The sequence below is a fragment of the Hirundo rustica genome, chromosome 3 (genome assembly GCF_015227805.2).
Source record: "Hirundo rustica isolate bHirRus1 chromosome 3, bHirRus1.pri.v3, whole genome shotgun sequence".
In the NCBI taxonomy this organism is placed as follows: domain Eukaryota; kingdom Metazoa; phylum Chordata; class Aves; order Passeriformes; family Hirundinidae; genus Hirundo; species Hirundo rustica.
Genome location: NC_053452.1, coordinates 30,648,926 through 30,892,760, shown reverse-complemented (window position 1 = coordinate 30,892,760; position 243,835 = coordinate 30,648,926). Strand labels below are relative to the sequence as shown.

Genomic DNA, 243,835 nt, shown 5'->3' with positions numbered 1-243,835 from the left:
CATTTCGGTCTCAGCATTTCAATCATGCTTCAAAATCTTTTGAAATAAAGGAATACCTTTTGTTCTTGGCTCAGTCTGTAAGATGGGCTGTGGTTATTCATGCTTCTGTATGATGGTCAGATTTTCATGCTCCTCCTATTCCACTCTCCAGGGAGAAGATGCAATATAATCTATAAACTAAATAGAAGAAAGAGGAGTCATGGATAGCCATCTCATCTTTAGCAAACACCAGGAGCCTCTACTGTCCTTTAGAAGAGCTGAGCCAATGAAATCTGGTGGGATGTGGAATTCCCTACAAAGAATAGCTCTGGTATCCCACAGAAAAGCTCTGAATCACTCTGCCCTTCAGAGTTCCTGTTGGATGTCCATGAGACTAACTGCCAACAGGCAGCAATGTAACTCCAGAGTTGATCTTTAGTAAGATTAGCATGCAGTGTAGCAAGGCAGGGACTCGTGCCCTGAGTGATCCTTGTTAATGCTGAGTAGAAAAGTGGCAAACCTCATAGCCAGAGGGGACAACACCACCACTTATTCAATGCTTGGACTGCACTGTCAAAACTGGGTTCCTTTTAATTTTTTCCTGTATGTGTAAAAACATTTTACTTCCTTTGATTTACTGGATAATGTTTTGGAACTGGGATAATTTTCTTGTTTCTCCATCTGCTAGATTCTTAGACCCATCTTGTAAGTATAAAAGTGGAAATATCTTCAAAGAGATATAATTTTGTTCTGGAATGTATCTCAAAGCTTTTGGTCATAGTGGTGATATTAGAGTACATGGGGAAAGCTGCCACTAGAAAGTTATCAGTGAAAATTTGATTTTAAGCCTTTTGAAGTTGTGAAGTTGATCAGATGAAATTTATTGATTTGAAGGAGCCCTGGCTAATGCCCAAAGCTGATAAAGGTTGAGCAGAAAAGAGAAAGCATGCATATATATATATATATATATATATGAAAAAGCCTTATCCATACAACTCCAAATGGTAATTTGCTCTGCTAGTAAGTTGCACAGAAAAGAGCCTTGGCACATTGTGTTTGAAATAGCAATTGCATTTCCAAAAGTGGTACCAAGACATATACTTCTTAACTGCTTAAAAATGCAAATGATGTGGTATAAAAAAAAAACAAATCCAGTTGCTTATAATAGCAGCACATTTGTACACTCCTGCAGAAAATGTTGAGTAAGTTTTGAAATTCTTAAAAAGGTTTGTCTGTAATTACACAAAGCTCACTCAAGGACTTTCACCATGTATCATTTCACCTTCAGACCTGTTTCGTCTCTTAGGTGAGACTACTGCTTAGCTTACAGCTAAGTTCAGCTTCTAAATGCAAAACAAAGAGGTCTTATCAGTCCAAATTTATCATCACTTACCTCAGCAGGATTATACCAGGAGAGCATTTCACTCTTCAAGTACTGATTAACGTTAATGCTAATACTGTTTTGGCTTTTGCTCTAGCATCTCTTCCACATAACACCTAAGTGGCTTTCACAGCAGGTGAAAAGTGTCATACTGTACAGTAGCAAAGGAATAATGGAAAGATGCAAATTGGCAGAGCATAATAGAGATCAAACAATAAGTTAATTTTCTGAGCTGGTATTTATCTGAGATACCACACTTCTAGAGAAGATATTTTGAAGTTAGGAGGGAAGATGGCCAAAGTTGCCCACATGCTTGGGAAAACAATCCAGCTAAAAAGGGTTAGTGGCAAACTGAAAGGGGATGTTGACAAGATACTTGGAAGGCTTGTTTCAGTCCTGTTTTAGTTAAATCCAGTCAATTCCTGGACACAGCAGAGGGATGTGGGTTTGGAGTGTGTCTGTGAGAGACCTCTATGTCATGCTTGATTCAAACTCAGTTTAAACACAGCTGAGAGACTGAAAAACCACTTTCCAAATGGGGACTTACAAGACAGATAGTTACGTCCTGGGTGTGGATATAATATACCATGGATGGAAAAGTACAGGTATTGTCTTTTGCCAGGGACTTATACAACCACATCTGTAGTCCCCCACTGTTTCCTACCTGAACCCCTTGGATGGGTTTTCTATCCAAGAGGGCAAATATTACAAATCCCCCCCAGCCCACAGTTTTAAATCTACCTAGATAAACTTTTAGATTGTTCATTCCATAAATATCTCTTGCAGGCTGTCTGACGTCAGAGGATTTGGAGAGAGAGGCCGGTCTGAAAGTGAAAACAGCAGCAGTTCCATTCTCACTCTAACAGCAGTGCCAGCAAGAGGAACAGTACAGGCATTTCTCTGTGTGGATTACGGGACTGCAGAACAGGGAGGATCCACGCAGACACGGCTACTACAGTGTAAGTGCAGCTGCTGCAGCAAAGCTTCTCATGTTTTCGCTTGTTTTCAAGAACAAATCCCTGCAAGTACTGATCGTCTTTCTTTCTTCCTTCTTTTTTTTTTTTTTTCTCCTCTGAAATATCCTGAAGCCAGCTTGGCAGCACACTCAATTCAGGTTTAGCTTGATTGCTTCTCCCAAAGGTATGCAGAGAGGCTGGCAGTGCAGGCTTTTGCACTGTTCTATATGTGGATAGGGCTGACAGGGGATGAGGGAGGTCTGAGGACAGTGAGGAGGGGATGGTCATATCTTTAGGAGACTACAAAAATTAACTGAAATTCAGCTACTTCATGTTCTGGTTGCAGAGAAGGAAAATCCCAAATAAGCCTTAGGCAAAAATCAACTTCCTTAGGCAACTCTGCAATGTAGGATTTCTTTTTTAACTCTTTAAACCATTGTCATATTGTGCAGCAAGCCATTCCTCTTTCCTTATGAGATTGATAGGCAATTCCTTGGCCCCTGACAATGAAGTCCTGTCCCGTTCTGCTAGGCTACTTGTGATAAAAATACTAACAAGTAAGGGGAATCACTTGGCTAAATCTGCCAAATTTAGCACCTCAAGCCTGTACTTGCTTGATACTCAGGGGTCTCCAAAGAATCTTCTGCTTTTGCAGAAAAGAGGTGTTTCTCACATCTAAAACCTAGATGTAACAGGGTCATACATGAACAAGCCAGCTACTACAAGGAGAATGTGATACTGCAGATACTGATACAGACACCTGGTCAAAGTCCGTACTAAAACTAGTGATTCTTAGTAACTTTTTTTTTTTTATCCCTCTGCAGTCCAGAGATTCCCAAGCCTACTCCATAAGAAGATGATGTTTTCAGTGGAGCACACAGCTGTATCTATTTGCAATTAAAATTCAACACTGCATTTAATCAACTTTACCTCCCCAAACCCACACCTGGGTGTCTATTCTTTCTTCAAGTGGAGAAGGGAGCAGTTGTGGGGACAGCTGTGTAGGCAGCTGTCCTCTTTATTGGCATCTTCTCTAATGAGACCCATAACAGAAGCAGTTTGTTTCCCCAGAAACAATTTGAGGCCTCCTGCATGAAGATGACACACTTTGCAAGCACTTGTAACTGTAGAAAACTCTTGGCCAGCAGGAGCATTGTTGGCCTGTGCAGTTGCTGGAAGGAGAGAAGGAGAGATGATGCCCTTGAGCATAAACACAAAGCTGAGCTGAGGAGCAGAAGCCATGTGAATTGCACAATGCGATGCCCCATGCTGTTAGCAATTGGTTTCAGCCAACAAGCAGTCACAAGAAAGGCTGCAGCAAGTCAGCATTCCCTGCATCAGGCTGTTTCAATAATGGAAAAAATCTGCAAATACTTCTCCTCTTGAGGGTGGCAGAGTGGGCCAGGGAGAAGGAAATAAAGGAGAAAATTGAGGGCTGGGAGGAGGGTGTGTTACTGGGATCTCCACTGCACAATGAAACTAAGCAAGTGTAGTTAGCTGTGCTGAAAACAACTGCATGTTGATGTAATAACTGTGCTGGCTAAGGTAATGGGGATAACATTTACTGGGCAGGTGGTCAAGGTCTAGTCCCCACGAAGGGATGCCATGCTATGCAAATCATGATCTGGAGAATAAGCAACTGTACTGATGCATGTATAAGGGAGCATGAGTTCTCAAAAGCAGCTCCTGCAGGGATATACTTTGGAAGTGAAGTCTTCAGACTTGGAAGGTACCATATTCGGATCTGAGCTACTTTCCCATGAAATATCAGAAATTTTCCCCCTACCCCATTTATTTCTTACTAGATTTTGTTTCCAGTGGGCCTAGCAGCTCCTTTTTCAAGAAACTATTTTTCTTAAAAAAAGCCTAATCACATTGGCCAGCAATGTGTAAGGAAAAAAAAAAAAATCTTAAGCACTGTAGTAACTTGTTAGAAACCTTTATGCCCCAATTAAAAAAAAAAAAAAAAAAAAAAAAAAAAAAGAGAGAGAGAGCTGTTACAGCCAAGGTAAGTGTTTGGAGGCACAAACACTTTTTACCTGGTTCAACAGTTAGTCTCTGTGAAGTACTTTAGGCAACACAGGACTAATATATTCAGAACTGCTGAAAGCTAAGAGGGTAAGAAGAGGAACTAAGGAGGATAATTCCATATTTGGGGTGTTTTCATCTGACTGCTACCCATCTGTCTCATTATTCCTCTCTCTCCCCTTCAGCTCAGCATCCAACGGGTTAGCAACGCTACCTGCAGGGGTTTTCGAGTCTGGAAATTCCCTGTGGGTTGTCTACTGTGGTTCAATGGGAAAGTTGCACACTGAGTGGAAGGCTGAGAAGAAAAATGGGATGGAAGATATTGATCTGACAGAACATAAATTCAGGTCCAATGAGAATGCATGGGTTTTAGCATCCTTGAATTTGGATGAGATTATAGCAGCCAGGAAATTGCTAGTTTATCTATGGATGGACTTAACCTGGAAGCAAGATTAAAAAATACAGTATGGACAAGGCAGGCATATTTTCAGTTTTGTTTTGTGGAACAGAAAGCTATTGCCTGTTGCAGCTTATGACAGTCAGTATAACCCTGAGGTTTTAAAAGTCTATATTATATGTTACAAAGTGAGGTCTCATGGTTTCACAGCGCTGAGTAAGCAAATTCCCTGGATATCCTAGTGGCTTTACCACACCATATCACTTGTCTACTGCTATCACTGCTGTTTGTTTTAGTTGTGCTTCTTATGTGTAGTTCTGTTCATCCTGAAAATCAGTCACAAAAATTTTTCTTACCAAGTACAGATATGGGGTGAACCTACTGTACTTCATTGACAGGGAGGCTCATCAAGAGTTCAACAGCATCTTGAAGGGATCTCCAGAATTGTTTGGGTTTGCTCCATCTGCTTTAGTTGATATAAAATTCCCCCAAGGTCCGATGGTATCCAAGAAACCCATCTAGTCCCTCCAGGCCAGCCATCTGACTTAGAGATTGAGCAATCAGGGGACACTATTTCCTGACACTTAGGGGAAGGATGTGTGGGAGGCTTGGCTTTCAGCACTTTAGTTGCTGTGAATTTTCAAACCTGGGTCAGTCCTATGGAGAGCTGACCCTCTCCGCTTCCCTGCCCTTGCAACCCCCAGGCAAGCACAGCATGTTCCTAAATTAAAAGAAAGCTGACTGCTCTTATTTTCATTGGATGAAAGAGTTTATGTGTATTTTCCCATGCTTTTTGGTTTGTTGATTATTGACAGTGGTGTCTCATATGGCTTTTCCATTTGTCAGTTGTGATCCCTAATATCACATTCCTTTGAACTCAGTCATGTGCAGAAAACTGGTAGTTTTCAGTATACAAACTAACATGCAGTAGGTCTGAATAATTTATCATATTTCTGCAATTCCACTAACATTGACATTACTTCTGTTTGGCACAAGTCTGTGTCGTTATCGGGCCAAGGAATTGTTATCCTCCAGCCTGAGCCACCTGAGACACAGAGTGCAAGTCAGCTCTCATCTAGTGAAAATTTTCTGTAGCTTTGTATTGTTCAAGAAACACTCCATGCTTCAATTCTAAGTAAATCCAAATTACATCAGAACTTAGTACAGAGAAACTGAGGCCCAAGTTGTGCTACGTAACCTGTAATTTTGGCTCTATATTTTTAGTGTCTTTTAAGACACCAAGACTCTCAAAAATTGAGGCAGCCAAAATTATAAGCTGTTTTTGAAATGCTAGCCGAGGGACTTGGGCAAGTCTACAGAGTGCATTTGATTCTGCTCACATACTTCTTCCATCACAGTAATCACACTCTCTGAAGGTCCGTGAAACTACTGCTGGTTTACAGCAGTGGAAGCCACAGAGAAATGTGTCCGATGTTGCTGGAAGCTCCCATGAGCTTTGGTGTGTCAGTCCTGTCCTAATGGTCTATTTCTCTTGACAGGATGTACCCAGCTGTGATTTGCTGTGAACCACGTAGGCACATGCACATAAACACATCACACCCTGAGCAGTGCTATTGGTAGAGTAGCCTCAAGATATCTTAGTGCTGTGTGTTAAAGGGGTACCTGGTGATAGTCAAACAAGCTTTTTCCCTCCCTTTGTGTCTGGTTTGTATGTTGCTCAAAATTCATACTCCCTGTTAAATTTATATTTTCAGTTTTCTACATGGAATTTCAACACTAGAGATTTTGCCTTCTCTGGTGAACTCTGTGGTGTCAGATAATGTCTTCTGATAGTAGGAATTAGCTAGACACAGGACAAAAATCTGTGGTGACCAATGACAGGACTTGAGGGAATGGCCTGAAGTTGTATCAGGGTAGGTTTAAATTCATATTAAAAAAAAAGTTCTTTGCCCAGAGGATGGTTGGGCACTGGAACAGGCTCCCCAGGGCAGTGGTTGCAACACCAGCCTGAGAGGGTTCAAGAAGCATTTGGACATTGCACTCAGGCACACGGTGTGGCTCTTGGGGATGGTCTTGTGCAGGGCCCAGAGCTGGACTCAATGATCCTAGTGGTTCCGTTCAACTCAGGATGTTCTGTGATTCTGTGATTCTGTAACATGGAGTAGCAAAACTGACCAGGAGAAGCTCAGAGTTTTTTGATTTAGTACAAAAGTTATTCTGACAGTACGACAGGCTTATACCAGTGATAAGGCTTTTCTGGAGTTAAAAATTAAGGACTTAAGGTAAAAAGAAGGAAGTAGATAAGAAAAGGATGAAATCAGAAGACTTGTTGGAATTCAAGGAATGGGAGTTGGAGATCAGAAGGATGTGTTTAGACTGTGTGAAAATGGAAATAGAGGTAACCTTGAGGAACTGAGAAAAACTTGGGCAACAAGAAAGAAATAGGCTTCTTTCCTGAATAACAGATGCTTGCTGCCTTCACAGTAATAATTGCTGAAGTTGATATTTCTGCTCAATAATTTTGAAGTTCACATTTGTTTTTGTGGGAGAGTATTTTTTTCTTTAGTGTGTCCCAAAATGACATGCCAGCCTAGCTCTTTGAAATGGGGACAAAACTGATTTGTGAGTCCCAACAAGTCTATTTTGTCTCCTTGGTATAGTACTTTTATAAAGGAGGCACAAACAAGAACTCATTTCTACTGTTTTATATCTTTTATTATTTAAGACAGTGAACAAGCCTGATTTGGGGGGCTTTCCATTTTGCTTGCTGTTTGGAGGGGCAGTCTTTTTAGCTGCGTAAAGAATTCAATTAATGTGAAGTCTTAAGAGCTGTGAAGTCTTAAGAGATAGAAACTTGTACAGTCCCTTGTTCCTCTTTGAAGAATATGATCAGGTCCAATTTAACATTGTAAGATCTGATGTGAAGATGTGTTCCCAGGACAGTTTCATAAAATATATACACAAACACAGACACATGAAAGAGAAGGAACACTTCTGCCAAGGAACACAATCCAGGTTGGATTTATTATGAAGAAATCATGGAAGAATCCATTTGAAGGTTTAAGAGCACAGGGCAATATTCTCTTCTCCTAAGACAAAGCTATGGAAAGAGATGAAAAATCTTGGAGGATGGGTCCACTGGTAGCTATTAAACATGATAATCTGGCTATATTCCCATCTGCAAGTCCTAAACAACTGAAAGGATTAAGCAGGGGTAGGATCAGACTGTATCTGGTATTTTTACATGCTTTCCCTAAACATCTGCAGCTGACCTTTACTTGGAAATATGGTACTGGTTTAGATGGACTTCTGACTCTATGTAGTCAATTTTATATTTCTGTGGTCTTTGTGAGAGAAAGCGATGTGAAGATCCTCTGATGTTTCAGCTTTCCAGGGGAGAGGAAGTCATATCTGTGAGATGTTGACTGAGGAAGCTGACCAGACACATCACAAACCTCCACAAACTTATTCATATTTTGGACTCCTTTAAGTGTCAGGAACACATGTGAAGAAATTATACCTTCATTTTAACACTGTCTGTGTCTTCTCCATATTGAAAAAGGAGATCAGCATCTCTGCTGGTTCCCCAGTTGAAAAGTGGATTACAAAGAGTGACTTTTTTTTCAGAAAAGATTTAACTTCCTAACCCTTCTCTAGTTATTTTTGGGGATGTTTTGTATTTTATTTTGCATTTAAATATTTCTTAAAACATTTCAAACAGGCATACTGATCAGTAGCATATTGTTGCTGATACTTTCATAACTAACAAATATTTTGTGTTCTTCCATTTTCCAGGAAAGCTCAGTGCTTTAAAAATAATAATAAAAGAAGTTAGGATATTTTTAAGTAAATCATGCTGGTCTTTAAAAATCATTAATCTCTTTGCACGCTCTTGGTCCTGCACTGCCATCTGTTTCCTTTCAAATCTCCAGAAGGCTGTGACAGAAATACGTGGGAATCCATGTTGTTCTGCAACAGCCTGCCAATTCTGCTCCTTTGCTTGTCAGGTCAAAGCAAACAACCTTTTCAAGAAGGAATGAAACAACTGGGGAACTGTTTAAGCATCTTTGTCTCTGCTGATCCTTGCGCAGAAGTTTCCCCGACTCCTCTAGAGGTGCAACATGATTTCTCTTTAACATAAATTCATTGTTTTCCCCCAAGTGTTTTACAACAGTCCATTCTCTCTGAAAACATGTAGTCAAGAAATCATCAGCCTACAATACAGCAAGTTCTGTACTTACCATTGGTTTAAGATAAAACCCTGAATGCTGTGGGTATTGTATGACCATTAGTCAGACTGTTTCTGATGGAGCTGGGTCACATCAATGGACTGTTCTTATTTGACCAGAAGTTAAATGCTGAGAATATTTTCTTGTCTGCAATCATACACTGTATAAAAATGTGAGGATAAATCACATATATATAGCAGATAAAGTCAGCAATTTATTGTTTGTATTCAGCACTTTCCTCTGGAAAATTTCCAAGCACTTTACAAATATTAGTGGATTTAGCATTTTGGGAAACTGAGGCACAACATTCTCAGATGCCCGCAAACTAATGAGAGTCTGTACTATCACATAAGTGCTCTCACTACAGCTAGGTTAGAACCATTTTTCTCAGATATCTTTATGTCTTCTGTTATTCTGAACTTAGTGTAGCAAAGCCACAGTTATTAATTAAAATATTATAACATAATCTTAATCTAGTCTCCTGTCTGTAGACAAGCCATATATTCACCAAAATCATACTTCCCCCAGAATGCAAGAATGTCACCCTATTGCAGAGTGGGTAGTTCTCTCCATTTTTACTCCCTTCCTCCTATCATCCCAGAGCCTTTACCTACAATCTCTAGTTCTTCCTGCCCTCCACACTTAATTTAGGTTTTTGCCTGTACTGAGAGTGAGACACTTAGGTACTGCTGATAATTGGTTGTAATAGAATTTCCCTACCAGGTGGAATGGGTTTATTTGTTAGATAAAGCAGCATAGATCTGTAGAGAAGATTTGCCAGGATATCATTCTTCCTTACAAACTTTAGGAAAGGACCCATCCACTAGTGCAGACAATCTTGGTTTTCTTACTGAGTCACTGACGATTAAGTTGGGATGCCTGGACTGTGAGTACCCTCCTAAAATCCCTTTGGCAGAATCCTGACCCCCTCCAGGCAGGTGACCCCCATCAGCATCTGCTCAACAGATGAAAGAAAGCAAGATCTTGACCAAACATGAGGGGACTTCAGTCCTTTGCTACTTTTGCAGCCGTGTATACAGCGGGAACCAATTAAACTGTTTCTAACAGCTGAGTGCACAGAGAGACAGTTGGTTTTGTTCTCGCTTGCGCTCTGATGTGTCAGCATCCTCCTGCACTATTATGCAGGGATAGAGTAATAACCATGTTAGGGCCCTGCCAATATGAACTGTCTTCCAACTGTGCCCTACTGAGATATGAACTTGCCCTCATTGCTTGTTTCATACTTTTACTGCCCTGTGGGTCAGGCGTCCCAACGAGTGAATCCCTCTCACTCTGTTGTAGAGGCCCTGAAATGTGTTGCCAATGCCAGAAGTACAAAGCTTGACCTTAGCCTTTCATCATCAGCAGGATTCAGGCAGTCTGTGTGAATGTTACAAAGTCTTTGGCACTCACCATTACTAAGTTATAGGGAGAAAAACAGATGCGTTTTCTGACTGAAAACTTCTGAAATTTTCCTTGGGGGACCCATGAATTGTTTTCCAGCTGTGTCTGGACTTATCCAGAATAGCTTCGTGTACCTGCTGGGGGACATGTGTTACACTATAAATGCCTTACTGTGCCCTTCATGACACATTTTCTGTTTAATCAGAGGCAAAATTTAGCAAATGTTTCCTCACTGTCTCATCCCCTGCTTACTTTCAGTGGTGATGTTTAATATGTTCGCATCTATTGGGACACCTCCACGGGCCCCTACCCTTTCCCATTTACGCATCTGTTAGTGTAGCTAAGCTACTGTGGAATGGGAGCCTTATCTAAGGGAATACTGTAAATACAAATTACAGTTGACCTATGGTAATGTAGTAACATTTTCATATGGTATCACCGTACTTTTTTCAAAGTCAATATAAGATTGCAGCGTCATTAGATTTGAGAATCAGCTTTTTAATTACTGGAATTATTTCTGCAAGACATGTCAATGTACGATTCAGATTACATGTATATCAATATTTTGGGGTTTTTTTCCAATTTCACCATAAATAAAATATTATCTCTAGCTTTTTGTATTTTTATCCATGAGAGGACTAAATTTTATGATCTCTAGAATCAGTTAACAGAGGTCAGGTAGATGATATTATACCTCTGTACAATAAAATATCTAATTCATCATTGTCAGCTGCTTTAAACTAAGAATGAAAATCGCCACCTCACTTCAAACTGGAAAACGTATCTAACTGTTTCTCATTGGTTACTTGAAAAAGCTTATGTTAATGTGTGATAGTTTTGGAATAAATGTGCTGTGGAGACTGCTGGATTATGTGTCTATTACACAGTTGTCTATGATTGTAGGAAACAGGATGTGATGACCTTGTAGTCTTATGCTGCCATGAATGCACATGACCCAGAATCCAACTGACCATCCTACAGACTCTGGTGACATGTGGGAGTGCAGCAAATTAAAATGGAAGCAGATGGCGAAAAAGTGCCCTCTGTGTTTTGCCTTGTCTTTTCTTTGAGGGATGTTGCCTGGAGTCTTTGATCCAAATAGCCTGCTGAGGAAACATGTCTCTGAGCTAGGCTGAAACAACACTGGGAACACTGTCTTCAGTTCTGGGTACTCAGTGCTAAGTGGTTACACAGTGAAGGAGAGAGATAGGCAACTTTTATTTTTTCTTTGAGCCTTTTTTAGTCATGATCTCTTGGGATTCTTGAACTCCTTCAGGAATAAACCTAATTCACAAAGAAGCTAGAGGGAGCTGGACAGTTTGGTGCCAGACTGGAGGGACAATATCTCCAGAGAAATGGGAAAAACTCTTTGACTTCCATTAGGAATTTTTTCATTGTGAATCTTGGGCTTGCTTCTGTTGGCTGACCACTGCCATTAACCTGGGGTATGTGCTTTTCAGCGTGTTATCTCTTTGTTTGCTTGCTTGCAATGGGACAACCAAGGCTGGGCAGACTATACATTTTACTTCTTAGGTTTTCTGTACAGACTGTGTGAACTTAAATCCATGAGGTCTCTAGGTTCCTATGTTTGTTGCATTTGGAATTTTAAAGCTTCTCACCAACACTTTGGAGACCTGTTTCTAGACCTGATTTTTGCCATTTGATGTGGATCATACGTGCTGCATCTTGTGATGCTATCAGGGTGGGAAATAATGGGCCCTGTAGCCTCTGTGAAGCTCACGGAGAAATTCAGTCATGGGTGTCACAGAAGCAGTTTTCCTAGTTCTGTGATATTTAGTCTAGGAAATCTCCATGTAGAATTAGATGCCATGCTGGATTTGTTTAGTAGCTCCAGGCTGCAGTTATCTCTGAACATACCATGAAGCTTTAGGGTCACAGCAAATGTTGTACTGCGCCTAGGAAAATGCAGCCAGACTGGAGTTTGTTCAGCGGTCATTGTGCCTGGCTCTTAAAACACCAAGCTTGCTTTAACATACTCACTGAGACACAGTAATCACCGCATTATACCAGCGTCTGTGTATCTGACACACCCAGTGATTTGTTTGCAGACTTTCCCACACCCTCGGAGTTGCTGCTTCTTAGTTTGGGTCATTTTTACCATGCCTGTGTCAGGTGTCTTTTTCCCTCCAGATATTTTTGGGTGCAGCTGATTGCAGCAGGTCCAGAGGACAACACAAGTCTGCCTTTTGAAGCTCACCTGTGTTGCACCCTTAGAGAGCATTAAAGCAATCAGGCAACTGTACTGATTATTGTAGGTGCCTTCCAACTGAACTGTTCTAATTTTACTTTTATTCTACTCTTGTTTATGGAAGGGTTTTTGTTGTTGATAGGCTTGGTTTGCCTTTTTTTTTTTTTTTACTATGTGGCTTCTACACATGTGTTTACCATTGTTCATTCTTTTTGTCCTCATTTCTTTGTGCAGCAGAGGAATATCATAGCACTAAGGATCTAAGATGGGCCTTATTAAACCTCACCACACTGAACCACTGGGCCAACAGAGGCCTATTATTTTCTTACTGTTGTTTGGTATCCGTACAAGGATTTTTTTAGTCTTCTTCTTTAAGTGGTCTTTCTGATGGGTCTGTCAGAAGTTTGTGTGGTTATGTTTATCAGTATTTTATGACTTTTTTTTTGCCTTGTTTGACATATGTCAGCTACTGAATGTTCTCTGCTGTAAAATGTGTCAGAAGTGACTAAGTGGTTCCTTGTTCTGCCTGCTTTTCTAATTGTGCTGAACCAAGTAATATCTGTTGAGTATGCAAGCATGGAGGGTGAGGAAGGGCTTTGTCAACTCAAGGAAACTGATGAGTTGTGTTGTAGGTAAGAGCTATGATGCTGGTTTGGCCAATAATTACAGGCTACAGATTCACAAGTCTCAAAAGCTAAGCAAAGTCCATATTGCTTAATACTTTGATGAAATACTGAAAGGTATATAAAGCAGTGCTGATCACTTAGAGGCATGTAGCAATTTTGAATCAGGTCTAAGAACAAAATCTGGTGAATTTTATGTTATAGGATATCAGAGTTTCTTGTCTGTGCTCCACAGTGCTATTGAGCACTAAACTAGCAATCAGTGAGGAAAAAATGCAACAGTTTAGACTATCAGAAAGCATAATTTATAAAATAAAGTAACAATTTTGGTCAGTACTTTATTTGGTTCAGCAATACAGGTAGTTCTCAGATACTTGTGATTAGATACACTAAGAATGGGACACAGCCTAATATAGCTGATTTTGATTTCCAGTTTCTTTTTGTCTTATGGTTGCTTGTTTCTGACTCAATACTGATTGTGAACAAACTGTTCTCTTCCAAAATTTGTTAATATAGATGGCCTCTTGTACTCCACTGCTCTGTGTCTGGGAGTTGGCTTCTACAATTACATGACATTTACAAAATTATTTCTTATCTGTTGATACTTCAGTTTTTGTGTTAAAAATTTATATAATTCATGGTGCGACTCAAAACACCTCATCTCTAACAGATTTTGGCTTTTGCAGTAGGGCTGGGTTTTTTCCTCAAAACTGGTGAGCGTACACATCACCAGTTGACTTCAAAAGAAGTTGTGGATGCAGAGGCATTCAGTGATTTGCCCAGGGTCACAGTGATGGTCAGGATCAGAGCTCCACAAGGCAGTTCCTGGCTCCAAATAAATAAACACACATGCCAGACCAGTAGAAACTTCTGAGCTGTGCAGGGCTCTTGTGTAGCTGCACCTTAAGAAGGGGGTCTTGTCTTTCATGATCAGATTTAAACAGCTACACATTTATAATGATAATAGCTATTGCCACCTGTGCATTGATAGTAACTACCAGGTGAGTGAGAACTTTTGTACACTATTTGAAAGCATCTTTTCAACTGTAATGATTGTTTTTGAAATATCACACTTTGGGAGTTCCTTGGAATGCTCCTTATGTGTTGGCTTGACCTACCTGGTTGCAAAGTGTGAGCCACCGCTTCATCTTCTATCTCACTTACCACGACTGACTTTGCACCAAAGATGTGTGTGAACAATGCAGTAAGGCCTGATGGTTTTGTTTTGTTTTTTTTTTTTTTTTTTTTTTTTTTTTTTTTTTTTTTTTCATATCCACAGCAGTAAGTTTAATGTTTACTAGAAAATTAGCTATAAATTTGTTTTTCTATATAGCTATAGAAATCATCATGTTGGAGTGGCAACACAACCTCATTCTTCCTTATAGTGTCAGCTGAATTGCCTAGGGAGTTCTGACTGCACCTTTCCACAAAGTCCATGAGCTCTCATTAGCACACTCCAGTGACTGGGGTGCAGCACGCTGAGCAAAACATCCACGTACTTTGGGAACAATGTAATCTAGTTTTCTGTCTGAGGTCTAAACATGATTTATCTAATGGTGATATAGAATTTAAATAGAAGCAAGTCTGGAGAAGTGGGCTGAATATTTTTCTCATTTAGCTGAGTTGTCTAAACACTGGGGACTAAGATGAGCTTATGCAGAACCTTTTAACGCTGAGTCTGAGTCAGGCATCATTATCCCTCTTTTAGAGAATACAGAGTCAGAGACATGAATTGGCTTGCCCATGCCCACACAGAAATGCACAGGTAATGTCAGCATTACAACTTGGTTACTCAGAAGGGCACAGATGTGCAACATGTATCGTACTTCTTCCCATCCTAAGTGCCATGAAGACTGCTTGCCAGGGATCAGGTGCACACTCTTAACAACTTTTATGAGTATGGGTTTTCTCTTTCATTGTTATTTTCTTTTTAATATAAAAATAATCATGACTAAAGTCAAGTATTTCAATATGCACATTTTCATCATCATTGTAAAAATACATTTCCTTGGATCTGAAAATATCCGTACCTGTAGAGCTTTCTTTTGTTGGCTCTTCTGGGTAAACCAGTACACAGTGGTGAAAAGTGAGAGAGAACATATGAATTTTTCAGAAGTGATTGAAAGAAATTTTCCTGGCCCTAGCAAAGCACAACACTGAAAATTAGAAGGCAATCAATTTACATGAAACCAGTAAGTTCTAAAGGTTTAGAAAACTTCAGGCTGATGCTGAGACTTAGGTTTCCTGTCTCTTGACAATTTATGAATACCTTCATCTCTCCCTTGATGTTGGGCATATCTGTGTCAACTTCCCTGTGTCCCAGAGTAGAATCTGCAGGCCCTTTCCTTTAAAGCCTTTGGAATTTACATAACCCTGCAATTGCAGCGATGCAAAATGTGGCTCTGGTTACAATAACAAGGGTTTAGGGAACGCAGGGAGAGATCGTAGCGGCAAAGGCATAAAATCAAAACAAACCAAAACTCTACATGCTGTTTTAATTTTCAGCAGCCACGTGAGAACTGTCCTGCAGTTCCTGGCTATAAATAAATCTCTGCCATTATAGGAAGACAAAAACCAAAACAGTTCACATTCTTCCCAAATTTTCTTAAGGTTATAAAAAAAATAAAGGAATGGTAAATATTTCAAAAGTAGAGTGTGTCTTTGCTGAAGAATGTCAAATTATTACTCAGGGGGGTTGATATTTGCATTAAGTAAAGAAATTTGGCATTAAATCTCTCTTTCCCTGATCCATCTCTGCCAACTCTTTTAAGAAATCCACTTAGGACTGCATCTAGAAAGCTTGCCAGGCAATATTTCTTAGAATTCCATGCATTCACTGCCTTAGTGTCAGCTGGGGCAGGAACTTCCTTTGAGATGAATGAGCATTACACAGAAGTATGAGTGTTGCTTCTTGTCAGATACTACATCCTAGTTGTTTTACACAGTGTGTTAGAAAGGTGGAGACAAGGGTCACTTCATTGCATAGTGAGATGCTGTGGCACTGATAGATGTAGATATGAATACAGAATCAAACAATGCCCACACCAAAAATAATACTATTAAAAGAAGCAGGCCTGTTTGATAAGTAAAATTAGTGTTATTACGTGTGGCTGAACAAAGATTTGTTCACCTATTCAAATCCAATTTTTCATCAGAATGAAAAAAAATGTTACAATTGCAAATGTTGTAGGACAAGCTACCACACTTTTAGACTCAGGGATGAGAAGATGTAATGCCATGTGAATTGCATGACTAAGGATAGCTCTTCAGGGAATATAAGGACAGACTGAATCATGAAGTGGTAACAAGGACATGAATGGAGATAACTTTTAGTAGAGAGCCCTAGGGTAATCAGGATCAGGTGAGGGTTTCTGTACACTAATCAAGTGAAAAGATTTTGTTGAAACTTCTTTCTCAGAAGGTAGTTTTAGACAGTCCAAGGCATCAGTAGAGGTACAAGTCTACCACGTGTTAGTGTGGTGAAGTCCCAAGCAGCAAGACTGGAGACTAAGAAAGAAATTTCAACACCAGCAAACTGGGGAGGAATTGTGGTATACAGGGAAAATGATTTAAATTGACCCTGAGCTGTGGTATTGATTTGAATGGGCATTACGTCTCCCAGATATTTGAATTTCTGAGTGTTCCCGAAAAACACAGGAAGGAAAACTGCAGCAGAGGAGGAGCATGACGTTGCTGTGAAATGGTTCTCCAGTTATAGCATCTGTTTGGCACTACCACATCGTGGTGATGGACCACAAGTCAATTGAGAGTTTGTGGGAAATAAGCCAGAGCAATGCTTTGGTGGATGTCTGTTATAGATCAAAAGAATGAGTAAAGAAAACCTTCTTCAGGCAACTGGAGGGGGCTCACGACCACCTCAATGTCTTCTGGAAGAGCAATACTGCAGAGTACAAGAAATCCAGGAGGTTTTTGGAGTGATGATAGCTTCCTAACACAGATAATGGTTGAGCTGAAGAGTCACTCTATTGAACCTGGCATTTACAAACAAGGAAGAATGGACTGGGGTTGTGAAAATTAAGGGTAGCTTTGTCTGCAGTCACAATGGGATAGTAGATTTACGATCCTGAGAGAAGGGAGCAATACAAAAAACAGAATCACAACCTTAGAATTCAGGAGAGCAGACTGTGGCCTGATCAGGGGCCTCCTTGAAAGAATCACATAAGTCATGGCCCTGACAAGAAGAGTGGTCCATAAAAGTCCAGTGATTTTCAAGGATTTCCTCTTTTAACTCAAGTTCATTGTGATGAGCAGGGAATGAAACAAAGGTGTCATGAAGCACACATAGGCAAGCAAAGAGCTTCTAAACATAAAAGGAAGTTTGCAAGAGGTGGGAGTATGGTCAGCTGACTTGGAAGAAATATAGAACCACTATCTGAATATGTGGGGATGGGATAAGGAAAACCAAGACTAACCTGGACTTGATTCTGCTAAGGGACATACAGGAAAACAAAAAGGGTATCTAAAGGGAGATTGATTGCAAAAGAAAGAAGAGGGAAAAAATAGACCCACTGTTGAATAGTCTAGGGAACCTGGTGGCAAAGGACACAAGAAAGGATGAGATGCTCAAGTCTTCTTCACTGTGATCTTCACTGGAAGTACTCACCTTGAGGAATCCTATGCCTGTCAGACCTGTCAGCTACAACGTATGGAGTAAGGAAGACTCACCCTTGACTAATGAGAATTGGGTTAGGGAATATTTAACTTAACTGTACAAATAAACAAGTAAGTCCCTGGGGAACCAAATGGGAACCACCCATAAACACTGAGGGAGCTGTTTAATGTCAATATGAAGCCACTCTGATTAGGTTTGAAAAGTTATAGCCACTGGGGGAGATTCCTGAGGACCGGAAGAAAACAGTTGTTATTTTTATCTTCAAGAGGGACAAGAAAGGTTGTCTGGACAGGGTGGGGAGCCTCATCTCAATTCCTAGAAAGGCGAAGGAATACATCATCCTAGAAACCAATTCCAAGCATATGTTGGACAATCATATGACCAGAAGTACTCAGCACAAATCCATAAGGAGAAATCATTCCTGACCATCCCAATAGCCTTCTACGATGAGATAGGGAGAGAGTGGTAGATGCTGTTTATCTTGACTTTAGTAAGGCTTTTGACACTTTTATATAATGTCTTTATTGACAAAGTGATGAACTGTGAGCTAGATAAGTGATCAGTGATGGGTTAGTAGCTAAATGAGCTGCTGGGCTAGAAAGGTTGTGGTCAGCAGCAAACAGATCAGCTGCAGGCCACACAAATAGATTATCCCAGGTTTAGTTCTGGGATACAAAACCGTTTAACATCTTCATTAATGGCCTGGATGATGGGACTGACTGTACCTTAAGCAAGTTTGCTGACAACAGAAAACTGGGAAAAAAAACAATAGAGCAGATGGTTATACTGCTGTTTGGAGGCATCTAAATAGGAATCCCATGGAATTCAACAAAGGGAAATACAAGTCCTTTTCCTGAGGAGGAAAGGCCTCATGCATTAGTAGAGGCTGGGGCAACTCAGTTGGAAAACAGCCTTGTTCAAAAGGACCCAGAGTTCTGGTCAGCCACAGTTTGAACTTGAGTCTATACCACTGTGGCAGAAAACAGCCTTGGACAGTATTAAGAAAAACTGCCAGCAAGTCAAAACAAATGATGTTCCCTCTCTGATCAACATTGGTGGGACACATCTGAAGTGTTGTGTCCAGTTCTGGGGTTCTGCAGGGCAAGAAAGATGGATAGAGTGCAATAAAGGGCTGCAAATATGGTTAAAGGACTGGCATATCTGACACATGAGGAGAGACTGACAGATCTGGGACTGCTTATCAATATATATGAATACTTGTGATGTGGGGAGTAAAGAAGAAGGACCCAAACACTTCTCTGTGGTGCTCAGGATGAGAGCTGATCAGCACAAAATGAAACGTAAGAAATTGCATTTAAACATAAGAAAAATATTTTAATGTGTATGTGATCAAAACACTGAAATAAATTGCTAAACAACATTATGGAGGCTCCATATGTGAAGATATAATAACCTGACTGGATGGGGCTCCAGGCAACCTTCCTTAGCTGACCCCTCTTTGAGCACAAGGTCTGGAGGAGATGACGGGCAGAGGTCTCATCCAGCCTTAATGGTGTTCTGCACTCTGTGATACTTATATTTTTTTTCTCATGCCCGAGTCAAAGCAGCTCAAGAATTGTGACCATAGCTGGAACTTACTGTTTGGGTCCAAGTACTATTTGGGATGTACTGTTCCCACACCTTCTTAAAATAAATTACGCCAGAACAAAAATCAGGAATTGTGGTGGAAGGTTTTTGGGGGGGTGAAGAGTGGTGGAATTGCTTCCTGTGCTATATGCAGTTTGAGGTTGGGTAGAGGACTTCACTCTCTTGTGATTCTAATGTGGTGTCTTTCACCAGTATCAAATACTTACAGAGGGGTGGGGAGGAGAGGGAGAGAGAAAGAGGCCTGAATTTGACTGATGTTGATAGACCTGTGTTAAAGTTGATACTGTTACTTCATGGGGTTAATGAGGAAAAAACAAAGCTCCACTTTTCTGTTATCCCCCAAAGACTACAGTTTCTATGAATAACCTTTAGGCACACATGGAGAAATTGACAATTCTAATGATGTTTCTCTTGAAGCAGTTTAGTTAAATACCACGGGAAGCAAACAAGGAAAAGGTCGCCTTAATGGTATTTCCTAAAGTGACAGTTCAGCAGCATTTGTGGAATGTCCTGGAGCACACTCATTTGGCTTTAATAAAAAATAATGAAAAAACCCAACAACAAGAAAATTAGCTGAATGATAAAAGCAAATAATTCAAAACAGATTTCCTTATAAATCCTGGAAATCATCTGTCTAGAGCATCTGATAGAAAGAAGACAAAGGCAATAGTTCTGTACCATCTGAAAACTATCTTTTGTATGTTAATCACACTGTGCAGAAAAATAGATGTTTCTTTTTCTTTATCAATGATCACTTATGATCCCTATACTCAAAGTTAATGTATAGAGTAACAAATCAACAATTTGTCTGCAGTGCAGATGCAATCAGTGTTGAAGATATAGTGGTACATGTGAGATATTCATATCAGATTTGATTTAGAGCACTGCAGCGTGCCTCAGTGAAGAAGGCTAGCCTCACATTGAAATTAAAAGGGACCATATAGGAACGTCTGTACATATTTCTTCTGTAGTTTCATTTGAAAGTGAAAAAACATTGGAGATGCCTTTTATATTATGAGAAAGCTAAAAAGACCTATTTATTCGCAATTGTTTCTCCAGACAACCATCTCTGCAGTCAAAGCAGCTGCACTAATTCATCTGTAGAGGGGCTCTTCCTCCACAGTGAGGACCTGAACTGAACAGAGACCTACAGAGAGAGAGAGAAGAGCGAGTCAGAAACTACACAGATCATCCAGGTTAGTTCCAATTTGCATATAGGGATGAGAGAGGAATAGAATACCAGGGGAAATAATTCTAGCTATCATTTTGTTTTCTTAAACATGTATGATGTTACCTACATTCGCCGGCCAAGAGGAACCTTCTGCATGCTGCAAGGTGGTAAGATTGTTTTTCAACTTTAGAACAAAGTTACAGCAAACAGGGCCTCATCAGCCCCAATAATGGAAATACAAGATGTGCTTAGAAGCAGCACATATCCTAATGGCATAAAAATTGCAACCTCCAAACCCATCTGTGACTTTACCCCATCACCATTTCAGCAGATCAGAACTTGTATCTAGGCTGTACTACAAATATTAGTCATACCATTACTCTGTCTGAGGGCCAACATATTAACTTGGTTTTGATTATAATTTTAGTCTAAACTGGAGGATTTTCTTGTAAGTTAGTAAATAGATTAATTGGAAATGATAGTTTAATGATGTTCTTGATTTTACCTTCCTTCCTTCCTTCCTTCCTTCCTTCCTTCCTTCCTTCCTTCCTTCCTTCCTTCCTTCCTTCCTTCCTTCCTTCCTTCCTTCCTTCCTTCCTTCCTTCCTTCCTTCCTTCCTTCCTTCCTTCCTTCCTTCCTTCCTTCCTTCCTTCCTTCCTTCCTTCCTTCCTTCCTCCTTCCTTCCTTCCTTCCTTCCTTCCTTCCTTCCTTCCTTCCTTCCTTCCTTCCTTCCTTCCTTCCTTCCTTCTTTCCTTCCTTCCTTCTTCCTTCCTTCCTTCCTTCCTTCCTTCCTTCCTTCCTTCCTTCCTTCCTTCCTTCCTTCCTTCCTTCCTTCCTTCCTTCCTTCCTTCCTTCCTTCCTTCCTCTTCCTCAGTGCTAAATTCAGATTTTGTCATGGGAAACAAAATTTGTTTGCCTCACAGTTCCAGTTTTCTATATGTGTGTGGTTACGTATTCAAAAGGTACAGATTTACTCTCCATAATTTTAAACACTATTGTTTTGCATCTTTGAAGTCTTTTGAAAAACTGACTAATTCATTCCTGATTAGCTACATCCCTCTAGGTGACCAGTTTCTTCTCTGGCATGTGCAGCGGTCCAGGAGCAAACAATGGTTTGAGGGGCCAAGTCTCTGTGCATGAACATCTTGCATAGAAACAGGGCCACTACCTAGTTAAATTTGTGCTGCTCTCCTGGCATGCACCAAGTTTCCCGCTGGCTCAGACTGCCAGGATGGAATTAAAGCTTGCAGAACCTGGGTGTGCCCCTCTTCACTCAACTCCTTCACAGAGAAAGCAATGTATTTTTGTCTCCAGAGCAACTCTGCCTTCTGGTAATCATGAACATACTATTTAGCACCTCACTGGAGTATGGGTGCTCTGCACTCCCTGTAAAATGGACCATCTTGCCAAGTACAACAAAGACGGTTTTCTTCTCTCCTGCCCTCACTCTCACAGTCAAGCAAATTTCCAAGAATGCAAGTCAGCATCCTTTGCCTAGAAGTAAGGAGCCACCTTTCCGTAGGAACATTGTCCCATTTCCAGGACTCCTAAGCATAGAGGAATTCCTGTAAAGAAGGTCAAGTTTCCTTCGGGAAAGTGTGTGTCACAAAATGGGACAGATTTCATGTGATGAAACTTATGTCTAAGAAAAATCAGGGCAGGTTAAGAGTGGTGTAATAGAGGGAAGGCAAAAAACCCCATAGCAAAACAAACAAAAAACCCAAACCCAAACTAAACTAAAATACCAAAGCCCCCACAGCCAGAATAAAGAGCTTAGCTATCAAATACTGAAATTAAATGTCATTTGCAATTCATTGCTATGATAAGGTCAACTGCATTCCTAATTGATTTCTGCTTCTTACTAGGGGATCAGTGCTGCTGATTAGTTTGCATGTAGACTTCCAAGAATATGAATAATCAGAGTTCAGCAAGACATACCAACTGAAACTAATTCTTCTAGGTCTTCTGCAAAGAATACACAGTAAGCAAATGTTGTTCCCTGTGCCTCATTACTGATAGAGCCAGGACTTTTTGCTCCAGTTATTTTTTTTTTTTCCACTGAGATGCTACAAAGCACTTAAAAGCGCATAGAACTGGCTGTATTGAAATAATTTTCAAAGGAAGTGAGTTTCCTTGGTAGAATAGGAGCAGTGGGACAGCTCAGTCACCAATTCTGCAAAAAGGAGGATATTTACCTAGAGTTCCCTGCCTGCTGAGCAGCTGTTTCAGGATCCAGTAGTAGCCAAGTAACATTTAAAAAATCCCAAGGCTGTTCTATTGGCACTAGGGTCTTAACATACCTCTGTCAGATTACAGACCACAGAGTTACAAGGGCAGTTTAAAATCTGACATTACTGTTTCACTTTGGGTTTGTATCAACCAGCAGTCAACCAGAGTAAAGGATCTGGCCTAGATCCTGTGTCAGAATAAGAAGTGGAAATAGCCTTTCCATTTCTCTGTTCCTTTGATAGATACCTCTTTGGTTTTCCTGGGAGTCACTGAGATCTCTGTCTTCAGAGCTGGAGACTGACTTTACACCCGACTCTATTAATGCCCTTTTCTTGATTGGAACAAGACATGTTGATCTAGATCATTGCTAATTAAATGATGGCCAATACAACATCAGGTATTCCCTAATCACTTCCAAAACTTAAAAGGCCCCCAAGCACCCCCACTCTTTGCAGCTAAACAAGTCCATGTGCATATATCAGTGGAATATACAGAAAAACAACCCCTGAACATTCAGAAACCAAACTAATTTTCAAATTACTATCAGTGGAAGTTTTGTTGCAGTGCAGCTCCATCAGCTTGGATTCTTTTTCAAAAAGGCAAAATAATCCTTCCAATGAAAACCACTGAAAAATGTCGTTAAGCAGACCATTATTGTAACAGCTGCCTAGGGACAAGCTCATGCCAGCTGCCTTAGTTCACATATTTAGTAAATTTAGACAAGATATGCCTAATAATATTTGTGATACAGATCACCTGTCTGCACACTGCATCTGTCTGTAAGGTGGCCATTTTGTAGAACAGAGATTTTTAAAATAAAAATTATTCCTCTGGGACATGGGAATATATATACAGAATAGAAGGAAGCATTCAAAAATTATGGGGAAGGCGGAGGAAGATTCCATTTTACTAATCAGGGCCCTCTAGTTTGCTAAATGAAATTGAGACGAGCAGCTGTTTTTCTAAAGCTCTGGTCTGTGCAAAGTATCATGAAGAAGTTCAAAATGGTCATAAGGTGTTAGGTGTGAACACAACACAAATTTCTTCAAGGGAAGAAAATGAAGCCATGACAAAGTTGCTGACTACAAGTACTTACAGTTGTCAGGGACTGGCAACTGCCTTTAATTGCCTACAGATGATAAGAGTTTTAGTGGCAGGAAATTTAATCTAATTGTGACTGATTCTGTCTCTCTTGCCTTCAGGGATGTGGGTTTGAGTTGGGCTGTTATCTGAAAACAGAGATTCACTTTGAAGATGTTTGAGAAATACCAAGCAAAACTAAAGAGAGAAAAGAAACAACCCCTGTAGAAGTTGCATTTTTTTTTTTTTCTTTTTACTTCCAATTGAGGTAAAGACAACTCACTTTCCAAAAGCTCCGAGCTTCATCTTTTTGAAAAGTAAACGCCTTTCCTCTTTACATAGCTGTTATCCAAGATGCAGCAAATACTGATATTTTTTTCTTTCTTCCAGGCTGGCATGTTCCCCTGCCAGCACACAACTTGTCCAGACCACTCATTAAATTTAACCAATACAGGGGCAAGTATTTAATGGGCTTGAGAAGCCAATAAAAGATGAGGAGCTGTGAACAACACAGGAAAAACACAGGGCACAGGGAAAAGGGTGAAAATTGAAATGTGCTGCCTCAAGGAAGATCCCTACCAACATCTTATGTCTTATTATGATGGGTACAGATTTGAATGCAGTTTTAGTTGACCTAAATTTTGTGGTGTGGGCCATTTTATGAAATGGAAACCTAATCTTTTCAATTAAGAAAAATTGGTAGAAGTAGCTTGATAGCTAGTTCATTGATTTCAGGCATTGTCAAGAAATTATCTTCATACTGAATGCCATAACTTTCATTAACAACACAACTCTTACAGATCTGATAAGGTTTGCTTTCTAGAAATAAATTTATTTATTTATTCTTAACCATTTCTTAACTGAGAAAATAAACTCACCAAAAATAAATGTTTGTGCTGGATTTGTAGTAGCAACTTACAAAACCGTATTCTTCCACAGTGTCAAGAACGCTGCAGAAAAATAATGACAACAGCAATAAATCAGATGCAAGCTAACCCTACCAGCAATAAGTTTTGTCACACTTTCACTTAAACATCTGCATGAATATACTCATGTGTAAATGCATACCTGCATGCACAAGTGTGTACATGCATTACGGCTCATCGAGTGCAAAAAAAAACCACTTGTGGCATTACGAGTTATAAATTTTAAATAATAAAAAATGTTATTTCAGATGAACTTTGTTCAGATTTTTACTTTTTAAAAGTTCAAGGTAGGTTCTCAAAATGATGTATCAACAACTTAGATGTTGGTTGGGTTAGGATTGAAAAACTTTAATCTGAAAAATAAACATATATCTATATATGTGTATTTCTGAATTGAAGTGTTCTTATTCAACTGGCAGTCAGTGAGAGTGAAATCCAGCCTTTAGATCCAATGGTGTGGATTCAGCCTAAAGGTAAAAATAATTTTAAGACAATTATATAAACTAAATGAATGCATTTCTATTATATTGACTATACATGCCTCACTTCAGCCCCTCAGCAACAGGGGGCAGAATTTTGTGTGGTTCATTGATAAGTGACAACAGTGATGGATCCACCACCACATTACAACCAGCGTCAGTGTATAGTAGTAATACTACTCTGTATTTCACACAGGAGGGATGCTCAAACCATTGTGTGGCATTTCAGAGGCTGGGGGACATGCAGAAATTATGGGAGGGTAGAAAAGTCCTGTTAGTCCCGTACCCTGGCGTGACTGAGCTGCTGACCCTGTGGCTGCACAGGGTGGTGGTGTCAGGCAAGGCACACTGCCAAGTGCACAGAGCCGTGGTGTTTACTCTCACGGTCAGATGGAGCAGGCAGCCTGGCACTGGGTCCCCTCTCACAATGGACACTTTTGTTCTTAGATTAATATACCCGTGTCCTTTTGTTTTGATGAGGGAACTAACAAACACTTCATATCTCCAGAGGTGGAGCAACATCTCAGAGAAGCTTTTGCTTCTGTCTTAATACTGTTTTGAACAGCAAATTATTTGATTTTGTATGTCCCTTTGCCCTTTTCACTCCTTACTATTCTGGGCCCTTATGCACAAACAATACTACAGTGTTTTTGGTTTTGACCTTGGTCTTCAGAACCTAAAAATTCTTGTGAAAATAGGTGATTTCTTTAAAATTTTTATTCCTAAGTTCAGAAGGAGCTGCCTTTGCAGGTATGTTTGTGCTGCCTTGCAAAGCAGACATTATGTGATACACTGTTCAGAGAGACAAACACACCTTTTTCTTTTTGGCACCTTTGGCAGATTTTTCTGTCCCCTGTAAGCTAAAACACCAAAATACCTCATATTAAATGTCACTTCTTGTGCAAGGGGAATGCGCCACTGAATCAAACACTTTTGCAAACTGCAACACTTTTCAGTTTTCTTTGAGGTATCTCCAGTTCAGTACTTCATAATAAAAAACTGGCTTCCCTGTCATCTTCCATTCCAAGCTGTAACTAAACGCAAGTATTGAATTATGTAACACCAGAGTTTAATATGCCTTGTTGTAATTGAGCAGTCACAGAAAGAATCAGTTATTATCTAGGTTCATTTACTGGTGTCTAAATATTGAAGCATGCAGCAGAATTCAAATTCTATGTCCTTGTTTAATATACCACACATTTCTCTTACAGCCAGTAATAGAAAACAGGAGTTGTGCTGCAGCCATGAGACAATGCACTGTCAATGGAACATCCAGATGCTGTGGTGAGAGGGGGCCAGCTTTCACATGGGATTGTGAGGAGAGTAAGGAGCAACACATGCAGATATTCCTTTTTTATCTTAACATTTATGGTGATTAGATCATTATTCCAGTGGCAGAAGCCTGTTTTCTGCTGGCACTTTCTGGTGTTTTGCATGTTCTTGTTATGTGTGTGTGGAGCAGCAGAGCGTCACTTTAGCATCCTCCCAGACCCCAGTTTCTCTCCATCATTGGTATCTTTGCCATTCAGTTTCCCATCCACTGCAGCACCTTAACCTATCATCTTGCAGACAGACTCTGCCAGCTCTGAACATATCAGAATAACCTTAGCTAAGGCACCAAATGGATGACCAGCTTTGTCTTAACGATGGGTGTTTTGTTAACTTTTAACTAATGGACAAGGGCCAATTATCTTTGCTACATTTTATCATCATAATAAATGGTTCAGCATGGAACTGTGAGCAGGGAGATAGGTTAGGTGAGCACGCCTAACCCCTGTGCCTTGGCCAGCTGCTGCAGGTTAGTTTCTAGGACTGGATACAGGACTCTGGCTCCAGAATCTTTGCTGAAGAAAGGAGAGGCATGCAAGAGAAGGAATCGGTTAATCATTCCCAGGTCTCCTTTCAGGCCTTCTTTCCTGTTCCAATGAGAAACTGTGAAGTTAGAGGTGAGGAGGGGGGCCAAGGCAGTTAGATGAGCTCGAAAGGTGGATAACAGCTACAGAAGTACCTGACATGAAGAACGGGGAAAAAGGGAATAAATGGGTAAGGACTTAGAGGAAGAGATGAAAAAAGTGGTAGCTGGAGATATGAGTGGGAAGTGAGGATTAACAGACCAATGGGAATGTGTGAACAGAGGGGAGGGCTGATGGTATTTAAAGATCTCTTCTACCATGCATCCCATGTAGTTCACATGTGTAAATAATACAAAACTTTATCAGGCTTTACGCTGAGAAAGGGAAGAGCATAGGACAGTTGATACTAGAGGAACTCTGACGGGTCCCCGTGGTTTCATACAAGGCTCGTCGTGCTGAGTATTGTAGTCATGTGGCCAAATGCCTACTTTGCTTACAGGGCAGAAGGTCTACATACCAGTAGTCAGCGGGTACCTACTGAGCTGTTTGTGACTGGCCATTGTCATTAAAAGGGCTGCATTCAGTTTTCGGTTTGCACCCGTGTTCTTCTCCACAGGACCAAAGAAACAGAAAGAAAGACATCATGGCTTGCAAGTAGTTTGTACCTGTTCTGTGTTGATTGTGCAGCAGTTTAAGTGAAGGCAGGGAGGACAGGACAGTGGTGACTTGGCCTCCTCTTGTTTGGTTTGGCCTGTGAGTTTGAAGACAGTACTTTCCCCCTGTAACTTGCTTTCTCTGGATGTGTTATTAAAGAGACACATATTAGTGTGTGTATATATATTGCCTTGTGATATGTGTTGATTGATATTGTCATCATGGGAGTTCAGTTATTGCAATGAAAACGAATGTCTTATGCGTACAAAGAGCAAACCATATATTTCTGTGAGTTAAAAAAAAAGAGATTTTGCAGATGGTGTTGCTGTCTCTGAATTTCAGCGCTTGTATTTAACAGATGATGCGGTTTCTTTCACTGCAGACAGCAACACACACGAGGCAGATAACTCCCCCACATTAATCCAGCTATTAAAATTCAGATACAGTTAAAAGTGAGGTCAGAAACCAGCAAACACGGTAGAAACAGCAGTTTACACTGGATTAGAGCTATCTGGAGAATGAACGGAGAGGAAAACCTAGGAAATGAGGGCTTTTTATTTAGCTAAATCATATCCTCTCCATTACAGGGACTAAAATCTCTACAAGTCAGACTGAGGTGGGTACCAGGGGAAACCCCTCATCGCCGCGCCGCTGCAGACCGTGGTTCGGGGGCAGCGTGCCGCAGCGTAGGCGCCGGGGCAGGAGGGCTCGCTGCTCCCCGCGGGGCTCCGTGCCGCAGCCGGACGCTGCGCCCCCGGCCCGGGGCCCCGCCGCCTCCTGCCCCGCCGCCTTGCGGGGAGCGCCACGGGGGCCGAGGCTGCGCCCCGCCGCACCTGAAAGCCTTGACCGGGCAGCGGCGAAGCGGAGGGGCGTTCCCGTTCCCGCGGCATGCGGGAGAGCGCCTCTCCCTCCCGGCAATGGTTATCGCGGCGCTGAAGCCCCCCGGCTCCCCCCGGCGGCTCCCGCGGCCGGGCGCTCCCGGCAGGCCGGCGCGGGGCCCTTTAAGAGAGCGCGGCACGGTAGCAGGGGCCGGCCCTGCCTCCCGCAGCCCGCGGCGCTGGAGCGGCGCTGGGGAATGGGAAGCAGTTCCTGGTCTGGGTCCGAGAGAGCGCACGTAGCAGCAGCAGCAGCCGCCGCTGCAGCAGGAGCGGCAGCAGGCGCCCCGGCTCCGCTCGCTCGGCAGCATCCAGCGTGGGGATCAGCGCTCTGCCTGGCTCCCTGACGCGGGATGGACGTTCCTGAGCGCTGAGCTCAGCCGCTGTAAAAAGCGAGTAGGAAAATATACATCTGGATAAAATTGGTAAGTCAAACTAGAGTCACATCCTCTTCCTTGGGCTGCAGATTTCCAGTCTCTTAATCTGTAATGTTCTTTGCAAGCTTATTTTATTTTATTTTATTTTATTTTATTTTATTTTATTTTATTTTATTTTAACTTTTAAGCAGAGCAGCTGGGAAAACATGGAGGCAAAATAAAAGTGTAAAAACTTTGACGACTTGTCAGTGTTTGTGCTCCTATTTTTGAAATACTCTTTCCACACAGAAGCTTTGATGCAGGAGTGAGAAAGGAGAAACCAGCAAGTGATTTTGTATGTGGGGGGGCAGAAAGCTAGTAAGAGTTGTAATTGACTTTTCCTTAGGACGTCATTAAAGATTTTAAAAAAACAAACAAGCAACAGCAACAACAACAAAAAGCCAACAAAACAAGCCCCAGCTTTCAAAAGGCTTGAAATGACTTGTCATTTACTTTTCCAGAGTAAACACAAGCCTCGTGTGGAAGTCTTAAACGCACTGGGATTTGTACAGCAATGAGAAGGAACTTTAAAAAACCGTGCTGTCAGTGTAAACCTGCGTGCCAGAGTATTGCCGGACAAATGTTGTATATATTTGTTTGAGTTTGAGTAAATCCATCGTCAGCCCTGGGAGGGCAGAGGCAGGAGGTGCCGTTCCCCGCGTGGCGGACAGAGGGCGCTGTTGCTGCGCCCGGCGTCAGCCTGAAGCGGGGAGCGAGTAAAAATCCGAGGGGAAAATCGACCTGGGGCGAGATGTTTTAGACCATTAAACCAGCATTTGTTCGCACGAGCGAAAAGCTATAGTACGTAGCATCCAGTGTTTTTAATTTTCATTCCCTTAAGGATTTTTTTGGTTGGTTGGTTGGTTGGTTTTTTTTTAGTTGTTTTGTACGAGATGATCTGAAATACAAAGGGAAAGATATTAGAGCCTGGTTATGACCTTGTTATCTTTTCTGAAGTGTGTTGTGGAGTAATCCTGGGTGATCAAGATGGGGAGGGAAAGTGTGGAATCTCTTGACAGAAATGTTACTTCAGTAGTGGTGTGGAAGATGAGGAAGAACTGTCACTCAGTGTTGATCAAGCTGCAGGCTGGAACAGGACATCTGACATGGGAGCATGTCCTTTGTGTCCAGTACAGGTGTACAGCAGAGGTTAGAGGTCTACAAGTGACTAAGACCTGTAAACGCTAATGACTGAATGGCGTATTGTCAGGTAGTTTGGGGAAAGGGGAAGGGTTTTGTCCAGGTATACAGGTTTCCTCACAGGAATCTCAATACCACTACAAGAGGCTGACAATTGTGCCATATTTCACCCATATAAACAAAGAGTTAGAAAATGCAGCAATTATCAGTTCTTACCTTTGTATGTGTATACTTGCTTACTTATCACCCGGGGTGATATAAAATATTCTTCTTTGTGAAGTAGGAATTTGGGATTACTTAAATCAAAGTCTTTAAAAGCAGTGAAGTTATTATTTTAACTAATGCAGCTGTCTTGTGAGTAGAGAAAGACCAGAGCTGTCAATTTCCCCTCTGATCCAACCTCTGTTAGAAACTGATGTTTCTGTTGTGACCTGGGGCTTTGGTTCTGCTTTGAACAAGACTTTTTGTCTGACTGTATTCCCGTTAATTACAAATCACTTGCAGTGGAGTGGAAAGATTTGCAGGTTTTGAGTCCTTAATGTGAGACATGCTGGGCAAAGCAGGTTAAAAGAACTGAATGACCATATGGAACCGCAGTCATTCTGACTACCATATTATTATGCCTCATTGAAAAGTTTAGATTTCTGCTACCTCTGCTGAATCAGTGGAGCATGTGAAGAGAAGACAACTTTCTTACCTGCAAGAGACAGTAAAACACTTACTTGTGCAGCGGTGCATCCTTGTCATGGTAGTAGTTTTTCAAGAAGAAAGCAGCCATTTCTTTATAGTCCTTATGCTTCATTAGGCAACCAGGTATGAATGGCCCTGGATCAGGGGAAAGATTTCCCTCATCAGTTACTCTCTGAACTAGCAGGCATTAGTCAGGTGTCTGATTACTGCCTCAGTAACTTATTCAGGAATCTCCTTCATTTCCCTTCAAACAGATTGCAAGTTCATTGAAAATAATAGAGCTATCAGAGAGAGACACTTTTGAACCTAGCAAATGCTTGCCTTTGTAGGAGGCTAATTTATGCATTCAAAGTGTGTCCTCCACCATCTCAGATGTCCAGCAAAGCTCCTAAAACTTGCATCTCCCCACTATTTGTCTGCATGACATGGTTAATATGGTAGCTGTAGTTGTTTCAGTTTAATTCTCCTACTTGTCTATATTTCAAATTAAAATATTTTCTTCACAAATGGAGAAGATAGTGTGATGTGCCAGATCCGATTTTTACTGTGTTGTTTGGTAATTCACTTTAGTATTGGTTTAATTTTGTTCCCAAGTGTTTTGCTTTCAATTACTTTGTATCTGGGAGTCAACACTGTAAGTCTGTCTGTGGCTGATGCTGAGGTCATCATTAACTCCTGCAGAGTTCCCAAAAACACTAGCTTAATATGACATATGCGTGTGATAGTTAAAATGTAAAGGGATCCTCCACCTGTATTTATGCTAAACTAGAGAAACGGAGCTTCCTTGGATAGCTTTTTTCATTAGAGACCACTAATCTTTTTACCTGCCAGTCTATACTTAGCGTGTTGGTAGGGCTATAAAGTCCGTGACTGCCATTGGAGCACTTGTCTGCTACTTGCTTACATGACAGTAACTTTGCTAAGTGAGTTTAGCCAGAGCAAGACTCATGATTACTCAACAAATTACTCTCAGCTTGGTTTCTAATATAATTTTTTTTTCATTTTTTTTCACAGAGCTTCATGTTAGTTAATCTTTGAACATCTTATAATAGTTTATGGTTTTAATTTATGGTGTGTGTATATATGTAATAGTTTACTTGATGAAGCCTACTGCAAAGTCTTTTCTCTTAGAATGTTTCTAGTGTTATGAAGTGCTGGGCAGGTTATGAAGGCTTGTTGGTGCTCACACAGCTGTGGTGAATCTGGCCTTGTTCTTTGTAAAGCCTCTTTCTGCTTTATATAACTCAACCAGCAACTTAAAACCCCAGTTTCATATCAAAGGCTGACTGTGTTGGTAACATAGTAACTTGCTTTCTTTTTCAATAAGAGATTTTGTAGGTTTTTTTATACAGATCAGTGATAGGTGTGGTTTTATGTCTGATTTATTTGCCTGTCTCTACTTTAGCATTTGGAATGCCACATTTTCCATTACACATGGGACAAGTTTATCTGTATAAGTGGAGACCTCTCAAGATGTCCTGTGCAAGATCAAAACATGTTAACTTGCACAATATACAAAGGAAAATAAATAAGATATAATGGCTCTGAAAGTGGATATGGAAAGGAATTAATGCAGGAATGTGTTCCCCAAAGAATATTTTCAGTGAAGTAGATATCTCTGTGTGGCTAGTCCTGAGTCTCCCAGGTAGACTACATCAGACCTGTCAATACTCATGTGAATAAGCATCCTCTAAAGAATTAATTTATTTTCATCTTCACATATGTACATTTATCATTTTTGTGTCTGAGGCAATTGATGACTGAGCTTTTCCTTTTATTAAATGTAGTTCCAAAATTCTTTTCTTCTTAGCCAGATTCATCAGAATCCTTGAAAGCTTCAATCTCTCTTTAATCTGAATCTATTGTTGAGAGTATTATTTCTTAAATGTAAAAATAATGAACAAGAAGTCTTTAAAAAAACTCTTAGGCACTCTACCAGTTTAATTATGCTTTCAAAAACATGATAGTAACCCAACGCATCATTAAATTGTCACATTTAAATACTGCATTGACCTTCCCAGCCCGTAAAACAAGCAATGGTGAAATCCCTTTTGTTCTTTTTGCTACACCCTGAAACCTGTGAAATAATCTTCTGAGCATTTGGCAAAAGTATTTATCAAGTTGATGTGTTTTGTAGCATGAAATGCGGAAAAGAGGTAGGAATTTTTAGCTTTCTAGGGACCAAATAAGGTACTGCTGAGATTCCCCGCTCCTCCTTTTTCATAATCAAGAGATCATGGATTGTAAAATTTCCATATAAGAAGAAAAAAAACCCAAGGTGGCCATCTGGCAGTGCTGTTATTTAGGAAGGGGTGCACTTCTCAGTGCCTTCATTGGGAAGAATTAGTTTTATACTCAGGGCTGCTTTTTGCCATCTTGTCAAGTTGCCCCTTTGGGGCGGGAAAGGGGTGGAGTGTGGCATGGAACTGATTCACAGTGCATCTTCTGACTTTTGAAATGAAGCAGATATTAAAAGCAGTTCTGAATTCTTTGTCTGCATCACTTTTAGTTTCATGCTGTCAGACATTGTTCCCTTTGAGAAATGTGACATGGTGAGAAATGTGGATGGGCAGAAGAAGCATCAAATGATGAACTGTCTTTTATGCCACATAGGTTGTGTATAATGCAATATCCAGGGGCAGCAGGAAGGCTAATGACAGTCTTTGCAACTGCCCTTCCCTGTTCTTTTCACTTGTGCTTCACTTTTTTTCTCACCTGGGTGTTTTGTCATTTAGCCAATATGATGTGTTACCAGTGTGTGTCTGGCTCTGCAGCCTTTTTCTGGATGTGTATCAAGATGTACCTGAAACTTTACCTACATCTCTTCAATAACTGGCATGACCATATACTTCTGTAAATTTTGAAATCCATGGAAAGTACATGAAGAAACACTGTAACTCTATTTCTCCAAGAGAATCTTTTCTAGCAGCAGATGGAATCCAAGCTCACGCCAGATGAAAAGCTCTTGTGTTATCATTTTCAGCTAATTACAAAAACAAACCCGTTACAGCAGTGGGTTTATAAATACTGTGCTTGTATGTGTGCATGTATGTACATGCCCACACCAGTGCTTCACTCTCCTGTGCCTTTGACCGCACACTGGAAATTATCATACACTTTTAGGTTCAGGACTTGATGCAGGGATACGGAGGTGGATGGAGGAGTTTGTTTGTTTTAGTACATCTTACAGTAGCTGAAACAGACCCAAAATAAAGTAAAAGCTTTAGTGTTTGCCTTAAGATGGCAGCATTTTTGTTGTCTTTTTTTTTTTTTTTTAAAGAAAACATGCTAAAGGCTCAATTTTTATCTTTTAGTAGGCAAGCAAAATATTTTTTCTGGCAATATGATACTTTATTAAAATGAACACTTACTTGATTAAATGTGCCAAATTTGTGTGCTAAAAGGCAGGAAGCTGGGTTTGCTGGAATAGGAAGGTGCACTGGCAGCTGGGGCTGAACTACCTCTTGGCACCCTATCTGTCTATTAAGTGCAGATCCCACTAAGCTGAAGGATTATTATCTTCAAAAAATCTTGGACAGCTTCATTCGTGAGTTAGATTTCTTTAGCTTTTCTTTTAAGAATGTAAAATTAATTTCTTTTGAGAGAAAGCTGTTAAACTAACAGATTTGGAAGACTACAGTCTCGTTATTCAGTCAGAGAATAAGTGATGCCTGGACCATGGCTGAGTCACCTTCCCCAGTGCTGCTCTCTAGTTGTGTGTTTTGGGTCAGTCAGTGGAGCAAACCCGATGTTTAGCATCTTTGTGTTCAACTTTTTTTTTTTTTTTTTTCTTTAATATGGCCAGCATTGTCAGATTCCTGACAATGAGCTGACTATTTAGATTTTGAGATGGCTTCCTCTTGAATCTCATTAGGTTTTGCCGACAGAAGTCGTGTGGATCTTTTTGTTTCAAGTGACAAACTTGCTCGCTTATCTGGACAGCCCTGATCAATTCATTTCACATGAGCAGTCATCAAATGGGAATGATTTTTGGTCATCATCCAGAATGCATTCAGCCTAGTGACCTGGTAGAAGGACATACTGTATTCCACTACCAGCCCTGTGAATCATTCGATCTCCCGATTGAATGTGGTTTTTCAGTACTCCAGTTGCATTACACAAGCCTTGTGTTTTTAGGCTCTGCATTCTTTTCCTGATTCAGAGGCCCTTTGGAAAGTTTCATGTGGGCTTTTGCATTAAGCTCATCTAGAAATCAAAGACTCTGAACTACAGATGGATTCTTTCAGGGTGGGACACAGGGACTGTGTGTGACAGTGGCACAGCATTTGTTGCAAAATCTGCAGGCATGTGTAATAACTGTAGTGTAGGCTAAACCTTTTGGCAGGATATTGTACTTTTTAAAAAGATACACTGTTTTTAAATATTATGCAAACTTTGTGTTTTTATGTTTGCATATAGGTCTGCTTCCCTTTTCCCCTGAGATTTAAACAATGACTGTCTTTTAATCATATTTTCTAGGAAGAAAATAAATTTCTGTCTATGGAGAACTTGATCATAAAAGTATATATTTGTACTGGAAGCTGTTTTTCACTCCTTGTGCTGGTTATTTTTTAATGGCACACTACTCAGGTTATAGAGTGAAACTTGGCCAGGTAGTTTCAACTTCCTGTTTCTTGTTCACTTCCCTAACAGTTCTTTCATCGTCTAATACTATAAGCATTTGGGTTGGAAGCCCTTCAGGGATTTATTTATATTGAACAAACTTCTTTTTTTAATTATTTTTTTTTTCTTAAGAAAATAACTAAGAACAAACAAGGAATTCTAGTGATGTTAGTTATAGGCAATAATGTTATGCTTTTGCCAACCATCCAATGTCATGTTTAAGGTGACTGACTTGTAAGTAAAATTAAAATGGAAAAATGAAAACATACTCTAGACAAGCTGTTTTTTCCCTGTTTCACTTACCTTTTCAATGCAACTTAATTAGGTGGAGGGAATGAAACTACTACAGGGCTTCAACTTTGAGCACAATAGGGGGAACAAGAAAGTGGCTGTGAAAGTTTGGAGACTTATGCTCATGCTTGCTACTTTGACTTCATATCCCAAGACCCAGTCAATCAAAACAGCTCAGAGAGAAATTTTCAATTTCTCAGCCTGAGAACAAAATGACATGAGTATTCAGGCATCTAATGTACAAAATTCCTTAGGAAAATATAGCATCTCATACCTCAGAGATATTTGCACTCTCTTGGAAGTCTTGTCTCTCATCTTTAATCAATGATTAACAGAAATATGTTCATATTTCAGAAGAATTTGCTAATTTGCACAGGGTGCTGTTAGGTGTTTCAATAAGAAAAACTCCTTTTTAATGCTCTTGCATGTTTTAACATGACTTCTTTGGGAACCAGAGCAAAGATCAACAGGAGCAGAGTTCTAGTGCAGGGTACCTGCAATATGGCTGTTTTTCCTATTCAGTCTTGAAGTTATGGCACTTTTTTTCCCTTCCTTTTTTTCCCTCTTTACTTAATTTACAAGGCTCTTTGACACCAAAAATCTGCTAGACCAACAGGGGACCATTCTCAGCCCTCAGAATTTCTTGTGGGACAGCAGTCACAGGGAGCTGGTGGGCTACCAAATACATATAGGGACTCTGCTTCTGAGGACCACTTTGTATGGGACATGAATGAAAAACCAGCTGAACAAACCAGCACCCCTAAAAGGATTTCTGCATTAAATATTTCTGTTTGTGGGTTTTGTTTTTTTGTTTGTTTGTTTGTTTGTCCCCCCCCCCCCCCCCCCCCAGTGTGAGAAATCAGATATGGTAAACAGTGTTGATGTGTGGGGGCAGGGTTAGATAGCTACTGGTGTACAGCAGTGTGTAATAAATGATGTGCATTTAAGAATATATATGTTGAAGAATAATGGATACATGCAGGTATGAGAGTGATCATTACTTTGTACTTGTGCAGTTTGAAGGGCCTGAGGTGGATTTGATTCTACACATGGCTGTGTGTGTGGAAAGGATATACATGAAGTTATCATGCTACTTGCTTTATTGAGCTCCTTATCCCAGTGTCTGAAACTGTGATTTGTTATGCTGTGAAATGATCCAAAATAGAACCACAACTCACTGTAGCGGGTTCTTTCAATCCCCTGGGAATGTTTGTCTGGCTTAAATGCATGAAACTGAAATGTGTAATACAGAGCTGCAGCTTATCATGGAACTGAAATGTGTAGTATTGTGCTGCAGCTTATAGATCAACACTGACTCCATTTGTTGGAATGAGTGAATACCTCCTATTTGATGTGCTACAGGAGAGTTCACAGATGATTTCTTATGTTACAGTGCTATATTTTTCATGCTTTTTCAGCTTCATGTGTTTAGCATTTTCCTGTGTGTAGAATAGTGGTATTATCCTGGGCTTTTCAATATAGGAATAGAATGTGAAGAGATTTCTCCCTGGTGACTCTTTTTAATGCTTTCAGAGACTTCTTTCCAGCAAAACTTTGGTCAAGTCTGAAAATGACAGGTGATCATTTCTATAGCTATTCACACATTTCTCAGCTATAAAACTTTGTTTCACTTGAATTCTTCCTGCATGATTTTCTTTGTTAATTTTCTCACTTACTTACCTTTTTTACAGTTCCTTTGACAGCTTTAACCCCTGGATGCAGATCAGTGAAGGTAACTCCCAACAATGTAGTCAACTGGTAGATGGGAGGGATCACCTCCATCCTGCTCTTTGCAGGTGATCATAGATAAGGAACTTTATTCCTGTTTCAGTCTTCCTTTACAACCCAGATTTTTACCTGAAAATACATAAGTACATACAGGTGAATAAATGGCACTCAAAAAACTTCCATAAATTTGCTTAATAAAGAAAGCAGACTCACCCTTATTCTAGCTACCCTGCTAATATTCCAGTTTTAATGTACCTTTTCTCTAGTTTTTATTTATTTATCTATCCTGTCTTGGCTCAGCAGAGGATGCGGTGTGAAAGACTGAAAGAGACCTGAGTCATGGAGTACACAATTTCTGTAATTGCAGGAAATTATGTTGCAGGATTCCCTTAGTTAGTTTATCAGTCTCAGTCTCGAATGGCTTTTGCTCCTGTTGGTTCCTATTGGGAAGCCATTCAAGAACCTCACTCCTCTGATGTTTATAAATCTGCTTCTAATTTTCAAACTAAATTTGTTCATAGCCCATTCATGCCCATTTGGTTTTATGCCAACACTGCTCGCTAATTTTAATAATTCTTCCCCTTTCCTACAATCCTCCTGTGATCTAAGAGGATTCTTGTCTTTCTCTCCCTCTGTTTTTCCCTAAGAGGGAAGATAATTAAAATTGTGCTTCTCTTTATTATGTTCTTCATTATCAGTGTCATTGTGTCTTGGTTTGATAAATCCTTTAGACTTGAGAGCTTTTTAGCCTTTCTGGTCTGTTCTCAGACAGAAGCAAGGAAAGGTGGCTGTTTGTGTTTTCCTAGACAGACAGTATGTGTAACTTTTTGTTAACTCTGAGGCCAGGAGGATGAGATGGGAAGAGGGAGAAAGTGGCCTGCGTGTTTCTGCATCTGTAAAAAACTTTAACTGGGGACTTTGTGAAGAATGATTTGGATTTGAGGATCTGGTGCCTGGGATAGGCAAAGGCATTGATCCTGTTTTCATCCAGTCCAGCTCTCTCATTACTCGATAAAAACCTGCTTGAAATAAGCGGCTGATAAAACTTCTGGAGGGGATGCAGCTCACAAATGAGTTCTGGAGGGCAACTTTCCAGCTGTTTCCTCAGAAGAAATGAGGCAAGTGGCTCCCAGAGCCCCAGACAAATGTCTGGGATCTTCCTTCTTCAGTGCATGGAGAGTCCCTGAGAAGAGCTGAGAGGCCAGAGGCTGATGGAGAAATGTAGCCAAAGGCCTGCAGTGGGAACCTCCTGCTGTGAGGATCCCACGCTAAGCTGCACTTGAGGGCAGGCATGGAGGGGAGAGAGAAAGCTGAGCAAGGTTTGCTGTGACCTCGGTGTATTCCCATGCAGCTTCTCTCTCTGGCCAGTATTGATGGCATTATTTACAAGATTCTTCAAGTGCCCTTAAACTCGGTAGAAAAAATTGTATAGTCCATTCAGCACGCTGCTCTATGCTGTCCTTACTATGATGCTACTGACCTTAAAGCAATGTGATTTAGAATGGATGTCTCTTACAAGGCAGCTTTTTATTTAGTAGACTGTATAAAAACCAGGACTTTTTGCAGGGAAGTACCAGTCTCAGGCAAGATGTCTGAAGTTTACTGGGAAATTTTGTCGCAGTGGAACGAAAGACTAGGGGAGGGAAGGCCAGAACAAAAGGTCTGGCTCCTGTGTCAGAGCACATGGTAGATAGGAGGTAGGCAGAGCAGATGGTGTGAGAGTAGTGGGACTTACGTTGAGATCCATCGCCTTAAGGAAAATACAGTGGTTCAGAGCTTTTTTGAAGTTGTCTGTAGTTTTCTGTATATGCTGAGGTTTTTGTTTACCAAAGAAATTTTTTCATTGGCACTTTTTCATTAATTTTTCCAAGAGCAAGTGTTCAAATATACTCTTTTATTGTCTCTGCTGCTCCTGTAGCTAAGAGGTAAGCACACACAGCTTGCTGTATCCTGCACTCCTTGTATTGCCTGACTGCTGGGATTTTACCAAGTAAGATAACTCTGGAATCCTCCTGGAATGAAGTTCCTGGGACTGGTGTAAAAGAATATTTGGGACTTGTTTCCTGATCACTAATTCAAAATAATTACTGTTCCTCTTCTCCAACAGATTTATTTAAACAGCCTTAATAATTCATCACATGAGGTGCTTATGCTTTGATGACCATAATTAGATACATTTAAATTGACTTTGATTGTATTCAAAGAAGCAGAACCAGCATCTTTCTTTTTTCGTCCATCCTAATGAGCTTCAGCAGGAAGAATCTAAATTTACAGGTGAAGAATAACTCTAATCAGTGCCAGCATAGACGGAGTAGAGCTGCCTGGAGATGCCCTGTGCCTTTTCAGAACCCAGCATATTCTTCTGTTTTACTAAAAGCTTGTAGTCACTAATTGGTTCTTTGTTAGTTTATCAATAGCAATTGAAAATATGTGACAGAACTGGGAGATGATGCCTGGCTATGCTCCCTGTGCTGCCCAGGCACTCCCTCTCCCATGGAGGTGACACAAGTTTTGCACAGCTCCCATGCCTCAGTTCAGAAGGTGCAGTGAGGGTACTGAGCCCTGTGTGCAAGCAATAGATGCTGGAGGAGTTCTCACGACACTGAAAAAGTGAAGGGTGATTATGCTGTTGAGACTTGGTCAGTACTTGCAAGGACTTAGGAGTCTGAAGTTCAGCCATACACCAGAATATGGCTTCCTGAGGGCTCTAATCAAACATTAATAAACAGTCCCTCACTGTCCTCTTTTTTTGGCTCCTCACTGGTTGCACAGAAATGGAGGAAGAGAGTCATTAGTCTTGAGTTCTGCTGGTATGTCTTGTTAGAGCTCGTTGGTCAGGATTAGTTGTACTTTCTCAGTCTGTAGTCCTGGGGAGAAGGTTCACACAGGATAGGCAGAGCCAGAAATAAATATGCTTTTAAAAGGCTGTATAATGTCCATAGAAGGAAACAAATGGCTGCATTCAGCTTATAGGAATGACAAAATTCTTTGCTATTACCTTCCACCTGTCAACACCCTCCTGGCAAATGTGTTATTGAATACATTTAACAGGTTTGAACTCTGAGGGCCTGATGATGAACATTCCTGCTGTGTTTTCTTTAATTTCTTAGGAAATGTATACATTTGTGATACACTGAGTGTACTGTGCATGGTACTGTAAGCCTTGCTTGCAAATGCAGTTCAGTTGTTTGTCTGAATCTTGCAGTTGCCATTCATTCATAAGGCTGAGGCAAATGGCCAAAACAATCCACTTCCAGTGGGTCATTTTGAGGAAGTAATAGACTGGGCACTGAGCTCTTCTCTGTGGTGACCAGTTACAGGACCTGAGGGAATGGCTTGGAGTTGTGTTGAGAAAGGTTTAGGTTAGGTATCAGGCTCTTCACCCAGAGGGTGGCTGGGCACTGGAACAGGCTCCCCAGGGAAGTGGTCACAGCACCAGCCAGACAGAGTTCAAGAAGCATGTGGACAATACTCTCAGGCACATGGTGTCACTCTTGGGGTGTCCTGTGCAGTGCTAAGAGTTGGGCTCAGTTATCCCAGTGGGTCCCTTCCAACTCAGGATATTATATGAGTTTAGGGAAAGACGTGTGAAAGCTTTAGCTTTCAGTGTGTGAGCAGTGTGTAAGCATACAGCAGCACTAATGCTGCTGAAAGGAGAGTCTTTTGAAAAGTAGTGCAATAGCTTTGCTGTGATATGAGGAAGAATGGGTAGCATGGTCTTAGCAGAAAATAAATGCTTTTTAATTAAAGAGGTCTGCATATAATGAAAGCATTTTGTTGTGTTTATTTTGGGGTAATGGTCTTTTTTTTTTTTTTTTTTTTAAACCATCTAACACTGCATATATAACTTGGACATAGCCTGAACAACAACCTGATGGTTTGTTTTAAAAAAAACAGCATCTCCATTTATCAAATCATGATATAGTGCTTTAACTTGAAAAGCTAGTTAAATTGTCCAAAGAGAGTATTATGAAGGTTTCATTGCTGAGGAGGCTTTCAATTACAGTAATATTTTTAGTAGCACTAGTTTGGGAACTTTGGCTCTCTGGTGTTAGCAACCTGAGATTTAATTTCCAAGTGATTTTTGTTCTGGTATTCAGTGGGAAAATTTTTCATTCTGGGTAATAACCTTCTTGTCCATGCCCTTTTTGTTATCTTTCACCATTGTGTGTTTGAGATATATTCATGGGAGCTTTGTGCACAGCTGACTGCTTGGTCACTTTGACGTGCTTCCTGGTGACAACAGCAAAGGTGTTTGATGTTTGTAAAAGGCTGGATTGCCCTTGACTTATGGACAGCAGCCAGTGCCAAGTACAGAGTCAGAATATCCACACCTGTTATCAGGTAAGGAAGTAGGAAAAATCTCGTAGTAGATATCATGCAGGACTATATTTAATGTGTGCTATATAAAGATTATGCCTCTGAAGCACAACTGAATTTCACAGTTACAGGGAAAATAGACCGTATCTTTTTATGGTGGCTAAGTAGAGTTGGCTGTCAAACAAAGCTGGCCCAAATTTGGTTCTGTTGGTACGGTTTAGAGCTTTGTTCAGAGTATTTGTTATGAAAGACAGACGTTTAGCTGTTTCAAGATGATTATCTCCTTGATCAATTATATGAGTATGTGCTGGGGTGACCCCAGCTGCAGGCCAGGTGCCCACCACATCTGCTCTGTCACTGTCCTCAGCTGGCCATGGGAGAGAAAATGTTAATGAAGGGCTTGTGGATTGAGATAAAGAGAGGGACGGATAACTTGCCAGTTCCCATCATGGGCAAAATGGGCTCGACTTAGAGAAATTAGCTTAATTTATTACAAATAAAATCAGAGGAGGAAAATGAGAAATAAAACTAAACCTTAGAAATACCTTCATCCCATCCCTCTCTTCTTGGACTTAACTTTACTCCCAGTTTCTCTGCTTTCTGCCTTCAAGCAGCACAGGGTGACATTCACCACACATTGTCTCTGCTGCTCCTTCCTCCTTAAGGGGGGAAGGACTCCTCACACTCCTCCCGTGCTCCCACGCAGGATCTCGCGCATGGGAGACAGTTCTCCATGAACTTCTCCAGTGTGAGTCCTTCCTGTGGGCTGCTGTTCTTTGTGAACTGCTCCAGCACAGGTCCTATGTGGGGTCACAGACAGAGCTGTTAGTTTGTGAAAATGGCTTTAACCTGGCCACTATTCTGATTCTTCTTGTAAAATAGGAATATTGGTTTTCTAGAAATGAACATGTTGTCATTTCAAGACCTCAGATGGGTACAGTTTCCTTAATTGAGTTTTTTCACAATCAGCGTGTAGTTCTGCCTCTGGTCTTCTTTTATTTATTACCAAGTCCTAATTTGTAAAGAGTTTTCTTTTTAATTGGTTTTAAATGCAGCTCAGCTTTCCCGAGGCAGGCTTCACTGACATTTTCTGGGCACTGTTTACTGGGTCTTTTCTCTATCAGCACAAACTATGCCTTGCCCAACCTGTCTGAACACAGTCCAGTTCCAGTTCTATAACCAGAGACATGAAAATGGATGGCACTTTGCCCTTTTTTTTTAAGTGAGTAAGTATCTCTAAGTGGCATCCTGAGATAACCGCCGACCTGAAAATAAAAATCTTTCTTATCCCAATTCTTTTGAACAGGTTGTCTTCCTTCTCTCATTTAACTTCAAACATCATTATAATTTAATTAGGAACGTGTTCTCTTATGCAGACAGAGATAATGATTAGTAACTGATGGTACTCCAGTCTACCTTTCCAATAGAACTTGAGGAAGAAACTATGTGCTACTGCACTCTTTAGGTACTCTTCAAGAGAATGGTAGAGGGCCTTGGGACTCCTGCCTTGCTGACTCTCTATTTGGCTTTGGGATAAGGTCGGAGGGAATATAGTTCACCAGTAGGTCAGAGGATGGGTTACTTGGATTTCTGGTTCATTAATTATCTTTTGGGTTTGTTGGTGTGGAATAGCAGAGTATGATTCTGATGACTGACTTGCTGCCCAGCTTTGAATCATGTATCTATTCTGGGTGTGATCCAGACCCCATCAGAGTTGATGTCTGCGCTCTTACTTTGGCTTCTCTGAAAGTCTATTCTGTCACAGTCCATGTGATTGATTTCTGTATAATCATCTTTTTGGGGCTAATGTTTTTATCATATTTGCCTTGTGTGTTGAATAAGCTTGTAGCATTTCCCAAAATTTGACAATCTGTTATCTCTGAGTCCCTTCTCTCCCTGTGAGAGTTGATAGCCTAAAACTGGTAGACTCCATTGAATTAGGGAATTTTTGGGATGAAGAACATATAATACAGCAATAAAAGTGGTTAATTAGTTTGAAAGCTCCCTTCCTAATTAAAATAGATGAAATTAATCTTTCACATTCTTTTGTGTGAATGTAAGGTTCTTTTTTAGGTTAGAAGATACAAAGTGTTCCATGAAAAACTTTCAATCCTCCTTACTTTTATCTTGGGTTGGCTACACATATACACATGTACATATACACACACACAGACATACATGACATCTAGACAGTTCATGTACAAATACCTCACCTCTTCAAATTGTGCTGTACAGGAATATTTTTCTCCTACCTTTTTCTGACAAGCTTAGCTAGAACTTAGATGTCTGAGTTGTCCAAAATGAAAATTTAGGGTACTTAAAATATACTCCTTGGTTTTTGATACCTTTTATAAAAAAAAAAAAAAAATAAAAATATATATATATATATATATATCTCTCTATATATATCTATATATATATATATATATATCTATCTCAGAAAATCTTCCATAAACCCCAGATGTCTCAGTGTTATTTTTCCTCCTTCATTTTTTCATTTTTACATGTCACATTGATGGAATTGGTTCATGGAGTACGTAGAAGTGACCCAGTCAGACTTTTCACATCTTTGTTGTCTTCATATATGCCCATTTCCGCGGACTTAAGTTTCATTTGAAGGATCCTCACCTTCTCTGTTGCTTCCAAAAACCTTGAACTAAATTTTCCCCTTGTCATATTACAGATATTGTCTTGTCTCTATGATATTTTAGTCTTGAGCTATGCTCTGCTGAATCTTCAGAGGTGTCAGATTTCTTGCCAAGTAGTGAGAGAAGAGTTTCTGAGAGCTCTGTCTCTGAACAGTACCACAACCTTTCCAGATTACATGGCTTGGCTGAATTTTACAGCCTTAAAATTCATATTCATCTCATGTAGTTTTTTTCCCATGGACTCTTATCTCTTGAGTTCCATATTTATCTGGGCCTGAATGACTGTCTGTCATTGCCTCATGGTTTTTCTTCTGTCTCATTCATTACTTTCAGCTGTCTGTTCTTTTCAGGGGTTTTCTTTCTACTGAACTTGAACAGCTACTGGTTTTGCTTATCCACGTTTAATGTTCTGATTGGGACCTCTTGAAATATTCGTCCTCCCAGAATTTTGGGTTCTGGTTATTTTTCATTATCACCTTTCTTCCTCTGCATTTGACATTTTCCCCAGATTATGCTTATCTCTGTGCATTCAGGCCTCCTGTCTCAACCTTCCGTGTAGGGGAATAGCATAAATGGTAAAGATTTGCCTGAAGTTTATTCTTCCCCAGGAAGAAAATAACCCTTCACATGTCACCTTTTGAGACAATCTAAGACAGTCTGTGATAAAATATCTGAGAAATACCACTGCTTTCCTGTCCTGCTTCACAGAGCATCACTTGAATGGATGAATTTACAAAGCTTGATGCTTAAACAGGTACTTGCTCTAGAGAACATCATCAAAACATAAACAGTAAGTTACTCTCCAATAAGTTTTAATCCTGAAGTACTTACAAAGAAGTAGCTGTTTTGGTGATGTGCCCTGTCTCTGTGAAATGATACTGCTGTGCAGAGGCAACACCAGTTGATTCCATGCCATCACAGGTGTGCTACCAAATGCCTTTTATTCTCCTGTCTCTAACCATTAGTGTGCATATTAGCTGATGCTGAAATGAAGTTATGGAAAGCAATGTCAGCTTATCAGTGTAGTGTTCTGGCACCACAGTTTAGGACGGGAAATGCAGGATGAGCACAGACAGATCTGAGCTAACTTTAGTCTGGAGAGCTTAGAGATCAGTGGCAGCAAACCCGTGGTGTCTTAAACTTGAAAACGTGTTAGCCACCTGTATAAGTAACCTGAGTTCTAAGCAGGCTTAGGTTTTTCAAAAGGCTCAGCTGTGATCCCGCAGTGCTGATTTACCCAAGTAGCCTAAATTAAAGTTAGAAGGCCATGACTTAATGCAGCACAATCAGACCTTTTGTTAAAGCTAGAAATAACCATAGTTTCTCTTATACCAAGTAGATTTAAGAATACCTCACTCTCTTATGGTTTTTTTTTCATGTTTCCTTATTTTTCCTGTGCAGGAAACGTCTCTTGTTCTTCCAATACCTCAGTTCCTCTGTGTGCCCATATCGGTGCACTTCTTTGTAACTTGAAGTTTCAGAGGTGTGATATTCTATGGCCAAATGTGTCATAACCCCTTTGCAATAGCCTCATTAGCATTCACCAACACTAAGCCCTTCATCTAACGACTCCAGCTGTCTCAGTTTCTTTATGGACAGAGCAGGAAATGCATGGAGGAGAGTTGGAAGTTAGTCTCTAGAGGATGGCAGAGCAAAGGGGTGTCCTGTGTAAACTGTTAGCCTGGCTCCAGATGTACAGTTGAAAATCATAGTAATGTAAATACTGTTGTACTGCAAGCAGAAAATCCAAAATCAATAGTGATAAAGCTGAAAAAGCATGAGCACAGATATAAATGCCCAGCCAGTCCTATTGTCACTGAGAAGTATCTTTGCTGTTACCAATGGACAGATGATACATTGAAATTTTAACAATGGTACAAAATAGACTGCATGTGGGTTTTTTGGCAGTCTCAGTCCACACAGGTACTTCTTCAGGAAGTAGAATCTACTCAGCTGGATGTTAAACCTCACATGGTTTAACCAAATCCTTGGTTTAGTGGTCCTAGGCTTATGAAAAATCCCAGGTTGAAAGGGACCTTGAAAAATTATCTGATCCGACCTTTTATGGAAAAGGAAGCATGGATGAGATTATCTATCTCCCTGTCCAGTTGCATCTTGAAAACCTCCAGTGATGGAGTCTCTAGCATATTCCTATGGAGGTTTTTCCTGTGATTGACTGTTCTCACTGTAAAAAAATATTGTTCTATATAATTCTTATATCAAGATGAACCATTTTGTGTTTGCATTTAATGGCTGATTCTGCTAAACCTTAAGGATAATCCTGTGTATATTTTTCCTTTTCCTTTCCTAAAAATTCCTCTCCTAAAAACTCCTTTCACCTTTACCAAATGCTTGGATGGTCAGAAGCTATAATTTTCCTCCCTTTCCTTCTCCCTCTTCCTTCCCTCTGCTTCCCATTGTGGCAAAGATCACAAACAGCATGTAACTGAACTGAAGGAAAGTGGAACAGTTTCATAGTGCACATTTCTTTTCCTTAAACAGCAAAAGATACTTCTGGAATTGTCTGGTCTGTGAACATTCCTTTGATCCTGAAACCTGGTGTCCACCTGCAGGACTTGAAATTTTTGGATGTTTTGTTGTGTTGTTTGCCCATGATCTTTGGAGTGCTTAAGAGTAACGGTGGAAATTTTGACCATCACCTTTATATTATGCCTCTAAAGACAAAGGTCTTAAGAAAAAGCTACAACTCAATACTTTTTTTTTTTTTTTTTTAAATCTCCACTGAAGCTGTTCCGAAGCTGTCATCCTATGTAGAAATGGCATAGAAGTAAAGGCATGGCAGAGAGAAAGGCATTAAAAATAGCATGACCCAGGAATCGTTTGCCTTCTCCAGTGGTGTCTGAGCTTCGAAAAATTGTCCACATTACTTGCAGTCTGCAGGCTTCAGAATAAAAGGGAGCTGTGCTCTATAACTGAGCTTTACTTAAAAGACAAAGCAAATGAGTGCTGCTTGTGTGACTGAGACCAATGCAGCAAGTTGGAAAATCTGATAAAACTGTTCTTCTATTTGGACTTGCTCTCAATCCCTTGATAAAGTGTTCTTTTCCTCTTGCTGCATGTGGTTAAATGTATTTTGGAAAGAATATCTGTCCTCAGTTTTGCACTTTGAGCTGAACGTTTTGGTGTCATTTTAACCCTGCTAATAAATCAGGAATTTCCAATAGCAGATCTGCAAGATTAGCATAGATATTATTTGGTGCGTTTTATCTCTCTGTGTTTTAAGCAGTGCATAGTGTTTCTTTTTGCTTTCAGTCTGGGCTCAAAAAACTCACCAAAAATAACCAATCCACCAGACCTATGTGACTGGAAACAGATTGATGAATAACTATCATCTTTTAACTGTTTCGACAATGAGGCTTTGTAGCTTCAGAGAACCCTTTCTTCCCCGCTCAGTCAGGCCATTGGGCTTAAGGTGTGTGAATATTTGTCAGTGTTAGGTTTCTGTAATATTTGATTTCTGCTGTGAGTTTCTTGCCTCTTCAGAGTTCATAGAGATGACCAAGTCATTGTGTCCTCTTGCTACAGAGCATTTTTTAGCTGGAATCGTTTCTTGTCACTACAAAGCAAAACCAGCTTTTAATTCTATGCCTGGAATTCCAGTGGTGCCCACTAAAAACTGCTTTAATGCCTGAGGGTTCTGCCATTCTTTTAGTGGGTTAGAAGCTGGAAGGACAGGATATAGATCCTGTGGCACAGCTTTGGAAAATGGAGATTAGATTCTGTGGTTTTAGGGTTGTTGAAAATCTTAGATTGGTAGCAGCAATCAGCAGGCAGAGTATCTGTTCACATTTTCAAACATTTGTTTCATTAGAATGCTTTACAAAATAATTAACGTCTGTGAAGGAAGGCACATCTTTGAAAAGCACTGTTTGGGTTCCAGTTGGAGTACCAGTAGCTTAAAAGCACAGAGAAGCCATCCAAGACCCACAGTGTCATTTCAAAGCCTCAACTGAGCTGTTATATACAGCAAAATGTACATAATCCTCCAGTGTTTCTATCAGAAATTATTGAATCGCTTTATGAATGTCAGAAATTCCAGGTTAGTACTGTTGCAGGCAAACTGGTTAAGAGCCTGCAGAAGCCTCTGTCTTCCGCAGTCATCCACTGACCTCACTGTGGTTTTGACTCTGCTGGTGATCAGAGGAACACAGATTCCCAAGTTTTCTCTTGGGAGGTGGTTGTCCCATGATTAAAGCATCCATGTATCTTTCAGGGTCTTGGTCTTCATGGTTTAAGCCAATTTTGGTAAGCTTGCTGCTTCTCCTTCTAAAAGAAAAAATAGAAAGAAAAAGAAAGAAAGGCTAGAGCTGTTCCTGGAATATACTATGACTTCATGTCGGCATGAAGTGCCAACATGCATGTGGAATGGAAGAGTAGCAAGAAAAATGACTCTGCAACTTGGGTGGTATTTTCTACATGAGAAATATCACTCTTTTCTGACTGCCAAGCTATTTCACTCAGACTCTAAATCTGTTTTGTATACAGAGGAGAGGTAAGAATTGCATGTGTGTGAACTTGTGTTTCTGCCTTCATCCTGCCTGATCAGGACATGTGTGCCTGGGTGTGTGGATAGGCACCCAGTCACTTCTGTCCTGGGATGTATGAACATATGCTCATGCTCTTCCTCATGGGTCTGCAAACTTTCTGCTATGATGCTGTGCATGCACGTCACTGGACAAACCCACAACAACATCCAGCTCTCTCTTCCTTTAAACAGTGGGAACAGACAGTTTTTATTTTGAGCAGAAATCTTGTATCTGGGAACTTAAACATGCTTTGATGTTTTTGCTGTTTTTAAAAATCCTTACTCAGCTGCTGTGTTGGAAATGTGGCTGTATGAGAATCTCCTGACTCTGAAATATGAGGATTATTTATTTATTTATTTATTTATTTTTGCTGGTCAGCAGTGGGATTTTGTGACCTCCAGCCTATATCTGAACAGTACATCTTGTATATGTTCATTAGTGAGACAGCACAGTGCCTCCAGGAAATGCATTCTTTTGCAGTGGACCATATGGGTAGCTTTGCATTTTTATGATGAAGATAAGGCTTGTTGCTTGCTCTTTTTTTCTTTCTTAAAACTCTTACTGTGTTTTGTTCCTTGCATATAGTTAAGGCATCCTAAAAGATGCCTGAGATGAAGCAGAATTCAGCCCCTTAACAAGCACTTGCAACAGACTATTAGATTTCTTTTTTCAAAGTTTAGAAGGTCTAATTTTAAAATCTTGGCTGTTGCTAAAAAAAGAAAAACAATAATAGCAAACATACTAGCCTAACACCAACAGGCAAGAAGTTGAAGACTGAATTAATTTTCAATCGTATCAAGATGGGCTAAAGCAAATATAAAAAAAACCCCAAATAGTCTTCCATCCAAGTGCGTGCAGGCACTCATCCTATGTTTCTGTGCAGCATTCCTACGATATCAGCATGAAAATTATGAACTTCTATTGCTTTAGATATAAAGGAATAATTTCAGTAGTTTTTTCTTCTTACTCAAACACATCCAGGTTCTGGACGGAGTGAAATGTTCACATTCTAAGCCATCATCCTTCAATAGGAAATGGGAAATTTATGTGGAAACTTGGAGAGTCTTCCTCAATTCAGGGAAGTAATTACTACTGTAATGGTGCCGAAGGCTGCTTCTGGCTTGTATCTTACAGATGCTGCCAAGTGTTGCTTAAAGACAGGGAAAAGGACTACTCCATAGCAGATGAGAGAGAGAAGATCATGCCAGCACTGAGAGGAAAAGATCGATCTGAGTTCTTTACGGCTGTTTCAAAAGTCTCTTGATTCATAACTTTTAAATTGTCGCCCACTTTAAGCATACACCTGTGTAATTATTGGCCATTTCATTCTTTGATTTCAGCTTTACTTCATTTTCTTTTCTTCAAATATGTTCTTTATGGAGGAGCTTCTGTCTCCAAACTAACAACTGGGATTTCAGTCTCTCACTTAAATTTGACTGAGTAGGAAGCAGATAAAACCCTTCTTTATTTCTGTATCCCTGCTCTCCCATCCATGTTCCAAATGGTGTTTTGCTGTCTTTCTCCTTACACAGGCAGTGCTTAAATCTGTCTCTAGCTACTGGGAAAAATGAGCTTTCTATGGCTCCATTCTCTCTCTGCCTCTCTCCCTCCCTCTCTCTTGCTGCTCTCTCTTTTCCTTCTCTCTGCCACTCTCTTGTCTCTCTCTCTCTGGAATGTTTTCAAACTGTGCATGAAGTGAACACAGAAAACCAGAACTTGTAGTTCTCCAGGACATCCCTGTTTTCCTCATTGAGAGAGTTTTATTGCAGTTGATAATCCAGGACATTTCTCAAGATGTATTCATGAGTTACTTGTACAGCCAAGTACAATGTTCTTCTCTGTGTTTTCTTTAACCCATCCCTGGTTCCATTGTACGTTGTTTTCCTTCTGACTCCGGTGGGGCCCTGTATTTCAGGACCTCGTATTGGCAGCAATTGCATCAGAACGCAATATTAAATCCGTATAGAAATAGTAAGGGTAGAAAGTCCTGTTACAGTAGCAAAATGTAGCACTTTAACAACCGTGCCAAGAGGGACCAAGTAATCATTTTAGCTGGAGCTTTGTCTTAAATGGAAGCCAATGCATATTCCCCTGCAAGTTACTTGCCAGTGTCCCTGCTTTCAACTTCTGGTCAACTTACATCTTGAAGAATAATGATTTTGGCAAGGAAAATAGAAAAGCATTATGCTGAGGAAAAGATGAGGTAGACATCATGGTGTTACATCGTAGTCATCCTATACAAATCACACAGTTTAAGACTTCCATATTTCCTACTTAGTGATAGAGATAATCTTTCTTCTCCATTGTCCTGGAGCTATTTGGCATAGTTAGAATTTAAGGAAAATGTCTCCCTTCTTTACCTTTTTTTTTTTTTTTTTTTCCCCCTCCAAAATGAAAAGGTGGTGGAGAGGACATTTTCTTTCTGACTCCTGTTGAAGGTGCACTTAAATCCTGAAGGTTACAAATACAGGTTTTTTTTTGTTTGTTTGTTGTTTTTTTGTTTTTTTTTTTTTTTTTTTTTTTTTTTTTTTTTTTTTTTTTTTTTCCTAAGTAAAGTGTCTGTCTTACATCTCTGGATATTTTTATATTTTTCTTATCCATGGTATACCTATAGTGCATACAGGAATTCTTTGTCCCTGGAAACACTTCTTCCACAGTGAAGATCACAAAGTTTACTTCATTTTCTTTTCTTCAAGTACGTTCTTTATGGAGGAACTGCTGTCTAACAACTGAGCTTTCAGTCTCCCACTTAAATTTGACTGAAGCAGATAAATGGAGAATGAGAAGGGAATGCAGAATGGAGGAGCCTACTTGCTGCTTCTGAGGGAGGAAACTGCATCATTATTAAGTGGAACTTAATGGGATTTGGAAGAGTAGAACCAGTGTGCTTTAATTTGTTCAAAAACAAATTAGAGGAAGAGACTGTATCTTTCTCAGAACATTATGATCAGCCTGGTAAATGAGGAGAATCAGCTGAACAGGTCAGAAGGAAAGCCACTGAGTTCAAGCGGTGTTGATGGGCACAACATAATGGCAGCATAAAAATTGCTGCGAATTGTAACTTGTAGTTGTCTTGAAGAGTAAGCAAATTTGGGTCAAGTTCTTGGCTTGTTTATACCTTGCATCTGGTTGGAGACCAAGGGCACCTTTGAAATGCTAAGAAAATCCTACTGAAGTCAGACATGTTTTTCTATGAGTAAGCAAAGAATTTGGCTGGAGGCAGCAAACTTGTAGCTATTTCTTAGCTTTGTGGTAGTGTAAATGTTTTCTGGTTGCCTCAGTCACAAATACATACTACACTGGAAAGAAAATTACTTTTGAGCAGTATTCCCAAATGTTTTACTTGCGTTGTCTGAGAGTCAGTGCTGTCTATACCTGATCAACTACAATTTGGTGATCTACAAGTGAGCTGGATCTACCAGCGGACGTTTGCTAAGGTGGAGAAAGAATTCTTGTGGTGAAACTTGTATTTTGCAGGTTCAATATTGTGTTACATTTGCACAAAGGCAGGAGACATTTAGAAGCAGTGAAGTGGAATGAATTTTATTTGGGTTTTTGTTGTTGTCTTTTTTTTTTTTTTTTTTTTTTTTTAATTTTAGCTCACTGCTTCACCCCAATCCTCTGCCCCCCAAAAAATCCTAAAAAGAGCCAAAATCAACCCTGTCTTGTCCTCTTGGATCTTGTTTCTTCTTTCTCACTTGTTGTCTGTAGTGCCCCACGCTAAAAGTGCCTCACACTGCTTTCTCTATAGCTGAGCAGTCCTACCATACCACTATACATATGAAATTCTGTAATGTTTTCATTAATGGAGAAATGCTGGGGTTTTGAGAAGGACATGAGAAAGCTCTTGGGGATCAAACTTTCTTTGCTGCTGTTCAGTATAGTGGAGGTCACAGGATATGATTATTATCCCTTCCGGAATCTCTCCTATGCAAGACAACAAAACAATGAAAATAAACCCCTAGTTTCTGCATAATCTGGTTACTTTAAAGCAAACTGTTGGTTGAAAAATCAAGTTGATCTTGAAAACAAGACACTTGGGTTCTGTTTGTGACTCTTCCAATACTGCTTTGTATAGGTGTAGTTTTGTGGTTTCTAATTCTCATTCGTTATTTGGAGTTAGGAGGAAGAGGACTCCTTTAATCATGACCTGAGACTAAATTAATTGATATTAGTAAAACATTTACTGATCCGCGGTAAGGAGGGTCAGGGAGTAAGGTAATCTGAATGGCTGTCAAACATGAATTCATGAATGTCTTTGGCTGCTGAGACATCTACTGCCTGTTGTAAATTGAAGTCAGAAAAAACCCCAACATTATACCATGCTGTGACAACTCTGTTTCTACCTCTATGAGAGGTAGTGAATAAGTTAAGTGAGATTCTGCAGTTTGTGCTCTGCAAGAGGTCATTTTTGATGATTATAATGATCCATTCTGACCTCCACCTAACAGGAATATCTTTCTGTCAGGTGCTAGGTAGAGTGTACGTTTATGCATAAAGCAATGATATTTAGAGCCGAATTAGTGAATCAAACAAGTAATCACCTGAACACTAAGGAGGACAATACTTACAGGAGGCTTTTAGTACTGATGTGGAGAGGGAGAATGGCCTTTTGCAAGGGGGTGTAATTCAGAAGAGGTAAGTACAGCCATTTTCCTGTACCTAGTATTTCTCTGCCATCTCTTTGAGTGCTTAAGTTCTTGGAATTGATGACCTTATGGCATAAACCCCTGTCTGTATAGATATTGTAACCAATAAATAGCAGCTCTAATCTGGTGTGGTGAATTCAGTGGATGGTGGGATGAACTATTTCAAACCATACAAAGTACGGTTTGAGATAGTTCATTCGGATACCATTCTGGGTGGTCCAGTATTAGCAGTGTTTTGGGAAGGTGTTGCTATGACTATGTGATCACAATCAATGGATTCAAAGGCAAACTTACCCCCTCTGAGGTGAATATGGTACAACTGAGAATGCAGAGCAAGCGTAGGATAATATCTGGGGTGAGAGAATTTTTGATGCTTTCTCTGGGCCTCATGCCTGGCCATGGAAGATGTTGCCAATGCAGATTTGACTATTATTCTTTGTAGCTAAACTCCAGTGAGGAGCTAAAGGAGAAGCTGCCACTGCTCCAAGGACCTTTCAGTATAAACAGAGGATCTGATACAGAGTTTGTGGAAACAAGTACTAACTTAAGAAGTAAAAGCAGGACTGCTGTTTTTTTGGTTGGTGTGGGGGTGGGGTTTTTTGTGTTTGGGTTTTGGTGTTTTTTTTTTTTTTTTTTTTTTTTTTTTTGAATGCATGAGATATTACCACTGTTTTACTGCTTGGAGGGGAAAAGGTCTAATGCTTGGAGCCTTGTCCAAATGGGAATTCAGATTCAGGCTGGTCAAGGCATTACTGAGAGTTCCCCAAACACTTCTTAGAAAAGCTAGCTGTCCTGGTGCGTAACTGTTCCAGTGCAGCTTTGGTGAAAGGGAGGGTTAAGCTCCAATGTAAACATTTGAGCTTTGTTTCTTAGGAAAAATGTGTTTCATTCATTACTGAATTGCAATTTACCCCTAAGCTCAGGAGAAAAGTGGAAGTGAATATAGTGTCAGTCTCTCTTCTCAGGGCTGAAGGCAGACATGCCACAAATGGATCCCTACTCTATCTGCCCAAACATACAGCCCTCTCTCTGAGTGTAGAAGCCTGAGTAGTCTGGCTCTGGAATGTGCAACAGGGCAGCGGCATACACGTATATGCATAACTCCATACAGGGATAAGTCAAGTGTAATGTTGCCTCTGCTTTATCTGCATGTTCTTTTGAAAGACTAATGTTCTTCTGTCAGGCAAAGATGGTGGTGTGGTCAGGGATGACAGGATACAGGAAAACTGACATTCTCTGCTTGTCTTTGAAGCTGTACCCATTCTGCTGGTGACGTTATGTACTTGCTCTGTGCTTGCCTGGTAGTTTTAGGATGTCTGCAGCAATGAGCTTTTGAATTGTCAATGTATCTGTCAATAGTGGTCAAGCCAGAACTTCAGTGGCTAGCATGAAAGCATATGATAGGCAATGAACTGCTGTAATACTTCAACTTGCACTCATGCAGAGGAATCTACCAGAGGAGTGTGTGTGAGATGCTTTGCCTAGGGTGGCTAGAAAGTAATTAAATAAGACATGTTTGCATTTGAAAACTTAAAGAAATATAAGGAAGGGCACCAGATGTTGTTTCTGCTAAGACATGCTGAACAACAGTGTCTCCAACTGCAGCTTTACTAATGCCATCTGCCATTGCATTTTAAGAAATTAAACAGTCCTGGACTACCATAGTTCTTCCAGCACATGTAATCTAACTGAGGGGAAAAATAATTCCTGTTTACTCAGCCAGTGCATGGACCCCTGGTGCACCTATCTTTGCCTGTGTCTCTACTCTTACACCATCATTTAGCACTGTTTTTTGGACAGCTTTTTCTATTTGCTCTTCTCTGCAAAATCTCAGTTCATAAAACAAGCTGAAGAATGTTAACAAGGGATGCTTCTCTGACAGCTCTGTGATATGCTGCTATCTTGTATGTGAAGAATATGCATGGTGTCCTCCAAAGTTTCTGTAGAAACAATTAATGTACCTTGTGAGGACACAAGGGAATTATGTTATGACCCTCACTTTCCATGAAAAGTAGGATCCAAGTCCAGTCAAAACTTCTGTTTTGCTGGATTCATGCTCCTCTCTGACTTACATTCCCATAATAACTGAAGGAGATCTTAACTGGAAGATTTGGTCTAAGCAGTTCTGGGGTACCACTAAAGGAGCTGTAGAAGAGAGGGAGGCAAATATGTGGTAGTATGGAAAAACATATTTTGGTTTTAACACACTGAATTTGTTTTGAAATTTGAAGAAAATATTTTGAGACTACCAATAGGTGTGTTCTTGGATGTCCTCTGTTCAGACCCAGACAAACAAGGCACTAACTGAAAGGCACTGCTGGGTGTTCTGTGTGCTATATAAAAATGCATTAGAATAGCTCTTCGGGTTACTTTGATTGAACCTAGGAATCACAAAATTCTTCCATCTTGCAGAAAGTTGGGGTTGGATAGTCCTTGTTTAGGCAGCTGGAGAGAAGTGCACGTGGCTTTGGCACATGCATGTAAGATGTATCTTACAGTGCTGCTGGCCACGGAAATTTCTGTGGGTAAATAAGATTTCTGTCTCAAGGGCTGTCCATATGGCCCCTTTCATCAGCACTAATTCCACTTAGATTAACTGCACAGCACAAATATGGGTCAAAGCCTGGATTGTTGGGAGAATGCGTTCCCGCTTGCAAACTGCTTCCCACAGAAGTACTTGCTGGCAGCTGAGATCATAATGCTCACACTCCTCACAATAACCCACTTTGAAATGTATTTAGAGAGGGGTCTTGGCAGTCTGCTTGCTGCTTTTTCATACAAAGTGCCAGGCCATGGTTTGTAATCCCACTCAGCGTGTCAAGGCATTAGCTGTGGGCAGCCATCTTCTCTGACTTTATCTAGCACAAGGCAGGGTATCTGTGCTTGGACCAGCATTACTAACCACTTCAGGTAAGGTCTTTCTCCTCAGCCTTTAGCAAGAGGAGAGGAAGTACCCTACTCTTGGAAGTACTGCATTGTTTGTTACGGAATTAAACTTGCTGGGTTGTTCCTGTGAACACTGTGTCCTGACTCCAAATGCTGAAAGGACATCAAGAGATGCAAGGGGAAGAGGGAACAGATCTCATGGTGTCCCTGGCTCACATGTCCATGGGTACACTGAAAGTTGCTTCTTGCTTTTCTTTCTCCGTTGTCTCCTCTACTGATGGCAAAGGTCATGCATTGCAGACAGTCACTCCTAAAGCTGTAGCTAGTTCTGTTGTTTCCCAGGTGCCAGGATACCTTATGGGGGAAATTATAAAACATAGCTATAAATGGCCTGCTTCATAAAGTCAGACTTTGTTTTTTTGCATCTCAGGTGATCTTGAGCACAAAGTTCTGACTGATTTATTTTTAAGTTTTTCCTAAATTCACTCATTCACAAAGAGAAATGCCTTTCACCCAGACCTGGAATGGTCTACCTAAGCAATGAGGAATATAGGTTAAAGACCAGAACCTGCCTACACTCCTGTGAGTACAGAAGATTATTTCAGTGCCACTGGCCTTCCCATGTTAGTTACCACTCTCTTCCCCTCTGCTCTGGACCGACAAACTATTGACAAATGATTAGGAAATAAGTCATCACAAAAGAGAAAACTGTTTCTTTAGATGCTGAGGGAGGACTGCAAGGACATGCAATAACATAAGCATAGTTTTGATGTTAAGAGACTTAGATTGGTTAGGAGATTTGCATGTCTATTTCTGGGGCTAATACTACAGTACAGAAATAGGGGATTCAGTGAGACTTTATTCACTGGAGCTAAGGGCCTCAAGGGTACAGAATCCAAGGCAGGTTTTTGCTTCCTGCCTCTGCTATGACTTGTGTTTTAGACAACCTTTGCCATCATATTCAACATGCATGTATAGTGCACCCCTCATCTACCTTTGTAGATTAAAAAAAACCCAAAACAATGTAGATTAAAGTATTTATCAAGCACCTTAAAATTAAAGTGGAAAGAGCAAAGGTAGGTACAGTTTTGAGTAGATGGTAAATCCCTCACCTTTTTCCTAGCCTTATGGTCTTGTGCCAGTGTGAGGCACCCTCCCACCCATTAAGTAACACAAGTCAGAGTCCTCACTGTGAAAGTAGACAGGCTTCAATGTGCATCCTAACTTTAAGCAGTGCAGACAGAAATCAACATACCTGAGGAAATCTTGTTTAATTATTTTAATACATTCATAAATGATGATAGCTGCTTGTGCTGCACACAGTCATTCTTGAAAAGGCAGTCCTGGGACTTGTAAGAAATTTGATACAGAGAGTTGTTCTAACACTCCGAATGGTTTGCACAGTCTAGAAGATGAACAGTCATATAAAATGATGTAGGAATGATTTCCTATGCATGATTGTAAAACACTTCAGGATCATTAAATAACAAATATTTTTGGGCCAGATTGTTTGGCTTTCTTTATGAGAGTGTACTTTTTTGGAAGCCTTTTACTGCTGTTTTGAGACCACCATACTCGGAACTTTCTTTAGTATTTCCCCATTTCTTTCTCTTCTAAATGCAGGGAGCACAAAATATTCTGGCATTTGAGCTGCAGTTATTTTGAGTGGCTACAAACAGAGGGAAATGTGTTTCTGTGGTAGTTACTGCAGAGAAAGAATTTTGCTGAAATGTCTCTCCCCCACTGCCCTTTGGTGGCTGCAGAAAAGAAGCCAGTGTTTGAGGCCCCAGCTCTGTGCATCTGCTGGATCAGTTTAAGGCCAATTTCCCCCCCCCTCCCCCTGCCCCTCTTTCCATTAGCAAACTAGATATAAAACAGAAGCCATTGGATAAATAGGAAAAATGTGTAGCAGAGGAAGCCCTTGTGATTAGGGAGCTGTTAACCAGTTATTTCATGTCCGGCTTTCAGTGTATTTATAAAAATGATGCTATTCAGTGACACGTCGAATTACTATAAATGGTATTGGCTCGGTTGCTTTCTCATGGAAGCCAACTTGCAATTTATTTTTAACTTGGGCCCGCTGATTATTTTTAAAGTTAGTGTAGTATTTGTTAAAGATGCTAAAGTGGCAGGCAAAGTGTGGGCAGTATACATCAAATTTGCTCACAGCCTGTCTTGCCAGTGCACTCCAGAGTCCTGTGAAACCTCGTTAGGAGAGAGCAGCCTGGTCAGTGCCTGTCCATTTGCTGCCTGGCTGTTCTGGGGAGGGGGCTGATTGATGTGATTTGTGGCAGCTGCAGTGCTTGGTTTTGTGATGTGGAAGCTTGTCCATTAGGAGCTGGCCCAAGACCCAGTAAACCCCTCCTCCCTCCCTTTTTTTCCATTGATCGCCAGCAGCCGTCACATCATTACAAGCATTTATAATGTCCTTGTCGAGACTTCACTGTGTGCACATGGTTTAAATCAACAGCTTCCCAAATAGAGGGAGCAAAAGTACCAGAACTCCCTACCTGCCTCCAACAATGTGCTTGTAAACTTCAGGGACAGGGAGAAAGAAAAATCCAGCTCGTGGAAAAGAGCCAGGAGGTTCTGAGTATGCAGTTCACACTATGCTTTGGACAAAGAGGTGAGTCTTGCATCATGGTCTAAATTCAGTGAGGCATAGGCTTCCACACAATTCTTCTGGAACAAATTTCACAGAACAGAAAATCTTTGCAGCAGTAGTGGGACCTGAGGCAGATTCTCAAAGCTGTCGCTGTCATATTAAGGCATCTGTCAGGTTTGGTCCACTTGGTGAATGGTGGCTAATAACTGATACCTGGAAGTGTGGAAGGAGATCATTGCAAGCCTGGAGCATGGGTATTATCTTCCTTGCTTTATTTGGGGAGTAGATTGAAGTTCTTACCCGCCTTTCTGGAGTTTCCAAAGAGTCTTCAGTCTTTGTAAATGAGACATCTGTGGGACAATGTACAAAAAGCAATGTACAAAACTGTCTTAAAGAGAGCTCTGGCCTGGGTTGTGACTTGAAGATGAGAATCTTACACAAGTGCTAGGAGTCATTTCCATGCTAATTCAATCCCAAAGAGCAAGCAGTAATTCCAACAGCACAATCTTCTGGTTTCAAGTTATATTCCCCCAAGAATCAGTACCTAAACAGTAACTCTACTCTGCATGCAATGGCAACACTTGAAATCTAGATTGAACACACACTTCAATTAAATATTCAGTAGAGTTTTTTCTACACTGAGACAAAAAGAGTATGCAAGCTTGGTATATCTTTTCCTTCTTTGTTTTCTCTGATTCTGAGAGATCCTGTGCATCATAGAAAATGTTGCTTTCAAAGCATTCAGCCTGTCCTTGGTAGCCATCCAATTCATGTGTCTTGAGAGATCCTTCTTCATAATATTTACATTTAATATTCTAATTGGAATGGAGAAGACAGCATTTGTTTGTACACTGCTAGGGTGAGAAGTAGAGAATTTTTAGTCATACCACAGGACAGCTGTTTTGCTATCAGGCTGTGTTCTAGTCTGGAAATTTTATAACCTACTACTTAGAAATAAGTGTCTCTTGGCTGAGGTTTAATAGCAGATGCATTTGTGATGTTTCCTCTGATTATTCAAGTATTGCTACTTAAGTAGGTGAAATATAATTAAGAATAATTGAAATTAATTAGTTTTGACTCATCTTTGGTTTTACTGCTACCATAGTTGACAGCAGAATTCGGTCCTTGCAACCATCTAACCAGGAAATGGCTTTGCCTTGTCCATGTCTCAGTTTCATCATCTGACAGATACAGGGATGATTATGTTACTTTGAAATTCTGTTTGACAAAACATAAAATCCTTTTCTGTGATCCAGTACCCCTTCTCTGCTTGTTGTGTTTATTTCCTTACTGGTTAATTCCTTGTTAAGTAACTTACACTGGAAGGGTCTTTACAATTGTTATCACTCCTTGCAGGGACTGTCTCAATAGAAGGCATCCTCTGGTAGGTAATGGAAGCATAAGGAAGAGGAAATAAGATAAAGTGAAAAGTCTGACCATAGTTGGTTCAACATCCTGGTCACAGCCCAGCATGGTTGCACTGGAATCCTGCTGATGGAATGTCCTGACTTTATGGTGTTTATTTCTGCCACAGCCCTGAAATGTAAACAGGACATCGTTGGATGCTAATTCAAGGGACTGGAAATGACTGAGAATCCTGGACTATTGGGCTATTGGTAGGACACAAGGAAGTGAATTTTACAGGGGGATTGGCATATAGCACTAGCAGTGCACTGGACCATGTGTCAGAGGAGGTGTTTTCAGGAAGGGTATCTGACGTATGTTTGTGGGGAGGAACAAAACACAGCAGTAGTGTCAAAAGAAGTCCATCCGAATATGCAGAGAGTTTGTCTTCGGCTTGAAATAAATACAGAATAAATGGCAGGTTATCATTGTGGGATTTATTTTCCTCTGTACCTTAAAATGCAACAGTAAATTCACCTGAGGAGTAGGGAAGTAGAAGAGAGGTGGCCAAGTTACATGTTTTGCTTCAGCTCTAGAGCCCAGAGGGCATGGACAGGAGGTAGCACAGTCAGGGAAGTGTTGGTTTAAGTGGTTTAATGCACGAGAAAGTTGACTGTGCTTCTCTTAGGCAGACCAAAATAAATGAATGGATGTTGAATTCCAGTCATGGCTCCCTCCCCCATGAAATGGAAATGGGCACATACGACTTGTGTAGGATGGTGCCTGCTGAGCTGTGTTTGGGAAAAAGCGAGATGAGCCATGACAAAGCTATCACCATGTGCTGTGAGGCATTTGAGACTGATGTTGCTGGGGAGAGGGTGGCATCCCACCTTTATCCTATTAGAAGATTGTGACTCTTGCAAGGACCAGCTGCTAATGCCTCCTCTGTAGCGCCCCTTGGAGCAGTGAAGACAGAGCTGTGTTGTAATGAATATAAAGGGGGTTCCTTATTGAAGTTGCTAAATGCATACAGACCCTGTAATTCATGCTGGCTCTCTGGCTTCCAGACTGGCTGCCTGATGTTGACACACAAGGTCTCCCTAAGTCTTGTTCTGGCGTCTGTAGCAACAAAAGCTCTGACTAAAGAGAGACTTGAGTATTCTGTCCTGCCAGTGTTATTCACTGGGTTTTTTGTAATAACTCTCCACACACTGTGCTGGATGCATTTTGCAGCAAGGCATATTTTTGTGTTAGATATCTTTTAACTGTTTTCACGAGCATCGGTTGCCAGTGTTGATACCTTTTCAGTGAAGTGCTTTGAGCCTCTGCTATGCTGCTTGGGCTGGGCTTCCATCCGGCTCAGAAATTGGAAATTTATTACTTGGAACTGGTTTTTAAAAGTCAAACTGACACCAGTTTCTTATTACTTACCAAGTCCTGAGGGCAGACTAACATTCCTGACGCTGCTGTAGGTGTTAATGGTTTCATCAACTCAAGAAGCAGGGTGCCCTGAACTCTGCTCTTGGCAGCTAGTAAAGAAGGGAAACTGACTTTCAAATATTTTGTTTTTAAAGTTGTTGTGGTTTTTTAGTGATGTTTACATTAGCAAACTGGAATTTGTGAGACAGACTTTTTTGTTGTTGTTGACTGCTTAGTTCCTAGAAATCAAATTGATAGTAAAGCCTCAGTAGGCTGCTGGAACTGGTCTTGCCAAGCACCTCTGCAGATGCAAGAGAACAAGAATGTGTGAGTGGGCCTACTGTGGGTGCAGGCCTATGAGTTTAATTTACTTGGTATGATTTCTCTGCCTCAGAGTAATCAGGAAGGATATTATTATGTAGATACCAAGATTTTTTTCTATATTGCTTTCAGTTGCATGAAAATAGCTCAAAAGCCTTGCTCCAAATCTGGAGAAATTCCAGGATGTGGCTTTTTGTTTTGTTTTTAGAATAGTTTCTGCCTTGTGCTGTGCAGGAAGATGGCATTGTGAGCAAGGATGAGAATTTAAAATCTGAATTAACTGTCATTACTCTGGGCTCTACCACATACTTGCTGAATGATCGTAAGCAGACCATCATTTTCTTCATACCTGTATTGTGATATCCTTGTATCCTTCCAGGTTGCCATGAGAAATAACTTCTGTTTTAAACTTGACTAACTCCTTTGATCCAATAATGAACTGTATTTCAAGTGGCCATTGTGTATGTGACAGACTGTAGAGGTCATAAATGGAATATTACAGAATTTGACATTGATTAATCTCACGTATTGGTGGATGAGACTCAAAAGCTTATCCTGTATTTATTTACAGAGGTGCTTAAAAGTGACTTGTTGATCACTATTTATAATTAGCTATACAGAGAAGATTTGGTGATAGAGTTTTCAATCTAGAAAAAGTAAGTCAGGGCCCAGACTCTGGGAATTGAAACTTGGCAGATGAAGCAATTTCTAAAGTGAGAGGCAGTTTACTGAGAGTTGTGGTAGGTTTTCCACTGCTGGAAGTCCTTAAATCAAATGAGATGCCTATTGAAAAGTTATATTCTACTTCAGTCAGGAATTAACTTATAGCAATGTTGTGGCTTTTGCTATGTATGAGGTCAGACTAGCTGATTGGTAAAACCCTTTCAGCTTTATAGTTCATAAGATCTTTTTATCAGATTGGTGAGTGTAAGTCTCACTGAGGCCAGTGGAAGCCAAATAAACTTGAGGACAGGGTTTTTCACTCTTGCCTTTCACATCCTTCATGCTTCCAGCCTGTGTTTACTTGTTGCCCAGCTAACATACAGAAACATCTTCCTGTTTTGCTTTTATCTCCTTAGCACTGCATGGTTGTCACTTAGCTTGCTACCAACCTGCAGTACTTAACGTCTTAAAATTGTGGGACGTTTCTTTTTTTGTTTTGCTTGTTTTCTTGAAATGGGATTTGAAAAGTGATAAAGGCTGAGCAGATCTAAAAAGCAGCACATCACGTGGACACAACTGGTAATTCCTGCTCTGCGATCCCTTTGGCAATCATTGATACAGAGCATATATTTGTATTTGTGTTTACATTGTTCTAGTTTTTCTCCCCAAGCACTGCAGCATACAAAACTGCTCATCAAAAGACAGGGTTCTTGGCTGTTGAGCTGCTCCCATAGTTATGTCAGAGGGAGAGATCTGCTTTTAATTTCTCACCTGTATCTTATGGTACAAGGCAATAGGCCCAGTGGGTTTTGTTCATTCTGTCTCCTACTGTGTGCTATGCTACCTGTTTGGAGTGGAGAGCACAGCTCATGGATAAAGGAGACCTTCCTTGTCCTTGGCCAATCTAGCAGCTCAGTTGTTGCTGTTGCTGAAGAACTGCTGCTGGTGGTAGCTAGAGGTGCTGGAGGGGAGTTGACTGAGCAACTGTTCTCAAAAGACAGACCGAGTCTTAGTAACTGTTCATCTCCCTTACTGACACTGGTGGTTAGACTTTTGAAAGAGCTCAGTATTTCTCGTGCAAATTTTTCCTTTGAGATTTTCCCATTGAAAAGGTCTGTATTCAGAATTGCCAAATTTTGAAGAAAACACAGATTTTCTCAAATGTTTTCACATCCTTATGAGAGCTGGATATTTCAAAATGTGTGATAAATCATGCCAGACACGTGTATTTATTTGTACCTATTTCTTTCTCTCTCTTTTTTTTTTTTTTTTTTTTTTAAATGCAGTTGAATGCTACGCAATCAATGGTGATAGATTTTTCTAAATTATTTTCTTTAATGTATTATTTTTTTTTCAGTAGAAGGGGAAAATATTGATGAAAGGGGAAATGTCTTTGTTGTTCCTTTTCTTTAAAAAAAATACCTTAAAAGGCATCCTCAACACTAGAATAGCTTGCACTTTCTTTCAAAATTACTTTTTTTTTCTTTTTCAAACCAGTTCTTTTTCTTTTTAACCAGGTCTATTCAATAAGCTGCACTACTTTGGATTTTTGCTTCCTGTTTTTCATTGAAATGGAAGCTTGTTAGTTTTGTGAAAATTTGTTCTTGAGGCAAGAGCCAAAGTCTCTTTAAATTCTAATTATAGAAATTCAGTTGGTCTTGTGTGCACATGGCAAGTGAAGTTTGAAGATTGTATGTATAATTCTCTTTTTGCAAGCAATAGTGGTGAAGAGTGCTAAGCTGCAGAGCGGACAGATAAGTGTATTTAGAGAAAGGATTTCCTGCATGTCCTCTAAATAGTAAATGTTCCTTTTATGGCATACAGTTGAATGGAAAAAGTCTCAACTAACTGAGATGTTCTCTACAGTTAATCCCCAATTTGAATGAATACCTTGCAGGGCCACATATGCCTTTAAGAGGTAAGGCTAGCTGTCATTGCAGGTCAGCCTTTAGAAAGGTTATACTAAATTCTTCTTAGTCCTCACGGAGTAACTCCATGAAACTTGGCCATTGCTGGATAAGCTCAGCTACCACATGCGAAAGGCCTGGCCCCAACGGATGTTGGGCAATTTTGCTGGAAGTAATCTCAATTTGCAGCATCTCCTGGGTATAGTCTAGCAGGTGAATGTCCTGAAGAGACCAAGCAGCTGTATGGTAAACATTGCCTGAAGAGAGAGAACTCTGGGGGCGGCATTTTTTTTCTGCTGTAGGGTTGGCACACAGTTCTAGTTTAGGACAACCCAAAATGTGAGGTTGCTTTTGGTTGTCCCCCCTCTCTCTTCTGAGATAAAAATCAAGCTGTCTTGATTACTTCTGATTTTGAAACAGTGTGAAAAAGACCTCATATGAGGGCTCTACTGGAGGCTTATCTGATAGATAATGTGTGCAGTGCTGGAGGGCAGCAAGTCAGGGCCAAGTATACTCTCACATGGCACACAGTATTTTGGTGAACAGGAGAGTGTGTTTGATTTCAGGGGAGGAGCTTTATCTGTAGCATTGGAACATTACTGTGGGAGTTAAACAACCTTTCCTTCAGACCTGGCTGGGCAGAGTTGTGCAGTACCTGGTGTAGTTAGAAATGTAATGTAGTTAGAAAGTAGTACAGGATGGGGAGTGTGAAAGAGTGAAGATGAACTGCTGGCTACTGGATAACTCTCACTTTGAGCATCATAGCGTCTCTAGCCAGGTTTCTGTGGAGACAGTCCCTGGGACATAAACTGTCAGATGTTTGGGGAGCTATATGCTGCAGAGCAGGAAATCTTTCAAATTCCTTATCTTCCACACAACAGGCTCAGGAGGAGCCCTGCCAAGACAGCTTGCACCAAGGCCTCAGGGAACAGGGCTTGACCTCTGAGAAAGGGTTTTACTGGGGCTTTGCTTGCGAAAGTTGAATTCAGCTACTTTCTAAGCATTTGCCCTGAAAAGCTTCTGAAGGGCAAATACTAGGTGGTAGTGGTTAGCAGTCCTGCTGTGGCTAAAATCCCATGTCATTCCCACAGAAATCAGTGGTCAAACATCCGCTGACTTCATTGGAAGCAGCTGAAACATGCAAAGGGAAAAATTTTGTAAAGCCCTAAAACTTCGGAGAATTCAAATCAAACAGAAGATTTTGTTGTGTTTTGATTTGTTTTGTTTGGATCATCACCAGTTACAAAGACTTATTCTCAAGGAGGGGAGTAATAAGATTGTAGACTAGAATGTCCAGGGAATGTCTTGGAGCAAGCCAGTGCAACAGCAATGGCTGTTACGTTACCTGGTATGGGAACCAGTAGATGTAGAAGTCCACTCTGTTTGTGTGTCACTGTCACCATCTGTGTTAAATGCAGGGACAGGGTCTGTGTTGTGGATAGGACTAGAACCGGGAGACAGGTCGATAAGCATTACCAGTCAGGAGTTTTTCTTTAAAGCTGTTTCTACTGGTATTAAATTGTTTGGGGATTCATAACTTCTAATCTTAATGGCAAAATTGTGCTGTCATTAATATTTCATTTGGAGGAAGGTTGGGGAAGTGCAGTAACAATTTGTGAAGACCTTCTACAAATACGAGGAGTCTTTTTTTTGGCTGACTGACGCCCTGTCTGTGAATTTTTGTGCTGTGAGAACATATAATGAGTTTGCCTATGGGAAAATGTACTGGTATTTTTATTTCTAACACATCTCTTCTATGCATGGTTCTTTGTTCTGCAGCTTGTTCATGTCTGTCATTAGCAGACATTGGCACAAGAAGGAATTTCTGCAATATTCTGTTGTCACGCAAGCAGTCTACATCTGTACACAGGAGTAAATTCCCTAAACAATTGTATTGTTGGTAAGAGGGCTTGTCTGGTAAGAGGCCTTTTAGGAAACCTGACTCTTTGCTTCAGAAAGGTGCACTCTTTTCAGTGGTGCCCAGTGACAGGATGAGGCAATGAGCATAAATTGAAGCCCTGGGAACTCCATCTGAACAAAATGAGCTTTTTTCTTGTGGAGGAGTCTGAACAGTGGTCCTGAGCAATTTGCCCTAGCTTACCCTGCTTGAGCAAGGAGACTGGATAAGACACTCTTGAGAGGCTCCTTTCAACTGCTGAGATCAGTATTGCATCATTTCCTTAGGAGCTGGCTACCTGCCTGGCCCAGCCTTATATCAAAAGGAGCAGCAGGAGTTATGAGTATGTATTGCTACATCTAGACTGTGAACCACTTCCTAGTGCTTTCCCTTTCCTCAGCTTCACAAGGTGTTGTGGTGTGTGTCTCTTGGCTTTTGACAATGTGAAAGTTTCCAGCGTGTGGCTTCTGGGGCCAGGAAGTTGGGTCTTCCTTCAAAAGGATTCTTGGTACTACACATTGGTTCTAAGTTTCCTCTTTAATCCCTCTTGCAGATGGCAACTTAATCTTTTTCTAAAATGGGATATTTTGACTGGTTGTTTCACACTCCTTGTCTCCTCCTCTCCTTCTTATTTTTCCCTCTACCATTTGCTGAGAACTTGTTTATCTGCTCCTGAATTGAAGGCGGGTCATAGCTCACCCAGCTGCTACCCTGCTCCAGGAGTTTGGTTTGCCTCTTAAAGAAAACTTGCCGTCTTAAAGAAAACTTGACAAATCTTTATTGTTAATTCGGAAGTAGTTTGCAAAGAAAAAAAATCTTGTGTGAAAGAAGCACTGTTTCTTAAGAAAGACAGACACATAAATTTCCTTCAATGAGGTTGAAGGCTATGTTTCATTTTTTTAATCTCCTCTTCGACCTTCCCCTTCCCTCCCCAACCCTGTTTCTTCCGTGTATTTCATAGAGATTGACTTCTACTACCTGGTAAAAGAATGTGGATGTGTAAATCTTGATACCTTTCTGACATGGACAGAATAAAATGTGTTTAGGATTTTAATGTCCTATTAATGGAAAAACATGGATTGAAGCGTTGAAGCCTTGTGGGATGGGGATCTGTGGGGGATGTAATACTGGAAAGAACCCTGACCTTTATCTCGTGTAACTTAGGCTTAGAGAACTCCAAGATGCTCCAGCTATACTGATGAGCTTGTCTCAAAACTCTCAATTCCACCAACTTTTGGATCTTATGAGCTAAAGCATTTAGTCACCTTAGCAACCTTGTACAGATCTCCTCCCCACTTCGGAATACTTGGGAAACTACACTGATGAAGGAGGGTGGAACACAGCCAAGCAGGGGAGGATTCAGTACAGAGGGATGTACATACACATCATTATTCTTTTCTGCACGGGATAAATTCTATTTTCTTTAAGGAGTGTTGAGATGCAGGTGGTATGGAAAGGGAAAAAGAGGCCCGGACCTTTGAGATGGACTTGTTTAAGGAAAATTTTAGCACTTTGACCCTAGTGGGTTTGTGCATCCAAAATGCTGGAGGAGAGCCATAAAACAAACCGGCACAAAATAAACTTGCTGTACATATTTTCATACTTACATCCCGAGCTACTTTTGGTGTGTTTATCAAAATATTGTGGGGTTTTGGGTCTGCCTGATGGTGGGAACGAGAACAAAGAAGGGAGAGGAAAAAAAAAAAAAAAATATATATATATATATGGACTATAATAAAGCTTTGTTTTAAGTCCTCTATCTTTAAATCTCCTCACTAGCCACTCCTTGGCTAGAAGAAGATAGGAAAGAAGTGTTGCAAAAACCTGTGCTCTGAATATTCTAATAAAACTAGATGAAGGGAATTTCTTCTATCTGAATATTTTCAAGCTGGAATGCAAACCCTTTTGTTTTCTCTAGAGTGGACAGAGAACTTGAACTAAGGTGGAATATTTTGCTACAATTGCAGTCAGTGAAGTTTGACAGAGGGGGCAGGAGTCTGGACCGAGCCTGATCCATTATTTTCAGATAGCAAAGGAAGACTTCCATGGAAGTTGTGTATTTTACTCTTTTAGAATTGCATTGGGGGTGATGTGTGTTTGATTTTAAAGCCTGGACACATTTACTGTGAAGAAATGCCTTGTACTGAAAACTAGGGATATATTACCAAAAGAGTGAAAGAACCTTTTGACTCATATTTCAATAATTGAGATATATGTTCTACTATCCAAAAGTGCTATCCATTTTTAACATGGTTATTCATGAGTTACTTGTGAGACCTCAACAGACCAGCGGAATAGGAGGACTTCGTTTTACTATTCACCAATAGTCTGACAGTGCCTTGAGATAGGAATGCCTCCATAGTGTTTGTGGATGGCGGATGCTAAACATCTGATTGGCTGTTGAGCAGCTCCTGAATGTTAGTGTGCTGGCATTGTCTTATTTCCACAGGGTTGTCTCAGAAGTGACAGACTGCTGAGAACCAAAACTATAGCTAGTGAAGACAACCTACAAATAGAAGGAAGAAAATAATATAAATGTTTCTTTGAAGCCAGCTAAGAGGCGTGCTGAACAGTGACATATCCCAACAACTCCTTCCATCACGGAGGTGGGGGAAAGTCTGCCTTCTCCTATGTGTCTTGTGTTAGTTATCCCCTCCAGAGCCAGTGCTGCTTATCTACTGCTGCTCTATGATAACACTGGAAACGCAAATCTAGGTTTTTTCCATCAGTGCTGATGGGAGTGCAGAATGAAGGTTATTGCAGAGCAGTCCCTGATGCTCAGCTGTGAACTGGCTGGTACAGGTGCAGAAGCTCTGCTCAGAGCCAAGAGAGAGAAAACCTCTGACTTTGTGCACAGCTCTAGAGTAACTTCTGCTTAGTGGTGTCAGAAGCAGTGACAACTCTTCCCTCAGTCTTTCTAATTTGAAGCAAACTGGTTGAGCTCTTACACAGATAGAAAAGTATTCCTGGGTAAGGAAAATTTAAGGGAAGATATGGAAGTACAGCTGAAATATAAACTACTACTTACATATAGAATACATTGCTCTTCTGAATCTGTAGTCAAGAGATTTTCAGAGTTACACTAAGGTTAGAAACTGACCCTTACTGAAGTTGGTATATGACTTGGAATACATTCCCCAGGAGTCAGGAGATGATGATTTAGATGCTCTGGATGCTTTGGACTGACTTTGCTAAATTCAGCTCAAAAAGTGCTTTGGAGGAAGTAAAATATTTTGAGAGGCCAAAAAAAAAAAAAAATCTTGGGTGCCCATCTGGCACAATTTCAATAACGGCTGTTTCACCAGAAATTAACTGAGTCTGAGGTCTGCTTGGAAGAGTTGATCTCTTGTTCTATGAGGTTATGTGTTTCCATCAGAATTAATAGGAGTCTGTTACACCCATGAAGAGGAAACTATATAGGGAGTGTATGTTGTTCACTCATCTGAGGAATGAAAGGCTCTTGTAAAGTCTGTGCAACCTAATTTGAATAGTATGTTCACCCTGAAATTGCTGCCTTGATAAGATGAACAGATTTTTGAATATGCCTTCCAAAGGCCTTCTGAAGAGAAGGATAAAATGCGTCTCTGTTTTAGGTTTTTTCTTTTACCCTTTTCTTTTTCTGCTGACTTTGCCTACATAAATATGATTTTTGGGGGATTCCCTAGCAAAGAATGTCTGAAATACTTTGCTTTACACAATATAAACCCCTTAGAGTCTGATAAGAAAGAGATTTCCTCTGGAGTAACCTCAGCCTAAATATTTGAAGAACTGAGTACAAAGACATAAATTTAATTTCTTGACTGAACTATTGGCTTGTTGATCTGCTGGCATTACCTCCACACCAAGGTCCTTCCACAGCATGCGAGTTGCTGTAGTACACTCACAGAGTACAGCGTCCTTCCAGCTAGAAAGCTGATCTTTCCTCTTGCCTTTTGCTCTATTTCTCATGACAAGTGGTTTCCCCTCTTTTCAGTTATTCAAGCTCAAATTTTGGTCCTCAGAGGTGCTCCCTCCAACTTAAGAGAAATGCTTGCTTTGGTCTGGCGTGGTTGGTTAGAAGGCGCAGAGAGAGCTCATTTCCAAGATACTCTAAGTGCTGATCTCTCTCTATCAAGTGAACAAGAAATAACTCCTTCTCTAGGTGAATGCAGTCATAGCATTGAAGTGGGGTTTTGGGGGTTTCTTTTCACTGTGACATCCTCTTTAACACAGAGGCTTCTGAGGTGCTATGAAAATCACACCTTTAAAGGGCACTTCTACTATGAACAGCTTTCAGGGAAGTGGATTACTTGGTGGTCACATGCTGGGATCTGATGATTGTGAAGTGTTCACCATGTCATCACAACATTGCAATTTAAGTGGAGGCAAACTCTCACTGTAGGAGCATTCTGGTAGATGCAGGAAATGTGTCCCACAATATTGATGTGGACATGAAATGTGCTGTGGGAATTAAGAAGAGTTAATGCTGATATTGGTAGGCCCTGTAGGAGATGAATTGTTTCCTTATCATGCATGACCTCCTAAAAATGTAGAAAATTTTTGCCTGTGTTTGAGATCTCAGCATGAACAGGATAGTGTAAGACCTTGTGGATTCGCTCCTGTCTAAAGAAATGTTTTTTTACTTGCAAACAAAACAACGTTCCTTGAAATTGCTTCCCACACCAACTCCCCTCTCTAGACGTGCATTTCTTAATTTGTTTAATTCTGGGGTTATCCCAGTGGAGCTTTTTATGATTAATAGCTGATGATACTGTAAACCCCGCAGTAAGAACATTTCCTGGGCAGTAGCCATGCTTCTTACAGGCTGTATTTGTTGTTAGGGTATGGACAGAACAAGCACTAGAGAAGAGTTCACCTAGAAGGGTGTCTCACTGGTATGGACTCAGTGTTAGCTTTATACATCTGCTAGTTTCTTTTCAGGGATTTGGAGAAAGATACACTTCCCTGTACAATTTTGTCTGTTTAAGCATTCACTACTTAGTGTGATAGACCCTTCGTTTGTGACATGAATGACTGGGAGAAGGGGAGGAAGTAAAACATGAGGATTCCATAGTATTAGTGCCATTTTCATCTCAAATTTACTGGTACAGCAGCCAGTAGTTAAAATTTAGTGATAGGCTGTCAGCTTCTGTGCAAATTGTTGGGTTACGTATAAAGTTTTTCTTCTTGGATTTGCCACCCAGGCCAAATACATAGTTGGTCTTGATTTTTTCAGAGCTTCTGATATTTTGCAGTTCCCTCTTATTTTGCTGGCAAAGGTGTTATGAAAATTGAGATTTCTTGCTTGTTCGAATGAGTTTCTGGGCAGGAAAAGGGGCAAATGCTGCTGTTTCTTGTTACTGGAAAGATTTTGGTACTTGCTGGCTGTGGCTGTTCTTCAATTAGCAGCAAATGGGGATAACAGCAATTTCAGCCTTTCTTGCAGTGGGACATGTTCTTGCATATGACCAGGGCAGCAGAGTCAAGACCTCAACATGTACAAGGCAATGTATGACTGCTTACTGTATTCATTTATATGTATCCCATCCATAAATTTAGGCTATAAAATAAACAAAAAATATTGATTTAAGTAAGTATTAAATGCATCCTTTCCAAAGGGCGAGACAAAATGAACTGGAGCAGGTGATGGCTTGTAAAAAACGCTGTACAGTTTTTAAAGCTATTAAATAAGTCAGCTATACAAGACTAGAGATGACAAGCAGTGATATTGGTACATGTTCTGCAAAGACATATGTCTCTGGACATAATAATGTTTGCAGCCCTCAGGGGATGAACGTGTTCCTTCTCTGATAGAGGGTAGGTTTCTCTTCTGTTTGTATGCAATGAGCCTTCTTTATGAATCACATCTGAGAACTATGAATCCAGATCAAGTTGTGGTTTAGAAGCAGGGTTGGTTGTTTTGTTGAATTTTTAGAGGGTTTTTTTTTTTCCAGTTGTGTGCAGCTGTGGTGGGGAGCTGAGGGAATTTTATACTGCAATCTGGTTTTCTGGGGAGTGTGCTCCAAACTTTGTCAACAAGCTACAAGTAGGTTGGGCTCAGAAGCTGAAAGAACTTGCTGTATTTTCAGGCAGGCTGTTGACTTGCTGTAGACACTTAAAAGTCTGGAGATGACTACCCAAATATTTGCTTCAGCTTCTCGGCAGTTTTCTTTGGTATATGAGCATACATTTAAAAATGACCTATCCTTGTGAAAGGACAGTGTGTTAGAGGTCACTTACAGTTCTAGGAAGTCTTCCCTAGATACACTTCAGGACATACTTCTCTTAATCATGAGTCTTAAAGGGCCTTGATGTGGCCATGACCTCTTGCCGTGAGAGTCTGGGAGACTAGAACTAGCTTTTGGCAGTTCAGGGATGGAAGGAGGGAGGGTTTACAGTTGGCACAGGCACCACAGTCTTGTGTATCAAATGCTCTAGACCACATGGATAGGCATTGCTTTGTAGATAAGAACCTCACATTTGAGCATTTTAAGGGAGGTTTCCCTGCCCCTCCTTTTACTGCACTCTTTTCCACATAATGCTCTTGGCCAGAGCACCCACTGACCATGCAAGGAAGGTGGCTGGTTTTAGGCATTGCTTTCTTCTCAGACCCTTGTAACTTGTCACTACCTGCGCCACTCAGAGCATCTGTTCTGTAGAATTTGACTGGAATGTAAAGGAAGCCTTGTTCGCTTTAATGCAATGAAACACTTGACAGTCCCAAAACCTAAAGCAGTACATCACGCTTCTAAAACCAGCCTTCAGTGCTGGTGTAAGGTCTCCTCCGGAAAATACTGCAACAGCCAGAAAATATATTTTATCTGGATGTCACTTAAAAATACACACAGAAAACAACCCAAAATCTTTGAGCAAAAGTCTTTCCAAATATCCATTCTTCATGAAGACACGTTAGGTTAAAAGTTCAGCAGTTTCACCAAGCTTCTGGCTTGGAGATCAAACCTACTTGCGTAATGTTGAGGTTTCAGGGCATTGAACCCAGAGTATCCCTGGTCAGAACGTTGAAGAAAAATAAAAATACTGGAATAAAATGCTGCATATGACCTTTTCTTAACTTGATTTTTTACAGGGAATTTATTTTTGGTGCCAAATTGACAACTCTGCAATTTGAGTAGTATAAAAAGTAGGTATACAGAATCAATGACATTTTGACCTTGTCTGAGCCTTGACCTGTGGGAACCATCTCCAAGCTGGAATGAGCATAAATACCCTGGGGCCTGTTCCCTTTGTGAATCTAATGGCTGTTTCTTCCATTACTGGATCACTAAAGAAGGCTTTTAGCCATCATCCACATTGGTGGCTTTTCTGTCTGTGGAACTGAATTGAACATTTTTATTACGTACAGGTTTGCAGGGACCCGTAGAAGCACACTGTGCTTTAGCTGGGACACTAAGCAGGAAAGTGGCAGCTCTGCAGCCTGGAACCTGGCATTCCTAGGTGGCATGGATGTCCACTAGTTTGGAAGGGATTCAGTGCCATCCACAAAAAAAACAAGTTAAAGTCCAAATGGCCTCTGTGTTGAGTTTTTCCCCAGCTGTACCCATTTGACATAAAGATTGAATTGCTTTTTCCAGTGTGTGATGTTTAGGAAAATTTTTCCAGTGCAGGTAATTGATTTACCTGTCAATAGTGAAGACAGAACTTGTACACCTACCTCTGTGATTAGTTTCCAGGGGTTATAATCAAGGCATATTTCTAGTGAAGTTGAATTTTAATGTCCCGTAGTGGCCCTGATCAGTGTTAGGATGGAAATCAATTTTTTTGTGCTATGATGACATCAGACAAAATTTTATTCTACTAATTGTCTGAAAAATAAAACAGCATTTCACATAGAAATAAGAAGTTTGAGGGGATGTAATTGGTCCTTTACCATTTATTTGTTTTTCTTGGAGGACCCTGGCAGTTCTTACAGAGTATTTCTCTCTCAGTAGAGGCACTCTATATGCCCTCAGCTGCTTATTTTGTCTGGAAAATTCAAGCACCCAGGATAATGATGACAACAACGGCAACATTTTGACTCCCAAATCCCTTGGCAAAATAGTTACATCATGTCTGGAAATAATTGGGCAATGACAGAATGGAAAAATTACAATGACTCAAACAAGACAGGGACGCTCATAGTAATGGGGTTTTGTGTGTTCATTCTTCTGAGCATGGCAGTGATTAGTGCTACTGGGAAACTTTGGATTGACTTCCTTTGTAACTAAATCCCACTCTTCCCAGTAGAAATATTGGAGAGATTTTAAGTTCCTAGATTTAGTACTTTAGTGTTAAAGTGTTAATGTGCTTTACTAGTATTCCTGATCTTATGGACTAGAGGATAGAGTGGGATACCTTGTTCTACAGATCACTCAATCCTTGGCTTCTTTCCTGAGGTGATCAAAAATGTTGCTCTGGGTTATGGATGTTTCATCCTTGGGACCTGGTCTTATTGGATGGAACTGAAAGACATTACTGATTGGAGTCAGTGTCATACCATGACTTTAAAGGCATTTCATACCATAAGACCTGTAAAAGGCACAGGAATTTTTCTTCCTGTAGAGGAAAACAGTAGTTTTCTACATTGAACTTGAAAAAGTGATGTGCTGGTTCTTGCTGTCAGTGTGTGTGTCTGCTTAACTGATTTTTATCATGATCTATTTTAATCTTCAGTCTATGATTTCTTATATTGAATAAAAGCTTCATCTGGCACTCCAACTTCCACGGCACTTTTATTGTGTGAAATTGCATCACTGTGTTGTAGCCATCACCAAAAGAAAGTAAAGAAGATTGAGAGTCTTAACTTGGGGTCTGCTGTCTAAGTCTGTAGCTTCCAGAAAAGCAAGTTCAGACCCACTCTGTTGAGTAGCACAGACACGAACTGGGATTATAGCCTTGTCCTGAATTCATTGCCCTAGAATTACAGTATAATTTTGTCATGCTTTAAAAAGAATATTTTTAGGATCTGAAATATTTCAAAAGTAAAATCTGGGAATTGTAGGGAGTGATTGAAAATACTTGCTGCTTCATGATCTTATCTTTAGTCAGAATTGGGTCTTGGGGTGCCATCTGTAGGGTTTGTGGAATTTTTTCCCTATGTTTTCTTTTATGCACTGTATTTGCTGTTGGCTCTTATAGCCACAGCAATTTCATGAGCAGAGACATTATAAACCAACCCACCCAGTGAAGCTAATGCTGTGGTAGGGGAAATCACTGCATAAGTTCCATTATTTTGTAAAGGATATATCTATCTATGCTGGATTCATGGCCACTGCTATATGCTGTCTCTACAGCAGCATCATTACTGGGGGATGAACCCATTGTGTCCTGGGCGGATTCCAGCCAGGTGATTACTTTTTTGCTGGCCTACTGCTTTTATTTCTGTTTGTATAGTACCACAGTCTATTTGACACTGTAAAATACCTAATTTAAACAGATGAGTTTAACCGTACGCTGGAGAACCTACAACCTCAGTGCCCCAGCGAGGACAATGAAGTAAAATACAGCCACAGTAAAACATCCATGAAGCATGATGCAGCCTTTGCAGCTTATGTCATGCGATAGGTGTCTCTTTAGAGACATTTTTCTCTTCAACATCTGCTTTAACAAAATTGCTTTATAGTGTGAGCATAGGAAGTGGCTACAGGAAGCCATTTCTATTCTAACAGTTGTCATGAAAAAATTAGGATATTGCAATGAAACAGTGAAAAAATAAAATAAAACTAAAACTGGTGGAAAAGAAAGGGAGAACTAAGGCTACAAAAGGAGCAGCTTTTTTTCTTAATCGAAGGGAATGGGTAATCTTTGGTGAGGTATATGAATACAGCAAATGTGGTTCATGGTGAAGAAGACAAGAAAATTGATCTTGGTAGCAATGGCTTTCTGATTGAGAAGGAAGTGGAGGGTATGTGTAAATGTTGCTGAAACTACAGTGCTGCAACACCAGAAAACTTGGAAGTAATATAGGGAGGGGTAAGGAGAGAAGGACAGGACTTCACACTACTTCATGCAAACCAGAAAGGCTGATTATATTTTTAGGCAGTATTCAATCCTGTTCATTCCATGTTGGTTTAATTGCTGGCAAGCATGCCTCGGTGAGGAATTGATAAATTAGGATGCAGATTTGTGGTACAATCAGACACTGAGGAGATGAAGGACATACTTGTTCTGGATAAACAGTTAGGCTGTGAATTTTACTTGTTTTGTTTGCAGATTAAGCTGTGGAGGTCATATCACCATTCAGGAATGTTACAGATGCATAAACTTACTTGTATATAAATGAGATGCAAGAATATAATTAAGACTCATCATTTGGTATCTAGGAGGACAGATTAGTTTTTACCGTGGACATTTCTGTGTGAAGTCATAGTTATAGGAAACTATAGTACCTTTGCAAAAATAAAATAACTTCTTAGCAGGTAAAAGAGTGAACGTATTCTTTGGTCAGCTCAGTTAAGCATAGAAAATTATTAATCCATACTTCATTAAAAGATGGGAAAAAAGGTGTAAAGAAATACTTGGTTATTACTAGCCAGATTCATGATGCTGACTTTGGCTGTTTTGTTGCTCTCTTTGCTTTGTATTTTGAATCTTGACTGTTCTTTTAAAATGGTTTTCCTATGAATACAGTTTGGACAGAGTAATGATTAGGAGGAACGCAAGGAACCTGCAGGTATATTTTTTTTTCTGTTTTCTTTTGTTTGGTTATTTTTATGTGGAGTTATTTTCCCCCTCATTCTTAGGTGAAGGCAGAGAAAATGCTGCAAATTAGTATTTCAGAAGAGAAGTTTCTTATAGTTGTGGGTTTTTTTTTTTTTTTTTTTTTGTTGTTTTTTTTTTTTTTTTTTTTTTTTTTTTTTTTTTTTTTTTTTTTTTTTTGTTAATGTGTGTTGATAAGTTGGTATCAGGTGAGACGTAGTGGATTTGTGGGTATTACCAGACTAACATTAGTGGTCATTAGTCACCCAGCACATCCTGAGCATCCTTAAAGTATTAAAGAGATTTTTGACAGACACGTTGCAGTAAGTAGGTTCATGGATGTAGTTACACCTGACAGCCTTCAAATAGTCCTTGTCTTTTCTCTTATCTCAGGACTTATTTCTAAGGAAAAGAAATGACTAAAAACAAAATAAATATTTTGATGTATATAATAGGGGAAAACGCTTAAATCTGCGGAATGCTTTGAAATTACCAACCATCTCAGTTTTAATGGGGATGTGTGTAAAACAAACCAGAAGTGAGTTTCTGGACTGTCTTGCAAAGTCCTTATAAACACCAAGAGCTCTACACTCTTTTCTCAGTGTGTTTGAGGAAGGAAAATCCATGATCTGGCTTCAAAATGCACAGCATTATTTGAGCTGCCCTCTCTCCTATGGTGGAAACTGTTAAATGTGGGCCATGGCTGACTGGGATTGAGTAGCCATTGCTGCACAGGACCCTGCTCATTTCCAGATCACATCCAGTGTTCTTTTGATTTGTTTTGGGTCTGATGCCTTCCTGTCCAGCATAGCAGGCAGGTGTCCATGGAACTTCAGGAAGTTTCCCTGAAAAACAAGGTTTTAACTTTGTGGAATTCAGGTGATTGAGGTTTTTGTTGCTGTTTTGTGCACTGGAGACCAGGAGGCTCCTTAGTACAGTGACAAATCCAAAGCAAAAGAGTTGGGTTATTATTACACATGCAACAAACGGATTGTTTGTCTGCTTCCTTTCCCCAGCCCCCATGCTGCAATTGCCGTATAGTGCATCTGACATCTGTCACATTACATGTGACATCCATGGAAGATTCCCATGGTAATTAAATCATACCATGAAACTCATAATTTCACCATCTGTGTGCTGAAGAAGCAACGTGGCCCAGGGAACTGAGCGTAGGATCAGTACAAAGCTCTTTCCCTTTATCCAGTGTCTACATTCAGGAAGTTCTGACCATGGTGCTTATTTTCTTCATTTCATCATCAATAAGTGATGATTTTGGGTGCTGCTTTAATACCAGTTCTCATGGTTTATTACTTAATAGTTGAAAAATACAGTTTTTACTTGGATTTGGGGGTTGTAGGTGAGTTGGTTTGTGCTCTAAACCAGTCTGAATTCAGATTTCTTTCTACATCAGTGATCACATTTTACCTGTATATTTTATCCTGCCACAGACAAAGATAGATACATTACAGGGAAATGGAAATTATTAACTTTGATTCCTTTCCTGTTAGCATTAGCTAGTGTGGGCAGTGATTCTTCATCATACATTTAGTCCCATGCTCCCCACTCAGGTGAGAGCTATGGCTACATCCACTGGCATTGTGTGTCTGTTGATGATCAGTAGAGGTAAAGCTCTGAAAGTGTTTACCATTAATGCTTTCTTATGTTGTGAGCTGTCTTTGCATGACTGTGTGTGATTAGTTACCCACTGAGTTCTCTTTCTACCCTTTTTCCAAAGGTGGTTATACAAAAGTAATTTTCTCTATTTTAGTTACACTTATGCTCTGGCTGTTAAGCGTGTTGAAAGACAGAACAGTGAGATAAAAACTACAATAATCAGCTCTCTTGCACAGGAGAGCTGCTGCCAGAGCAGTTGTTTCAGTTGTCTTACTGTTAGTGGAACGTTGCTTATTTTGCGTATGTTGGCATGAAAATTACAATCTGTGAGATGAGAAAGAAGAGTGAGTCTTATGAAGCAATTCAGAAAGCAATTGAAAGAAGATCCTCTTGTGCAGTTAGCATGGATCTGATCCCATGTGGCTAAAACTTCTGATAAGGGTTGGAAAAATTGCATTAGCTAAATTATGTTTGGTCACTGGGCCAAGTGGTTTAGAAATGAACACGTACACCCTGTCAGAGGAAGAGGACGTTGTTATAATTAGACCTTGGGCAAAGTTCCAGGCTGTGACTCCTGACCTGAGCTGAACCATGGATGGGGCTGGGAAGCAGGAGAGGGATTGCTATGAGGAGCGGGTGTGTGGTTACTGTTGAAATGACAGCAACTTGTTTGTGTTGTGCAAAAAGGCAAAACAGTAGAACTGAAAAGAGTTGTAGGGGGGAGTTATGTGTAATAGTAGGATTCTCTCCAGAAAGAGATTTCCTATTGATTCTCACTGGGGGTATTTCTATATAAATACATAATTGTACATGTTTCATTTTTACTTGCCTGAAGCTGAGAGGCAATAGAACTTTTGTTAGAAGAAAACTCCCCACCTTTTGTTATCACCATAAATTTTTATGTCAGCATTGCTGTCAATTACCACTCAGACAAATGAAAGTTGCTCTTTTCCTAATTTTCTTTGTCATCTTCCACCCACCTCAGTATTTGGAAACACGTATTTCACAGATTTGACTTTTGATAAAGGAAAGGCAAAAAAGAGAGAAAGGAAAGGAAAAGTTTATTAACTTGGAAGTCATTAGAAAATGTTTATTTTGTTGATCACCAACAAAAATCAAAAAGTTTTAATTATTTATTAAATATCATAAACAGTGCAACTTACAGGATTCTGAAGGACATCTGCTTAACTGTCAGGCTTAATCATTAGAGAGACAGCGCTCAACTTAGAAATTCCATTCCATTCCCTTGTGCTGGATTCCTCTGCAGCAGTCCTCAACTGTTCTTATTTCAAAAGCATCTAGACACCTCACCTATCCACAGAATTTAGTGTGGAAGCAACGCAGAAGTGTTATTTTACCCCACTCTGTTAGTATGAATTTCATGCCTGCTGCCCGTAGATGGACCTGGAAAATGCCAGTGTTATGAGTTGTGCCATGGAATGATGCTTTGTGAAAGCGAGCTTACTGTTCATGTGAGCTCTGCACAGTTTTGCAGGGTGGTAAAAATTAAGTAGCCTTTAATTTCACATTCCAAGGAACTGCAGATTCTGGGAAAAAAAAAAAATAAAAAATCACAGGATCAAACATTAGCTTGTGTATTTCTCAGCATTATGGATGAAGAAACCTTGGAGAATGACTGAAAACCTCTTAGATGAACCTGCTTAAGATGAAAGCCAAGTAACAAAATTCCAGTGCAGGACAACCTGTGGTAGCCAGACCAGTGCTGTACTTATCCTGTAGAAAATGTTAAGCTTCACATCCATTCATGCAGTACTCATTTCCTGGTAAGGTACCTCTTTTGGCTAAGTTCATACCAGAGTCCTGACCTGAGCTTCTAAAGGAGGATGTTATGGTCCTATCACTCCAATGGCTCAGCCAGTTTTTCCAAGGAGGGCTCATTGTCCCTGTCCCAGAGAATGCTGGCCCTTTGATGGCTGGTGGGGAAGCCTTTAGACAGTGGGCCAGAGCTTGGCTACCAATGAACTGGTGCAAATCAAGTTGTATTGCATGTAAATCAGGTTTGTCTCATTGAACTGAGATCCTTCCTAACGAAAGTTTTGTCAAACTAATTGATTTTAATTTCAGTCATGACCAGATTGCCATAAATGGCATTGCACTTGGAATAATAATACTTGAGAAGATGGTCTGTAGTGTACAAGTTTAATTTCCAAGGTTCCATTGTGAAATCTTTTAGCAACTGAATCTTTTAAGTGTCCACTATTGAGAGGAAACAGAAATTGCTGTGTGTATCATTGTGATAGATTTGGGAGCATTTTGGTTTTGCTGACTGAAGCTGTGTCAAAGACCAGTTCAGTTTTAAACTGACCTTTGGCTTCTCCTAGTGAGAACCCGATGTTTTTATGAATGGGCTTTTGAAGCCATCAACATCCTGCCCTAGTGAATCCTGCTGGGACATACCACCCCTTGCAGAGCTGGCATGGAGAGCAAAGCAAAGTGGGCATGCCCAAAGACAGTACTTTTTGTCAGCTTGCTTTCCTTTCAGCTACGTGAGAGTTTCAGCTGATGCCCTCTTGATGCACAAGAGAACGTGCTAGATAAATTAATCCCAGCACAGAGTAGGGCAGGTAATTCCTGCCAAGCACATAGTGCCATGAGGGTAGTGGTTTGGGCATTTTTTTTTTTGGTTGTTGTTTATTGCTGACGTTTTTCTTAGGTGAGCATGCCAATTTCTCCGCAAAACATCCCTGGAGAGCTGTCTGTGCTCTGTATGTTAAGTCCCACTTATGTGACTGCTGTCCTGAAGGTGCTTTTCCTTGCACAGCTACTCAGTCTCTATGAAAGCTCAAAGCAGCCTTGTTCTGGCAAGCAAACAGACCAAAGCATTGTAGGGCAGGTTAGGGCAGCAGCTGCTCTGATGACAAAGCTCAGCTGTGTTGCTGCTGATACAGCATCCAGCATCCTGTGGTTTGGTTCACCTGCCACCTCCCTCCTGCTCCCCTGCCCTGTGTCCAGGGAGACCAGCTTCACAACAAGCTTTAATTATTTTCTCTCTAAGGGTATGGCTTATTCTGCAGATTAGGTGAAAAAGTGGAGTGCTTAAAAATGTAACACAAATAAGCCCCTGAGCTGTCAAACAACAAGTCCCTTAAAAGGGCAAAATATGTGGCTTTCTATGCACTGCACAGATCCCTCCTTTCAAACTGCTGGCAGGAGACTTCCTGTTTGGATGGGCCGCTCACAAACGGTGTTGTGTGGTAGTGAAATCAGTCACTTCCCAGCTTCTCCTTCAGACCTCCTTCTGCCTCCCTCTATACTCCTCATACCAAAGCCCCTCAAGCCAGGGTCCTGTCAAGATGGGATCTGGCAGCTCAAATGTAAATATGAGGGCATGCATTAGCACTGTGCTATTTCTTCCCTGAATACATAAAGCAGCCCAAGCTACTTAGAGGTCTCTGAAAATGGGGTGGACAAAATGGTCCTACAGTGATAGTCCTGGCTGTGAAGGAATAAGTGAATGGTGGTCTGGCTCTGCAGTAGTGGAAGATTGATGTCTGCATCATTATTTCATTGTTCATTGTATTTTGATCAAATGGGATACCTTTGGATGATTCTTCCATGTGTTCTGAGTAAATTTTCCCGTACATACTTTTCTCCTTCTGATAGTTTCTTTCCTTTATTGTAGTAGTGACAGAAAGGCCAATACCAGCATTCTGTGGTAGCATTCAGCCTTGGCTACTAAGCATTGCTGATAAATCTGCCTGCTGGGATATTCCAGGCTGAGCTAGTAAAACCGTTTCAGAAAAACTGGGAGAAGCTATTCTACACTGCCATGGAAGAATGCATTAATACCATATGAAGGCCTAGCTATCTTATCTAGCTTGAGTGTTAATTTTGCTCTTTTGGGTATCAGATCCTTCTGCCCTCTTCTATCTGTTACTCCAGTGACAGGCATTGTAACTGCACAGCGCTGCACAGATTCAACAATCTTTTTTTATCACCTAATGTGTGTTATATTTTTTTTTCCTACAGAACATGATCAGAAGATAGCACTATACACCATGATCATGGCCCCCCGGAAGAGGAATCGTCATGCGTTGGGGTTTCTTTGTTGTTTTGGAGGTAGCGACCTCCCTGAAATCAACCTCAAGGACAATAATCCCCTCCAATTCCTTGAGTTTTCTGTCCCAATCCCACCAGCAGAAGAGCTCAATGCCAGATTTGCTGAACTCGTGGTAAGTTTCTACTGACAGATTGATATATTTATGAAGTGGATGAATCTTCCCTTTGAAGGAGTAAGAGGACTTAAGGGAGCTTCTATTGAAATTAGAGAACTTCTGTTGAAGCTTTTAAAAAACCCTTGTCATTCTTTTATGACTAGTTGCTTGGTAGGAGAAAGGTGTCAAGCAACAGGATGGATGATTGCGGCACTGGGTATAAGTACAACAAAATGTTTAAATGTGCATATTTATTCTCACAGCACTGTGTAGGATTGGGCATATTACAAGGAACTTCTCAAGTTCTCTAGAGACAACTGACAGTCAATTTCTTGTTTACAACTTTGGGATAAAATCTGCTGTATAGCATAATGCAGTGGAAAGTCTTAGGATTTGCAGATCTATTAAATGAGGACTATTTGATTTTGTTGATGAGTAGCATTCTGCTGGTGAGATATAAGAATCAGGTGACCATGCTAATTATGTTTCATCACACAGCTGCCTTCGAACCTTGAAATGGTGCTGTTGCAGCAACAGCCATAAACAGGAAGAGAAGGAATTATTTCAGATGAACTTTGTTGTTTGCTTTTGTGGTAAATGTTGCAGACTCCCGGAGCCAGACACTTGCTTTTCATGCCTGGCATCAAATGACTTCACTGTCTTTGTCTTCTTGTTCAGCCTGAATGCAAAACACAGGCAGAGGTCATAGGACTGGGTTGTTTTGCAAACTGTGTCGTAAAGGTGATGCCCGTTTGATGCAGCTGATTAGGTTTCTCATTACCATTCTGGAGCTTATGTAAAGGGAGCTATCCCTAAGTGTGTATATGCCAGAGGAGTGTGACTGAGGTGAGGAGTAGAACAGAAAATAGTGGATCTCAGCATTAGAGGAATTTGCCAGTAGTCTTTCTATGTTACACTTGTAACATTAGCCCAATAAATTCTTGTCCATGATCATAGCTTTGAAATGCTATAGCAATGAAAAGAACCATGTAATTTGCATATGCAGTTGGACGTTAGTATATGGGCAACTGTAGTGTGTTATATCAAATACAGGGACAGCTGTAGTTTGTCAGATCAGTGGTCTGAAGCCCAGGCTTCAGGTTCTAGATGGGGTCTAAAGCAAATGGCTGGAGAAAAAATATAAGGTATTGAATACTGTAAGTTGTGGCCATAAGGTGTTTTTTTTTTCCAGGATACTCTCCAACCCTCTAACAGTTTGCAGCTCAAGGACTTCCTCAGTCAAAAGTTGCATTCTGTGTACACAGTAAATTGGTAGTGGGTTTCTTTTCCATTGACTTTACACTTCCCCTCTACCATTAGCATTTTTAGTATTTTGTGGCAGGGGCATAGAAAGGATTTGCAACTGTTTCAACTGTTTGCAACAGGATTTGCAGCTGTTTCAAGAAGAATAACGTGCAGCAGAAGAGTCTACTTGCTTTGAATTAGTTTGCAAATGGAGAGTCTCCTCTTATGGAAATATTTCACAAAATTCTGGTCTATGTTTAGGTCAGTCTTCTTTTTATGTGAGGCTGCTTGAGTTCCTTTTAGAAAATGCTGCTATCTGACTGTGGAGAATTCCAGGTATCTCTCAAGAGTAGTAGTGTAACCTGCTGTCTGCTCTGCTGACAATTTATTTCTGGATGCTGCTTGACTGTTGGTTTTCACATGCAAAGCTTGAACTGCTCTATCAAAGGTCATCTCTCTCCAGTACCAAGATCCATTGAAGCATTCAATCTAGCCTTCCTCAAGGCATCAGCCACAGATGTGCTTTGCTCCTGAACTTGGCTTGCTAAACCTTGAACTTGTTTACCTTTGGGTCATGGTGAAAGACCTGCTTGAGTTGCTGCTGTACTTTTGCTTACTGAGAAGGGTATCAGTTTTATGAGGAATTTGAGAGTTTGTGGTAGTATTAATGATGCTTTTAACTTCTAGTTTTATGTCTGGCAAATACTGGTGTTCCATGTGCTTGCTTGTGGCAAAACAGCTCACAGCTGCCTTATGGAAGTCTATTAAAAAGTATAATTTATAATGTTTCTGGTGCAAAATTTAATGACAAGTGTATGTGATGATCTGTAAAAATTTTTGGCCCCAGTAGTTTGAGAGTTGTTGGTTTGTACTATAACTTATTAAATGTGCTGACAGCTTGTAACTGGCATATGCATTTCAAACAAATGAAGCCATTGAAATGAAAACAGATCATACTCAGTTCTTACATTTAATGATAGCACCCCAGCCATCATTGCATGAGAAGTGAGCTGGGAGAGAAAAGTGCTATTTTTCAGAAGGGTAATGATGTACATCACACATTTTTATAAAACAGCCAGATAGGAAGGCAGTGCATGTCCACAGGAGTTCCTGATCAGACAAGTAACATGAGAGCAGTTAAGGGCTTTACGTGTGAGAGAACCTGGGCTGAAAACTGGGCTGGCAAAATACAGACTTTGCCTAGAAGTGCTAGTTTGTCCACAGGTCTGGATTAATGTGTGTTCTATGAGACACTAAAATAAAACAGGCTACATCTGTATTGACAGCTCAGATGAGATTTTAATTGGATTAGAAAGATTCAGTCTGTAAGTGCACCAGTGTAAATCAGCGACCTGGAAGTGCCTGAGAGAGCTCTGTGCTGTGTGCTAGCTCCCTGCTGCTTATCCGTTAGGGTCTGCTCTGGGTGTGCTTGTACTATATAAAAACCAGATTTGAGTGCAAAGCCTTTTGACCCAAATCCCCAAGTGAAATGATGACACCACCATCATCTGAGATCTGTAGTGAGAAGAGCATTTGTGTTAGCTCCCTGTAGCAGGCCCAGGGGGTATAGCATCATCTTGCCATCTGCTCTGCAGAGGGTATAGTGAAACATTGGTGTGGTTAAATGAATTTTTAAAAGCCTTATTTTTCCTTGTTGTAGTTAAAATCTGGGGCATTTTCCCATGGATGAGTTAATGACAAGAAAAGCTGAGCATAGCTGTGCTGGAGAAGTCTCCCTTGTGATGAATTTTCCAATCCAGTAAATATTCAGTATGTTTCTACCTCCCTTTCAGAGGAAAACTGGCATTTTGAGGACCAGGAGCATGTCTTCTGCTGTTGTTGTGCTACTTAAACTAGTACCATGAAAAGCGAATTTGAAAATGTCCATTTTTCAAGGGGAAGAAATTAGGAATGTGTTGGGAGTCTTTATTTGTCACGTGACCCATTCCAAGCTCTCAAACTTCCTTCTGTAGTCTCCAGACTGAGGCAGGTACGCCTGTGCAAGCTGCTCTGTTTGGGAGATGTACCCAGATCATCCAGCTGCCTGACTGGACTCTGAGCAAGGCAGTGACTGTGGTATGATAAGCTGATGATGATTTCAGCTGAAATGCCTGCTCTCATTGCCACTCAACCAGAAAAATAATTCTAGTATGAATCCTAGGCTTATACGTTACTTGAAGCTGGATGCTCTGTTTATGCCTTGTCTGATCAATTAGATAATTAAAACAGAAAGAGTTACTCCTGATAGGTCCTAAGTTCTATCTTGATTTATTCCATTGGGAACATGTGCAGAGAGTAGGTCTGAACAAAGATGATGGTTTATGGTGATTTGGAATGATTTGGTTTGGGCTAAGACAGGAGATGAGGTACCAGCTCTCGGGCCATCTGCTGGCAGTGACTGCCTTGGGATTAATGCAGTGGTAACAGTACAGGTAAGTCCTTATCAAAGTCTAGATGCACAAAATACAAAGCAAACAAAAATATTTGGGACAAAAGTTTTGCACCCCAAAGGCTGCTTTTGTGAAAGAGGTTAGAACAGCTGGCTTTAGCATGTGCCCCTCAGTGAACAGAGAGAGAAGCTCTAGGCAGCAGGGTGTGTGGACCTTGCAAATGGTAAAACTGACCCTACCTGACTATTGAGGCTGATGTGACCAGCATCACTTCTGCGTCCATACTGCCATGTAGTGGTAAAGTACTGCTGCAGATGGTGGTCTGTCGGCAGGCTCCAAAAGGGTTTTGTGCCTGCTGGCAAAAATATTTGTGCCAGACACATGTTTTTTCTTTGTACAGATTTATTGACTGAACAGAAGAATCTGGAAGAACTATTGTAAGGCAAAGGGAAATAGCTTTTTTTCATGGAACAGTTTCTCCATGTCCTTGTTCATATTTGTTAGCGCCAGTGTATTCTTGTCATAGTAGATTCTGATACTTTATGCTCATTGTTGGAAACCAGGACTCTTCTTGGTGGTGTGCTGCTTCACACTAAAGATTTTGCTGTCTAGATCTCTTATAACAGCAGCCTGATCCCAAATTGGAGCTCAGACCATATCAAGAAGGGTGACTTAAATGCTGGCAATACAGTAAAACCAGAAAAATGTGAAGAATGCTGGCACAGAGGAAAGAGCAGTGTGAAAAGCTTGTGCTTTTGTTGTTTTCTGTTTTGTTAGTGACTGTGAGATGGTCATGGTATTTGAGAAGGTGGAGTGCAAGACTCTCTATTTTGAGATGCAAGGTCCTTGGGGAAAAGGAATTGCTTTTGAGTTTACATTTTCAAAGTTAATAGTATTGTTATATCCTCCAAATTTGAATGAATTACCTTTAGCACATTAGAGTCTTATACTGGGGAAGATTTGAGAAATGCTTACTGTTATACTTTTGTTGTCTTATCTGCCTTTAAAGTACTCTCACATTTAGCTCAGGTGGGATATTGACTGGAATTCCCTGTCATGGTTTCTCTTATGTTTCTTTTGAATCCATTTCATTTTCAGTTTGGGAGGGGTTTTTTTGGTTGGTTTTTTTTTTTTTTTTTGGTTGGTTTGTTTGTTTGTTTGTTTTGTTTTTTGTTTGTTTTTGTTTTTTGTTTTGTTTTGTTTTTTAATTTTTAAATTTACTTTATTTTTTTTTTCTCTGAGTCCCTAAGGAAGAGGCTTTGTTGACTTTCTGTGTTTACAAAACCTTTTTGTCCATATTGCTATTTACTGTCTTCACAGGTTTTTCCAGAACAAAACTCAATCGGTACTTTTGGCATAAAATCTAAAAGTACATTATTTACAGTTGAGGAGCAGCCTAAATACTTATGAACTCTCTATATTTGAAAAATTTAGAATTATCCACCATCTCTTGGGCCTGCCTTTAAACTTCTTCTCATCCATTGAATTGCTGAGAGAGATAGGTTGCTGCTCAGGCGAGGCAGCCTACACTCTGCTCTCTCTCACTCTCCAGATCCAGCATTCCGTTCCTATTGCAAACCCCAGAATTTTGTAGAGAAGATGCATATGGAACTGCTATGCATTCCTGAATAATAAGTCCACTGGAAATCAAGCCCATACTTTCCCGGTAATATTGCCTGAGTGCAATTAAATGAAGATGGAAGCAAGTGCTGGATCAAGGTCTCTGTCCTTCTCTCAGCCCATTCTGGGAACCATAATTGAAACAGTAACCTTGGTTTCTGTCTGTGATAATCTGCAACAGCAACCTCAAGAACATGGAACCATGTCCCTTCTTGACACAGCCCAAAATTCAACTCTTAGTATTTCATCTCATCATCTTATCACCTCTGATTTCATTATATTTATTAATGACTGCCACAGCATCAAAGTTGTCTCACTTTCTGAATTAAAGACAAACTAGCCAAGGTATCTAGATGGAAAAAATGGCAGTGAACGAATACCTTCCTAAATAAATCAGTGTCTTCATCTTCTCCTGAAATAGAACTATGGAAGTAGTGTGAAGTATGCTCCTGTTCTGTTATGTCCCTGTTACTCTTGATTTCTCAACACACCAGGGTAGTATTCGTGAGCACTTTAGTGCTGGAATGATGAAAGGACTTGATTAGTGTTCTCTGAGTACACGAGCCATCCACATAGCTGGTATGTGCTAATTCTCTCAGCACTGAGGCAAAGGAAACAGTGGAGTCACCATAGACATGCTTCTTTTAGCATTGGATGAAGTGACCAGTAGCATCTGTTCTAATCAGAAAATTCTGATCTTTGCTTACTCTGTGTAATTTCTCCGCATCTGTTCCTTCTCTACCTTAAAAGAGAGTAAAATTCTATGATTGTTGTCTTGTTTCCCAGAGGAGAGAAAGTTGAGAACAGGAAGGAAAAGAGTTTTATATTAAAAGAGTTTTATATTACCTTACTTTATATTAAAGTAAGGTAAAGCATGGAAGTATCTGCGAATTTGTCTATTTATTTTGTCAAAGGAAGCAAAGCCATTTCTCAACAAGGCATCAGTGCGGCACACACTGGATAACATACCTTCAGCAGCTACAGGGAGATGAGATCCAAACCTAAACAGCTGTAGTAATGCTTTCTGCTGCAAACAGCTGACTTTGAAGGAGCAAGTTCCCTTCATGCCTGTTTCTCCCTTGCAGACCATTTAGTGTAATGGATAGAACATAAAGCTTAGATGAAAACTAGGCTTCATCACATTGAAAAAGTACTCCCACATATCACTGGTCCCACTCAAGCTTGCCAAGTCCTAACTGTGGCAGTGTTCGTGAGGCCCCTTTTTGGCTCTGCAACCTGCAGGAGTATTTGTGTGGTAAAAAGTACAAGAAATGCTTTCACTGTGATCTTTCATGTGAATATAGACAATATATGTCAATGAATATAGGAAGAAGAGGGCATCAGCTGTGTTTCTATGTGTTTGCTCCTCCAATTCCCTTGTAATATTTCTGGGAAGCAGAGATGCAGAGTTGTCTCTTGGCTCTCAGTATGGACCAACACCTTTCCAGAAAAGTAACCTCTGTGTCTGAAGCATATTTAAGTCCTTCGTTTCTCACTGAAAGATGACTTAGAAAGACATGCATGTTAGGTCCCTGCTTCAACCCCCAAACACTTGTCACGTGTATTGATAATTGTATTTACTCTCATTTAAGTTCAGGCATGTTACCAAGATCTGAGTGTTTAGTTTCAAATTATTAGTCTTTTGAGTCATTCTGTCCTAATGCTGGATTAATTTGAATGCAGGGATTTACTTTCCATGTCACTTGCCCTGCATGTAAATCATCATTTCAGACTATTCCTCTGACCAGCCCACAGCTTTGACTTGTTGCTAAATGCAAATTTCTATGCAACCATAATTTAAAGGTCCCTCTATTCTGTTTTGCCCATAAGAGGAAGTTATTTAATTCCCTGTGCCCATCCCTCATCCCTTCTGTGCTTCTCTGTAATTAATTAATCTACCTAATCTGTCAGGAAGTGTAATGCCAAACACGATTGACAGCTGGAGAGGTCCTTCATTTTTATTTGTATTTGATGACCTCTGACTTCAGCAAACTAGGAGACTTTGGCTCAGTGGAGACTCCCCACCCCAGTTATTACTTCCTTTCTTGCACTTAATGAGATGAACCAGTGGAGGTTGTAGGAAAATGCTGCTGTGAGGCCAAGGCAGAATTTTCCTGACAGGAGGCTCATATCCAGGAAGAAGTCTTGGTGTTGCCCTCTGAGTAGAAGGTGCTGTATCTGAAAGCAGAACAAAAGAAAACTTTGAGTCAGCAAATTACTTTCTTCACTGATGGTGGCCAGGCCGCAAAACCTTCCCTTTCTCTTGGGTTAGTTTATAGTTGTCAGATCGATAGTTCTCATGCACTCAGATAGATTTGTCTTCTGTTATAATAATGGCAAATGAACTGAGCGGTTTAAAATTTCTGAAGCAAAGGGTACTGAGGCTCAGAAGGCAAAATATTTTAATGGTGTCAAAGTCTGTCTAGTTTTGCACAAAATTCCAATTTTGGACTATGTCCAGCATAGTCCAAAAATTGTGCATACTCAGGATTCCTCTTTTCTTTTTTAACTTTACACACAGGGGATATGTTTCTTCTTTTTCTTTTTCATTATGAAAAAGCAGAGAAGCTTTTTCATAATGTTGGGTCTGCTTTACATGTGTCCCATTTGCAATACATGTGCACAAATCCCTGATTTTAATATCACTACGTAGAAACTTTCTGTAGTTATTCAAGTCCAAATCCATAAGAGGTATTGCATTTTATGCTTTGTGGCAGAGACAGCTTCCCCTTTCAGGTGCTCACCTATGTATGGATTCCTGTGATAGGGACAGGCTTATGGCCCTGAGTGCAGCACCAACACTTTCTCACTGTAGGCTCCCTTCCAGTAGGTGCAGCTGGTTGGCAGCTCCCAGCTCCCTGACCAGCTGTGTAAGAAGCTGCAGTCACTGTGCTGCAAATGTGAGAGGCACAGATGCTGGGACAGGAGCAGGAGATGGGAGCCAGGTCTCACACTCTGTGTCTGAGAGTCAATAGGGTTGTGTAAACAAATGTAAATCCAGACCTGGTCTTATGTGAGAGATTTTGGATGTGAGGAAGATGGGGGCATTACCAAAGTACCTGTGCAGTTTTAAGGATTTTGTACAGGCATACACTGTGTTTTAGATCTTGTTGCTTTGCTACAGAGCTTATGAACAGATGTACCCAATGGAAACCAGTTCAGTTTCACTGAAGACAGTAGTGGAGTTACATTATTCTCCATGTGTCTGTGGTGGTTGTTGGCTTCTGAATACCCCAAGAAGAGCATACTTCTTTGCCTTTCTGAAAAGTGTGAAGGGTCATGGTCACGGTTGGAGTACTTGAAGGGAACATCTGAGTGTGTTCTGAGAATGATTTACTTATAGTAGACATGAAACACCTGAGGAAGCTCTCACAGGACTACGTATTTTTAACAGGGCAGTGCTGTTGTTCCATGGGAACATGCAGGGAAATGCATGTAGTACATCTAGGGCAAAAGAGGAGAGGTATGGGATTTTGGGAGCACAGTAGATGTGTAGCTTGGGATGTGGAAGGAGGGAAAAGAGCAGATCTACCACTAGAGGATGGAAATGCTAAGTTGTCAATCTTATGTCTTCCCTCTATTGAATGCTCGAGCGCTGTCATGATATCCTAACCCTGAAATCATGGATAGGATTACGCTTGGATGCATGGATAGGATATGCTTGATGTTCAGAAATCTTGTGTCCGTGTGTTTCTAACACCTTTATCACTTGATTTGCTAATATTATCATGTTTTGGCATAGCTGCAAGTGTTAGGCAGCATAACATAAAAAGAAAAAAATAACTTAAAGCTCTAATCTTTTTGTAGAGTGGAGTGGCCTTTTTCCTTAGTAAGACCTAATAAATATTTGAATGGTTTTTGTGTTCCACTATGGCTATAACAAAGTGTCAGCAACTTTCTGGATTGAGCCTGAAGGCTGCTGAAGTGATAAAACACTGAGATGATATTGATAGTAGGAGTCATACGTGCTAGCTGGAAAGATCAAATTACCTTATCTCTCTTTCATCTTTCTGGAACTTTTCCAGCTGTAGTTTGACGGACACAGAATAGAAAATTTTCTACCCTTCTCCTAGAATTGTGCCAGCATTCTCATGTGTTTCCTGCCACTTTGGCTGTGACTTAGAGAGGGGGCTCTCTTCCGTAGAAGTAGCATAAAGAGCAGCGGCAGAGGGATGTCCCGTTGTCCCAACATTTTGGAATGGCTTCTCCGAGTTTGATTCCTGCCCTTCTGCAGTTTCTATCCTTTAATTCTCTTCATTAGTGTCTTACGTTTCCCAGAGTTGTATTTGATGGGTTAGAAATCTATTATTAGGACCTCATTCCTCACCTTTTGGAGAGAATATTTGAATCTAGGTTTGGTCTGCTAAGGAAAGGTGAGAGATTGTTATAGATAAGATAATGAAGGTAATAAGGGATGAGAAGGCACCACCCAGAAACACATCTGCGAGAAATGACAAGAGGAAAGTACTCTGTGTTTCAAAGACCACGTTGACCAGACTGTAACTGGACAGGGGATTGTGATAAGAAGGGTAAGTGTCTTCCACAGTGTTGAAGAAGAAAACACAACAAATGAAGCAGCTGTGGTGCTGAAGAGAGAGTGAAGACCAATGGCAAATATGGAGGTGATATGGAATAAATGCTAGGCCAAGATGATCTTTTGGCTGTGCTTCTGGAGTGAATGCACAGTGATGAAGGGAGGTTGAATGACAGATGTCCATTTCTTCTGCAGCTTATAGAGGAAGGGTCAGATCTGAGATGCTGTAGGAGGTATGTTTTGATACTTGGCCTGATGTCAGCAAGAAAGGGCAAGCCAGATCCCTCCAGCAATGAAGACCTTATAAATTTGTAATAATTTTTAATAATTCCTCACCTGAAGCTGGGGAAGCAGTGACGTTTTGCAGTGAAGAGAAGAAGTTGAGAAACAGGATGGGATGTAAGTGTCTAGCCAGATAGTAGTTATCTTTAGGGAGGTAGACTGTAGCTGGGGTTTGAGAGGCACTGTTAACAAAATAAGATAATTGAATGGAGAAGAAGATAACGATCATGAAGTGTCATCTGTTTAGTATGTTGAGTAAGATTAGTTTCTGTAGTTGCTCACCTAGTAACAATTTGTATCAGATATAATCATGGCTCAGATAGTGTATCATACAGCCTGGAGGAGAGTGGGGGAAAGGGGTTTCTAATTATGTCATGTCTCTGTGCCCTTCTATAGGGGGTTTCTATCTTTAAATAGTACTCAAGGTTGTTTATCATTCAGGGGACCTATTAGGGTGATTTGAGTTTGCTCTTCCAGTGTTGGAGGCAAATGGCCTCTTCTTTGCCTGGTGTGCAAGGCTCCAAAGTGGGGAGCACAAGGTGCTACAGGTGAGGTGGATGGAGTAGCACCTTTTTAGGACAGAAGGTTTTCAGGTCAGCAGTTTCCTGACACCTTCCTCCACACTAGGTAAGTAGAAGCTTTTGGTGTCACTAAATACAGCAGAGGTCCTTCTGTTCATCCTTCAGCACCAGGTGGGAGCAGCTCATGGAAAGCAAGTGTCAGAAGGTGCTTTTTCTGTCACTCATCACACCAGACTGCCTCCACAGCTGCTCTGTTTTGATGTTTTTTATTCTTAGGAAGTACAGACAGATGCCTTCCACCTGGCACTGTAACAGCACTGACCCAGGGCTTTTAACATTAGGTACCTTGTTGTCTGTAAGCTTGATGGGAGGAAAACTTTCCAAGAACGTTGCATTTTCCTAGCTACTCCTGCAAATTTACACAACTAAATCTGTGCATTTTTGAGATTTTTTTTCCCTTGTGTGAAACAGGGAATAGTAATGCTTCTTAGGCCAGTTTTAATGTATCATTTTAGCCAGATCGAAAAGGTGCTGAAAAAATGAAGCATGTATAGATTGCAGGCAGTACAGGAGTCTTCCGGTGGCAAATGTGTTGTATTTGAAGAACTTGGGAGCAAATCTCTGTTACTGCCTCCTGTCATAGTCATTGCCCTGCTCTTATCTACTTGTTCCTTTTTTAGGGAGAGTCTGATGCAAGACTCTACTGCCTTCCTGTAGCCTCAGTAGTGTATGCAAAAAGGCCCTAGTCAACATTTGTACATTCTATGCACTTTTACATTAAAAACACTTAGGGGCGTCTTTTAATTTTGCAGTGTCCCATCATTTGTTGACCACATAAAGGGAAAGACTGCCCACACTTAACAACCTTTGGAAAAGGGTAGCAGTGTGCACAACAGTGTTATGCAATAGTTTACTAGGTGGAGGCTTGAAGAATAACTTCTCCAAAGGAAATTACAAGGGGAAAGCAGATTGCAGTTTGGAAGGTGTCCAGGGAGATCCCTGAGTCATGGAAAATCTGTTGGGATTGCTTTAATGGCTGTGTTTCAGCATTACATCTTGAATAGAGAGAAACAGCTGCAGGAGTTTGTTGGTTGGTGTGAAGTTGTTGGCTTATACATTAATGATGTGGAAGAACTTTGGATTACAAATGCTTAACCAGATAATAAATGCAATTGTGATTTGTTGTTAGGAGACTATGCAAGGCACATGCTCATTCTTCTCTTATTCCTTTTTGCTGTATTTTGGGAAAATTTCTGATAATTTCTTTAGTAGAAATATTGAGAGAAAAACATCTAAGCTGGTGTTTTCTTAAGCCTAGTGATGTCAGTGCAGTAGTTTCTGTTCTGCTTATCAGAATACTTGAGCAATGAGACAGGACAGGGTGTGAGTGAATAACCAAATATACTGTCATGCCTTCAATTCACTGTTTGACTATGGAAATACTCTGTTTATGTGAGGGAAGAGAATTGTGGAATTTCCCTCTTCAACCCAGAGGAGATAGCAGAGGCCTCGTATGTGGATGATATTCTAGCTGGTCTGGACTGATTAGTAGTAGATGTAGATCATCTCTGTTTATTGAAGTAGAAGTTAACAATTTGTGAAAAAGAGACTATTCTATGTCAGAAGTCTGTGCTGTAGATTATAGAGTGAGCCATTTTTGGAGGTGTTTAACCTCAGAAGTTTAGTCTGTTACAGTTTAAAAGAGGTTATTTAATTAATATTTTCCACTGGTGTAAATCCAGAGTAAGTCCACTCAATTTAATGGAGTTTGGGGTATTCTGGTTTCTGGTTTGCTGCACTACCAAATTTGGAATAATAACTCAGAGGGCAAGAGAAAACTAAAGCTAGCTTCTGATTTTGCTTTTGTCTGCGTAAACCTGAACTTCTGCCAATAAATGATGTTGCTTTACTGGAGTTCCTTTGGGTTTACTCTGCATATAAGCTTGAGCATGTGTTTCTAAGCTGCACAACCAAAGCTCAACAAGATGTTAATTTTGCTCATTAAATTCTTAACCAGCCTCTCAGTTCCTCCTGCCCTTTTACGTAAAATTTTATCAGATATTTAAAGGTCAGCCAAGCTCTGTCTTACCCTTGTTTCCTCTATAGGGGCATATGGCAAATAGGATACACACAAGAGGATAAAGCTGTGAGGGGAGGAGTAGGTGGCACTGACGCCCCTGGAAATTCAGCCTGCCTTTTGGCACAGCAGTAGCAATCCCCAGCCCACATTTTGAAGGTTGAGCCAGCAGGACTGTGTTTGGGCAGGAAGTGATCAGAGAGGTGTGTGCCTGTGTGCTTTGGCACAGTCTAGACTGTGAATTGCTCCAGCCTAGGAACCTCCTCTGAACTCATTAGTATTAAAACAGAACAGAGGGGACTTTGTAGGGACGGAGAGGGTGTGGAAGGCGGAAAGGTAGCACTTTAGATGGCAGTTTCCTAACAACCTTTCCCACAGCTACCTTCCCATACAGGGTCTCAGTTAGAGGACCTTGGCATGAAAAACAAACCCTGGCACAGGGAGGGGGAAGGGAGGGAGGAAATGAGGGGAGGGGAGGGAAAGGAAATAAGGGGCGGAAAATGGGCACTGTGCTGAAACAGCAGTTTTTATTTTTATTTAGTGTTATATATGCTGATACTAGAAGCTCTGTTTGAGAAGGCATTTGGTACCGTGTATAATCAGAATGTGGAGGTAAATTTGGTACTTGTACCAGAGGACTTGCAACCTGTCAGGGTGAAAAAATGTATCAAGGAGATGTATAACAGCTCAAGTTCTGTTTGGTGTTTTCATTTAATTGTCTGGGTGGTGAAATACAGAGCACATCTATTAGAAGATTATCATCAACGTGATCCAGGAAACTCTTGGATTGCTTATGCCCTGCTGTGTTATCCCTCCTGCAGGTATCTGAGTGGTTGAAGTCCCCAGGCAGACTGGGGTCTGTGGCTGTGGGGCTGCTCCTGTCTGCCTATAGAAGGACTTCCTGGTCAGGCAGCCTACAGCAGACTCCCCTAGAATGTCACTTGTCCCTGTCCTCCCTTTAACCTGACCCATAAGCTCCTAGTCAGCTCCTCATCCATCCCCAGGTGGCACTTCTTGAATTCCTGCTGGTTACTGGCATAGAGGGCACCACTACCTCCTCACCATCTCTACTTTAAGTGTCTTCCATTCTAACTAATAGGAGCCATCCTACCACACCTCTGTGATGTCAGTGAGAGTTGATTTACCAGATCAAACTGGCCCTTTCAAACCCCTTCCCTTTCACCGGGAGAACTGATGGAAAAGCTACCTGCCCTCCAGAGGCCCTTACCACAGCTCCCAGAGCTCTGTAATCCCTCTGTATACTCCTCAGATGGCTCCTGCTCATATCATATCCTATGCCCCCTTGGAACAACAGCAGTGGATAATAGCCAGTAGACCACGTGAGGCTTGGTAGTCTCTCAGTGATATCCCCAATATGAACCCTCAGTGAGCAGCGTATCTCTCTAGAGTGTGTCACTGGGCACATATCCATATTATGGATATGTTAAAAGATAAGGTTAGAACAAGCTGGGAAAATTGTGTGAAAAAATGATGGCATTGAATGCTGGCAGTTAAAACTGCTTCTAATAGCAAGTCTGGCAATTCAGGATGGAAAGCAGCCAGGTGCAATTTTTGAGAGAAAAAACTAGGGATTATAGTTGGGCATGAGTGGACAAAAGTCATGCAGGTTTGAGGGTTTTCATAAAAAATAAAAGGTCATTGACTTATGGAATATGTGGAGTATACAACCAGAAGGACAGTCTGGAAGACAGATGAAATAAACTTTGCACTCAGCTTTGGTAAGCTGGAACACTGTCCTCACTTTTGAACAGTGCAATTCAAGAGAGATACTTTGACCGGGTAAAGGCCAGAAGTCAATCAGAAGAGGAATGAGAGATCCAGAGGACAGAGGCTCTAAGAAAGACTGAAGGAGATGGGTTTGTTTAGCCTCAAAAGAGGAGACTGAGAAGGGACATTACAGCAGTCTTTAACAGCCTCAGAAACTGTTATCAAGAGGAAGGAAAAAAAATCTGCTCACCACATTAGTGGTTGATAGGGCCGGAAGTAATAGGCTTAAATTGCAGCAGCAGGGATTTAGATTAGACATGAGCCTGACTATTCAGTTTTCATCCTTGTCCCTCTCATTGGGCTCATTTAAATTTACTGGCATGGACATGCAGCCCACCTTAACAGAAAAAGCTGTGGTGATAGACAGCTGTTTTATATTATTGTTCTCATGTGCCCATCCATACCCATGGAATGTCCCTCTTGCTCTACCTGTACTATAGCCCTGCATATGAGAGTGCATGTCTGGGTCTTGATCTTTTTCTCTCTATAAACACCTGTGTGTATTGTTGCATGAAGAGGTACTGGTTTTCCTCATTCTTTCTCTTTCTGTTTGGCCTAGCAGATTGTTTTCTCATGCATGTGGTTTGCCTGCGAAGGACAGAAAAATGAATGGCAGGTGCTGTTTCAAGTGGCCTGTGAGAGGGGATTGCCACAACAGGCCTTGCTGATTGGGTGTACTTGTGTGCTGTCAAGTCACAGAGAACTTTGAGGAGTAGGAGAGGGACAGGATTTAGCTCTTCTCCAGGAAACAAGGAAGCAATTACCCATGATTACGAAGGGGAAAAGAAAGCAGTATAATGAGGGGTGCGTTTGGGTGTGAGAGGGAGCCCTGTTAGCTGACTTTCTGTGTGAAGAATTTCTCTACCAAAAAGCAATGCCCTTGATGGATGAAAGTCTTACGCTGCTGTTAAGCCTTAAGAATGAGTAACTTCTGTGTTGGCAGGGTAGAGGAGAAACACATCTTGCAGTATGTAAATATCAGGTGCTTTCTGTCTTGCAGTGTTATGACTGAGAATCAAGAGATTTGGGCCCCTAGTACTGATGGGGTTTTAAAGCTGCAACTTTTTGGAAAAGCGAGGAGGAAAAAAGAATGCAATGGGAATCGCAGCCTTTTGTTTGTCTGCTTCTCTGCTTTACAGTCAGATCCGTGGCAGTAGCTGAAATGTAAACATTGCTTCCTCTGCCAACAGGCTGTGTTAGCAATTCATGTGTGCACAGCGGTTTCCTAATGCACAAATGTAATGATAAAACATTGCGGGTATGGGCAGATGTTATGTAATATGCCTTATGTATATAGTTCTTGCGTGTGTAAGGTGTGAGTGGCATACATATCTGCACATGCACATACTATGTGTATGCAAACACATGGAATCCAATGGTGTTTTACTATGATGAACCTAATTTTTATCAATTGTAAAACCAATCAAAATGTTGCTCCCATGCCTCTCACAGTGTGCTGCTTGTATGCTTTACAAAGGCTGCTTTTAATTCTAAGGGTTAGGATGAGACAGAAGAGCCTGAGGGGAGGGACTGACTCATTTTGGGGTTCATTTTGCCTTTTCTTCATTGGTTATCTGTGGACTTAGCACATATATCAGGTGCCCCAGTGCGAGTTTTTGACCAATGTGTTTCACCTGAAGATGTGCTAACTGTATGGGTAGTAATGCTGTTGACTGATCAATAACTTCTGCACTATTCATTGCGCCAGTTTGTACTAGAGTGGGGTGGTTTGTGCAGTCAAATGAACCTCATTCACTGACAGTTTGGACAGGCAGTCTTTCAGAAAGCTTCATTGACCGCCTCAGCATTGGAAATAAGCATTCTTCCCACAGGCTACCTCTTATATGTTGACCTAGGGAGCTGGAATGAACAAAACAGTGGAAGGAAAACTGTAGGGGAACAAGCCTATACTGTCCCCTGGAGGTAGACACAGTGATTAAATAGGGAAGGTTTATCTCTTCTATTTGGGGATTCATAAGTTCTTTGCAAAGAGACTGAGATCTGAATAAGATTGTTTTGGTTAATTGCTTTATTCATTCACTGCACTTATCTCTGAAGCAGCCTTTTGGACAGCTATTTGTGGACTTATGATGAGAGCATTTCTACTACTCCCTTTTTGGTGGCCACAGTTGAATGTTTGTTATTTGCTAGTGGAATCTGGCATAGGCAGCATGAACAGAAATATTAATGTTCCTGACACTGTTGTTAATGTGAAAACGTAGCTTTCAATCATGTGTTAGCAACATGGTCCTACTTAGTCCATTTTTTGAAGTGGTAGTATTTATGGTGGGTAGGATTCTCTATTTCAAAAGCTTGTAGTGTGCTGCTGACTGTCTTGCCCTGATCTCTTTCCGCTGATTCTCTTTCTTGTCAAGTCCCAGGCAGGTCAGTGCCTTTTATCTCATGTTTGCTTGATTTGCGTTTGAGCATTGATTAACCCACCAACAGCAATCCCCTTGGAGTAGTTGCACATGAACCTGAACGTTCTCTGGGGCCTGCCAGTGGACGCTGGATAGGATCCCATGGTGTCTCATAGTCATTGTTGACTTCGTACAAGATTTAAACAACTCCGTTCAGAGCATGAAGCCATCAGGTGTGCTAAGGCACTTGGGAGCACTGCTGGAACTGGAATGTGGCCTCTTTGGGGACATGGTGACAAACATGTATACAAATTACCTTGGGGAACCTGAAGTAACAGGTACTGTACAGAGAATTTATACTGGCAGCAGAGCATTATAATTGATTTTGTAACTTGGGTGGATTTGGTGCTGTTAAGGGGCTGAGAGAGAATGATTAATGAGGTGGATGAGGGAGAGTGCATTTGTACTTGACAGGTGAAAAAAGGTCAAGGGGAATGAGAAAAAGATTAGTGAGAGGAAAAAGAAACGGTAGGTGTGTACAAGAGGAAAAAAAAAAGGAATATGAATATGAACATGGGAATGAAAGGCATATGGGAATGTGAACAGCAAGCAAGGTAAGTGCAGTGCATTAAAATAAAATTCATACAATGGGTGTAATGTGAAAATGAACATACCCTTGGAATCTAAATTTTTGAAGTGAGCATTGCAAGCAAGTTACTAAAATAAATAGTCTTCAAATTGTGAAGCCTGTCCTAGGGTGTGTGAAGGCACCTGGAGGTAATTCTCACTGTCTCATTTTTCTTTACTGAATGGCTCACAGAGAAACATTAAAGGTAATGCTAGTGTGATGAAGCAAACTGCCCAAAAAGTATTGCAAATAGCATTGTTATCACTATCTTGAAAGAGACATTAACTCACCTGTAACTCGAAATCAGCCAGGCTGCTTGAGGTAGGGCGGGAGTTGGGAAGTGTTTGACCATCTATAGAGCTGTCTCTGTGGCTTTGTATTTTGCAGGGTTTCACACAGCCTTCTGAAACTTTTGGTGCTGGTCACAGGTCAGATAGCTGCTGCTGCCCTCATCTGTTCTGGAAGTTCTAAAGTTTCCATTTTGAGTTTCAAAAAGAAGACTAGATTTTCTGGGGGGCCTTGCCAGTTTGTGCCATCTGAGGATGTGGCTCCCACGGAGCCTGTTAATGCCAAGACCCGGCTGTCCTTTTGCCTGAGTACACATCTGCTGTTAGAGAACCATTCGATTCAATAGAGTTGTAATTAGACAGTCAAAATAGTCATCCCTGAACAGTGGAAGTGTTGAAGCCTATTTGCCTGTGTGTTAGTGTTGGGTTATTGGTGTAAAATAGAGATTGATTTCATGTCAAAGCTGTTCCAGTTGAGGATCCTAAAAGCATTTAATATTGAAATAATTTTTAATAGTTGCCTAAATATGTTTGTAGGCAGAAATAAAGTTTAAAAATCAGAATATGCTTTTATTTATCATTAACAGCTCTCAGTCATAAAAATAGCAGTTAAATGTGAAACACAGGCCTGGGGAGGATGCTTATAGACAGGAAATTCTTCCAGGAGCCTTTTAAGAGAAACTGTGACTTACAGGTAAAAATTAAAAGTGTAATGCAACTCTCTGTAGCTGAAATTATAGGAAATTTGATAAAATAAGACAGTTATTCAACTGAACATAAGAAAATAAGCAAAATGTCCTCTTCCTTCTGGCAAAATATTTGTTATGCCCATATTAATCAAGTTATTGCCTGCAGTAAACATATCATATGAGGATTCTGGGTTTCATAATGTTGTAAGTGCTGTGCATGACTCATTAAACATTTATGAGGACAAAACAGAACATCAACAACAACAAAACAACTCACCAGTCTGTAAAGGCTGGCTGCTTGGTTGTTTTGGTTTGTTGGGTTTTGTATTTTACAAAATGAAGCAGCTGTCTGACCTTAAGTCAGTGTGAAACTCCCCATGACCAGTAAGACCAGCAGCCAATGGGCCTGGGGCAAGTAGAATGAGAAAGTGAAACTGAGAGTATCTCCTCCCATGAGTGTCTGAATATCCCTGGAGAACCAAGTTTGGGGCTCTTGGCCTCCATGATTCTGACTTCAAATCAGGGGGTGCTGGAGACCATAAGCTGTGATTCTCTATGTACTTATGGCCTTGAGGTTTCTCCTTTAGAGAGGCGGGCATGTTGGTAGGTGTTAAGGTTTGTCCTTTAGTGGGTCTCTCTCCAAGTGAACCATTCTTGTACATTAAGAAAATCTCAATTTTTCTCTTTATTAATTCCTTTTTGTGTCACTAAACAAATTGCTGTCCATTCTAGGTGAGAAATGCTTTTCTGGAGCTTTGAGTATCATTACTGAGCTGATGGTTGCCCAGCATCAAATCCAGCTTTCATGCTTTAATGAACATTCCCAAAACAAGGCATCTAATGTGGTTTTAAATCCTGCAAAATACTGCATTTATGTCTTCTACCCATTCCTCCTTTTTGTTCAGTTTCTTTGTCTCTTTATTTCCTTGGGTTGTAGCCATTTTGAATGGAGGCCATCCTCTCTTTTGGCCTGGGAACTGGACTGGAAGTATTTGAACCTCAAATACAGTTCCAGCTCTTTTTGAAAGTTTTATCATTGAAATTCAATCTACGTAAGTAAATAAAGTGCGCACAAAAAAGTGAAATTTAATTGAATTAACTACCACTAGATAAAATAAATAGGAAATAAATGAAGGAGACAAATGTAGGCGCTATTAACTGGGCATGCTTTACATCTTCCTCAGTCCAGCCTGGCAAATATCCTTTTAATCTGTGTTTTATGCAACTTCAAGCATTTTTAAGAGCCAGGAGGCTGAGTTCCATTGATCAGGGTAATGCTGGCATGAATTGCTGGAACCAAGCTGCCCATCCAAGGTGTAGAAGGAGATGTCTCTGTTTCTGTTGGGAAACTTGCACAGGTGCTGGAGGAAGGGAGTTTTCCCTGCTTTGTTCTGACTGACCTGTTTTTCCTTGCCCTTTACATTTGTTCCCTGGGCATTCAGTCACATGAGCTTCCTTAGTCTGTCTCCAACACCAGTCTTGATGACTGCATTCAGTTCATCATTCCTCCCCTTCCCTGCCAATTTTGGCAATTCCTTTCTCTTTTCAATAACCACTTGCCATCATCGAGCCAGCTCTGTGGTCTGAATTTCTATATGCTGACAGATCTGCTTCTGTCATTGGGTCAGAACGACCTGTTCATTAACCAAATTACCCTCCTGAAATTTGTTCTTTCAGTTGTTCCTCCTGCTTCCCTCCAGGGCAGCAGGTTTCCTTATGTGCCATCTTTTAGGATCCTAAGTCAGAATAGAAAAATAGCCTCCCTAATTCAGGGTCTTCTTTCTTAGCTAGATCCATGTTTTCCCTGTGCAGACACAGTGATCTTCTGTTCATCTTTTATAGAATGGGAATGGGAGAGGTAAAATGATTTGGAGAGTTCCAGAAGAAGGTCTCATGTCTCTTGTATTTTGCAAGGGTTTCTTGAGTTTTTTTATAGGGTAGGTTTTCACTGGTGGTGTAGGTAGATGAGGACATGCAGGCCTCTTCAGTTCTTCCCACTCCTTTCTTCTTCTCAATGAAGGAGCACACGTGCTGGACACTAACTTCAGGAAAGGGAGTTGAGGAGCTGGACTGCTGCTTTGTGTTCTGGAGATGTTTCTTTCCCTGCTGAATATTCCTGCTTGCTCCCTGCCCATCTGACCTGGGTGTTAGAACCCAGCATTTTATCTCCTAACAAAGACAAATATGAATTTTCAAAATTAAGGGTAAGGCATTTTTCATGTGCTATTTTCCAGGCAAGTGTGTTTGGGTCCACCTCTGGTGATCCCCTTATGCCTGGAAACCCTGAACAGTTTCCTTATTACTATGCTACCTGAGCTAATGTGATACTTCTAAAGTTCTTTTGACTTCCTCTACCCTCCTGAGTCACAATAATGTGGGATGCACTATTTTCCCTCTGGATCTTACATACTTTCAAGCTTTCTAGGCCCTTGTCCTGAAAAGCATGTCATGATGCAAAATTATGTGACTGGAAGTCGCATATTCTTATTGTCTCATTGAAAGCAGAGTTGTCTTTATATCCCTGAATATTGCCAGTATTCAGGGCAGTGCCTAGAAGCTGCAGTGTCAGAATCCTGTCCTCTGGGTGGTTTTGGTCAATAGGTACATTCTTTTGATGAAATGGTTGTCTCGAACTGTATTGATTGAGACCTTCATTTAATTTAGTGCACAGCTTTTGTGCAGGGCTTCTGCTAGTCTGATTTGCCAGCAGACTCCGGAAAAAGCATTATGGATTAGAAAACCAAGTTAGCTGCACTTTATTAAAACAAACAAACAAATAAACAAAAAAACAACAAAAAAAACCCCCAAAACAACAACAACAGCAAAAAAAAAACCCAACAAAAAAACCCAAAGTAAAGTAAAAGCATTCATTAAGCAGGTCAATAAAACAATCATGTTTTTTTCTAAGAATTCAGCTGAGCCCAGACAGTTCATGTATATTCTGGCTTCTATTGTAGTTCTTACAAACCTGGCATTTCTGATTCCCTATCTGCCCCTCCTTTCCCTTCCACACGCTTGACCTCTAACAGCATTCCTTTGCTTGTCTTAAGGCCTTACATGTAGTTTCACTCTCCCTCTCCCCCCAAGAATGTGGTCCTGGCCTGAGTTTTCTAATTGTGTATAGCAAGGATAAAACTTCTTGCCTTGCTTGGCTGCCCCCTTGTTTGGAAACTCACACTAAACATTTCCACATGGTTTGCACTCTTTTTGCACAGCTAATTTTTTTTCCCTTTAAACTTTTTCTTGTTTAAAATAACCCTCCAGCTTCTTCTACCTTAGGCTGCTGGCACTGACCTTGCCTTGTTACTGTTTGCATTTCTTTTGTACCTTTTTGCAGCTTAAATCTCTGTGGGCTTTTAAATCTGTCAGCAGCCGCTACCAGGCTCAGTGTGCAATTTTGCTCACTGTTTTCACAAGTTTCCCAGCCCTGAACGCTTTCCAAATGAGCCATTGTTGGGCTGAGTTAAAGAGGTATTGTCTCTGCTTGGACAAGGCTAGTGTGGGTGCCAGAATCTGCGTGTGCAGCATTTTAATGCCACAATGTCATCTTGATATTGGACCCCTGGACACTTCCTTCTCCAAATATTTCAAATACATAGGGAAAAAATTCAACCCCCTGCCAAAACTGATTCATTGAAACATTACTGGAAGATTTTCTTTATATAACTGAACTCTGATTTAAAAATCTTCATCTGTCCCTGCTCATGCAGTCTGCTTGCACTGAAGACCATTCTTTTTTGTTTAATTCTCTTTATTAGCACCTAAAACTGGCAGCTTTTATTGGATCCCTGTTCTGGTCAGTACTGAATTAACACAGAGGAAGTAACAATCTCTTGTTTGATAGTTTTAGAGACATGCATTGGAAAAGAGTCTATTGTTATTCACCTTTTACAGAGGAGTAACTGAAGCTGTGGAATTTGGCAGTCAGTTCCAGATCACAGCATTATCCTTAATTTTGCTGTTGTAAGCTTGGCTCAGCTCTAAGAGGGTATGTTCTACTGGGCTCACTTTTCTTGACAGAGACTGAATATGCTGCTCTGATCTGCCCGATGTGACGCTGTGGAGTTACATCCTTTATGTCTGAAATGGTGGGTGTCTCTGATGGGGGCTGTGTGGTTTAGAGAACAAACATCTGGAAAAAACATTTCAATCTGTAGGTTGCTGATGACATGACAACTGTCTCATGGCCTTTGCTTGAAAGATAGTGAAATTGAATAGTGAAATTTCCTTTCTATGGAAGAGCAGTTTGGTGTTGCCAGCCAGGAAAAAAAAGATGTATCAAACTTCCAGCTTTTCTCTAAGTGTCATAAGGAATTTCTGTGTCACATAATTCAGTGCTTTGAGTTTTTCACTTCATCCCTTTCATGTGATCCTTCCCATCCTTCACTAATCATTAGTAATGGAAGTTTGACATGGGAGTTGTTCAGGCTGCCTCTCTTCGTAGGTTATTCTCTTGATAGGGAGAACTCAAGGTAGCAAGGAAGTCATCACAAAGTCAATAATCTTTGGAGTCTTTGGGAGCCACTTAGTCCTCTTGTTTGAAGGTTAGTCAAACATGCCTGGTCCAGAAACCTCTCAATTTATTAGAAGTTACCAATGCAGCTCCTGACTGTTTTTTTTTTTTTTTCTGTTTTTCTTTTTCTCAATCTCTAGGATGAGTTGGATCTCACAGACAAGAACAGAGAGGCTATGTTTGCACTCCCTCCAGAGAAGAAATGGCAGATTTACTGCAGCAAAAAGAAGGTACTACTGATGTCCTCATTGGAGTAGCTCACCAATAAATTCTATGTGCATGTTCATAACTGAATCATGATTTGAGCTGTTTATCTACTGTTTACTCAAGAACATGAATAAGTGATGGAATGATTTTTATCAGCATGGATATGGCACAATTTTCTGATAAGTAATGTGTGCACTTGTGATTTCTGAGGAAGATCTTAACATCTTAAAATAGTACACTGTCCCAGTTTGAATAGTTTATGTGTTTGGGGGTTTTGTTTGTTTGTTTTGTTTTATTGTTTGTTTGGGGTTTGTCAGGTGGGGGAGTATGTTTGTTTTTTCTTTGAGTTGAAAGAACAACTATCATGGAAATGCATTAAGGAATTTTTAACAACTTTTGTAGGTTGCTTAAAATAGAAAAAGTATTGCTGAAATCTTTCAGAATGTCTTCCGATATCTGTAAAGTACGCAAAAATAGTGATGTCTTAAAACCTACTAGTTCAAGATCTTCCAGAGTTTATAGGAAACGTTCCACAGGGCGCTGGAAAGTGAGGACCACCTGCTTGTATCGCTTTCCATGTAACACTTCTCCCTTCAAGGTCTTCAAATTTCTGACAAACCCCAGTAAAGGGGCAACAAATCAGAGGCTGATCAATCACATTAATATTTTGTTGCTGGAAGAATGCTGATCCAGGGAATGGATAAGTTGTATCATTGCTGAAACTTCGAACAAGGAATTTCTGCAGTAATGTGGCATTGGAGAAGTTTTACTGCTCTAGGAAACACACAGTCAGTAACGAAGATAACCCAAATAGCATGTATTTATTAACCATACATGTTAGGTGGAAAAAGGTGTGGTGGGTCTGTTGGTTAATTTTATTTCCCAAGTGTGCAAGTCATGCTATGAGAACATGTCTTTAAACATAAGTCTGCATAACAGAAGGTGGAGGAGAAGGTTTAGACTTCAGTACTGAACCTGGCAGATTTAAATCCTGCTCATGGTTCTTCTGGGGGCTGTGTTTTCTGCCTTTTTTTCCTCCGAGTGGGGACAGTGAGCTTTCTTTACTGTGTAATTAAAGGAAACTAGTCCCATCAGGGTGTTTTGCCTTCAGGGTTTTTTTGTTGGTTGGTTTTTTTAACTTACACAGGGAAGTTAATAGAAATCAATTAATTACAGTGGCTCTGAGCTAGCAATAGCGCACAAGAGCAGTCTGGGCTCCATTGTCTTCAGTGCTATCTCCATTCCTTTTTCCTGCTGATACACAGTGCTTGCGAGTGAGGGGAGGTGCAGGCTGCTGTGATTAATGTCTGCTTTACATTCTTGCTGGCCAGTTGAGTTTTTCAGCTCTGGTGGGAGAGGATCTATTTGTAGCTGTCTTAGAGACATCTCACCTCCCAGACCAGTCAGCCCTTGGCAGGAAGATGTGTGCTTTAATATATTTAATATATTGGTTGGATTCACTCATTGCATTGGAGACTTCGTTTTTGTTGGGGATTTTTGTTTGTTTTCCCCTGTGTTCTACAGCAGTGGATTTGCTGTAAGAATCTTAAAGGCTTCCAAAGTTAAAGAAGCTGCATACTGGAAAATCTTCATAATGTGTTTATAATGCAACTTCAGTTAGCTGAACTCCAGCTATCCAAAATGATGTGCTAACTGGGATGGGATACCATTGCCAGATGTCTATTCATTACATTGTAGATACTTTCAATTACTTGAAACCTTAACTGTCCAGTGTTATTCATTGTTTCCCTCACAGGCAGTCAGATAATTGGTGATGACATCTCTCTCTAGCCTACTACCTAATCCACCTATCATCATTGTTTTGCAGTGACAGAGATTCCTGTTCCAGGCTTCGCTTTAAAGCAAAGCCCCCTTTTCCCTGAGGACTTACAATCTAATTTTAGCCACAAAGGGTCCAATTTCTTACTTGGCAGAATGCTTCCAGCTACCCAGCTTGAGCCCCCAGAGGGCTCTGTCTTGCTGATGTTGGGTTCTTGGAGTTTCCTGGCAAGCAGGCGTCCTATGCTTTCAGATACGGCAAGTGGAAACACTACAAACTAGAAGGTCAAGAAGTGCAGACTGAGGCAACTGCTCACAATTGTTAATCTCAGGTGCCTTTTCTAGTCTAAAAGTAGTGGAAAGTGAGAGCTTCCTGATTTGCTCTACAAGTGGTGAGATTAGTGGGCTGTCTTAAATAAACAAATGTCATCTGCTAAAATGAAGATTAGTCATTGTTGTGGACACACATTTATCTTGGCAGTCAGATGTTAGATGTAATCTATGGTAATTGATTCCCACGTGGTGACAGAAAGTCATTATTGTATTAAAAAACCCTCATTCCACCTGTTCCTGATTTCAAGCCTTTCTGAAGAAATGGAGGAAGATGGGTAGGTCTGTGCACTGGAAGTTGTGTGCCAGGGGCACAGCTTGCCAGACAACAGTCCGTAGTGATCAAAGGAGGCTGAATTCTGAACTGAAATTGCTTGAATGTGGGTGATACCTACAGAGTGGCATTCACACAGGATTACGCAGCCATGCTTGCTTTGGTCAATTTTGGCTATTCTGGGCTCATATCTGAAATGGTTAGTATTAAAAACAAATCACCAATTATTTGACCTAAAAGAGTAGCTGGCAGCTCTAGTGGATGCTGTGCTCTCATTTGTGGAATAGCTATTTGTAAGGAATAAAGCTGGTCTGTTGGAAAATGTTAATGTCTTCTCAATCTCAGCTGTTCTCTACCTTGACATTAATCTGTGCAGGATGTACAGTGAGAAATGTAGTTGGCTTGATTTGCATCAGAGGAATCATTGATTAGTTACCACTGATGGCACCCTGACCCTCTACCCAAACTACCAGTACATTTTAGATTGCCTCTTCCTCTGTAGAAGGAGCTTCCACTGATATTGTTAAGTAAAGCCTTATGTAGAAAATACAAATTATAACATCCTCCCTAAGTTCAGGTACTTTTTTCTGGTTTTGTTTAACATAATCTTCATGTCTCACTATAAGCTGAAATTTAGACTTGCATAAAACACCTCTGTAACTCCTCTTTTCTAGGTTTACTACTAGATATAAGTCTTGCAGGAATTAAATCAAATGCTAGACCAAGATTTCAAATGTATTTATTTGAAAATTTCCAAAGTCAAAGTTTAGCAAACCAGTGTTCTTCAGTGCTGATGCTAACATACATAATCTCATTAAATACCAATCAAATAATTATATGGAAAGAAAAAGTTGATAACTCTTTTGCCTTGTCTATAAACAAGCTCCTATTGGGATCCCAAAAAGCGTAGAAAAGGCAGGTATTGCACTGCTTCAGCACACATTGCTTTGGATACAGCCTGTGTTTCTAAGAATGAGGCCTCATTGTGCGAGCCGTAGCTTATTGCCTTCTGAACAACCCTACAAGCTGTTAGACTTATTGCTATTGGAAAGCAAGTCAAGTTGTTTTCTTTTTATGGCCTTTCCTGCCTCCAGAGACTAATTTGTAAGCCTTTGGCTGAGCAGATTTTAGTAGCAAGCACACACATTTTGCAAAGTTAAACAAGTTAGGGGTTTTGGGTTTTTTTTTGTTTTGTTTTTTTTTTTTACGTCTCTCTTTCTTTGAGGAAAAAAATTGGTAGCAAATCTTTCTCCAAAGTAGTGAGACTGGATCAACTGTATCACACTGTTTATTTCCAATTAAAAAAAAAAAAAAAAAAAAAAAATTCCCCAAAAAACCCCAAAGTCTCAATTATTCAATCCTAATAATATGTTGAGACCTCTGAAATATCTCAGTATTGTCTTGTACTCTTGTGATTTTAGTGGTCTCTTAGAATAGTTGCTTTGAGTTCATTGTGCTTTATCTACTCAAGTGAGATTATTTAAACTCAAATAGTGAGGTAATAAGCAGCACACTGAAACTTTCTGGAAGTAGACATTCATGGCATCTGAGAAAAATACATACTTATAATCCATAATTTTGTTCCCCGTTTTCTGTTATGGGAGTCAGATTCTCCACAACAGCAAAATAGGATATAAAAATTTTGAGGAAAATTTACCTCATGGTCTGTAATAGCCAGTATGCAAAAAATAAAAGAATATCCATCATGACACCATTCTCTGCAATTATTTTTTAAAATATCTATTAATTATGTTTTTCATCTACCTGATGACTAAAAAATGAATAAACTGGAGTCAGGAAAGTCCTTGGTTCCAAAAAGTCCTTGATTTAAATTGTTTTATGCTTTCAAAGAACTGACATTGTTATATTTATCTATAAATGCATTTCTCTCTCCCTAAAGGAAGGAATAGGTAGTTAGGAAACTTTTTGGAAAAATTTTGCCCGTGCCATCATCTTATACCTTTTCCCTGCACTATTTACCCATGCCTTGGCTGCATATGGCATTCTTTTTTTTTTTCCCCCTTTACCCTTTTCTTTTCCTTTTTTTTAAGATACATTCTGAAATATCTGAATATATTTCCAGATCAAGTACTGTTCATTCTTTTTCTTTACTGCACTTACCTGTCTTCTACGGTATTCTTGTGGTGAACTTTATGGGTTTGGGTGAGCTCACTGTAAGGAGCAGGAAGGACAGAGTAGAAGGCACTTCTGTGCATTACACAGTCATTAAGGAGTCCAAGTCCTTTGGACTGAGGTTACAGATCAGTGCTGAACCACTGAGGCTGGAGTCCAGGTGCAGAGTGCCCCAGATGTCCTCCTAGAGAAGATTTACACCTCTCTCACAAAGAAGCAGCATCACTTTGCATTCATTCCTCTTTTCCTAATATCAGGGCTGCATCTTCATAGGCTTTGAAATACTCTTGAGAATCCTAGCCTTAGTGAGACATCAACATTTTAGTAGTTTTACTACCATCTTTTTATACCATTTGCAGCTCATTTTCACAAACTCCCACTTTTGTCCCATGCTGCCTGTCTAGCATTAATGAAGATAATGTCTACATGTCTGGTTTGGATTTTTTTTTTTTTTTTTTTTTTTTTTTTCTTTCTTTGAGAGTTTCTGTTTGACCTTTGCTCTTGAGATTTGGATTGTCAGCAAAATGTCACTGTAAAAAGTATAGCTTGATATTGTGCAGCTGGATATAGAGTAAGAGACTTTGAAATCTGCTGGAGGTATCCAAGCTGCGCTTGCAGCTTTTTATATAATTACCGTAGCCTACCAGGGATGAATGGTGCAAGATGCAATTTGCAAGATGGATGCAAATATAAAACCTATAAAACTCCTTGTCTTTAGAGAAAGCTTTCACAAGTGAGTGAAAATTTCTGCACTTGCTGTTTGTTCTATGGCTGCTGTGCATCTGTGGTTTTGCACTGTGAAGCATAGTTTCATATTGGTTAAGGTGGGCAGACAGATAACTTCTGTGAAATATTTCTATGCTAAAGTGAACTGGCAGGGCTTTTATTCTAAACCCTGAGGCCTTTTCTTTGCATTTAAGGCTTCATATGGAGGTTCTAAGAGCAGGCGACTGCATTACATGATGTATTTAGATAAAAGCTCGTTTCTTCAGGTTACTTCTTTAAAATAGGAGATACATATTAAGATCACAGAATCACAAAATGAGTAAGGGATCACCAGTAGGATCATCTGTGGCAAGCAGGGTCATTCTAGAGCACACGGCCCAGGATTGCATCTGGACCACTCTTGAATATCTCTGTTGAGGGAAACTTCATGGCATCTCTGGATTACCTATTCCAGCGCTTGGTCACCCACGCAGTAAAGAAGTTCTGCCTCGTATTTAGGTGAAACTTTCTGTGCATTAGTTTCTGCCCATTGCCTCCTGTGCTATTGCTCAGCACCACAAAGAGCCTGGCTCCATCCTCTTGGCATCCTCACTTCAGATACTGATAGACTTTGATAAGATCCCCTCTCTATTGTTCCTTCTCAAATCTGACCGGTCCCAGCTTCCTCAGCCTCTCCTGGTAAGAGAGATGTTCCAGGTCCTTAATTATCTTTGTTACCTTCACTGGATTGGCTCCAGGAGCTCCATGTCTCTCTTGTCTTGAGGAGCCCAGAACTGGACACAGCACTCTGAGTGCACCTCACCAGGGCTGAGTAGAGGGGCAGGATCACCTCCCTCAGCCTGCTGGCAATGGTTTTCCTAATGCACTGCAGGATTCCATTGGCCTTCTTGTCCACAGGGACACACTGCTGGCTCATGGACAGTTTGTTGTCCACCAGGACCCCCAGGTCCTTCTCCACAAAGCTCCTTTCCAGCAGGTCAGCCTCAGCTGTCAGCCCTGTGCTGGTCCATGGAGTTATTCCTCCTGAGGTGCAGGACCCTGCATTTGCCCTCGTTGAATTTCAGGCAGTTCCATCTGTCCGTCTCTCCAAGCTGTCGAGGTCCTTCTGTTGGGCTGCACAGCTCACTGGGATATCAGCCACTCCTCCCAGATTTATGTCATCAGTGAACTCACTGAGGCGGCTTCTGCTCCTTCATCCAATTCATTGAGGAATATGTAAAACAATACTGGACCCAGTATTGAACCTTGGGGGATGTCACAAGTGAAAGGCTTCTAACTAGACCCTGGGCCACTAGATCCCTCTGGGATTTGCCATTCAGCTAGTTCTGAGGTATTTGGGGGGTGATACATTTTCCCTAAAGAAGAGAGAAAATGGATCTTCATCTGTTCTCATTTAGTGATACAATATGCCAGATGAAAATCACACTATTGTGTTGTCTGAGTGTGGAGTTTTGGTTTTGTATTGTCTGTTCTGAGCTACAAAAGCCCTTTGGGGTTCATCCTTTCTGCATGAAGACTGCCAAGCACGTGGTTGTCCCATAATAAATGAAGTGGGTGGTTTGAAGTTGTATTGTTTTCAATTCTATCTTCTTGCACTATTTTTTCCTCTTTGAAATAGTCTCAGACTCTGTTATTGATTTGGAATATTAAACTGTTTTGGTTATGGATTTATAGCTTTAAGGAGCATTGAATGTGTCCCTTATAAGTTCCTTTCTCTAGAGCTGTTGTTCCATATGCTGTATCTGGGAGCAGCAGACATCAACACACAGGATAGTTTGCTACAGTACTTGAGAAGCCATTGGTAAAGACTCGCAGTTTGAAGAGTCTTGGATGTGACTTCATGAGAGATTTTCTCGCAGCTCTGCAGGAAGTGTTGAAGGGGAGTGTGGGTGGGTGTGGAGTTGGGTACTTTTACACTCTTTTCCCTGGGAAGTCTGGAAAACACAGAGTAACCCTCACAGCACATGTGAGAGCCTAACAGCAAAAGCAGTGGGTGGGCAGTAGGAGGCTGAAGAAGCTATGTGGGATTTTGAGTGTTTAGTGTAAGCAATCCCACAATTAACAGTATCGATGGCTAATCAGTGATGGTGTCTCATGGCCACAAGGCAAAGGCCAGCAAAGCCACACTGGATATGAAGAATTATACTCTACCTGAAGTCTTTGATACAGCAGAAGATTGTTTCTCTTCCTGCCAAAGCTTTGGAAGTTTGTAGCTGAAGTTCAGCTTCAGTCAACATTTTAATTTAGCTCAGTGGTCAAACCGTGACAAAGACCTGAGCAACTTAATCTAACTTTAACATTAGCTCTGAGCAGGTGCCTTCTCAAGGCGCCTTCCATGCTAAAATTGATTTGTGATTTTCTAAACTGTTCATAAATCAATCTAGGAAAGCAGCTGTATGGCCCTATAAAGGAAGGGAACATCAATAATGCTTTATGCACCCTTCTGTATGCTGTCCTGTATTATTGCTATGAGGCCAGCTCCTTGAAACAGGCAGTAGTAGATGTTATCTGGTTCCCTCCCAGTGCCTGGGATCCATGGTCTCTTTTTTGTCTGGGAAGACTACATGACTTTCTTAGCTCAGAACACTGCTGGTGAACAGTCTGAAATGTGGAATCTCTCAAATTAATTCCCTGAAAATAGACTTGCTTTCAGTTTGCCTAGGGCTCACTGGAAATCACATAACGCTGGGAAGTCACAGTGGGAGGATGTTGCCCTTTGCAAACCACGGCATTCCTTCAGCTTGATGTTTGGAAAATGCCAGCAATTGTGGAGTTAACTTCCTTTTTTCCCACCAGCATCTGTTCCTTTTTCTGTTAGCAGAATGACTTCATGCTCAGATGTTTGGAATGATTTGTTAGCTTGATGCTGACATTGGGTCATTTCAGTATCTTTAGTCTAGGTATGGAAGACAGGCACATGACTTCAAAAATTATTTTTCTATAAGTGCAAGTAGGCTTAGGAAAGTCAAACTGAGAAACTCTGGCCTGTGACAAGTACAGGATGTAACAGAAAGCAACAAAATGCTGCAAGAGTATCACTAATGCAGCAAAACCACACATTTCCTGATTAGTTGTATACTTGGGTCTTTTCAGTGTGAGAGAGCTGTTTGATTGATGGTCCCTGTTAATGTGCGTCATTGGCTGAAACACTAGCTGCCAGATTTGGGCAGCACCATTAATACAATTATAAAGTAAAGCCTAAAATGATATACATCTCCTTCTACATCATTTAATGCAGAGAATGTGTTCTCACCAGAAAAATAAAACTTGGGATTCATGAAAGACACTGTCTCATCCTTTTATAGTTCCATATAATGAATTTAGAAATTTTATCTCACTTATTTATAACATAACTTTGTTGATGTTGCCCAATTATTTTTTAAGCAGGTCAGTGTACTTGAGAAGAATCACTGCCTGGTTTTTATGCCTTTGGAGCTCCTGTTACTGTTTCTTCATGTTTTTAACTTGTTATTTTTGCTTCCATAGTAAAGACCTTCAAGGTGTGAACCTTGAAGAAAAAATATAGTAGCCTTAAGAGATTCCTCTTAACCTTTTTTCCCTGAAGTCACTCTTGTAATGGTTTAAAGTGTAAATTTAGTGTCAAGAAGGCAAAAATGCATGCACAATTCAGATGATATGCCATTATTACAGCTTGGAATTGTGACACCTAAGAGACCACGTTGTAGCAGACGTAAGAGGAGATAATCAGTTTTTCCAAGTTGTCTGCTTTATTTGGTTTATGTTTTCCACGTTGCAATGCCAACAGTTGCAGACTCACTTATTTACCCTAGCATAAGAGGTTACCTTGGGTCAGGATCTTGAAATTAAATATTTATTTATGTATAATTGAAAAGTATTTTCTTCCCTGCCCCCCATGGGAACAGCATGGAATATTTTTAGTTTCTTCCTCCCTCTCCTCGCCCTGTCCAACAAAAAAAGTTTAGTTGTTCCTTAAAAAATGCCTTCTTACCTCCTTAGTTCTGACTTCTGAAGACATAAATGCCAGAACCTTGCCATGGTCTTTGCTATAGGTATTCTTTGTGTGTCCATCTTGCAGGTCTGTGTTTTTCAGATGAGCTGCTAGTGCTTCAGTTGAAGTTAGAACTCAACACTAATCAAAAATCAGGCCCAAAATAGTCCTGAGTTAGAAAAATGTCATTATCATGCCTAATGCTGTGTTTTGCATTTGGCTTGCCTTCTGTGGGAATTTTGGGAGGATTCAGTGGAAGCAGATTTGACCCTAGCATGGGGGAAAAAAAAACAAACAAAACAAACAAACAAAAAAAAAAACCCAAAAAACCCCACCACCAAAAAAAAAATTAAAAAAAAACCACCAAAAAAAACCACCCACCAAAAACCCCACAAAACCCCAACATTTATCCAGCTGTCATCCTACTAACATGGTGTCATTTGATGTACTTAAGAATAAAAATAATGGTGAGCAGTCCAATTGTTCAGCATGGGAAGTACATGTAAATGCTGATGCCGCTGGATTATGTTCTGTCTTTGTCTGTCCTTTTGCAAAAGTATGAGCCCTTCCTGCTGATGGCATGTAGTAATAATAATGATAACAACATATACTCTGTACAGTGCCGTTCTCACCATTCAGATTAGTCTTTGGTGGATAAGCAAGAGCAAAGAATATGTAAATAACGAACATGTTTCTGTGGTGTGTGAGAAGCAAATTTGGCAGAGATCAGGGCTCACTCTGAATTTCACTGAGTGTTCACAAGCCTTAAAAAAGCTAGTGAATACTGCGCAGGAAGAGTTGCTGAACTCGTATCTTTTTAGTGAGAAGTTTAAAAATGGGCACAGGAAAGAGTTGTTCTCAGAATATAGTGACAGCCATGGAGGGAAAGAAAGGAATTGCCTTCTACTCTCTGGAGAGTTGTTTAGTTTTCATCGCAGTCAGATGTAACAGTTTCAGCTACTTAGTTGAGGTGAAAATCACAGTCTTCTGTGATAATTCAGTCATCTGTTGAAAGGCACTTGGTATTCCAAATACTTTGCAGATGTACTAAGTGTGAGAGACGATGGCTGGGAGAAACTGTTTTACTCGAGTTTATGGAAATGATGGAGATAAAGCAACCTAGTGATACACTCAAATACTGGACTAGGAGCTTAAGAGCCGTGGGCCTCTCAGACTGCATTTATTTCCTTTGTTCACCGGTCCAACAACTCCTAACTTTTTTTTTTCCCAATAGTGAAGGGTTAAATGATGAAGAAAAATGGAAAAATATATTAGCTGCCCTGGCCATCTTACTGTCATCATGCTTAAAAAGGGGCCCAGAGCAGAAGCGAACTAAAGCAAGCAGTGTCACTGCAAAAACAGACAGAGGACACATTATGAACAGTGAAAAGAACCCTTTTAGAATTTGGTATTAAAAAATTCTCTTGTGTGCTTCCAGAAGGACTTGTCCTGAATATCTCTGCTGACTCCAGGTAGGTGTGTCCTTGGTAGTTCTCTCTCCAGGTGTGTCTCTGAGCACAGTAAGTGACATTTCATTCCCATCATCAAGCAACATGCAGGGTGTTTGCCATGAATCATAGGTGACTTAATTTTATTTACAAAAGATTTTTAAGTCATTGCTTGTTGGAGATAAACAGTGGGACAAAAAGATAAACATAGAGGCTGTTACATAGTCTGGGCTCTTCTGTGGCTTTTCACATTGCCTAAAGAATGCCAGGAGGAGGAGGAAAGGAAGTGAAGATGGAGACAGTCCAAGTGACAACGTTCTAATGTGGTAGGAATACATATAAAAACATTGCTATTGGAAAGAAGACAAGGTAAGCTTGTTGGGTAAGGAAAAAGTCCCTTTCCTTATCCGTGGAATGTTGACCAAGCTGAACGGGGTTGATGGAAATGTACACACAGTACCTGTATAAACACAGAGCAAACAATGGAAGGGACAATGCAGAGTTTGGTTGTTAACAAAGCAATAGAGTATGTCCTGCTACTGCTGCTTATGGTTTGTTGGGCTAGTGACAGATTGTTGGCTTCACCTGCCGCAGGTTATACACATTACTGCAGAATGTGACCTCAGGCTTGCTGCAGGTATGTGGGAATAGAGCTGTGCTTCAGGAATGCAGCTTAAGCCCACAGCCACATACTTGCTGAGCTGGCCATGTCCATGAGAATTGTCTTCTTCTGAAGACCCTCTGGGTAGAATGATCATGATTCAATCTTCTGACTGGTAGGATTCTCCCTAGTGGACATTTTCCCTCACATCCAGAAGGAGTGGTTGGGCTGAGGAAAGGTAGGGTCCTGAGTACATGTTCATTGAAAGTGCAGGGAATTCATGGATCCCCTTATTTAGGAGCTCATTATTTAGCTTATACACTTAACAACAGCAAAATATCAGTTGGTTGATTTGTCACTTGTGGAAAGTAGAGCATGTAAAAGGTGTTAAACATGAATATGAACTTCAGGTAATAGTACAGACATACCTTTATGCAGCAACAGAGTCAGGAGAACTTACTCAACAAATGACCAACTTCCATGGCAGAAGCTAAACATTCAGCAGGGGAACAATGTTTAATATTATTACACTTCAATTTTGCAAGAAAGCTTTGTCCTGACGGCAGAAATCACTGAAGAATTCAGTGTGGCCTCATCTGTACAATTTAGTAGTTCTGTAAATAAAGGGGGCAAGTTATCTTCCTGGTCACATCACACATCACACAATGCCTGATGATTCTGGGATTCCCATCCTATAGTAGGGCTGATTATGTTTGAAGAGGGACGAGCAGTCTTGTATGATCTGTAAATGATAAGAAGAGGCTGCTGCAGTCACCGCTGGCAGCACATTTACATCTGTCTGTATCAAGGAGAATGATAAAGCACCAAAAGAAGAGGAAAGAGAAGCGAAGATGGGTTCTTAAAACTGACATATTCTATGCAATCCTACTTAAAATATAAAGTTCCTTAAAACGGACTCTCTCCACCAAGAATCTGTTGTTAGTCTTATGCCAGATATGCTTATTGCAAACTTAATCTTGGTTTAAACACTAGAGTTATACATTAAAATCAGTGGTTGAGAATTCTAAGGTTTCAAACAACACTAATTCTTATCTTTGGCTCAAAGCAATGCACTGAACACCTTTCTGCCTGCCAGTTATCCCACTCTAGTCTATTTTCTGTGAGAAACTCCCTGTTTGTATATGCAATGGATGTCCTATGATTTCTGGAGGACAAGAAATAAAAATCTGGCCTTCATCACCTTAGACTGATATCGGTAAGGAATAATTAATTTGAAGTGGCTTTGAGTTTTAGAGGCAATTGGAAACGGCACATCATGTGTATGAAAGGTACAGCTTTTGGAGATTCAGTATCTTTGAGTGCTCAGGAAGAAAAAAAACAAGTATATATACGTATATATATATATATATTTAACTTGACTGGAAAGTTTTCATCCCTGGTAGAGCCAACCATCTTTCAAAAATGACTGATAAGCCATTTTAATTTTTAAAGGCTGGTGAATTTCTGCAGTACTGAAGCTTCTCTCAATATTAGGAAATGCTTTTTAAGCAGGAATCCTCATTGTTTGTAGATTATCCCTTTTTCACTTTTATACTTAATTATATGTTTTGACAGTGAATTCCACAGTTTGACAGTATTAGGTATTTTGTAATATAAATAATAATCCAAAGCCTTTGATTCTTTCTTTGAAAAGATGGTTAGTAAGCAGCATCAGAAGTCAGGATTAGGTGTATCAAGTTACTGGCAACAGGACAGAGCTCAGGCTAAATGAAGCAAAAAGAAAAAAAAAAAAAAAAGAGAACACCCACCCTGTGATCCGTTAAGTAAAATACCCCTGTGTCATAATGCAGTGAACTGTAAATATGTGTGGATAAACCTGACCTTTGTGAGAGGCTATTAGAACTCCTCAGTTGCATGCTCCAACTGGTCATTAATGAATATTCTGTTTTAATAAGTTACACAGTAGACTGCTTTTGTGGCAGAAGGATTACTATCTGCACATCAATAGCTTAATTCCAGGGAGAGAAGTAATGTTTGTTTTTCTCAATCTGGGTAAATTGTGCTTAAAAGGCTTGGATATAGCTTCCTTCCCAAAACTCTGAGACTATTTGTGTAAGTGCTAGTCATGAAGTCTGAGAAATGGCGCGGTGACCACATCTGTCTAGTGAATGGCTCAGTCCTATGGTCTGTGCTGTTTCAAAATTAGAATCTCTTGGGACCTGGTTGGCTTTTTTGAGGCATAAACTGTCTGAAAAGCTTAGATGTATTTTAGCTCCACTTCTGAATTAGCATTTTGTCCCACAGCAGATCAAACACATTTTGTGTCTTTTAATGAAAGCACTTTTCATTTGTGAAACTTTGGCTGCTCTGAACTGAGACATAGCCAATAGAATGGACAGTGTGTTAATAAACAAGTAAATGTTTCTTTGAAAGCTGCACTTCTTAAAGTGAAGCAAAGTCAGTAGGTCAGACATGAAAAAAGGGAGAACGGTGATTTGAATGAGAGTGCAGTACAACTTATGTGGATTGATTCTTGGCTGTACTACAGATTTCCTGTGTAACTGGGTACTGTGTAATTGTCTGCATCCCATTTTTCCTGTTTCTGCTGATCTCACTGATAGAGACACTGAAAAACCCAATACGTTAATTTCTTGAAGGACATTTGTCAGTGCGCAGTGCCAGATTGATTCAGCAGTAATAGCAGCTGTTGTGATGGATAAGTGTTTACGTCTCTGCACTTTTGGTAAACGAAGGACCAGTAATAACTATCTTCCACCCTTAAAGAAAATAAATACCCCACCCTGTTTTCAGTGGCCAGAATATTCATGTGAAGAGCAAGGGTCATGCCATTCAGTTTGAAACAGAACATGGACATGAGTCTGAATCCTGTCCATCTCAGATGGACATTTTACCAGCTAAGCTGTTACTGTGAAGTGTGAGAGGGCTTCAACAAGAAACTGAAAATCTTTATCCAGGAAAGCTTTCATCTTAATTGCTGTAAATCGTGTTAAATTTTCAGTCAACTGTCATTAAAAAAAATCCAAACACCTCCTGAAAAATGCTCAGCTGTTTGTAATCAGGATTCCAATTCCCATTGCTTTTCAATAGGAAATTTGAAAAAAAAAAAAAAATCTATAGGAGCTATGATAAATTATATATTTCACTTTTTCTTAAATTGTGTAAGTGTCTTGTAATGACTTGAACTCCATTATTTGTATTTTATGAGCTGTATGTGATGATGCCGACCTTTCAGAGCAGGTAAAATAACCCATCTTTCAGCTCTGTGATGTACTCAAACGGTGTGTGAAGGCTGTTGGGAGGAGGAATCAAACTAACCTCAATGTGGCTGTTGCAAGGAAATGCACTTCCTTGTGACCCAGGTATTAACTTGAGCATGCAGTGCCTGGACATGATGCAGTGAACAAGCTTGGACAGGAATTTATATCACAGTAACCTCATGTTATATCCTTCATCTGTGTTTGCACATTGTTTTTATTGATAGAGAGAGGAGCTCAGTGAAGAATATCATGGCTTCCTGTCCAAGAAAGGTTTTAAACCCTCATTTTCTAGCATTAGGTGTGGCTTGTTCCCATCCTGTTCTAAACAATGCAGAACAGTAAGGTCAGCTGTCTGCCCTACAGAAGAGAGACAGGTTTGAGAAGGAAGTTGTGTTGCCAATGAATAGATGTCATCCCAAGAGTACCCACGCTTGTCCTGTGACATCTGTAACAGATGATGTGTTTCTTGATGCATCTGTTCAAGGAGTAAGTTTTATGTTACAGTTTGCCTGTTAGAAGGACTTCCTGAGTCATCAGTAATTTATCGCAGGGGTGTGTGTTTCTCTGTGTGTGTGTGCGTGCAGGTAGAGGCAAAGTCCATGTAATGGTTGGACACCTAGGGATGGCAAGCACCTGATGATCCCAAGGCGTTAATATTTGCTGACATTGCATAAAAATAATCTGGTATAAATGATGGTAGAAATAAAGGGATACTGGATTTAGTGTCAGAGTGTGTCAGCCTGTTCCTAGTTCTGACTATGAGTTTTAATTGTCATGTCAGAATATATACCTCTCCGTCTCCTTCTGTAGGAAAGAAGCTTTCTAAAACTGCTAATTTTGTGGGTGTATTTATTAATACTTTGATATGCTCAGAATTTCAAGGCCTACTCTGGAGAGCTGCTTAATATTTTTGGAGCTGGCCTGGTGCAGAGTAAAATAGCAATGTGCCATCACTGGAAACCGAAACCCAGTGCTTGCCCCAAAAGAGCTTCAATGCAGGCAGTAACTCCACAGGATTTCCCTGTGTTGTTTGAAATCATCTTGAAAAAACACCATATAAATAGTGTCATTCATTTTCATGATCCACTCAGTGATGCATATCTGGCATTTCTGTGTGATCTTTGTAACACTAGTGTTAGATACTTCTTTTTAGAAAGTTTTGCAACAAAGGCAGTGGTTTATAAGGCTTGCTTGAGTGTGTTGTGGCAGTTTTTGTGTTGCAAGTGCTTGTCCCACTAACATGGCATCTGTAAAAGTCTCTGGTCTCTAGAGGACAGCTTGCCCAATGGATCAGGTCTCCAAGGATTTGCAGAAAAGGCTTTAGGGATCAGCTGATCTGTGCACACGTTGCTTTATTTTCTTTCATTTTTGATTGGTTCAGATGGTCCAAATACTTGCAGAACTCCATTAATTCCTAGTTAGGATGAAGTCATAAGTTCCACTTTCCACCAAGTCATGGAGCCTGTCGAAATTAGTGTCAAAGCCTGTATAATACCTTGGCTATATTGCGGGCTTGTATAGTATCAAGATCCTGTTTCCACAGCAGTTACATAGTTGTTACCTCAGTGAAGAATGATATGGCCCCTTATAAAGTCCACAAGCTGACGCCTGTTTTTTAATGTAATATTTACACTATTCAAGGAGCTAAAAGAAGGCTTTGCTTTAATAGATTCCTTCAGCTAATGTTTTTCCTTATACAGATGGGTTATTGTTTCCAGCTTTTGATACCTATGCAGCTTTCTATATTAAAGCCTATTTTTTTTTTCTTTTTTTTTTTTTTTTTTCTGTTGGTTGGGGGTTTTGCCCTTCTCTGTGCTCCTGGAGCAAGGGAAAGGTTTTGACATTACCTTCAAGTTGCCTTGCAGTTTTCTCTGAATATAATAAAAACAAAACACAAAAAACCCCAGCACCTTGTTGTTGCACCCCACACCACAGACCTAATTGCTTTTTATTTTCAACTCATCTTCACCTTCTTGAGATAAAGCCTGGTACAACAATCTTTTAGCATGGACAGAACTCACATAATTTAGGCAGTTAAATGTTTGGGGTTTTTTCCCCAATTGCTCTGACGTTATGAGTATGAATGTGACTCTCTGCTAAAAATATCGCTCTGGAGATTGCTGTAATAAGTCTAATGACTTCATGAGGCTGGATAAAAATCTACATGCTCATCCTGAGTATAAATAGCTTTCTGGGACTTCATATTAAAACAAAATGCCAGGTTTTAACTACATTATCATTTATTCTAGCAAAGTAAAACACACATTGACAACCATAAAATTCTGGTGTGAGCAGGGAGCACTGAGACTGAATGGACTCTTTTGCTTCTAAACCAAAACAACTTCAGAAAGTGAGAATTGCTTAGTGGGGTGTCTGATAAAATCTTTTTTCAACCTCAGCAGTATACATCTTCTGTCTGGGCTTTAATTCAGGAAAAAAAATCTTTCACTTTGTGTTTCACTGAAACATTTTTTTTCCCAGTTTTAATTAAAAAAATAAGACTTAAGACTAGGAGTTCAGACTAATTTGTAATGAATGGAGAATGGTCAAAAGCAGGATATACCAAGGACCTTGCTTCATTGTCAAGCTAGTCATATATATGGATATACTTTAGGGTATCAGAATCTTCTTGTCATTGGTTCTGATTGTGAGATTTCCAGTGGTTTGGGTTCAGGTAGGAAATTGTTCAGAATTCTGATTTTTTTTTCTAGTGTATCTATCCTGATGGTTTTCAGTCTATGTGTTTAATAAAGACATCTAGAATTGTTAGTTGTAGCATTCAAGCATTGATACTTTTTTTCCCTAAAGAGTCTTAAGGACAAAAAGTATTGTAGCTTATTCTGGAATATAAAGGATGAGTTCAGGCATTCTTTAATTTCTGTGTCTTTCTTGATTTGGAATTCAGAATGGAGGTAAGAGAAATATAAAGAATACATGTATTGACTGTTCTGGCAGTGTTCTTGTCAGGTGTACTCTGCAAACAATTATAGTTGTCAATAGGGCTTTTATAATTTTCTGCAAAAAAATTTGGAAGGTCATATGAGCACTCATTGCACTTCAGATGGGTGGCTCAGATGGTTCTCTGCAGAATGACCTTACTTCATACTTCTAGATAAGCTCCCTATTTCTGTTGTTCTCTTTGAGGATGATAAGATTATCATATAAAAATAATGGTGTATTTATCTATTGTATGTTTTATTTTTCCATAGTCAAGGTCATATATTGATTTTTTGCAAGGAAGGTTAAGGTCTGCCAAGTGTGAAACTGCTGTCAGGGTTGTGGCTGCCACTAGGTATTATTCTGCAAAGAGAATGGCAGCAAAAGGCAGTCTACCAAAAACATGTGGTGTGGTTATTCTAAATGGCTGCTGGTAAGGAGTTGCATATTTCTGTAATGCACTATTTGACATAGATATGGGTCTGTCAGATTCCTGCTTATTGTGGCCAGGAAAGGGATGTAAGGAAAATCAGAAAAACTTCTCAAATAATTTGAGAAACATCACCTTGTTATTAATTGCACCATCTATTATCAAGAGGTGGTACATGGTATGTGCATAGCAATTGTCAATATAATTGGTGTCTCTTACTATTTTGCCAGCCTTTCCTACTTTTTGTACAGTGAAATGTATGATGCTTTGTTTAATTCTACTGCTCTTCTTAGTTGTACAGTTGTGTGCAAGGGATTAATAAAAACTTAGGACCTGTACTGTGTGACCACACTGACCATGTGTCTGCACTGCAGTCCTTCTCTAGATGAAAAAAAAAAGCTGTTTTGTCAGTGTCATGAATGGAGATGGTCTTTTAGTTTACATGTTGAAAATCCAGTGGAAGAAAGAGAGGGAAAGATCCAAACCTCGGTCATGACTTTGTTTTTAATTCAAAATACAAAGATTTGGAGTTGTGCAGAATTGTTTTCATGTCTTGGTATGTACCCTGGCAGGAAATTGTTGCGTAGCAAGGTTTTTCTGAATGTGGCTCAGCAGGAGGCACACAGAGATATTTCTCATCTCTAAACCAAATAATGGTGGAATAGATAGACCTCACTTTTAATTTTGTTATGTGTACCTTCCAGGCTAGCTTTTCTAGTGTAAGTTTTCATGCACAGACAGCACTGGCAAGATCCACACAGTCTTCATACACCTTTGGTCTTCCTTAGGATGAGTCAAGTGGTTCAATCTCTTACCATATGCTAGGAATATTAATATTAGTTATTCACAGTTTATAGTGGGAGATGAGGATCCTGGAAAGCAAACCTCATGTTACCATCTATCATGTTACTATCTAGAAATAAATATATTCATTAGGAGGAAATCTAATTTCCTTTGAGCAGTCAAGGAACAAAAAAGAATTGGTTCCTGAGTCAATGTAGGTCTTTTTTAGAAGGATTAGCCTACTGAAGATGATTTTAGGTGAATTACCTGGGCAGTAAGGAGATGAGGATTAATACTGCTCCTACTGTAACTGAGGGGATGCTTTGGTGGTCCTTTGGATGTTTTGAGATTTTGCCTGACTTTACAAGATATGATAGAGTTAGGACAAGATAGAACAGAATATTTCAGTTGGAGGAACCGACAACATTCACCTAGTACAACTGACTGACCAGTTCAGGACTGATCAAATAAAAGCAGGTTGTTAAGGACAATATCCAATTGCTTCTTAAATAATCAACAGTCACGGGGCATCAGCCACCTCTCTAGGGTGCCTTTTCCAGGCTCTGATCAACCTTTTGGTAAAGCAATGCTCCCTAATGTCCAGGCTGAACCTGTTTCGGTTTATCACATCAAAATGATGCAGTGTTTATCTTCTTTTCAGGTTCCTTTTTTGTTTTCTCCATAGCAGATGTTAAACTCCTTTGCTGGTGAATTCCACCATTACCGTAACAGTAGAGAGACCAAATAATTTATAAGATCTGTCAGTGTAAAGATACAAAATGTAAACCTGGTGTCAGTAAATGGTCTGTCTTTCTACTTGGAAACACAATACGTTTAAGGGACTGAGGTTTGCTCCTTAGATGCCGAAGATAACTGTATCTCCATCAAACTCTATTATTCTGTGTTCAGTAATCTGAGCTGAAAGGGATTCTTTTTATCTGACATACCATGGTGACAGTGCTAAATTTACGCTTTCAGAAATGTTTGTAATAAATGCCACACATCCATGTGCATTGTACAAGAATATGGGGGAGATAAAACAATAAAGAGCGGGGCAGTGAAGAATCCCAGATGGTTCTTGAGTGGCTTTCATCCCGTAAAGTTATCTTGTGTAACCTTGCCTAACTTTCTGTTTCAGGAACAAGAAGATCCTAATAAGCTTGCTACCAGCTGGCCAGACTACTACATCGACCGCATCAATTCCATGGCAGCAGTAAGTTACCTCTCCTGCTAAACAGGGATGATTTCCTGCCATAGGGATGTGTTTCTTTAGGAAGAAGTCCTCAAAGGAGAAGAATTTTAGCCCAGAGGCATAACTGATTTAAAATAGGACTTAGAAAACAAGAGTATGGGGATTAAGAAATAGCCCTGCTCTAGCAGAACAGTAGATTAGAAAGCACTAGAAGAAATTCAGCTTTTTATTTCTACAATATGGAGTACTGAAGGCAACCAAATTGGAATCTGAAATGAAAATTGAAGAGAATATTTGACGAATCAGAAAAGCAACCATTTAAAAACTACGTGAAGTTTTATTTTGTTGTATGGTTTCAAGTTAATTTGCTGCCAGACTACGAAATAACACTTGGGTTCTTCGTTTAGTAGAAGAACTAAAGAAAATATAGTTATTTAAATAAGACAATATCCAGTAATATAAGAGCACATAAATAGAAGAGCATAAGGCTGTAACATCTTAGACATAAGATACAAGCCAAGAAGGTATTTGAGGAAAACCTTTTTTAATTGTCCCTGCTCAATAGCTGCATAGTGTGTCTCTTCCTCTGAAACATCCAGTAGAGCTGGTCACCAGCAGAATCAGAACATCTGTATAGAGTGTTCACTGACCTCCTTTGATATGGTAGATTTAACATTTTGAAATTTGATTCTTTTACTGAATTTATAGTCAGTTTTTTCCTCCAATTACTCATGTGCAGTGTCTACTCAGCTTTAGATGATGGTTGGGCAAAAGTGATGATAGAGCTCTGTTCCTAGCATCTTAGGTAGTACACCTTGCTTGTTTACTTATGCTTTTATTTTAGATTCCTGAAGGCTTTTCTGCACCTTTTGTATTGTGGTTATGAGCTATAAAATAATTTCATAAAACCAGTGTCTTAATGGATGCTAAATGTAGCAGTGATGATGTATTTCTCATGGTGAAATGTCTTGATGAGCAAAACAACCTAAGATTCACAAGCTATAATAACCCACTTAAGAGAATAAAAGAAAAGCTGCTTTCTACTGAGAGTCATCAATAAACAAAAATATCACCTTCCTTCATGCCATATTTTCATGGGGCAGAGTGAAGGAATAGAAAGAATATGGACTTATTTTTAGAGAAGACATTAAGCTTTAGTGACTGGCATGACACTCTGCTTTGATTTCCTGACTGAACAAATTTACTCTACAAGGGCCATTAAGGAAAAAAAAATAGTATGAAACCTTGCAGTGTTACTGAGCCAAATACTTCTGGTAGGATTTGATCCAAGGCCTCTTGAATCTACTGAAGTTTTTCCATTGATTTCAGTGACTTTTGGGTTAGTCTCTAAATGGTCTTGATGTAAACTTGGAGTGAATATGTATACACCACTGTTGTAAATCTGGAACAGCTCCATGGAATGAGACTATATTTTGGCCTATGTTTCTAATTTTAAACTTGTTTTAAGAGCACCAATAAACACCAGCCCTGGTAATGTTGTTTGCATGCCTGAATGCCAATGCTTGAAAGATTGATAACATTTTATTTGGCTTCAGGACTCATGATTCACTCTTATGCTTGAGGTGTTGAGAAGACACACTGGGGTTAAAACCCCTGCTTCTGATTTACCATTTGGTTGCTTCATTTTTCAGCAGGTAAAACTGAGTTGACTCGATTTTGCAGAAATTGTATCAGCGGAAAACTGGAGTAATCCAGCTAAAAACCAGCTCCAACACACTTTAAAAGACGTGTTCTGTTCATTATTATTCAGACCTCTGAGATTTCTAACTTTCAAACAGTTATTTTTGGGTCCCCTATAATTTCAGTTCTAAATTTGGTGGTGGTTTTTTGAATTTTTTTTGTTTTTAAACTGCATCCAAGTGGAGTTGACTTTGAAGCTGTGAAAGAAAAACGCGTTTCATGTTGCTTCCTGACAATATCTAGTGTATTTCAGTTTGTGTCTCTTGGGCACTATCAGATATTGCAATATTTTAATTAGAAATATTGCAAGAAGGATTGGAGGTGAAGTGGTAGTAATAATCACAGAAGTGTTAGTTTAAAATGCCTTAAATCCTGATTTAATGAAATTTTATCTTTTAATCTCCTGTGAATTCATCGCATAACAATCTTTTTTATATTTGTCTTTCACATCCTTTTTTATGTCCTTTTGTTTAATTATGAAGTTCTTTTTTCTTATATGTGAGCTTGACAAATATGTTCCTCCTACTCACTGACTGGGTGGGAATGGCGCCTTTTTCGTACTGATATCATTAGGTATCTTTCTGTGGATTTCAGTGAGCCAGGGCTCCTGTGCTCAAGGATCACTTTCTCAGAAGCTCTGCTGCAGTGTTACCCACTGTGTCTGCCCTTCACAGATTATGTTTGAGAGCAGTGTGGTGATTCCTGACATGTTTGACGTTCCCTGCTTGTAACCTTAGACCACTACGTTAGGAAGCACTTTAGGTCGCAGATTCCTGATCCAGTTCAAAAAGCCATGCATTTTATGCATGGTTCCCTTCCCACAATTGTTTCTGTTCTAGGACTTCTCAGATTTTTACATATTTTAAACCAAATTCTCGCAAGAGCAAATGTCTAAAACTGTATCTCTTTACTGGTGTGCAATTCACCCAGCATGTGGAGGCACGGTCCAAGACTCCAGGTAGCCTGACTGGAAGGAAGTGGAACATTGGTACACTGTCTTCTGGACCAGTCATTAAGACAAAGGGACAGCTGCTAATCATGTTTAATTTAGAAAGCAAAGCCTCCAAATTTGTCTAGTCCCCTGATCTCTACATGCTATAAATGATACTGGGGAAGGGGACATGGTGCATGCCAACAATAGAACACTCGTTCCATTATCAATGTCGTTGTCATCTGCTGATTCATCAAAATGCAGAAGTTTCTTTTCTTAAAAATAAGGCAGCTTCCCAGTTAAAATTACACATAAAGAAATGCCCCTGTGCTCCCCCGCCCTTCTTGCCCCATGACACTGCTTGACAGCACAAATAAACACAGCTCAAACTTCCCTGGGGAGGAAAAGTTCTGACAGCATTGTGTTGCTTTTATGATCTTGGCTGTGGACGCATTTTCACAGAGAGCAGTTTCAGGTGAGCAGTATTTGAAAATCCAGCTTTTCTGGAGAGGTGGCTCAGTCGTGAGTGTGAGATGGGTCAAGATTAATAAATACAGCTGTAACCAGGACCTTTTTCTTGACTCAGAAAACATTTGTTTAAGGCAGAGCAGATTCACAGGAGGTTATAATATCTTTCGGCAGAATTTAGCAGGTAGATGATAACTCTCTCCTCCAAGTTAGATGACATCTATGTTACTTTGAACTTACTTGTATAAAAGTTCAGTGGTTTTTTTTAATTACATCTGTTCATAGTTTATGATTTATCATTTCTTCAAATAAATTTGTTCTAATAATAATTTATTCTAATAGTTCAGCCTTAATGTAGTTAGAGATGTGGTGCACCTTGAATTTCAACTGACTATAATGAGAAATCAGAACATCCAGGTTGCTTTTTCGCTCTTCATTCCTTCTGTTTCTTACCTTTTTCATTTCACACATGTGAGGCTATTAAGTAAAATTAGGTCTGTTATACAGTGCATTGTTTTTGCTGGTTTATACCCTTTCTTTCTTTTTCTCTCTCTCTCTTTTCCCCACATGCTATCATCATGGTCTTTGTATTTTCCTTCCCAGAAGTTTTGGAGAATGATCAGCCATTAGGATAAGGTGTTGGAATAAATCTATGCTTTTAAAAAAAAACTAAAATATTTCATTTTAAGTGGAGCCAAGATTTGAAAATAATTTCTTATACTACCTGAAGGTTTGCACATAAAATTCCACATGAATGATTGCTTTCAAAAATTCTTGAATTTTTTTTTTTAACTGGCAAGTCAAGTAAATAGGTGCTTTACTCTTCCAGGTAATACAGTTGATCTGGAAAACTCCAAATATACAAAATGTGCTTATATATACACTACCTTTTAGGCACCAGAAAAGGACCTGGCACTACTTTGCTTCCCCTTCCTAGCAGTTTGGTTAACTGATGGTAACTATCTACCTCCTGAGCCCAGCAGACATTAGTCCTCGAGTGCAGTTTGTACTTCAGGAAAGCAATTCATCAGTCAGCCACGTGAATGAAATCCAACCTCAGATAATGACAGTTCCCTCCCCTCTGTCTCCCAGGGACAGTTATGTTTTTTATAACTCTTGCCGAGAAAGCCATTTCACATTGCAAACCCAGTCTGTCTTTAGCGAGGGTATGAGGATTTGAATTCCTGGCCATTGACAAGAGTGAGAAATGAAGGGCTCTTGGCTGCCTGTGGCTTTAGAAAAGGGGTTTTCCATAATCACCCTCTGTTGTAAAGGCAGGATTATTTGTATTTGTTTCATTTGGAAATGGGCCTTTTTCACTCTGAAGAAGTACTGTTGAGCACCTTCCTACCATCCATTTGCTTTCCCCCCACAAATACTCAGAGGAGAAATTAAGCCATTGGAGGAACGGGAACTTTTCAAAGGAGCATTTACAGGCCAAAGGAAAGATGACCAGGTGGGCTGTCACCCAAGAAAATACAAATCAAGACCCAAATCACACCCGAAGACTTTGCCATCCATAATCCCTGTTCAGGATTTCTGTTTATTTTTCGAAGAGGGAGAATCATATATAGCTTGGCTTAAGAATTTCAATTTATGTTTCTGGCTGTCGGGGGATGCTGGCAAAAGATAAAACATCATCAGCTCATTTTCCATCAGTAGCGCTCTGTCATTCCATTAGGGCAGGAAATAGCTTGCTCTGTTACCGAATGAATTTGACTTTAGCGTGGATCAGAGAGAGGACCCCTAGAGTTAAACACATCTCCCCGTGCCAGCTGCTCAGCCTAAGACACCAGCGGCGTGCAGCCAAATGACCACCCTCAGGATCTGACATGTGTTGGCATCACATGACTTGCAAAGGCAGGGAAGTGAGATGTTGGGCTGGTGGCGAGGATGGAGAAGATTAAAGGAGGTTCCGGTGAGAGGAAGGTTTTCTTCGGTGCTTGTTAAACAGTAAAATAAAGACCGAAGTATTTTGCTGTAATGAGCCATAATTGTAGCTGCTCAGATTCCACCACAGAGAGGTACAATATCAGCTCTCTGACAGATGATACTAGTTTAATTGGGTTATTCATTTGAGAAGGGGTTCAGAGCTGCTTTCCAGATACCACTGAGTGATATCCACAAGAAGTCCTGCCAAAAAGACAGTCATTTATCCTCTCATTTTACAGTTTAAGTGACTAAGAAGACATTGCTATAGGCTAAGAATTTCCAACATTAAGTCTTGACTTTTTCAAAAGATACACAGGGGGCTTGCAAGCCTGAATGATATATGCAAAGGGCAGTGAAGAGTCTTGCTTCACATGACAAGGTTGCAGTGGTGCTGAGTGTAGATCTGGAACCCAAATTTTCTGATATACCACTTTTATAAGAGCTTTGTCTGATTTTGAGAACCATAATTTTTTGTGTGTATTCTACTTGTTGTCTCTCACCTTAATTTACAGTCTCCCACAGCAACTTCAGTTCCAGTTGACTGCAAGCTCTAGTAATTGCAAGCTGCACATGGTGGGGCTTCATGTGTTTTAATTTACTTGTTAAATAAAGGGACAGGGATTTTTATGATGCTCCAGCTTTTTGCAGTAAATGTTCCTAATTAGCAAGAGCAAAGTATATAGGGAACTTTAAAGCAGGTGATATAATTTGAAAAGGCAAACTTGTATATACAGAAAATGTAATTCAGGGTACTTGCAGGCTTTCTATCCACTTGAAGAAGATTATATGCTTCGAAACCTGACACATAAGTCTGGTGTTTTCTTGGGGTTTTTTTGCCTCCACCCCAAATCCCTCCAGTCATGTCACTCTAATAAAAGATATTGCCTCTCCCTACAAACATAGCCTCACACGTCCATAGATCACCACAACAGATTGCTGTTCCAAATTAGGTACAGTTTTCTGCGGGCATGCTGGCAACTGATTTTGGGGGGGGTAATCTGAGAACCCTGGTTTAGCCAGTGTGGCAAAGTGATACACTGCTGCCAGTCCACATGAGCAGCCTCATCTGGATTCAGTTTTATAGCTGAGGCGCTGCTTTCCTAGTGAGAGGTCAGCAGGCACCTCTGCATGTGTTGATGGGATAGTTGTTTTTCATAACTCCTGGCCTGTCTCTTAGCTTCCACGCAGCTCAGGCTTTCCTAATTGTCACCTTCTTTTGTGAACAGATGCAGACTCTGTATGCTTTCGATGAAGAAGAAACAGAAATGAAAAATAAAATAGTTGAAGACTTGAAGACAGCTCTGCGGACTCAGCCCATGAGGTAATGTTGCTCGCCTTTCGTCGCAATTCACTGCCTCCCAATGGTCAGATGTGACGCCACTAAGAGTGGCAAGGACAGAAGCCTCATTGTCTCAAGTCACACAAGCCTCCCTGAGATTCCAGACAATCCTCAGAGAGACCTACAGTCCCTGGTCTGAGCCTGCCTTGTTGGGAAGCTAACTAATTTCACACAAATGCTGAAACATGTAGTTTCAGGAAAATAAAAGACAAAGTCTACTGTGAAAAATCTGTGGCAGAAATTTGCAAACACAGGTAATGACTATGAAGATCAATTTTTAGTCTTCACAGTCCCCTGCACATCCCATGTAATTTGATTCACTTTGAGCAGTCTCAGCCTCTACTCTGAACTTTGAATTTAATCTTCCCCTTATCTTTAGTAATGTGAACTGTTTAGTACAAAGCAGCTAATCCATCTGACATCACCTGGTTTGGCATTCTTCCCATTCTATGTTGTAACTGTGGCACAGAAAAATGTAAAGAGACTATTGTGTACTGTTTTTGAAGGTAAGGTCATCTTTCTTTTTCTGGTAAGAAAACTCTGAACAATAGCAAGCTAACTAGTACAGAAATCTTTTCAATTTAACACTTAGGAGAGTAGTGTGGAAAAACAATAACTATAGTTGATATGATTTCAGGAAACAATCAAAAAATTCTGATTGGTTTTTATATTGGTCAAATACTTTTACTCCCACACCATACTGGTCATAGTTTCAGAGAGCTTCAGTGATGCCTAAACCAAACGCAGTTATACTTTGGGGAGGAGATCCTAACCAAACCAACCAAAATAAATAAATAAATAAATAAATAAAATCCAGAAAATCATGGCAAAGAATTTTCATTGCAGTTACTTTGACTTGAATAGAAGATATTTTGAGGACTTCTTGCAGATCTAAGTGCTGATTTTGCTTCTCCCTTTCATAATCTTAAAAAAAATTGACTGCATGCAGTTTTCTCTGGTTTTTACCTCCTGTTTATTTCCTGTTGTGATGGGCTTTAAGAGAGCACAAAAACATGTTCTGGTGCTTCTCAGGCTCTGATAATTCTACATGTAGGTAGAGTGAGTTCTTTTAATGTGGAAACAGAAGTTGTATCCTATACTGAGACCCAAGTCAAGAGTGACTGTTTGATGCTGTCTATCAGTGTCCTATAGCACTGAACACAGTAAAATGCAGCTGGACTCTACGTTAAAATGGAAGCTAAGGCAACTGTCAAGCTTACAACACTCACCAGGCTTTTAAACCAAAGTCCTGTGCTGTTGAGACTTGATATAGCAAAACTACTAAATTAATGCAGAGCTGGTTTGATGCTTACTCTGTGAAGGTGTCAGCTTTCATTGAATGTAGCCACAGCAGCAAGGCCTCTTTGCTTTGTCCAGATGAAACACTTTGGTGGCCGCTATTGGTTCTTCTGTTCCTTCATTTGGAATAGACAGGCCAAAATCCTTGTTGAGGATAAGGCAATAGAGAAGAAGAAATAGCAGTGAGCATTTGAGCAAATTCTTTTGCTCAAAGCCTTTCAAGATTTTTCTTCTCCAACCTGTATTGCATCTGCTGGATCCCCTTGACAACAGCCTGTTGCTTCATCTGTTTGTAATAACCCTGACAAGCACAAGCATCTGTACAAGCATCTATGGGCTGCCCTATAAAGTCTTCTTAATCACTGGTGATGGTTGTGGGGCTTTTTTTTTTTTTTTTTTTTTTTTTAAAAAAAAAAGTTAAGCCAAGCCAAATTTTGAGTTAAGTCCTGTGTCTCAACTAATTTCCAGCGACTCAATTCGTTAGCTGCCAAATGGGCTGCATGCCAGTGCCTGATCAACAAGCCAATTTCTCCTTGATGGAAAGGTTGCAGTAGAGAGGCCCTCTGCTCCATCAAGTCCCTCTCATAAGCAGTATGATACCTAAGCCTTCAAAATACTAGTCTTTCTAGTTTAATTTGGATATCAAATCCTATTTTCTTTGCCACTTCTGTTCATCAGGCCTCTGAAGAAAATAGAAACCTAAATTCACTGAGGATGAACTGTCTGGAATCCCTGTGTGATAGCGGGGTACACAGGGGCTCTGACAGCTTCACAATTGGCTCTTCTGCTTGAATTCTCTGATCCAGATGAATCAAAAGAAGAAAAATAAATTTGTCTCTCTGTTTTATTTTACTGTAAACTGTGTCTCTTCTAGTAAATAATGCAGAGTAATTATTAATCTCTGTCTCTATTCCAACCCACAAGTTCTAACAGTAAAAAGTAAAGCAGACCAATCCAAACTCAAGTTCACTCCCCTTTGTAGAAAATAGGATAGGAGTATCCCTGGAGCAGTTTGTGGTCCCCTTCAATCACAAGCACCTTTTTTGGTATTTGGGAGCTGCCCTAAAATAATAAAGCCAGGTTATGTCCTAAATCAAGGGAACAATCCCAGCCATAGAGAACAAAAATGCCACATCTGCATCTTGTAAAGAAATGCATTTTCTCTCAGGTTTGCAAAAACTCACAACTATAAACAATTGTAATGACAAACTGTTGGACAGAAGCAGTGAGAGAGGAGCTTCTCATTTGGTATTTTAGTGCCCCAAAATGGAGGTTCAGAAGTGCAGCAAAAGCAAAAACTTAAAAAGGGACTAGGAAAAAAACCCGCAGTTTTTGGAGCCCTTGAAAAATACCTCCTTTAGTCTGAATCATCACCCATTCCCTTTACTGTCTGCATTTCTCCTTTTGTTTTATTCAGATTTACCTCCTGCTATTTTTTGTTTGATTTAGCAGTGTGGTATCCAGGTGCGTACAGAAGAGAATAATTTCTGCAATTTAAGCAAAATCCATTATGCTGAATTTTCCATCAGTTCAGTAGTTGTCAGGATTATGTGTGCCCCCTGGTTCAAAAACTAATGCTGCAGGGAAGTGTAGCCTTGCCTGTTAACAGGGTGGGAACATCCTGCTTGCTGCGCACCCACAGTATGTGATCTTTCTGTCTTTCCTGGGCTGGATCAAGACTTACAGGGAAGCTGTACCCCCAACACTTGGAATCCATCAGTGGGTCGGTTCCTCTTAGGCCACCACATCTGTGTTCGGATGAAAGGTTTATTATTAGAGCTAGCTAACTCATTCTGATCAGCACTCTCTAAAACTTGAAAGGCAAAGAGGTGCCCAGCCTTTTAAAGTGTGCTAAACTGGTCAAGTGAGAATCTGAGGTGAGGTTAGGCTTTAATTTGCTTGTTTAGCACCTATTAAAACACACTCTGCTTTATTTACATTTGAGTATTTGAATGTGTTAGCCAGAATGCATTGGCAAGTACGTTTAACTTTACACCTCCTGGTCTAGAACAAGACCTTGCTTTGCAGCACAGAGGCTGTGTAGGACAGGAGTTAGTTACACACGTGCTGTGTGCAAGAAGGTTCTTTACTTATGTGGGTTGACTTTGCTTTGCACATACACAAGGACATCTGCCTAGAGGCAGACAGATGCACAAACACCAATGGTGTGAGGGCTGTGGCTCTCGGGCTGTCAGCTAAACTCCCACTTCTTTTTCTACCCTCTACAGACATTTACTCACACACACCCCACTCACATACCACCCCACACAAATCCTCATACTGAGAGTGTCTGTTGGGCCAGAGACTGCTTTTGCCATTTCTTTACCTCCCCCAGCATGCTTTCTGGCTTTTCTGGAGAATAAGGTACTAAGTGTTTAAAAAAGGAAGATGAGAACCATAATTTGATTCCTGCTTCTGCTTGCAGCTGAAATAGAAAGGTGCTTGGCTTTGCTTGCTGTTGAGTAACATAACTCACTGTTTGCTCTCTGGGCTAGGAACAGTACAGGAAAGTCCCAACATTGTTTTAAATTATGTCATTAATCAAGTTTTGTGACACACACCGCTTTCCAGCGCATGCCTATTTATTGGCATGACCTCATCCTAACAGTCCTAGAAAAATTGCGCTGCTAGTGAATTTAGTGAGAGTTTGTACTTAACTGGGACAATGTGACTTTTGTGCATTTACTTTTTTTTTTTTTTTTTTCACATGGTCAACAGAGCAGGCTAGAATATATGAAAATTGTAGAGCCTTGCTTGATCTTGTAAGATCATGTGTTCTATCCAAAAGTGCATTTAGGGGACCCTTTGCTCTGCTGCTTTTTAGGATGTTTCCATCAGTATTGCTCTGTAACTTCAGAAACATATCCGTCTTAAGTTTTCCCTCAGCCCTGGAAGTTCAAAGGACAGGAAAAAAAAAGTCTCTTTCCTCCAACCCCCAAAAGACAGAGGAAATAGATAAAGTATAGAATGGAACTTTGAAGGTAAGGAGGAGAAGGAGAATTTAACCTAGCCCCTCCATCGCAGAGACAACAGCAACTCCATTCTATACGCCCAGGAAGAGGATCAGAATTCATTGGCATCGTTGTTTAGTAACATGCTGAGTTTGTGCTTATTTTTTTTTCCAAATAACTTCTTTGCAGCAACTCTCCTGGCTATGAGCTGTGGATACACTTGTTCAGTCTTCTTGGTCAAGCTAGCAGCTAAATGCATTACAGAAACTTAACTAAGCCTGAATCTTTCTGTAATTGGTTTGAAAAACAAACCGCTTTGGATATTGATGCTGCTCTCGGGCCTGCAGCAAGAGGGGCTTTTGCTCCTATGGTTTTTTAGGGTAGATAAAATGATGCATCCAGGGAATGTGCAATCAGACCTGAGTGAAACTTGGCAGATTGTCTTAGCAGGGTTCAGTTAAGCCATGTTTTCATTTTTGGTGTGCACATGTTCCTCTGTGTGCCCTTACACTGATGTCACTTTGAAATTCAGTTTTGAACAAAACTCAAACCTCAGACCAAAACCATTCAACCATTTGTTGAATGCACCAGGCTTTTCCATATTTTTTGTCAAATTGCTGGCCCACATAAGCTGAACGTTGGCAAATCTATCAGCATAGTGAGAGTAACTTTCAGGTAGACTCTGAAAATTCCTGTGTGATGTGGAGTGAAACCACCAAAAGACCAATGTGTCAAATCCCTACTATCAAGAGAAATATAAGTATGGCTTGGGTTTCACTTGCTGGTACAGGGACATGAATGGAGACCAGTGAAATTTGGTCTTTCAGTATCGTCCTTCCATTATTTCTTACTTCCATTATTTCTTTCCATTATCGTCCTTCCATTATTTCTTAACAGCATCTTGTGGACAAAAAACGAAAGATGGTGCATTAGGAAGAAGAGGGACTGTGTAAAAGCACAATGACACAGAATTTCAGTATTTTTAATTTGTTAGACAAGTGGCAATTGTTAGCAAACTTCTGAATTGCTTGAAGTGGCTTTCTATATTATGCTGTTTAAAGTGTGGCCGTGGACAAATCAAATGCGGGTGTACATTTTTGTAGGCTGAAAATTTAAGTGTGATGCGCATGGTTTTGGATTCAGACATTTCCAAAAAGTGTACCTGCCTGAGCAACATGTTACAAGAGGCAGGAGGTAAACAGTGAGATCTAAAGAGATTATTTGCAGCCCTTTCCATGTCTTTGAATCCCCATTTTTAATCCTGGCTACTTCAAATGAAACATTGCTAGAACGATTCGTTTGAACTGACTTACCTAATTCCATCCTTTTCTACTGATTCGTCTAGAAGGCTGTTCGCATGGTCTAAATTGGCCCATCTGGATTTTTTCACCCTGGTTTCCAACAAAAGCAGAGGAGTGTTAGCGTTTACAGAGGAACATGCCCCTTTTAAGTATAACATATTCCTACACATATGTCATGGGATTGGAGTGGGACGGTGGTGTGGCTGACAGAGTGGGAATGAGCCTCTGTCTGTGGGCCCAAATCCTGGAGGTGGAACCTGTAAGCAATATTGGCTGAAAGAGCTAAGCCTATAAATGGTGTTCAGGGTAATCTGAACTCATAACTAAAAGTGTGGTGAGACATCTGTGTGTTGGGTATGTAAGATGGAACAATTTGAAAGAATCCCTTCAGCCTTGAAAATGCAGCAGCTGTTGAGGTGAACCACAGCAGTGTTTGGTGGTAAGTGCAACAAAGGACACAGAGACCCAACAGAAGTGTAAGATGATAGTATATAATTACCCTGAAACTATGTAACACGCCATTATTAGCTGGAATGTTTTCTCTCTTGATTTGTTTGCTTTGTTTTTCTTAAATACCTGGGAATTGTTCTGTGAATTTAGGCTGAAAACTAGCCAGCTTTTAAAGATCTGGGGTGTCTTTTGAATGCAGTGCCTTTGGCCTGCTTTCCTTGTTTTTCCTACTTGTTTTTTCTCTTTTCAGGTTTGTGACCAGGTTTATTGAGCTGGATGGCCTGAGCTGTTTGCTGAACTTCCTGAAGAGCATGGACTATGAGACCTCAGAGAGCCGCATCCACACATCCGTTATAGGGTGTATCAAGGCACTGATGAACAACTCCCAGGGACGGGCTCATGTCCTGGCCCATCCAGAAAGTATCAACATCATATCCCAGAGCTTAAGGACTGAGAACATTAAGACCAAGATTGCTGTGCTGGAGATCCTAGGGGCTGTCTGCTTGGTACCAGATGGTCACAAAAAAGTCTTGCAAGCCATGCTTCACTACCAAGTCTATGCTGCAGAAAGGACAAGATTCCAGGTAAAAAGAGGATACTTTGACAGAAATACCAAGAATCTGGAATCTCTGCCGAGAGTGATTTTTACAGTGCATGTATTGCAAACTTGCTAAGTAGTAAAAAGGCAATATTTATAAATTTAGTTTAAGAAGAGAAAATCCTCAAATAGATTATTTATATACTTATATTTCAAGACCTCTTACTTGTCATTAATGCTAACTTAAATTCCATATATTTTGCCTGAAAATGGAGGTTTGTGGTGCTAAATGAAAGTTGGTTATCTGCTCATACTCTAGCTTGATGGCATTTCTGGGGTGGTAATGATTTATTCTGTCCTAGAAGCTAAAGCCACAGAATTCTAGGAGCCTCTGTCCTGATTTTAAATCCTTAATTTAGTAATAAAAGAATTGGGGATTAAATAATGCAGACAAATGAATTAAATTATGTATTGTGGGGGCACTTCACTTGCCACTTAGCAATCAACTTGTGAATCGTCATCACTTAGCAATTGTTGGCTCAAATAACTCCCAGTCAGACCACAGAAGGGAAATGCATTCTCCGAGACCTTGAAGAAGGTCAGTGACAGGCTTTTATTGTGGAAACTACTGGCTGCTACTATAACGTTCCTCTTCCCAGTGAACTGAGCACCTTTATAAAAAGATAGTGGAGAATCTGTCAGTGTGTTAAGCTGTGGCTCCTTAACTTTGGGATAATCTTAACCATTTACTTTTGTTTCTTAGGTGAAATGATTAGAGTGGTGGTGTGCCAACAGGCACTGGATCCCAATGCCTGATAGTCATTATCTCCTACTTCCTTCTCAGCTAATGGATTTTAGGCTACAATTAACTTATTACTGCAAAAGTGAATGGGGAAACAGTCTGTGCTGATGGACAGTAGCTGTCAATGTTTGTGTTTAAACCAGATGCACTACGGGATTCACTGACTGTGACTCAGACCTGGGACAGGGATGCAGGAGATCTTGATTTGGTATTAACCTGTATTTGGCATTGGCAGGTCCCTCCCTCTATGTGCACTGCCCCATTTACATTGCTTGTCTATTCAGACTCGATGTGTGTCTTTGATATCCTCCAGAAGTGGGGGCCTTTCAGCCTCAGCTGGAAGCTGCTGAGGCTATATCAATAGACAAAATCATAATTACAGTAAACCTTGGAAGGTGTAGGGATTACAGTTGCAATCATGAGAATGTGTCACCATTCTGTAGTACAGGAGTAGGATAGGAATGAGCAGTGCAGATGCAGGAAGTAAGCCATGTACATGAGCTACAATATAGAGGTTATTGGATGCTGCCTGTGGAGGAGAAGGAAAAAATTTAGTCAGCTTTTTCTCTTGTAATTAGCTGAAATAAAGAATCTTTCCTGAATTAAGATGACATTCTTCTGTTTATGGGAGCCAGCTGGGGATAACTTGAGCTGCTTGGCAAAAAAGCAGTAACTCACAAGCCTGACTGCACTTGTGGTCCCGTGTTAACTTGCCCTTACTGGACCAATTGACTCTGCTCAATAAGCCCCTATGGGTTAGATGCTGAGTTTACCCTGGGTGGGTGTTCTCTCTCTCTCTCTCTTTCTTTCTCTCTCTCTCTCTCTCTCTCTCTCTCTCTCTCTCTCTCTCTCTCTCTCTCTCTCTCTCTCTCCATCTATCTATCTGTTTCTGTGTTGATTTAAAAGTTACTGAATAACTGAGGTAAGTCATTGCTGGGTAAAATGTAGTAGCTTTTGAGGAATCTGGTGGAAAGATTTGCAGGTGCTTACCAGTCTCTTACATTCATGAAAAGTACTTTGCATAAATCCTGTACTTGTCAAAATACTTTTCCATTTGGGAAAAAATGAAAAATAAATGAATACTCTCTCTCTTTTACTTCTCAATTAAAAAAAAAAAAAAAAAAAAAAGCCCCACCCAACCCCAAAATGATTCAGCAGAAGGAATGCGTTCTTGTTTGCAATTACTAATACTTGTGTTTAGAGACTGAAATGGGATTTTCCGCAACACTCAGCAATAACTTGAATTTAATTTTGAGGAGGCAAGTGTTCATCCAAAGACATTCCTCTAAGAGAGAGGCTGGAGATTTTTTTAACCTGAAGAAACAAATGTGGTCATGATCTTTCTTATGTTTTAGAGGACATTCCTCTGATACTCTAGCACATGAAATTAGGAGTGTTCCATCTCTTTGTCTTTTGCCCTCCTGCACCTCTGTTTCAGAATAGTCTCACAGCTTATTGTCAAGAAAAGCATCCACTGTAACGTGAATATGGGGAGCCATTTTAAAAGAGGGGTGATCTAAAAATGCTTGTTTCGTACCTTTCCTGTAAGCTTCAAAGATGTAGTATACAATGAAAGCCTTTTTTGTCCTCTTTTAATCCCAGTCCTGAATGTAATCTTTGTAACCCAGAGTTTGCAAGTATCTGAAGCGATCCTTTAGGTATGAAACTGAACCCTTTGGGGGCTGTGTTTCCTGCAGCTTGAGCATTTAGCAGCATCCTTTGGTGTACTGAAGTGTTCAAAAAGTGTGGAGCTTGCAGCAAACTTTATACTTTGCAGCTTGACTTTGACTAGCCACACCTAAACACTGTTGTATTGAAAACTATCCACCACAAGTAGGGAATCTGGCAGAACCCACAAACAAGAATTCTTTCTGTGAAGGTAATAAAACTGTGAACTAAACTGTAGGAACAGGAGAAGCTATGCAGAGTAGACATTTATTCCTCTGTCTCTATGGTGCATCATTGCAGACAGATTCTAACTGGTGGGGGGACGGAAATCCAGGAACTGTAAAGTCACTGCTCAGTCTTTCTCTATATCTAGCTCTGCAAGAGAAAGGCAAATTAGAGACACAATACATAAGAAGAAAATAATCTCAAATTTTGGAAATCAACTCAGTTCTTGTGAAGTAAATGTGCTTTCTGGAAACTGTACTGAGCTTACTTTTATTGGAATGTCCAACAAATAACTTTCAGGTGATGCTGACCTCTGACATCAGTGCCAGCATTCCCTTTCTTTTAGTTTGCCTTCCTGACAACAGTGGTTGAAAATATTTGTCATCCCATTCAGCCATCTTGCTGTCAATTTATTCCTCCTCATTTGTGAAAGCTGGCACTTTTTATACTCTCTGTTTGGACTTATTTTCAACTCTTGCAGGTAGCAGTAAACCTAGGTGTCCCATTCTCCCTCATGTCATCTGTGGTGACCAGCACTATGTCCATTGGGGAATCAGGAGGTTAATGTAATTAACACTAATACCGATCTACTTTTCCCCAAAATATTTTTTTTTCCTTTTGAAAGGGAATATCATTATGATGCATAATAATTTGGGATACATGGTACTGTTTGCACTCCTATTTGTAAGAAGAAGGAAGAGAGAATGATTTACTGACAACTGTCTAAAACTTGAGCTCCTGAATAACTTGCTGCTGACAACTTTAGATTGAAACAGTGGTTATTTCCAGTTTGCACAAGTGTGATGGAGTGTAGAGATCATGTATTTAACATAGCAACATAAAACATGGCACATTTTGTTGAATGTAAGAAGTTATTGCTACTCAATGTTCTAAGTACAACTTCTGCTACCTGGCACAGATGCCAAAATTGTCAGAAGACTCAGCAACTGGTGAATTAGTGGAGAAGGAGAGCTGTGATTTAAGATATGGTTCTTACTAAACTTATATTAACTCTGTCCTGCAACAGCTCCTATTACTTGAATATAAAACTTACAGTTTTATATTAGTGTATCTGAAGTCAAAATTCAAATGACAGTGAAATTCCTCAACATTATAAATGCTTTTAGTCCCAGTTAGGTTCACTAAATTGCACCAAGTAGCACCAACTGAAGACATTAATCAAACAGTGCTGAAATGCTTTGACAAGGCTGTCTTTGCTTCTTGATGTGTTCTTTCTTTTTAATTTTTTTAAATGAAGTTAACGGAAAATATAAATAGAAGTTATTTGAATATGAATTCATATAACTTAGCAAAAAAAAAAAAAATCAGATTTTACTCTGAATTGAAACTGACATAAAATATTATTTCTTTTTAAATTGCTAGCATTTCATCTACTGACTACAATTATCAGTCCCTAACTTCAGTCAGGATTCACTTTAAAGCTCTGGGGAGATTCTCCAGAACTTACTCTTTTTTGTTGTTGTTGTTGAGGCTCCAGTCTTCACTCAGTTGCCTTTTCGTACTGCAACTTCACCCAGTGTCTTTGATATTCAATGTATTAATAGGTCTGTCAGGATCATCCTTATCTTGGCACTTGCAACAAGTTCCTATACTTTATGTTTGTGTCTCAATTTATATAGTCACTATTCCTGTTTTCTCATATTTGCCACACATTCTTGCCTGTGCTTTTCCCTTTGCTTGCTTTAATTGTTGACCCTTCTTTTATAATGCCCTTCTGCCTGGAATGATTCTCACTTTGATGTCCAACAGGGCAGTCTGTAGTTCATCTTAAGATATTCCTTGAAAATTGTCCTCTTCAGAGCAATGCTCTTTCTGCACTCGAATACCACAATAGTATTAGGGCATGCCTTCAATCTTCCTGAGGCAATCTGGAAAACTCTGTCTTCATCCAGTTGCTTGAAATGTGCTACTTTGCCTACAAATCCTACTCTGCTGCTTAAAGATCAGAGATGAAATAAAACACTTGAAATCCAGACAGTAAATCTTCAGAACAGAAATGTGGAATTAGGAAGATGAGTCCTTGTTGTCCTTGCTGGGATTTTTTTTCCATGTATTCAGTGTAATCCTGTCACTGGCTCACTGTGTGATCATAAAAACATTGCTTTGTCTTTTTTTCTTGTGAAGATGGAGTTTTATAAAATGCTATGAAAACTGAGAAGGAAGAGTCTGATTTTAAAGTCATTCATGACTGAATAATCCTATTTGTGACTAGTTTCCCTTGTGAAAGGGGCACAGTCTTTCTCTCCCCTAAGCTGTTGCCTTTCTGATTATTGTTATGCTTGCTGCTTCTCCTCCTTTTCTCTGTGTCATGATGTTGTAGCACATTATACTTTTTAACATGCCGTATTTTGAGGCAAAACTAACATTGTGAAGTCATAATGCTCTATTGGCCCAAAAAGTTTATCAGGCTGTTCTTCCATCATAGCTTGCTATTTAAAACACTCATCTATATGTGGATCCCTGTAGGAAGAAAGAATTTTCCTTTAGTCTTGAGAGAACTTAGGTGTTAGATACTGTCTGAAAGAAGCTGATTTCACTTGCCAGTGGAAATATTAACTGCTTTGGGCATTTGATATTAACTGCTGGAAATATATGCTGCTTTGGGCATAAGACTCTTGTTTTCCTCCTTAATGCTGCTAGAAATTTTGAAGCTTGAGGTGAATGAATAAAGAAAGTTTGATATTGTCACTTGAAAAGGTGGATATCAGGAGCATTCCTTCCAGAGCCCCCTTGCCTGCTTTGTATTAAACACTGTCAGTACAGACCATAATTTGTAGGGAGAAATCTGATCAATTTGGAATTGTAGTAAAAGATCTAACAAGGAACAAATAAAAAGGCTGTTTTCACCCTTGATTTCCTTCTTCCCTTTAGGGCTCAACCAAAGCCTTTTGAGGTTTGCTGCAGCTTGAATGAAATCCTACTGGTTGTCAGTGATGAGGAATAATGGGATTAAGTGAGGAAAGTTTTGCTTAAGTAGTAGGAAAAACCTTTATAACTGAAAGATCAATTGGGCCACAGAAGTGGCTGCCAAGAGGTGTGGTGAAATCTTTTTCACAGGATATGTTCAAGTGAAGATTTGAACCTCAGCCATTTGCAAAGAGTTGGAGATACTGGAGTTTGGCCGCAGTATGTGGGTGTAGACTGATGTTTAGGAATTGCTTGAACTTAGTGTTTCCTTCTCAAGCTGAACAATTACATGAAGGTGTGCTGCTCTTCAGTTGGATTAGTGCAACAGAGAGTTTTGGGTTTTCTTTCCCTGAATTTGGTTTGCTTCCCGTTGCATTCTGCTCCTAGTTCAGTGTTCTGGAATGGGGGATAGAAAACTTTTGTTAGCATCCTTCAAGTTGTCTGGATGCTGTGCCTGATATGCCGTTTCATAGATTCTAGAGTGTTCGTAAAAGTCTGTAAGAAAATATGAGGAATGAAGCCTCTGAAGGAAACTAGCAAAACCATTCCTGGTTTTGCTGCTTCTGTAGAGATGGCTAATTCAATTATTCCAAGAAGGCACATACATTTTGAATTTCAGTGTCAAATCTGGCAGTAATAGAATGAAATTCTCTCATTTATTTCACTTCTGCATGTTTTTCAAGTTGAACAGTTGGTTTTGTTGGTGAATTTAAAGACTTCTCAGATAGTTTCTGATAGTCACTGTTAGAGATAGGATGCTGGATTGAGCTGACCACCAGTCTGGCTCAGTAAAGCGTTTCATGTGTTTTTATGTAAGAGTCATTCCCATTTCTAGCAAAATATTATTTAGTCATAACACAGTTACTGGGGCATTGGATGAGATTGGAGCTCAAATGCCCGGAGCAGGGAAATTTGAAAATTCCAAATGGGAAATTTAGAAGCAGCAAGAGACAGGAGTTTGTGAAATTGAGCTTGTGTGATAATGAACACACTACGCTCAGATGTAGAAACAGCTGTCAGTAGCAGTGTACAATAGGTCAAAATATTTTTGCACAAAAATAAGCATGAAGCCAGGAGGTTATTCTTTCCCCTGAAGAATGCACAGGAGGATATTCCTCCTGTTTCTTGAGACATATCTCCTTGGTTTTGTACAAGATAGATGCATGGTGACTAGCAGAGGAAAGATTTTGCTATGAATGAACACTTTCAGTAACCAGGAACAAAAGACTGACTAGAAGAAAATCAACTTCCTTTCTCAGTGTCATAGATTCAAAATGTTATTTAGACAGTCTGCTTAGCAAAATACTAAAAAGTTATTTTTGTCTTCGTTATCCCTTTATGGTCAAAACATCTTGGGGAGGCTAAAAAGAATTCTCTCTTTCTTAGTGTGACAGCAAAACAAATATATGAGTGTGAGGTATTTATAATTAATGCTGGACTCATACAGCTGAACTGACAGATCTCAAGTGGAATTCGTTACTCTTTCAGTAAGAGAAGTCATCCTTGGAATTATGAACTGATCAGAGGAGATCCTGAAGAGATTAATGGTGATCGGCACAAAGCTAAAAGTAGAGTTGCTTTCATGGGTAATCAGTTTCTGCATATAACCTCTTTGGTAAATATTCAAGTGGAATTAATCCTAAATAAGACAAAGGCCACCAATGTCATTTGTCTAGTCTTTTTCTCCTTTGTCTCCTGATGTTCACAAGATTATGATAAATACCAATATGTGTGCAGAAATTAGACCAAAAACATTCCTGTGCTGAACACTTCCTGTGGGTTGGTTGACAGGGGGATCTGCAGTCTTGAGGAGAGAACTTCCTTTCAATTAACAGAGCTTATAAGAAAAATGGAGAAAGGCATTGTACCAAGGCCTGTGGTGACAGGACAAGGGCTAAAGGGTTTAAACTGTAAGAGGCTAGACAAAGAATGGGTAAAAGGAAGAGGTTTTTTTTATGATGAGGGTAGAAAGGCACTGGAACAGGTTGGCCAGAGAAGTTGTAGATGCCTCATCCCTGGAAGTGTTCGAGCCCAGGCTGGATGGGGCTTTGAGGAGCCTGGTCTGGAAGAAAGATGTTTCTGCCCATGGCAGAGGAGTCAGGACTAGATGGTCTTTAAAGGTCGCCCTTATCCCAAACGATTCAGTGAGTCCGTAACATGGAAACTGAAGCTTAACTGCACTTGCAGTGGAGATGCATAATTCAACTTTGAGCTTTGGATCTGTGTGCACAGGGGATATTCCTGTTATTTGAAAATCCCTTAAAAGAGCTTACCAAGAGGTAATAATTGTCTGCTTCATGTTGAAGGGTGGTAAGTGAAGGAACAAGGATAAATCTCACAAGAGTCAGGCTTTATTCCTCAGAAGACAGAATCTCTTTATAATTATCTCCCCCCGTATACAGAAGTGCAATCTATCCTGCAAGAAATTAGATTGTGTCCTCTAACCCAGCTTGCTGTTCTGTTTCAGTCATTGTTAAATGAGCTAGACCGAAGCATGGGGCGATACCGAGATGAAGTAAACCTCAAAACAGCCATCATGTCCTTTATCAATGCTGTTCTGAATGCAGGTGCTGGTGAGGTGAGTCACTGCCCTGGGAATTCCTTCTAAAATGTTATGTTTAAATTAATTTACCTTGGAAATAGTTCGTAGATTAAGTCACAAATCTTGTGGTGATGAGTGGATATATTTTGTGGAAAATAATGCTTAATTGTTAAGGTCAGTCTTATAATGTCTTCCATATTATTTCATTTTGAGTTTCTTCAATATGGCATAGACTATTTACACTGAAGTGATTACTTTGAGTTGTTTGGTTGGTTGGTTGCTTGGTTTTTGCTGTTTTGGTTGGGGGGGGGGGGGATGTTTTAAGAACTGCAGAGCATTTACCTTTTTATTCCAGCCTTTTTAGAAAATATTTTGGTTTACCTTCAGAAATGTTTTGAAATGTTAATTTGTTTTGACTCAAAGCCAAAGTCAAAGCATTTTGATTTTAAACTATCAAAGGGAAACATTTCAGAAAAAGCCCAGTTGTTTTACTTTTACTAACAAGATTTCCTTTTGAGTCTGAAGGATAGAATTTATTTCATTAAAAGTGTTGCTTTTGTGACATTGGCTTTTTCCCCCCTTTTTTTGGTAAAACCACAAAAGACAACAAGCTCATGAGAGCTGTCTGACAATGCATTTGTCTCCATCTCTGGGAATCCTGTAGCATCCCATTGAATAGATGTCTGAAGATTTGTCAGAGTATGTGGTTTTATGTACATGTTTTTTTGACAAGTAAACAGAGAAATTAAGAGGAAGACTGCAATGCTGTTCATCTGTAACCAGGAGGGGAATCTCTCATGGACTAGCAGGAAAAATGCCAGTAGCTTCTGTTCCTTATGGAACAACATGGAGTGTGCTGTCTTTATGACTGCATATGCAAAATTCATAGTATGTAAATGTACTTTTAAGTGAAATGGAGGCAAAGGCATTAATTCCTTTTTTACTTACTCTACTGGAATTATTCATCCTGTGAATTTGGTGTCAGGATAGAAAATACTAAAAAGGGAAGAACTGACATTTTATGTAATTGTTTTTTTTAAATGTGATTGACAGCTTTTGAAAACAAATGACTTGGTTTTCCCCCATTTTTTAAGGACAATTTGGAGTTTCGATTGCATCTCCGATATGAGTTTCTAATGCTGGGAATTCAACCCGTCATTGACAAGCTCAGAGGACACGAGAATGCCACACTGGACAGGTAAGACTTAATTTTTGAGAACAGCCACTGAGGAACAGAAAGACTTCTTAGAAACTCCCCTATGTTTGAGACAGCTGCCTCTGTCTCTTCTTGAAACTGACTCCCTAAAAAACCAAAAAGAAAATTAAAAAATATATTTATCCTAAAATTAGCATCAGTGGATGAAGTAGGTAACATACATACTCAGTTGGCAGAGGCTGTGGCAAAGGAGTTCCTCAGTCTCTTTTCTTCTCAGCTGAGGATGGCAGTCAGAATGAAAAATACAGAAAATATTGTAATTGTTTTCTCTTGAAGCAAAACTGGAACAAAAGCCTGTCCTGGTAGGAGGGAGGGAAGCCAGTACTTCATTGACTTCATTGTGACTGAGTATGTGTGGTCTAAGTGCAGGTTCTGAGTTTCCAAGTTGTATGTCTACAGTTTGCTGCAGAGCTGGAATCGGGAATGTTGCTCTTGATACCCGGCATTATAAACAAGAATAAGAGAATCTGTCCTAGAGGTAATCTGTATTCCTTTGGACAGTAACCAGAAATGTTTTGGAGGGATTTAGGGCACTTTTGGATTTTACAAGTTAGTCAGGAGAATAACAAAGGTTTGAGAGGATCTCAGATGCTTGGATTACACAGACTCTTGTACCAGATCTGTACAGGTGAATGTGCCACAGCCTTTGTCTACATCGCCTGCTGTGCTCCAGTCTCTGTGTAAGACAAGTGCAGATGGTCTAATGTGTCACTCACCAGGTCACCCAGATCCAAACACAGTCATGCTGCTGTGCTTATCAATAGGCATATCTAGAGACTGTTGTGAACTGATCCACTGAATGCATTTCTGCTCCACTGTTTAAAAGAAACAACTTGTTAATTATCCAAAAGCTGGCTAGCAGGCATGGTGTGGACTTTTTAGAAATGTATTACCACTGCGGGCATTGCATTCATCAAAAACAGAATATCCCTTTTGTATTTTATGTTTATTTTTTGCACCTTACCTAAACACAGTGGCTTAGCACAGGAGTCACAGTGTGTACACCTCTGCCAGCCTTTCTTCTGGCCTGTCACTGACGCCCTTGCGTTGCATACCTGTGACAGCACTTCACGTAGGAAAGGCTTGCCAATTTCCACGTTCTAGCTGAACTGAGATATTGCTGCTTCTCTATTGACACACTTAGTTAAAGTCTGAATCATGCCATGAACATTGGCAGATCTTTTGTTTTTCTGTTTCCTCTTAGACATTTAGATTTCTTTGAGATGGTCAGAAATGAAGATGACCTGGAGCTTGCCAAGCGGTTTGACCTGGTAAGGTTTTCTTTGGAGTACCTGAACTTGCCAAAGCTGAACTTGCATTCAGTTGGGATGCTTGGTGCACTTTTCCTTTTTGCTCTCTAAAACTAATGTTTGACTTTGATGCTAAGAGCGGCTGATGCTCTCGTTTTCGCTGTTGCTCATTTAGCAAGCAGGAGGTTTGTAGTGTGTGAACAATGATAACAGTGGTCACACAAAGGGATTCTGATGAGTACCTTTGATAAAACTTCTTTCTTTTGTTTGCCTGAATGTTCAGGAGTGAAGGAGGTTCTCAACTGTGCTCTCAGGTGCTCAGTCCTGATGATCTGGACGTCTTTTACTTTCAGACACCCCCTTTACAGGACTATGGGTGGAGTTTGGGCTATTTTCTGATATTATCTCCAAGATTGCATGTAACTCTGCTGACAGCTGTTGCCTCAGAGCATGTGGAGAGGATCAGTATTCTAGAGTACGTGGATTTTAAAGACTGACATAAAACAAAGATGACCTCTAGCATCAGTAAGAAGCTGTAGAGTCCTGAATGGCTTAGTCCCCTGTTTCTTTGTGAACAGCTCTTGCTGCGCACTGGTACAGAACAGCTGACCCTCTCTTGCTTAGCCTCTGTTTGTGCTACCAGCTTCTAGGACCCAAATGTTTTGCTTACTCCAGAACTTGGGGATCTTTTCCATACTGGATGACAATGGAATGACAGTGGTGGTGTCAAAGACCCCTGTGGCCTGTCCCTGGAACATGCAGCTGGACATGGCAGGAGACTTTGCAGAGGTCCAGTTGCTGGATGTTTGCCTGTCTTTGTATTGATTGGATCTTTCACAGTTAATCAGGCTTTCACTGTAGATGGTTTTTCCTCTTCTCTCACTTCAGATCCACATTGACACAAAAAGTGCCTCTCAGATGTTTGAGTTGATCAAGAAGAGATTGAAGCATACAGATGCGTATCCCTATTTGTTATCCATCCTCCAGCACTGCTTGCAGATGCCGTGTGAGTATATTTACAGATTTCCAGAACAAGGGGCATTGGAGAACTGGGTGAAGCTTTGGTGTAGGTACAAGTTCACAGATACCAGGGCACACACTGCCCTTGTCTCCCATTCAGAACTTGGCTGGGGCTATTGAACTTGGCATCTTACACCCAGCAAATTTTTTGTCGCAATACTTAGGGCAGCAGTTTGACCTTTATGCACTTGCAAATAAAATTGAGTAGATGAGGCATTCCAGTTAGTCACTGTCAGAGCTTTTAGTGATTTTAAATCAGAAGTTTTAAAAAATAGGCCTTGTGCTATAGATCAGGGAATTCCCAGAAATAGGCAGCATTTTGAATATTAAAAAAAGACACTGAGGATTTTTTCTGGTGAAACAGTACAGTACTGAAAACTGTTCTGCCACTGGGAAATTCCACAGTAAGTCTTCAGGCTGTTATCTCGTGGCAGTACGTCAGTGGAGAGCTCCCAAATGCTGAGTGAAAAATAATATAGGAATTTGTTTCCAAAGGAAGTGATAAGAATCTTCATGTTAGCTGCAGTAAGAGAATTCACTTATGCATCCAGAGTGTAACAGCAAGGTCACTGACGAACTGCCTGCCTTGGTCCTGTTTGGTGTGAGGTGCTGGTCTTCCATTACTTTGATCCCTATTTGAGCAGTCAAACTGAGAGGGGAACACGAGGGAGATGCCCTGTGGTGTGCTCTTCAGCAAGTAATGGGACATGTGGTGTGTTCTCAGGCTCCCATTAAGTTCAAGTACTGCCATGTACAAATTAAAGCAATACTCTGCCTCAGTGGCCTCTTTGATATTACTCTTTATAACAGAGCTTGAACTTTATGTATTGGCTGGGATTTTTGGTGGCAGAAGGACTAAATCCTGTTAGGCCAGGGCAGAATTGTACTGGAGCAGTTTTAAAAAAATCTAAAGATCTAGGGTATGGAACTTAGAGAGCTGAGGTGGACTTAATGTTGCTCTGGCTCTTCTGTTTTGTTTTCCATGAGATCAGTCCCTTTGGTTCAATTTCTGTTCTTTATCTCTGCACTTTCCAGTCATGTTTGCATGATTTTTTCATGCCAGTTGAGTTTCACTGACCTGCAGATAACCAAGCATGCAGGTAGAACATCTCATTGTTTTTACAGTGACCTCAACATCAAGCCCCAGAAAACACTGAACAGTCACAAAGAAATCCTTTTTATAGACATTCAAAGTGCAACTTGTAGCTAACCTTTCAAAAGTGTTGCATAGCCTGAATGTGCACATCAGGCACAAAGTTGCCTGTGCCTGTTATGTGCTGTCCCAGTATGCCAGGTGTTTGTAAATAATCTGCTAGCAACTGCTCAGAGTTAGTCTTTGTGTTCTGTAATGCATCGCACACAGAATGAAAGGTGGGGAGGAAAGAATGCCAGTTTGTTGGCAGGTCTGTGCAGTTTGGCATGGAATTGGAAGTTCTCACGGGTTGGTCTTTTTTCAATACAGATAAGAGGAATGGAGGAAACTTCCAGCAGTGGCAGCTGTTGGACAGAATACTCCAACAAATTGTTCTCCAGGATGAGCGAGGAGATGATCCAGATACAGCTCCATTGGAAAACTTCAATGTCAAAAATATCATTAAAATGTAAGCTGTATTATTACTGTTTATTTCTTTTACACAGATATAAGGATATGATCAATATGCAGGTGCTTAAGAAATAAAATACGTGAGGACTTTCTTATTCCAACTCACAGCTTCTCATTGTCTTGTTAAGTAGTCAAGTCTTCTAAGCAATTTCCTTCTAATGACATCCTAGCTTGGCAGTATTTTCTAGAACAGTGCTTGAATTTGACTTCCAGTAAATGTTATTCTGGTTAGAAGAGCAGAAAAATGCTCATGATTTTATAACAAGGCTTCCACATGTGCCTTTTTTTCATTCAGGATGCTCATGAAAGCTTCCCTTGATACTAAAAAGTAAGAATAATGTCATCATCTATCTCTATGTAGATCCCATTCCTCACTAATGAGCACATGTTTTAGAAATACTGGAAACAGGGGAAAGCAGTCCCCACTTGGCACACAAAACCTCTTACCTCTACATAGAATGTCTGTTTGCTCTCACCCACAGACTTGGTTGAGGGCATTACCATTATTTTTTCCCATAGGATGCATCATTTGAGAAGTCTAGCTACATGAGCTGGCTCACTTCTCAACTTCCCTGTTCTAAGTCCTTTTTTAGCCAAACTTTTGGATTCTTCATTTCATCCAACTGCCTCTGCAGGTAATTCATGGCCCATTACCCTTCTGAATTATCCACTGAAAAGAACATTTATAGAACATAAGTCCTATATGAAACCAAATTCTTCTGTACTAAAAATTTTACAGTTCCTCTTGTTATAGGTGTGAGCCAAAATCGAAACTGAGTTCTTGTCATGGAAAAATACAGAGGTGTTGGAAACCAGACTTCATTGTAGATTTCATGCCTGATCTTCCCTTTCTACTTTCATAGCTACTCCTCATTCTGCATATCTAATCAATCCCCAGCATGCCCTGCATATTTTCTGTCAGTAATAGGAAATAGCTGTGCCAGTATGAGATACGAGAATTGCCTTGTTAGTGATATATTACAGAATAGAAAAGTGTTCTTTCTCCTTGTAAGAAAGAAAAAATAGAACCACAGAAAGTAGGAAAAAAAAAAAAAACCCTATGGCAATCTAGTCTTATATTAAGGATGGGGTAATTTGTAACCCATAGCAGCTGTGATTATTTTAGTAATGACTTCTCTCTTTCAAAATTAGTAGACTTGGCACTTTGAGGGCTTTACCTGAAGACAGGAATGTATCAGGACTTTCTTCCCCGTCCATTCCTTTATCCCTTTTTCTAACTTTGAGTAAAATGCTATCATTTTTATATTAGTTATAGGCTAGGGAGCAAAATCTGGATCCACAAGGACCACTGGCGTGATCCTGTAGAAACCTGTACACTCACCAGGTTGCCTTTTGCTGATCACAGTGCATAATGGCCACTTGCCTTTCAACCTCAACTCAGGAAGAGTTTAAATTATCTCATTTCATCTTTCAGGCTGGTGAATGAAAATGAGGTCAAGCAGTGGAGGGATCAGGCAGAGAAGTTCCGGAAAGGTGAGTGCATCCTCTGTGCTTGTGTAGGCAGAAACTGATCCCAATTCATTCACGGAGCAGCAGAGCTGGGCACAACTTTCTCCTTTGCAGACATTTTGTGCCATGGTGAGCAGTTTATGTCTTTCACAGGATGACAGTTCCTTCAGTCCTCACATGAAGTGATTTTCCAGTCTAACTGAAACTTAGGCATTGCTGTCTTGATCACTGAAGGTCATTGTCAAGACAGTCAGACTCTATTTTCTTTTTCTTGCTCTCATTATGCATCCCTGCTTGAGCTGACAGAATTGTCAGCTTTATTTCAGCATAACCTACATCTCCTCAGGGACTGTTCATGAGCTTTATTTCATCAGTCCCACTTGCGTGTTCCCCCTAGACCATGCTGAGCTGATGAGCAGGCTAGAGAAGAAGGAGCGGGAATGTGAAACAAAGACCCAGGAGAAGGATGAAATGATGAAGACGCTGAACAAAATGAAGGACAAGCTGCAGAAGGAATCCTTGGAGCTGCGCCAGACCCGAGACCAGATGAACGATCTGGTGGCTCAACTTAACGAGTTCTCGGTATGAGACTGGGAGTCTTCCTGATGCTTGTTTAGAGGCTGCTAACTAGTGAACAATGATCAGAAGCATATTATGCATGAAGCACATCTGTGGTCATAATAGAGAATACTTAGAAGCTGTTCAGCTTTCAGCTGAGACCAAAATCCCTGAGCTGCTGGTATAGAATGGTTAATGCATGGGCTGCTACATTCCTTCTCAGCCACCTTCCTTGCAGGAGCTGCTGAGGCACATGTGTCCTCCTCCAGCCATAATCTTCACTGCTGAGTGGGGTGGCCCACTTGTTATTTCAGTGGACTAGAGAGAAACCTCCCTGATACAAAAGTATATAAGAAACAGGATTCCTGTCGTGCTGCAAGAGCATCTGAACTGCCTCGGAGTTCTGCAAAAGTGACATTTTCAGATGCTCCCTCCTGTTTGGTGCTCCTTCTATCCCAGCAGTGTGCCTGAGCCACCAGAACTCACCAAAACACAACCCTGAGAAGTTAGATACTGCAGAAAGCAGCTTCATTCCCTCCTCCCCTCTCCCGCTTTGCATTAGTGGGGCCTAATGACAGGTATTCAGTGTTTCAAACCCTTAGCTTTTAAACCCAGGAGTTCAAAAGTTCGTAAGATTGAACTTTTCTCTTTTTTCATACATAAGGAAAAAATAATACATTTTGGCTTCTTTTACTAGTTTTCTGTTTTTCTGAGCCATTTATGGGTCCTTTTTTCAAGCTCTTCTCCACAACTCCATGGACTTGAAACTTTCTGAAAGCTGAGATTCCTCCCTTTATTGCATGGCTTTGAGTGCAGGAGGCTTTAAAGAAAACATCAAATATTTTGAGAGTCGTAATAAAATCACATCAGCTGGCAACATGGAGTTATTGTGCCTTTTAAACTGTTTGCTTTCTTTTTCTCTGTGTTTTTTATTTTCCAGCAAGGGGGCAGCATTTCCTTCCCACCCCCACCACCCCCTCCTCCAGGTGGTCCATTAGCATTGTCCTCTTCTCACATGTCTGAGAATTTGCCACCGCTGCCACCTCCTCTGCCTTTCTCCAGCTGTCCCCCTCCTCCTGCTCCACCACCTCCACCAGGAGGACCTCCTCCTCCACCAGGAGCACCACCTTTCTTCAGCATGGGGGTGCCACCCCCTTCAACAACCACCTTCAGCACCGGTGGCCCAAGTCTGAAGAAGAAATCTATCCCGCAGCCTTCACATCCCCTGAAATCTTTCAACTGGGCTAAGCTGAGTGAGGTAAGAAACTGCATTACTCCATTGATTTACTTTCTGAGTATACCCCAGTGTTGATGATTGCCACATGAAGTGCAAAGTGGCATAGAAGCAAGAGGCTTGCTGTTGGCCGTGGTCAGTAGGAGTCATTCATTGTATTGAGGGAGATTCCCCAGTTCTCCAGCAGCGCACAACGTCCCTGTGGTAAGCAAGGTGCTGGAGAGATTGAGCTGCATAGATCTGGGCATGTAAATGATCTTGTTAAGCAAAGCTGTAGTGGGGCTGAATATGTAAGTGAGAGCTGGACATCTCCAGGAGTGGTGTGCTGGAGCTGCCCTCACTTGTGCACCAGGGAACAGAGTGACCAGAGCCAATGTGGGCAAAACATGGTGAGAACCATCTGGGAAACCAGCCTTCTCTATTCTGTCAGGAGCCATGACCACGGAGAGAAAGGTGTCCTGATTCTCCTCACTGTTTGTTCATGGTCATGAGGGAAGCTGCCTTCCTCCTTGAATGGTTAGAACTCTCTCTGTTGGTGATAAAACTCCAGGTTGGCAGAAAAACCCCAGAGGACTTGGATTCTTCCTGTTCACTCATTTTTTTTCTACATTGGTTGTGTCTCCTTCCCCTTCACTTCTCTCTCTTCCTTCTCTCTCTTTTTCTCTTCTTCTTTTCCCTCCCCTTCTCTTTAGGTCTTAATTTTTTTAACTGATTTAGAAAGAAAAAAAGTGTCTGTGTTGAGTTTGGATTGCTGCCTAGAAACCCAGGTTCTCTTTTAGACTGAAACTCACCCAGGGCCCAACTCCGGCATTTGGAATGAGTGTCCAGGGACCTCTGGAATGCCACAAGAATTCTCTCTCCCCCTCTCCCCTTTTCTTTAAAATAAAGTGAAGTGAAATATTTGCTGCACCGTCTGTGCTTGTCTGTCAAGGCCACGTGGGGGGTGTGGGAGAGAATGTAAGGACGAGGATTTATTTTCCTTTGCAGAACATGGAACGTAGTGCTCTGAAGAAAAGAAGTAATAACTAATATAGGTATATATGAATTTATATGAAAAAGAGAGAGTCACAGGTGTTTCTGTTTAGTGTACAGTAACTGTAGGCTTATCCTGCCCTCTGGATAAGAGTGAAGGCAGCTGTGCTAATAAAATTGAAGACCTGGGTGGTGAGATGGCTAAAAGACACTATTTTGAGGAAGGCAAAACAGTTGGAAAAAGGGGCATAAGAGGATGGGGCTTTCATTTTGGTGTGTCTTCCAGTGTTAGTGTTTTGAACCTGGTATGTTCTCTGCAAAATGGCAGAGGTTGTGGCATTGGTACAGGTGGCTCATATTGTTACTAGGATTGCACTTTGTTATGGAATTATTCATTTTACTGACTGCTGGATAGGCTGATATGTTTTGGTCATCTTCCTCAGTTATCCTAGATCTCCTGCTTCAGTATCTTTCTATTCACATGGATATGAATCCTCTGAGCACAAAGTCATGACTAAGTTGGATGGGCCTTGTCATGCCTTTTGTCACCTTTGCTGCACTTCTGTGGTGTTTTCCTGAACTGAGCTGTCAGAGTAGCCAAACTGGAATGAGTGAGGACTCAAACACGTTCTGGGAGCAGCGCATGTGAAGTTTTTGAGCTTGGGAAACTGAGGCTTGGAAATGTGCACAGTATTTTTGTGGTTTGTGGTAGGGTTTAACTTCCAATTCATGAGAGTTCTCCCCACAAAAACATTTTGAGGAACAATACATGAAACACAGCAAGGTGAGGGAACAGAGTGTTGGAAACAGCTGTACATAAAGTTAGGGCTGCAAGTAGGTCAGATATTCAGCTCTTAGTTATCTCTGCATACTGTTTAGACCACCTTTCTCTAAGCAATTAGTACAGAGTCTCTCTCGAGATTTTTCAAGTAAGTATGAAGATGATGGCAGCCCACATGAGAGCAATCTCCTCTGTCCGTTGCAGCCTGCCTCGAGGGAGTGAGGGAAAGCCAACAGAGGCCAGCAGGAGTGTGGACAGGGCTGGCTGAGAGGGATTTGTCTGCAATATACTTTCTCGGTAGTGGAATCAAGGCTGTTCTCCAGGGCAATTCATATGACACCTTTTTTTTTTTCCAATACTGATTTTGTCTTTGGAAGGAAAGAACTGGGCTGTTGGGTGTTAAGAGAAATATCAAATATAGTCAAGCTCTTAGCAGTTGACAATAACTGCTTGTCCGCAGCTCCCATGGGCACCACAAAAAAAGGGTTGACTGGAAGGGATCTTTGCTTCTAACAAGGAAACTCCAACAGCCCACTAATTTCCATTGAGAATTAAGGACTTTGTGCTAGCTTTGATGTAAGCTAATGATCAGTGGCAAAGACATTTCGATGCCTGGATGGGCTGAGTTCTGATGAAGTCCTTCCACACCACAGCTCCATTCACACAGCACTGTAGCATTGTCTGTGAATTCCATTCATACAGCACTGCAGTAGTGCTGGTGCCAAGGATCTCTGTTTTTTAAGAAAAAGATATTGCAATATAACCACTGTAATATCCTGGAAAGATTCCTTTCTTTGTTTCTGGGCAGCAGTGCTCTCTCACTCTGAGTTTTACACAACACCAAAGGTCAATCAGGGTCCAAACATTTATGGCTTTTCCAAGCAATGGACTGGTTTCAAGAGCATTGGAAGTACGGATTAATAGTTACCTATTTAATAAATATAAATATACTAATTTTTAGTTCTCAGAATAAATCAAGTCAACCTTCAACTGCTCTGCTTCTTATCTCATGGGTGGAGAAGCAGTTTCCCATGAAGTGGCCTGGTAATGATTCTCATCAGTGATGTTAGAGAGGCTTTCTTTAGCCAGCCCTAAATAGACCTGACTGAAATAATTTCTTAAGAAAGGCATTTGTTCTACATACCATATAGCAGTTTTTTAAAAAACCCAAAACACACATAAAAACAAATCAAAGCCACCAAACCCCCAAAACAGCCAGTCACATAAACAGAAAATGTTCATTTTGACACTAATTTTTTAAACATTTTTAAAAAAATGTTTCTACAATTTTATCAATGGTTCTGACTTCTGGGACTTTCTTCCTAAAAGCAGACTGAGGTTTATGGCATATAATGATGTAGGACTGCTGCTAGAGATACAAGTTAATGTAAAGAGTTCTCCAAAATCTCATTATGAAGCTACTCATAGTAGCTGTGGCGGTGCCTAGGCCTACAATGAGATAAAACAGCTGTCTTGATTTAAAAAACAGGCAAAAAATACAGCTTTTACATGAAGTGGATTTTTCTCACACCGAAGAAAGGATCTAATATCAAGAGAAAAGATGGGAAATGTGGTTTGTTCATATCACTTTTCAGATTCCTAATGGAATTCAAATCAGTTTGTTTATATTTATTAAATAGTAACTGGTAATCCATATTAAAATTTTAAGTTGCTTCTACTTTTCTGGTTAATATTCTACAAATATTAACTTACTAATAAGCAGGATTGCCTGCCCCAGTATTCACGGAACACTCATGGTTTCCATGGTTTCTCTGAACCTGCAGGTCAAATGGAAGTACTGTCGGTTTTTGCTCTTGCTGTGAGGTTACTGAGGCATGATGGACTTTGATACCTTCCAGAATGTCATTATTTATCTATCAGGGTAAATAAAATCATTCTTTAGATGTAGCAGAGGACAGCTTGATATGGTCTGTAGTGCCATGAAACACTGTCATTTTCTGATGTCGTTAGGTGTGTCAGCAAACAGGGATTCACTATAGAGGTGGAATGATGCAACTGCTACAACAAATGAATTGTTAAATGCAACATACCAAAAACTCAGTTTGATGGAGCAAATGCCTTGTCAATACTTGTTCTCATAATAAGATGTGTTCCTGACCTGGTATGTGTTGCCATTTCGTTAGAGGATGCTGGGTAGTACAGTTCACAGGGTTTGCTTTTCCAGGTGGGCCAAGACTTTCCAAAGCACAGGAATCACAGATCTTGGAAGACTTGTAGAGTGAATAAATAAATGAATAAACAAATAAATGAAGATGGGGAGAAACATTACAGATAAAATGGCTGCTCTTGTGTTTTTAATGTCTTTTTTTTTTTTTTTTTTTTTTTTTTTTTTTTGTCTTTTTTTTTTTTTTCTTTCTAAGGACAGAGAAGAAAAAAAAAAAGAAGGAATAAAGAATTTATTTTTAAATTGTTATTTGGAGGACATAAATATTTTTATGGTGCTGAGGGAATAATTTATCATAGCAACCACATTATGCAAGTCTGTTTCTCTTAAAATGCTCTGTCTTCTCTGGCTGATGACAAGGAACTATCAGCCAGTTAATCCATAACTGTGTAAACTGTGTATCAAGAGTTCAGTCTAGGAAGTTATCTGGCGGCAACATGAAAATTTTCAAGGACAGAGCTTATAGTAGAAATAGAAGGGACAGGCCCATTTTAAGTGTTATGTGTAGCAAAGGTTGTTTATACCTCTGCCTGCTTTGAATTTTCTTTGACTGCCTTAGCCCTGAAGTTGGACTGCTTTGGTTGAAGTTCTGTTTGTGCACACCATTGCAATGGGTGCTGCTTTGGAATTTGTCTTTCTGCTACAAGTAGCATACAAACCATCCTGTACAGGACCAGATTCAACCTGAATTGAATAAAATTAATCTGAATTGAAGTTGGAATAATTTTCACTGGGTTGTTTTCCTGGGAAAGTAGGGAGAGAACTACTCTTTGCAGTCCTTTTCTGAGTCCCAGAACCTCCTGTTTTGGCACCTTTGCAGTTCATTCAGACTAGACTGTTCTGTAGGACATTTTCACTGTTCTTGCCATTACTGAAGAAACCTCACTCTCATGAGATTTTTGCAGGAGGACAGGTAGATGGGCAAGACTCATGCATAGCTGTCTTGAGTCACATCCAGCCTCTACCAAACAGCCTCTACCAGTAAGTCTTTTTGGCATCCTTAGGGCTCTATCCCAGTGATGACTATAAGGACTCCTGTCAAGAAATATTCTACCATTTCAGGGTTTGACTGGACAGTCTGAAAAAGTGAGGCACTCAGAGAACTGCTCTGCTGTTCAAATATATCCCTCAGGATTTATAATTCATGGTTTACAAAGCCAGCCAGAAATTGAATGAGAATGATCACTCTGCCTGGATGCTTCTGGCTAAGACTGGCAGTGGAGTTCAGGGCTAGGATAAAAAGAAAATTAATTTTGTATCCTATTGCTTTGCCTGAGATGAGCCTCCCAGACTTGTTTGCCGTGTTACAGTCACATGTTCGTCCTACTATGGAAAGAAGAGCCACACTGATTGCGAGGGATGATAAAATTATATTGGTAAGCCTGCTCAGAGATGGGTGCTGCTCCCATCCAGGATATGCTCTCACTGTGGATAGCACTGCAGACACCCCTCCTTACCCTCAGGCACTCACGGCTGCCTCTGGAGAAAGGGTGTTGGTTTTCCTCCACAGTGTCTGCCCTGCCAGGAATTTCCTCCAGAACACTTCACACTTTTATTTCCTCCTCATTTTATCCTCATCAGATTTTTTCCTTGCTCCTTAAGCCTTGTGGCTTAGCACATTTCCCTCATTCCTTTTGATGACTCTGAATGGGAAGTAGAGCCTGTTCCTAATTAATTCTGATAATGAAGTGTTAACGCACTTTGCTGTGTAGGTACAAGTCAAGATACTTCAGAGCTGGAACCTGTGTGAGGGTTTCATTACTACTGCTTGTGGTTCCTCGGTTTCTCTGCATCAATGGCTGGCTCTTCATCTCCTGGGATTTGCTTAGGCCGTTTTTTACAATTCCTTTTGTCCACTTTTTTCTTTTAATCGGCATTTTCATTATTTTTGCAGTTAATAAATATATACTTCATGAACTAAAGGAACTGAAGAATAATAGTGTCAGTGGTGTGAAGAGCACCCAAAGCTTGTCCCACACAACATGCACCTTGAGAGTCAGTAAGAGGGAGAAGGTAGTTTGAAATTTGTGTCCTCTGCCAGAAAGGATATCTGTCCTGAGAATGTCAGCAGGAGACCCAAGACCGTCACTTGGTTTAGGATGGCTGCTGATTAGTTAATTCATGTACTACAGGAGCCTCTTTGTTGTGGGTTTGGTGAACAGCAAGTAGGAGTCTGTACCTGTCTCCCTCCATGCTAATTATCTGCCAATTCCTGGCATTCAGGATAAAATATCATCACAAGGGTTGTGAACATTTCCAGTTACTGTGAATGATGATGTTTCAGGGATCTGGGTTTGTGTCTATCTGGCTTGACAAAGACCTCATGTAGGCAAGGCAGTTCATGTAATAGGAAGCAATTAGACTTCAAAGACTCAGAAGATTAAAATAAAATAATAATTTAAACTACTTTCACAGGCAGACATAATGAAAACCACACACCCTTTAGACTTTACAAAAGAACCTGGAAAAATTTGCAAAAGGGAAGATGTGTCTGGGGTTTGTCATGCCTCAGTGCTTTTCCTAAGCTTTTTCCTCCTAGTGGTAACGCTCCTTTCAGCATGACCACAATCGTTGTGTTAGACAGATGGCTGCTCTTGAAAGGAAATATACTGTGGGATCGTGGATAATGCTTGAGATGTGGTCTACTAGTCTTGGAATGTGCCTTTTCATTAGAAGCTTGCTATGATGAAAAATACAAAATAGTATGTTTAAAAACAAACAAACAAACAAAAAAAAACCCCACCCCCACCCCCCCCAAGAAAAAAAGCCACCAAACACAGTTTTTTCTCCTTTGACTCTTGAAACAAAGTGTGTCCTCTAAAATGACACCAGTAGTACATAGCAATGTGACCAGTGATCAGAAGAGAATGATCTATCCAAATGGGATTGGATGTTCTTAGCTAAATACTTTTGCTATCTTATTAAAATATGTCCTTTCCTTTTAGGAGAGGATCCATGGCACAATCTGGAATGAGATTGATGATTTAAAGGCATTCAAGGTGCTGGACCTAGAAGATTTTGAAAAGATGTTCTCGGCGTATCAGAGGCACCAGGTAGGAGTGAACTCTTCCATTTATTTTCCATCTTGAATTTCTGGAGGAGAAATGAATACGTGACAGTGGTCTGAGCCCTTAGCCACCTGCAGTCAGGCTGCATCACTTGATGCTCTGCCACTGTTCACAAAATATGAAGACCAAGAGAAGTTGGGCCGGACACATGGGGCAGGGTCTAAACTTCTGATATGGGCATACTTTGTACACATGGGCAGCTCTCAGAGACGGCACCTACCAACAGCTAATGTCAGTGGCCACTGACTTCCAAAAGCTTTGGAGCTTTACATTCATATTACGTATCAAACTTTCTGTTTCTCCCACTCATCCAGAGAAAAAAGTCTGTTGTTCCCTGAGTACTAAGCAAGGTGACTATATTAGCTGTCTTTCATTTTGTCTGCTTTTTCTTAAACAGCCAGCTGCCTGAACTGGCTAGGTGACAGAAACTGTCTGAATTACAGATTATAGAACAAACAGCATACTTTAAAAGTGGCCATTTATTAGAATATCTTTTTTCCCTCCTCTTTTTCTTGGAAAGCAAGTCACTTTCAATCTATCTCCACTGAATGAGATTTAGCATCAGATGGATTGTACTTTCACTCCTTGAACTCCCCCAGCTTTCCTTTGCTTTTTTGGATTATTTTCAATGTTTCGTATGCTGTAGAACTGGATCATTACTTTGAAGTTTTAGGAAAAGACACAGACCCAACTGCCATAAACAACCTTTATAATTATTCCTTACAGTGATCATAACTACTTCATTAACTGACTTAGCACCTTAAAATTAACAATCCAACCCCTTGTCTTTGGATTTTCCATCTGCTCCCTTCTCTCTTTTATTTTTCTGTCTAATCCAATAAACATGATTAATAACTCCTCTTATTTACTAGCTCACAGCCACATGGATAAGCTGTGAATGATGTGATGTTAACTGTTGCATGATGAGATTTCATTTCTCATTCTGCTTCTGCAAATAGCTGGTGCTGTTTCAGCGGGTCCCCCTTTCTTTCTGTAAATCACATTCCTTGAAACAAGATCTTTGTTCACAGAGGGGAAGAAAGGCACATGAAATTTCACTGCTGTTAAGAGAACGGATTTAGACCCTGTCCCAAGAGCTTCTGTTCCAATGTTTCAGGTGCAAACATTGCAGCTTCCTCACTAGAAATGACCTCGCAAAGCCTTACTTCCTTTTGTCCCCAAAATCCAAAGCCAAAGCTGTCCTGGTCTCAGTTAGAATCATAATATTTATGACTATGTTACCAATCACTGGAAAGCAGCCTGAGCTGTTCAGCCATAAACTAACCTGACCCTTACCCCTGCCTCCGTGGGTCTCTGAACAGTACTCTTCCGTCCTCATTAAACACACTTTATGACAGGGGCTCCAGACACTAGAGTAACACTTATGTAAGCTACTTGTATTTTTGTGCAGTTAGACATCTTGCTGCCCTTACAGCTTTTGTTGAGGTTTTTACATTATTTTGAGTGGTTTTTTCCCTCCTTAAATATTTTGCTTTTATTAGTTTACATGATATTTTCTTTTTCATCCACACTTGTTCTAGTGTGAACTGGATTCTAATCAACTAGTCCTATCAATTTTCTTTTTTTTTTTTAAAGACCAGGCAACCAAAATTGCTTTTGAATTAAAAATTCATGAGAATATTTTCAATTCACACTTAGTCTTTTTTGCTCTTTTACTCTCAGAAATATTCCACTCTGAACAAGTATGTGTTTACTCTGGGTTTGTGACTTTTAAACTTTATCCAAATGTCTGTAAAGAAAAATGTCAATGCAAAGCCCTGCTCTTTTGCATCTGAAATGTTGAATGAGTAGAGATAAAGGCATTTCTTTCTTTGCTGTTATTAACATGATCTTCATGTTTTTTCCAGTTTCATTTACATTAAACAATTTTGCTGTTTTCCTAATTTTGTTAATGACAGAGGGTCTCTTCTCCTCTTACAAGCCCAGTGAGTCCTTTTTGGTGGCTGTGAGGGAAAGCAAAACTGTCCATTGTACAGAATGCTGGACCAAATATTGTTACACTTGTTTTTCGACCGTGCTCTAATCTTACTGTGTAATACTGACCTTTTGATTCAAAATAGCTGTAGTTTTCCTGTAGTACTGAGTACTACAACATGGAATAGTTGAGAATCTGTCTTCCAGAAGCGTTGTAAGGCCTCCTTGGCCATTACTGAGTGCTTTCAAAATACTTGGCTACAAGTTGTTAAAGGGTATAATGTGCCATTGAAACAAGTTGTTGCTTGTTATACTTGTTAATACTCACAAACAGTGCCTGTGCATCAGGAGAGGAGAACTGACCCTCAAGTTACAACCTTGGCAGTTCTTTCAGTAAGGCTCTGGACTGGATTTGTAAAGGTATTTAAGCATTATACTACTTAATATTTAAAGACCTAAAAGATTTATGCTTTGGAGACCAAATTTATTATTTTCATAAACGACCTAGGACTCTTAGTTCTGTGACATCTGCTGATATAAAATATGCTAAGAAATGCTGAAATACCTTTGAACCATATGGGCCAGTATTACATGCTAAGCATTAAATGCTCTTAGAAAACTGTGTGTCTAAATTCAGCTGCCTTGTTAAACTTGGTATCTTTCTCTGTGCTAATTTTGGCATGTTTCTTCTTCATTATTTGCGACTGCTGCCTGCATAGGACCTGTTAACTAACCCCTCCTCCTGTAAGCAGGTGAGTATCATTGTCTGCTTCCTGATCCTCTTGCCATGTGTGTGAAGGTGAAGTCCTGGACCATGCCATTATGGGGTCACAGCTCATGCTACTCTTTCATATGCCCTTGCACTCTGCTTTCTTGGTGGGGAAGGTGGTGCAAATAATTCTTTTAGCTGTTTTATCTTTGTGGTAGGGGGTAATTCTTGTTCTTTCACTTGCTTATATCTCACTGCTGGTGTCTTTAGTCCCTTTATTCTGTGATCCTGAGGAAAAAAGACCAGGGACAAAGAAGAATGTTAGCATGAACTCTTCCTTAACCAAAGTAATACTCTCCCGAGAGGAGAACAAAAGGGGCGCTCAGGGAGCCTTCTCTCCCACTGTTTCCATCTGTGTTCTATCTGTTTTGGACAGTACTGAAGTCTTCAGATGCACTTGCTAGCCACAGACTTTCTGATAAAGGAAATATTTCTTTGCATAGAACTAGGCAGAAGGATTTGTGCCATCTGAGGAGCAGAAGAGTTGAAGTGGACAGCTGAAACCCTCAGAGAATTTGGCAAAATATTAAAATGGTGTTTAGATAGAGATATTGGATTATACATGTGTCGTTAAACTGGCTACCTGTCAAGCAAAATTCTTGGCAACAATTTTGGTAAAGAGCAATGCTATCAGGAAAGGATTGTTCAGATATGATCATAAGTGTCTCTCATGGTTTCAGAAGAAAGTAGTTCTCACTATGAGTGCTCAGGGAACTGTATTTGGAAAGCCACATGGGGGAGGCTAACATGGCTGTATATCAAAATAAGTCAATATGGTAGACGTAGTTCTCTAAAGTATCAATAATTGCAAGAAACTGGGGTGCTGCCATGGTACGAATCTTCAGCTAACCAAAATCAAATTGTGTTTGAAGCAAGGCACCAATGTGATGAACACATTCCACATGCATAGTCATTTCAGCACTGAAATTTTAGCTGAGTTTTGAATTTGGAACTAAAATATCATATCTGAAATACCCTTTGAAGCACATAACATAGTGTTATCCCACTAGATAAGATGAGAAGTCAATAAAGAATAATGGCAAAACACTTAGTCATCTTGTCTGTCAGGTTGACGCCAGCTCCAACTGTTCTTGCTTTCAGGGCTTGGGCTCTCTCACAAAAGCTAGCCACCACTGCCCCCTTGCTCCTCTTTTTTCTGTGTCTGAGAAAATATGGTTAGTCCATGTGCAATCAGTTTTCCTTCAGCTAAGCTTGGAATCTGGCTTTGGTAAAACCTGAGGCTTCATCTGCTTTTGCTTACACATGGCTCCAAGTAGCTATAAATACCTCTCTCCTCAATATGAGTTGAATAGAATATATATTTTAGATGAGTTTAGCCCTTATGACCAAGGACCGTGTCTGAATAGTTCAAGTGATTCATCTGTGTTGAACCCTGTGGGTTGGGGAATTGGAAATGGCGTGGAGACTATTATATCAATTCCTGCTGGATGGCTTTCAGGAAAGCTGGCTAACTTCCCCCCCCCCCCCCACCTCCACATACATAACCAAAGGCTGAAACTTGTTTTTTTTTTTCCCTTGGGATGGGTGCAGGTTGCCACTATCCAGGCAACCTTGCAACCTTGTCTGCAAATATTAGCTAGTGAGGAACAGTGAAGCTTTCAAAACCAAGAGCACAGACCAGCAAGTAGCTTTCTTCCTTTCGACAGCTGCCCATCTCCATATTCTCCTGTCTTCCTTCCCACAAACTGAGAAAACTTAGGAAAACTTTGAAATCTCTACATGCCAGATTATAGTGGGGGCACTCCTCTTGTTGCCATTGTTAGTTATTATCTCAGAAATAATAAAGTTACCCAATGCCAATTTTGTCTTTTTTGGGAACACTGCTTGATATATTGAGTAACATTGCAATTTTCTTTCCGCCAAGCTAGATGCTTTGGGCACACCTAGAAGAATTTACTGAGTGCATGTCTTCAGCTGGTGCATTGTGCCTGCTTTAAAATGCAGTGTTCTATTGGTGGTGGCTCACTGCAGCACGTTTGGATGTGGCTGCATGAGTCCTTTGTATATCCAGGAGCAACACAGATCTGTGGTAGCTGTCTGTAACAAAAAGTAAAATGACAACTAGCAGTATGAACCTGTGATTTACATGGAGCTCTCAAATGCTTGGGTGTCAAAATCTCTTTAGAGATTAGTCATGCTGATGTAAGTCAGTCTTGAGTTGCAGAACCTTGAGTCCTGAGAGTGAATTCTGAGGAGCACCCATTCAAGAGTGCTTGCCATGATCTGACATGTTTCCCTGGATATCTGCTATTGGCCACTCCCAGGGACAGGATGCTGGAGTAGATGGACCTTTTGATCTGACTAAGCATGCTTGCTGTTAAATGCTAAAAAAGAAGTCACGTTGCTTATTTGATGGGTGCATTCAAAGCTATACTATACTTGTAAATCTCAAAATCTCAAAGCCTGACAATATGGATGTCATGAAAAGGTATTTTTTTAAATGGTTCCTGCAGCAGTTAGCTGGGAAAATAAAAACTGGATGATCAGACTGAGTTTGCAAATATTTTATCTCTGCGTGCTATGACAAATGTTCTGGACTGGATTTTCAAGTTTTTTTCTGGTAATGAGTATGGCAATGGGGGTATACAGACAACTTTGGAAAAGGGTGATTTCTGTATGGTTAAATGTATTGATCAGTTTTTAAAAGAGAAGATAGTTTAAATGTTGATTTTTACCATTTAGTAACATATATTTAGTAAGATAAATGCCATTGTGCCCTACTGTTTGCATCTCTCATATAATATGGATTGGTCAGGTCCAATGGCAGCCATAAGACATAACAGAAGGGGATTTATTGGTTTGTGCTGCAGCCTTTCAAGAATGCTGTGTAACGCCTGGAGGAGGCATCTGCTGAAGAATTTTCTGTGACACCAGTGGGCTTCATCATAATGTGCCTGATTCTCCTATCATGCCTGTTTTTCACATTAACATAAAGTAATTGTTGTTAGATCGAGTCCAATAGGTCAGAATCAAGTCCAGTATCTGGGATCAAAGATGAGCTTATGGGTGTTAATGAATGATTTCTGTATTTCTAGTAACACAGTGTCTACCCCATGCTTTCTATCTTTGTCTCCTTTTCTTATAACGTGGGTGGATTTTTCTAGGTTGGGGTGGGTTTGTTCATTACACTGAGATAAGTCTAATCAGTCTTGAGTGAGAAACACAATACTGATTGTTTTCCCCCCCCTTTTGAAATACATGCAGAAAGAGATGGGCTCAACAGAAGACCTTTACCTCTCCACACGAAAGGTGAAAGAGCTCTCTGTCATTGATGGCCGGAGGGCCCAGAACTGTGTCATTCTCCTTTCCAAGTAAGTGTGCTAAGCCTGCTCACACAGGGTGTGCCATGATCAGTGCAGAGGCAAGTGGGGATGAAATTAAACAAACGGATGTGTTTCTTTTCCCAGCTAGACTTGCTGCTCAGTACACCTGCAGAGCCTCAGCTACACCTCTCTTATGGTGTCATAAAAGAACATTTCTCATATGTGTTATCTCACTTAATAAAAATATCCACACACACTGATTTTGTGTGTTAAATGGGTGGGCATCAGCTTCTGTCTGAAGACTCATCATCAGAAAGTGATCACTACTCATTGGTGAAAGCAGCTCTTTGGCAGTGCTTGCATTTCACTCTAAGTAATGTGTCCCCCATGTTCTATGTCTGTCATTTGCCTTTGTTCTGTGTGTTTCTTTCTAAGTATTGCTCTGACCATCTCCCTGGAATGCAGCAGAGCTGAGTGTGATGTTCATTTTTGACTTGTGGTGAGAACAGTGGTAGACACAGGCATTCATATTCAAGACCCTGAGATGAGCTCAGCTGGTTAGAGCATGGTGCTAATAACACCAAGGTTGTGGTTTAAATCCCTGTATGGGCCATTTACTAAAGAGATGGACTCAATGACCCTTGTGAGTCCCTTCCAAATCAGAATATTCTGTGAAGAATTAAGTCTTCTATTTGTAAATTAGGTTTTTGAAGACAAGAGTTTCCTTTGTGTATTCCTGCAATGACTAATGCATTCAAATGCAGTGACATCAGGGCCCTCTATGTTTTTTCATGTCATTCTACGAACATGAGTGCTGGGTTTGAGGTCTATTCCTATCAGATTTGTGCACACTCTGATCAAACTGAGAAAGTTGCCTTTCCTACCAGTGGAGGGACAAGCAAGGCTGGAAACAAAACCTGGCAAGGCTGTGGCAGTACTGAGCAGCAAAACTGCTTCATTGGGCAGTAGAAAATATGGATTCATATGGATGTGATGCTTGTCTGCTCTAGCAAGCTAACTGTTAAACAAGGTTGCAGCCAGACCACCAGGACTGGAGCGAGTTCTTACCCTTGCTTAGTGAAACCCATGGAGACTCTCATTATGGTACTTATGTGGCATTAGCCTGCATGTCAGCAGGACCCCTACCATCCCTGCCTTCAGTGAGGAAAGGCTTACATTTCTCTCTCTGCAGCAGTTCCCAACATATCTTTGCTGGTGTTGGCAGCTGGCTGAGACTGGGGCAGAGGGACGGGGAGGCATAAGGGCAACAGGATTTTCATGCTGTTTGACGGACCTACTGAATTGTGTCTGGGGTTCAGATTAACTCTGTAAGCAGGTGGAACATTTCCTAGAAGTGGTAACATCGTGTTCAGTTGGCTGAGTGAGGAAGATCCAGGAAGGTGGTCCATGACTTGGTGTGGCACTAGATATTTATTTGTAAAAATCTTCTGTCTCCAAAACAAAAGCAATGTGGACAGCAGCAATGTATGTTTTTCCACGTTCACCTCCTCTGCTGTGCAAGCCTGGGCAATCTCACTTGAGAAGAATCTTCTCTCTACAGAAACAGAGAAGGGACAGTTTCTGTGTTTTGTCTTTCTTTTTGCTGCCTCCAGCAGCGAGGTTATTGAAGGATGAACCTTGCATTTCAAGATACATGGCATGTGTTCACTCCGGGTGTGCCATGAAGTTAGTGCACCTTGAACTGCTAGTCCAGACTCAAACCAGAGGTGAAAAACTGTGTTTTGTGACTGTCAGCTTCTTCACCAGGAAATATCCTGTTCTTATTGTTAGCAGGTGTAACATGGAGGATAGAGATTTGGAGACTGAGGTCTCCCTATGGAGCCTGCAAGTTAGCACTGTGCTCTTTAACTTTGCTGCTGTAGTATTGGAAACACCACCTGCCAGGGCTATCCCACTGGTTTACATAGTTTAATGTTTGTAACAGATAGTGTTACACCCAGAATATCAGAAATATTGTGCAGGTTGGCCCAGGACTGGTATTCCTCCCCAAACTTTCCTTTTAAATGCAACCAGAAAAGCAAAAATCTTTGGGAACTAAAATAGCACCTTTACATTCTTGCCTCTCTTTTTACAGTTTGTCATTACATAGTTCTGATATTAAAGACAGGAACTGGGAGGAATGGCTGCAGACAATAGTTGAAAGGGCTTTATAACCCCTTAGCTGGTTTTTTCATTACCCCACATCTTCCTCCTGGAGGTTAGACCCTGAAGGAGAGACACTCCCAGCCACATCATCCTTGCTTGCTGCCATGCACTTGCTGCTCCTGCAGCACACCTCACACATGTGCACGGGGGTGTGCACACACATGCATAGAGAGGGGATTTAAAACCTGGTGACAAACAAAAGGAGTTTTTGCAACCCAGAGCTGCAGCCCCAGATTTTAGGTTGTCACAGTATCTGCCAACAGCTGTTTCCAATTGACTCTTACTGTGCATATATCCCTGTAGTTTATTCCCCCTTTGTTTACACTAAACCGTCGTGTCCTTTAAAGTAAAATAGCTGCATGGGTTGGGTTTTCCTTCCCTCCCCTACTCAAATGTTTTTGTTTTACTAACACTGTGTTAGAAGGGGTCAGGCAGAGCTCATATTTCATATGGTCCAACAAACCAAAACCTAGCAAGAATGAGAAATAGATGTCTCAAATGAGAAATAGATGTCTCTTGCTTTCTTTTGCAGAGAGACTGCCGCATGGTAGGCTGAAAAAAAGATGAAAATTGAATTGCTAGTTGATTTTTGCTGATATCTAACAAATTCATAAATCTTCCTCCCCATTCTCATCTCTATTTCCATAAAAAGATATCTCTTTCAACTACTCAATAGTAGTATCTTTCAGTTTTCCTGCAGAGAAAGGATTAAATTGTCCTTGGTTAATAGAGTCTGGTGGATCTAAAACAAAGCTCTGTTCCTTAGGCCATCTTCAAAGGCTTAAAAAGCATAAGATGAGTTTGTCTCACAGTACTTCCAGTAGGCCATAGTTCAACAAGGACATGGAACCATCAGCTTGTGGTGAGTTCAGGCACCCACCAGCTTCAAATTTAGCTTTCTTAATGGTGTTTCACTTACTTTTGTCACACTGGAAGTCTGATATCTCTCATGAATTTCCTGGTGTCTTAATTTTCCCCCAGGCTGGAGTTTTGTTGTCAGACTTGTGTGGTCTGGAAGAGTCATCCCAGATTCCCATGTTTTGCTGCTTTCACCTGGCAGCTGGAAATTTCTCTGACCTCTCTCAACACTGTGGCTTCTCCCTGCCTGCATTACTTAAGTAATGGATAATATTTTTGCTACTCTGTTCTTGTAGTGCCATTTCTTTCAAAAAGAATTCTTGCAGAACATGCCCAGTATATGGATTGTCTACCGTCTTGCTCTGTGAAATGCTTTGGACAGATTCAGTTCTTTGAGACATCTTGCTTGGAAGAAGGATGAATGTATACTTATAGACATTATTTTGAATGAATTCCAGCAAAATAATTATGTCATGAATAATGACATGAATAATGTGATGTGTTTGTTATTCCTATGGTTCAGTGAGTCTGCAGTAACCTTCTCAAGAGTACAGTACTGGAAACAGTAGGAGTGCTAGCAAAATGTCATAAAACCAGTAGTAGCAGAAGGCAGAATCCAACCACACAATAATAGTCTTAAATGTGAATATGACAGTAGACAAGTACTAGCAGGCAGGTTTACCAAATATTTGTGGCTTTGTCAATTCAATTATCAGTAAGGAAGAGGAAGAAAGGCTTGGGCAGAATTTTCAATGAGAATACAGAAGAGATAAAGTATTTTTCTCATGTCACTGTACCTCCTGGCTGGATGGCTGGGCCCAGAGAGTGGTGGTGAACGGTGCTGCATGCAGCTGGGGCCAGTCACCAGTGGTGTCCCTCAGGGATCTGTGCTGGGGCCAGCTCTGTTCAATATTTTTATTGATGACATGAATGAGGGTATTGAGTCTTCCATTAGTAAATTTGTGGATGACACTAAGCTGGGAGCGTGTGTCGATCTGTTGGAAGGTAGGATGGCTCTACAGAGAGATCTGGAACAGCTGGATGGATGGGCAGAGTCTAACAAGATGAAGTTTAATAAGTCCAAGTGCCGAGTCCTGCACTTTGGCCACAATAACCCCCTGCAGCGTTACAGGCTGGGGACGGTGTGGTTGGACAGTGCCCAGGAGGAAAGGGACTTGTGGGTGCTGGTGCCAGCAGCTGAACATGAGCCAGCAGTGTGCCCAGGTGGCCAAGAGGGCCAATGGCATCCTGGCCTGGATCAGGAATGGTGTGGCCAGCAGGAACAGGGAGGTCATTCTTCCCCTGTACTCAGCACAGGTCAGGCCACACCTTGAGTGCTGTGTCCAGTTCTGTCCCCTCAGTTTAGGAAGGACGTTGAGATGCTTGAGCGTGTCCAGAGGAGGCAACGAGACTGGTGAGGGGCTTGGAGCACAAACCCTGTGAGGAACAGCTGAGGGAACTGGGGGTGTTTAGACTGGAGAAAAGGAGACTCAAAGCTGACCTTATCACTCTCAGCAACTTCCTGAAGCGTGGTTGTAGTCAGCTGGAGTTTGGTCTCTTTCTCCACGCAGCAATTGACAGAACGAGAGGACACAGTCTCAGGCTGCATCAAGGGAAATACAGGTTGGACATTAGGAAAACGTTTTTCATGGAAAGAGTGATAAGGTACTGGAATAGTCTGCCTGGGGTGGTGGTGGAGTCACCATCCATGGATGTGTTTAAAAAAAGATTGAATGCAGCGCTCGATGCCATGATCTAGTTGAGGTGTTAGGGCATGGGTTGGACTCAACAGTCTTGGAGGTCTCTTCCAACTTAGACATTCTGTGATTCCTCAGTGCTTTTAAACTCTTTTCAACTGACACATTAAGGGGACAAGCTATTCAGCCAATGTCAGTCTTCATGTACTGGCTTTGCACTGTCCCAGTCCCTGTGTGCCTTTCTGCCATGTAACAATTCAGTGTTCACCCTTGCTTTAAGGTAAATTTGAAGCAGTGTGATATTCAGGGGTACAGATCATATCTTGATACAGAAACAACTGATTGGACTCAGCACTCCTGTTCCTCAGTGTGCTGTATTGAAAATAACCAGTGCCTGCTGGGTTCCTGGAGAGATTTTTTGTGTTTAAGTAAAGGTTCACAATAAATGGCTTTATGCCTAGTATGATACTCCAAGGCAAACTGAACACATTAGTCAGTGCCATCCTGTCTGAGATCACAGCTAGGAACCCAAAGGTAGATAAAAGATGAACCGCTGGTGAATCAATATCTCATGGTAATTTGGGGATTCCTATATTTGGTCCTGCTTTGCTCCTCTTGGCTCAGAAAGATAGTTTGTCCCCAGATCCTTCTTGGAAGGTAATTGAGAGTCTTTGAATGCAAAGTTGCTTGGTAACTCATGAGCTTTTGCTGAAGGAGAGCAAGAAAGGAAAAGCATGTTTCTTTCTGTACTTGACAGAATACTTTCACAGTGACGATCTGAAAAGGTACTGGTGGATTTTTTGGTTTTCCCCCAAAACGTTGATATAATGGTATAAGACGTACCTGGTAAAATGTCCCAGCTGTTGTCCCACAAAGGTTAAAGCACTGTTGTCTTCACTGATGAGATGAGTGGGCAACTGAGATAAGAGGATGTGGAAAGAGTGGCTACATCTTCCTGTCTTCTGGCTGAATGTGCAGTTAGACCAGACTCCTGAATGCTGCTTCTGAGAGGAGGCCTTTATGGAGTAGTGACAATCAGTATTCCTGAAACACAGATATTGAAAAGCCTGCAGCTTGGGAGATGTACAGAGCCTTAGGGGAGCTCAGGGGTTAGAGAAGGGTATGTATCAGTCACAAAGTTCAGGAATGACCTAACTAGTAGCCTGTGTGAAATGATTTGTGGAGATGGAGGATTCTGCAGTCAATAAAAGCTACGATTTGGGTGAGCTGTACAAACTGGCCTTAGGACATCACGAAGTATCAATCAGTGCCTGTCACTGTGACAGCTACTACGATTGGCATCTGTTGGGAGCACCCAACAGTTGGGAGCTTCCCAACTATGGGGAGCACCTGTAGTTCAGTAGGAGGTGTAACGTCCTTGAAACATGATAATCAGTCCTCTTCTCCAAGGTAAAAGAACAGTGGGTCTGTGATCCCCGTGGTATGGGAGCTTAACATAGCTGCAACAAAACTCCATTTCTCTGTTCTTGGAAAGTATGCTTCCTTCTCAAAAGCTAAGAAAGATCCAAGGAACAAGCCCATGAAGTAACTCACTTTCTCCTTGGAGGGGGAGATGGTTAATGAGTGACAAGCATTTTGCTTTGATTCATGGGAGGGAGGAATGGAGGGGGGGAGGTTACTGTGAGTTAAATCAATGGGTATATTTAAGGAGAAAAAATGAGTGAGCACTGGATGTCTGTAAGGGAAGTTGATGTAAAACTGCAGCATGTCTCCCAGGCAAGTTCCGAGTCAGGCTGCCGGCGTTCTCCAAGAGGACGAAACAATAAACCACTTGATGTCTGCAAGTGAAGCTGGTGTTAAATCAGTCGAGGTATCCTGGGGAGATTAGTGATGAATTACTCTGCAGAGTCAATAGAGATTATTTATGACGCCAGAGGGGATAGAGGGAGGCAAGCTAAGTACCATATCAGAAGTTATTTGGTACTTGTCGAGCTTTAACATTGCTTGAAGATGACTCAAGCAGTTGGACTTCCATATACTGCCACCAGATGTACGGGTGAGGGAAGAAGGAGGGAGTATTCTCAGTAAAGATCCTTTTCCTTCCTCTTTTGACCAGTGTAAGGCTCCTGTTGAATAAAAACAGGCAGTATCTGTGCTATGAATGAATGTGCTGCAGCTGAGGAAAGGGGCACTGTATTTTCTTCTGGTCACATTTACTTCCTGTGTCGTGATCCCAGGATACGTGATTTCAAGAAGTCTAAGGCAGAGGGAATACAACCTGAATTGTATGCTGTTCCAAATTGAGTTACCTCCAGAAACTGGAGGAAGAGTGCCTGGATCTGCAAAGCTTGTAAGAAAGTCATTGCAGCTTTCCAATAGATACCAAAATGTAGTTTCCATAGTGTAAATTTTTGGGCCATAATTCCACTTTAATTTTGCTGTCTCTCTCACATGAGTTTTAGGCTCTGAGGGATGCCTCTTTTCAGTTTTAAATGGAAAGATTTTACGCATCTGCTTTAGGTTCTTCTTTAATCAGTTCACCTGTTTCTGTTTAAAGGCAGCACATCTGTTTCACATTACTGCTGGCCATCTTTAAGATCTGCTGCATGGCTGGGCATGAGTTTTGAAAATACGAGAAGAATCACTTGACTAACAATTCTTTTGCCAGTTATTTAGACAGTTTTTAAGTGGGAAGATCTGTGGTTTGTATCATTGTTGCTTTTGAAAAGCATCCTGTCCCAGAAGAAGAACAAGCCCATTTTGGAAGAGTAAGATTGTTCTGCTGTAAATCCTTCCTTACTAGTAATTAGATTGGTAATGATCTAGGATGCACACCTGCAGGCACCATGACCCTGTTGCAATCCTGTAAGTAACCAAGCTAAACTGCTTCTCGGCAGGGGACTGGCAAGCTTTCTGCTTTTCTCTACTGTGGGCTAAACCATTCAAACCAGATGTTTTCCTGCTAGTGGCTGGCGGGGCACAGAATCGTCCAAGAAATCAAAGTATTTGTATAACTCTCTGTCCTTGGGGCTCTCAATTATTTTTGAACAGAAGATGTTTTCGAGTGTATTTAGTGCTGATGAATTGCAGCAAACAGAGCTTGGAATCCTTGGGCTTTTGGACAGAACAGCAAGATCAGTAGTAGTATATGCAACACGGTTGTGTTGATGTACCTCATACCTGTTTATTTGGTCCTATTTACTGCATCCCCAAACACACACAGAGGTAATTCCACTGTGTAATGGGTGGTCAGTGAGTAATTGCTCGAGTTATTTGCATGAAAAGTACATGAAATACACCCTCATTCTTTTTAAACTCTGTGAAAGTAGCAACAAACCCCCTCCAACCTAGTGTTAATGGGTTGCTTTATTTCATTCCCTCTCACGGACTGTGTGCCTGTGTTCCAAGTTAAGTCTAATCTGCAGACTGCAGATTCTGGAAAATGCAAAGGTACTATCTAAAGGAAAAATAATCAACAAAATGTAGCACTTCAAAAACTTCAGGCATCAAATTGTTTGGATGTGTGTGTGTGTCTCCTAGGGACCAGGCCCACAGCCACCAGTTTCAGCCCTTTTCTGGTCACAGTGTTTGATCAGTTCAGGGTCACGTAGCCATGGACTTTACAATTCACTGTTTAAGCCAAAAGTAACCCTTCCATTTTCTGATTGAGGCTGTAGAGCTTTATGCAGAACCTCATGTACTAAAGTTTATTTTTTTGATGCAGAGTCAAACTAATGACCTGAAATAAAAAGTTACCAAATTTTTAATTGTAGAACTATTAACCATTATATCTCATCTGAGTATGGCCCAACTATGAAGCTTTTCTGGATATTCAGTACTTTATCTTGCTTAGCTGGTATCAGTTTTCCCTGCTTTTGGAAAGATGACTTGATGACCAACTTGGAACACAATAAGAGCAATTAGTTCAGAGATGTAATGCTTACAAGATTTCAAATGTCTGTTGTTTCATATTTTTGTTTCCAGCTGTTGGTTATATTGGGCAATATTAAAATAAAGCTTCTTAGATTTAGTAATATTTCCTGTCTGTAAAAATAAAGCTTTTTCTTTTGCTTTTGCCTTGTTCCAAGAATATTCTATCCAAATGCCAATGGCAATGTGAAATTTCAACATGGAACTTCTTAGCACTGAAGACAAAAACATTTTGCCTCATGCATCATCCTGTCTTGTACTTATATTTACGTTTTCTCTTTCTACTGTTAATTAATTATATTGATAGTAGAAGGTCCTTGGAGACTGTAGACTTCACTCTTCCAGTATTTCTTTGTACGCTCTACTGTTTCAGTCCCAAAACTGAGATTTTCTCATGGATAGGTTTTCCTTTATGGTTGATTTCAACATTCCTTACCCTCCTGAAATGACTGAGTATCGTGGGTTGGGGTTGGTGCATTTCTTTATTGACATCTGCTCTGAGAACCACCAAGTTCATTTCAGGTATCCATCAAGCAACATCTTGGTAATGACAAATCTTGACTCCTCTTAATCTGCCCTGGATTTCGAGTGGAGACCTTGAGACTTTATTGATTCTATGTTCAGTTGTAGCTGATGACTCCTAGTCATTGTACACAGATTGACAGGAGGAGGTGGTAAGGAGAGTGTAATCTTAATACCTAAATACTACAAAGCTCTTGTTTTTAGAGCTTGTTTCACATTGGATATGGAACATGGATATGCAGATGCTGTCTGTTCCTTTGTCATCTGTCATTGCTGACAGAGTGAATTTATCTTGCACAAGCAGTTTTCTTGCAAGAGAATCCTTTCTCAGTAAGGGAGTTTTCAGTACCATTATTTTTTACTCTGGGAGATGCTTTAATATTCACAAGTCAGAGAGTTACATGAGTTCACAGTCAGAAGTCACATGGATACAAAGGGTTTTATGATAGCAAAAGAACTTAATGAGGGAGGTATCCAGTATGGGGGAACTTGGAAGCACTTTTGATCTATGAGGACTTGATTGTTATTAATCGCCATCTAATTTTTGATGTGTGTTTAATCAGCTGAAGAGGATAAAAATATATTATCCATAAAACCCCTGTCTTTAGAACTGATTTTTTTTCTTCTTACTGGATATTCTAGAATAGCAACTTCACAACAGAGCTTGCTGTGGTTGTTTCATGCCTGTTTAGTGCAGCTTTTCAGTCTTCCTACTTTATGAATTGTCAGAGTCGCTTAAACTTTGCAATAATGGTACAATGTTGATACTTTTGAAAGGTTGAAACTGTCTAATGAAGAAATCAGACAAGCAATCTTGAAGATGGATGAACAAGAAGATCTAGCAAAAGATATGCTTGAGCAGGTGAGAAAGATTATAGTCAGATATAACTTATTTTTAGGTCCTTCTCTGCCTTTTCTCAAGTGGATGTATGTACTGGCACTGCTGGCTTTTCTGCAGATCAGAACTTGGCCCTGTTGTGTCAGTGGAGGTGCACATGAGAGCATGAGAAAAGTGTTTTTCTCAATGTTGTTGGGTATACCTCTGTCATGCGACTCTCTTCTGCTGCAAAATTTGCATGATTACAGTAGTATAAAGTTTCTTTTTATGTCCTCTCTTTTTCATAATTTTCCCCATCTCTACTTTTTCCTGCTGATTATTTTTTGTTGCTGTTTTCCTTTTCTCTTTTCTTTTTCTCCATTTCCCTTCTTTACCTGCCTTTTCTATTGGCAGGTGCCAGGAACCAGGCTATGTAGGTCAATGGCTAGAGCCAGAACTAGAAGGGATCTCACAGGAATGTTAGAAGGGGAGCCAGGAACTTCCATACCCAGCACCTGGTTGACTGTATAACCTGTGAGGAAAAAAACCTCCACAGTTACACCACCATCGCCCAATTTCCATGTATAGAAGGTGACAGATGATGCTTTGACCAAAGAGACGTGATAAAGTTCCTTGGGAATGTGCAAAACATAATTATGAACTGTCTAACAAATGTGATTCCTTCTTTCTGTACAGTCACAGTGTTTAATCATGCACAAAAAGCTTTTCCATTTTGGAAATTTATAGCCTGCTTGTCATGTTATCTGAGTGACCACAGCTGCTCCAGAAGTCACTGCAAGCTTCTGATGCACCACACCTTTGAATATCACATATTTGTGGAGTGCAATAAAATATCAACAAGTGGTAAAAGGCAGAGTGCTTAATATGCCTTGTGAGCAGTTTTTGTGGGTGTGAGCTGAGGCTGCGTGCAGGGCAGTATTTATAACCATATTAAAGCATGACTACCCCCAGATATGTCAAAAATCTGTCAAAGTATGAGCTTTTAAGGTCAGCATATGAATAGCAGCCAGTGTCAGACGCATATCCAGTTGCTTGGTTATTGTTTATTGTTTCAGCAGTGTAAGACATACCCAAGAGAGATAGATGAGGCTTTGTATGTCCTCTATGATAGGCACGATGGGTACTTCACTCTGTTTGGGACACATCCTGCTCTTGTTTGCACCAATCTAAACTCCAAGTAGTGCTGTGGGAATCAAGTCCTCTCTGTACTTCCCCTTGGGTAAATTGCAGTAGCAACTTGGCATTTAGGATTTTGAAATGGGAAATTCCCCATAGCATTAAAAATTAATCTTAATGGGGTCAGTGAAGGATAAGGACAGAACAGCAAGTGAAGGTTTAGAAGAGGTCAGTTTTGTAGACACAGCTGCACTTTTTTGAAGTTATGGTCACACGGCTGAGTCAATGTAATGCTTCCCAGTGGTAGCAGAGAAATCTGAGGGCTCTCTATCCAGTAGGGTTTGTTTGTGCCCCTCTGTCCCTCTCTCATTTTCCTTGGATCTCACATCTCAGTGTTTGGTTTGTGTCTCTCTAGCTACTGAAGTTCGTTCCTGAAAAAAGCGATACTGACCTGTTGGAGGAGCACAAACATGAAATCGAGCGCATGGCCCGGGCGGATCGTTTCCTCTTTGAAATGAGCAGGTCTGTTTGATACATTTCGGGAGAGTGCACGCAGGACTTCTTGGAAGCATCCGTAATTGTTATTGAAAATGGATCATCTGGCACTTGAGGGAGAATGTGCGAGATTGTGGGCCAGCATTATACCCTGTGTTTGCCAGGAGCCCGTGAATGTTGCAAATATTTCTGTTCATGACATGAGCTTTATTGACAAGAAGTACTCTCTGTGCGTAAGGGCCTGTGCCCTGACAACAAGCAGAAATCTGCCTCCTCTGCTTAACTCTGTTCACAAAAAGGAATGCAGATCCAAGTATCAGATGTAGTGTAGCCAGGGGTCAGGATTTCATATAGATCCCTTTTTCTGTTAAGCTATCTCATCTCCTCATCCTCTGACCCTCTTTCTTGTTCCAGCTTTGCTACACCCCTGGTGAAGATTAACATTTTGTTCCGCTAATTGAAGTATATCTGGCATCTCCCATGGCTCTTATATTTTGAATGTAGTGGGAATTTTTCCAGCTCCTTATCAATTGAGAGCAAAATGTGACTTGAGGTCCACCATTTTCATAACAAGGTTGATTATGTAGTGTTATATGTTTGAACTATGTCCATAATCCCATGCCTTGGCTTCGTGGGACTGAACATCCAACCATTAGATTGTGTGAGGAGCATACTGGCCTTGGGCTTCCAGTTCAGTGTTGGCTTTCCTCTGCCCTTCATGCAGGATTGACCACTATCAGCAGCGGCTGCAAGCGTTGTTCTTTAAGAAGAAGTTTCCAGAGAGGCTGGCAGAAGCAAAACCAAAAGTGGAAGGTATGGTTAACAAAGCTTTTGCTAGGAGTTGGGCAGAGGGGCAGGGGAAGAGAGGCTTGTTTTCAAAGGAGACCCTATGTTAACATGCATGCTATGCTTGTAGAGCCAGTGAGCCCAAGGCATCCTAAGAAATTAGTTCTGTCTGACACTCTTCTTAAGCCCATTGGCTTAATGAAGTCAGTTTCATGATCGTCACACTGTAAATATGACCTCACAAATATGGCAGCTTGCTGTCAGGTTGTACTGAGCTACTAAAAACTTTCATGGCTTTCTGTGCAGGTCAGTCTTCCCTTCTCATCATCAAGTCCTTGCACCTTCCCTCTTCCAAGGGCACTTAGAATAGATACTTCAGGACACTGATAACTCTGGGAATGTGTAATCTAGAAGCAAGGGAGGTGTATGGCTTCTGCACCACATCCATGGTTATTGCAGAGAAGTGGGTGTATTCTACTCTGCATTTTCAGAAGAGCTCAAGCCTTCCCTCTTCTCACTGGCTGTGCTTTTAGAGTGAGGTAACAGGAGAACAGCCCTGGTCCTATGTTCAGAGGAGCTTCCTGCGAGTTGGATGTAGTGCATTTTCCTTCCAGTTGTCCTCATTCTGGGCGTGTATGGGTGCAGGAAGGGCAGTACACAGACGGTGTTGCAGCATTTGTTGTGCAGAATGGTATTCAGGGTATTTCAAATTATGGGCCCAAGCATGTTAGAAACAGCCACTGTGCAATAACATGTTCTTTTTTCTCTCTCTTCAAGCTATTCTTCTGGCATCCAAAGAACTCATCCGAAGCAAGCGTTTGAGGCAGCTCTTGGAGGTAGTTCTTGCCTTCGGGAATTACATGAACAAGGGCCAAAGGGGAAGCGCTTATGGCTTCAAAGTCTCCAGCCTGAACAAAATTGCGGACACCAAATCCAGCATAGACAGGTAGGGTAAAAGGCCGTAAATATGTCAGTTACTGTGCTGCAGCATCTCTTAGCATAGCAGTGAAAATGGGTTTTTGTTTGTTTTTGCTCTGTAGATAATTGAAAATAATGTCTTATTAGGCATTTAAGTAGTGCTTTTCACTCTTAAAGATTCTGCAGCAATTAAGACCAGCTATTAACACAGCAACCAAATTTTGCTGTTTCTCTGGATAATGCACATCTGATGTTGGGTTGTGTTTCTGCCACTTTATGCACAGATGACAAAATGTATTTCACAAAAACTGAAATAAGTTTGGGGAGCAGGAGGATTTCTATGGAATTTGCTCTTTCTACCAAAGTTTTATGACCATGGTTTTGCAAAAAAAAACCAAAACAAAACAAAAACCAAAAAAACAAAAAAAAAAACAACAAACACCCACAAAAACAACACCAACAACAAAAAAACAAAACAAAAAAAAAAAAAACCCACAACCCAAGACACACACACAGAGAAAAACCAAAACCAAAAAACAATCTGAGCAGAATTTTATGTCTCCTATGAAACATGGCATGTTTCTGATGCAGGACTGTCACAAACTTTTTCTCCACATACACGACTAATGAAACCACAAGGCATAACTCAGAGAGACTGATCCTGGTTGTATCTAAGGTAGATAAGGAAAACAGCTGGTTTGGAAATGTGGAGCTTACTGTTCATTGATATGGACTGCAGGTTTTTATTGTCACTCTATATTTTGCCCCCTATCTCCGTACTGGTTCTGGAAAGTAATCCAGCTGAGACTGGGCAGAATATGACTTTTGGACTCAAGCAGCACTAAGGTTTTCCTTGGAGATCTCTTATGCAGGGTCTTACTAGCTTGCACCTTCCTTGAATTTTAAGACCTGCTGAGACCATAGCTGTGGTTAAATTACTTCAGGCTGTGACAGAATGACTGATAGCAGTAAAATAAATAAGAAATTCATCCCTACCTAATAGAGTTTGAGCTAACAGAGTACTGTTCTGACTACCAAAATGTCCTTTTCTATATTCCAAGGCTAGCACTTGTATAGCTAATGTTGAACTCTTTTTTGCTTTAATGTAGCTTGGCTTGATTTTTCCATATATTAAATGTCCTGTGCAGATTCTGTTCCTCACCAGCTCCCAGGCTCCGGTCTGTGTGAAGCAGTGGCCATCTGCTATCTTCCCTGTCAGTTCACCACGTAACACCCACCTAAAGCAGCTCTTATGGCTGTCTGTTCTCTTTACAGAGATGCAGAATTCCTTGTTTACTTTACGAATTTCCTTAAAACTTCTCCTGCATCCCTCATACATCTCAATTCTCTCTGCTCCTACTTGGGCTGACATTGGTTTTGTGTTAGAGAGCCTGACCACTACACGTAAGCTCATCTGTTTCATTATGGCAGTAGTTTTCTTAGCAGCTTTTCCAATCTTCAGGAACTTTTTTCTCTTCTTAGTCAACTCTTGGGGTGTTTTTCCCACATTGCCTCTGAGGACAGCTTGCTTCTTGCTTAGAAGTTAATGTTCCTTTAGTACGATTAGTTGTTTATTCTCTGAAGTATCTGGTGAAAATATTATACTGTGTTATGCAATTTTCTTTTCTATTACACCATCTACACAGATGGATGGAAGCATGCTGGTGTTTCCAGAATAAATTAGGATACAGTATATTGCTTGAGGTTTTAGGAAACATGGTTCATAAAGGACTAATCCATTTCAATCCTTTGTACTTTTCTTTCAGTAGCACAGCTGCTAACTGCTGATACAGTGTTTATTTTTTTCAAACAAGAACAATTCCTACCCAATTATTTTTCACTGATTTGTCACAATTCTTTCATTGTCCTTTCCTTCTCGTGACCATCTTCCTTCTCATTTCTACCTTCTGTTTTTTGTTTTCTTTAGGAACATTACACTCTTGCACTACTTAATTATGATCTTTGAAAAGAATTATCCAGATATCCTAGATATCCAGTCTGAGTTGCAGCATCTCCCAGAAGCAGCAAAAGTCAAGTAAGTCCCGTGCTATTACTTCTCAGAGCTGGTGTTCCTAGCGATTTTTGTTAACTTAGTTCTCAAATTTTTTTTTCATTTCTGCCTTCTAAACCCATGGCCGGCCTTAGAGTTGTAATGCCTTTGTTGTAGATAACTGAATTGATAGCTTTACTCAGATATGCCTGTATTTACTTTACTTTTGAATCAGACATTCTAACTAGGCTGGCTTTTGTTTGTAGTTCACTCACCATATTCTATGGTCGTTCATCTAAGTGTGCTATTTTTTTCTGGGTAATTACAGGTTTGTTTCTAAGATAGGATCAATTAGCCACAGAGGCTACAGTAAATCTTTCTCAGGAAGATTGTTCAAACTTTTGCACAAATCAGTCTGGCACAGAAATATGGAAAACATCATTCTTACAACAGTCCATTTCTGGAAGTGTTTGTGAAAAATGAATACAGAAGCCATCCCCCAAAATACTAACTTTTTTTATATCTTTCCAAAGAACTGCCCAGAAAATGTTATGCATATGATTTACCCAGACATGACCCAGTGTGTAAAGAACTAGACCAACTAATGAAAGACAAGTGAAAAATGAATGTATTTTCACACTTAAAAGGCATTTATTAAAGCTTTAGTGGTGTTTCTGAGGTGTAAGCTTCAACTCCCCAAATGTTTAGAGGGGATGTCTGCTGACTCACAAATACGTACTCACTAGTTATCTGGAAATTAAAGACTTATTTCGCTTACAAGTCCTAGAAAAAAGCCAAACTCATGTTTATATATGATGAGCAGAAATTCAGTGTAACATTTGTGTCTAGGGAAGCATGTATGAACATTAACAGTACGTTTCTATGCTCAGTTACAATGTAAGCTGGCCCGGACTACCATATGGTAGAAGTGCAGATGGAAAAAACAATGTTTGGACTGTGAGGGAGAAAAAAAAAAAAAAATCACATGTAAATGTACTGCTAATGGGATTTAGTAGTTATGTGGTGTAAGAATCATATGTAGAAATAATCTGAGACTCCAGTGATGTGTGTGCTGAAGCTGTGTTCCTTGCTTATGTGTCAGGTGATCACTGCAAGCTGGCTGTGTGGTGTACACTCCTGGTTGAAGGGTCAGGCTCAGCTTGCAGGGCAGATGTTCCGAGGGCAACCCCTCCCCTCCGCGGCCCCCCCCCCACTTTCCTTCCCAGGAAAATCCCAGTCTCCAGTGTGACCAGAGGCAAGCAGGGTCTGCCTCATCTTACATCCCATACAAAAAGTAGCACAGAGCATCAACAGATCCCCTTCCCCTCATTTCGAGTCATCTGGCGTGGCTGGTGCCAGAGGCCGGATACCAGACGTGATGGGCCAGTGGTCTGTGCTGCTGCACAGTTCCTGTACCCTGGGGTAACACTGCTCTTTTTGTTTTATCTGCTCTGCGTCTGTCTCCTGTGCAGCCTGGTAGAGCTGGAGAAGGAAGTCAACAACATAAAGACTGGATTGAAAGCTGTTGAAACTGTAAGTATATGAAGGTTTCCAAAGTGCCACACTTACAATGTCTCTCTCAGAATCAGGGGCACTATATATTTTATGATAAGATAAAGTGGGCTTTCTTTTTTCATTCCTTTCCATTCCATTCCAGAATGCATTAACCAAGAAAAAACAAATAAAAGCTTCTCATGTGGAGCTCCTGCTGATGATCTTAGCAGAGTTAAGGCTAATGAAAACTTGTTTGATCTCAACCTGGAAAGTAAAAGGACAGTTTGACAAATGGCATGGACTGAAAGAAGAGATAAAATTCATCCTCTTTGTTACTGAGGGATGGATGGCTGCTGAGCAAGTGTTTCACATGGCTCTTGGAGTAGTAGTAAGCAGGTAGTGCTCCATTATATGCAACCCTAACCTCTATCCTAAGCACTCCTTGGGAAGGCAGAGGGAAGGATAGAAACTAGTTAAAGGTGAAGCAGCTGAGCTGGCAAGCAAAGCAACAATGGTGGGGTTTCTCCTGCTACTGATGAAAGCCAGTTGTTGGAAGTTGCATTGGGTGATTTCAGAGCAAGGATTACCTATTTACAAGGGACTAACACAGTCCCTCCAGTCCTTCTCATTCCTCATGAGACAAGACAGTGATGAGTTCATTTTTCTATCACATGACCTGAATTTGCTTTTGCCTCTGGGGTAGAGGAAGGTATCTTTGTCCTGTCAGCAGCTCCCAGGGTGTCTGGCTGTTGCTAGCAGTTCATGGTGTAATTAACCAGTGATCCTCCTGTGAAAAAAAAAAACAAACCAAACTTTCCCAATTTATTTCTGGATTGTTGGGGTAAGGGAGAATAAAGCAATGAGAAGAAATACTGCTCCATACATGGAGTACAGTGTTTGGGAGGAATTAAAAGCACCTGTAAAGGGAAGACTTACATGGAGTTCATGACATGAAGAGAGGCCCAGTTTTTGGCTGGGACAGACAATTCCCTCCCTTTGAAATGTGAGTAGCTAATTCTGTTTTGCTTTTTTTCCTCATATTATTTGTCCTTTTGCTGTGACAGCTGATTTTTCTTCTTTTCTGTACATGGGTTCCATAGGCAACCTCTCCTTCCCATACAATCACCATCTTCCTGCCTCAGTTTTATCCTGCCATGGTATTTTTCTTCTGAGGCTGCCATCACCTCCCAGTCTGCTTGCTCAGTTCGTGGTTTTCTGGCGTGTAAAAAGCAGCACTATAGCAACAATAGAAGATCACTGTCAGGTGGAAGGGGGAGGAGGGGAAGGTGTGATTCTTGATTCTATTCCAGTGTGTTCTCACCACAACCTTGGCTCCAGTGACTGGTGTTTCTTCAAGGCCCCTTAAGAATAGAAAGCTAAAAATAGTTTCACAGTCAGATGTTCTTAAAGGTACTATGAACCATTTGGCTTCCTGGATTTGCAGCTCTCTTCTTTTTAAGAATAAGATACATTCATTTTCAAGACATTCATGCAGCTGTTGCCTTTGTGTAGGACGCTTCCAGAAGGACAGATAAATTATGGAAGGGAATTTTGTCAGCAGAGCTCTACTCTCACACAGCAAGGAGCTCATAACCACCACTCGAGAGATGACTACCATGGCTGAATCATTTCATCCCTCTAGAGAACCAGCAGCCCAGCCCACCAGGGCCAGTTCTAGTCTCTGTTGTGCTACTGTGATTAGTAGAGAGCCATTTCTAGAAGATACAGAGGAATTTGTTATTCTGTGGTGTTGCTTTCTGGCTGATTGCATAGTCATACTGGTTACTTGTGTGGGTTTAAAATTTTTTTTGCATTTTGAGATAATTATTCTGCAGGGAAGAACTGAATTTGAAATTGAAGAGCAGACCACCTAATCTTAATTTTACTTTGAAAAACACTGCTCTCCAGTAACAGTCCCAAATGCCATAGCTTTCAACAGTGGGTAAGGTGACTGAATTGTTATACTCACCTGCCAGAGAAAGGGGGAACCAGAGATTGGAGCAACTTTCAGCTAAAATAAGCTCAAAAATTAGAATGGAAGAGGGTGGCTGAAAAATATTTGCATAATTCTTAGAAGCATGTGAAGTGACATTTCTTGTATTTGTAAGGTTTGTTTCAAAGTGATTGTAACTGACAAAATTCACTGCAAAGTGATGTACTGAGCAGTGCTCCCAGGACTGTCCCTTGTGATGTGTTAGGAAAACCAATAGAGAAGAGGATATAATACAAAGCAGGGGAAGTAGCACTTCTTTATTGTGGGCTTTCTCTGGCCACCTCCTCATTGCTTTTCCTGCCCCTTTTGTGCTTTGCGGTCTTTCCTTGTGGTGGTTACATTCTCTTTTCAACTCACACCAGACCAAAAGATATATCCTGTCAGATTTTAGATAGTTGACGGCCGAAGTAATTCTTGGCATTCAGCAGCACCGTGTGGAGCAAATCCCAAGATGTTTCTCAGCATAGATGCTTACAAACCTACCCATAGGTGCTTACAAACCTACCCATTTGGCTCTGTGAACTACTATTTTGACGACCAGTAAGAGAGAGCACCCAACATGCATGGAGCTAGAGGGGTTTCTTGTGCAGCCTGCATAAAAATATTTTTTTCCAAAGGGAACAGAGGGTCAGTTGTAATTTGACCTTCTGCTTTGTGCTGTTTTCCCTACGGAGAAAGTCAGGCTTTATCATTCCCACTGATTATTCAGCTGAGAATAAAATGACGCCCTGATTGCAATTTCATTGTCCCCCTGAGAGTATCAACAGCAAACAAGCCAAGCACAGGCATGGGAGACATCCAGTCTCACTATAAATTAGTCAGTTTGAGGAGCTCTGTAGTTCTCTCCGTGTTTCAAGCATGATGATTAAATTAAGGGAAGAGATAGCTATGGGTAATCTTGGCTTAAAACAAAAAAACTTCAGCCAGAAAGAAAGAATCATGCAATCACTTTTCTTTTTGCAGGTAGCAGACAAATAGATCTTTGTTTCCTATGGGTTTATGTATTCTCTCTTTTTTTACCATGACTCTTATTAGCACAATAGCCCCACTTTATAACTCCATCACTATTATGACATCCAAACTAATGCTTAGAAGGGTGCTAACAAGTGTTGCACCTGGCCTCTGTCTACCTGTCCTTCAGTGAGAGAACCAATTTTGATGTCCTTTTTCTGTTCATCTGGTGCTTTTCAGAGAAGTAAAGAGCACATTTTCCCAAGTATACAGCATTTTGATTGACTGTGGGAAGAGACAATGGAGAAAAACCCTCTATTAAAAATCCTAAAGTCACTTGCTACACAGAGCTCTTTATAATTTGTCATTTTGCATAGGAAAAAAAAAAAATGCAGCACTGCACGTAGTTGATGCTTAAATTATAAAGTTGCCTTAGAAACTTAGCATGTTGATGACTATCTTGGGAGTGGTTGTTGTTTGAGGATAAGTGAAACTGTAATCAGAACCTTCCTTCCTCCCACCTTGACCTCCCCTCTCTCAACTAAAAACTTCTGACTTAGTGAGAAAGTGTTTTCTAAGTTAGAGCTCTGGTTGAATGAACAGATTTCCTGCTTCCTTCTTCATCACTGAGGAATCTTTGACACTTGCCTGTCTCTATCTCTTACTTCTCTCCAGGAACTGGATTATCAGAAGAGACGCATGCGAGAATCAGGGGACAGGTTTGTTCCCGTGATGAGCGATTTCATCACTGTGGCCAGTTTCAGCTTCTCAGAGTTAGAAGACCTTCTCAACGAAGCTAGAGACAAGGTAAGATTTCCTTTTGGAGTGATTAGAATTTCACCAGCTCAGTCAAAAGCCTGAATTGAAATGAAAACAGTGGTTTGAGGTGCTGGGACTGCAGTGAAAACTTAATAGGCACTGAAAATGGTTTAGGCTGAAGTTTCTTACTTTTTCTAATGTGGTCTATATCCATTTAGAATATATTTTAAGATTAAAAGAGGGATCAATTCTCTTACATACTTCTTTCTAATCTTCCTTAACGTTATTCTTGTGTGGCATAGAATTGCAATGGCAGTATCCATAACAGGATACCACAACTTGCCACGATGTGGAAGGGAATGCCTTTTATGCTATTGATGAAAAAGGGGTCCTTTGTTAGTGATGGTGACCATATCTTTTTACCTTCTCCTTCTGACTGCATTCCACTCTGCTTGTTCAGCTGGGGACATCTGTGCTTTGTCACTTTCCTTTAAAAATGTACCTGGTACTTTGGTGTCCTGGTTTCAGATGGGATAGAGTTAATTACTTCTTAGTGGCTGGCATAGTGCTACACCAGCTATGCTTGATCTTTTCCAGTTCTCTGTTACTGGAAGTATTTCAGTACAAAGATAGAAATCCCAAACATGTGTGGTTTGTGTGAAGTTTTTGGATTCTTTTTACACACCCAGGACCATGTGCGTGTTATTCTTCAGGTGCTGCTGCAATCATTTTGCCCTTTCACGGTCTGCATCTCCATTACCAGATTGGTACACCTACAGAGGTGCTTGTTCTGTGCTGATGGCTGGAGTCTGGCTTTAATCTCTCTGTCTCTCAGCTGAATGAGGGAGAATTATTATGAAAATATGATAAGCATATGAAAATGTTTAGAGAAGTGCAAGTTTTAAAGTAAATGGTATGTACTGGCAAATCTGCCCTTGCTGGTTGGCATGTTAAAAGTGCTTGGCTATATGAAGTAAAGGTGTTACTTCTTTTAGATTTAATTGTTTCCACTGTAGTGTCAGTCCTTTTGGTGTTAAAGGACCTATTGCATTACTAATGAAAGCTGTGCTGTTGGATCAGTAGGCCTTAGATTCTGAAAATATAGGCTGAGGATCTTGACAGTAGGATTCCTCATTTGTCCAGTTCCTCTGTGGTAGTGTTATTTTGTGATTCAAAAACATTTCCTTAGTGTGGAGATAAACTTGGTAATAGTGACTTGCAGTTGCAAATGCCGGCGAGGGCTGCCCTGGCAAAATACCTGGGGGGGCAGGAGCTATTGCAACACTTAGAGGGCAAAGCTGGGCAATCTAATCAGACTTCTTCCAGTATAATAATGTTCATACCATACTAGCTTTCTAAGCACAAACAAATACTTTACATTCTATCACCCCACTAAGTTTACTGAGAGAAACTTGATTTTCAATGGTTTGGGGACTTCCGTATTATGACTGGGTAAATTTTTCGACTTCATTATAGTTAGGCACATGTTTCTGGAAGGATATTCACTCTGTCCATAGCTTAGACTGCATAGTTTTGGTTTGGTGTTAAAGATGGTGGTGCTCCTTTCTTTTTGGCACATCAGGACAAAAACTCAATGCAGATTCTTTATAAGTTCAGTTGGGGGTTAAAAACCAGCAAGTGGTACATGTTCAGCACAGCAATGCAACTTTCCTTGATCAGACACTTGCAGGAAAAATGCCATTCTTTTGCTTTAAAAATAACCAGAGAAACTCCCTGCAGACAGACCACTATGTCTGGAAGTTGTTGCACGCTTTTTTAGACATAGCCAACATAAAGCACTCAACATAAAGAGATGTTTTATTTTAATGACTATAACATGCTTAGGAAACGTTACTCTACCTTCTCCTCACACACCCTTGCTATGTTTGAACACACACCATTCCAACTTTTGCTCAACCTATGGCTTTGGTTCTTCCACTGGCAAGGAGCTGCTTTTGGACTCCAGTAAGGGAACTGTCTGTCCTTACCAGTGTTGAGCTATTTCTCATGTTTGCTTCATATTATTTTGGCCCTCTCTTCTTCCTATTTTTCCTCTTTTCTTTCTTAAAAAAGGAAAAAAAAAAAAAAAAAGGAAAAAGCTGGAAATTTTCAACAAACCAGATGTGCTTTGCAAAGCTTATAACATCTTCCAACCTCAATGGGCTCTCTGTGCTTGTTGAATCACAAGCTTTTTTCTTACCATGGAAACATAATGGAACCAGCCAATTAAAGGAAGAGAAGGACCAAGACATCTGATTATCCTGTTCTTTTTTTGATTTCTCAAAGCAAAGCAAATTGAGCGAAAAAGGTAGTGGGGCAGGGAGGACTTTGAAAAATATCCAAATGAGCCTAGGAAGAGCTGGTCTGACTCACAGATTTATTAATAATAATGAAGCCCTAGTTTTAACAGCTGGAGTTGAGTATCCTAAATATAGATGTGGCTAATTGATTATCATGAGTTAATCAGAGCCATGTTTCCTCAGCTGGGACTTAAAACAATATAAATTATCTTTTCAAACTGGGGAAGTTTTTATATTTTTCTAAACTTTTTCAATATTAGCAAAAGTAATTTCTTTAGCTATGGAAACAATCCATTACCAAGGTGGTGCTGACCTTCTCAGCAGACAATATTTTTCACAATCCCATGCAGTATCTTTTTGGCCTTTTGGCTTAAAATGGAACCATACAAAGTCAGTGGCCATGGGAAGGAAGTGATATTTTAAATTTAAAGGGCCAGGTTGTCAGATGCAGGCACCCATGTTTGCAGAGGAAGCCTTGTAACTGTACTTATCTTCATGCAGTAAACAGATGGCTTGGTTAAGAACTGATTGAAAACTTAGACCAACTCTCCAAACAGGCTTTCTAGCACAGCTGGTTCTTGTTCTTTTTGTGTTTTTCTCACTTTCAATACCACTTTATAAGGGAGTATATAGATTAGATCAAGGGATAATGTTTTCTGCCATTTCCCATAAACTGGAAGGTTGGGGCAAGAGAAAGTGAGACTCTGTCCTGGAATCCGTCACCAGTTTTTATGTGTTTGAATGGATGAAAATGGATTTTTTTTTTTTTTTTTTTTTTAACGTAAGAGGAGGTTGAATTTTATTAATGATTTTTTTTCTCTGTTTCCTGTGGGGAGGTAATGAAAATGCCCAAGAAGAGGAAGAGTAATATCCTATGATATTAATTTTTTCTCCTTGAAAAAGGTGACATTTGTCCTATATGAAGCTTTGCTATGTACTTAAATATTGACAGGTATGAACTTAGATCACTAGACTTCCTTAGAACTGTTGTGCTTTGTGCTTGGTTTATAAAATCCTGTTTTTAAGACACTTCGGATTTTGTTAGGAGTACAAAGTCTGCTTGGTCAGATATTACCATTCCATTAACGGGAGAATGCTGTGAATAACAAAGAAAAGCTATAGTCTAAGTGCCAATTACAGGCTGTGCACTTCATTTGTACATTTTGCGGAGTAGTGTTTTCTGTCAGCAACTGGGGGGAAATTAGTAAGGAATGTATCAGGACAGAGATTGAGAAGGTCAAGATGAGGTAGCCTACAAAAGACAGCGCCAGCCATTTGGTAAATAAATCACATAGATGTTGTACAGTAACTTAGAATTTCAGATGCTGCAGTGCAGGTTAGCATCTTACGTATGAGAAATGTTTAAAGCACCTGTAACTTGATGTAACTGTTAAACTCCTGGGAGAATCCTTTAAGAGCATTTAGGCTCAAGAAGAGCTGGGCCCAGCCCTGCCTGTAATTGGCAGGCCTCTTTACATTAATTGATCTGAATTTGTCCCATAAAGAGAAAGACATTTATTTGACCTGCCTCAGTACTGAATTGGTGCCTTCATAAGAGCACATTCAAGAGTACTGGTCTGGGGAGTACAGTTCATGTTCCATGGCTACACGGTATAATTCAGTTGTGTATTGGCTCCTCCTGCAACAGCAGACAGCACAGACAGCAGGAAATTTTTATCATGGCTGTTTTTTCTCCTCCTCATAGAGCCCCATTCCTGCCGTTTCCAGAGGTCTTCTGCCACTGTTTAACATTTCGTTGGCAAGCACAGCAGAGTTTGTGTGCGCTGCTGTCCCGCTTTCCCTCTCCTTGCTAAAATGGCTTTTTAAAATAAACAACTGTCTAAACGATTTGCTTTGGCAAGAGGATAAATTCAGTGGAAAGTTTGGCGGAGGAAGCAGAACTGGCACTGAGCTTGTGGACCTGCTATATCATGGAGCTTGGGGGCCCTTATGGTGCAGAAATGAATTTTTTAATGAAAAAATATATACCATTCTGTGTTAGAGTGGAAAACCTGCTGAAACACAGTTTTCCATTTTGCTTTTGCCCATGTCATCTGTCCCCAAATGACTTCAGGAATAAGCAGGTTTCAGCACTTGTTCCTCAATATTAGAGTACATCACAAAATTCTGGGAAGCATTTTTCACGCATGAGGACTCAGCTACAGATTTCACAACTGCGCACAAGAGCTGATGTTGTTTGGCAGGGAATCTGACCATGAAACAGTCAAGCCATCTGTACACAGTGACACAAATCCTGTGGCAGAGAACAGAAGAGAGGGCTGGGATCCAGAGCACCTTGGTCTGTGCCACTCTGCCTCCTAATGCTTTCAGTGAGGCAGGCTGTGTTACTTTAGCCACTGTGAGCAGGTAGAAGCCTCCACAGCATTGTGGAGGCTGTCTGCAGCAGCTCACTGCCCCTCATTCCAGCACTGATGCTTTGGAGAAGCACATATGGTCACAGAACCAGAATTACAGAGAAGTAGAAGAAGTAATAAAGCCAGAGGGGTCTGTTGAAGTTTAATCAGTGAAAAGGCAGCAATTCTCTTTGCAATAGTACATTACATTAGTGCAGTGCCCTACAGATGTGAAAAACTGGGGTTTTGCCATTTGCTATATCAGATTAGTGGGGCGACACTATCTGTTCTTTAACAAATGGAGAACACAAGGCTCAGAAAGGAAGCATGAGTTCCCAAGCCACATCATGGGCAGAGCTGGCAGCAGAAGCTGGATCTCCTGACTTGCCTTCAGTGAGCCTTTTTGCTCAGTCAGCTTTTTTTCCAGAGAGGGTAGAGAAAGAAGGAGAATGTTTATTTCAGTGAACTCTGGATTTTTCCTTTTGTAGTTATTTTAGGTCATCCAGCACACAGATTTTTTTGCTTTTCATCTTTCACTGCTTTACAGTAAGTGATTGTGACCTCCTAAGCCCTGTGTAACAGGGCACCAAAGACAGGCTGTTTTCAGCCTCCCTTGCTGCTGCTTAGAGACCACAACACCTTAGACTCATGAGTGTTTCTGGAAGGCTCCCAGGCTGCTGAGTCTTTCCAGCACAGCAACACTGTTCCTCCTTGGCGTGGCAGTGGGGAGGCAGTTGCAAAAGCCCCTCTTGCCAGTGTTACACGAACTAGCTGGTGCAAGTAGCTGGATGACAGGCCTCCAGCCGAACATTTGCAGACAACACCACCCTCTAAAGGAGATTTCCATGTATGTAGGATCCAAGAGCCCCAGGCAAGGAACCCCTGCCTTTTCAACCTCCAGCTTCCTTGAGTGACTAGGAAACCCCTGTGGACATTCATGGACTCAACCAGCTCATTTCCGTGTGCTCTCCTCACCCACCTTTGCTGAGCGCAGGAGGAACACGGGAGGGAGGCAGTGCACTACAAGGTGCAACAGCCGTCTCCTGTGGGCTGCACCTGACTTCAGGCTTTGCAGCAGTTGGACAAGCCTTCCTTCTAGCTGGCAGCTCTAGTCACTGCTCTTAATTTATGCTTTACTTTCAATTTTCACAGAAGTTAATGACAAGTTAAGTGGGAAGAGATTCCAGATAGCACATCCACTGTGAGCAATGAGCTTCGGGTGCTTTGTGTGTTCAAGCAGTGGTGGCAATGACTGTGCTGAAGTCTTTCTCTGGCACTTCCCTGCCTCCCTGGCTGATTGTCACACTCCTGGAGCAAGCAAGACAAGGAAATAGAGCATATGGAGATGCATTATCTCCCTCTGTGGTATTTACAGCCAGTATTCTCTCTGCCAAAGAGAGAATTACTTGTGGCTTACTGTAGACTGCTGCACATCCCTAATATTCATATTATATTATGTGTATATTATATAGAGATAAAATTACAGAGAGGGGTGGGGAGAGGGTGTAGGTGTGCGTACTTGTGTGTATGTGTATGTCTTCAGAGGCTTCAGAGGAAAGGAGTTAAACAGAGAAGTAATGTGTTGCTGTTTCTATGTAGTGTTTCCTTCAACTCCTGCCATGTTTGGTAGCTCAAAGCAAATTGCATTTCTTCCAACACTTTTTTCCAAGATTATTTGGGTTTCTTTGTTTGTTTCTGGCTGAGAACACAGCCTTTTTAAAGAAAGAAAAAAGAATCTATTGCTTCAAACTGCTTTGTGGGCCTGGCAGGGAGAGCAGAGAAAGGGAGATGCTGAATCTCTCAGGCTGTGCCAGAAAGAAGTTGCTTTCCTTGGAGATTTCTTCCTCCTGCAGTTGACTGGGAGACATTGTTTATGCTTTACCTGGTACAGGGCCAGAAGGGTTTATAAGACCTGCTTCCAAACTCATTTTGTGCTGGGATCAGAGCCTGAACTGTTCTTACATTTTTTTCCATTCTGCAAGAGCACCCGCATGAGGAAAGGGAAACTGGGCTGTGTTAGTGTGAGCTGAATACATGCATGAGAGAGCTTGAAGACAGTACATAGCCTGGCCCAGTAAATGTTGAGGTTTGTAAGGATGCTCTGCTGCTCTGTGGTTGTGTGCTAAAGTGCAAGCAGGGAATGCTAGGGAAGCTGTGCGTCAGGGCACAAGTCCTGTCAGGAGTGTGTCCCTGGGCTGCCTGCTGCAGCACAGGGGTGTGTGAGGGAGGGCGGCTGGGCAGTGGGTGTGTGTCCTTGCACAGCACTTGCTGTACGTGTGTACGTGCTGTTGACAGGCTATATGTGCTTCCATTTGAGTGCATTGTGGTGAGCAATGACACCGACACGTGCTTGGGAGTGTGAGAGTGCAAAGGAGAGACTATAACTACAGTAGAACTGATGTCCAAGAGCCAGGGGTTGCTGTGAATTTACCATATCCCCATCAGGACTGTCCTGTGACTGAAGTCCTGCCAGTTGGCTGCCTCCATATGTGTCCTGCAGCCTCAACATTTGCCTTTTAAAATAAAAACCACTTGTGATGTATTCACTCTCTTTTAAGTCTGCCTGGGAGCCCTGGCTTCTTTTCTTGCCCCTCTCTCATGCCTTGTCTGTCTACAGTCTCCTCTCTCCTGGGCAACACCCTGACTCAGAGGACTCCAGAGAGATGGATGACATGGCAAAACATTTCTGAGAGGACAGACTGTAGCTTTATTGCAAAAAACTTTTGCCTCCAGGCATTTTAAAAGTGGATTTGAAGGGAAGATGGAAGGGGAAAGTATGGACTAAAACTACTTGTTTCCCCAGTTAGCTCACTGTCTTCTGTGCCCTGGCTGTCCTGCAACTGCAGTTGAGATGTGGCCACAGTGTCATCATCTGAAATTACTCTATTGCCCTCAGGACCTAAACATCATTTTTTGTATCAGTGGACAATTAGTACTCTCCAGCAGTATTGCTGCACGTTGCCCAAAGGATATCCAGGAGAGTAGACTCTTCCAGACTCTTCAGGGATAGAGGCACCTGCCTTAAGGAGAAGCACTTCTGTTGCTGGGGGTAGTTTTTACTCTTGTCACATGAATGTTCAGAGGGTATTGAATTACATGGTGTGGTTACTCATAAGCTATGCTTGCTGCCTTCACCAAACTGCCTACCTAATTATGGCTCTTGTGTTTTCTGCCCCCTTGACAGTATGCCAAGGCACTGAAGCATTTTGGAGAGACTGAGGGCAAGATGCAGCCAGATGAATTTTTTGGCATCTTCGACACTTTCTTACAGTCATTTGCAGAGGCCAAGCAAGATCTGGAGAATATGAGGAAGAAAAAGGAAGAGGAGGAGCGCAGGGCACGCATGGAGGCCATGGTGAGGATCTGGGCATGGGAAGATGTTTCTTTTCCTCACCTTTTTATGTCTTTAGAGGAATTCCAATGCTCACATCCTGTCACTGTTTTGTTCTTCTCCCTGACGCCTCTCTGGCATCATCTGTTCTCACATGATGACATTTTCCCTGCTGTCTTGTCAGCTCTCAAGGATGTACTGTTTGACTCCCAAATTACCCTGCTTTCATTTCAGATACCAAATCTAGCCCAGGCGTTTTTGCCCTGGCACTTTGCAGGATGGGGTTGCCACCACCCCATGCCAGACTATCTTGCTTTTGGGCTGCAAGCAAAGAAGCCAGATTTCCCTCAGTCCTGCCAAGCTGGTCAGCTTCCAGTCAGACTCCATCATCATCTGCTGTGTGCCTGTCATCTGACAGTGCTCAGTGACACGGCAAATGCCCTGGCACCTGCTGCAGCCCGCACCGGCAGTATTTCTCTCTGGCCTGCCTTAACGCCTTGATTACTGGGGCCATGTCTGGCCTTGACATGGCAGGAGAGTTTTCTGTGGGTTTTGCTGCTGGGAGACAGACATGTCCCCCCAGGGTTTCGTGTGACCCAGCCTCCCCCTCTAACCTCAGCCTCTGTGCTGCCTGAGAACTCGCAGTCCCTTGCCTCCTTCCCCCCTGCTGGTGCCTTAGCCCCGGCTGCTGCCATGGCCCCAGGCCGCGCTGCGGGGAGTTGCTGATTTAAATGTTTGCTGAGCCAAAAGTAGTGGGTTTTGCCTTTCAGGAGAGGAGAGAGGTAAAACACCAGCATGCCAGCAGCCTTACTGTTAGACACAAAGATAAAATGCCAGGACCTAGGCTCAAGTTTCCTCTCAGCCAGCCTGGAAAGTTCAGGGCCCACTGTTAAAGCACTGTAGGATGGTTTCATAGGCCTAATACACCATGAGGGAGGCCTCATGGAAAGAGTCTTCCTGCAGTGTGGGGCTAGCATTTGCAGAGCGAGCGATCTGCTTCCTGACAGCCATCACCATCCCTTGCCAGTTCTACTGATTCAGGAGCTGAGCAGTGGGAAGAGAGAGCTGAGCTGGCACTATCCTGCTGTAAAATTTGTGCAAAACAGCAGCAGCACGGGCAGATCCCGTGTATCCTCTTGCTGCAGGCCAGTTGTGAGGCAGACGTGTGCTGCTACTTATTCCTCATTTATTCTGCTTTCTTCTTGCCTGTGTAGAAGAGAAGCCCAGCATGGCCTCTTGTTGCTCTTGGCACAGGTAATGGCCTTGTGAATAAGCTCCTACTCTTTTTTTTTTTTCCCCTAATCTGTGCCAATGCATTTTAGCTGCTTCTTGGCAGCGTACTTAGTGATCTGGCATCTTGGTTAGCTAATCCTAAGACTCTGTGTCCTTTTCCACAGCTAAAAGAACAGAGAGAAAAAGAGAGGCGACAAAAGAAAGCAAAAGCTGGAAGCATCTCTGAAGAGAGTGGGGAATTTGATGACCTGGTGTCAGCATTAAGGTCGGGTGAAGTCTTTGACAAAGACTTATCCAAGCTCAAGCGTAACCGCAAGCGTTCGGGGAACCAAGGCTTAGAGACAAGCCGTGAGCGGGTGGTGACAAAGCTAAATTATTAACTACAAGAGGAAGAAAAATAACAACCAAAAGAAGGTGATGAAAAAGTGCAAAACAAGGAAGATGAATGTGTGTGATGGCGCCTGGCTGACAGCTGCCACAGAGGCTTTCTTTGGTCTGTAGCTAGAGACGTTACCTTTCCATGATCAGCTTTCCTCTCATCTCTCTTCTGTGCTCCTAATTTGAACCATTATAAAAGTGCCTCTGTGGATCCAGCAGGGCCTCTTACTGGGCCATGCAGAGCTGACAGATTTGCTTCTGGGAGTTTGTTGTGTCATCAAAGGCCTCATGGTGATGACAGAAAGTACTTGGGCCTTGCAGATGGCCTCACAGCTGGAACAAGATAATTTTCTGTGTGCCAAAGTAAAAACTAGTCATGATCTCCAATTTGCTGATAACAAGGAAGATTAATTTCAGAACAACTCTGTAAACAACAACTTCAAGATATAGACTGGCCTTCAGGGGTTTGCTGGGATGTGGTTCTCAAGTTTCCAATTCCCTTCTAGAATTGGATTTTATAAGCCATTGATTAGCACCTGAAAAATGCATTTTAAGCTCATGTCCTCTATAGTATTTTTGTGTGGCCTGCACTGTCCAAAGCAAGTGAAGCTTAGGAAGAAGTCTTCAGTTTCTGTAACAAAATGAAATGCAAGAATCAGGATCAACATGTAATAACTTGCAAAAGTCTTTTAGATTCTGCTTTGCTAGAAGGAGTTTTCTGGAATTTCTTGGTGTTTGAGTCTCAAAGATATGAAATGCATCTTCTTGGAAAGAAGCTCTGGCTTTCCTTTAGAAAACTAAATCACTGCCAGGTTGGGATTATAAGATGACTGTAGAGCCTCTTGTCATTGCTGGAGGCTGGCAGAGAATCAGTGGAAAATTTCTTATCTGTTTGTGCAAGATTGGAAATTGGGAGCTCCCTAGTATCATTTGCAGGTCTCTGGTAGCAAACAGCGAACAGGTTCACTGCCTGCCAGAAGTGAGATTTCTTGATGCTAGCTGTGATTGCTGTTGGCATGAACTGGTCTTTCTGTCTAACAGCCTGACCTCCGCTGCACACACCCCACTCCTGCCGAGAGGAACCATGTCACTCAGTAAGATATGAATGGTGTCAAAGGAGAGCCTTGGAGCATGCTGACTTTTTCATCTTGAAGAAATCACTTGAGATGAACCAAGGGAGAGCCCCATAATTAAAACTGAGAGTTTTTCGAGGACGACACAGAATTGTGTAAGCCAAGCAGGCTTTGGAGTTGGGTTAAATCAGAAGAAAATAAATTTGTAGTTAAGTTACATGAATTAAATATAAAGCAGAAAAGCAAAGAACCCAAGAAGAGGCTTGAATTCTGTGTGTCTTCATGGTTCTAGGAAAGGGATTGGATTGTGTGGGCTGTCATGGCCTTTTTTTTTTTCTTTTTTTTACACACCTTTTTTTTCCAACTTACCTTCTTTTTTTTTTATTATCTTCCCTGGAGAAGGGAAAGAGGAAAAGAAAAGAATGGTGATGGATTCTTCCTCCTAGACAGGAAGAAAAGAGAGACCATTTGAGAAGAGGGACCCACCATCTACAAATTGCTGCATTGGTCAACAGCACAAAATGTCGAGGAATCCCAGGGAAGTTTAATCATTTGGTTTAATTTTTCTCTGAATGTCACTTAACCTCAGGCTCTGCACTGAGTCTGCAGAACAGAACTTCCTCTGCAATGCACGCTGCCTGATCAGTATTACACACTACAATATTGGAGAAGCAAACTGTGGTGGTTTTCTGAACACTCTGAGAGTTAAATAATTATGTAAACTATGGAGAGAAACAAAAAAGTCAAGAATTGTTAAACTCTGATGTTTCATTGTTTACTGAATTTTGAGTCTCCCGCCTCAGAATTTCCCTATTTTGGACATTCCAGACTGCCGCGCCTCTGTATAATACTCATCGTAAAGAGCTGGTATCTTACAAGAGCTGGGTGCATTCTCCTCCCTTACTATCCCACTCCCCTTCTGGGATTAGCTATTAACAGCAATGCCTATTGCAGTGGACACAAGCACCTTGTAGAAGAAAGACTATTTCATAAAGGTTTTTGAAAGTTTTAGAAAAAAATCTCACTTTTTAAAGCATTTTTATTTTAAATTACAAATGGATTTTTAGAAATGTCTCTTGTAAATTATATTAACAAGCTCCTTGCTGCTCCCTGAAGTAGACTTGCTATATATCCCAGCCCTTTTGTTTGTCTTGTTTTAAAGCATGCCATGTAACCTATGCCATGTAAGCCATATGAGAGGTGGTAATATGTGCCAAATTGGTATACAGTTGAGTTTAGTTTTGAATAATCCCTGAATTCCAAAGATTATGCTTTTAGGGATTAGAACATTGTAGGGTTTTTTTCCCTCCCTCTTTGTTGTCCCTGGGTTTAGGACTCACCCAGAACTTCCCGTGTAGTGCCAAGGTCAGTCCTGGTGCAAGATGATGTGCAAGTACAGCTGCTTGCTTGCTCCCCAGGTACTTGTTTGATGTGGCAGACTGTCAGCGTGGCAGCTGCCAGAGAAGAAACACCTCAGGGCAAACCCTTTGAATATAAATACATTTCACCTGCCCCAGTATTTGTCAAACCAGGTTTGTGCTGTGCTCTGAAACTGAAGTCACTTTGCCAGGCCGCAAATGTAGCAAAAGCAGAGACAGTGATAAACCCTCTGTCCCTCTGTGTACACAGTTCAGCCCTGATACAAAGAGGTCCTGTATGATGGTACGTGACAACACTCCAGCCATACTGAGAGTCAAAGAAAGCTGCTACAGTTTTGCCTCTTTGACTCATATATTAATAGTGAGAGATTGTGCAACTCCTGTAAATCAGCTGTGGGATCTTTAGGGGGATGGACAAAAAGTTCAGAGTCGTGCCCTGATTCAGTACAGCTCAACTTTCTCATCACTCCAGTGCCTCAGGCTTCCCCTGGTTTGAATCAGCGATGGTGGCCAAAAGCTTTGTTCAGCGTGCTGGACAGTCTCCCAGGCTCTTGACTCCATGGTAAAAGTTCATAAAGAAGGTTTTGGAAAAGCTCAGTTTCACACTGAGACAGGCATTGTTTTCATACAAGTGTTTACAAGCAGACAGTCCACATTAACTTATCTGCTGTATGAGTTGAAGTTACCCACACAGAAGATAGGTGTAGAGCCTGGCATCAGATTCCTGGTGAAGCCAAATTTCTCATCTCTTGGGTACTGTGAGTGCATACTCTCTTCTTCAGCATTTGTGGTTGAGTTGCTGGGTGCTGAAGGAGAGAGAAAAATCTTATTCCTGAGTAGGTTTAGGAAGTAGTCTGAAGTCTAACCTCGCTGGAGAAGCTGGAGAAGAACTAAGGTCTGCTGTTATCCTTGCACCTGTGCCTAGAACCAGCATTGTAAGAGAAGTCATTCTGTCGCTGGAAATAAGTGGAGAAGAAGGAGATGTGAGAAAGAAAAGCATAATTGAGGGCTTGTTCAGCTTCCTGCAGAAATACAGTAATTGTTGACTTCATGATGAAGTTCCTCACACCTAGGAGAGGTACTTTCTAACTCTCCAGAATTCATCCCTAGAGGTCTAGTGCTCACTCACCTCTGTGTCTCTGCGCTGTTGCTGCATAGGTTGCATTAGAATGGTCACAGAAAAGACTGAAGAAGACTTCCTCCCTCTTCCACTTGCATTGAACCGAGTCACTCTTCTCAGTCTATGGTGTCTCTAGAAAGGCTACAAGGTAAAGTGACTTCAAGGAGCAAGACCCTTCCATGCTCTGTAGCACAGCCATTGTCCAGGCACCAGTTCCCTATGAGAGCAGAAGTAGAACTAGTGTTCAGGGCTGAGAGACTTCCTCACTAGGGAAACAATCTGGATGGCCTTCATAAGCATTTCTGTAATGTGTTCACAGTGTCTGAGGAAGGGAAAGGAATTGCAAAAGATCCTGGTGGGAGACCGTGGGGCCGGTGTTTCCATAATGATCAGCCCCACTGGCTAAATCTTTCCTTTTCTTTAGGAAAGATCACACTTCGAGCTGGGTTGCATGGGTGAAGCTTGTGTCAGGAGTTTCTGTGAGGGGAAAGGAGATCCGTTGTACAGTAGATGATGTACATGATATATGCAGTTTTGTTTCTAGGTTGGTTGTTTTGGGTTTTGTTTGTCTGTTTGTTTGGGGGTTAAATGATTTAAAAAAAAAAAAAGGTTTTAGGAATCTCTAAGGGGAACCTGTAAATCTGACACCTCTATTTATTTTGCCTTATTTTAGTTTGCTATGTTTGTATGTATACGCTGCATTACAGCAAAGACTATTGAGACCGTGCCAGGGCATTACACCGGCTGGAGAGCTGGCTTGGCTCCTGTGCCAGTTGAGCCAGGCCAGGGGATGCAGGTGAGCAGTCTTGGTGTCGGAAGGGAGGGAAGAAAAAAAAACCTTTTGGCTTTTGTCATAATTACTCTGCCCCTGGTGATCCTGGTTCTGGGAAAGCACTAATTTTAAAGTTTGTGGTGAACTGATGGAGGCTGGCTATTTTAGAACACTTTCTACAAAAGATATTTTTTTATCACGATGAGAAGATTGAGAAGAGTTAAGGTGCAAAGTTGCTCACTCAAACGTCACCCTTCCACACAAATTTGGTCCATAATTCCGGAGAAGCTTGGCTAGATGGCCAAAAGTGGTTCATGCCCTCTAATTTCTCACCAGATTTAACACACTAGTGAGACAAACTGGGACAGTTTTCCTTCCTCAGAGCTAATATTCCTCCCTATCTTCATGGCCAAAGAAAAATTCATCAATATTACATCTTTTCTCCCCACACTTACCTCCCGAGGTAAGTAAAATCTTTCTACCGGTAGGTTTATTAGCCATGGAATCTCTGGCAATCACAAGGTGTTGGGCCATGGCTCCTTGGCTGCTGTACTTGACACAGGAGATTTCTGATTGCCTGCCATCCAAAGGGGTAGTCTTCATTGGCTCCCCTAGTTTCTCTTATAAAGGTAGAAGGGGCCAACCTGGATAATACAATTTGACCAACCGAAAATAGAGAATTTATATATTTATTTACATAATGTATAAAAAAAAATCCTACTCATCTAAGTAGTAGTTCTGATGACCAGATTTGCTCAGTCACTGCTTGCTGAGAAGGATGCCATGAGTCTAGGGTGGTGTTTTGGCCCCTCATTTCATGAAAGAGTCTGGATGGGTCCAAACTGGAGTCTTCCATTATGGGTGGTAGTATAGAATTGATCCACAGTAACCAGTTCATGTTGCTCTGGTTTTACATCAGCATAATTAAAAGTAGGATCTGGATTAAAACTTTCATTTAGACAGTTCTGTCTATTAAAAGACGTTCTGCCACAGCTCATATAGGGCTTGGTCCTTTCAGCCTCCCCCACTAGGAGCTCTGAGCCAACTGATATAGAAAAGCCTCACTGATAAGCCTTTTGCCCCTTTCCTGCTCGCCTTCAAACAGGCTCTTTAAAGCTTTGCAGTTCTTAGGATTGTGCGGGAATGTTCAGTACCTGAGCCACTCTGTGCTCAACGCCTCCCTTCCAAGTCATCCCCACCTGCAGCCATTCTGCTCCCCTGCAAGCCTGCTCATCTTGAAACTCGCAGGTCACTTTAGAAGGTGGCCCTGCCTGCCAAGCTAGAAACTACAGTGCTGCTTACTGAAGTGGGAGGTTGTGTGCTGCTGTAATGCCTTGGCCTATCCTCATTTCTTAGTCAGTTTAAGACTATAAGTGAATTAAATGTACAAATCCTGTAGTGTCCTTTTTATCTGTATCTTTTTATAAGAATATACTGTAATACTAAAAAACAAAAGAAAAAAAAAAGAATTAAAGATATATTGCCCCCACTGCGTCTCTGTACATTTCTTTGTAGTTTCATTTTGTGTGCATTTTGCCGCAAAGTCTGATAGGTGAGTCAGGGACTGGGTGCAATTTTTTGTTAAGCTCTGGTTTTTTGGTCAAGAGCATGCAGCTCTTTAGGTGATACCATCACTGCAGAGCTGGTGAGAAACTCCACAGGTTGTTCTAGAGAAGAGCACCGTGGAACACAAGCACGTCCTCCCCATGCCATACAATGGTGAAGAGCTGATCACGGAGCCAGCAGGTTACTATATCCAAGGGTCCTCTTAAAAAGCTCTCACTCATTCATTTTTTAGAACTACATACAGTACACAGGCGTTCACTTAAAGAAGAAGGTAATACAGTCCTGATATCTGGGAGTTCATTATCCATGGCTGGACATGACTATTCCAAACGAGGAAGGGAGTGCAGGGCAGTAGCACTGACCCTGAGCTCACTTACATAACTGAGCAACATCCCGACAGCAAGACCATTGACTCATTGGAGGAGGAGTAGGAAGGAAGGAGCTAAATAAGGCCAGCTGAAAAGAAAGCAGGAAAGCCAACATCAGGAGTGAAGACTTCAGAAAAGCAGGGTGGGGAATCTGGAGAGAAGTTAGACACTGAACAGCAGGATGAGCAAGATGCACACAAGTATTAGGGCTAATTTGCTGCTGAATTGAAGGATGTGCTGAGGAATTCCTTGGTGCTCAGGGGCAGAACCTTGTCCTCACTGTAGAGGCAATGTGTACAGCTGTTCCATTCATATACAGATCTCCAAATTTCTGTTAATGGAAAGACCCTGCTGACAAAATTATCCTTAAGCCACAACATTTCATTCTTATCTTCAACCCATCAAAGGGCAATGCTTTAACCTTGAGCTCCTGAGAAGATCATACGTAGCTTCCAGTAAGAGCCTTGCTAATTATGCAGCACCTTCCTGCAGCACTAAAGTTCCCAGGGTCCCCAGACAAAGCCCCAGCTGTTGGCTCTGGCTCTCAGGTGAGAAGAAGTGTGGAAATGAGCAAAAGCAATCAGGGTGTAATTGCTTGCACAGGCTGAGGATCAACAGGCAGCAAATCGGAGTCTGCTCTGTGGGAAAGTTCTTGGCTTTTTGTCGTTAGAAAGGTTTTTAGTTTCTCTGTTTTGATCTATTTGATTCATACTTTGCTAAAATACTGACTTTTAAGTTCTTGCTATACAGATGCAAGGGCAGAAGCAAAGGGATGTTTCTGAAACATCTGCATCATGTGAGTGGTAGAGGCAGAATGAAGATGCGGGGATTGCCCTGAGTTCTCTACCCTGGCAGCTGGGGTTTCATAGAGGAAGTCAAACCATTGCTTTTCCTCTTAGTAGAGGTGAAACCCAGTGGCATTTGAACCATCTGCTTTGATCAAGACAGACATCGTGCCTGGATTGTAAGAAGACTTTTCTTTAGTATTTTGTTTGGGGTTGGAGCACACAGTGAGGAGCTGGTGTTCTGCCCTGCAGCATGGGTCCATCACAGAGGCCTCCTTCCATCTTCCTGGTTGTCACCTTTCCCGTGATTTTGGACCTCCCTGTCCTTGTCATCGCTGCACAAAGGAAGGTAAGTGCCTTATGGCTTTTATTTAGCAGAACTAGGGATGGGATTTAGCTGAATGACTGGGTGTGAAGAGGAGTGTAAGGAGAGTTCTCTGCTCTTGCTGGGAAGGGCTGAGTCTATAATTTACCAGTGTTCTCTGTCTTTAACTCTTGGCTTCTGCTTAAACCAAGGTGACTTTTATCTCTGCCATAGTGAACATGGAGTTTTCTGGGAGAAATCTGCTTGGCCCTAGATTTGTATCACTAGGAAATAAAAAAAATTAAAGCTTGGGGGGTTTCCCCCCCTCTCCAAGCCAAAAAGTTTTGGTTTTCAACATTGTTGTGATAGATTTTGTTTGATGTTCCTGTAGTTAATGGGCTTCTTGCTGTTTTCTCTGAGGCGTAGTTGCTATTTATCTCTATTTTGCTTAGGCTCACCAGGAGGTTAGGTCCTTTTTTTGCTTTTTGTCTTTCCCCCCTTTTGCTGTTTTTTCATGTCTTTTGCTTTTTTTCTTCCCTTCCTTTTGCTTTTCTTGCCATTTTTTCCCTAATTCTCCCCACTTAGACTCAGCAGTGTGGTGGAGGCTTGCCTTGAGTGAGCTGCTGCGTCTTTCCTGCCAGGTGACAGCATTGAACCCCAGGGTCCAGAAGGGTCTGAAATGCTGTGAATAGTTTAACGTGGGAATCCAGGAATTGTTCTTTGCCCACCTTGTTTTATATGTGGGGCACAGTTGTGCTGTGCCAATTTCTTAACTGCTCACAGAAGGAGAACACATCTCTAATTACATTATTAAAAAAAAAAAAAAAATCAGAAAATAGGAGGGGGGAAAATTAGCTCAGTTGATCAGAGTATGGTGCTAAAACCACCAAGATTGTGGGTTAAATCCCTGTTCAGGCCATTCACATAGGAGTTGGACTTGATGATTCTTGTGGGTACCTTCCATCTCAGAATAGTCTTTGATTCTGTGACCTGGGAAAAGACTTTCATAATTTATGGCTGTGAGATGTGGAAAAAGGCTTTTGTTTGCCGAAGGGTCTATGACCAGTAGTGGCTGGTCTGTCGTGTTATAGTCAGACCTTTGCCATACTCTCCCTTCATGGAAGGGCTATATAGAGCGCTTCCAGCAAGGACTGAGGCAGCTGATGACCAAGGGAAGCACAACAGTCATGCAGAGGCTGTAGGGATCTGGAGATCAGGGCTGACATCAGCCCCAGATACCCCTTCCTGTGGGGCAGACAAGGAGGTGTGTGCTGGGCACTGTGTTATGTTGCTGCCTGGTCTGGCAGTGAGGAGGGAGGAGAGCTTCTGTCTCTCCATATTCCTTGTAGAGGCTTTAAAACATTGGTAGGCAGGAGAACTGTGATTGTCTCAAGAAATCAGACAAATACTTATTACTCATCTGTTTGTAAGTAAAGACTCTCCCTTACCAGTAGGGGCAGAGGTCATGCTGGGCAGGGGCAAAGTTAATGTTTTATCATCCCCTAAAATATCATTTTTTAAGAATTGGCCTGGATGTCTCATGAGAGACTACCAAGAACTTGCCTGTGATGAATCCATAGTTCATGCTCTGATTGTCAACCTCTGCCACTGTTTTGCCAGTGGTGGTTCCTGGAAAGCTGGTGGTCTGTAAAGCTTCCAGAAGGTGCTTTGTGCACAGTGGCTGAGGAATGGAAAAAAAAAAAAAAAAAAAAAACCACCAAAAAAAACCCAACCCAAAACCTATCAAAAGTTTGTGCGTGCTCTGTCGCCCACAGAAGTAACCCAACAAAATAAGAGGAAAATTAATATCCATCTACTTTAGGCTTAAGCTATTTTTCATTTGGTTTTGGCAATACTGTAAAAGAACAAAGATGCAAGAAAATTAGATGGTCCCTGGGTTTGAGAAGTAAGAAATGGTGTTCTGCAGCATCTCATTGGATATTCCTGTGATCAGGCTCTGCCTGGCTGAGTGTTGTCTGAGTGTGATGGCCTTTGGGGGCAATGGTAATTGTCATCTTAGCCCCTGCATAGTCACGATGTGTTTTCAGGGACAGAAGTACAATCCAGCCCAGTACTCACCTACCCCTGGACTCACAGTAAAGTGTTATGAATGGGCAAGAGCTTCCTTGGGTAACACACACTATGTTTGTGCTCCTGAACAAGTCTGGATCTGCTCTTACTTTGTAGAAGAAGCTGGGTAACCCCAAAGTGCAGATTTTTCCCAGCATTGTCCAATCCAGTGTTTCCTTTTGGGCTCCTGAGGAGAAAATACAGAATCATGTCCCATTCTGCGGTAAAGTACCCCTTGTTTCTGCTCCTGATTTCCTTCAATATCTGAGCCCTGTTCACCTCCCTCTTGTGCCCTCACAATTCTTTTCTGTTGCCATGACTCTTTCCTTGCTCATCTTGGGAGGATCTACTGCCCTTTCTCTGTGATATTAACAGCTGCAGGAGCTTGGGCACCTCAGGCTCCAGGTGAAGCCCCTGGCAGAAGACTGACCCTGGCAAAAATGCTGTTGCTCTGCACTCATTCACATGGGGTGAATGGCTTGGCTTCACATGGGGCAGGAATTGCCAGGTAGATCAGGTGCTTTGTCCTACTTTCCCATTGTCCTCCTTGTGGTGCAGCTGTTTTTCAGCCAGGGACTACATGTTAAAGATGTGTTGCCCTTTTGGAATGGCAGTAATATCTTCCCTTGTTCTGGTCCCTGAAATGAGGGCTTCTCTGTAAGTGGAGAGGAGGCCCTTTCTGCAGCTGGAGAGCTGGAGCTGCCTCTGGAGTCACAGGGATGGGCGGCCTCTCACCGCAGAAGCATCTCCAGCACTGAGACAGCAATGTGACATTGGGACCAGAGCTAGCCGTGGCCTCGGGGGTGTTGATCTTGTGCCAAATCCTGGGGTGTCAGTGCTGGGATGCATCAGCAAGCATGTCTTGGACTTGCACCAGGGTCAAAGCACGAGATTCCAAATTGCAGCCTGTCCCATAGCCATGGTCTTGTCCTTGTCAGGCAGCTGCCAGCTCTCCGTCTGTTCCTGATTAATCTTCTCCCTGGGGGATGCTGACCAACACATCCCAAATCAAGATGGAAGGAAAAAAAGGGGATAAATCAGATACTGAGGCAATCTTACTCTCTAATTTTTAACCCATGTTGGCGCCCTAATACAAACAGGAAGGCAGCAGGAGTTTGGACAGGGATCAGTAGACCTGACTTAGTGCTGTGCAGAGCAGAACCAGTATAATTATGGGAAAATGAGCATAGTCATAGAAATAGCTGAGCTTTGATGAGAGGCAGGCTCTTTCCTGAGATCTTCTCTGGTGGCTAGCTCACTTCTCTTCTTACTCCTCACTCTTTCTCTCAGCTCTGCAATGAACCCTGAAAGTCTGCACCTCTTACTCTCATTAGACCAGGCTCTGGGCTATCACCAACACATGTGAAGGTTTTCCCTTGGGAGGTGGCAAGGTGAAATCTTCCTCTAATACTTAGGAGAAATCAAGGGACAAAAGCCCATCTGCTAAAAACAGATTTGTCAATCTGGTAGCAAACATCATTTTCTCCAATTGCACGTCAGACATGAGGAGTGCTCAGATTTGGAAATCTGTCTCCAGGTGCTCACTGCAGAGAGCACAGATCAATGGGAATGCCAGGCTAGTGTCCCCATCTGCAAACAATAATTTGAGTGGCTTACCAAGCATGACATGTGGGTCTGGCCCACAGACAAGGTTCTCTTGGAACACAGTCCAGGCCAGTAGTGGTGGCACTGTCCTTTCTGCCTTGGTTGAAACAAACTTCATGTGATGCCAGGGACTGTCTCTTTGCTCATAGGTGAAGGAGCAGCAGCTCCTGCCTGTAGTCGGGAGAGGACATGGTCCTGAGGCCCTGGGAGAGCTGGCACATGAGCCTGGAGGCAGCAGCTACACAAGCACCCTAACGTCACCGTTTTTATCATTTTTCTTGTGGCTCAGCCATTCCCATTGGCTATCATCCTTGTTTCTTTTTCTGTTCATTCTGAGTCTGGTTCAGACTTCTTTGCCAGCTTTTCTTGTCCCACACTTGTGTGAACCTTCTGGTGCAGGGAAGCAAGGTTTGGGGCTGTACTTCCCTTTCCTTCCTTTGGTCCTTGCACAGCCACCTCTGCCACTGCTGGAGCTTTGCTTCCCTAGCGCCTCCAAGGCGCTCCCAGCCCTGATGGGTGCAGGGGGATCCACCAGTGCCCAACTTGTCCTTTGGAAAGCTTCAGCTGTGTATGTGAGGAGACATTTTGTCTGAGGGATGAGGCTAAATGCAGGCCATGGTAAAGCCCCTGAGCAGCAGCTCTGGCACAGCTGCTCTGATGAGCTGATGTGCTCATTTCTGAACAGAGACGCTTGTAGATGTAGAGGCAGTCCCTGTGCTCATGCGGACAGGGGAACAGGTGCTGAGAGTGTGTCTGGCAGGGATTTCTTGCTGGTGCCACGCGAGGTTGGAGGAATACTTGGGTTTTCCTCTTCCCTTCTATAAATGGCTTTTGTGAGAACAGGTTTCTTAACTTAGGTTACAACAGCAAGGGCTGTTGAGCTTTACTGTGAGCAGGATGACACAGTGACACATAAACTAGATGAAAATGTTGGCTGGGTTAGGTAGGAGATGAGCCTCATGAATGCAGCCTTCCTCACAAATTCTGTTAAAGGATTTCTAGCTGCACTCAAACCTGTGCCAGGCACATGGTGAGGTGTCTGCTGTCCTGCAGCAGGGTGAGGGCTTTGCAGAGCTGCTGAGGCAGGAAGGGCTAGCACTGCTCTTAAACCCTGATCCCCTTACAGAGGCAGAAGTGGCACTCCTGCTGTTGAGTAAGGCACTTGGTCTGACTTCCCAGAGAGCTGCCTCCCTCATGGCTGAGGACACGGCAGGCATTTTGCCAGGCTCTCCTGCCACTCACTGAAGGCGAGGGAGTCCAGGACATGGGGAACCCTATTCCTGCTGCTGTTGGGAGCACAGGAGTACTCGCTTGCTCCCCACTCCATCCAGCTGGGTTTAATTTTAGAAACACAGTGCTATCTTGGGGCATCTTTTTCCATGGAATGCAAGTCTTTAAGTAAATAAATAACAGCTTTGTGGAGGTGGAACAGCAGCCTGTAACCACACTGCAAAACACGCACTGAGCGAGTTGAGCCCCGTTTCACTCGCATGTGGAAATACTTTGTACAGAAACAGTGGCTGCGCCACCTCCCTCTCTTCATTCAGCCCCCCTCCAGAGCTGGCCACGCGCATTGATTAGAAAGAAATAAAAACACCTTGAAATACCAGCCTTGGAGAAGTGGAAATGAAAACCCCTGCAGCTGCTGGGGTTCAGCTGGAGTTCGCTGGCACAGGTTTGCTAAAGCAGCAGTTTACTAGTGATGGGCTGTTAGTGACTGTACCTCTGCTGTATTGGGGACATCCCAGAGGGATGTACTCTAGGGCATCCTTAGCAACTCGGGAGAGAAATAGCAGGCTATAAAGATGAAGGCAAGAAACTTGTGTTTAAATGCCCCTCCCAGTCTGGCTGGCCAAGAGCCTCCTGTATGCAGTCGTGTTGCTGATGGCTGAATATCCTGGGTGTGTCCCTCAAAGCATGTTTGCTGGCTGGAAAATCCCATTAAAGCCATTTTACCAGAGCAAGAGCCCATTTTCATTGCTCAGATCCAGCAGCTCTGACATGGCATCTGCTGTATGAGCTGCTGGTAACTCTGTTCCCCTGAGTCAGCAAGGGAGGCTCTTCTGAAGCTCCCAGTCTGAGCAAGACTTGCCACGGTGGCTTTCCTCTGATGGGACTTGGAAATGCACCTAAATATGCAAGGTGGAACAAATGGTGTAGAAATAACCCAGGCTGACGGCTGCTCGCTCTGCTCCACTCCTGCTCCACATTGCTGCTGCTGGGACAAGATAGTGCTGAGATGACAGGACTCCATGCCTGTAAGGAAACTGGGTCAGGAGTACCTGTCTTGGGTGCATTAGGAGTTGGCAGTGTTGATTCTGGTTGCCTCCATAAAGCCAAAGGTGTGGCCAGACTGTGCCTAATCACAGAGGTATGAGTGAGTTCTGCCAGGGTCTCTGAAGCAAGTGGGCTTGAAGTCAGCAGCTGTGGCTTGGAAAAAGCATCATGTAGCATCCTGGTGCCACGTGCAGATGGCATGCCTGAAGAGGTTTTGCTCTAGTTTTTCTCTTCTAAGATGAAAAACTTACCTTGCCCTTCTTCCTGTAGCTCTTGGCAAGAGCAGTTCTGGGCATGAGTAGTTTTGTGTGTTTGTTCAGAGATGGTTATAGTATTTGAATTCACTGCAGGGCCTGGGGATTACTAGCTGTAGCCCTCAGCCTTTGCTGGTGGCTTCCCTTCCCAGCAGGCTACAGGGACAGGAGGATTTTCCATGTGATGTGGTTCTGCCTGCTCTTCCACTCTAAACTACCCGGCTAAACCATGTCCCCTCCTTGGCCTCCTCCTGCTGCTTCCACTGATACTCTGAAGAGAATTTTATTTTTTGTAAACCCTAGTGAAGGCCTTCTCTTGTGGGGCTGGGCAAGCTCTGCCCATGTTCTCTGTGAGCCCAGGATCAGGGCGGCCCTGGCAGCAGCTTGTCTTTTCCACTGATCCCAATTAAGATTCAGTCTTGGCAGGATGGAGCCTTTTGAGCTGCCAGCTGCAATAGGAGAGATGAGGCTTCAGGGGCAGCAGAAATTATTCCCTTCCCTCAGCTCAGCTCATTTCTTGGATCTGGGCTGAGGATAGCCTCAAGGGTTGATCTGCAGAAGCCAAATGAGCCACACAGAGCTAAAATATTTCCATTCAGCGTCAGGCCCAGGGTGGGGAAGTGCAGCTCTCTGAAGCACTGAGACTGTGGGTGGCAGCTGGAGAGGGAATGGAGGGAGAGAGGGATGGACTGGTGGTGTAATTCCAGGCACTGCTTCACACAACAGCAATTCCAGCCTTGAGTGCTGAAATTATCCTGCTAATGGAAGGTAAGTTAGTTAAGGCTGCAGTAGTGGCAGGTTAGTGCTGTGCAGCTGAACCCCTCTCTCCCAGCTCCCAGCAGCAGATGCTGCCTGGTGTGGCACTGCACAGCTCTGCTGGTGTTGGCAGAGCTTTGCCACAACCTGCACCAGCAGGTAACTGGCCTAGGGCACTACCTATGGAGCATGGTGTATCTGATAGCCTGTGTTATCTTCCAACCATAATATTAACACAACTTTACAGCTGCCTGGCCCTCCTGCTATCTTTTCCTCTTCCTCCCCTACCTCTTGTCCCACTGCAGCCAAGTTGCCCTTGACTTTGCAAACACAAACTCTGCTTTTGCTGGCCTCGCATCCTTTCAGCTGTGCACCCTGAAAGTATCATGGGTATCGAATACAGTGTTTCTGTTGAACTTCATTTTAAGGCTAAATTCATGCAGGAAGAACTTAGTAGTACTGAGAGTTTCTGGTTTTGAGCAGGCTGTCCAGAATTTGAGATCATGCTTGCTCTGTTATGGAGTCATTGATGAAACAATTGTCTCTGCTGCTAACTGGGGGTTCTGGAAGCAAATCTTAAGCAATCATGAAGCATGAAACTTTGTTCTCTGGAGCAAGTGTTGTGTGGATGGCACCTTGGAGAGCCGTGGGCAGTAGGGCAGCTTCCTTGATGGCCACAGCAGTTGGGTTGTGAACACATAGCTGAGCAATGCCTGGTTTGCTGTGCTTCTTTTCTTGGAGGAAAGCTCAACAGAGTCTCAGGGCATCCATCCCTTCCTGTGAACTTGGCGCTAGCTGCACTTCACTGCTGCTATTTTGGGTACCCTTTACTCCTCAAAGGAGCAAACAGGGGAAGTACAAAGATAGGGATGCTGAACTGGAAGCTTTCTTAACATGGCACTGGCAGTATGGAGGGACAGAGGAAGGTAGAGACAGATGGATTTGTGTCTCAGCCACCCACTGTTTAAGCCTGCTGTGCCCAAAGTGAGAATTTGCTCTTACGACAGAGTGCACCAAGTTCACCCAAAGCCCTTCAGGTACAGTCCGTGACAAAGGATTCAGCTCTTCATCCTGTGCCTTTCTGGCACCATGCCAGGCATGTCAGGGTGTTGCCTGTCATCATGACTTTGCAGAGCTCCTCACATCCACTGGTTTTGAGGCTTTTATCTGACATCTCAAAAACCTGAAAACATGATCAGCCCACTGCAACCAGCAATTCCTCCAACCGATTTCAAATTCCCTGAAATGCTGTGCTTCTCTTGGAGCAAGGCTCTGGTGCATGGAAGGAAGTGAACTAACTGTGTTGCCATTTAACTAATTAGCAGCTCTGTCTTGGCCAAAGCACACATGATGCACCAGCCATTTTTCAGCTGTTCAAAGCCTGCTTGACTGCTGAGGCAGCCAGAGGGAGCCGAGAACCAGCACAGCGCCAAAGAAGGGGCCTGTTCAGTCATATCCCATGTAAAGCTGAGTAACAGGGAATTTACAGGGAATCACTGCAGGTCACCAGGGGCTGCAAATAGCTAACAAAATTCATTGCTCTTTTTACTGCTCAGCTATTGTTGCTTTTAGAATCTGGTTTTGAGCAGTTCCCATTCAGAAAAAAAGAAGTCCCTCCCTGAGGTATTTCAAGTTGTCTTCCCCCCATGGCGCATTCTCCTTCCCCCAGCACTTCCTGAAACCACTGCTCTTTTGACATAGATTTAATATCTTTAAGAATTCTTAATTACCAGCTTCTGCCAGCTTCTCCTTTCTATGCTGTATCCAGTTTTTAACAGGAGAGTGTGAGGGTGGAGTAACGACTGGCAGGATGTGGGCATGAAGGAAAGCCAGGTTGAGATGCCCCAAAGGATTTCAGCCTGGATTAGTAGTGAACAGACTACTATGCACACAAATGGGCCATAAGCTGGGACAGCTGAGTTTCCAGCAGGCAAAAGCTCTACTGTGTGTGCATTGTGAGGGTTGCCATGATCTGCAGTATTCGAGTGCTAGACATGCACAAAAGTGCAACTTGAAATCTTAAGGCACTCTTCAAGTGAAGGAGGTAGTGCGTTGGTGCTTTACTGTCTCTGCTCCTAGAAAAATTATGTGCTTCTTTTAGGATTGACAGCATCTGGAACCTTAGAATCGTTTAGGTTGGAAAAGACACCTAAAATCATCGATGCCTTCTTGGTAGCAAGAGACCTGAGAGCTTTCCTCGAAGTTCAGATGGATGAGAAGGGGAATTTCCCTAAAGCTTATTCATGATTCAGGAAGGATGGCCTTTTATACAGGCACTTCTCTGATTGTTGGTTTCAGCTGTGGTCATTCAGACTAGGAGGAAGAGCTCTGGAGGCCCCAGTTCTGCAACAAAAAGTAATGATATCTACAGCCACTGGCTCAGAAGAGGCATGTGGGAGAAGCTGGGATAATGACAAGAGATGATAAATTATGTTAAACCCACAGGATTACACAGCTTAAGAACAGCCAGATTAAAATGAGTTTCACTCAACAGCAAAAAAAAAAAAAAAAATAGATTCCTTATAGTAGTAAGTTATTATGACTGATCCTTTGCTGATTGCTGACTAATCATGCAACTTGCAAAACTTGTCCTGAGGTAGCTATTTGTAGAAGCTTTTGGGTTAAAACATAGCAAGATAAATAAAAAAGATATTTGAAGTAATGCAAACCACAATCCATTGCAACTAGTATTTATTAAAAATACACTGGACAAAAAAAGCAAGCGTCCAAAAAGTAGTCAGTTCATCAACATATATTACACCATAGCCCACCCAGCACCAGACACACAGAGTGCTCTCAATCCATTTCTCTTGCAAAACGTTTACTCATGTTTCGTTCATTACCTATCAATGTGCATAGTTTAAAGACTTGATAATGTAACACGAGCATAAAATGGCACCAAAGTCAGTTTGCCCTGCACTTCCAGCCCGTCTCAAACCATGGAAGTAGTGAAATGTGCGTAAGAAGCGAAATGTGCGTGGTGGTCACGCCAAGTGCTCAGTAGTCCCTGGTATGGCCCTGAGTCCTTTGTATGAGTTTTACAGCATGACAGCACACTTCTTAGAAGCCAAAAAATCATATGTCCAAAGTATTGTTTTATTACTACTGTGTACATCAAGTTTCATTTTTAAAACTAGCTAGATCTTGGGGGCAGGCCAGGAGGGCAGGCTGTGTTGTGCGTGGTGAGGGGAGGAAAGTGCTTGTGTCAGTCAGTTGACTTAGCAGGTTACACGTGTGCTTCCTTTTCCTTGCACTTTGCTTCCATGCTGAGCCATGGAAACTTTAGTGCAATGGGCACAGCAGTTCCACAGATGAATGCAATCTCTAGTATTTGCAGGACTGGGTGGGATTGTTGATGTCAGTATGGCAGCACTAGCTACGCTGCTGGGACTGACAGAGTCAAGACTGTAACAATGAATCTAGATTGTCCTGGTTCTGGCCAGGATATAGGTAATTTTTGCAGGAGCCAAGAGGGGGTAGGGCTAACAGCATGGGGGGTTATTATGGGGTCCAGGGAAGGAGTCTCTTCCAGTAAGGGAGCGGTCACGTGGTGCCTGTTCCCTCCATTATTGAAGGTGTTGCTGCTCCTTTTCTTATTCCATAGCTGTTTCCAGTGAATTGTTCTTATCTGAACCCATGAACTTTACCTGCTGTGCCTCCAATTCTCCTCTCCAGCCCCCCAGGAGTGAGCAAGAGTAGAACACTAAATTGAGGAATACCATTCCTAAACCACATCATTGATGTACAAATGGCTTATGGATTTTGAGCACCAAGCTTTCCAGATTTCTTTCCCTTTCAGTTATAGCTGCTGTGTCTGTCACTCTACTTTATCTCAGTGACAACCAATAAAGAATCAAATCAATTCACCTGCAATGGAAAGAGTGCCTTTTGTTGTAGCTGGTGTATGAGATTTGTGAAGGATCTGTAGTAAAACCTAGTGCCTCCTCATCTGAGACCTGTGCTTACTTCACATGAGCAGGATCTGTGTGGCTGTGTGGTGTGCTCACAGTACTTTTAACATCTTAAGATGATTTTTTTGGTAGTGTCTTTGACCTTACTAGAGTTGTCTTCAACCCTGTGTGTACGGAGGGAGCACCCTGAATCATGTGCAACTTCACATTCGCCATAAGCAACCAGTAGCACCCTGTTTAGAGCACTTAACATCTGAAAAGCAGCCATTAATATTAACAAGAATGTTGAGTAATTTCTTATCCAGGACAGTTAATTACCAAAGCTAATTATTGCTACATGACTGTAGCCACTGCTACATTTATGGGGACACTTAATAAGTACTCCAAGGCCAGAAGAGTTCATGTAAAGCGAATTAGAGAAACATGCAGGAAAACACTCTGGCAGAGGCAACAGTTAACTACCTTAATTTTCCAAGTGACCACTAGTATGAAAGTCTGTTTTATCTGTTGGGAATATGCAGGTTGCTGGTCTCTAGGAGTTGCACCATAGCATTAAAAATTTGGAGTCTTCTAGGGCTTGGTGAGACATCTCTTTCTAAAGTCAGGGAAAGATTAATACTTACTTCTGTGAATGGCAAAATTAATTCCTTAAGCATGCAACAGGGCATCCTTGTATTTCAGTGCTAAGGTCAAAATGCTGGAACATGCTTCTAACATTTTCAGATCAGAAAAATAATTCTTGCAAACCCAGAAATCCTCTTTCTGCATCATGTTTTACAGAGCACAAGGCAGAAAACTGGGCAGCTGCCTTTTTTTTTTTTTTTTTTGAAACAGATATGAGGGTATTTCCCACTTGCAGGTGTCTCTTATAAGGAAAGGCTGCGGGAGCATCCAAAAGAGATGACTGATGTCTCAATGTGTATCAGTGTCTAAAGGGGAGATGCCAAGAATATGGAGCCAGGCTCTTCTTGGTGGTGCTGAGCAATAGGATGAGAGGCAATGGGCAGAAACTGATGCACAGGAAGTTCCACCTGAACTTCTTTACTCTGCAGGTGACTCAGCACTGAAAGAGACGGCTGAGAGAAGTTATGGAGGCTCCTTCACAGGAGATATTCCAGTCTGGACACAACCCTGTGCTACATGCTCTGGGTGCCTGAGCAGGGAGGTTGGGCCAGGTGACCCACTGTCGTCCTTTCCAATCTCACCCATCCATTCTGTGATTCTGTGAAGGGAAGCAGCAGCACTGCAAAGGGATGGGCCCCTTGACTCTGATTGTTCCATGTTTATAATCTCTGCTGTATGGTGAAGGTCCCCAGCTGTGTTCCTCTCACTGTCACCCTCTAAATTCAATGAAGGAGGTCCGAGGGAAAGATGGACAGACACAATTCTGAAATCTTAATCCTTGACTTAAAAATAGTTGCCAAATAACAGCACTTTCAGCAGTGGCTTCATTCCCAGAGCTCACAGTTGCATGGTATGATGACAACAGGTATTTCACAGCATCGAAGGGAAAAAACAAACCAACAGATAAACCAAAACCCTCTGTGCTATAAGCAGGAATCTTTTCTCAATCTCACCATGATGACGCTGAAATGGAGGTACTGGCAGAGTGGAGAAGTCTGTGCTCTAGAAAATACACATGGTTTTCAACAGGGATAAGTGGCTCCACTGTTCACTCAGCAGTGAGCTGACAGAGTAAGGCAGTGCTGGAGGCATGGGGTTTTACTGTACTGTACACACCTGCTGAGGTCTCCAAGCCCACCAGATGAGCAGAAGGACTTCTGGAAGAGGCTGAACAGGAGCAGTGGTCACTTGGAGGGCTGGAGGTATCTGGGTATTATCTAGACTCTTGAGAAGTCTCCCCTCTGCCCACCTGTTTTACTAAGTAACTTCAGCTCTTGGATGACGATGTCATGAGTGACTGCTTTGCACATGTCGTACACAGTCAGCGCAGCCAGGCTGGCAGCTGTGAGAGCCTCCATCTCCACACCTGTCCTCCCCCAGGTGTGACAGGAGCTGCGAATCACCACTGCATGCCTGGCCTCATCCAGGCTCAGAGACACCTCAACATGGTACAGAGGGATGTTATGACACAATGGGATTAACTGGCTGGTCAGCTTGGCTCCCTGAATTCCTGCAATTTGGGCGACTGCCAGCACATCCCCTTTCTTCACCTGGTTTTGCCTCACCATCCTAAATGCCTTCTCACCCAGGAGGACCACGGCACCAGCAACAGCACTTCTTCTGGAATCTGGCTTCCCTCCAACATCAACCATTGTGGCCCGTCCTTCCTCATCAGTATGAGTCAAGTTGTCAGAGGCACGAGACACCTTGGTGCAAGATCCTGAATCCCTGGTATGGAATTCAGATCCTGAACACGCCTCTTTGGACTGACAGTCTACAAGAACTTGGCCAACAGAAGCATCAAGGCACTTTGTATCAAATGTGGAGCTTGGGTCCTTCTGGAAAACACAGTAGCCTCTGAGCTGGGTTTGTAGAATTCCTGTTGCTACGTGCCACTGTTTCTCTGGGTGAGATCCTGGCAGGAAAAGTTGTCCGGTGGGTTTATTTTTCATTGATGCTTTTCCCTTTTGTTTGGGTAAACTTGCTGTCAAAGTCATCCAATGGCTAAATGTGTGGCCCCACTGTTTTGAATTTGGGGGATTCTGTAGGCCATCTTGGCACAGTGAGAATGACATCAATGCAGGCTCTGGGGAAAAAACAAAAAGTAATATGAGAAGAACATCTTACTAACTGGAAAGCTAAACTGCCTGTAGCAGCTGAGAACCCTGTCAGAGCACTGCTTGGGACTTCCTGTGTTGCAAAAACCTCAATAAGCCTGCAAACATCCACTTTTTTTCCTCAAGCTCCTTCTCTCTCACCAGTTCCCTGCACTTCCTGGTTTGCTATTACAAATGTCAAGACTCAGAACACTTATTTCAAGGTCCCTGACAAAAAGAAACAACTTACTTTCTGAAAGTATCAACACCTTTTGAGAAACAGCAGCCAAGAAAGCTTATACGAGCATCAGTTCTGAAGAAAAGTGAATTGCAGCATCTCAGCATCCATTTGGGACCATCCCGGCACCAGCCTTCTTTCAAAAGCCTGGCAAGGTTAATAGGAAATTCTTACACTCAGATTCTCAACTCTGCCTTTCCAAACACCTCCCTGCCAGCACAGGCGGCTGCACTTCCTCCTTTCATCTCCTTCTGCAGAAAAGGGTCATGCCAGCCCTTGAGGACAGCAGGGACCAGAAGCACTGCAACTACACTGTCTGCAAGCTCAGAGGGTGATGGGAACATCTCATATTATTGCCAGCTCTTAACATGTTAATGACAGCTGAAGTTTAAACACTGGAAAAACCACAGTTCCCTCACTGACAGACAGATTTTATATCGACTCAGAAGCATGTTCCAAGTCGAGCTGGCAGAGCTCCCAGCTGGCAGAGAGGTAGTAAGCCCTCCTGCCCCTTTTCACCATTTAATCCTTTGGTTTTGGCATTTGCACTGGGCTAAATGCCAAGTGTGAAGACAGAAGGAGTCTCTTTCACATAAAAGTGAACAAAATATTTTGTAAGTAAAGAAAGCAGTATAGAGGTTAGTGGCTAAGCCCTGGTTTAACAGCACCACTAATAATCATGGTTCTCTTTTTCTGAAGCTCCTCCTCTCTGCTCTGAGAAAGGTGGAATTAGGTTGTGCTCAATAGCCTCCTTTGGTAGCTCTGGTATTCAAGGACTCCCTTTTCAGCCTATCCAGAGGTGCATCAAAGCAGTTTCCTGCCCCTCTGCACGTTGCTGAGCTACCTTTGCTGCCCAGGGACTGCCCACATGATAGTAACAGACAGTCTGTGAACAAAGGTCTCACTGTGCTCCTCCATCCTTTTTTAAACACAAACTCACCAAACTCCTCCTTGTTAGTCCCAGTCTCTGCTAAAACAAGACTGATACACTTCGCACCATTTTCATCTACACACTGGTCTTAAAGTCTGAACTGGTCTGAAGCTTAAATCAACCACAGATTTCATGATTATAATCACTGCAGTAACCTAAATTCAGCCAAAGGCCTTTTTTTCATCTATATCTGATGGCCTATCCACTAAAATTCAGATTCCTGCAAATTTGAAGCCATCTGTTTACCTCAGAGGAATGGGATTAAATGGACATAAATGTACTGAGTGCAACATTGCTCTGCTTTAGAAGAGCACAGAAAATTATTTTCCTTATTCCTCTTTTGCCCTCTCTTTTCATAGTAAGGCCTATCCTGAATATTCCTTTCAAAATCCAGGAATTCGAATCACTCTGTTCTTCTGGATTCCTTGATTAGCTTTAAAGCTGAAGCTTAGCCCCCTGTGAAAGTGTCTTGTTTTCAGGAGAAGCCAGACAAGTACTTCTTTCCACAGGGTAAACACACGTGGGTGAGAGCAGGGAGAAAAGTCTGCTCAAGTTGAGTGGGATGTAAACAGACAGTATGAGACAGTAATGAGTGCAAAGCATCTTTGCTTTTCTGAGCAACCTACACTTATTGAGTTGTACCTAGTCATCTCTATTTGCACCCAGACTGCTCATATACCTACAAAACAAAAAGCCCCACAGTTTTCTACTGCACCATCTGTTGAAACCATTTGATGAATTCCATCACCTTATATCCTATTACTGCACCTCAAGTTAAGTTGTGTCAGCTTCCAACTAGCACAGTCTCAGGGGGAGAAAAGAAGGCAGGAGATGGTTAAATTAATGAGGAAATTCCCATAACTGAAGTGAACCCCAGGAGAAGAAGAACCTGCCGAAAGGAATATTTTGATTAAGGGAAATAAGATACAAACCATATAGCAAAGGATTGGACAAGAGCAGTGCAGGGAAGATGCCAGGTTTGGCTTACTGGGTTTAGCAAAACCAGTTAGTGATTTCCACAGCATTCCTTAAATTTCATTAAATTAATTCCATACACACACTCCCCCACTGACTGCTTGCATGCCAGCATTATTTGAAGTTTGTAACTAGTTCAAAACACAATTAGGAAATCTCCTAATGATTCCCCATGTGTCACAGTGGGACACTCATCTCCAGTCTCTCATTGATGCAGTGGCTGCCAGCAGTCAGTCTCAAAGGGAGATGGAACAGCTGAAGGAGGAGGACCTGGACAGGCTGCCTCTTTCACTGCATGTAAGACAATGTTAAAGCACTTTTTAAAAGGAAGCTGGATTGATGTGCTCTGCAGACATCCAAACATTGCTATGAATGCTGACTTTGGAGTGCGGGAATTCTTTCAAAGGCAACTTGAAAAATTATGTAGGTCCCAGTGAGCAGTCAAGAGTTTAATATAGTTTTTTTCATCTTAAAAAAAAATAAAATTCCTCATGCCGCAAGTCAATACACATTTCAAACAAAGAGTCCTCCTTACCCTTTTCCTGGAGCAACAATGCAGCAGTGGCCAAATACAAGTGAGCAAAAGCACAATCTTGCACCAAACAACATGGAAAATGATGGCCCTTTAAAGTGGGGCACCAAGTGAAAAACATTCCCAGTGAAGACCTATGTTAAAGATCTCTGTGAATCCTATGTCCTAATAAAGGCAATAAAAGTACAAGCCTTAGGGACCTGACTTAAAAGAAGAGTAGTTGTTATTATATCACCTGTTGCAAAGACCTGCAAATTAATGGATGTTCCCTCCCCCAAGGGTACCTGTTTTAAAACCAGTGTTTTAAAGCTGCCCAACAGCTAACCTGCTCCAAAACATCAATAGGAGGATGAGAGTTTGGATTTGAAACATAATATTCATGTCTTTCACCCTTGTTTGTTTTTTCTTTTCCCACACCTTGTTGATAAGGAACAATTGCAATCTTGCAATTAATCTCACAAAGCTACCTCTTGTAACCATTTCTTAAGGTCTTTAGAAAGACAGCTATCTTACAGAATAGGTAAACATAGGCATGGATGAGGTAAAATCACACTGAAGGAGATGTTAAAAATCAGTAAGAGAACCACAGCAGTGAAACATCATTTGTGAACAGAGCTTCAGGCAGAAGGGAGAGTTAGCAAATAGCTCCAATAGACACTTGAAGGTTCATAGGTCTTCCATGGTTATGTTCTGAGACTTTGCAGCAATAAAAGGCAATTTCAAAAGAATGAAGCCCCACATCTCAGATTCTGAAGTAGTAGTGAGGCAGGAACACTTGCATTTGTCAGCCTGATGGCTCTATATATGTTATAAATGAAGCTGAATTTCTTAATCCATGGATAAAACTCCATTCTACATTCTTTATATTTATATGGCAATATGGTCAAAACTGTCTTATAACTAAACTATACTACTTAAGGACAAAGGAAGCTGATAGGAAATAAGGTAGGAAAGTTGATTATCCCTTTGGAAAATGTAATGAACTGTCATAATTAGAGAAAACAAAACCAGGGCTTTCAATTGGAAAACCAGGTAAGGCTTGGTAGGGACATTAAACCTTTCCTCCTCTTCCACTTCACCGTGTTAACTATAACTGGCTAATTAAGAAGCCCCTTTGTTTGCCTAAACCTAAGGCAGAACCACAAGCTAGACTTGGAAGCCAAATCTACTCTGCTCCCCCAAAGACAGAAACCGAACAAAATTGTTGCATGTTTTTTTACGTACTGATTTGTCACCCACCAATCAGGACCATTGGCCGGTTTTTCATCTGGGAAATGTTAAACATGCCTAGAAATAAAATAAGGAACACATAAAAATCCCGGCTTTTTAGGTGTTAAGTCATGCATCTGGTTTACATATTTAGTTTTCTGCTCTTCACAGTGCAACCTGCATGCTAGGAAAAACAAAGCTTAGTAAAGATCAAGGGAACTAGAAGAAGGGGAATCCAGCACAGTATTATTTAAAACTATAGCTGCCTGGGTCTCCAGACATCCAGCTGCTATGGGTCAATCACACTGCAGAACCCTTTCCCAGAAAGCTTGCCACAATGTGAATTACAGTCTACCTACTACAGAATTCAATCTATTTGAGACTATCTTGTCTCTAACAATAGTATTTGACTGTTATAGTTCTATAGGTAAGCTGTTAACAGTTGGTCCAGTTCAAAGAAGTTCAACCACAGAAAGCCCCAGGGACAACAACGAGATTAACACAGAGTGGGAGAAGAATGTCAGGTAAATGCTGCTGATGGCAAAATGACTTCAGTAGACTGTTCCCCAACCACACCCTGCTTTCCCAAACCAAAATTCTTAAATAAAGGGCTTACAAATAAAGGAACCAATCCCTCCTTGCCTTCCCTTAGGTTTATAAGGCACTATTTTATCTGGGTCAGACCAATATCCTTTGCAAGTTAGTCTACACTTAGATTTAAAAGCTACCTTTAAATTTGCTTCACATGTTAGGAAAAAAGGGAAAAACCTACTGTTATTAATCTGTCAGAATCTGCAAGAAAACAAAAGGGCCAAAGTGTACTTTTAGTGTATAATCCATGATTATAAAGCCAGTTCATGTACAAGAGGTCAGTATTCCCAGCTGGAGCCAGATTACAAAAATTCAGTTAGGTTCAGATGTGAATGTTTATGTCAATATAAATTCAGAAAAGATGAACATAGCCTGAGAATGTGACTGCATCATCATGGACCTTGTGTCATGACCTTATGCAGTGCACTAGGTGAGTACTCACAAAGTCCTGCATGGCAAAAAAGAGATTTGTCACTACTAGAAATATGTTAATGCAGTACTTGGATCAACAGCTCAATTTAATCCCTCTTTAACAGCAAACTAATTTAAAAAAAAAAAAAAAAAAGGGATCCAGTACAACCACTTAGCTTTACACTTTGCTGTTGTTGTCGTGAGCTGTGGTATTCACATCTATTTGAGAACAAAATCGGGCCAAAAGTCTTTCAGACAGTTTGTACTCAAACTCTCATGGAAGGCTACAAGTACCAGGACATTGTTTTCCTTACCACTGCTGTTATTTCTCAAGTACAACAAACATACCAGCATGCTGTTTCTTTTTTCTGCCCACTGCTGCTCCAATGATTTGAATCAACTCCTCCTCTGAGGCACCCGACCGTAGGTGATCCCTCAAGGATACTTCTGAATTCCCAAAAAGGCACACCTGCAGCCAGCCGAGGGAAGCAGAGGAGGAGAAATGAGAAAAAATAATTAAAAGTATTTTGTACTAACCTCAGAGTGAAGAGCTTTGAAGAGGCCTACCCTATTGAAGGGAACATTTATGGAGATTGTTTTCTTTATCTCTCCTCATGTACACGCAGACAGCCTGGGATGTTTATGCAGCCTAAGCTCATTGGGTCTTCAGGCTGCCTCAGTCATCTGACATTAGGCAGCAGCACAGCTGTTGTCAGTATCAGGTGACAACGCCTAAGTGCCAATTTTTAATTGGAAACTTTAATTTTCCCCCAGAAACTGCCAGTATCAACGTGGCAGGAAATGGTTATCCCTTCTTGTTCTACAGGCATTGAGCAAATGTACAGGCTGCACTTGAAGGAGAAGAGTTAGAAGTTGTTTGGGAAACAAGACAGGATCCTTGTGGAATGCAAAAGCCAAGCCCTCACAGCTGCTTGGACCCTTTTTTAATGAGAAATCATCTGCTTGTCACATGTTTAAGATGATTTTGAATCATAGATTAGAATAAATGTTTATATTTACTGGCCTTGCAACCATGTTTTACAACTGAAGTTAACTATGGTAGCAAAACAGAAACCAAAAAGAAGATGACATAACATCTCCCTAACAGCCTGACAAGATGGAACAAGAATATATACAGGATAAATAAACAGGAGCTAGTTGGTAATAATTATGCCCCTTTACATCCCAGCTACTTTCAGGGCATGAATTTCATCACCATTTTCACAGCATGAAATCAAAGAGAATCCTGTTTCACTATCAACCTACCTTTAGGTTCCCATCTGCTGTTATCCTCAGCCGATTACAGGATCCACAGAAGTGCTCTGACATGGAGGTGATAAAGCTAATTTGTCCCTGGAAATGTGGCACCTTGTAACTCTAAGGAATGCAGAGGGAAAAAAAGAGTCAAATACAGACTCCTAGCTTTTATAGCTCCACTTTCCTAAAAACCAAAAAATCTATTTTAACAGATTTTCTTCAGCCCTAAGATCATATCAAATGAAAAATAAAAGCAAAATCAGTTTATTCAGGTGTTCCAGTCTATTATACCCTGTTTCTAGAAATTCTCAGACTTGTTAAATGCTTGTTCTTGTAGTTATCAACTAACAGGTGATGCCTGTAGGGAGCAAGAGCTAGAAATTCCCCATTTGGCACTTCACGCTCTAAAGCAATAGTTTTTTCATTGAACAACTCTTCCATCAGGATTATTAATGTGCAGACGTAGACTGATAAAAGTTTCAAAAACTGTAAATACAGGATACAGGCCTGGAATTCTTTATATCTGACTGAAAATACATCTAGAAAACACACTGTATTTATAAAGGTACAGATTATGACTAGGACTTCATAAGCATCAAGTCTCATGCAGGCAGCTTGAGCAAAACCCAAGAGTTACCACACAGAGCATTTATTACTTTGGTTGTCAAATATCAATGCTGAACTTGGGTGAATTTGGAGCAGGGAATGAATGGGGCATGTTTCACATGTTCTCTGTCCAATCCCACCTTGGCTGTGCTGGAAGTCTCACAGGGTAATTTCTCCAATTCCGGCCATCGCTGTTTAATTGTATCAAGCATTTCTTTGTAGCTCACCATCTTCTTGAAGTTCCATTTATTGCCTAGAATTAACAAAACAAGCCTAACCTTAGACTGTGGATTTTATTTTCTTAATTAGCAGAGAACCATCTTCACATTCTCTGTAAGTGTCACTTTAGCCATAGGTGTCTCAGCCCCAACCAGTCCTTCTACAGCTTATGGAGGGAGGAAGATAAGCTGCAAAAAACTTCAGGCAATTCCTAATTCCCTAAAAGAGCTTACCAAAACCTCCAGAGCCAAGTCTGCGGGGTGAATATCCACCAATCAGCTCACTTGTGTCCAAGAAGAATCTCAAAGCAGCAGTACTTACCATCAAAGGGCATGTATTCTATGAACCGCACGTCAACAGGCAGATCCTTTGTGAAATCCACAAAGTCCAGCACTTCATCCTCATTGAAGCCTCGCATCACCACACAGTTCACCTGCAGGTAAAGCAGATACCTGAAACTAGTGAGCAGGGTATGACCTGCACCCCCAAACACACAAGGAGATGATATGAATTCTCCTCGTTATTTTTTGATGTCACCTTGAAGTTTTTCTCCAGTTTTACTAAAAATGGGGTGGGGTGGGAGGTGAGATGGAATATGATAAATTCTTTATCAGGTGATCTGTATGTATGGTTAAAACACAACAGTTTCAGAGTAAATAAACACTGGCTGTACCTTAACAGGATGGTAGCCAAGTTCAGTGGCTTTGTGGATTCCTTCCATTACCTTGTGAAAGCCTAAGATACAAAAAGAGCGAAATATAATTTTCACTGTTTCAAAGCAGAATGCAAAAGGTGGTTATTTAGTACAAGACAAAGAGATGACAAATAAAAACCAATCTGATTCAGTAGACAGGGCTGCAAGTAAGAGCTGCAAATAAAGAGACTTTAATTACACCCACCCTCACAACCCCCAAAGCCTACCAAGTTCTTGTGCTCAAGTCATTGAGATCAATATTTAACTGCTATTTAAGCAGTCAACAAATCAATGGTTTTTTACATCTTTGGATATCAATGTATTATTAGCATATGGTTCTGCACTTCCCTGTAAGTCAGCTTTACTTGTGTTACATTCTTCTTAAAGAGAGTGGAAAGAATCTATGAACTGCCTCCAGATGCAATGAAGAAAGAACAATAAATTAATATTTATTTTATAGTAATGGCTTGTGTCTTTTCTACAATGACAGAATTTCCCTGCTCTAAATCAGACAGCAATGTTGTTAAGTGAATTTTAAAAGGATTTTTCTAAAGTACATTTGGGGTGGAATGGGTTTAGGAACAACAAAAAGCGCCTTGATTCCCTACTCAACCCTGGCTACAGATGTAATTGGCTTCCCGAAGCTACTGACTACCTATTAGTCAGAAGATCAGAGGAAGCATCAGGATCATCATTTTTATGACTAAACATGGAAAATTAGTGAACAAAATGTGGCAGGGATTAGAGCATTTAGGAAAGCAATTCAATTAGCCTTTGACCCTTGAAAACAAATGGAAGATGTCAAAAAACACAGTGACCAAGGAATGAAGAGCCCAGTTTCATCCTACTATTTGGTGTGGCCTACACATGCCAGCTGCTCTCAAACAGAAGGATATAATATATGGCAAGTGTCTTTGCCCCTACATATACTTCTTAAAGCTGGAAGAAAAATAAAGCAACAATGCAGTTTTAGAATTCCAAGGTCATTTAGGAAAGCCTCTTAATGATCTTGTTCAAACCCCCCTCTTCTGTCACCTTTGTTTACAATTAAGACCTTTCATCAAGACATCACTTTCATATTTTGTGTATTATTCCCTCCCTGCCACACTCAGCAGCTGACGCACAACAGAAGTGAGCAAGAATGAGACAGCAAACTGCTGAGCTCTGGGCACACATTTCTGGTGAGTGGGGGTGCTCAGCTGCTCACCCCATATTTGTGAATGCCTCTTCTGCCCTGGCAGGCTCTAGACTAAGCTTCATCCCTGTTCTGCACAGGAAACTCGGGTATGAGAGACCAAACACTGTATGAGATTGAGTTCTTCTTCCAAAGCTGTAGTCATCAACTGCAAATACTTTACACATGCTAATAAAAGGGCAGTATGTCTCAGAAGTTTTGATGACAATCCCCATGCTGCTCCTAGTCATATGTTTTCCTGCACAGGTCCCTTATCTACGATCTACTGGAAACTCAGATTCTCTAGTCAAAAGATCATATTTTCATTACTCTGTAGGTGCTTTAGCAGAAAAAAGCAGTAACTCAGAAGTATTCTGTATATACCTAATAAGGGATGCATTTTAAATCAGAAAAAAAGAAAACTATAGAGACAAAAATTTCACTTCACTGCTCTCTGGCTAGTAAAGGCATCACAGAACATGAACACAGGAAAGCAGAAGGTACAATTATTTAATAAGCCAGTTCTAATGCTAATCCTAGCTGCAAAGAGTGGTGAAGAGCAAAGTTATTTCACACAGTGAAGTAACTCCTGCTAGCAACTGTTTGAAGTTATGGCTTGTCACCTTTTTCAATCACCACCTACTTGTGCATGTGCCCAGGAAGTTTCCAGCACCTGTGGTAGATCTCATTCCAATTAAACAAGATTGCACGCAGACTGTGGCAACAGAGATAATGATACACTGCCGTAAGCACAACCCAGAGCCATGAATGGGATCAAAAATCTCTGCTAAAGCTCAGAAAATCTAATCTGTGACCACAGGACTTCAGAAAGCAGAAACTCAACGTAACTAAAAAGGCCAGGAAGAAACCACTTCTCTTTCACTCAATGAAAAATGTCAATACTTTCATCATATTTGATTTCTTCTGAAGTCAGAACTTTAGCCAGCTTTACAGTACAGAGAACCTTAGAGCCATCCAGAAAAACCCTACATGGAACAAACCCCCCCAGCATTTAATCCTTACAGGAAAAAAGGCTTCAGGCCTACATTTAATGATACAATTAAAATACATCATTACCTCACTTTCCCTGTATGAAACACACAAAAAGAAAGGGACAGGCCATGAAACAGGTTAGACTAGCTACCTGCATGAAAGCATTTTTCATTTGTTTATTCCTCAGAATGTGGTAGGTCGGAAAAAGTAGAAATATTACGGTACTCTAAAGTGCTTTTACAAATCAGCAAAATCTCTGATGATCTCACAGACATTTTGTCTATCCCAACCATCTGCAAGTAGAAGCAGCTCTGATACAGGGCACCTGCACCAAAGATACACATTTTCTACATCTTCTTAAAACCCTACATCAACTTGCCAGCAAAACAGAGAAATTATTCCACATTCTCAAGTTCCTGGTAAGCTCCAGATGCCACCTTTACTTTCCATAGAAGTTATGAGCCTGTAGGAGTCCAAGACCAGGAATCCCTCTCACCTTAACAGAGCTATCTTGTTGCCTCTGGAACTGCCACAGGAGACAGGGTAGCTCAGTAGGGCAGGCACTCTATTCTCTGCTCATTCCATACTTGGAAATCTCCTATTAAAGAAAAACCCTCAAAAAAAACCAAACCAAACCAACAAACAAAAAAAAAAACCAACCACAAAACGTACCCCCCCCAAAAAAAAACCCCCTAAAGCAATAGAGCTCAATGTAACTATTTTTCTCCGCTTAGAAAAAATACCTATGATTTAGAGAATTTTTCTCCTCTTAAAAAATACTCCGTAATAGAAATTTCCCTGTTCATTGCCTGTGCCGTTCAGTTGAGCAATTTCTCTCTTTGCTGGTAAAAGATCTTTTTTTCTTTAAAGGCAGAAAAGAACATTTATATAAATAAAAATTACCCTCATCCCCTAATAACTTTTAGTTTACTTTATAAGGAACACATTCCTAATAGTTTCTAATCACGTATGAAGATCTCTGGCATTGTAATTCAGGAAGCTGGAGGCTCAGGTTTGCCCCTTCAGTGGCAAAAGGAAGGGCTTGTTCCTAATGAATGCCACAAACCAGGTAATACTCAAACATGAGAGCAGAAGGAAAGAGCACAGTAAACACCTGTTTGTGATTAGATAATCCCAGACACCACTCTGGGAGCCAGCTGTGCCATGACACAACCAGATCAATGAAATAGCCTACACTGGAAGGAAAATGCTCCAGCCAGCCTCATGACAGGAACTGATTTCTGCACCATGACACAGAAACCTGAAGTAGTGCTCCCTCAGAGACCGTTGACAAGGACACCTCTCTGCACCTGCCAGTGAATTTTGGTTTGCTAGCAGTGATTCAAATGCTGACATTACTTCACACAGCATTCCAGGTTTCTACAATCCTTTCCCTCCACCTATCTGAGGCTGTTGCACCATCTGGTGGCTACTTAGAAGTTTTGTCAGAATTAGAAGTTCACAGACTACTGAAGTTGCTGGACGGGACAAGAATGATACATCAAATCAGTTTTAGTTTGGAAGGAAGCCCAACCATGAAGCTGAGACCCATAATCAGCTTTAAGATTAATTTAAGCCAGAATCTGTAACACTGGGCATATCCGAGCATTTTTAAAATTTTACTTGCAATTACTTGCTCAGTAGGAGAGAAGTTACAAAGCCAACAGTCCTCCTCAAATTACCTCAGGCATGGTTTATGTTTATCCCTATTAAAAAGTAGTGGATACGGAACATCACTAACCACAAGTGAGACCAGTGCTAGCACAATATAACTTCCAGAAACTGCCACTACTCATGACAAGAAGTTCAGTTCTTGTGGCATCTTTGTCCCCAGACAGTATAGGAGAAGCATTTGAGTTTTTTGAACAGTATTAAAGAAGAGCAGCACACAAGACCGAAACAAGATTTGGAGAGTCTTCTTGAGAGCTATGACTAACCAATTATAGATTATATGACTAACCACATGACTAACTGGAATGAGTTGAGCATCTTCTACTTCACCAGCTCCAACAAAAGGGGTTCTACCTGCTAAGTATTACATAAAGAAGGAAAATGACTCATTACTGAATAATCTAGTATAGACTACTTTTCACAGCCTCAGAAGGATTACAATTCACTTCCCTCCCAAAGTAACTGACTGTGAAAGATACAGTAAGCAACTCACAACATTTCTGCAAGTATTAACACAGTTGCCTGAGAAGACAAGTTTGTACCTTTCCTTCGGACAATGAACTCAAATTTAGCTGGCACCAAAGTATCCAGGCTAATGTTAATGGCATTCAGTCCTGCCTCCTTCAGCCGGGGCAGCAGTCTGGTTAAGTTGATCCCATTGGTTGTGACAGCAATAGTTTTCAGCCCTTCTAGCTTGTACAGCTGACCTAGGAAATAAAAAGAAAAAAGAACACTTTAAAGAAGTAGTTAAACTTAAGTTACACAGAAAACCCAAAAGATTTGTGAAACAAAGAAAAAAGTATCACTGAAGGTGTGATGAAAATGTGGACACTTCATGCTTCAGCCTTCTTCCAGCTGTATCGGTTTAAGAGATCAATTTTAGCACAAATCCATTTCAATAGGTATGAGAGAGCAGTTTATTGCAAAGCAAAACTGGTAGTAAAGTTTTGTTTTATTAAAATGCACACTATTTTGTTCTTCATTTCTTAAATACCTGCTTTATTGTTGAAAGGCAACCCCTGATTTTGTGTACTTTCTTTTCCTCATCTACCTTTGCAAACTGAATTTTATGTTCTGCAATAATAATAAGCAGCAAGCCACCCCTTTCACAACTGACACCTGACCTAACTGTTTATTTAGCAACATTTGTCCTACAATGCTTTACCAAATACCAATTCTAACCCAGAGGTAGCTGCCAGCAGTAGAACTTTAAACTTATGAAAGAAATACCACATGCAGTCCTAACTAAACAGAAAAAGGTCAACATACTAGACTATTACAGAGAATCCAAGGCAACAACATCCAAAGGGACAAAACATTTGCACTTGACAACTGAAGTATTTCCATTACCAGTGGTAGCCCGGCTGACTGGAGAGTGCTTACGCAAGATAGTAAAAAATGGCTAAGAAAAGAAAACAGCGTAAGAAACACTTAATATCATGAGATTAAGATTTAGAAAATAGCTGCCTCCTCATAAGCCAAATGCAGAAATCCTCAGCATACCAGATCTCCAGAGATCAAACTTTCAAACCTCCAGTTATCAGTACAATAACAAGTAAGGAAAAACCCTCATAAACAACTCACAGAAGCAGAGCCACAGCAAAGTAATTTTCCTTGGTTTATCCCCCTCCCTCATAGACTCCACCCTAATTATTTAAGAAATATTTGAAGAACCCTTACTCTTGAGGCAGCTGTAATTACAGCACAAATATTTCACAGTCCCTTCTTCCCTCATCATTTTACCTCTATTTGTTCATGTTGATAAGGGCTTTATTTCTGCTTTATCTAATTTCCTAGCTCTTTTCATAATATTCACCCTAAGCTGAGTCCAGAACTCTGGAATGGGTCAAGCTAGGTCACAGCAAAGATGCTGAAGTTTACAGCAGCAGCATTTTGGAACATGATTAAGAGCTCCATAAAGACATGAGGTTGTAGGGAAAGAGCAATCTTTACTTTGAGAGATTTTTTTCCCTGGCCTTCAGCTCTCAAAATCCTCCCAAACAACCAAGAATAGCCTCTTCCTAGAGGGTAAGTGCTACTGGCTCAATTTTGCAAAAGATAATTTAACACTAGCTATCACTAGCAGCCTAATCTTTGTGAGAGTAAAGGATACATCCTGAAGCCAGAGGATAGTTTGGGAACATCTCTACTTTTATTTACAGCCTCAGAATGCACAAAATGCTCAACCTCAAAAAAACTGGGAAAAAAAGTCTAGGTGCCATACAGGTTTCATTGCAAGAAATGTAAAATGCATAAAGGTACTGAATAAAACTAATGTTATTCTACAGCCTAAAATGGGGGGGGGGGAAGTAGCACTAGTTGATTAGGTCAGCAGAGGCAGCAACTGATGTCCATGCATCTTTTTCCTCATCAGACAGGGCAAGATACAGGTTGAGGCACCAGAAATAGACTAATACATGGAATCACCTGCAGTAACAAATTGGACAGTAGACAACTGTGAGAACTTAGAGATGGAGGCTTAACACTAACACCAGCCAATTAAGAAGAACCAGTGAGAACACTATCAGGTGTGACTTTCACAGTGTCTTAGTTTCTTGGCTTGCTGACTTCTAAAATTAAAAGGGATGAAAGAGACTTCATAACTTTGTAACTTTCCTCGTACCTATATATATATATATATATACACACCTAAACTTGTTTGCTGACCTTTGGTCACTGCTTTAGCATCAATCAGCACAAGCAGAGGCAACTGACAAAAACAACTAGAAAAGGAAACAGAACATACGCTGTAAGTTCACAGCATGAAGCTAAAACTTTTATGTCAAGCTTGAGCCATGAAGTAAACCATTTTACATTTATGTTTTCCTTTAGGATTAGGAGCATCTTCTTAAATAGACAATTTTCTTACATATTCTCCTCCAATCATTTCCTTAACTGCACTTCTCCTGACTGACTCCAGAAAAGGTGTGTACACTTTCTAACACATGAACTAACAAGTTTATCCTACACCACTTTACTCTTGAAAAGGGTTTAAAAAGTTGCTACAAAAATTCATCCAATATCCCATTCTCCACCCAATGGAAAATGATTTTGTCAGTGCGGATGTGTACTCCTCACACTACTACTAATAAACAGCTATCACAGAGTTTATACCTGGTGCTTATTTAAACTTTGAGTATCTCAAAGGGGATGGATTCTATATTCCACTATCAGCTGCTTCAGAAACATCTCAAACATATGTTTTCAGCAGTCCTCAGGACATAATTTAGCTTTCAGCAAGTGTTAGATGCTTACTCATAGTTTATGTGCGTGCATCTGTTAAAAGATTTTAAATAATCTAAAGAACTGTAACAGGTCTCTGAATAGCATGGTCTCCTACAGTAGCTTCAAATTACATCTGTTCATTGAAACAACTAAAAAATTTGAATTTGTGTGTTAAAAAAAAATCAGTACCAGAAATCCAACATTAACATTTTTGAGATTTACTGGTTATTTCACAGATCATTTATAGTTTGGAGAAAGGCTTGCTGAAAGTAAACCTAACTTAAACCTCAACCAAATTCAGCACCTGAGCTATTGCTGCCAGCTTCTCCAAAACCACCTAAAAAACCAGACTAACTGTATTTGGAACTCACCCACAATATCCACCACATCAGGACGGATAAGCGGCTCTCCACCTGTCAGTCGGATCTTATCCACACCTTCTTTCACAAACAGTCTGGCTAAGGTGATTATCTCCTGGGCAGTTAGTAGCTCTGATTTTGGAGTCAGCTGAACACCTTCCTCAGGCATACAGTACTGACCTGAAACAAAGATTACAGAAATACATGAGGCAAAAAACAACCCGCAGCAATTAATCTAATATTGATGAGTAAAATGCACCAAGGGCAGCTGTCTTTAATGGATGTCAAATGACACCAACTGGGAATGCCTAGATATGAGCTCTCCTGCTCACTGAGACTTTGGGCACACAAGCATCATTATCTAAACCACACCAAGTCTGATAAAAGATCTGTCACTTCCACCTGTCTCTGGTAGATCCCTAGGCTTGCTCCAGGTTTCCGGTCACATCAGTAGCTCAACCCCAATTAGTCTCTACATGCCCTTTATTGTTATTTTGTGAAGACAATAAACAGCACACGGCCAACAAACCAGTAATACCCTAACCCAAACCTTGGCCTTTGCACAATATATGCAGAGGAGCTTTGTGCAAGCTAACAGCAGACACTTACACCTGAGGTTGCATTTCTCAGTCAACGAAATTCGCAAGTAATTGTGCTGCCGCCCAAAGCTGTCCGTCAAAAAAGCAGAGAATGGAGCAGCTTGTTCTAGTACAAAGCGTCCTCGTCCTGAGCTTTGTAATTCCTGTAACAAAAACAAACAAGTGTTAAATATTTGAACAGCTATCCTGTCAACTTGCAGTTAAATATCAACTTTGAACTCAACTGATAATCATTATTCCATTCTTCCCCACATAAACAGCTGCCCAAGAAAAACCATTGTCAAAAATGGTCATTAAGTTTCACACCCTACCTTAATCCATTTCTGCAATTTTCCCTGTGCATTTTAAGATACCTGTCTTTGCCACAGGTGCTTCAGGCTTTTTGTGCAGAATAGAAGGTGTTTTTGTTCAACAGCCTGTCTCTTCCCAGAATCAATGATCCAGGACCACCTACGCTCACCACAGCCCTTGGGTAAATGAAATTATGGAGAAGGGGCCATTCCTGTGCTTCAGCACAAGAGAACCTGAAGTTGATGAAACACTGCCACTCTGCTTGTGTTCCTCCCATATTCCATGTGCAATATTAACTTCTTGCTAACAGCAAAACTGAATTATAGCTATATACAATTATGTTTTGCGATGCCTCTTTTAATTTCCCACAGTCTTCCTGCCTAAACCCGTGTAATGTAACAGAATACTTCCAAAAGGCTTGTCTCAGTTAAAAGATGACAATGCAGGGCATGGGGGAACTGGAAGAGAAATGTGGGATTCAGAACACCTATTCAAACTGAATAAAAAAGATCAGATTTTTTTAAAAAATCGTTATTAACTGTCATGAAGTGAATATTACAAGTGATTTCTACTTGTAATATTGGAGGGTTTTTTAAGCACAACATAATATATTCTAGAGCAACATGATTTTTAGGAAGTACAAATGAGGGCATAAGAAGGATGAAGACCTGCTGGAGCAAGACCAGATAAAACCACAAAGCTGCTCAGATGGCTGGAGCACCTCTCCTAACAAAACAGGCTGAGAGAACTGGATTTGCTCAGCCTGGGGAGGAGATGGCTTTGGGGAGACATTACAACACTTTCCAGTACCTAAAGGAGATTACTACAGGAGAGCTGGAGAAGGACTTCTTACAAGGGCCTGTAGTGATAGGACAAAGAGGAATGGTTTTAAACTGAAAAGGAGTAGATTTATACATTAGGAAGAAAATCTTTACTGTGAGAGTCATGAGGCACTGGAACTGGCCTCCCAAAGAAGTTGTGCATGCCCCATCCTTGGAAGTGTTGGATGGGCTTTCAGCAAGCTGGTCTAATGCAAGGTGTCCCTGCTATGGCAGGGGGTTGGAACTAGATGATCTTTAAGGCCCCCTCCAACCTAAACCATTCTAAGCTTCTATGACCACATTAGTTATCAAAATAAATATCCCAAATAGTAGCTGCAAATGAATACAGTTCAAGTTTATACCAAGTAACTTAAAAATATCAGTACCATCAATGCCAGAATGGTTAAGTATAGCAAGGTCTAAATGTAGGGAGAGTCCCACTGCCTTTAGCTCATGACTTTCAAATTACAATGTTATATAAATCTCCTTTTCTATACCTGTAAAGCAGGGAAACCACTCTGCTACTTTTGGAAAATATTTTGGTACCTCAAGTGAAGCTTACAGTAACTGAATAAACTCTTATCATAGTACTGCAGAAAAGCAGGAGTTTATCAACATACTTTTATCAGCTGGTGGATACTTGTTTCAGGCACTATGTACAAAACACCCCAAAACAACATAATTCAAACTCTGCCAAGTATTTTCATCTACTACATCAGAGTTAAATTAACATTTTATAGGAGGTCAAATTGGTAAGTCATGAATGAGGCCAGCTGGCTAGCATCACAAAATAAACCAGAGAAAACAAAATAATTAGGGGAACCACCTTTGCTGGATCCTCATTAGTTAACCACATACAGACATTTAACAGTCAGCCATGGAAACCAGAAGACAAATAAAGGATTCGTGGATATACAGTGAATTTTATATCTACTGAAAAGGCACATACAAAACCATTTCTGTACACAAAGTTTGTGTGTGTGTGTGAATCAGCTGCAGAATTGAGCCTCTAGTTGAAATTGTGCTGACTAGTCTCAATAGGCTGCAACAGGCAAAGGTTAAAGTTTTGACATAAACTTAAGATGTAGAATTAGGAACCAGACAAAATGACACATTAGTGGGTATTTAAACTGCTTACCTAAGCAAAAGTCATGACTCACATCCAATGAAAAAGACACCTGTGCAGTCTCTGGACACACTAAAATCAGAATGTATGGGATGATGCCAAGGGACTGAGCAGGAACATGCATAGCCACAGCCATCAGCTCCCTGGCTCTGGTTACCACTAGTAATGAAAGGAGCTAATCCTGCACAGGATTTCCCCACAGCCCCACAGCAAGAAATCTAGAAATGGCCAGATAAAATGTTGAACCACCCAGGTATGATTCCTCAAAACATTTTCTTCTGAAAACATTTGTAAGAAACATTTGTGGGTGCGTGGAAGCCTCAGTGATCAAATCAGCCAGACAGCAAAGGTCATCTGGGGAGATCCCAACTTCAGCCACCAGCAGCTGCAGCAATTTTGCTTCCAGCTGTGATAACACCAGGCTCCTGCTAAACTTACAAGCAGGAGCCGTCGTTCTTGGCAGCACAATCTTTTCCCTAACCTTGAAACAATCCACTACACTTGATCCAAACAGCTTTGTGGTAAGATAAGAAGACCTTACTCTATGAATATCCATAGCAGTGAGGAGCTAGAGGAGACAAAGGAGATACAAAGTGGCTGTTTCAAAGCCCAGAAAACATCTGTTTACCCCTGATAAAACTGCAGTAGCAGTTTCCATGGAATTGCTTTTCTGCCGGAAGAAAGCAAACCCTTTCAGTTTCAGGGGCTGCAACAGCAGAGGCGTATTGGGTGCAAGGCCTGACTTGGCCTTTGCTTCCTGCAGCACTGAAGTATAACTGGCAACCACTCTGCAGCCACACCCGCTGCTCACACACTTTCCTTCACCACCCCTTCCTGGAGCATGCCGAACAAGTCATCTGGTTTTTAAACACCCCGAGAAAATGCTCCAGCCTAGGGGTGTGCGGGTTGCTGTAGAGCTCTGCACTGCTTTAGGTTACCAAAAAAATTCACAAATTGGGAATCCCTTGTTTTGATAGAAATGCTGGCTCTGTTCCACTTATTGTAAGTAAGTGTTTCTCCAAATAGAAGCCAGATTAACTCAAAGAACTCAGGTAAATATCCAAACTTTATTTCTTCATCTTCCCCAGTCAGAAAATTCAACCCTAAACAGACTAAATCTGAGGATATTTAAAATCTGCCAAACTCAAAAAAAAACCACAACACAAAAAAGTGTTTTCTTCCTGAAAACTAAGCTGCTTTCTGGCCTGGTTGGATATCTGATGTTCTCCTTCCTATAATTTTGGAAAGGTCTTCACATTTGAGATGGAAGTCACTCCCAGGTTTATTAAAATTATCTGAGCCACTCTTGTGGGAGTCCTCCTCTCCCGTTTCTTTCCCAGTAACTTTTTTTTGCATCATTTTTAGGACTGAGCTTCCTTACCACTCCACTTGAACACAGAACAGTATAAACCTCCTGCCTCCCAATTTTAGAGGGTGCATTACAGGGAGGGAAAGAAGGGAAAAATTGTCCTCCCTGGAAGAAAAGTGGGGGCAAATGAGGGACACTTTAATGCTTTTATGTAATGAAAGACAAAAACTGCATACTTTCAAAGACAGTAATACGCTTAAAATAATTTCCTGTTTTCAGGAAGGAGCCACCACTGGAGTGAGACACAGGAGACCAGTTCTGTTGCTGGCCTGTCATCCATCTGCATGGCTGCTATAGGTAAGGTAGCTAAAGCAAGAGGAGTAACACTGCCCTTCATTAATTACTCTAAAGTGAACTGTCAAGAAGCAGCATTAAAAGAACAGGCACTCAGCAATAAATTGGTGTCAATAAACTTCAAAGTTTCTATTGGAAATAACTAAGTCTCGCTGCAAAGTAGTGGGTTTTAGAATGGGGAAAAGAAAAATGCTTTACACAGCTTACTAGAACTTCTTTCCATCGTTTTCTTGTTGTGTACAGAAATGGGTTTGTCTGGGAGGGAAGAATGAGAGGAGATGGAATTTTTAAGCTATTCAGTTTCTGACCAATTAGATTTCAGCACAAAGGAATTAGAAGATACCCATAAGCCAGTACCATCAGCTTGAACTCCTGCAGAGGTGCATCCTGTACTACCAAAACTGCTACTGCACCCAGCACTAACTCATTTTTATCAATACCACAGAAAAGGCCAATTATCAGAGATGAAAACTCAGCTGCCTTCCTGATAACTCAGGGCAAGGATGAAGCATTTTCTCGGATTGTTGTGTAAGTAGGGTTCTCTGAACAGGAGGAACAGGTTGAGGCTGAACCTTGTCACTTGCAGCCTTTGTGAGAGCAACTGAAACAGAAGAAACAAAAGCCTGCTACAGTTCCCAGTCTACAGGAAGAGAGTTATTCGGTTCCCTGAAGTAGGAGAAGGTGGATGGTTGCTGGTATTTTAACGTATCAGTGCCCAATCAGATAAATTTTTCAACTCAAAAGGGATGTCTATAACCCACAAGTCTGCACTCCCCTCTCTCCATAGTCGACAGGAGACATTTCTGCACATGGGAGGAGTACGTCCTGTCACACAGTGTGCTTTATCTGATCCATGAAAAAAACAGGTTCATTCTCTGGGCTGTCAATCCCTTGCTCTACACTAGTACTGAAGGAATGAGAGCTTAGATGACTGCACCTAGCAGCTACATTTTGACAAGCTGTCAACCCTTCAGACCTGACAATTCACCTGTGATTTCCAGGAGAACTCTTCTAACAATGCTGCAAAATTGGAAGCTGTCAGCAGAGGTATCAATAACCGCCAGGAACACCACAAACTGACAGATACTAGAAAGGCTCAGCTAAACACAAGGGGGCAGGCAACAGAATTCTTAGCTACTAATCAAGCTGAAGATCAAGTACTATCCTTGCTCTACTCTTCCACCTTCACTTCATCCCCAGTGATAGTTGTACACTATAAAGGCGTAAAGCTTGCCAAGACTTCTGCACAGGCCTCAGGGACTACCACAACCTGTGTACCCATGACACTGTCAGTGCTGCTCCTCCTTCCACTGGCTCTTCAAGCCCCTGCAATCCCGCTGGGTTTGTGCAGAACACAGCCGCCTCAGTGTAGTACCTAACACGGCTGCAGCCTCGCGGACACAACTCAGCAAGAGCTCTTCTCTTTCATGCCTCACCTTTAGCATCTTAAGTCTCTAGGGAAGTGGTGACACAACGTCCTTGGTTCAACCTGGAAATCAGACAACCGCAGAGGCTGAAATGGGTCTAAGTAGACCAAGTGCCAGAATGAGGTCTGAGCTGAGAAGTCCAAGATAAATGTTTTTGTGAGGGCTCAGCGGCTGCTGCCCAACAGCTGACCCCAAACAGCAGGCTACACTTGTGGGCACTGGCACAGAGAGCACTGCCCAGGGACCTGCTACGCACAAAACAGAGCAGCAGCAGCACACAGAGAGCTTCAGACATGACTGGCTGAAAATGAGGGCCCTGTGAGGTCTTTCTGGGCAAGCTGGACTCTCCACTTTATCCCAGCACTGAAGGCTTCATTGTAATTGAAATTATGAAAATTGAAATTTTCAGGTGGTTGTGTTTGGATTATGGTATCTACAAGAGCAGATGGAGAAAGATGAAGTGAAACTTTGTATCAAGACCCTTACTGGACATGCTACATCCATAGTAGAATTAAAAAAAAAAAATATGCTGATTTCCAGTTTTGTAGTAGAAATAGGTCAACCTACCTGATCATTTTAATTCAAGAAAAGAATCTGGATGTATATTATCATGGGTACAAGATGGCAGAATGGCATCAAACTTTGTTAACTGTGAACTAGTCAAAAAAAATTCCAAAGAAACGCCTTGCACACAATCGAACAACTGTGAAAATGCTGCTTGCAGAGTGCCTGTAGCGTCATGCCTTGTTCCAGTCTTAGAAAAAGGAACTCCACTCTGTGCATACCTCTGAGACTGACAACTGTATCTCAAAAACCAAGATTCAAATAAGTAAATCGCTTGCCACACAACACTACTACAGCAGCTGTACAAATCCCACTGTTTGCAACCTAACCAAAAGACTTACAATGGATGGCCTTGGACACAGCCTCTCAGTTGTGGGAGACTGAGTTGAACCGCCTGAGTTCTGCCTTCCATAGCTGGAATGACCATTTTAAAGGGGACTGAAATATAGTCTAGTGCTTTCTTCTCCCCTTTGCACACACCTGCTCTCTGAAGCCACAGGAAACCAAACAGAACCCATGAATACTTGCAGCTCCAGCACAGAAGACAGTCAAGCAGTATTCACAATTGCCTTGAATGTTTGAATGTTTTCTCATTTGAAAGCACATTTCACTGTCCCCTATGGCTGTAACACTAATTGCATCTCTCTACAGATGAATCCCCGGAGAGACCGAGAACAGAAAGGAGCAATGTGTATATTATCACTGTATAGTTGCTAAGTCTGTGGTGCTTTTGCTTTTACACTAGCTCGCTTCTCAAGCCCCGCAGGATATGAGCCAGTGCCCTGGCACACTTCTCACATTTAGTATGCCATAAATGCATATCCCCCATCCCATTCTTCCAGCTACCATGGCTTTTTGCCCCGAAGGGAAGTACGGCTTTCGGATGGATGTCATAATCAAGCTCTCTCAGAAGTATTCCTGAATGTTTGTTAAAGCTACCCAATGTAAAGAAGGTAGTGAAAAGTAATTCTGATCAGAATTTATAAAAATGTTCATGGCTTAGGAAAACAAACAAACAAAACAAATTCAATAACCTTTCTAGTCTTCTGAGTCAAGTAAGCGTTCAATAAAGCAACGCACGAATCCACTTGGTTTCCTGTAAATAAGTAAGTGGCAGTGAATGCATTCAATTCTGGAGACACGGAGTCTGTCACTAGTAGCTTTAGCTTATTTTCTGTTTGTTAAAGCCAGCCATGCAATTGCAAGAAACTCAATAAATCATGTCCAGCTGGGATTCCTGTGTGCCATGCCCTATTTCTGCTAGACAGTTACAGAACCTGTGCCCTTCTGTGCAGCTTTTTCTCCTGCTTTTGGACACCAAGAGACCAAAACCACCCGAGGGACCACAAGTTAAACCGGGACAAGCCGTATCAGGGCAACAGCTGAGCTGACTCCGCGGCCGCACCAGAACAAACAGGTTCAGTGCGAAGTTCGCCTGACCATCGGAGCACAACCACCGAAAGCTGCCAAACCACTCGGGTTTTGACCCAGGCTGATCAACGAGCGTTGAGTAATCTCTCCTTTGGCTGGGCAGGAGCACAGGACCGGTTCGGTCCACGAGACCGGGTGTCCCACGTACTTCCCGAGTAAGGGTGACATTTCAACAAAGGAACGACATAGCGTTATGTATCCGTTTATGTTTTGTTGACTCTTCTCTCCCCCCTACACAAAATCAGGTCATGGTCACCGCACAAATCACCGGTCGGTCCGGGATACTTGGCAAAATTCTACGGACAGGTTACATTTCTCTGGAGCGCGCTGGCAGACCCCGCCCGCGGTGCCCAAGCCCCCGGGTCACCCCGCCAGGCGCCGCCACGGCTACCAGAGCGCCCCTCCACCAAACACATCTTCTTAGGCTCGAGGCACCGGCCCGGCACTCAAACTCCCAAACGCGACCTCGGGCGGCACCTCACGGCTCACCTCCCCGGCGCCCCCCGCCCGCTGCCGGCCCCGCACCCTCCCCGCCGCCATCCCCCGGGCCCCCCTCACCTGCGCCGCGGCCGAGGCGGCCCTGGCGCGCGCCCCGCTGCTGCAGGCGCGGCGCGAGGCCGCCCCGCGCGCCCCTCGCAGGAGCCGCCCCCACGCCGCCGCCGCCATGCGGCTCCCCTGCCCCGGCGCGCGGGGGGCGCCGCCGCCAGCCCCGCGCCGTCACGCGGGCAGGGCGGGGGGAAGCAGCCAATCGGAGCGGCGGCCGCTGCCGTGCTGCACGACGGGAGTTGTAGTTCGCTCCCCTTAGACGGGCGCGTCGAAGGAAGGGGGGAGGTTTCCCGGAGGTTCGTCGCCGCCGCTGTGTACCCCCGGGGCAGCGGTCTCGGGCGATTCATACATAATCAGGGAATATCCTGAGTTGAAGGGGACCCACAGGGATCATCGAGTCTAACTCTTAGCCCTACAGAGGACCATCCCCAAGATTCATCCCATGTACCCAAGTGTATTGCCTCTAGAATTCAGATAGGCTTAGTGCCATGACCACTTCCCTGGGGAGCTTGGTCCAGTGCCCAAACACCCTCTGGGCGAAGAACCTTTTTCTAATATCTACCCGAACCTTCCCCTAACACAGCTCAATGCCATTCCCTCAAAGTCTGTCGCTGGTC

At 41.2% G+C, this 243,835-nt stretch overlaps 2 protein-coding genes across 8 annotated transcripts; one reads left to right on the top strand and one right to left on the bottom strand.

Moving 5' to 3' along the window:
- The first annotated feature begins 2,222 nt into the window (after window positions 1–2,222).
- DAAM2 (dishevelled associated activator of morphogenesis 2) lies at window positions 2,223–200,036 on the top strand. 5 transcript variants are annotated; one of them, XM_040058620.2, is made up of 27 exons: window positions 2,223–2,319; window positions 20,468–20,604; window positions 83,048–83,250; window positions 106,307–106,396; window positions 126,162–126,236; window positions 132,474–132,568; window positions 138,838–139,171; window positions 147,216–147,326; window positions 148,385–148,488; window positions 149,711–149,777; window positions 150,645–150,762; window positions 152,239–152,377; window positions 153,815–153,873; window positions 154,247–154,431; window positions 155,348–155,665; window positions 162,525–162,632; window positions 165,302–165,334; window positions 168,577–168,683; window positions 178,547–178,631; window positions 180,139–180,245; window positions 180,943–181,031; window positions 181,782–181,950; window positions 183,850–183,957; window positions 185,385–185,445; window positions 189,026–189,157; window positions 196,948–197,118; window positions 198,492–200,036. In XM_040058620.2, the coding sequence occupies exons 3-27, from the start codon at window positions 83,077–83,079 to the stop codon at window positions 198,705–198,707; spliced, it is 3,255 nt and encodes a 1,084-aa protein (XP_039914554.1). In that variant the 5' UTR covers window positions 2,223–2,319; window positions 20,468–20,604; window positions 83,048–83,076; the 3' UTR covers window positions 198,708–200,036. The 5 variants fall into 5 exon arrangements, with proteins under 5 accessions (XP_039914554.1, XP_039914551.1, XP_039914550.1 ...); XM_040058617.2 differs by lacking the exons at window positions 2,223–2,319; window positions 20,468–20,604 and adding an exon at window positions 20,723–20,746; XM_040058616.2 differs by lacking the exons at window positions 2,223–2,319; window positions 20,468–20,604 and adding an exon at window positions 59,072–59,239.
- Window positions 200,037–215,708: 15,672 nt separating this feature from the next.
- Window positions 215,709–243,338, bottom strand: MOCS1 (molybdenum cofactor synthesis 1). 3 transcript variants are annotated; one of them, XM_040058511.2, is made up of 11 exons: window positions 243,231–243,297; window positions 235,360–235,492; window positions 234,763–234,930; window positions 231,709–231,873; window positions 227,308–227,369; window positions 226,956–227,067; window positions 226,556–226,668; window positions 225,819–225,929; window positions 224,901–225,021; window positions 223,581–223,628; window positions 215,709–219,655 (listed from the first exon to the last, which is right to left on the bottom strand). In XM_040058511.2, exons 3-11 carry the CDS (start codon window positions 234,917–234,919, stop codon window positions 218,787–218,789), a joined length of 1,758 nt encoding a protein of 585 aa, XP_039914445.1. In that variant the 5' UTR covers window positions 234,920–234,930; window positions 235,360–235,492; window positions 243,231–243,297; the 3' UTR covers window positions 215,709–218,786. The 3 variants fall into 3 exon arrangements, with proteins under 3 accessions (XP_039914445.1, XP_039914446.1, XP_039914447.1); XM_040058513.2 differs by having other exon boundaries at window positions 219,515–219,655; window positions 223,566–223,628; window positions 243,231–243,338; XM_040058512.2 differs by lacking the exon at window positions 223,581–223,628.
- Between the last annotated feature and the right edge of the window lie 497 nt (window positions 243,339–243,835).

Coding starts and splice junctions, on each gene's coding strand:
- MOCS1 (XM_040058511.2), bottom strand. CDS start 234,919: ATGCCTGAGGAAGGTGTTCAGCTGACTCCAAAATCAGAGCTACTAACT. Junction 227,370..231,708: donor GTTCATTGTCCGAAGGAAAG/GTACAAACTTGT, acceptor TTTGTATCTTAG/GCTTTCACAAGGTAATGGAA. Junction 226,669..226,955: donor AGAATACATGCCCTTTGATG/GTAAGTACTGCT, acceptor TGTTAATTCTAG/GCAATAAATGGAACTTCAAG.
- DAAM2 (XM_040058616.2), top strand. CDS start 59,209: ATGCAGTTCACACTATGCTTTGGACAAAGAG. Junction 162,633..165,301: donor CGGCGTATCAGAGGCACCAG/GTAGGAGTGAAC, acceptor CTGCCTGCATAG/GACCTGTTAACTAACCCCTC. Junction 197,119..198,491: donor GGGCACGCATGGAGGCCATG/GTGAGGATCTGG, acceptor CCTTTTCCACAG/CTAAAAGAACAGAGAGAAAA.